The sequence below is a fragment of the Giraffa tippelskirchi genome, chromosome 11, assembly GCF_054371585.1.
Source record: "Giraffa tippelskirchi isolate mGirTip1 chromosome 11, T2T-mGirTip1v1.2.pri, whole genome shotgun sequence".
NCBI lineage: Eukaryota > Metazoa > Chordata > Mammalia > Artiodactyla > Giraffidae > Giraffa > Giraffa tippelskirchi.
The window spans coordinates 99968140-100256497 of NC_137285.1; the positions used below are offsets into that span (position 1 = coordinate 99968140).

Consider the following 288358-nt stretch of genomic DNA (forward strand, 5'->3'; position numbering starts at 1 on the left):
AGTAGGAAATTAGAAAACAAAAGGTGATCTGTGAAAAGTTAAGGATATAATAATACTTCAGGAGGATAAAAACTGAAATTGATAAAAGTTTACATACTTCACCTGATTCTACTTTCTATGCTGCTTGCTGCTAAGTTGCTTCAGTCGCGTCCGACCCTGTGCGACCCCATAGATGGCAGCCCACCAGGCTCCCCCGTCCCTGGGATTCTCCAGACAAGAACACTGGAGTGGGTTGCCATTTCCTTCTTCAATGCGTGAAAGTGAAGTCGCTCAGTTGTGTCCATCGCTAGGGACCCCATGGACTGCAGCCCACCAGGCTCCTCCGTCCATGGGATTTTCCAGGCAAGAGTACTAGAGTGGGTTGCCATTGCCATCTCCACTACTTTCTATGAATCAAGTTTAAAATGAAGAAAAAACTGAAGAAGAAATGTAGACTATTTCTTTAAAAAAATTTTTTTTTTAATTTTTACTTTTTGTACACTCTTTCTTATAAAGTAAGCTGCAAGTGAGTAAAAAGCTACAGGAAAACAATGTGACTCATTATTAGAACACACACACATGACCTGCACATGCTTTGATGATCTTTTGAAGAGATTTTTGGGGTGCCCTGGCAGGTGGTGGGTTGGGTATACAGAGAACTTGAAAGTGAAATCCAGGACACTATGTTATACTGATGGCTCTTCTTAGGCAACATGTCTTCTGTCTCACAAAACCAGCTCACTGGGTATGAATTACTGTGCGATGGACTACCAACTCTGTAATTAGAGGCAATATGGCTTTCAGAAAAATATACAGAAGACATAATTCTAGGCCTAGACCAATGCTTGTGACAAAGTCGTACCCAGCACTCCAACTTGCTACTGAATAGCCAAAGGTTTAAGAGATTCATGCAGTTTGACACTCCAGTGTCGAAAGATCCTTTTGGGGGCCACCTCTACTCATGGAAATAATGGAAACTATAGCTGTTAGTGGAGGAGATTAAAAACTTGGATCAAAACCAAAGCAGATTGCAGAGCGGGCAAAGTTGTTTTTAATTCATTTTAATGTAATTTTCTGCACAGATCTGTTATACAAGCACAATATTTAACTATGAGAACTTGTAAGGTTGGAGTAGGAAGTTATTACCACTGACACCTAACAGGTGAACTGAAACACAGACCACGTCGGCCAAGTCCCTCCGTAAGGAATAAGAAGTAACCCTTTGCCAATGAAGGAAAGAGATTTTATTCAGCACCTAAAGCTTGCTAAGTGATCACTCCGATAAGATCTCATTTAAGGATTTCTAAAGGTGGAGATGGTCTTCCGGCTTAAAAAGCACACCGCTCTGCTGTCGCATGTAAATAAGAAAGTGTGGAATGACAGATAAGTAAAAAAAATAAGGAGGAAAAACACAGCAAAAAAAGAAGAATACAATTTGAAATAAATAAGTAACCAGGTCTTTTTCCAGTTAAAGTAAGAGAGCTCTTTCTCAGCTAGGCGATTTGCAACTCATCCAAATTCAGGAAATAACTCTTGGAAAAGAATAAACTTAGTTCTGAAAAACATGCGCGTCCAGTAACATCCGAAAACACGTGGCGGGGGCGGGGCAATCGGGCGCAACAGCAGGCAAGACTCTAAGTCCCATCAGCCCATGCGGCAGCTGAGCCGGACTGCTCAGGGAGAGTCGGTGCACTGGCTGCTGGGACTTGTAGTTTTCACTCCTGCGCCTCCCTGCGGGTTTGCGACGTTTAGCGACTATCGCGCCTGCGCCAGCGCCGGCTGAGAGGCTGGGGCCGTGGCTGCTCGTGCCGGGTGATGCTAGGCGGCTCCCTGGGCTCCAGGCTGTTGCGAGGTGTGGGTGGGACTCGCGGGCAGTTCGGGGCGCGGGGTGTCCGCGAAGGTGGCGCAGCCATGGCGGCGGGGGAGAGCATGGGTCAGCGGATGGTCTGGGTGGACCTGGAGGTGAGTCAGGTCGATCAGGGGGAGAGGGGAGACGAGTGAGATTTCTCGGGTGGGACCGAGTAGCCGAGCGTGTCCGGGGAGAGCAGCGGTGTCTGGATCTCAGGTGTGGCAGGTGAGCGCCTCCCGGCTGCGGGCGGCGCGGGGCAGGTCGAGGGACCGGAGTCCTGCGGGTGTTGAAGTCTGTGCCGGACTGTGGGGTTTCTTTTCCAAAGGGAGGTGTCATCCATATGGCTTCCCTTAACCCCCAGTTCTGCCCAGATGTGGACCTCCCTAACGCGGTGGTGGGCTTCGGGTCCCCGGGGTAGGGGGTGGGCGCAGCAGCTCTGCTAGACCCCACCTCCCCAGCCTCACGGGACCCTAGGTTGTTAGAGCCAGATGGGACTCCGGAGATGACTCAGCCTTACCCCACATTCCACAAAGGAGAAAACTGAGGCCGAGAGAGAGAAGGAGAGAGAGAGAGAGGATTCAGCTCGTTCAAGGTCGTGCAGTTAGTGAGGGTAGAAGATCAAGTGCTGTAATTAATATGAAAACTTTGTAAACTCTACAGAGATGTAGTGAAGTTAGTTGTCTAACTCTTCCAAAATTGAATGCTGTCAGCACTCTATTTTGCTAACTTTGCATCTACCCCAGAGTAGGACCGTGACGCCTGACATGTAGCCCGCCCTTGGTAAATGGTTATTGAATAAATAGCCCGTATTGAGTGCCTTGAGGACTTTCCCAAGGAGCAGTATTGTCTCTTCTATCCTGGCTGTGGAATATAAGTTAAATATGCTTGAGGGATGTCCTATTAAATAAACTTGGGTGCAGTAGGCTATAAAGATGGTTTTGTGTGTGTGTGTATATATATATATATATATTTTGTTTGTTTGTTTGTTTGTTTATTGCAGATGACAGGATTGGACATTGAGAAGGACCAGATTATTGAGATGGCCTGTCTGATAACTGACTCTGATCTCAACATTTTGGCTGAAGTAGGTGATGCCTTGTACTACAGCCCACTGTTTACAGTGTATTGGAAATCTAACGATTGTCTCTCCCCACCCCCCTCATCTCTTTATTTAAAAAATAAAACTGATATAGATTAAGGTCCAAAATAATTTTTAGGTCATGGTGGGCTTGGTACTAGAACCAAAGTAATCCATCTCAGAGCCTAGTATTTCTCAATAGTTATGGCAAAAATTCGGTACTATAAATTCGATCATTTACTAAGAGTTTAGTGCGTGCCAGGCACAATTCTAAGTGCTTTACATGTATTCACCCTTAATCGTTAAAGCAACTATAAGGTAAGTACTGTTATACTCATTTTATGGAGAGAGAAGTTTTGGTACAGAGTTGTTGGGTAATTTGCCCAAGGCCACCTGGCTAGTTACTGGGCAAGCCAAGAGTTTAACCAGGCAGTCTGAGTAAAGGGCTCCCAACCAGTAAGACAACCGGCTACAGTCACGCCAGGATCGGTGACTCATGCCAAAGTTGACTTCTTCATATCATAACCTTAACTTGAACTTGACTTCATATATCCAGTATCTACCTTTTCAACCAGGGCATGTGATTCATCTAGCTCATTATTAAGATTTTAGAATTTCTGTTGATACAGAGCCATGAGCTATCCTGTTGACATAAGGGGCATGATTAAGGTTTTAACATGCTGCTTTTAACTGAAACATTAAGCAAACCAAATAAAACACACCTGTTGCCGGTTGCCTTTCAGCCACTCACAAAGCATTTAATAAGTATATGACAGCATCTGATTGGTAGAGGGTGAAGTTCTGGGCGCTGAATAATCGTGTCATACTGTCAGCTGTATTAGAGGCAGTGAGGAACTCCAGAGAAGTAACACGTTTAACTAACTCAGGTTTGTTAAAATAAGTTTCCATAGGGCCTGATTGATGTGTTACTGGCATTGGATACATTTTACAGATCTAACCTTAAGACTTCCACTTGTTTTCTTGGTGAGGTAAGGGAGGAGGAGCCATTTTAGATGAATTGTTACTTTTGTGGAGTACCAGGCAGACATTCTGAAGTACTTCCTGGTATATCAGCTGCAGGAGAATCATGATACTTTGTATTTCTCATAGTAGCAACTATCTCTCTCTCTTTTTTTTTAAACATAAACAGCCCCTCCCCCCTCAACTTTATATAAATCTTGAGTTTTAGGTTTGGTTGTTTTTTCCTGTCACTTGGAATTTTCTAGAGATGAATAGTGAAGAGAAGTGTCTTTATTCACCAACCTTACTTACCCTTGGCTGGAGAAGAGTTTTTCCTTCAGACTGTTGATATAATGTGAAATACTGACAGTTTAATGGACCAGTTACTTGATATGTACCCTGGAGGAAATTTGGGTCTGTAGTCTCACAGCTGCAGATGAGTGTGGCATTTGTAAATAGACCCAGTCGGATGAGGATAAGAATGTTAAAAAAAAAAAAAGAAATTGCTAAGGGCCTATTGGCACTGAAGTGTCAGTTCTGTGGAAAATGTTTTATTTCTGTATACAAGTCTGGGGAAAATGTTTTATGTTAGAAGAACAGATATCCCACCCCAGAAATTTTTCTGTAGGTAGCTTAGTGTGCCATATTGTGATCTAGAGTAAGTTGTATAGCCTTAAGTTGATAGACGTTGGCTTTTTCCAGCATAGTTTTTTAGAATTGTGTTTTGTGATAATGAGATTTTTAGTTTTGTTAAAAAAAAAAAAAAAAAAGTGTTACTAAAGCAGGGTCCTGGGGACTTCCCTGGTGGTCCAGTGGTTAAGATTTCCTGCCTCCAATGCAGGGGAGTTGAGGGGTGTGGGGGTGTGGGTTCGATCCCTGGTCAGGGAACTAAGATCCCACATGTTGTGTAGCACAGCCCAAAAAAAAAAAAAAAAAAAATCAACCAAAAAACAAGGTCCTACTGAATAGCACAGGGAACTATATTCAATATCCTGAGATAAACCAGAATGGGAAAGGATGTATGTATAACTGAGTCACTTTGCTGTACAGCAGAAATTAACACAACACTGGAAATCCACTATACTTCAATTAAAAAAAAAAGTTTTCAGAGCACATGTTTTTGCTTCTTCATGGAGATTGCCATCACCCGTTTTCTTATTTGGCAAAAACTCCTTGTAGCTGTCAGGCCTATTTTAGTCAAATTCTTGCCATTTCTCTCAGTAACTGCAAACTACTTTCACCACCTTAGTCGTAATAATACCTTGGATTTAGAGTCTTTTTTTTCCCCCTCAGTTCGAATATTCATATGTATAATTTCTTCTATCCTGGTAACATCCCTGTGAGGGAAGGGGGAGGGGTGGTTAGTTATCTCTATCTCCCAGAAGGAGAGACTAGGAGATGACTTGCTTTAATGCCACAAGTTGAGCTTCTGTGTCTGCTGGAACTCTGACTCTCAAGTGATTGTTCAGTTAACTGGAGCTGAGAATTTCAGGGTCAGTTTTTTTTTTTTTTTGTAATCTTTCAGATGCCGCCAATGACTTTTTCAACTGTTAAGTGTGAAAATACTGTTAAACAGTGTAGCTTTATTCAAAACATATTTATTGTGAGCTGTTGGTTTTTTCAACAGCTATCGTCTCTTCCTGATCTTACTCCCCAATGTTTTTGTATTTTTGTAGTATTTTATTATTTTATATGCATATACAAATGTGTGCGTTTCTTTTAAACAAGTGTAAGTGAACGCATAAGCGCATATATATACTCTTCTGCAGTTTGCTTTTTTTTTTTTCACTTGGTAAGATAGGAACTGTTTATAGTCAGTGGTTGGCAAGTCTTCTCTAAAAAAGACCAAATATTAAATATTTTAGGCTTAGATACCACATATCTCTCTGTCACATGTTTGTTTTACAACCCCCTTTACAAATGTAAAAATCATTGTTAGCTTGCTGGCAATTAAAAATGCCAGAAGCTGAGGCTATAGTTTGCTGACCCTTGATAGGTATCTATGTCCTTTATTTTTTTTTTTAAATTATTTTTAATTGGAGGATAATTGCTTTACAATGTTGTGTTGGTCTCTGCCATACAACAATGTGGATCAGCCCTGAGTATACATATGTCCCCTCCCTCTTGAACCTCCCTCCCGCGCCCTACCCCGTCCCACCCCTGTAGGCTGTCACAGAGCACCAGATTGAGCTCCCTGTGTCACACAGCGACTGCCCACTAGCTATCTGCTTTGCATATGGTAACGGATATTTTTCAGCGCTACTACTCTCAATTTGTCCCACCCTCTCCTTCCCCTGTTGTGTCCAGAAGTCTGTTCTCTATGTCTGTGTCTCTATTCCTGCCCCGCAAATAGATTCATCACTACCATTTTTCTAGATCCCATATGTATGTGTTAACATACAATATTTGCTTTTTCTCTTTCTGATTTACTTTACTCTGTAAAACAGGCATTAATAGGCATTTCAGTTGTGTACATGTGCGTTCATTATTTTTTTATTATCATAAACAATGCTGGAATGAATGAGGACCACTTTTAGAGTTAACAAAGTGCCTTCATGTTTCTTCCTTTCGTTGGTATGTATGTTTACTTCTTAAAGCAGTTTGAACTCAGAAACCAAGTGTATCCCCATTGATTCTGGATCACTAACAGCTTTTCCTATCCACAGGGTCCTAACCTGATTATAAAACAGCCAGATGAGTTACTGGACAGCATGTCAGACTGGTGTAAGGAGCATCATGGGAAGGTAACATTACCACGTAGTAGGACTGCTGCTTTGGGGATCAGTAGCAAGCTTGTTGCCCCCACATCTGAGTCCTAGACCCTTGTTGGATGGTATTTTTAAAAGGGATAGACGAAGATTGCTTGGCAAGCCTGGGAAACTGCTTGCGTGTTCACTTTTCATCTTTGGGATCTCTCGAGCCCATCTTCTCCTGAATGTCCTCTTTTTCGCCTCTTCTGCATTCAGTCTGTCGCGAGTGCATTGTGGATTATCAAGTGTTGCTCGAGTCAGTCTTTTGGATAAGGTTAGACATCAGCTTTCAGAGAAAGGAGAATACTGCTCTCCTGTTCCTAGTTGTTTCTTCCCAGAGGTTATATCCTTGGACCTTGAGCACCATGTGTTCTGACCATGGGGAAATGCTGTTAACCATCAGGAACATAACTTATTTGACTAGGATTCTTTAAAAAAAAAAAAAAAAAAAAATCACTGCAAAGATGGCAGTTTCAGTTTGAACTTGAGCTCTGTAAATGGTCTATCTCTGATTATATTTGCCCTCTTTAGAAGTGGAGTTTCATATCTGGATGCCTTTGGAAACTGACTTCGTATGTCTTGGTGGGGCTGGGGATTCTCTCTTGCAGTCTGGTCTAACCAAAGCAGTGAAGGAGAGTACAATGACCCTGCAGCAGGCAGAGTATGAATTTCTCTCCTTTGTGCGACAGCAGACTCCTCCAGGGCTCTGTCCACTTGCAGGTAAAATCCAGTCCTATGTCTGCCTTGTAGATAGTCTTCCCTTGTAGCGGTTCAAGAGACTGTGGTTCCAGAAAGATCCACCCAGATCACTGTGTCTTCCACTTAACCCTGATTTGGATTATGCCTCTTACTTTTGTGCTCAAATTTCCTTGTATAATTTATACATGAATATCAGGCAAAATGCCCTAAAACCTGACATGAGCCCTGGGATACCCAGATTAGCTCAATAACATTTTCCCACATATTTTTATTATGGGAAAATTTTAAATATACAGGAAAGTTGGGTATAGTTGTTAACTTTGTGCCGTATTTATCTGTCTTATTTTTATGGACATGTGAAAGTAAATTTCAAGCATCATGACAAATTCACTCAGCATTTCCTAAGAATACAGACCAAAAGATCATTGTTACATTTAAGTAACCACAAGATCCTTGTCACATTTAAGATGATTAAAAATAATTCAGTAACATAGTCTGATATCGAGTCCATATCTAAAATGTCTGTTTTTCAACCAGGATTTAGTCAAGACTCATACATTCCATTTGGTTATTCTGTCTCTTTAGTCTCTTAATTAAAAATGTGTACCTGTCTTTCCCCTTGTGACACTGACTTTTTAAAGAAATAGGCCAGTTCTGCTAGTATTTTGAAACAACTATCATGTCAAAGGGAGGTTAATATCCTGTGGTGGTATATTTGTATTTGTAAATGTAAACTGATATAGTTACTAACACTTTCCTTAAGTATTCATAAAAAGTTTTGACCTTAAGTACTAGAGCATATATTGTATAAAATTTCTCCCTAGCCAATGCAGTCTATTTTAAAATTCTTATTAAAAATTTAGTGTTTTTTAAAGTATAAATTACTGTGTGGAAACATGAATGTGGATATGATTAAAACTGAAATTTGAATAAAGGCTTATCTACTTACATGATTCAGTTAAATTTTTAGTGTTGGTGGTGCGGATTTTATGATACTGGGAGAAAATTTACACATCTGGTATTAGCTTAAAAAGTAACAGATTTGAGCATTAAGTATTTGGAATGATAGATTCATCCTTTTGTCTGTAGAGTGCCATTTACAAATTTATTACGAGCTAAACTGACTAAATACGCTGAAATCTGCACTTGTAATCTAATCAGATACACTCAAACCTACTTTGGAAGTTTTGAGATGCTTTTACGATTTGTTTGAATTTATTTAAAAAAATCATCTCCAGTTAAATACAGTTTATGAATTTTTATGTCCTCTTATGTACCACTAGAAATACACAGATGCGGTATGCTTCGTGTCTTTCTAGGAAATTCAGTTCATGCAGATAAGAAGTTTCTTGACAAATACATGCCCCAGTTCATGAAACATCTTCATTATAGAATAATTGATGTGAGCACTGTTAAAGAGCTGTGCAGGTAAGGGCTATATTTAGGATCCATTCAGTTGTCTCATTTAGCATGTTTTCCTTGAGAATTTGTACAGAGTAATTGAATAGAGCTGTAGAACTGAGGGAGCCAAGTGGGTGTATAACTTCCTCATCCTATTCTTGTTTGACCTGGTGAGCCCTGGGGAAAGAACATCAGAAGTCTTCCATATAAATTTCATTAATCCAGAAAATTTATTGAACACCCATCTCTGTGCTGCATATTGGCCAATGTGCTGGGAACATATAGACGAAAAGCCCTTAAATGCTTAGAGTCTAGTGAAGTGACAGATATGTTTTTTAAAAAAAAAAATCCACCTGGAACGTGTACTGAGTGATGACATCGGTCAGGGAAAAGTGTGTATAGAATTTTGCAGGCATGAGAGAAGGAGCACCCAACTGTAGGAGTGAGGCGAGTGGGAAGTTAGCAGAAACTTCACAAAGAAGATGGCTTTCAAGTTGAGATTTAAAGAAGAGTGGGCATTTTCCAGGTATTTAAGGTGACAGAGCATTCTAGAGAATGGACAGAGGTTCGAAGATATAGGGGAGCAGGAAGGTAAGGGTGATACGATGAGATAATTCTGATTAAAACGTGGTAAGAAAAGAGGGAGCAAGACTCACCATTTTGGAGAGAGGAGCTAGGGAAATGGCAGTGGGTGGCAGAAGCAGTGTGGATGTAGCGTGTTGGAGAAGGTCAGTAGCAGGGCCTTGAGTGCTTGAATGGGGGCGTGAAGACAGGCAGGAGGTGTAAAGTGTTTCTGGTTTGGGCAGCTTGGTGGGTGATGGAACTGTTCAAAGACAAAGGGGAATGTAAGAGGAAGAGTAGATTTGGCTGATAGGGGAAGGGAGGTGTGTTGAGGATGGTGAGTGACCTTGTGTGTGTGGGGTTGGAAATGTCTGGTGGATTTTAGGTGGAGTTGTCATGGATACCCGTGACAGAAGCGAGGGAGAGGGCAGGGCTGGAGTGCGCGATTTGGGAATCTTACATAGTGATGATCTTGCCCCAAAAGAAGCTATAGAATGAAGAGAGGTGAAGGAGGGAGATGGAGTCCCAGACAAAGTGGCAACTCCATAGTCACAACCCAAAGGCCTTTTTCAGTGTTACTACGTTACTTGAAGGACGTAATTATTCAGTGCATTTGAGACAGTTTCCTTTGAGAGTTCCGTTTTTGCTGTGTATAGACGCTGGTATCCTGAAGAATACGAATTTGCACCAAAGAAGGCTGCTTCTCACAGGTAAGTTTGGGTCCTTTTAAGTGCTTGGCCAACTGACCACGTACATAACCCCTGAATTCCTGACTGTTTGAAATAATGTCACTTGTCCCTTGAGGGAAAAGTAAAGGACAACCACATAAAGATAACTTGCTTTTGCTAAGATTATCGGGAATTCTGGTCAGTTTTCTAACATTCCCTTGTGAGATAATGTATGGTCTTAAAGTCTTTATTGCTGTTTTGAAACTTGTGGATAACTTAGTCTGGAACATACGTGAAATGGTGTAATTTTTCTAGTAGTGAGCAGTATTAATTTTCTTCCCAGCAAGCATATGGGCTTGTAACTATTTAAAATTTGAGCACTTTGTGTACAGTTGTACAGGCATTTAGCCTAATTTCGACACTTTTTAGTTTTTCAGATTGTTTCTTTTTGTGTCTGCAGCCTTAGGCCCAACTACACAGGGAATTTAAAGATCTTGTGTATCTAGAGTCCTCTTTTACTTGTTGGCATTGTGGTCTTCCAGGAAGGACATAAGACGTGATGGGAGATGTAGCATCTGGCTTCTAAGGGCAGCGTTTGTTTCCTCCGTGTACCGAGTCCCTACTGTGTGCCAGGCATAGTTCTAGCCAAACAGGAAGACCAAGTCCTTGCTCTAAAGAGCCTGGCATTCTGATGTTTTTTTTTATTGGGCTTTCATGGACTACAGCACAATAATACAGGTCTGGAATATCTCATGTGTAACAGTTGGGGCTCAAGGTGTTTTCGATTTCAGAATTTTTCAGGCTTTAGAAAGGGAGTAAGAGCCCTAATGAGGTCTGGGGAAGCACTCATCTTCAAACATGTGGCTGTTTCTACAGTGAAATGTACAGATATTCACACCACATGGCATAACCAGTGATTGTAAATAGCCTCACATCAAGTGGGTCAGGTTTTGCCACAAAGTGGGCTATAGAAGGACTTTGGGTTTTCAGCTCTTTTTAAATTTCATTATTGTGGCTAAGATGTGATGTCCCTTGATTTAACCAGAGGCTGTATTTTTGACAGCTTCAGCTCTCCACCATATACCTAAGACCTGAAAAGAAAGCAAGACTGTTGCCCTAATCACGAAAGTAACTCATAAAACTCTTGCACTAAAGTTTGTGCAGTTTGATCTCTAGGAGCGGCCCTTGGCCCATCTTCAGAGCAAATTGATTTACTTGCCCGCTGTTCTAATATCTTGGGTACCTGATTTCTCAGACTGCAGCACATGAGAAACAGCATGTTAGAGAAGAAAGAAGGCTGTTAGAAGGAGGCAGGCGGCCCTTAATGATAGTACAGATCACCTTGAGAGAGGAGGGAGCTCCTCTGTGGTTAGGTGCTGTCTGTTTATGGATGTTTATTATGATGGCTGAGTCACCAGTTATGTTTGAGTACGTGAATATATTTTGTGCAGGACATCATTAAGTATTGCACAGTGTCTGCCAAACTATATGCCATGTGCTGGGAATCCCACAAGTGTGGTCGATTTAAGTTTTAGAAATATCGTGTCTACCGTACAGCCTCCTCTGGGGAATTCAAAATACACATCAGTACATTAAATACTTTACAAAAAACTTCAAAAGAGGAAATGTTTAATCTAGTTTTCCCTAAATTATTTGACCCTGGAACTACCCCCCACCCCCTGCCCCTGGCAGAACACGTCACTGTCTCATGGAGCAGTTTGGGGAACCTTTATCTGTTAAACTGTAGACACCTTTTTTTGAAATCAAACAGTTTTTTAAAAAAACAAGCACTTAAATTTGCCTTACTGAAGCGTTCCACTTCTTGATGATATCAGATAGTTGCATTTATAGTAGTACCTATTGTTCTTGAGTTATTTATAAAAAGTTACACCTTTGAAGAATGGTGATCATCTCCTCTGGCTTTTGGACATTTCAACTCAGCGTGGTGTGTTTGCTTGTAGGGCACTTGATGACATTAGCGAAAGCATCAAAGAACTTCAGTTTTACCGAAATAACATCTTCAAGAAAAAAACAGATGAGAAGAAGAGGAAAATTATAGAAAATGGGGAAAATGAGAAGACTGTGAGTTGATGCCAGTTCTCATGCCGCCACCACGTAGTTCTCTGGAAGCAACTTCTGGTGGTTTTTTCTTTTTTCCTGGGCTCACGCTGTTTGCTTGGCCGATCACCTTCCTTCAGTTAACTTGCATCTCCAGATTTTTCAAGCAGACAGCACCTGAAAATTATTTTTCTCCTAACATGCTGTTTTCATTTATGACACAGCAACTCCTTTGTAAGTACCAGGTCACGTCCACCCCTTGGTACATACCTGTATTTGCTTTTAGACATTTCTTTTGTTTAAAAAAAATAATAATAAAGCTAGTTCTATTGAAATGCAATCCTTTTTGTACTATCGATTCTTTAGTAGTTTGATTGGAAAATGAGTGGGGTTTTTTTTCCCTTTTTTAAGTGGTGTGGCTAATGTTTACATTCTCATAGTGCCATTAGGAGTGAACTAAGTTTCAGTTCAGTTCAGTAGGAAGTACTCTGTCTCGCTTTACAAGTTAATAATACAATAATTGGAGATAGATTCAGAGAAGCAAATTGGGCTCATGATTAGTAATAGTTACCGAACTAACAGAGCTCTGGAATAGCTACTCTTTACTATATTCAAGGGTTACTGAATAGATATTATGTGCAAGGCAGCCACACTGCTAAGTTTGTAGAATGTAAATAACTGGCTGCCCTAGGTATAATGGTGAGTAAATATTTGAGGAAGGATTTCAGTTTGAATATCTTAACTCCTAAGTTAGTGTGTTTTGGAGTTCAATAGTAAGGTGAGTCCTCAGTCAGAGGGCACGTTAGAGTCATCTGTCTATACAACAAATCTCCTTCAGACTGATGCCCCATGGAAGAAGGAATCAGAATTGGGAAGGGCCCACAGGTACCCCGCCTCTCCTAGAGGACAGTGGACTAGGAGCCCTCTGTGGTGATCTTAGATTTCATCCTAACTCAATTACATGACCATTATATGAACATAGAGGTGTGATCCTCATGTGAGAGTTACAGGACTATAGATTGGAATTAATTATCTCATAATTTCAGTGACTTAAGTTATTTTACCTTATACAACAACCTATGAGTGGAGAGAGGCTTTAGTGGAACTTTTTCTAAATGAGGAAATGAAGGCCAGATTGACAAGCGTTTGGAAGTGTGAGTTCATGGAAACGTTAAAATCAGTTGACTTTTCTGACGAGTGCTTTTTCCGTTTCTCAGAGTGGCATAGGTATCACCTTCAGTGGATTGGAAGACGGGATTGTGTAGTAGTTAAGAACAGGGCAGTTGAGTCAAATTCTGGGTTCATATCTAAGCTCTGTAACATACTGAGTGAGTTTGGCAAGTTTCCTTTCTAAGCCTCATTAAAGTGAGAAGGACAGTACCTAACTCAAAGAATTGTCAGGATTAAGTTACATTCTACCCATAGTTTTGAGCTCAGTGCTTGGTCCACAGCGGGCCCCTTGCCCTGATGGCCAATTGTGATGGTGATGGATTGACTCAGGCCGGGATCTCGGGGAAGGCTGCTCTGATCCGTAGCTGTGGTGGCTGGGGCTTTATCTTAAGTCGGTGTTCACTTAATGCCCAGGACCGCGATGCTGAAGAGTGTGCACCGACCTCACTAACAGGGTGACCTTGACCTGGCCTAGCACTTCTAACTAAAACTTGACAAGATGGTCTGTGTCTTTACTTGGCCTTTACTTGTGAGGAATGTTATAAATTCTAATGCAAGAATGGATAACGAAAACTCTAGGCTTGAGAAGGTTCAGGAGAAGCAGGTACTACTCTTAATGCCGTGGGTTTCTCCCACCAAGCTGGCCTGTTTATTCATCAGGTTAACTGTTTAAGCCCTACCCTTCAGTTTTCTTGAGACTCTTAACTCCTGCTGTTCATCTTAAATCTTCTGTCACATGAATGGCCAGCTTCCTAATTTAATCCTCTGTTCTGTATCTTAATTCTGTAACAGAATTCTCTACTATTTCCTAATGGAGCATGTGTTAATTTTTAGTAAAATAATTGGCAGCCTGTGAGATAAGCAAGTCTGGTTCGATGCAGGTCTGTATGAAGACATGATGGTTCAGTGATTAGTTCATTATTTATTAGTCTGCTTAAATATAAGAAATTTAAATTTGTAGTGCTGGTAACTGATTTCACAAGGGATTCCTGAAGCTAGAAATTAATTTCTGTGAAATGAACTGCAGTGCAAATTATCTTAAATATAACTGCAGCCTTAAAAATGATCAGTATGTTTGTTTAGCAGAGCTTGCCACTCTAGAGCTCCTGGGGCTCTTCATTTGGGGTTTCTTCTGTGTGTGCTATAATTATCCTACAAGCTGTATTCTTAGGATCATCCAGGTATGCTTCCCCTGCATTAAACCTGGGAGGTAAATGAATCAGGACGATGAAAATAGTCTCCAGTCAGTATTCCTTGAGTGCTCATGGTAATCTGGCCGTTGTACTGAATGTGTGGGCAAGAGAGACCCCCTTTTCTGGTGCAGCTTAGCTATAGGAGACAAGAATGGAACTTGAGACCCCTGTGTTTTCTCACTTAGAAAACTATGTATCCCTTTATTAATAAACCAGCTGACGAGTTCATTGAGGAAATTGATAGTTTCCTTTGACACAACTGGTGTTCTTACATGTGGAAGCCTTAAAAAAAATGAGTAGCTAGTTATAGTGGTCAAGTGCAATTTTGTCATTAAATACATTTTGACGTATTGATTGCCTTGTCATAGTGTATGAAAGTGCTAGGTACACTCAAATGCCTGTCTTGAAGAATTAATAAGTAGCAAGGATAGTGGAAAATTGCTTGTTGCAAGGATAAGCTGTATGTAGCAGATTGATGTAAAAGCTATTATCTTTTGTATCTATTGATGAAGCAAAAGCTATTATGCTTTGTATCTATTGACAGATACTGTGTATCTACTGTGAAAATTAATTGAGTTTTAGTTGTTCCAGCAAAGTCTTTTTAATTTTATGTGGTTCTTTTTTTCTTCCTCTTTTTACCTTTTGACCCTCCCTTATGTGATTCCTGGGGAAGGCAATGGCATCCCACTCCAGTACTCTTGCCTGGAAAATCCCATGGACGGAGGAGCCTCGTAGGCTACAGTCCATGGGGTCGCGAAGAGTAGGACGACTGAGCGACTTCACTTTCACTTTTCCCTTTCATGCACTGGAGAAGGAAACGGCAACCCACTCCAGTATTCTTGCCTGGAGAATCCAAGGGACGGCAGAGCTTGGTGGGCTACCATCTATAGGGTTGCACAGAGTCGGACACGACTGAAGCGACTTAGCAACAAATATGTGATTCCTGATAAAAAACCATAGTGACCATGGTGATGTAAATGAAGAGTTCCTCCCTAGTTGAGTATTTTCTATTGGGTAAAGACATACTTGGAATATACTAGGAGAAGAGGTCTTAAATCAGCATACATACACACAAGGCCAACTATATAGAGGTGATTGATACGTTAGCCTGGTGGTGATTTTTTTCACTATATTTACACACACATGTGTTACACACAAACTATTTTGCACACACACACATATATACGTATGTGTGTATATATATATGAAATCGTTAAGATGTATGCCTTAAATGTATCATTTCTACGTGTCAGCAATATCTAAGTTGTTAAGATATATGTTAAAAAGTCTGCAGAAAAGAAGGGATTAAAAGTTTTCATTCCACTAGAATACAGGCAGATGCAATAGTTGCTTTCATAACTGACTTGCCAAGTTGAATGCTTAGGACCTGAAACTTCACTTGGTCTTCAGGGTAATTTAATAAGTTTAATTTTGCACCCAAGTTACAATGGTATTCACTGGTAGTCTATGGTACAAAAACAGAGTCTCACGTTACGAATGAGCACTAGAAAATGGGAAGGTTGGGGAGTGTGGAGCAAAAAAAATTCTTGTGCAAATGAAAACACACAGTCTGCAGCATCCTGGGGGGGGCCCATATAAGTTGCAGAATTTGGGTTGCACAACATGAATGTACTTAATGCCACGAAACTGTGCACTTAAAAATGGCAAAACTGGTACATTTTATGTAGTGTATATTTTGCCACAAAAAAAGATGCAAAACTGACCATGACTCATTTTCAGAATGGGAGCCAACTTGGAGGAACTGAATCTGGGACCCTTGCTTGTGCCCTTGGGAGGAGTAACTTCCTTTTGTTTCCCTGATTTGGAATAGCAGGAAGTGGGCAGTTAGGGTGGTGTCTTCTGTTAGGTCAGCATCAGAGTGGTAGGAGGAATTGCTGGCTTTGTTTATTAAATTTAACAAATTAATATCCTGGGGGAGCGTCTAGCTGCTTCCTTTTTCTCCCCAAATTTAGCCACGTGAGTTGGGTGGGGGAGAGGTTTCTGAATTCTAAGTTAAGTGTACTTGTTGGTTAATCTAGGTTAATGGCCAATCTAGGCTGTCCTGGAACCCAAGCCCATTTTGTTTTTGTGGAAAAACTTTTTCCACTTTGCATTCCATCTCACCAGCTCACAATTCAAACTGAGCAATGGAATTCATCGCTAGAGACTGTGTATCGTTTTATATTTTCACTTGTCTTGGTTGTGTTCTCTCTGTCTCAATCATTTTTCTTATACACACTCTCATTTTACCATCCTAGGGGTTCTAAAGTACCTTGTTATATCCCTCTGCCTTCGTACTCTCTTACAGTCTTCTGTGAGATAGGTTGGCATGATAGCCCAGTCATTTTTTTATTCACGTTTAACAACTAGCAGAAAGGAATTTTATTATTATTTTTTTTTCAGAAAGCAATTTTAGAAGAGCTGAAAAATAGGACAGATGTAAGGAACACAGAGGAAAATTCCTAGCCCTCCCTCGAGTGGGATAGGAGTAAACATTGCTCCTGTTGGAATGAGTTATGATAAATACAAGCTTCCAGAAATGTGGGGGTTGACTTTACATGCACCAGGGACAAACCTTGTCCTCAGATGACCAGTATTTGTCTTCATAGCTTCAGGTTTTACACGTAGTAAAAACTTTCAGTTATTTGGATAGTCTATAGAGATTGTCAGCTTTTATTTTGCCAAATAAAGACATTAAAAATACTATCTCTTTACACCATCATTTCATAAAAGACATTTAAAAACATACAAAAAACTTAATTTCAGAATAAAGGACAGGCACTTGAATATATTTAGCTTTGTGAAAAATCCAATCATGTCCTTATTATTATTATTTTTTTATTATGTTTTAGATTGATTAAAACATACTTCATCCTGGGCCTGTGTCAGTGTTCAGGCTGGAGTTTGGGAATTACTGGTGTATGTAGGCCTGGGACTTATAGCCAGAACACTCACCTGGAGGAGCAGAAGAGAGAGAAGTTACATTCTGTATAACCCAAATTATTCTTTTTTTGCAAGTTATTAAATGAAAAGACTTGGAAGCTACCCAAGCAGTTTAGCTACCCAAGATGGTTTAGTTGGGATAAAACTGTGGTGTGTTCATGATCAGAGCATCAAAGGATGATGCTTCCTGTGTTTTACACTGCTGTTGGTCTTGGATAGCCTTTCCAAGTAATTCTAGGAATGCTGCGAATTCCTTGGTTATTTGAAACTTTTGTTTTTCCCATTTTGATGTTTTGAAATTGTTTTTGTGTGACCTTTAGCTGTAAAGTGTTTGATGTTTGAACACTGGTTTCCTGAGGATGGGTGGGCAGTGGGAAGGCATCAGGTATGAGTTTGAAAGTTATTTGAGTTTCAGATGCAGAAACTCTGGAAAATTTTCAAGTGATTTCATTTGAATTAAGTCCTAAAGCTAGTTTAGGTTTGAAGAATATATAATAGGTAAGTGTTTCCGGAGGTGAACACTGGTTTTTGAGAAAAACATGACAAATACTTTTAAACACTGAGTTCCTGAAAGGCCCATGGGAATGGAGTATTACAGCCCCTTGATAAAACTGTTCTAAAATTATATGGGGGGGGATGGTCATTGCCTTGGGAATTTCTTCTCTGAAAACAAAGTACTTAAATGTGATGGCATATGTCCAGATATCTGGAGAAATTAGGTACTGTTTAGTTAATCATGAGAAAGTAACAATTTTATGAGTAAGATTTCATTTTTCACTTATTATTTCAGTACATACTTATTGAAGATTCTGATTTGTGCTGTGTAGTGTTTTAAAAATTGAGGGTCCAGTTAGGACTTGGACATAACCCTGCCCTCATAGAGTTTATGTTCTAGAGAGCAAGACAGATAATACATAAGAAAAAAATCATTGTGCTTTAATGAGAAGGTGCTGAGGTAAAGACAGATGGTGGTTGGGCTGGGGAGGAGAAGGGGCTACTTTACTTAGAATGGCTAGTGCAGGTCGCCGTTCTCAGGTAGCATTTCAGTCTAGTCCAGAAAGAGAGGAAGGAGGCTGTAGGAGGCACACGAGACTGTGGCCTTGAGAAAGCAGAAAACTTCGTGTCGTCTGGGATTTGTCTTTGAAAGTCAGCGTCAGTGGAGCTTAGAGAGCTAAGGGAGGCATTCTAGGCCCTTCTCAACAGGGCTCTAGTAAGTGCTGAATGAATGAATGAGTGCAAGGTTTTTCCAGCACATCCTTATTGTCGATTAAAAGAGGGTGATCACGACTGAGAGGTGGGTGTCGCTGGAAATGATGGTCAGCCGATCAACTCAGAGGGTCTGGAGCAGGATCTCAGTTGGGCGCCCAAGGTTTAGGTTCCATGTTCTTGGCCCAGAAACTTGAGGTCATCAATAGGTCAGCAGTAAACCAGTGCCTTAAGGAGGAACTTATTCCCAGCAAACACACGTGGGACGGATGTGTGATTCTACATGCTGATGTATTTACATGTGGTTTCCTTTCCTAATGTCTAAAATACCATATTAATGTGCGCTGTATCGGGCAGCCCTTTTTCCAGCAATGAGGCACTGGGAAAATAAGTAAGTAAGCAAAAGCCCACTCAGTAAATTTACAACAGACTTTCTTGAGAAAGTCTCAAGGAATGTTCTGCATGGGTTCAACTGAGGCTTGATAAAGCAGTATCTTTGCTTCACAATGAAGAACACTTTTTAGAATAAGACAGGATTTATGTTTAATTTGGGAGTCACTGGTTTGCTTTTTCTAGGCTTCCTTTCTCATCATCTTTTGCACAGTCTTTCTTTTTTGTTTCATCTGTATTTTTTTGTTTTGTTTTATATGACAGTTTTTTTTCTGATTATACAATAACAAATGAATACTGTAGAAAATAGCCACACTGTAAAGAGAAGACCACTGTTAATATAGTGATGCCTGTCCTTTCCTTTGTATTTATTAATATATGTAGCAGGCCGCTCAGTGAGGCACTTTAAAATGTATGTCTCCTGCCATAAATATTTAAAGTGGGTAGCAGATTATGTCAGAGGTGACAGCAGATCATCTTTGAACAGATGTCTGCTTTAGTAAGCTTCCTGTGTAGCTTAGTTGGTAAAGCATCTGCCCGCAATGCGGGAGACCTGGGTTCAATTCCTGGGTAGGGAAGTACCCCTGGAGAAGGAAATGGCAACCCACTCCAGTATTCTTGCCTGGAGAATTCCATGGACAGAGGATCCTGGCAGGCTACAGTTCATGGGCTCGCAAGGGTCAGACATGACTTAGCACTCTCTTTCTTTCTGCTTTAGTAAGATCATCAAAATGCCTCTTTGGTGGTACAATTATAATATTCTTGTATTTTTTAATAATGTGGGTAAAGTAGTCAGAATGCAAATAAATCAAATAGAGATACAAAGTGATTAACATTTAATAATGTAAATGGTTCTCATTGAGGGAGGGTACATCTCAGCAGGAATTTAAATTTTTTATAGAAAATTTAAGACATATGTCCAAGTTAAAAGGCTAGTATAATGAACCCCCATAGACTTTCATGCAGCTTGAACAGGTCACTCTGCTCTTATGTCACCTGCACCCCCATCTGGTCTCTTCCCTCACAGATTATTCTGTAGTCGTCCCCAAACAGCATGTCATTTCTTCTGTAAATATTTCGATACCTAGCTCTGTAAGGACTCTTAAAACAGTAACCAAAACAGTAACCATGATATTACTATACCTAAAATTTTAACAATGATTTCTTAGTATCGTATAGTGAGTGTGTGCCTCATTTGCAGCTGTGTCTAATGGGTAGTTGAGACTTAGGTTTGATTTCTTTTTTTTTTTTACTGTTTCTCTTTCCATATTCAAAATTCTTTGAAGCTAGTTGCTAAGTGCAGCCCACATTCCAGGAGGAAGAAGATGAACCTCTACCTTCTGGAGAAAGGGGGAGGAATTCAGAGAGTTATTTTGAAGTCAAATAATTTTTTTTTTTTTAACCCTGGTAGTCTCCTTGGGTCTGAAGTTGAAGACAGTAGAAAGGATTCAGAGCTGAACAGATATTCCAGGAGACTATGAAGGAAAAAAAATATGGCCAAAGGAAGCTCCCTGGGCTGATGAACTGTAGGAGCTATGATGATGAGTTTATAATTTTAGGTTTTCTTTTTGTGTGTTATAATTTATACTTGCAGTGAAATCTGTTAAATTCCTACCTGTGTAGCATCAGCATTAGTTAGCTGAGAGACGTGAGAAGGTAAAGCTGTAGCAGTAAGCTGGCCATTGGTTCTCAAAGAGCAGCTATAGAACAGCAGTCACCAGTGAAATGTGACAAGTGACAACAGCCAGGACATAGAAGCCTCTCATGGGAATCCTCAAACATTCAGGAGGACCTCAATTTCCTGTCATAGAAGAAGAGGCTCGAATGCCTTTCTTCAGTTTTTTATTTTTTTGGCCATGCTGGGCAGCCTGCGGGATCTTAGTTTCCCGAACCAGGGATCAAACCCATGTTCCCTGCATTGGAAGCACAGGGTCTTAACCACTGGACAGCCAGGGAAGTCCCTCCTTTCTTTAAATCTTAAAGAAAATGTGACCCCAGAAGGCTGGAGTTCTGGGGTTACTCATGATACATACATGTTTTCATAAAGCAAAATGGATATAACATGAGGAATTGATTAGGGATTACAGTGTGAGAGTCTTATTACAGGAACCTCCATTTGTTGTAAAGTGATAGTGGTTTGAATATAACATGGAACCTAATAGGAAAATAGCTGTAGTAACTCATAGGAACAGATTACTCTCTATTTGAATGACTAGCCACTTAGGTTTTTTAAATTAAATTTAATTCTTTTTATTCTTTTGTTTATTCTAGTGGCAGTGTTTACTCTTAGTGGCAGAGTTACCAAAATTGCTAGTTCAAGACCAATAGTAATGAATTTTTAAAAGGTCATAAGTATATACATTTAAAGGCTTATCAGATCTGTTTTTTTCCCTTAGATTTTATAAAAAAATTTTTTACTTTCTCTTTTGGGTCCCACATTTACTGAATTGAATTTAATTCCACCCATTCCAGTCACTGAATTCCACCTTTCAGTTAATTCACACAGCACATTATTATTGGCCAATGCGAAAGCCCTCTTGTTTTATATATTAGTTTCCCCATTTCTGCTTCCATTTATGTCCTCTCATCTCTGTTTCATTGACTCTGTGTTTCTCCACTCTACCTTTTTTTTTCTTAATGCACATGATATTGTATGTATGTGTTTAACTTGATATAGATGGCATTATGATACAGCGCTCATGGGTTTTTCTTTTAATGCTATACTCTGTTTATGAGGCTATGTGCATGTGTGTGTGTGCGTGCTAAGTCGCTGTGTCCGACTCTGTATGACCCTATGGACTATAGCCCACCAGGCTTCTCTGTCCATGGGGATTGTCCAGACAAGAATACTGGAGTGGGTTGCCCTCCTCCAGGGGATCTTCCCAAACCAGGGATTGAACCCGTGTCTCTTACATCTCTTGCATTGGCAGGCTGGTTCTTTACTAGTGGTTCTTTACCACGAGTGCCACTTGGGAAGCTCTTTATGAGGCTATAACAATCTCACTCTTTAACGTATTTCTTTATATGCACATTTTTCATTTTCCTTATTGGTACCACAACCAATACTGCCATGAATATCTTGGTATGTATGTCTGGGCAGGGGTTTCTCTTCAGTGTAGAGCCAGGAGTAGGAGTTCAGATTTATTGGATCTCCCTGTACTTAATTTCTCTAAGCACTGGTGGTATTTTCTCCATAATGACTGCAGCAGTTTTAATTGTGACCAGAAATACAGAGTGACCATTTCCTTAGGCCTTTGTCAATAATTTGAATTGCATGGATTTATAATTTTGCCATTTATATGTGTATAAAATAGTATTTCCTTATTTAATTTGGGTTCTTTTGAATACAAGTGGATTTGAGTATGTCTTCATGTGTTTGTATTGCTGTCTGGCTTCTTTTGTAGATTGCCTATTTATATCCATTGTCCACTTATCAGTGGGATTTTTTTTTAATCCGAATGATTTTCATTTCAGTTATTTACTCCCAATCTGTTACCGACCTGCTGACTTTGTGATGACTTTCTTTAAATGGAGACTTTTGATATTATTATTGTAACATCTGTCACTTTTCCTCCTTAAGGTTTGTTTTTTGAGAATATTGTGTAAGAAATTGTTCTCTACGGCAAGATGATGAAGACGTTCTCCTATGTAACCTTTTATTAGCTTTATATTTTAGTTTTGCTTTTTACGTTTTGGTTTTTAGTATTATTACATCTGGAGTCCACATCTGGAGATTATGTGAGGTAAGGATCCAACTTTATTTTTTTCATAGAGTGTACAAATTTTCCATCACTATACACTAAATAATTTATCCTTTTCTACTAACTTATGTAAGATACCATCTCTATCACACACCAAGTTACATATACAGGTGAGTTTGTTTATGGGCTTTTAATTTTATATTAGTCTTTGTCTAGCCTATATCATGGGCTTTTTTTTTTTAATGTGGTTTTGCTTATTATTTCTTTTTCCTGTCTAATTACATTGGCTAGAATATCCTATACTATGTTGAACAGTATCTGTGGTGGTATATTTTTATCTTGTTATTGACCTGAAAAGGAAGCATCAAATTTTTTTCATTAATTATGATGTTTGCTATAGTGCATTAATACATAGCCTTCAAAATGTTAAGTAAGTTCTGTTTTATCCTTGTTTTATTTTTAGAAAGAAATTAGAATTGAATGTTGAACTTTATCAAACATCTTTCCCGTGTGTTTTGAGATGTATTTTCTTGTTGTTGTGAGTCACGAAATCGTGTCCATCTTTTTACAATCCCATGGACTGCAGCATGCCAGGCTTCCCTGTCCTTCACTGTCTCCTGGAGTTTGCTCAGATTCACATCTATTGAGTTGGTGATGCTGTCTAGCCATCTCATCCTCTGCTGCCCTCTTCTCCTTTTGCCTTCAATCTTTCCTAGCATCACGGTCTTTTCCAATGTTGGCAGTTCGCATCAGGTGGCCAAGGTATTAGAGCTTCAGCTTCAGCATCAGTCCTTCCTGTGAATATTCAAGGTTGATTTCCTTTTGGGTTGACTGGTTTGATCTCCTTGCAGTTCAAGGGACTCTCAAGAGTCTTCTTCAGCCCTACAATTCAAAAGCATCAGTTCTTCAGTGCTCAGCCTTCTTTATGGAGAAGGCAATGGCGACCCACTCCAGTACTCTTGCCTGCAAAATCCCATGGATGGAAGAGCCTGGTAGGCTGCAGTCCATGGGGTCGTTAAGAGTCGGACACGACTGAGCGACTTCACTTTCACTTTTTGCTTTCATGCATTGGAGAAGGAAATGGCAACCCACTCCAGTATTCTTACCTGGAGAATCCCAGGGACAGGGGAGCCTGGTGGGCTGCCGTCTATGGGGTCACACAGAGTTGGACGCGACTGAAGTGACTTCGCAGCAGCAGCAGCATTCTTTATGGTTCTTCTTTACTCCATTGCTGTGATGAAATAAATTTATAGATCTTCTGATATTAAATTATCTTTGCATTTGTAGAATAATCCCTTGATAAAGTACTTAATAAACGTATTATTAGGGTTATTTTTTTAAACTCTCAGTTGGTGTCTATTTGCTGGTATTTAGGGAGTTGGCATCTCTGTCCATCCATGAAATTGACCTGTAATTTTCTTCTAAATATTGTCCTCGTCAGTTTCTAACATTTGAATTGGAGGATGATTGCTTTAACAATGTGTGAGTTTCTGCTATACAAGAGCATGAATCAGCTGTAAGTATACATATCTCCCCTCCCTCTGAACCTCCCTCCCACCCCTGTATCCTACCCATCTAGGTCATCACAGAGCACCAAGCTGAGCTGCCTGTATTATGATAGTTTCCCCCTAGCTATCTGTCTTACACATTGTAGTATATATATATCAATGCTACTCTCTCAGTTCATCCCGTCTTTTCCTTCCCCAACTGTGTCCACAAGTTTGTTCTCTATGTCTCTGTCTCTATTTCTGCCCTGCAAATGGTTCCATCAGTACCATTTTTCTAAATTCTGTATATCTGCATTAATGTACAATGCTTGTTCTTCTCTTTCTGACTTACTTCACTCTGTTTGGCAGACTCTAGGTTCATCTACATCACCACAAATGACCCAGTTTTATTCCTTTCTATGGCTGAATAGTATTCCATTGTGGGCTTCCCTGGTGGCTTGGTAAAAAATCTGCCTACCAGGGTAGGAGACTCAGGTTTGAAAGAGCTCCTGGAGAGGGAAATGGCAGTCCACTCCAGCATTCTTGCCAGGGAGATCCCATGGACAGAGAATCTGGAGGGCTACAGTCCATGAGTTGCAAAGAATCAGACATGACTTAACAACTAAACCACAGCAATATTCCATTGTATATATGTATCACAACTTCTTTATCCATTCATCTGTCAGTGGTCATCTAGGTTGCTTCCATGTCCTGGCTGTTATAAATAGTGCTGCAATGAACACTGGTGTACATGTGTCTTTTTAAATTATGGTTTTCTCAAGTTGTTGTTTTTTTTTTTAAGGTTGTACTCCCCTGAAAAAGGAACTGGACATCTTTCACAGTTTTTTTAATTTTTATTAATCCATTCACATACTACAGGACATCTTGTTTGCTTTCAAAATATCATTCTTAATATTAGCTGAAAGTTCAAAAATTCCCATTGAGAATGAGATGTTGTCAAGAATGTCCACCACCAATTCTACTGATCATCATACTCGAGCTTGCCAACATTGTAAGTCAGTAAAAAATAAAAACAGGTTGGGATTCGGAGGCAATTAATAAAACTAATTATCCATAGATAACTTGAATGTCTATATGGATGACTCAAAAAAATGTACAAATCATTTTTAGACATAAAAATCTAGCAAGTCGGCTAGATATGAAAAACCAGTTATAAAACCCACGTTGCATTTTTATATACCAGCAAACGTCAGTTAGAAAATGAAAATTTAAGAACATGCCATTTACAACAGCATAGAAAGATACGAAATACATAGGAATATATTTAACAACAGCTTTGTAAGCCCCTAATGGAGAAAATGATAAAACTATGTTGAAAGAAATTAAAGGATCCTTAAGTGAAGAGAAATACACAAGAGAGACTAAGGATAATGTGAATGTCAGTTTTCCCCAATTTTATTTATTGAGTTGGTATAATTCTAATAAAAATTAAATCCCAACCTTTTTATTTTGTAGACCTTTGATAAAATGATTTCTTAAATATATATTGAGATTCAGAGGCCTTGAGTAGGAAGTGGCAACCCATTCCAGTGTTCTTGCCTGGAGAATCCCATGGATGGAGGAGCCTGGTGGGCTACAGTCCATGGGACCGCAAAGAGCTGGACATGACTGAGCAACTGAGCAAAGGCCTAACTATTGGTCCACTCTTTTTGTGTGTTTTTTGACTGTGCAGGTTTTTCTCTAGTTGCGGTGAATGGGGACTGCTCTCGAGTTGCAGAGCATGGGCTGAAGGGTGCGTGGGCTCAGGAGTTGTGGCTCCCCAGCTCTAGAGCACAGGCTCAATCATTGTGGCACACAGGCTTAGTTGCTCCTCGGCCTGTGGGATCTTCTGGATCAGTGATAAACCTGTGTCTCCTGCAACGGCAGGCTGATTTTTTATGACTGAGATGCCACGGAAGCCCTTGGTCCACTCTTGAAGAATGATAAGCTTGGAGAAATAGCCTTCATAGATGTAATGACTGGTAAAGCTGTTGAATTTAGGTGAGTGAGGTATTGTTGCAGGGATGGACAAATAGACCAATAGAGCAAAATAGAGAATCCAGAAACAAAACCACACAACTCTTCATATATAACAAGATGGTTTTCAAATCAGTGGAGAAAGGATAGTTTTTTCCTTCAATAAATATTAATTGGATGCATGCTGCTGCTGCTGCTAAGTCTCTCCAGTCGTGTCTGACTAGGTGCGTGCCAAGTCACTTCAGTTGTGTCCGACTTTTTGTGGCCCCAGGGACTGTAGCCCACCAGGCTCTTCTGTCCATGGGATTCTCCAGGCAAGAATACTGGAGTGGGTTGCCATGCCCTCCTCCAGGGGATTTTCCAGACCCAGGCATCGAATCTGTATCTCTTACGTCTCCTGCACTAGTGCCACCTGGGAAGCCCAGATAGTTAGGTGCTCATATTTTAACAAATGGACTAGGACTCCTACTTTATACCACACACAAATAAATTCCAGAGAAAATATCTTTGTATTTTCCAAAAAGGGAAGAATTTCCTAATTAAGACCACCCTCAAACATACATGCCAAAAGCGAAATGAAGCATAGTCATGTGTGTTTGCATGCTGAAACATGCATACAGATAGGGTAAAAGAAAAGATTGTTAAAATGAGTTTCTTTTCTCAACAGCTACCATAAAAACATAAAGACACAAGTCACAAACTGGTTGAAAACAATTGCAAATCATATAATTGACAAAAACTCCAAGCCAGGCTTCAGCAATACATGAACCTTGAACTTCCAAATGTTCAAGCTGGTTTTAGAAAAGGCAGAGGAACCAGAGATCAAATTGCCAATATCCGCTGGATCATCAAAAAAGCAAGAGAGTTCCAGAAAAACATCTAGTTCTGCTTTATTGACTATGCCAAAGCCTTTGACTATGTGGATCACAATAAACTGTGGAAACTTTTGAAAGAGATGGGAATACCAGACCACCTGACCTGCCTCTTGAGAAACCTGTATGCAAGTCAGGAAGCAACAGTTAGAACTGGACATGGAACAACAGACTGGTTCCAAATGGGAAAAGGAGTATGTCAAGGCTGTATATTGTCACCGTGCTTATTTAACTTCTATGCAGAGTACATCATGAGAAACGCTGGGCTGGAAGAAACACAAGCTGGAATCAAGGTTGCCGGGAGAAATATCAATAACTTCAGATACGCAGATGACACCACCTGTATGGCAGAAAGTGAAGAAGAACTAAAAAGCCGCTTGATGAAAGTGAGAGAGGAGAGTGAAAAAGTTGGCTTAAAGCTCAGCATTCAGAAAACTAAGATCATGGCATCTGGTCCCATCACTTCATGGGAAATAGATGGGGAAACAATGGAAACAGTGTCAGACTTTATTTTCTTGGGCTCCAAAATCACTGCAGATGGTGACTGCAGCCATGGAATTAAAAGATGCTTACTCCTTGAAAGGAAAGTTATGACCAATCTAGATAGCATATTAAAAAGCAGAGACATTCCTTTGCCAACAAAGGTCCGTCTAGTCAAGGCTATGGTTTTTCCAGTGGTCATGTATGGATGTGAGAGTTGGACTGTGAAGAAAGCTGAGCGCCGAAGAATTGATGCTTTTGAACTGTGGTGTTGGAGAAGACTCTGAGAGTCCCTTGGACTTCAAGGAGATCCAACCAGTCCACCCTAAAGGAGATCAGTCCTGGGTGTTCATTGGAACGACTGATGTTGAAGCTGAAACTCCAATACTTTGGCCGCCTGATGTGAAGAGCTGACTCATTGGAAAAGACCCTAATGCTGGGAAGCATTGGGGGCAGGAGGAGAAGGGGACGACAGAGGATGAGATGGCTGGATGGCATCACCGACTTGATGGACATGAGTTTGGGTAAACTCCGAAAGTTGGTGATGGACAGGAAGGCCTGGCATGCTGTGATTCATGGGGTCGCAAAGAGTCGGACACGACTGAGTGACTGAACTGACCTACAAAAACTGATATCCAGTATACATAGAGAGAATGCCTACCGAATAGCCAAAAGTGAAAGAACCTAGTAGAAAACTGAGAAAAACAGGAGAAGAAGTACTTTGTGAAAGGAAATCTGAATGTCAGTAAACATGATAATATGTTCAACTTCATTATTAGCAAATTTAAAGTACAATAAAAACATTCCTATGAGATTGGCAGTATTATAAAGTCTCATAATACCTGGAATTAAGAATGTGGTGCAGGGCTTGCTTTCCTGGTGGTCTAGTGGTTGAGAATCTACCTGGCAATGCAGGAAACATGGGTTCCATCCCTGATCCTGGAAGACCCCACATGCCTCGGAGCAACTAAACCTGTGCTCTGCAACTACTGGGCCAGTGCTCTAGAGCCCGTGAGTCACCAACTGCTGAGCCCACGTGCCGCAGCTACTGAAGCCCAAGAGCCTAGAGCCCGCGAACCAGAATGAAGAATAGCACCCGCCCTTTGCAACTAGAGAAAGTGCATGCATAGCAATTGAAGATCCAGCACCACCACAAAAAAAAAAAACACACAATAAAATAAAAAGAATGATGCAGTTATAGGATATACAGAAATAGAAGTATAATGTGTACATGAAACATATGTTATAAACCAATGTTACCCCAATAAAAATGTATTTTTAAAAACAATTTACTGTATTTTCTTTGGCCACAATGCAGGGCATGTGAAACTTTCCAGATCAGGGATCAAACCCATGCCCACTGCAAAGGAGGCATGGAATCTTAACCACTGGACCACCAAGGACATCCCCAGAATTCATTTTAAATAAATAAAACTGGGGGCAAAAGGGAATATGGTGTGATAGGAACTCTCAAGCACTACTGGTGAGAATGTAAATTGGTTCAACTACTTTGGAGAGTAATTCGGCATTACTTAGTAAACTCAAATATGTGCAAATTCTAAAATCCACTGGTTCTAGATATTTAACCTGGAGAAAATCTTGCACGTGTGCCCCAGAAGACAAGTATAAGTGTGTTCATGAAAATGATCCAAGTATTTCTTGTCAGTAGAATGTATAATTGTGTGTTTAGATGATACTGCAGTGAAAACATATACAGCTACTTGCAGCAACATGGATGAACTGGAAGAGAGTGATGAACAAAATAATCAGGCCACAAAAGAATACATGCAGTTTGATTCCATTTAGATAAAGTTAAAGGAGCAGCCAAAAGTAAGCAGTGTAACATACATATGTGGAACAACTATGAAGTCAGAATCAAGACAGTGGGCCCCTTTCATGGAGCGGGGAGGGGATGTGATTGGAAGACGGGCACACAGGAAGCTTCTAAGGTTTTGGGAAAATATTCTTTCACAAGATGTGTTTTATGCCCAGGTGTTTGCTTCCTAAAAATGAATATTCTCTGAAAAGTATATATGTTTTATTTTCCCTGGTATATATTTTATAGTATTATAATAAAACTATAATTAGAAAGTTAAATAGAAAAACTTTAACAAATGCATGGCATATAAAAATTTTCAACATTATTATTTATTATTAATATCAAAATGTTTCCTTCTAAATACAGCTGTAGCTGCATCTCACAAATTTTTCACGTAGTGCTTTTATCTAGCTTAAAGTCTTTTTAAAATTCCCTAATGATATTCTCTTTAAAATGAAAGTTATTTAGTAGACTATAGTTTCTGGGCACATGGGATTGTTCAGCCTCTCTCTCTGTTTTATAATAGTGCTACATTATATAAAACAGTCTATGAAGGTAATCTTTTTGACATTTATTGAATACATTTATTTGTAGCTTGAAATAACAAATTGTACTTAGGTGAATAAAAATACCTTTTGAAATTTCATGCAGAGAAAATAATTTTAGTATTGCAGTTTTGAAACTCTCCGCTCTATTCCACCCTTTTCCCATTAGAGCCTTGATTTTAATCTCTAGTTTTGTTACGCTGAGGTTTCTTAGTATTGTAGCCATATACGTAATAGACTATGTATTTTTTTGTGTTTTAATGCATTGTTTAGTGTCAATTTAGACTAACCCCAGCAATGTATGGGAGGGCCCATTTCTTTGTCCCTTGGTCAGTAGTACTGGATAATATCTTTCAAAAATAATTTTTTGCAATTTGAAACATATATCTTTCACTTATATTTATTCTGTGTATATCATTCACATATTTTATTCTGTATCTTTCACTTATATTTTAGTCTTTATAATTAATCTTTAACTTTTTTTATATCCATACATTGTCCAGTTGTCATTCTGTGTGAGTTGTTTGTGTAATGTTGTATTGTAGAAGCAATTTTTTAAATTAATTTTTAAAACCTGTTTATGTATTTAGGATGATATCATCTCTTGTTGGAATCCCCCCCACCCCATTTGGTATTTGCTTTTTAGTACCCATTTGTTTGTTCTTTTTTCCTTTCTTCCTCTTCATTAAGAAAAAATTTCCCTAGATTTTTCATTTTATTTAATGTAGAGCAGTTTAGTCTTCTTTTATTACAGGAAGATGATCATTTGGCAAAGATAATGTAGCCCAGATTGCAGAACTGAGTTGAAGGTTAAATAATGTGACCACTGATCCTCTCCAATTCCGTAAGTCATTGAATATCACACACCTATTCAGACAGCTTCTATGTAATAGATAACTGAAGTATAATCTTCTTTATGATACAATAGTGACCTCAGATTTAAGCATGTCAAGAAAATATGACCTTACTCCTTGACAAAACTTTATCATAAGTGACTTCATAAATATACTGTGCAGACTTTATCAAACAACCCCAGGGAAAACATCTCTTCTGTCTACAGTGAAAGAATAACGCTGACATTTGGCAAAGGTCAGAGCTCCATAAATTTAACTTATTGATACATCTGTGAACTGCTAGTATGTTTATACTGTGGTGGTAAAAGAGTATTGCAGGATTTTTTAAAAACATGTTTAATTCCTACCAAGAGTTTCTAAGCATTTTTTTTTTTACTAAAATTCAATCTGTTCCACATTTTTGATAAGCTAAATCTTTTCTCTTTTGAAAACAAAAAAGAGTGTGTGTGTGTGTGTGTTTAAGGAGATATATGTGGGATTAGAGGTCTAGGAAATACATAAACCTCAGCACAGGTTTACCCACATCCCCAAAATTGACTTAAGATGACCCCAAAATAGGACAAATCCAAGAGAACCCTGAAAGTAGGGAAGATAGACACCCCTGTGCCCCAATACTAGAGAACATCTACTGTAGTACGGGAGGCACTTTGTTGAAGGAAACATTAGAACTGGCCTGCAATAATTCCTTTTTTAAAAAAATGTTTATTTATTTGACTGCACCCGGTCTTAGTTGCGGCATGTGAACATTTAGTTGTGGCATGTGGGATCTAGTTCCCTGATCAGGAATCGAACCTGGGCCCCCTGCATTGGAGTGAGGAGTCTAAGCCACTGGACCACCAGGGAAGTCCTTCAATATTGCTTTTTAAAAAGTCATTACTATCACATGAAATGAGAAGGAAGATTATGGAAGAACCTCACTGATAGCCCTTATTTAGAGGGGTAAGAGCTGGAGGTGAGGGCTGTGGGACAAAGAGTAAACACTGTGTTATGAATTAACAGCATCTAAAGCAGTTGAACCAAGGGGCCCCAGGATAAACATGACACATCAAGTAGTAGTACGTGGACAATGGACAGCTGAGCTTTTCCATAGTATAGTGGCCTGTGTCCTTGGAAAGGAGGGGGGCCACTGCTAAAGCCACAAAACAGTTATTGAAGAAATACTTGTGTGTGTGTGTGTGTGTGTGTGTGTGTGTGTGAGTGAGTGCATGTGTGCATGCTCTGTTGTGTCCAACTCTTTGTGACCCCATGGATTGTAGCCCAACAGGCTCCTCTGTTCATGGAATTTTCCAGGCAAGAATACTGGATTTGGTTGCCGTTTCCTTCTCCAGGGGATCTTCCAAACCCAGGGGTCAAACGCCTGTCTCTTGCTTCTCCTGCATTGGCAGGTGGGTTCTTTACCAGCTGACTCACCAGGGAAAATTATATAGCCTTTTTATTTCCAGGTATTGTTTTAAATTGGTGGTTCTCAGCTGGGGGTGATTTTGTCCCCTGAGGAGACATTTGGAGGTCTGAGATGTTTTTGGTTATCACAACTAGGAAGAGTCTCCTATCAGCATCTAGTGGTAGAGACTAAGGATTCTGCCAGTGTGCTGAAATTCACAGGACAGCCCTCACAGTAGAGAATTATCAGGCCCCAAATGTCAATAGTGCCAAGATTGAGAAACCCTGTTTTAAATAATGTAACAAATATGAACTCATTTAACCCTCATGGCAACCCTTCAGTCAGAAAAGTAACTTGTCCAATGTTATCTACCTGATAGAGAGGCTAGGCCAAAGGGAGATAAATGCAAGTGTTAAAGAGAGGAGCTATTATAGTAATACTAACCTAAATAAAATTTAAGGTAAGATGACTTATAAGGAGGGTGTATATATTTTTTTCTTAAGGAAAAGTATAATCCCCAGTGAAAATATTTTAGTTATGAAACTTTGGATGCCAAATAATAGAATCCTGAAACATAGAGCAAGAACTGTTGAACATGTAGGAAGCAATTGAAATATAGTAGTAGTTTTTTTTTCTGTAAACAGCCTTATTAAAGTATAGCTGACATATAGTAGACTGCATAAATTAAAAAATATAATTTTATAGGTTTTGCTATATGTCTGTACCTCTGAAATCTTTACCACAGTCAAGATAATGAACATTTATCACTCCAAGATTTTTCCTTCCTTTATAATGTATAGTTGTTCCTTTCACTCACTTGGTGGTCCTTTTTCCAATCTTTGTCAACTTTTGATCTACTTTCTATTACTATAGATTAGTTTGCATATTCTGGAGTTTTTTTGTAAGTGAACTCATACAGTAATTACTTTTTTGGAGAAAAAAACATATCCATGTTTTCTTTCATTGTTTATTTCATGACTCAGCCTTGTCATTGCATATATCAACCGTTTATTTCTTTTTATTGATCGATGGTATTCCATTATGTAGATACACAATTTGTTTATCCCATTCACCTTTTGATGGACATTTGGTTATTTCCAGTTTTGGGCTATTACAAATAAAGATGCTATAAACATTTATGAACAAGTCTTTGTATGAACAGATGCTTTTGTCTCTTTTGGGTAAATATCTAGGAATGAAATGGCTGGAACATATGATAAGGATATGTTTAATATTAAAAAAAAACTGCCAAACTGTTTTTCAAAGTTATTTTTCCATTTTACATTCCCACCAGCTTTGTTAGAGAGTTCTAGTTGCTCCACACCCTCTCCAGTATTTGTTATGGTGCGTCTTTATAATTTCAGACATTCTAATAGGTGTGTAGTTATCAATGTGTTTGGGCTGCTGTAACAAAATACCATAGGCTGGGTAGCTTATAAACAAAAGAAATTTTACTTCTCACAGTTCTGGAGGCTGGCAAGTCTAAGATCACGTCTTGGGCTCTGGTGAGGACTTGCTTCCTGATTCACAGATGACTGTATTTTCACTGTAACTTCACATGGTGAAAAGGGTAAGGGAGTTCTCTGGGGTCTCAGAGCCTTATTGCCATTCTTGAGGACTCTACCCTCATGACCTGAGTACCTAAAAAGTCCCTACTATCTAATACCATTACCTAAGGGTTAGGATTTCAACATCTGAATACTGAGAGAACACAAACATTCAGACCATACTAGGAGTGGTATCTTGTATTCTCTAATGTAAGTAACTGGCGATGTTGAATATCTTTTCCTATGCTAATTTATCATTGATATACCTTGTTTCATGCAATGCCTGTTCAAATCTTTTATTTGTGTTCATATATATATAGATGTATTTTTGTTGTTGTTTAGACAGGTGTGTCCTACTCTTTTATGACCCCTTAATCTCAGAGAGATTGAGATTGATATAAGGAACTGGCTCAAGCAGTTATGGAGACTGAAAAATCCTATGATCTGAAAGCTGGAGACCCAGGAAAGTCAGTGATATAGTTCCAGTCCAGGCCCAAAGTCTTGAGAACTAGGAAGTCAGTGGTATATGTCCCAGTTGGAATCTGTAGGCCAAGAACCAGGGGAAGTGATGATGTAAGTCCAGTAAGTTCTGAGTGCAGAGAAGACCAATGCCCCAGCTCAGTAATCAGGCAGAGAGCCAATTGTATCTTCCTCTGCCTTTTCATTTTATTCAGGTCCTCAATAGATTGGATGATGCCTACTTACATTGAAGAGGGCAACTTGCTTTACTCAGGCTACTGATTCAAATCCTAATCTCATCCAAGGAAACCCAGAAATAATGGGTCAGTGACTAAATCAGATTAGATCAGGTGTATCTCATTTTCTTGCTTCCTTACTGAGCAATTTTAGCTTTTCATTTTCTCAACATTTCCTTTTTCAGAGTAGGCTCTTTGCCCCATCTTTGCAAACCAAAAATGTTTTTGTCAAAACAACCAGTGTGTTAAAAGTGAAGTAATCCTCTATTTCTGGAGAAAAGGAAAAAGTTCTCACAGTTTTAAAATGGCAAATTTTCTTAATCCTAGTCCTTAAGATTTCCTAAAAAGTTGAAGTTTGATTTTACTGAGGGCACTTTATTAAGATGGGTAAAACATTTCAATACATTTGAATTAAAAAAGCAAATTCAAAAAACAAAAGATATTCTAATTTTTAAAAATTATACATACAAACACAAAGTTTATAAAAGTGAAAGGGAAATTCCATTACAGACTGTTAAAGCTGTTTTTTGGCCTATAAAACTATGTTTTGGTTTATAAAACTATGTTTTGGTTTACAAAACTATGTCTTGGGTTGGGTGTACATTTGTTTTCTGAATTGTCTAGTCGGAAGAAACTGTTAGAAAATGATGATTTTTGTCTTTATCAAAACACTCTTGAAATTAGACATCAGGTGTTTTTTTTGGAAATCTTGATGTCTAGAGTTGAGAAAACTTCCCATTTTAAAGCTAGCCTGGCGGTGGTGACTTAGTCACTAGGTTGTGTCGGTGTTGTTGGGACCCCATGGACTGTCACCCACCAGGCTCCTCTGTCCATGGGATTTTCCAGGCAAGAACACTGAAGTGGGTAGCCATTCCCTTCTTCAGGGGATCTTCCCAACCCAGGGATCAAACCTGGCTCTTCTGCATTGCAGATTGATTCTTTACCAACTGAGCCACTAGGGAAGCCTACTTGGGTATAAATCCCATTTCTACAAGTAATTAATTGCATGGCTTTGAAGAAGTACATAACTTTTCTGTGGCTCAGTTTCTTCATCTATAAAACAAGGATAATTCATTCTAATGACTGGAAGGTACTAGTTTGACAGAATATGCTGGTGGCTTTGAAAAGGGCTGTGTGTGTGTGTGAGAGAGAGAGAGAGAGAGAGAACACTAGCAAAGGAAATCAGTCTGCATGGTAGGAGGAAACCAGTAGAGTGTGGTCTTTAGAAATTAGTTTGTGATTAATTGAATTAAATGCTGCTGTTTAGTATATTAAGTAAGATTTACAATTGATCTTGGGTTTAGCCATTCAGCAGTGATTGGTGACTTTGAGGACAGCAATTTTGGTGGAGGGGTGTGGACAAAAGCTTGGTTGGAATGGTTTCAAGAGGTAAGGAGAGAAATAGGATCAATAAATACAGACATTAAAATGTTTTGTATTAAAAGTGATAAACAGTGTAATGTCTTTGAAATAATAGATTGCATTTATTGAGTACTTACTGTGTGACAGATGGTATTTTAGGCACTTGTACTAACTTGTTTGAAAAGTAGAAGTGAAAATGTTAGTCACTCAGTTGTGTTGACTGTTTGCAACCCCATGGTTCCATGGGATTTTTCCAGGCAAGAATAATGGAGTGAGTTGCCATTTCTTTCCTCAGGGGATCTTCCTGATCCAGAGATTGAATCTGGGTCTCCTGCATTGTAGGCAGACTCTTTTACCATCTGAGCCACTGGAGAAGCCAAACTTGTTTAATGAGGAACAACAAATATAGCAGGTCTTTGGTTTGCATGATAATATAATACCATACCCGCTAAAACCATGTAAAGAAATCTTGAAAATCAATGGGAAAAATTATGATGTTCTGTGACCTTTAAAGTTTGTGTCAAAACATTCAACATTTTAACTAGCTCTGTTAGTTATTAGTGTATTGGGAAGTGAAATAAATGAGTGAAGCTAATGTTTATACCACACTGTAGTTTAAAACATTAGACACATTAAAGATGAAAGAAAGTGTTTGCTAGTTTCACCATAATGTTCCAAGATTTGTTTGAACAGTGCTTGCCTTCTTCTCTACATTTGTGGATCAGCTTACAACCTTCCAGCCTTTCCTCTTTCTATGTTGTGAAATAGTTCTGAGGGTTCATTTAATGTGGAGTTATTGTGGTTACCAGTCCCTCTGGGACATCTTATTCTTTTCTTCACAACCACTTCCTTCACTAAGTCCCTCAGGCTGCTTATCTGCTCCTCTGTGGATCTGGGTCTGAGTGCGCCCTGCCTGTTGCTGCTGCTGCTGCTGCTAAGTCGCTTCAGTCGTGTCCGACTCTGTGTGACCCCATAGACGACAGCCCACCAGGCTCCCCCGTCTCTGGGATTCTCCAGGCAAGAATACTGGAGTGGGTTGCCATTTCCTTCTCCAGTGCATGAAAGGGAAAAGTGAAAGTGAAGTCGCTCAGTCATGTCCGACTCCTAGCGACCCCATGGGTCTGCAGCCTACCAGGCTCCTCCACCCATGGGATTTTCCAGGCAAGAGTACTGGAGTGGGGTGCCATTGCCTTCTCCGGCCCTGCCTGTTACTATATGCCAAAGTTTAAAAAAAATTTTTTTTTTTTTCCCCTGAGACCAGGAGGGAGAAGTCAGTGGAACAGGAGTATAGCGGGCAAGTAACCTGCAGTGGAAAAGACTGGTTCCTAAGGGCAGGCTGTCTCACCTGAACTCAGCTGTGCAGGGCCCTCGGGATGCACAGGAACTGATGAGGCCCATAAGCAGCTTCAGTTTGCTTTCTCTGCTGGTGTACAGTTTTTCAGATACAAATTCCCCATCTTTCATTTGGTCAGTCTGGCTGGTGGTTGGTACTGTTGGGAAAATAGAGTTGAAAACAAAATCTCTTGCCATACCAGGAAACTGTTCACAAAGGCTGAAGATGAAAAAGTTTTATTATTTTGTTTTTTAATTAATTTTTTAATTGAAGTCTAACTGCTTTACAATGTTGTGTTAGTTTCTGCTGTGTGACAGTGCGAGTCAGCCATGAAAGTGTTAGTCGATCAGTTGTGTTCAGCTCTTTGTGAACCCCATAGACTATAGTCTGCCAAGGGACTCTGTCCTTGGAATTTTCCAGGCAAGAATACGGGAGTGGGTGGTCATTTCCTTCCCTAGGGAATCTTCCTTACCTAGGAATTGAACCCAGGTCTCCTACATTGTAGGCAGATTCTTTATCGTCTGAGCCACTAGGGAAGCTGATGTTGGTCAGCGATATATATACATATATCCACTCCCTCGTGAGCCTCCCTTCCACTCTGCACTCCCCATCCCACCTTTCTAGGTCATCACAAAGCACAGAGCTGAGCTCCCTGTGCTATACAAGTAGCTTCCCACTAGCTATTTTATATATAATAGTGTGTATTTATCGGTCCTACTCTGTTTTTCATCCCAGCTTCTCCTTCCCCCACAGTGTCCACAAATCCATCCTCAATGTCTGCATCTCCATTCCTACCCCCAGTTTATTACTGAATGAGAGTTTAAGCAGAATGGAATGCACTTCACAGGCAGTCAGCTAAAGAGAAAGTATAGGCCGAAGGAAGTTGCACCCTCTCATCTAGCCAGGCAGATACAACCCTCCACATCCGTGTTCTCAAGATAAATGGTAAGCAGTCCTCAGGTAAGAGGATGTGCCAGCATTGTTGATCACCAACCGTTCATCTTAGATTCTCGTGGTAATGGGGGTGACCACCTGTGTTTGTTAATTGTCTTCATCTGGAAGAATAATGAAGTTTGTCTTCTCTTTCTGGCAGGTAGGTAGTTAGAATTTGGAGCCAGAGGGCTAAATTGAACTCTCATGGAGACTGGGAGACGGGGCCCCTCTTTCCCTTGATGTTTACACTTTAAAGAGGTGGCTCCTAGGTCCTTGAGAAAGACATTCCAGAGTTGTAAAACTGGCAAGAAGCTTATTTAGCTTTTAAAAGGATTTACATATATCTCAAAAGGACAGAGAAAGAATTTATGATTACAAGTTTTCTAAAAGGGAACTGGAGGGGGGAGGTGTCTTTCCCTATGTGCCGTTACAGTACTTAGGATCAGAAAGTCTTTGAACATAGTCCAAAGCTTCTTTCTATTCATTTGATCTCATTGGAGACAGGAGGAGAGCTTGTTATCAACCTCCAAATAATTACTTTGATTTCGAAGATTAAACTTTCTCCTTTAGGCCACTAATTAATTACTCCAATCATTGTTATCTGAGCCCTTTCTTTTCTTGGTCTGTGCACTAGATCAACAAATGAAGATGTTTTCAGGCATGTTTAACTAACCATGCTAAGGAGAAAGTCCTTTACCTTAAATTCTCTTTGATTCCGAGTGGCAATGAATATTAAACAGCAGATGCTGTGCCCCCACTGTCCTGGGCACTAGGGATATATGGTAAATACAGCAACCACAGTGCTTTCCCTCCTGGAACTTACTCTCTGGCAGGGCCTCAGTTTAACACGTAGGGATCGATGCCCTTGAGTACAGCTCTAGAAGTACGGGGTAGCTGGTGAATAAAGTATGTATCTTAGCCTGAGACCTCAAGGGGTCCGATTACACAGGGCCTGTAAACTTTAGTGAGGATTCGAGATTAAGAATTCAGTGTCTTGGACCTATCCCTAGAGATTTTGAAAATTTCATTTGTTTATTTTTGGCTGTGCTGGGTCTTTGTTGCTGTATGGGCTTTTCTCTGGTTGCGGTGAGGAAACTCTGTGGTTGGGGTATGCAGGCTTCTCATTGTGACGGCTGCTCTTATTGCAGAGCACAGGCTCTCGGAAGCACGGGCTCAGTAGTTGAGCACATGGGCTTAGTTGCTCTGTGGCACGTGGGATCTTCCTGGACCAGGGATTGAGCCCTTATCTCCTATATTGGCAGGTGGATTCTTTACCACTGAGCCACCAGGGAAGCCCCCCCTCAAAATCTTGATTTTTTTTTTTTTTGGTTTGATGCAACTCAAGTGCCAGTGTTTTACAAGCTCTTTTATAGGACTCTTGGGCAGCGAATCCCAACACATGCCTTTGAGACTCTCTCGACTTCATCACCTTTGAAAAATTGAAAGGCAGAGATTGATATAATTGGATTTGAATGGATCGGTGGAGGGAGGGGACAGGAAAGGTTGTAGAGTAGTTAGGTGGCTACTGCAGTAGTTAAGGAAAGAATGATGGCGATTTGGATAGAGAAGTGGATGGTTTTGAGAAATTTGCAAGATGGAGTAGGATTTTTTAATTGTTTGAATGTGAAAGGAGATGCTCCAGAAGAAGGAGGTATCAAGGATGACTCCCAGATTTCATATTCCAGGAATGGGCTGGAAGGTCATATCATTACTTGAGATAATGAACATTGGAGGAAAAGCATATTGGAGTTGAGGGGTAGTGTTGAGAAGTTTATATTTGGACCCAGAGACAGGTGCAGGGAGGTATTTAGAAGGCAGTTGGATGCAGTAGTCTGGAATTCAGGAGCTCTTGGCAATTCTTTGGGGGTTTGAGTGTGGTCAGGTGATAGTCAAGGCTATAGTCTTCCCAGCGGTCACGTATGGTTGTGAGAGCTGGACTGTAAAGAAGGCAGATGCCTTTGAACTGTGGTGCTGGAGAAGACTCCTACCTAAAAGTCCCTTGGGCAGCAAGGAGATCAAACCAGTCAGTCTTAAGGGAGATAAACCTTGAATGCTCACTGGAAGGACTGATGCTAAAGCCCTTAACTCCAGCATTTTGGTCATCTGATGCAAACAGATGGCTCATTGGAAAAGTGCCTGACGGTGGGAAAGATTGAGGTAGAAGGAGAAGAGGGCATCAGAGGATGAGGTGGCTGGATGGCATCACTGATGCAATGAACATGAACTTGGGCAAACTCCAGGTGGTGAGGGACAGGGAGGCCTGGCGTAATGCAGTCCACGGGGTCGCAAAGAGTCAGACACAACTGCATGACTGAACAACAGCAAGGTGATAGGTGGTAATGGAGTGGAAAGGATGAAATCACCCAAAGAAAGGCTATAGATGAGAAGGGAAGAAGGTCTGGAACAAAGCGTGAGCAATGTCAGGGTGTGTTTTGGTAGGAAGAAGACCCAGCAGTTGATACTGGAAGGAGCGGCCAAGGTGATGGCAGGGAAACTGGGAGCACGTGGCTCCCACGTAGACGTCTGTGAAGGGTAGCCCTCGGTGATTGTTTTAATTTGTAATTTGGCAAAAGCAATTTCAAAACATTTCAGTCTTATTTCCAATCACACAGTCCAGAGGGTGGATATTCTTAGTTCCACAGACAGTGGTTTTTATCCCAGTGAGAAATGAAATATTGCATGCCATGTCAGTAAACAAGGATGTCACAGTCATCAGTGATTACAGCCCTCAATGTGAGATGCTGAGCCCTAAGGGCACTCAGAAAGGAGAAAAATACCTGCGATCTACCAGCCATCAGATTGCAGTCACTCTCTAAGGTAGGCCCCAAGGGAGCTCAGGATGTGACAAAACACAGGATTCCGTCCCCAGGTAGGTAGGGTGCATATGAAAGGAATGATTTCAGGGAGCCCAGACTCTTCCATCTTCCCATACATAGAAAGGCACTACATTCCTTAATTTGAGCTATCTGGCTTCTTTTAACTGACCATAATCTTTTGATGTGCAGACTACCTGACCTTTGCTGTAAAACTTCTGTATAACCCTGCTCCTCCCCGGCCTCCTTGGAGTTGTTCTCTCAGGGTTACTTGAGATGCTATCTCCCGGGCTTGAAGTCCTAAGAATTGCCACTCGATAAAACATAACTCTCAACTTTTAGGTTGTGATTATTTTTTAAGTCAACACCAGGCATCAGTCACATTCACATTGAGATCTTAAAACATATCCTTCAGGATAAGTGAGTTAACACAGCCACGGAAGTCCAAGTCTCAAGCCATATGCACGTCATTGATGTTTTCCATCTCACTTTGGTGTCTGGACTTCTCAGGAACAGACATTCAGTGGCTGTTTGACCCTGTGAATGAAAACATTGATAGGAAAGGATCTGAAGCGCTGGCCAAGGGGGATGATGATGACTGCATTGTTTGCTGCTCTTGGGTCTGTTTCTGGGAGATGTGTTTATCCTTTCCTGAGACATTCTTCAGGGTGATAAGCCCTTATCTTTCCTCCTGCATGTGAATTTTTTCCCCCCTGCATCTAGAAGCACGTATTTCTTCTCTTTCTTCTTTAAAAATATTTTTTATATTTTTATAGTTTGCCTGACCCCAAACTCTTGACCAGGCCCACCACTTGCTCTGGTACAGCCCACCAGCCAGGAATGGTTTTTACACTTTTAAATGGTTGTGTTTTAAGAGATTACATAAATACCTACCTAACCATGATTTTGCCTCTTGGCCCACAAAACCTAAAATGTTAACTATTTAGCCTTTTATGGAAACATTTTGCAATCCCTGATCTTCACTACAGAAGACTGAAAAACAAATCTTTTTACTCAAATGGGAAAGACAGCTAGGTCAGTGATTCTCAAACTTGAGTGTAGGTCAGAACCACCTGGAAGGTTTGGTCCAGTACAGGTTGGTGGGCCACACTTCCATTGTCTGGAGTGGGACCAGAGAAATGGCATTTTTCCTTTCTTTTAAAATTAATTTTAGAATTGAGATATATTTGACATATAACATTATATTAATTTCAGGTGTGCAATGTAATGATTTGATATATGATATATATGGCAAAATGATCACTGCAGTAAGTCTAGTTAATATTGGTACCCATAAATGGTTAAAAATTTTTTTTTTCTTACTATGAGAACTTTTAAGATCTACTCTATTAGCAAAATAGTAACACTAGTAACTATAGTCACTATGGTACACATTACATCCCCATGACTTATTTATTTTACAACTGGAAATTTGTACCTTTTGACCCCCTTCACCCATTTTTCCCAACTCCCTCCACCTCCACCCACTTCTGGCAACTACCAGTCTGTGTATCTATAAATGAGCTCAGGGTTGGTTTCTTTGTTTCTTGCTTGTTTTGTTTTTGGATTATACATGTAAGTGAGATCATATAGTATTTGTCTTTCTCTGTCTCACTTATTCCACTTAGCATAATGCAGTCAAGGTCCATCCATGTTGTCCCAAATGGCAAGATTTCATTCATTTTAATGGCTGAAAAAGATTCCGTTGTATTTATATACCACATTTTTTTTTTTATCCATTCGCCTGTTGGTGGACATTTAGGTTGTTTCCATTTCTTGGCTATTGTAAGCAATGCTGCAGTGAACATAGGGATGTATATATCCCCTCAAATTAGTACTTTTGTTTTCTTTGGGTAAATACCCAGAAGTGGAATTGCTGGGTGATATGGTAGTTCTGTTTTTTTTTTTTTAATTTGATCATACCATGTGGCTTGCAGGGACTTAGTTCTCCTACCAGGGATCGAATCTAAGCTGTTGGCAGTGAAAGAACAGAATCCTAACCACTGCACTGCCAGGAAATTCTCATTTTTTAGTTTTTGAGGAACCAACAATTTACATTCCCCCCAACAGTGCACAAGGGTTCCCTTTTCTTCACATCCTTGTTATTGCCAATGCTTGTTATTGCTTGTCTTCTTGGTAATAGCTACTCTAACAGATGTGAGGTGATACCTTACTGTGGTTTTAATTTGCATTTTCTTGATGATTAGTGCTGTTCAGCACCTGTTGGCCATCTGTAAGTTGTCTTTGGGAAAATGTCTATTCAGATTCTCTGCTCATTTTTTAACCAGGTTGTTTTCTTTTTTTCTCTGCTGTTTTGTTTTTTTTTTCCTGGGTTTTTAAATGTATTTTGGATATCAGCTTCTTATCAGAAGTACATGTTTCTTAAAGTAATCCACTTCCATGACAGTAGAAGCACACACATATGAGTAACTGTTGCTGATCGTAGATAATAGGTTTTTTTTTTTTTAGGATAGCATTTATCACTTTAAAATGTTTGACTGTAGTAGCCTGATATCTACCAAGTGTGACTTTCTCAAGGAACCAGTCCCTCCTTATTTCACCAGGTGAGCTGTCACATTGTCAGTCCATCAGGCCTGCTGCTCAGCCTCCCCACCACATGGGTTATGGACACATGGATAGGGCCAAGAATTGGTTTAGGGATGGATACATGGCCTATATAGATTCCTTCCTAGAACAGGTCCATGGGTGTTAGGGGAAGAACATCTTTTGCTCCTGTTGTAGTTGCTAAGCTAGAAGGATGCATCTGGGTCTGTGGGTAACCACCTTTCCTTCTGCATGCATGGTGAGGGGCTTCTCTGAAGGACACTGACTCACAATCAGAAGCAAAATTGAGAGATGGAGAGAGATGAGCTTCGAAAACAGTGTGAGCCTTGAGTCCAGCACTCGCTTTAAATTTCTGCATCCCACTTCACATGATAATACCCTTCCTTAAACTGATAGGAGGTGGACTGTTGTCATTAACAACTGAGAGTCCTAATTAATTCAGTGACCTGGTAGATAAGTATTCACTCTAATGTTTTCAGAGGTATTTATTAAACATCCTTTATGGCCCTGAAGCCCACTACTCTATTCCCCTATACTTAACAACAACAAAAAAGGGATTATCAAATTATAACAATTTTAAGTCACTTAAGAACAGTATGCTCCTTTTCAGGAAAACTAAATGATATTTATTACAATAAGAGAATATACAATATTTGCTAATTATTTTGAGAAATCTCTCTCTAGAGGTGATGTTTGCTTGCTGTTTTAATGTTTAAGTAGAGATCAGACAGGGAACTCTGCCCACTGAACTTGCCTCACATGAGATTCTAGAGTTATGATTGGATTCACCAAGGACCATGTATTTCTGTTCCAGGGGATGAGCAAAAAAGTCAGAACCTTTACCTTATAGTGTGCACAGAACTTGGATATCTGACCCTTGGTACCAAGTGAGTTCCCAGCTTACTGTGGGGGTGGGGGGAAGGTATCACTGTGGCAGACAGCTGAAAACTGTGAAGTAATATTTACTATTGCCTAGTCCTGCCTTGGAAATGAATGAACATTGACCTTTGATTGGTGTCCTGAAATTTCCATCTCATTGCTTAACAAATTTCAAAGTAAGCCCAGCACTGAAAAGGAACTCATCTCAGATTTTGGTAAGGTTTTAAAACACATGATAAGATAATCAAATTTTGAGCATGTTGCCTAAAAAGGGCAGAACCCTAGCTCTGAAGAATTAAAACTGCAATGACAGATATGTTTATTAGAACACTTGAAGAGGAAGAATATATTTAATATTTCTTGTGACAGGAGAAGTGATAAAAATAAGTCACAAGTTGAAAAGGTGGATGAGCCCAAATAAGACAAATAGCATAGAAAAATCACATTTAAAGAAATTTTTTAAAAAAATGCTTGAATTTTAAAGTTAAGATAGAAGAAATGTACTTTCAAAAACTCTTGGGAAGTAGTCAGTCCCCTGGGGTAGAATCTCACATGAGATATAAATTGATTTTTCTTTCAGAGGGTTGTTGATGGCATTTAATTCAATCTGTTTGCAGATTTCTGAAATCTGTCCTCGCTTCCACAGAGCAACCACTGGGAGCTGGTAACTTACCTCAATCTCCTTGCTCCCATCTTTTCACTCTCTGGTAAAACAAACACCCATCATAAACAATATTCAACACCGCTGTTTTTGTTACAGACCTTCCTACACACTTGCACGTATCAGAAACATCAACGATGTGTTTCTCCTACCTTGGCATGTAGAGGAATGTAGCACAGCTACTGTGTTAAGAATGTCTATGCACAGATTTCAGCTGAAAGACACATTAAAGAACATGTCTATTTGTGCTCATTGGCAAGTGGTGGTTGCAAGCCTGCTCTTTCCTCACTCGTTTATCCAGTGACTGTCCCATCGCTCTGCAAGACTATGAACATAGAGATGAAAAAAGTATCTCCTGCCTTTAAGTAGACCACAGCCTAGTGTAACTCCAAATATGAAAGACAATACTGTCCAAATTCTTCACCACTGACTCTGAGGTTAGGAAAGCATCCTTTAGCTCTGAAACAAGGCAGTTAACAGACCTGCACACTCATGACACCGGCCTGATCGAAATTGTGATTTAACAAACTGAGTTAAACAACTAGATGCCATGTAATCTCTGAGTGTCTGCTTCTGTCCTTTCTGCAGCTGCTGCTGATGCCTTTGTGGCCAGTGTAGCTTGTTTTCTATCAAGGGAAATGCAAGATGGTTGCTCTTGGGAAAGTTCTCCATCTTGTCTCACTGATGCCTGAGCCCCTACTTGACTCCTATTGATGCTGATGCCCTTACCCTTATGTGACCCCACAACATTGGTCCCCTCTCCCTCCCCCATCCCTTGGTGGTGCTTGCCTATGTCATCATTTTCATTCTACTATATGTTGGCACAGTGTACCTGCAAGCTATCCTTTTATCAGAGTTCCAAATGCAAAGGGAATTTCGAGTCCCCCCCTTTGCTTTTGGCATGACCTCAAACTATCTGGAGTATTTTTATTGCAAACCTTATCCAGGGTTTGACTGTGGGAGGTATGGAGGCAGAACTGATTTCTCTCCTTGATAACTTCTCTCTCTCTTCTCTCCCAGCTGCTTTTCCCAGTGGCCAAAGGGCTTTCTACTTTTCCTCTCTAGGTGATAGGAATACTGTATCTTCTTTCTTGCCTATTCTATGGATTTTGTAAGATTCTGATCGAGTTGGCTAGACTTGAGTCTATTGAAACATGAAAGATATTAAATACCCTTTTGTGGGTCTATTCAGAAAACAATGAACCAAACCTAGCTTTCAGCACCTGATTCTAATGTGTTAGAATTCTGGTTTGAAGATCAAAACTGAGCAATACTTCTTTTTCTCCCCAGAATGATGAGTGCTGTTGATAAGCCAGGATAATGCAACAAATGGGAAATGAAATTTACATCAGTCTAATATTTCAAACATATCATCCTTATTATTGGGTTATAGAAAGGGATCATCACGAAGCAGAAAAAATAATCATCTGTAATCTCATCTCCAGAAAACAATAACAGTAATGTTTTTAGCTGGGTACTTAATGGGTGACTTAGAGCAAGTAAGTTTACTTTCTGATCCCATTTCCTCCTCTGCTAAATGGGATTAATTCCTTATTTTCCTTCCATGGAGGATTGTTTTGATTAAAGATGGCATTTTTACCATAGAGGAAAATGATTATATATAATTGGTTCTGATTCTTTCTATCTTTTCCTGTTGTAATGCTCTGTTATTCAAATTTCTGTATCTTTATAGTATACTTTAATACTTGGTGAAACGAGTATTATACATCTTTTACTATTGTCCTATTACATACCTTTAAAAATAATTTTTGTGATTAAAACTTTTTCCTTTTAAAATAAACATTGGAATTATTGTGTTAACTTCTTAAGCACTTTTTAGTATTTTCATTTGTTGTTGTTCAGTTGCCCAGTCATGTCTGACTCTTTGTGACCCCATGGACTGCAGCAAGCCAGGTCTGTCTGTCCCTTATCATCTCCCGAAGTTTGCCCAGTTCATGCCCATTGCATCGGACATGTATTTTCATTAAGATTCCCTTTATGATATTAAACATTCATGTAAACAGGTTTTCTTTTCTGGACCTTGGTAAATAAAATTTGGTAGTTTTCATCATAAAAAGGTGTTTCACATTTCTTATTAAGACATTTCCTAGGCCTTTTATGTTTCTGATTTTTGTTGAAAATGGGACTTTTTTCCTATTAAATTTCTTGACTGATTACTGGTGGTATATAGAAAAAAAATACTGTGGACTTTTGGTATATTTTAAAACTAATTATCTTACTGAGTTCTACTAATCAATTTTCCTTTGATTTACTTTGCTTTTCCATTTAGAGAAGCATGATCTGAAAATAAAGATTAATTTGGACCCATGTTTCTAAAATTTACCAACTAAAAAAATTCTTCTGCTCTTTATTGCATTGACTAGAACTTCCATAAAAGTGCTAAATAATAAGCAGCACGCTGTTCTTGTTGGTAAATTTAATGGGAATGGACTTTAGTATTTCATCATTATCTCTAATACTGGCTATCCTTATGCAAGAACTATCCTCTAATAAATTAAGGTTTTCTTCTATTATCAGGAGGCTTTTGTATTTATTTTAATATTTTATATATTTTAATTATTTTTAGTCTTTGCATTTATTAAAAGAATTATTTTTTAACCTTCTGAGGTACTGAAGTGACTAATTGATTGGTATGTTTAACATGCTACTGGGTTAGCCTGTTATTTATATTAATGGGAGATTAGTTTGTGATTTCCTTTTTTGTGCTCTATTTGTTGAACTTGGGGATTAGAGTATTACTGGTTTGGGAAAATGAATTGGGAAGTATGCCATCTTTTTCTGTGCTCTGGAACCATTTAAATTATATGTGAATTATTTTTCCTTGAAGCTCTGCTAGAACTTAGTAGTAAAATTGTCCAGACATGGCACAGCATTTGGAGTTATTTCTAGGCCAGTATTTCCATTTCTTCCATGGTTATTAGTACCCAGATGAACTACTTTCTCAAATCATCTCTGGAAGTTAATGTGTTTTATGGAAAACCATGTGTTTCATCCTTATTTTCAGAATGTTTAGCTTAGAGTGGTGCATTTAAATTTCTCATGGCATTACAAAGTACTTGTATTATCTGTAAATAAAGCTTGATTCTCAGTTTTAGTGATTGGAATGTGTTTTCTGTTGTCTAAATCTGTAAGAGCTTTGCCTATTTTTTTGAAATTTTTAAAGAAATTATTTCTAGAAATTATTTATCAAATCTGTTTTTGTTTTCTAATAACTTTTATTTTTATATTATTAGCAATTCATTTCTACTTACCTCCTAGGTTTCTCTTCTTTTTTTGACATTTTTTTCAAGTTTATTTTCATTTTCTGATTTTAAAAATAAATATTTAAGGCTGTGAGATTTCTTCTGAAGTTGTCCTCATCGTATCAATTTTAGAAATCTTTTTATTTTGTATTGCAGTATAGTTGATTAACAATGTTGTGATAGTTTCAGGTACATAGCATAGGGACTTAGCCATCCATATACCATGTATCCATTCTCCCCATCATATCAATTTTGATTTGTAGATTTTGTTACTTTTATATGTTTAATGTTCTATAGATGCACTGTTTTTTGTTTTGTTTTGTTAGCTTTTGTAAAGTTTGAGTATAATTTACAAACATTAAAATGCACATATTTGAGACTTCCCTGGTGGTCCAGTGGTTAAGACTCTATGCTTCCAATGCAGGTGGCACGGGATCTATCCATGGTTGGAGAAGTACTGCACAGGGCATGGGGAGGCCAAATGAAAAAAAAAGAGAGAGAGAAATGCACATATTTGAAGAGTACAATTTGATAATTTTTTAATTGAAGTAAATTTTTTGTGTGCTGTGCTGTGCCTAGTCATTCAGTCATGTCCAACTCTTTGTGATCCCATGGACTGTAGCCCTCCAGGCTCCTCTGTCCGTGCGGATTCTCCAGGCCAGAATACTGCAGTGGATAGCCTTGCCCTCCTCCAGGGGATATTCCCAACCCAGGGATTGAACCCGGGTCTCCCGCATTGCCGGCGGATCCTTTACCATCTGAGCCACCAGAGAAGCCCATCAATACTGGAGTGGGTAGCCTATGCCTTCTTCAAGGGATCTTCCTGACCCAGGAATTGAACTAGGGTCTCCTGCATTTCAGGTGGATTCTTTTCCAGCTGAGCTACTAGGGAAGCCCAAATTTTACATACAGTGAAATGCATTTCTTAATTGATGAATTTTCATAAGTCTGTGTAACCAATACACCAAGTAAGATGCAGAACTTTCCTGTCCCCTAATATTCCTTCTGTCCCCTTCCAGTCAGTCCCCCACCGGGCAACCATTGTTCGGAGTCCTGTCACCAGAGTCATTTTGTTGATTCTTAAATTTCGTATGAATGAAATCATACAGTAGTGCTCTCTGTATCTGACTTCTTTCCCTCAGCATAGTGATTTTTAGATTAATTCATGTTGTTGCTGGTATCAACGGCACACTTTTCTTTTTAAACTACTGACTTTTAAAATTGCTGAATTTTAGAACTTGTATCATATGACTGTACCACAGTTTGGTTATCCTATCTCTCCTGGAGGGCTTTTTGGGGTTTTTCCAATGTTGAGCTATTATGAATAAAGCTGTTTTTGTTTCCCCTGGGTTAGTGCTTAATGAAATTGGAGGATCAAGGGCTAGTGTTCGTGCGTGCTCAGCCTCTCATTTGTGTCCATCTCTTTGCAACCCCATGGGCTGTATAGTCCTCCAGGCTCCTCTGTCCACGGAATTTCCCAGGCAAAAATACTGGAGTGGTTTGCCATTTCTTTCTCTAGGGGATCTTCCCAGCCCAGGGATCAAACCCACCCCTCCTGCATCTCCCGCATTGCAGGTGAATTCTTTACTGCTGAGCCCCTGGGGAAGCCCCTCAAGGGGCAGATGTGTGCTTAATTTTAAAGAAAGTGCTGAACAGTTTTTCCAGTGGTTGTACCATTATAGACTCCATCTAAAAATGCACGAGACTTCATTGTTCTACATCCTTGCTAATGATTGGCATTGTCAGTCTTTAATTTTTGTCACTTTGGGGGGATTGTAAAACAGAATCTCATGTGATTTTAGTATGTATTTCTCTGATGGCCAATGACTATTAGGTGTGCTTATTGGCCATTTATAGAACTGTTTTTGTTAAGGTTGTTCAAGCCTTTTGTCTGTTTTTAAACTGAGTTGTCTTTTTGTTATTGAGTTATAGGAATTCTTTATGTATTCTGGATATAAGGTCTTTGCCAGATTTATGTACTATAAATATTTTCTTCTAGTCTGTGGTTTATCTTTTTTTTCTTTTTTGCAGTGTCTTCTGAAGAGTAGGGGAGAAGGCAATGACACCCCATTCCAGTACTCTCGCCTGGAAAATCCCATGGACCTAGGAGCCTGGTAGGTTGCAGGCCATGGGGTTGCGAAGAGTCGGACACGACTAAGCGACTTCACTTTCACTTTTCACTTTCATGCATTGGAGAAGGAAATGGCAACCCACTCCAGTGTTCTTGCCTGGAGAATCCCAGGGACGGCGGAGCCTGGTGGGCTTCCGTCTATGGGGTTGCACAGAGTCGGACATGACTGAAGCGACTAAGCAGCAGCAGCAGCTGAAGAGTAAGAGGTTTTAGTTTTAATGGAGTCCATTCTTGTAATTTCTTCTTTTATGGTTATTGCTTTTTTGTTTCATTTAAGCAGTATTTACATATCTGAAATATTTCAAATATATTCTATATTTTCATCTACAAGCTTTACAGTTTTAACTTTTTTTGATCTTATCATTCACCCCAAGTTATCATTTGGGATGAAGTATAGAGGTCAGGATTCATTATTTTTTTCTCATTAGCTATTCAATATTCAATTGTTTCCATACCATTTGTAGAAGAACTCTCCACTTCCTATTGAATTATTTTGGTGCCTTTGCTAAAAATCAGTTGAATGCATTTTGTAGGTCTACTTCTAGTCTTTCTAGTCTGTTTCTGTAATTGCAATTTTGATATCCTCTTTGACCCATGAGTTGCTTAGGAATATGCTGCCATCTTTAACAACAACTCTTAACTGTGACCTAGAAGACCATTTCATTGGGGCCAGGTCAGGACTGAGGCTCAATGGTTATAATCCTAAGAATGTTTGTTTATCCTATAACATGGTGGTTCTCAAATTTAGCAGCGTTGCACAGGGAGTTCACAAACAAGAATAGTTTTGGGGACTCTATCTCGGGCCTAATTTTCACTGTAAAAACTGGGAAATTTAAAAAGCCCTTCAGGTGATTCTAAGACATCCAGTCAATTTGAGAACCATTGCCCTAAGCATTGCCTCTTACAGCAAAGAGCAGATTGATGGTAACACACTGAGCCCTCAGAGGGTTCAATGTGTTCCATTATTTCAGTGTATAGACTCGACCTTCCAAAAAAGGGAGATAGAAAATTAGCCTGTTATTTCTTCAGGCATTGAAATGAACATGAACTTCAGATCATCTTTCGATGTATATAATATCTATTATCATTGTCATATACTTAAAATATTTTTCATGTTAACAGCTATTGGATTCTGGATGACTGTTTTGCTGTTCAGGAATGGGAACTCAAAGTTTTAGGGAGGAATCTTTCGTGCATGGAGACAAGTGCCTTATTTACTCAAGAGCCAGTGGGTCAAGAAAGCTCCAAGAAAGCTGAGAGAACTGTCGGATGAAGTGCACTACATTCAGGACCAGAGGGAACACTTTTGGAGAGACTTACAGTCTCAGAATATTGGTGAGAATATTAAAAAAAAAATAGTTTCTCAGTAGATGCTCTATTTTAAAAATGACAGTCTTGCTTTAGATAGGAGCTTCTCAACTGGGCATGGTTTTTTGTTCTAGGGGACTTCTGGTAGTATCTAGAGACATTTTTTTTATTGTCACAACTGGAAGGGGTGCTGTTGGCATCTAATGAGAAAAGGCCAGGGATGCTTCTTGTATTTGTGTATTTATTTACTGATTTTGTTTTTGGCAGTTTTCATTGTGGTGCATGGGGTCTTCAGTGCTGTGTGTGGGCTTTCTCTGGTTGCAGAGAATGGGGGCTACTCTCTTGTTGTGACGTGCAGGCTCTAGGACAAGTAGGCTTTAGTAGTTGTGGTTCATGGGCTTAGTTGCTCCGTCGCGTGTAGGATCTTACTTCTCAGACCAGGGATTGAACCTGTGTCCCCTGCATTGGCAGGAGGACTCTTAACTACAGGACCACCAGGGGAGTCCCCCAGGGATGCTTCTAAACACTCTATAGTGCACAGGGCAGCACTCCACAGCAAAGAATTATCCAGCCCAAAATGTCATTAGTGCAATAATTGAGAAACCCTGTCTTAGACAACGAGAGAGATTTTCCTGCAAATGACTACTTGGCAGCTAATGTTGATGGTCCAAAGATTTCTCAAACCAACGTGTCCAAAATCCAATTCATGTCTTTTTCCACCAAATTTTGGGCTTCTTTCAGTGTCTTTATCTCAGGAAATGTTACCAGTGTTCATTCTATTGGGCAAACCAGAAATCTAGGTCTAACACTTTATGTCTCTTTGGTGTTCTGTCATAGCTACGGAGATGTGGATTTAGTTTTATTTATTTAAATGAAGATTTGCATTATTTATGTATATGTTTTAAAGTTTTATTTATTTATTTAATTTTGGCTCTGTTGTATCTTTGTTGCTGTGCAGCCTTTTCTTTAGTTGTGAGGGGTGGGGACCACTCTCTAGCTGCGGTATGCAGGCTTCTCATAGAGGTGGCCTCCCTTGATGCAGAGCATGGGCTCCAGGGCATAGGCTCAACAATTGAGGCACATGGGCCTAGTTGCTCCTTGACATGTGGATCCTTCTGGATCAGGGATCAAACCCGCATCTTCTGCATTGACAGGCAGATTCTTCACCACTGAGGCACCAGGGAAGACCTAGTTTTATTTATGCTGCATGGGATTCACCAGGCATCTTAATCTGAGGAGTCATACCTTTCACTTGTAATAGGAAGTTCTTAACCATTATCTTTTCAAATTCTCCCCCACAAAGGGAAAAAAAAAACCCTCATACTACTTTTTCATTATGTATTTCATGTCTCTAACTTTCTGTCTCATATTTCCACCCCTCTCTCTACTGTGTCCTGGGTAATATCTTCAGATCTATATCCCATTTCACAGCTACTCTTTATCTCTGTCTAATTTCCTGTTTAACTTATCCACAGAGTTTTCAATTTTAATGACTGTATTTATATTTTTCATGTCTAGAGGTATTGTTTAGCTCTTTTACAAATCAGTGTGATGTTTTCGTTAGTGACTTCTTCCTTTTTCATGTATTTGATTCTGTTTTGTGCACCTTTAATAATTTTAACTGCTTATAGCCTTTAAAGATAACTCTCATCTGAAGTTCTTGGAGGTCTAATCCCATGATATCTTCCTAATGTTACATGGTTTTCTTGTGTCGTTGTATAATTCTGAATGGTGAATCATTATGAATGGGGAACTTTACTGTGGGAATTCTGTGTGGTTTAGTTTGTTTGTGAACTCAGAAAGAGCTTGCATTTGTTTCTGTCAAGTTTCCCCAGGGAATTAGCTACAGCTTGCTTGCTTGTTTATTTACTTAGTTATTGGATTAAAGTTTCCTGAATTGAGCAGGCATTATGGATTAGGATTTCAGATCTTTATCAAGGCAGGTCTGTGCTTACTAACTCTTAAGGGGAGATTTCGCCTTCTTTATCAGTCTAGGACAAAACAGACAAAACAGGACAAAGCCTCCTGTCATCTTTCATTATCAGTGGGAGATATATATATATTTTAGTTCTCCATTTCTCTGGAAGTAGCCCTTTGAAGGTTAGGCTTATGCAGGAATTTCAGGCCCCTTGTCTCCTGTTTGAAAGAAAATAAGAAACTGGTGAGGTTGGAGGGTAATGAATGAGGGGCAATGATGGTAGAACATGAAACCAGAGAGGTAACGAGAGGCAGGAACTTGTAAAACCTTGTGAGTCATGGCAAGATATTTGGCTTATACTCTCAGAGAGATGAAAAATCTTTGGAGGGTTTTGAGCAAAGGCATGACATTCAAGAATGTGACTTGATTTATAGTTTAGATGGATTTGTCTGGTGGCAGTTGGAAAATAAACTACGGGGTCCAAGGATGACAGTAGGGAGACAAAGTTGAAGGCTGTTGCAGTATTGTGGGTGAGAGGTGATGATGGTGTGCACTTGGGTGGTTACTGTCAGAAATGGCAAAATTCTGGGTATGGTTTGAAGATGTTTTCAGTTCTTTTGGATATATAAACGTAAAAGAGGTATTGCTGGGTCATTTGGTGATTCTAGTTTTAATTTTTTGAGGAAACAGCATACTGTTTTCTATCACAGCTATGCTATTTTACATTCCTATCCATTGTGTACAAGAATTCAAATTTTTCCACAGCCTTGTGCACGCGTGTTATTTTCTTTAAAAATTTTTTTTCTATGGCCGCCATCCTAATGGGTGATATCATTGTGGTTTTGATTTGCATTTCTCTAATGTTTAGTGATATTGAGCATCTTTTATATGCTCGCTGGCCATTTGTATATCTTCTTCAGAGAAATGTCTTTTCAAGTCCTTTGTTCATTTTAAAAATTAGGTTCTTTGGATTTATGTTGTTATTGAGCTATAGGAATTCTTTATATATTCTGGATATTAACAGATATTTGATTTGCGATTATTTTCTCCAGTTCCCTAAGGTTACCCTTTTACTCTGTTGATTGTATCTTTTGATGCGTAGAAGTTTTAAATTTTGATATAGTCAAATTCACCTAGTATTGCTTTTGTTGCCTGAGCTTTGGGTGTTATATCGAAGATGTCATTGCCAAATCCAATGGCGTAAAACTTTCCTTGTTTTCTCCTAAGAGTTTTATAATTTTAGATCTTATATTTAGGCCTTAGATTGATTTTGAGCTAATTTTTCCCATGGTGTAAGGTAACTTCATTCTTTTAGCATATGAATATCCAGTTTTTTCAACACTTTTTGTTGAAAAGACTGCCCTTTATCCATTAAATTCTCTTGGCACCCCTGTCAAAAATTATTTGACTATATATGTGAGAGTTAGAAGTATATTCTTGATCCCTCCATCTCATTGACTCTCCATTAACTACATTTGCTCTATTTTGCCTACTAAATATCTTATGAATCTGTCTGCTTCTTTTTATTTCTGTCGCTGTCACCCTGGCTTATATTGTCATTCAGGTTGTAGGAATAGCCTAAAAACTTATTTCTTCACATGTAGTTAAAAAAAGAAAGCAAGCAGCTATATTGTGATATAATTCACATACAATAAACTTACCCATTTAAGGTGTACAATTCAGGAGTTCCCTGGAGGGCTAGTGGTTAAGATTCTGGGCTTTCACTGGCAGGGCCCAGGTTCAGTTCAGTCCCTGGTTGAGGAACTGAGAGGTGTGGCCAAAGAAATATATATATAGAAAAGTGTACAATTGAATGGTTTTTAATATATGCAACCATCACTACAATCTAACTGTAGAACATTTTTCTTCAACCCCAAATCATGAATACTTCTTGATCCCCTCTAACCTGTTATCCAATTTGTAACTAGATTGATCTTTTTTTAAAAAAAAGCTTATCTGATTACGTTCCATTTCCCCATCCCCCTATATAAAAGCCTTCAGTGGTCTACTATCTCCTTACAGTAGACCAAAATCTTTGATGTGGCTTTGATTCCACACCCTTCCCCGAGACCTCTGTATCTTCATTTCATATCACTCCTGTAATATGGCACTATGTTACAGCTACAACCATGCTCTTCCCTTTTCATGAGTTTTTACGGCTTTACGTTTTCTCTGCCCCAGTCCCATCTCTATCATCTACCAAACTTTCCTATCTCAGCTCAAATAATGCTTTCTCAAAGAAGGCTTCCATGAATCACCACCCCACCCGCATCCCCTCCACCCCCCACATACCCTGATGAGCTTGGGGTCCCTCTGTTTGCCTTGGATTCCTCCTTTAGAATATAGATTCCATGAGGCCAGGTGCTGGCTCACTACTGTATCTGCATTGCCTAGCATAGTGCCATTTTGCAGACATTTCATTTATTCAGCTGGTATTATTGGGTGCCCACTATTGGTCAGGCATCCCTCTAAGTGAAGATATGCAAAAGAGCATGGCTGGAAGTCTGAGTCCTTGACTGTAACTACTTCCAGAAACTGCGAAACATGGGCTATACATCAACTCTGGTGTGGGAAGGAGGGCAGCTTTCCCCATGAGACCTGTTAGATAAAGCCTTTATAATTAACTATGGTTGGCCCTGAAAGATCACACATAGGATTTTGGACAGGAGCTGGATTCCTCAGAGATTAGAGGATGTTTTTCTCTTGAGAAACTGAACAGGCCAAGAGAAAAGCTTTCAGATACTGGTATTTGTCTGTGTGTGTGTTTCATTGAATAGGCCTGTTTGCTACCTTATCGCTGCACAGTGAATTTGCCTTGCTGACCAGCCCTGTCCCTGCACCCAGAGCATCCATGTCAATTTTTAAAGTGCACGAAGAAAAGATACAATCAGACATCTAAGAATTTCAGGCATTTGATGAATACCTCCTACTTAAAAGAGAGACTGAATAATTGCACAGATAAGAGAAACGCAGAAGAAACGGAGACAATGTAAAGAATGAACTAAAACTTGAAAAAAATTACCACATAATAATAATCTGAATATTTCCATTATATAAGAGAAAACATGGCACCCAGGAAATAATGAGAGCCTGTGAAAAAGCATATCCAGAGAGAACAATTAGGAACTCTAAAAGGAAAAAGAAAATATGATGATTGAAAGAAAAATCAACAATAGGTGTGCCAAAAGATAAAATCAAGAAAATCTTGCAAAATATACAGCAACAGATATAGTGGTATAATATAGAAAATTTAAGACGTTTAGAAGATAAATCCTTGAGATGTAATATTAGACTACTAGGAATTGTAGAAGGAATATAAAGAAAATAGCAGGGAAATACAATATTTCTGAAATTAAAGAGCACTTGTCTCCAGTTTGAAAAGATCCAGGGTGTGTCTAGCACAATAAATGGAAAATATTCCCTACTCCTACCCACCTAAAATCAAATAATCATAACAGCAGGTTATAGAGATGATTTGAAGAAAAGGGATGAGAAGAGAGAAACAGATGACACAGCAAATATTATGAATCATAATGGCACCAAACTCTGTAGTTAGAGAAAACTGAAAAATAATGGACTTTAAAATCCTAAAGGAGGATCGCTATCAGCTCAGAATTTTAAATCCAGCCAAACCATCCAACTAAGGCCAACACAGAAGAAAGCTATTTTAGATATGCAGGAAGTAAAACTTATATTTTCTTTTACTTTTCTAAGAAACTTTTTGAAAGATATGCTAAAGCCAAATGAGCAGTAAATTCAGGAGACAGTAGATGCTACTCAGGAAGTGGTGAGGAGCTTCCTAGGTCATTTTCTTCCCTGTACAGCAGGTGGAAAAGTCATTTCTGACCAGAATAGATGCACAAAGTGCTCTGTGCAAGAATTCTGCAGGGATAAAGACAGACTTGAAACCTTATTTGATTCTGTCAGTGTTTTGGAAAATAAGGATGAGGAATTTTGACAGTTATTATGGAGGATGTGGACGAATTAAAGATGAATACCTAGAAAACTAAACAAATGAAATTTCAGTTAAACCAAAAGAATTTTTTTTTTTTGAAGGAAGAAAAGAAGGTGTACTACTTGGCTGAGCAGATAGCAGAATTTAATTAGCCATACTAAGCACTACTAAGTTAACTTAAAATGCCCTTGTGTGTAGTTAGACAAGGTAGTAAAGAATGAGGTGCAACTGTAATGTAAGAGAACAAGGTTTTTTACAGCTAACTCAAGGAATTGATGTAAAATGTCAAAATGGGAAAAGCGAGGCATAGCAGTGCTGCAAACACTGTTAAGAAACCTACCTGGGGTCCTTTCTTCTCCTTTCCTTCCTAACAAAACATAGGATAGCAACATGCTTAGCAAAAAAAATTTATTACCTTACCTTTCTTGTCAGTAAGAGTGGCCATTTTATACCATTCTGGCCAGTGACAAATGATTAGAAGTCACAGAGTGGCAGATGCAGCCAAAATGTGTTCTTTGCCCTTTTTTTTCTTGTCTGGAATACAGTTGAGTTGCTGGAGATGTAGCATCCGTCTTAAGACACTGAGGTGATAAGGATGAGAGAGATAGTCACATGCTTATGAGGGGAGGCAGAGCAGAAAGATCTCAGATGGGTCCTTGCTGGCATACTGGGTCATGTGATAGCCTGGCATTGCCTCTGGGCTTCTACTACCTGAGAAAAATAGATCACTTATTTGTTCAGAAATTTGAGTTGATCAAGTTGCATAAAAATAATGTTTTAAAATTATGGTGGTAAATAGAGTTTAAAACAGTTAAAAAATTTGGGGTGATTGTTTCTGGGGGTGGTGGGGAGACTGTCATAGAAATTTCTGAATTTTGGTATGCTTGATACTGTAGTGAGCTCAGTCTGATGTTTTGGACAATGCATATATATATTTTAATAAAATTTTTCGTTGTTCAGTCACTCAGTTGTGTCCAACTCTTTGCGAACCCACGGACTGCAGCACTCCAGGCTTCCCTGTCCTTCACTATCTCCCAGAGTTTGCTGAAACTCATGTCCATTGAGTCAGTGATGCCATCCAACCATCTTGTCTTCTGTTGTCCCCTTCTCCTCCTGCCCTCAATCTTTCCCAGCATCAGGGTCTTTTCCAAAGAGTTGGCTGTTTGCATCAGGTGGCCAAAATATTGGAGCTTCATCTTCAGCATCAGTCCTTCCAATGAATATTCAGGGTTGGTTTCCTTTAAGATTGACTGGTTTGATCTCCTTGCTGTCCAAGGGACTTTCAAGGGTCTTTTCCAGCACCACAGTTTGAAAGCATCAATTCTTTGGCCATCAGCCTTCCTTATGGTCCAACTCTCACATGCGCACATGAATTCTGGAAAAACCATAGCTTTGACTATACGGACCTTTGTTGGCAAAGTGATGGCTCTGCTTTTTAATATACTGTCTAGGTTTGTCATAGCTTTCTTCTAAGGAACAAATGTCTTTTAATTTCATGGCTGCAGTCACCATCTGCAGTGATTTTGGAGCCCAAGAAGATAAAGTCTGTCTCTGTTTCCATTGTTTCCCCATCTATTTGCCATGAAGTGATGTGACTGGATGCTATGATCTTAGTTTTTTGAGTGTTGAGTTTTAAGCTAGCATTTTTACTCTCTTCTTTCACCTTCATCAAGAAGCTCTTTAGTTCCTCTTTGCTTTCTGCCATTAGGGTGGTAGCATCTGCATATCTAAGGTCATTGATATTTCTCCTGGCAATCTTGATTCCAACTTGTGTTTCATCCAGCCCAGCTTTGCATATGATGTACTTTGTGGATAAGTTAAATAAGCAGGGTGACAACATACAACCTTGATGAACTCCTTTCCCAGTTTTGAACCAGTCCATTGTTCCATGTCTGGTTTTAACTGTTGCTTGTTGACCTGCATACAGGTTTGTCATGAGGCAGGTAAGGTGGTCTGGTATTCTCATCTCTTTAAGAATTTTCCACAGTTTGTTGTGATCCACACACTCAAAGGCTTTAGCGTAGTCAATAATGAAATACAGATTAATAAAAAAGACAAGTATCTTCTTGCATGGAACATTTTGATAGCTTCCCATTTTACTTAAGATAAAATCCATTTTAGGGCTTCCCTGTGGTCTAGTGGTTAAGAATCCGCCTGTCAATGAAGGGGACATGCGTTTGATCCCTGGTCCAGGAAGATTCCACATGCCACGGGGCAACTAAGCCCAAGCAGCACAACTACTGAGCCTGTGTTGTAGAACCCACAAGCCACAGTGACTGAAGCCTGTGCGCCTCAAGCCTGTACCCAAAGAAGAGAAGCCACCACAGTGAGAAGCCTCACACTGCAATGAAGAGTAGTGCCTGCTCGCTGCAACTAGAGAAAGCTTGCATGCTGCAATGAAGACACCGTGCAGCCAAAAATAATAAATACAGAAAAACCCATTTTAGCAGATTCTTTGTGATATGCCTGGCGCTGGCTACCTTCTCTCTTCAGCTTTCATCCTCTTCCTCCTTGTCTAACCCCTAACCACATTATCTTCTTTCAATTTTGTAAACACCCTTTGGGTAAATTTGCTCATGGAGTTTCCTCTGGTTCAGTCAGGAGCCCAGGAGAAAACATTACACGCGCAAACTTGGTGACCCACGAGAGTTTAATAAAGGGCGAGTTTAATAAAGCATGCTCCCTGGCATGCTGCGGGGAGCCATCCATTTCTGGGCCCACAGGACCTGTGTGGAGACAGTTACTGATAGAACCGTGGCCTTTAGGAGGTCCAAAGGGATAACCAGTAGGTATGTGGACACTGAGAGTGCAGTGCTCACTATTCATTAAGACAACTGGAGTGGTTAGTATAGAAAAATGTCTCATTGCACATTAGGCTTGCTTGCCTTATGTAGAAGTCTACTCCTCTTCAGAGTCACTATTGGTCATGTGATCAGGGCCTCACAGAGTAAAAGCCTTGTGTTTTTTTTTTTTTTTAAAATGTTATTGAAGTATAGTTGATTTACAGTGTTGTGTGAATTTCTGCTGTACAGCCAGGTGATTCAGTTATATATTCTTTTTCATTATGGTTTATCACAAGGTATTGAATATAGCTCCCTGTGCTATACAGTAGGACTTTGTTGTTTTTCCATCTTATATTTAATAGTTTGCATCTGCTAATTCCAACTCCCAATCCTTTCCTCTATGCCCCCGGTCCCCCACCCAAGCAACCACAAGTCTGTTTTCTATGTCTGTGAGTCTGTTTCTACTTTGTAGATATGTTCATTTGTGTCATATTTTCTATTTCTCATATAAGTGTTATCATATGGTATTTGTCTTTCTCTTTCTGACTTAATTTCACTCAGTATGATAATTTCTAGGTCCATCCATATTGCCGCAAATGGCATTATTTTGTTCTTTTTTATGACTGAGTAATATCCCATTGTGGTGTGTATGTATGTGTGTGTGTGTGTGTGTGTATACATATATATATATACATTTACACATGTGTCTTGGCTACTGTAAATAGTGCTGCTATGAACATTGAGATGCATGTATCTTTTAAAATTATGACTTTATCTGGGTGTGTGCCCAGGAGTGGGATTGCTAAATCATATGGCAACTCTATTTTTAGTTTTTTGAATAAACTTCTTGGTTGTTTTCCATAGTGGCCACACCAACTTACATTCCCACCAATAGTATAAGAGGGCTCTCTTTACTCCACAGTCTCTCCAGTATTTCTTATTTGTAGACTTTAGTAGAAGGCTTCTTGGTCTTGGGTATCCAGGTACCCACATGATTCAATTTTGAATTTAAAACCAAGACACAGGTGGTTTAGTGAGTAAAGAATTCGCATGCAGTGCAGGAGACACAGGAGATGCAGGTTTGATCCCTGGGTCAGGAAGGTCCCCTGGAGGAGGAAATAGCAACCTACTTCAGTATTTTTGCCTGGAGAATCCCATGGACAGAGGAACCTGGTAGGCTACAGTCCATAGGGTCACAAAGAGTTGGACATGACTGAAGCAACTGAGCATGCATGCACATTCAGTATTGACTTGGGAGGTGCCATTGGCAAGCTGGCCTGTGAAGATCACCCTGTCACAGCCTTGGTTCCTGGCCCTCCAGAGAGCTGACACCCCTTCACTGGGGTGGATGAGCAGGACAGACAGGAACACCTGGCCCTCCCAGAACAGGGTGAGGCTCACAAGGTAGGTGCCATTGTTGAAGTCTGTCACCTTTCCCGAAGCACCCGCCTTCAGGGCCGGGGAAAATATCCTGGCCCTGAGGAAATCCCCGCCGTATTGCGTCCCAGGTGGTCCCTCACCTCCAGCAGGACGTCCAGCTGGTCCCCCCTGCAGTATGTGTCTCGAGGGCTGAGGAGGGTGGCTCTGCTGTGTGTGGCGCTGGTGGTGGGGCTCCTGTGGGTGAAGGGTCTGGGTGGGATCAGCTGGTCTAGTTTCTCCATGATCCTCTTTATCCTCTGCTCAGTCTCTGCTGGTGAAACTGCTGGGTCGAGTGGTACTTAGGTATCAGACCATTTTGAAGGTATTCCTTCAAAGGTATTCCTGTGATGCACGAAGGTAGGCATCTCTTATTCACACCAAAATTGAAACGACAAAGGCGATACACAACTGAACCTGTCTCTGTTAACCTTAAGGATGGATTTACATCTTTATTAATATATTATCACCAAAGAGTCAAATCCAGGAACTTCCATAACCAAAGTGCAAGAAAGCTTTTGGTAATGCATATGTGTCAATTATTCCATTTTTTACTTCTATCACTTCTATCCATAGGATATTAATGTCCATTAAAAATTGATGATCCTAGGTACGTATGTACAATGGAATATTACTCAACCATAAAAAGGAACACATTCGAGTCAGTTCTAAAGAGGCAGATGAACCTAGAGCCTATTATACAGAATGAAAGTACGTCAGGAAGAGAAAAATATCATGTATTAACATATATATATGGAATCTAGAAAGACGGCACTGATGAACCTATTTGCAGAGCAGCAGTGCGGATGCAGACACAGAGAACAGACTTACGGACCAGAGGCAGGGCAAGGGGGGAGGAGAGGGTGGGACAAATGGAGAGAGTGACATGGAAACATATATATGCTACCATATATAAAATCGATGGCCAATGGGGAATTTGCTGGATGACTCAGGGAACTCAAACCAGGACTCTGTGACAACCAAGAAGGGTGGGATGGGGTGGGAGATGGGAGGGAGGCTCAAGAGGGAGGGGACACTGGTATACCTATGGCTGATTCATGTTGATGGATGGCAGAAACCAACACAGTATTGTAAAGCAGTCATCCTCCAATTAAAAATAAATACATTTAAAAAATAATGATCCTAAAAAATATATGACTGAGACATTTTGATTAAGAAGTGGTTACAACTGTACATTGAAAGAAGTAAATATTAAGAAATATTTTACTATGTCTAAGTCCTAATAAAATGAAAGGAAAAATCATAAAAAAAATAAATATTTTTAACAGTGAAATATCAAGTTTTTTGTAAAAATTTACTAATTTTTAAATAGGTACCATGTAAACATGGTAGCTCAGTTGGTAAAGAATTGCCTGTAGTGCAGGGGACCTGGGTTCGATTCCTGGGTCAGGAAGATCCCCTGGAGAAGGAAATGGCAACCCACTCCAGTATTCTTGCCTGGAAAATCCTATGGATCGGGGAACTTGGCAGGCTACAGTCCATGGGGTCGCAAGAGTTGGACACAACTTAGTGACTAACCCATCACCAAACATGGTACAAAATTAAAAATATGCAAAGTGGAAAGAAGTATGAAAGAAGCCTTCCTCTTTCATTCCTGTCTCCTGTCACAGTTTTCCTCCCAGCATTAGTCACTCTTATAAATATCTTTCCAGGGCCTATGCATATGTACACATGTGTGCACATGCAAGCACACTACATATATTCTCTTTCTAAATAAATGGTAGTGTTATATGCATTGTTCTGTGCCTTGCTTTAATGTCAGGATGTATTCTGAATCTTTCTTCATTTCAGAACATACTGAGCTATGTTCATTAAGATGGACACAAAATACTTCATTCAGTAAGATGGACACAAAATATTTCATTCATTCATTAATATGGACACAAAATCTTTCATTGAATGGATGATGGACACAAAATATTTCATTGAATGGATGTATCATTCTTTAACCAGTTGCCTGTTGGTGGACATATAGATTTCCCCAAATTCTGCTAATACGGTGTTGAAATTAATAATCTTGTACATATATTCTGGAAATGGAGTTATTGGGTTGAAATTTAAGGGCATTTTTATATGTACTAAAAAAATAGAAAGGTTTATGCTTTGGTTCTAGTAATTGTCTTTAACAAATATGTGCAGGAGATTTATGTAAGACATTTAATCTTCTTCAGCAGTATCTCTTGATTTGCAACCCAGGGACTGTAACCTCCCAGGCTCCTCTGTCCATGGAATTTTCTAGGCAAGAATACTGGAGTGAATTGACATTTCCTACTCCAGGGGATCTGCCTGACCCAGGGATCGAACTTGAATTTCCTGCATCTCCTGCATTGGCAGGCAGATTCTTTACCACTGTGCCACCTATATGTTATCTCTAATGTGTAGCATATTATACTATAGTTCAGTTCAGTTCAGTTCAGTCGCTTAGTCGTGTCTGACTCTTTGCGACCCCATGGACTGTAGCATGCCAGGCTTCTCTGTCCATCACCAACTCCCGGAGCCTACTCAAACTCATGTCCTTCGCGTCGGTGATACCATCCAACCATCTCATCCTCTGTCATCCCCTTCTCCCTCCTTCAATCTTTCCCAGCATTGTTTCCAATGAATCGGTTCTTCTCATCAGGTGGCCAAAGTATTGAAGTTTCAGCTTCAGCATCAGTCCTTTCAATGAATATTCAGGACTGATTTCCTTTAGGATTGACAGGTTGAATCTCCTTGCAGTCCAAGTTACTCTCAAGAGTCTTCTCTGACACTACAGCTCAAAAGCATCAATTCTTCAGCACTCAGCTCTCTTTATAGTCCAACTCTCACATCCATACATAACTACTGGAAAAACCATAGCTCTGACTAGACAGACATTGGTCAGTAAAGTAATGTCTCTGTTTTTTAATATACTGTCTAGGTTGGTCATAGCTTTTCTTCCAAGGAGCAAGCGTTTTTTAATTTCATGGTTGCAGTCACCATCAGCAGTGATTTTGGAGCCCAAGAAAATAAAGTCTGTCACTGTCTCCATTGTTTCTCCATCTATTTGTCATGAAGTGATGGGACCAAATGCCATGATCTTTTTTTTCTGAATGTTGAGTTTTAAGCCAACTTTTTTACTCTCCTCTTTCACTTTTATCGTGAGGCTCTTTAGTTCTTCTTTGCTTTCTGCCACAAGGGTGGTGTCATCTGCTTATCTGAGGTTATTGATATTTCTCCCAGCAACCTTGATTCTAGCTTGTGTTTCATCCAGCCTGGCATTTCGCATGGTATACTTTGCATACAAGTCAAATAAGCAGGGTGACAATATACAGCCTTGACGTACCCCTTTCCCAATTTGGAACCAGTCTGTTGTTCCATGTCTAGTTCTAACTGTTGCTTCTTGACTTGCATGCAGATTTCTCAGGAGGCAGGTCAGATGGGCTGGTATTTCCATCTCTAAGAATTTTCCACAGTTTGTTGTCATCCACACAGTCCAAAGGCTTTGGCATAGTCAATAAAGCAGAAGTAGATGTTTTTCTGGAACTCTCTTGCTTTTTCTATGATCCAACAGATGTTGGCAATTTGATCTTGGGTTCCTCTGCCTTTTCTAAATCCATCTTGAACATCTGGAAGTTCATGGTTCACGTACTGTTAAAGCCTGGCTTGGAGAATTTTGAGCATTACTTCGCTAGTGTGTGAGATGAGTGCAATTGTGCGGTAGTTTGAACATTCTGTGGCATTGCCTTTCTTTGGGACTGGGATGACAACTGACATTTTCCAGTCCTGTGGCCACTGCTGAGCTTTCCAAATTTGCTGGCATATTGAGTGCAGCACTTTAACAGAATCATCTTTTAGGATTTGAAATAGCTCAACTGGAATTCCATCACTTTCACTAGCTTTGTTCATGGTGATGCTCCCTAAGGCCCACTTGACTTCACATTCCAGGATGTCTGGCTCTAGGTGATTGATCATACCATCGTGGTTATCTGGGTCATGAAGATCTTTTTTGTATAGTTCTTCTGTGTATTCTTGCCACATCTTCTTAATATCTTCTACTTCTATTAGGTCCATACCATTTCTGTCCTTTATTGTGCCCGTCTTTGCATGAAATGTTCCCTTAGTATCTCTAATTTTCTTGAAGAAATCTCTAATCTTTCCCATTCTATTGTTTTCCTCGATTTCTTTGCATTGATCACTGAGGAAGGTTTTCTTATCTCTCCTTGCTATTCTTTGGAACTCTGAATTCAAATGGGTGTATCTTTCCTTTTCTCCTTTGCCTTTCACTTCTCTTCTTTTCTCAGCTATTTGTAAGGCTTCATTAGACAACCATTTTGCCTTTTTGTATTTCTTTTTCTTGAGGATGGTCTTGATCCCTGTCTCCTGTACAGTGTCACGAACCTCCGTCCATAGTTGGTCAGGCACTCTGTCTATCAGATCTAATCCCTTGAATCTATTTGTCACTTCCACTGTATAATTGTAAGGGATTTGATTTAGGTCCTACCTGAATGATCTAGTGGTTTTCCCTACTTCAATTTAAGTCTGAATTTGGCAATAAGGAGTTTATGATCTGAGCCACAGTCAGTTCTTGGTCTTGTTTTTGCTGTCTGTATAGAGCTTCTCCATCTTTGACTGCAAAGAATATAATCAATCTGATTTTGGTATTGACCATCTGGTGATGTCCATTTGTAGAGTCTTCTCTTGTGTTGTTGGAAGAGGGTGATTGCTATGACCAGTCCGTTCTCTTGGCAAAACTCTGTTAGTTTTTGACCTGCTTCATTTTGTACTCCAAGGGCAAATTTGCCTGTTACTCCAGGTATCTCTTGACTTCCTACTTTTGCATTCCAGTCCCCTATAGTGAAGAGGGCATCTTATCCTTATTCATCAGAGGGCAGACAGAATGAAAAGCACAGTCACAGAAAACTAACCAAGCTGATCACATGGACCACAGCCTTTTCTAGCTCAATGAAACTATGAGCCATGCTATGTAGGGTCACTCAAGGCAGACCGGTCATGGTGGAGAGTTCTAACAAAACGTGGTCCACTGGAGAAGGGAATGGCAACCACTTAAGTATTCTTGCCTTGAGAACCCCATGAACAGTATGAAAAGGCAAAAAGGTGTGACACTGAAAGATGAACTCCCCAGGTCAGTAGGTGCCCAATATGCTACTGGAGAAGAGCGGAGAAACAACTCCAGAAACAATGAAGGGATGGAGCCAAAGCAAAAACAATACCCAGTTGTGGGTGTGACGGGTGATGGAAGTAAAGTCCAATGCTGTAAAGAGCAATATTGCATAGGAACCTGGAATGTTAGGCCCATGAATCAAGGCAAATTGTAAGTGGTCAAACAGGAGATGGCAAGAGTGAACATTGACATTTTCAGAATCAGTGAACTAAAAGGGACTGGAATGGGTGAATTTAACTCAGATGACCATTATATCTACTACTGTGGTCAAGAATCCTTTAGAAGAAATGGAGTAGCTAGCATAGTCAACAAAAGAGTCCTAAATGCAGTACTTGGGTGCAATCTCAAAAATGACAGAATGCTCTCTCTTCATTTCCAAGAAAAAACATTCAATATCACAGTAATCCAAGTCTATACTATGGTATAATGTAGTATATACTATGTATTGTCATATATAGTATGTAGTATAATATATATAAATAGTATATGTAATAAATATATACAAATGTATTATGTATAACTTGTTTATTAAAACATTTTTAATATATGTGTATATGTGTGTGTGTGTGTGTATGTACTTATTAGCTTTAAAAAGTATCCTTAAATACCAGGCTAAAAAATGATAAGGAAATCTCTTCATCTGTCCTTCTCCATCTTTTGCTATTTATAACATTTCTGTGTTATTGCAGTTTATTTATAATATTTGTGTGTCAGAACACACACAACATTTATGGTTTCCCAACCATAATTTCTATAGTTTTTTTTCTTTTTTTGGCAGGTACTATAGTTTAGTGGATTCAGTAATTGCCATTCTTTTTGTAAGAGATTTTATCACGTGTCTCTTTTTTAAGCTGGTCTTCCACATTTTATAAAGAAGGGTTTATAGAGACTAAATCCCCTGTGTTGTTGTAATAGTTGGATTAAAAAAAAGTTTGAATCTATAAATAACTTGAGATTCATTTGATATGTGGTGCAAGGTGAGAATACAAATTAACTTGTAACCTCCAGGATGATACCTACTGAACCATTTTGCTTATTACTTCTGTAACCTTCAGAAAGATGAAACTGTCCAAGGGACAAATGAAAAATTAAAATATGCTTTCCTTCTAGGAAACTGAGACTTCAAACAGCAAAACATGCATTCAATGATTTTGAGGATTTAGGGAAGAAAACAGTTTAAGTAATTAGCTACAGAACCTGTGTTGGGAAGAAAAGGAAATTGGGGCCAGATAGGGTCTTATGAGTTGAAAGAAAATGCAAAAATCAAGGAAGCAGTGCCTGGGACATAAAAGGCATTCAAAACATTTCTGTTTGCTGCATTCGTGTGATTTCAAGGTTTTTGGGAGGTGGAATGAGAGTGAGAACAAACGTTGTTGTTTAGTTGCTAAGTCATGTCTGGCTCTTTGTGACCCATGGACTACAGCCCGCCAGGCTCCTCTCTCCTTGGGATTTCCTAGACAAGAATATTGGAGCGGGTTACTAGGTCCTTCTGTGGATGATCTTCCTGACCCGGGGATCAAACCAACGTCTCCTGTGTTGCAGGCAGACTCTTTACCATCTGAGCCACCAGGGAAGCCCTGAGTACAAGAATACTGCATACTTTGGAGATACTGTGGGTTTGATTCCAGATCACCACAATAAGCAAATATCATGTTAAAGTGAGTCACATGAATTTTTTTTGTTTTCCCAGCACATATGAAGTTATCTTTACACTATAGTGTAGTCTATTAAGTGTGCAATAGCATTATGTCTAAAAAACCAATGTCCATACCTTAATTAAAAAATACTTTATTGCTGGAAAATGCTAACCATCATCTGAGCCTTCAGAGAGTTATCTTTTGGCTGGTGGAGGGTTTTGCCTTGATGTTGATATCTGTGGACTAACGAGGGTGAGCTTATTTTTTTTTTATTTTTAGCCGTACTGGGTCTTCATTGCAGCACGGACTTTTCTCTAGTTGCAGAGAGCGGGAGCTACCCTCTAGTTTTGGTGTGAGGGCTTCTGGTTGTGGTGCCTTCTCGTTACAGAGCACAGGCTCTCGTGCACTTGGGCTCAGTAGTTGTGGCTTCTGGGCTCTAGAGCACAGGCTCAATAGTTGTGGCACATGGGCTTAGTTGCTCTGAGGCATATGGGATCCTCCTGGATCAGGGATTGAAACTGTGTCTCCTGCATTGGCAAGAGGATCACCACTGAGCCACCAGGGAATCCCCAAGGTGGACTTATTAATTGTCCTAATTTCAATATTGTTGTGTCTCAGAACTGAGAGGTCTGAGGAGAGGATGAGAGGGAAACAGCTGGTTGGTGGAGCAGTCAAAACACATACATTTATCATGGTGCCCGCAAACAATTGTTAAGAGTAATATAAAAAAAAAAAAAAAAGAGTAATATAAAGATCACTGGTCACAGATCACCATAACCAGTAAAATAATTTGTAAACGTTTGAAATATTGCAAGAATTACAGGATGTGACATAGAGATACAAGTGAGCAAATGCTTTTGGAGAAATAGATTTGCTCAACTCAGGGTTGCTACAAACCTTTCATTCGTTAGAAAATGCAATATTTGCAACATCTAAAAAAATGCGATACAGCAAAGTTCAATGAAACAAGATATGCCTGTGTAAGAAATGTGGGAGATTTGTGGAATGTGGAAGAAATGTGGCTGTGGTTAAAAGTGTGAGATGTTGGTTGGGTGGTAAGAAGGTTCAAGGTGTGGCTTGTAAAGTGGGTTGTCGAAATATATTAGACATGAAATTTCCTGGTACTTTGAAAAAAATGCCAGAAGGCTTGAAGTTTGCATTGGTTTGAATGTGAGATCTAAATTGTTTCTGGGCAATGGAAAGATTTGGGGGAGAAGATGAAGACTTAACCAGCTACATAATCATTTTGTGAATATGGGGAAACAATCAACTTTATGAGGTAGGTCCTATCTTATATTTATTGCATAGATGAGGAAATGAAGTGATATTAAATAATATCAATATTACTAATTTTACTTAATCAATAGTAAATAATTTTCCTATCACCATAGAATGAGTAACTGCCAGAGTCAAGATTCAAGTCCAGCCAGTCTGGCTCTCAAGCTTCTTATCTGACCATTCTGTAGCCCCACCTCCAGGTATTTGGGTTCAGTTCAGTTAAGTCGCTCAGTCATGTCCGACTCTTTGCGACCCCATGAACAGCAGCACGCCAGGCCTCTCTGTCCATCACCAACTCCCGGAGTCCACCCAAACCCATGTCCATCGAGTCGGTGATGCCATTCAACCATCTCATCCTCTGTCATCGCTTTCTCCTCCTGCCGCCAATCCTTCCCAGCATTAGGGTCTTTTCCAATGAGTCAACTCTTCACATGAGGTAGCCAAAGTATTGGAGTTTCAGCTTCAACATCAGTCCTTCCAATGAACACCCAGGATTGATCTCTTTTAGGATGGACTGATTGGATCTCCTTGCAGTCCAAGGGATTCTCAAGAGTCTTCTTCAACACCACAGCTCAAAAGCATCAATTCTGCAGTGCTCAGCTTTCTTCACCGTCCAACTCTCACATCCACACATGACCACTGGAAAAACCATAGCCTTGACTAGACGGACTTTTGTTGGCAAAGTAATGTCTCTGCTTTTAAATATGCTATCTAGGTTGGCCATAACCTTCCTTCCAAGGAGTAAGCGTCTTTTAATTTCATGGCTGCAATCACCATCAGCAGTGATTTTGGAGCCGAAAAAAATAAAGTCTGACACTGTTTCCACTGTTTCCCCATTCATTCCCATGAAGTGATGGGACCAGATGCCATGATCTTAGTTTTCTGAATATTGAGCTTTAAGCCAACTTTTTCACTCTCCTCTTTCACTTTCATCAAGAGGCTCTTTAGTTCCTCTTCACTTTCTGCCATAAGGGTGGTGTCATCCGCATATCTGAGGTTATTGATATTTCTCCCGGCAATCTTGATTCCAGCTTCTGCTTCCTCCAGCCCAGCGTTTCTCATGATGTACTCTTCATATAAGTTAAATAAGCAGGGTGACAATATACAGCCTTGACGTACTCCTTTTCCTATTTGGAACCAGTCTGTTGTTCCATGTCCAGTTCCAACTGTTGCTTCCTGACCTGCATACAGGTTTCTCAAGAGACAGGTCAGATGGTCTGGTATTCCCGTCTCTTTCAGAATTTTCCACAGTTTATTGTGATCCACACAGTCAAAGGCTTTGGCATAGTCAATAAAGCAGAAGTAGATGTTTTTCTGGAACTCTCTTGCTTTTTCGATGATCCAGCGGATATTGGCAATTTGATCTCTGGTTTCTCTGCCTTTTCTAAAACCAGCTTGAACATCTGGAAGTTCACGGTTCACGTATTGCTGAAGCCTGGCTTGGAGAATTTTGAGCATTACTTTACTAGCGTGTGAGATGAGTGCAATTGTGCGGTAGTTTGAGCATTCTTTGGCATTGTCTTTCTTTGGGATTGGAACGAAAACTGACCTTTTCTAGTCCTGTGGCCACTGCTGAGTTTTCCAAATTTGCTGGCCTATCGAGTGCAGCACTTTCACAGCATCACCTTTGAAGATTTGAAATAGCTCAACTGGAATTCCATCACCTCCACTAGCTTTGTTCGTAGTGATGCTTTCTAAGGCCCACTTGACTTCACCTTCCAGGATGTCTGGCTCTAGGTGAGTGAGCACACCATCGCGGGCAGCGGCCGAGGGGGCTAGGCCGGTCCGGGGGCCAGAGGCGGCGGCCGACAGGGGCTAGGCCGTGCCGGGAGCCGGGGGCGGCAGCAAGAGGAGTTACTCAAGGCCCAAGGAGCAGGGGCTGCGTGGGCACAGGAGGGCCGAGAGGAGTTACTCCACATTCAAGGTGTTTGGGTGGGGAGGGTTTATGTGTGTACATGTGTGTGTGGTGGGGCTGGGTTGTTAGTTTATGTGACTACAACCCTTGGGGATGGTACAGAGGATGAGCAGGACTCAGAACCTGTCCTATGGGGCAGCTCAGGGAGCTCTGGAGTCTATTTCACATCTATAGGAGAATGGAATGCAATGCAATGTGGGATGGGAGGGGAATTTTCCATTCCATGGTTACCCCCATCCTCCAAGACTAAGGTGGTTCCCAAGGAGAAGAGACTTAATTAGAAAAAAAGAGCAAACATGTTAAGCATTTCAGAAACTATAATATTTCTTTAAAATATATTGAGCAATTTATCCATTTGTTCAACACACGCTTTAGTATCTGTCTTGTACTAGACAGAGTATGTGTGTGTGTGTCTGACTCTTTGAGACCCCATGGACTGTAGCCCATCTGGCTCCATTGCCCATGGGATTTTCCAGGTGAGAATACTGGAGCTGTTTGCCGTTTCCTTCTCCAGGGGACCTTCCCGACCAAGGGGTCAAACCTGGGTCTTCCTGTGCCTCCTGAATTGGCAAGCAGATTCTTCACTACTGAGCCACCTAGGAAGCCCTCTAGGCAGAGTAAGAGGCATTCAAAGCAAGATCTCTACTCAAGAGTAACATTAAATGTAGTTGGGAACACAAGACAAAGCAAGTTTAACTCTATCCATCTCATTTACTTGTGTTTCTTGGGTTATAAAGTTATGGCTAAACTGAGGAAATATTAAATCTTTCCTAATTAAAAACACTTTCCCACCCTCAATACATCACCAGGTAATTTAATGCCATGTTCTTAGTCTGACCTGCGATAGACTGAATTCTGAGAGAGGTTTTATTGAATAAGTGGAGAACTGAAATTTTAAAAATATTGGGGAACACTTACAGTTATAAAAACTATCCATGCATTTAGTATAGGTGCTAGCAGTGTTTTATGCATCATCTTATTTGAAAACAAGAGAGCAGACTAAGGAGGGTCTGCTTGCTAAAGTAAAGTGAAGTGAAGTCGCTCAGTCATGTCTGACTCTTCTTGACCCCACGGAAGACCCCAGGCTCCTCCATCCATAGGATTTTCCAGGCAAGAGTACTGGAGTGGGTTGCCATTTCCTTACATGGAAAATGAGCCCTTTTATACATGCTGTGCCTTCCAGAAGACTTTACCTCTAGGTTGCTCCCTTTGTACATCCTCTGTTGTGTCCTTGAATCCTACTCATTTTTCTCTCTTGTTTCAGATATCACTTCCTTCAGAAGTTTTCTCTGGACTCAGTGCTGGGGCTCCAGCATCCTTTCGTGGCAGGTATCATAGAGTATTGCAGTAGTTTGAGACTGATAGGTATTCTCTCTTGTTGAACATTGTGTTCCCATCCTGAGGTCACCACATAATAGTTGTTGAGTGAGCAAGTGTTGGTTAATGAATGATTCTCAGAACAGAGCCTTCTTCTTCTTTATAATTGCTTTAATATCTTCTCCATGGGGATCTTTGAGGTTCTCCGTATGTGTCATTAGCATAAACAAAAAGGAAGGAAATCATAGACAAGGTGGTGAGTGGTTGCATGTAATTTTTTGGAGACCCAGGCTTCCTCCTTCTTCGATTGTTTCTTCTTTATACATTCTACATTATAATGTCAGCTCCCTGTCCCTCCTCCCTCACCCAGAAAACAGGTGTAAAGAAGTGTCAACAGTTATTCTCATTGTAAACACAGAATTTTGACCCTCACCCCCTTCTTCAGGCTTCCCAGGTGGTGCTAGTGGTAAAGAATCTGCCTGCCAATGCAAGAGATGTAACAGAGGCAGTTTCGATCCCTGGGTTGGGAAGATCCCCTGGAGTAGGAAATGGCAACCCACTCCAGTATTCTTGCCTGGAAAATTCCCTGGACAGAGGAGCCAAGCTACAATCCATGGGGTTTCAAAGAGTTGGACATGACTGAGCACACACACATACACACACTCACTCATCTTCATAGATGATCATGGTGCTTTGTTTTATCTTGTTTCTTCCTCTTCTAGGCTTATAGAAGATTTCTTATTGATTATATTTTCAATTTTTTTGTATTCTTGCCATAATTTTATTTTATATTTTTTAATGTGGGATTGATCTGTAGCTTTAGTTTTAATTGAGGTATAGTAGAATTACAATACTGTGTTAGTTTCAAGTGTACAGTGTATTGATTCAGTATTTTTGCATATTATATTCCACTATAGGTTATTATAAGATAAGACAATGGGTATAATTCCCTATTGCTTATCAGCTTTATATATAGTAGTTTGTATCTGTTAGTCCTATACTCTTAATTTGTCCCTCCCCACCTTCCTTCTCCCTTTTGGTAACTGCAAGTTTGTTTTCTATATCTGTGAGTCTGTTTCTGTTTTACATATATATATATTCATTTGTATTATTTTTTAGATTCCACATATAAGTGATATCATACAGTATTTGTCTTTCTCTGTCTGACTTATTTCACTAAGCATAATGTTCTCTAGGCCATCCATGTTGCTGCAACTGTTAATTAGTTTTTAAAATGTGTTATGTCCCTTTTCTGTGTACATGACTAGCTAGGTCCTATTCTATGTCACGTCTGCGTATATAGGGATGTAGCACCATTCATTTGACAAATATGGTTTGGATGCTACTATGCGCCTGGTCCTGTTTGATAAACTAGGGTTGAGTTCCAAGGAGGCACTGGGGTCATGGCTGACATCTTTGTGGAGGGTTCCCTCTGTTCTGGAGGGCTGGGGAACACATAAACCAGGGGTTGGGGAGTGGGCAATGGGAGAGAAGGCATCTGGGGCAGGGGAGAAGTTCTTACCAGAGCAGCGTGCAGGCACTTAGGGGCCTGTGAATGCCAGGCCCTGGCCGAGGTCCCAGCTGCACTCCCGGCGGCTCTGCTGCAGCTCTGTCTCTGTTCATCCTCTTCTTTGTCGCAGCCACACAAGTGCCAGAAGGACCAGACTGTGGAAAAGGTATTACAAGGATATTTCATGAGTGGGGATGTGTACGTTCCATTCTGTCAAATCTATCTTGTCATTGTCTTGTCTAATCATCTATTGCTTGTATGAGGGAAACTGGGTTAGGGAGTGGCCCTTAAGAATACGGGGAGTGAGGTGTATAGGTGTGCCTTGCCACAGGGTGTGTAGGTATCTGAAAGCCTTAGACCTCCTGTGAAGCCACATGGGCTCTGCTAGTATGCAGTGATGGAACCCATGTGTTCCTGCACTCCAGTTGTAAATCTTTGGGTTAAATGTTGCTCTTTGCTATTTGGTGTGCATCTTCTCATCGACATCCTTTCTCTTAGGAAGCACTGCACTCAACATGATTGAGGCTTTGCTACCAGGACAGTGGTGAAGATGACTGTGCTGCCCAGTATCAGCCAGCTTGCCACAATCTGCCCAGAGTACAGGGACCGTGGGAGTAGCTCAGCACGTTCAGCCCTACAACAGTGGGGCCCTGGCTCTACATTTTATACTGAAAAGTGTAAAAGCCTGAACATACCTATGTAGCCAAAGAGCCAATAATCACATTTTTAATTTGAAAATACACCTGTGAGATCTTCAAAAACACAGGCAAAAAAACACATTCATAAGAACAAGTCACCTTTAGATGCAGTAAAAAGCATTTCTTTTTTTAAATCAAGGTTTACTTTTTTCAGTCTTCCTTGAAAGTTGCAGCTGGCAGCATCTTCTTTAAAGATAGGAGTTTTCTTCAATGAAATATTCCATTTGGTTCTTGGGAGTCACTGGATGAGAGGATGTAGGGGAAAATGTATTGCAAGAATACTTCATGAGTGAACTTTCCATTCCATCAAATCATGCTCTTGTCAATGTCTTGTCTAATCACCTATTGCTACTATGAGGAAAACTACTGATTGTTGTATGTTGAGCTTATGTTAGGTCATCTTCTAAATTTTTATATTTAGCTCTTTTTTTAAATAAGGAGAACGTTTCTTAAATGAGAAATTTTTAAAAAAGAGAATGTTTCTTAAAGTGAAAGACAAAATAACCGGAACAGTTGCTTCTGTTCTTTCTGACACAAACTGCCACTACACTGCTGAACAGAAGTAGTGACAGGCATTCAGGTTTTCTTCCTGATATTGGTGAGAAATGTTTATTATATTTCATTCATTAAAGGGTATTTGTTATAGTCTTCTGGTAGATAAACTTTCTCAAGTTATGGGAGCTTTCTTCTCTTCCGAGTTTGTTTCTTTTCCCCTCCAAAGAAGTTGTGTTCAAGTCTATCAAGATTTTGTTTTAAACTAGGTGTTGGCAAACTGTGGCCTAGAGGTCAAATGTAGTTCACCCCCTCTTTTTTAGGGCCCATCAGCTAAAAGTGGACCTTGCACTTTTTAATCATTGGCTAAAAAAGTCAAAAGAAGGGTGAAACTATATGAAATTCAAAATTCCATGTCCATAAATGAAGTCTTATTGCAACACAGCCATGTCTTTCATTCATGTATTGTCTTGGCCATTTTCAGGCTACCATGGGAGCACTGAGCAGCTGTGACAGAGGTAAATGGCCAGCAAAGCCTAAAACATTTGTCATCTAACCCAACTAACTTTCAAAAAGTTTTGATGACTCCTGTTTTAGACCATCAGTATGATCACGTTTATTCTCTTTTGCCCTAAAATAGGATGCTTTCAAGGAACAGAAATCGTGACTCAAAGGGCTTATTTTAAAAAATACAAAACTAATTTTTAAATTTATTTGGCTGCCCCACATCTTAGTTGCAGCATGTGGGATCTTCCATTTTCGTTACAGCATGCAAACTCTTTTGTTGTAGCATGTGGGATCTAGTTCCCTGAACAGGGATCAAACCCATCCCCACCTCCCTTGGGAACATGTGGTTTTAGCCACTGGACCACCAGGGAAGTCCCGAACCAAACTTAACTGGTAGAGTAACTAAACTAAAGAGTAGTTTACTAAAGAGTAAAAGCATTAACTAAAGAGTAAAAGCACTCACACGTAGACATGCTCTGGACACAGTATAATCATTCTTCACATCTGATTCTCTCACTTTTGTATCTTATATTGGTTGTCTTTGTTCTTAGGTGTCCTGCCTGCGCAGATGGAATCTTTTAAATTTGATTTTCTTAGTCTCTAAAATAAGTAAAACTTCGCTGACAGTACAACTAGCATGATTTGTAGAGACTGGTCTGTAGGGATTTTGTAAACTGCTTTAGCAAATATAGTTTGAACACATGTTAATCTGCTTTTCAATCACATGGTCATGTGTGTGGTTACTCTGGGTGCCATGTGCAAAGATTATGGCTCAGGTATCAATGATACCTACACTGAGACTTAAAAATGTCCTTCATGGTAAAATGTTGAATGTAACCGTGGAAGTCTCCAAACCTCTCTGTGTCAATATGTATCTCCCTGATGTTCTCTGTCTTAAAGAGTCATTTTAGTGACTGGGCCTCTTAGGAGTAGTCATTCTGTAGCCTTTCTGACCCTGATGACCTGAGAATGAAAACGTCAAAGGGGAAGGGTCTGAAATGCTTGCCAAGTATGATGATGATGGCTGACATTTGGTCAATTGCCTGGGGGGTATAATCTACATCTATCACAGAGTAGGAAAGTCATAAAAGAGGACCTGAATTTTCCCCACTAATGCCTAGTCTTTCTGCATCCGGAAGGAATTGTTTCTTATAAACTTTAGTTCCATGAAGATAAAAAATGTTAGTGCTGATAAAAAATAAATAAACCTTGAGACTTCCCTGGTGGTCTGGTGGCTAAGACTACATGTTCCCAATGCAGGGTGCCTGGGTTCGATCCCTGGTCAGAGAACTAGATCCCACATGCTGAAACTAAGACCTGGTGCAGTTAAATAAATAAATAATAAAAAAATAAATCTTTTAACTAGAAGGAAATGATGAATATTTCTAAAAAGAATAATTTCAGTTCAATTACTCAGTCATGTCTGACTCTTTGTGACCCCACATACTGCAGCACACCAGGCTTCCCTGTCCATCACCAACTCCAAGAGCTTGCTCAAACTCATGTCCATCGAGTCGGTGATGCCATCCAACCATCTCTGTCATCCCCTTCTCCCTACCTTCAATCTTGCCCAGCATCAGGGTCTTTTCCAATGAGTCAGTTCTTTGCCTCAGGTGGCCAAAGTATTGGAGATTCAGCTTCAGCATCAATGAATATTGAGGACTGATTTCCTTTAGGATTGACAGATTTGCTCTCCTTGCAGTCCAAGGAAATCTCAAGAGTCTTCTCCAACACCACAGCTCAAAAGCATCAACTCTTCATTGCTCAACTTTTGTTATGGTCCAACTCTCACATCCGTACATGACTACTGGAAAAACCATAGCTTTGAGTACATCGACCTTTGTCAGCGAAGTAGTGTCTCTACTTTTTAATAAGCTGTCTAGGTTGGTCATAGCTTTTCTTCCAAGGAACGAGTGTCTTTTACTTTCATGGCTGCAGTCACCATCTGCAGTGATTTTGGAGCCCCTCAAACTAAAATCTGTCACTGTTTCCATTGTTTGCCCATCTATTTGCCATGAAGTGATGGGACCAGATCCCATGATCTTAGTTTTCTGGATGTTGAGTTTTAAGCCAGATTTTTCTCTCTCCTCTTTCACTTTCCTCAAGAAGCTCTTTATTTAGTTCCTCTTCACTTTCTGCCCAGAATGGTGTCATCTGCACATCTGAAGTTATTGATATTTCTCCCGGCAATCTTGATTCCAGCTTGAGCTTCATCCAGTCTGGCATTTAGCATGATGCACTCTGCATAGAAGTTAAATAAGCAGGGTGACAATATACAGCCTTGACGTACCCCTTTCCCAATTTGGAACCAGTCTGTTGTTCCATGTCTGGTTCTAACTATTGCTTCTTGTTCTGCATACAGATTTCTCAGGAGGCAGGTTAGATGGGCTGGTATTCCCATCTCTTTAAGAATTTTCCAGTTTGCTTTGATCCACACAGGTTAAACCTTTACCGTAGTCAATGAAGCAGAAATAGATGTTATTTTTGAAATCATCTTGCTTTTTCAATGATCCAAGGGATGTTGGCAATATGATCTCTTGTTCCTCTGCCTTTTCTAAATCCAACTTGAACATCTGGAAATTCACGGTTCATGTACTGTTGAAGCCCGGCTTGGAGAATTTTGAGCATTACTTTGCTAGCGTGTGAGATGAGTGCAAACATGTGGTAGTTTGATCATTCTTTGGCATTGCCTTTCTTTGGGATTGAAATGAAAACTGATCTTTTCCAGTCCTATGACCACTGCTGAGTTTTGCAGATTTGCTGACATATTGAGTGCAGCACTTTCACAGCATCATCTTTTAGGATTTGAAATAGCCCAACTGGCATTCCATCACCTCCATTAGCTTTGTTTGTAGTGATGCTTCCTAAGGCCCACTTGACTTCACATTCCAGGTTGTCTGGCTCTAGGTAAGTGATCACACCATCGTGGTTATCTGGGTCATGAAGATTTTATTTGTATAGTTCTTCTGTGTATTTTTTCCACCTCTTCTTAATATCTTCTGCTTCTGTTAGGTCCATGCCATTTCTGTCCTTTATTGTGCCCGTCTTTGCATGAAATGTTCCCTTGGTATCTCTAATTTTCTTGAAGAGATCTCTAGTCTTTCCCATTCTATTGTTTCCCTCTATTTCATTGCATGGATCACTGAGGAAGGCTTTCTTATCTCTCCTTGCTAGTCTTTGGAACTCTGCATTCAGATGGGTTTATCTTTCCTTTTTTCCTTTGCCTTTCCCTTTTCTTTTCTCAGCTATTTGTAAGCTCCTCAGACAACCATTCTGCCTTCTTGCATTTCGTATTCTAAAAAGTATATCCTATCATTTAAAAGGCTCAACCATCAAGATTATTTCTGACTGGATCTTCCCTAGGGTCTAAGGTAGAGTACCTGTTCGTATGTGTGAAGTATCAATCAAACTGTAAAGTTTTCATTGGGATTTATAAGTAAGAACAGCATTTCTCATGAAAGAGAAATACAATATATTTTAAATTAAAAGGCTCAAATCTAGAAGGATAAGTGAAGTTGAAAAGAAAACAGTCAAAAGGAGAGAATAGAGACCTCATTAAAGATTTTAAAATCAGCCTAAATTTCTATAAGAATATAAAATAATTACATGCTTTTTTACAACTTGGAGTTAAGTAGTGCAGTTATTGCCTCAGTATAGAGTCTCCCAGGAGGTAAGTGAGTTTTCCTTTCAAACAGTCATTTATCTTAATTGTGTTAACTGAATCTGGTTGTGAAATGTAATCCACTTCCTTCTAAAGTATAACCACCAGGGACAGGAGTCTTCATTCCAACTTGGCATTTCTCTTTCACCTTTTCACTCTCTGGTAACAGACAAACTGGTGGTAGGTGATTCCATTGGGATAAGTTAAATATCCAGGCTTCTTTCTCTCTCTCTTTTTTTTTTATTATTATTATTTTTTAAATTAGTTTATTTTCTATTTTTTAACTTTACAATATTGTGTTTGTTTTGCCATACATTGACATGAATCCACCATGGGTGTACATGTGTTCCCCTTCCAGAACCCCCCTCCCACCTCCCTCCCCATCCCATCCCTCCGGGTCATCCCGGTGCACCAGCCTTGAGCACCCTGTATCATGTGTCGAACCTGGACTGGCGATTCCTTTCACATATGATAATTTCCATGCTTCAGTGCCAAAGCCGGAAAGAAAAACACCAATACGGTATACTAACACACATATATGGTGTTTAGTCAATCGATAAAGATAACCCTGTATGCGAGACATCAAAAGAGACACAGATAAATAGAACAGGCTTCTCTCTTTTGCTGACTCCTACTTCCTAATTCCTCCCTTCCGAGTACTATTCTTTGATCATTCGATTTGTTTTAGACCCTTCTCCTCTGTCTTTCTTTTGAGAGATTCTGAGTCGTCTTGACTCCTTCCTGGTCATTTTCTCCCAAATCTGGTTATTAGCTGAGTCCTGAGGTTCTGTCATTTCTTTGGCATCTCTGCTGATGCTGTGCTGACATAGGCCTTGGTTTCTAACCTGAGTATCGCTGGTCTGACAGTTGGTGTCCTTGTATCAAATCACTTACCCTTGTTTTATTAATGAAGCAATAATTTTATTTTTTCTATGAGCATTTTTATAGGAATTTTTTTAAATTTAAAAAATAGCTTAAAAATAGCACATCTACATTTTAAAAACTTGAAAAAGTTTAAAATCTAACTTGAATTTATGTTTTTAAATAAGATTTTGCTAAAAGTGACATGCAGCAGCCAGTGCAAACCACTATTCTGAGATTTTTTTCAGTGAGTTCCACTAGAATTACAAGCTCTCTTGCCACAAGCTCTTCCTTCCAAGGTATCTAGGTAGCAGGCACCATGATTTTTGCTATGAGGTAACTTTAATCATCAAATTCCTCACCTGTTAAACTCCCTTGTCACTCACTATGTCACTCTCCTACCATTAGACCAATGCATTGTGTTTTGGTTTGGTTACATTAGCACTTTTGTACTAATATCACATTCTGTATTAGGTAGGAAGAAAATAATAATGACCAAAAAATGCAAATGTATTTATCCCTCACATAACAGTCATAGGGTGAGCAAGCCAGGGCTAATATGATGTTACCTGGTGTCAGGGACTCCAGTTCCTTCTATGTGCTTGTTCAGCTGTTATCTTTTTTAAAGGGAGGCTAGTGTGATGCTCTTAATTTTATTATTTCTTTTACAGCTTTCCTGGGATTTAATTGGTGTACAAAACCCCATATACATAATGTGTACAGTTTGATGAGTTTGAGCATTATGCATAAACCCCTGGGCTGCCCAGGTGGCACAGTGGTAAAGAATCCGCCTGCCAATGCAAAAGATGCAGGTTCAAACCCTGGGTCGGAAAGATCCCTGGAATAGGAAATGGCAGCCTACTCCAGTATTCTTGCCTGGGAAATCCCATGCACAGAGGAGCCTGGCGGGCTACAGTCTATGGGGTTGCAAAGAGTTGGACATGACTGAACGACTGTGCATAAACCCCTGATTTCTTCACCACAGTTAAGATGCATTCTTAATCTATGACTTCAATCCCACAGCCTAATGTGGCTTTTTCGTCTCTTATCATTATATTGCAGTTCAGCCAATAGGAAGGGGAAGCAAGTTGTTTCACTTTTAAAGGCATGCCCTAGAAGTTTCCCATATCACTTCCATTCACAATCCTGGGAGAAATCTCATCATGGCCATAACCAGCTGCAGGAAGGCTGTGGCCTTTAGTTTGGTGACACTGGACCCAGCTAAAATTATGGTGTTCAATTACTAAAGAGGGAGAGGGGAATGGATTTTAGGAGACCACCCACAGTCTCTGCTTCACTCTCCATGCTTAGCCCCTGGTTGTCTGTGTCCACAGAAGAGTGGTTGTTCTGTGTGTAACCAATAAAAACAATGCAAAATGGCACTGATGGCAGAATTGAAACAATTCTGGAATAGCTTTTCCATGATGACCTGGAGGAGTTGTTAAGTCCTGGTCATTTTGGCCTGCTAAAGAGAGTTTTCATGATCCTATAATTATGTTGGAATTTCCATGTGACAGAGTTGAGCTTCTATGATGTTTGACAGCATCACATCCTGGATGGTTGAATATTCTGACCCTGGAAACTTAACATCGCTACACCCATCCTAATAATGCACTGCTGTCCTTTGGTGAGGATACAGTTTTTGAATTTATTATTATAAATCATATCTTGTATGATAGTAACATATCAGGATATTCATTTTGCTAAGTGTTGGAGGAAGTGCTCTGCAGGACTATTTCAGATATATGACAAATCTCTTATGATTGGTCTTACATGTTTATTTTACTTGATCATTTTAGAATAGTGAAAGTGTTAGTTGCTCAGTCGTGTCTGATGTTTTGTGACCCCATGGACTGTAGCCTGCCAGGCTTCTCTGTCCATGGGATTCTCCAGGCAAGAATACTAGAGTGGGTTGCCATTCCCTTCTCCAGGGGATCTTCCTAACCTAGAGATTGAACTCGGGTCTCCTGTACTGCAGGCAGATTCTTTACCATCTGAGCCACCAGGGAAGTCCTAATTTTAATTTTTACTTAAAAATTAAAAAAAAAATTTTGGTTGCACTACACAGCTTGTGGGATTTTAGCTCCCCAAGCAGAGATTGAACCAATGCCCCCTGCACTGGAAGCTCAGAGTCCTAACCACTGGACCGCCAGGGAAGTCCTAGGCTTGAGTATTTTAAATAGTATGTTAATAATGTTATTAAGATTCCACTGTATTTATTGACTAGTTTAGAGATTGCAGAAAGCAAACTAATGGTTCCCCAAAGGTTTCTTTATAATCCCTGGGGCCTGTGAATCTGTTACCTTCCATGACAAAGGGGCTTTCCAGACGTGATTAAGGATATGGGTATTGAGATGGGAGATATCCTGGATTATCTGGGTGGGCCCAATATAAATCTCCTTAGTTCTCAAAAGTGGAAGAGGGAGGCAGAAGAATGGTTCAGAACTGGTAGGAGGACTTGATCCACCATAGCAGCTTTGAAAACAGGAGGAAGGGGGCTTTGAGGAATGTGGGCAGTTCCAGAAGCCTGAAAAGACAGAGAAACAGATGCTCCTCCAGAGCCTTCAGAAGGGAATTTGGCCCCTGCCACACATTGGTTTTAGCTCATTGAGACAGAGGTTGAACTACTGAACCACAGAACTGCAAGATGATCCACTTGTTGTTCAAGCCACTTTGTTGCAGCAACAATAAGAAAATAATAAAGAGATGGTTGACATTTTTTCAATATTAAGTCATCCCACCCAGAAACAATAGTATTTTTTCTTCTGTTTATATAAATTTTATTTTATATCACATAGTAACATTTTAAATTGTCTTTCTATAGGTCATGCACATCTTGTTAAATTGTGGATTTGCTCTTTAGAGCACAAAGTGGATTGCATCTCTCTCTTCCTTTAATTGGCTTTTGTAGCTTTCAAAAACTTACTGAACAAACACCAAAATCCTCAGTTTCATACTCGAGAGCCTCCATAATTTAGTTTCTTCCTCTTCTTAGCCTCATTCTTCCCTGCATTCCACCAGTTGCTCTCACTCCTTTGGACTGTTGAACAAAGTTTATGATAATTTTATTCCTGATTAGAGTTATCAATAAAAATACAGAACACTAAATTAAACTTAAATTATTTCTAATGAGCAATAATTTTTTAGTGTCAGTAGTTCCCATGCAATATTTTCCCTTTATCTCGTGTAATATGCCTAGGCAATTAGAAATTACCGAAATTGAACTGATACTTTGTACTATTGTTTGCTAAACCCGGCAACCTTATTTATGATCTTTATGAGTTTTCTCTTTCACTCCATTCCCTGTCTACAGATATCCTTAGGGGCTGAGTCAAATACCACCTTATCATAAGCCCTTCTGCGTTTTTACTTCCTTCATAGAATTGGTAGGTTAAATGTCTTTCAGATTGCAACCGTGCTGAACATTTATTTTTCTCCATTTGCCCTTAATGCCTCATATCTGTTAGAATCTCAATAAACATTTGCTGAATAAATGAATAAATATTAGGCAATAAATCAGTTGAAGTAAATCTCAAAATGATTGTTATTGGTAAACTCATAGGCTTTAAAGAAAGTTCTATTAAAGCTAAGTATAAACATTGTTCTTTCCTAAGTAACGTGGCTTTGTGTTTGCCACTAAAACACATTTAATGAAATGGAAAGCACCATATAAAACTTTTAAGTGCATCCACTAAAGGTTAGGAAGTTATGCCTACAGAGAATTAGGCTAACTAAATCAAAATGTTCCTACTCTAAAGCTGTGGGTATCCATCAAAGATTTGCCCAGAATGTTCCCCATATAGAATCATTGACTCAAGGAGATACACACGTGGGTTTAAATCTGGAGATAGGATATGAATCCTTTCCCCTTTGGAAAAAATTGAGATGAAATCTGTTATCAAAAGAGCTTGAAATAATTTCCTTGAATTGATTTTTCTCTTTAAAATTCAAGGTGATTGACCTCAGAGACCCCTGCTAGGAAATGTGCCCTCGGAAAATCCTGATTGCTAGTGTTGATGCTTATGAATTTTCCTCTGCATCAGAATGTCTCTTAGAAGATGCATGCTGCACACCACCTACCACAGGACAAAGCAAACTTACTGTCACATCAGGAGAGATCAGTGTGGTTAAGATGTATCATCATTTCAGCTCCGCACTGGACCTTCACAAGACAACAGTGACTGTTCACACAACATAGGTAATGGAAGCTACTTGCTTGTGAGTGAAGGATAATTTAAAATTTTCTATAACTGAAAAGTATTATCATTGTAAATTTTGTTTCTATTGGGCATTTTTTTTGTGTGTTTGTATGAACTGGGATTTTGTGTGTATGTGTGTGTGTATCCACTGTATATGCTTTAGGAAAAATAGCTTTCTGAGAGAGCCTTGAGTGCAGGGCAGCACTATTCTTCTGTCACGTGCATTCACGGTGTCTGGAATTTTAGATTCAAAGTATTTATCTAACCTGCAAGTTCTCTTCTCTTTTGCATCATTTATTCAAGTTCATATAATATTTTTCTTAGATTACTGTAAGCCACTAGCCAGATTGTCTCTGTTTTAATCCATCTAAATTCTTCAACACAACTGCCAGAGTATCCTTTTGAATTGCAAATGCAACTTCATTACTGCTTAAAATCCTTTATTTTAAAGTCCTTTATTTAAAATTCCCCTCACAAAGGAGTTCAGGCTCCTCAACATGGCATGAAGACCTCTTATCACAGGGTTCCCTCTTTATATATGTTATTTTTTATGTTTACCTTTCATTTTTTCTAGAAACTTGCTTTCTGAGGACTGTAAGCTTCTTCAAGGAAGGTAATGCATTTTCTTGGCCCACTACTGTGCCCCTAATACCTATCAAAGAGCCGGCAGAAAGTCCTGCTTAGTCTATGTGTGCCTGCTAAGTCACTTCAGTAGTGTCCGACTCATTGTAACCCTATGGTCTGTAGCCTGCCAGGGTCCTCTGTCCGTGGGATTCTCCAGGCAAGAATTCTGGAGTGGGTTGCCATGCCTTTCTCTAGGGCATCTTCCCGACCCCACGTCTCTTATGTCTCCTTCATTGACAAGCAGGTTCTTCACCACTAATGCCACCTGGGAAACCCTGCTCAGTCTGATGCATGAATAAATATATATTGCATTTCTTTCCTCCAGTTGATGAAAGGCTTCCTGACTCTTCCTGCTTCAAAGCTCGTATCTTCCCTTTGATTCACTCTTTGTTCCAATCCTATGTAGGTAAGTGGTAGCAGGCAGAAAGGGAACATGGGTGAATGGGGACCCAGGAGTACAGCAGATATAAGTGGCACCTGATTCTGTGCTGTGGATGTCTCTTCAAGTTCACTCCAGAGAAAGGAAGGGATCAGCACGTTTTCATCCTTACTGGGACTCAGGCATAAGGACAATTAGTGGACAGGAGGAGATCTGGTGAGGTGCACCGTCAGAGATCAAAGGGAAGGAGTGGAAACCCAACTGTGCTTTTACTTTTTCAGAAGAGAATCAAGGACTATGGATCAGGGGCCAACATTTGGATAACTATGTAAAATCTGGAATGCATGTTTTTTCTCCATGTTTGCTATCCACACTTTATTTCCTCTTGGCATTTTTTTTTGGAGACTTAAGGGAAAAGAACTCTAAGCTTGACTTGGAAAACTGCTATGATTCTACTCAATACTCTGTAATGACCTATATGTGAAAATAATCTAAAAAAGAGTGTGTGTGTGTATATATATATATATATATATACATATGAATATATATATATATATATATACATATGAATATATATATGTATGATTCACTTTGCTGCACATTTTAAATTAATACAACATTGTAAATCAACTATACTGCAACAAAATTAAAAAATTAAAAATTAAAACAAGAAAACTGCTTAGAAAGGGGCTGTTGCTGGGAACCTAGCATTCCACTCCGTGGCCAAGCTTAGAGAAAACGAATCCATGGGAAAAAAAATGGATCCCTAGGGGAAAAAAGGAGTAGAAAGGGAAAAGGAAATGGATTGAGCCCCCAAGACTTAACAGTAAATTAGCAAAGCAGCAAAAGAGTCTGAAACTGATAGGTGGTCTGAGGGATTGACTCCCAGGTTCTGGGGTTTGTGGTGGCATGTAAGTTACCCTTTGCAAATTCCAAAGTGGCTCAGGAAGTGTTATGCAGCTTAGTGTAAGCTGGCAGACCAGGAAGTGCGCATCTGTTAGTGAGCAAGGGGAGAGAGCCTTGGCATTGACATTGCTGTGACTGATATGAGAAACATGCTTACATCCCAGTTTGTGGAGGCCTGCTCAACTTGTGGTTTCCGAGAATTGCTAGATCACAACTCAGGGAGTATGAAGGACTCCTCCAACCAGAGACCTGAGAATAGCTGAGAATACCTGATCTTGAGATCAGTTTGAGATGGGCTTCCCAGGTGGCCCCAGTGGTAAAGAATCCACCTGCCAATGCAGGCGACTCAGGAGATGCAGGCTTGATCCCTGGGTTGGGAAGATCCCGTAGAGAAAGAACTGGTAACCCACACCATTGTTCTTGCCTAGAGAATCCCATGGGGAGTAGAGCCTAGTGGGCTACAGCCCATGGGGTCAAAAGAGTTGGCTTCGACTGAGTAAGTACACACATAGTAGGAAGAAGTTGAATTTTTGGAAACACGACTCAAGCTACAGTGTGAACAGTGGATTAGAGAGGGTAAGAGAGGCAGAAAGGAAGCTGTGACAAGTCATCTAGATGAGATCATGATGACCTGAACAGAGGTAAGAACACTAGGCATGGAGAGAAATGGGTAAATGCAAGAGATACTTAAGAGGTAGTCTACAGAAAATGATATGAGATGAAGAAGCATACATGTTGTCATACACTTATCAAGGAGAATTTTTCCAGTATAAAATCTATTAACACATAGCAGAATACTTCTCCACTGAACATATTTTGTAAAACCTAGGCCTACAGTAAAAGACACGACTGGATCTGAGATGCGTAGGGCATGATGGAAAAGGACATATGTAATACACAATTCCACCTCAGGCAGTCCTTTTTTATCGAACATCTGAGTGAGAATGCCAACCTTGGTGGTGGGAGTCATGAGAAGGGGGCTCAGAAAGACACCACATACCTAGCCAGACCTTGAGTAGCAGAGGCATCTGAGAGGGTCATGCCCATTATTAATTGAGGTGGGCAATGTCGTTTGCCCTTTGGAAGAAAAGCTACGATAACCTAGACAGCATGTTAAAAAGCAGAGACATTACTTTACCAACAAAGGCCATCTAGTCAAAGCTATGGTTTTTCTAGTAGTCATGTATGGATGTGAGGGTTGGACTATAACGAAAACTGATGCCAAAGAATTGATGCTTTTGAACTGTGGTGTTGGAGAAGATTCTTGAGAGTAACTTGGCCTGCAAGGAGATCCAACCAGTCAATCCTAAAGGAAATCAGTCCTGAATATTCATTGGAAAGACTGGTGCTGAAGCTGAAATTCCAATACTTTGGCCACCTGATGCGAAGAACTGACTCATTGGAAAAGGCCCTGATGCTGGGAAAGATTGAAGGCAGGAGGAGAAGGGGACGACAGAGGATGAGATGGTTGGATAGCATCATTGACTCGGACATGAGTTTGAACAAGCTCCAGGAGTGGGTGATGGACAGGGAAGCCTGGCGTGCTGCAGTCCATGGTGTCACAGAGTCAGATGCTATTGAGTGACTGAACTGAACTGTATGTAGCGGTGCCTGTTGTCACCTCTCAGGTATCTAAAGGTATGCTTACCTGTGCAGAAAGGGCTTTCTTCCTTGACAGTAAGCTAAGAAATTTCTCAATTACTGGTGGTCATACCAGTAAGGACCTCACAGGGTCCATGTTAAGGCCTCAGACAGCAGAATGCTTCTTCTCTCAAGTGTCACAGTTCAGCACTTGGGCTTAGAGTTAGGCCACATTCAAGGAGGACATGGGTGGGGCTATTAACAGCCCTGCCTTTGAAAATAACCCTGTCACAGCCTTGGTTCCTGGCCCTCCAGAGAGCTGACACCCCTTCACTGGGGTGGATGAGCAGGACAGACAGGGACACCTGGCCCTCCCAGAACAGGGTGAAGCTCATGAGGTAGGTGCCATTGTTGAAATCTGTCACCTTCCCCGAAGCACCCGCCTTCGGGCTAGGGAGGACATCCTGGCCCTGAGGAAATCCCCGCCATACTCCTTTCTGTGTCCCAGGTGGTCCCTCACCTCCAGCAGGACGTCCAGCTGGTCCCCCCTGCAGTATGTGTCTCGAGGGCTGAGGAGGGTGGCTCTGCTGTGTGTGGCGCTGGTGGTGGAGCTCCCGTGGGTGAAGGGTCTGGGTGGGATCAGCTGGTCTAGTTTCTCCATGGTCCTCTTTATCCTCAACTCAGTCTCTGTTGGTGACTTTAACAGGCTTGGTGGTATTTTAGGGTCTGGAGACTTTGTGGAGCTGTTCCAGGGTTTCCCTGAGGGTCCAGATGGTAAAGAATCTGTCTGTAATGCAGGAGACATGGGTTCGATCCCTGGGTTGGGAAGATCCCCTGAAGAAGGGCATGGAAACCCACTCCAGTATTCTTGCCTGGAGAATTCCATGGACAAAGGAGCATGGTGGGCGAAGTCCATGGGGTCACAAAGAGTTGGACACGACTGAGCAACTCACACTTTCACACTTTCACTTCAGTGGTGGAGGGAAATGGCTAAGTTAGAGTGGACCAAAACTGAAATGGCAAGGAGTGTGACATACTCTGAAATGAACCTGTCCAAATCATTTTTACTTATTATGTATTTGAATATTTATGTACATATTATCATCAATTTTATTTAAACTCTGGCAATTTTGAATAAGATGTAAACATTTATCTTTAACCTCATTGTTTTAGAGAATGCCTCAACAGTTTTATATAAATATATTAAATCCAAAATACAGAGCTCAGATAATACTTATGAGTAATGAATTGATTCCAGTGCATTTGCTCTTTCCCTTGTTAGACATCTTATCACCAGTCATCATTACTGTCTTAGTTCTACTAATATACATCTTTTACCTATCTGTAACTGTATTATAGTTCAAGTTACCATCATTTATTGCCTGAATTGTAGTAGTTATCCCAAGGGTCAGGGCTTCCATCCCGCTTTCTCTCCAATTCATTTTCTGCATTGTTACTGAATCAGTCCTTCTCCAGCAAGACTCTACTCAAGTCCTTCCCTACTGAGACCCTTTCAATGGCTTCTTATTATTCTTAGGGTAAAGTTCAGTCTTCATATGGCTTTATTCTATGGCCTCTGTTTTAACTCTCTTGTTCCTGCCACTCCTTTTCTGCATTTTACATTTTCATGAGTAACTGTATTTTTCAGGAAGTGACCTTCCTTTCCTTCAGCTCTTGGTTTTTACTAATACGATTTCCTCTTCTGGGATGACTTCCATCTACAGACTTTCCCCCAAGCCACCTAAACATCTGTCAACTTCTTAGTGAGAAATCATTAGAACCTTAGAGGTTCCTTTTTATCCTTTTCACACTAGACCATGTTTTTATAGGTACTCAAATTCAGTGATTTCTAAATTCTGTTGATGGTCAGAGGTGCCTGCAAACTTTTCAAAAAATATGGATTCTCAAGCTTCAGCCCAGATAAACTGAATCATAGTTACTAAATGCCTTGTCCAGGAGTTTATTTATTTTTTTTCAAAAGCCTCACTTGCAATCAAGTCCAATAAGTATGAGAACAATGGTTAGAGACTGGTCGTTGTCAACCCTCTTGTACTTTGGAACACACATAAAGCTTAAACAGAAAACAATAGGTCCACTGCACCCCAGCATCAATCAATAAAACCCCTGTGGTTAGTACAAAGCAATAGAGTAAACCAAAAGGGGCAAGAAACAAGAAAATGAAATATAATTAAAAATAAAGATTAATAGAGCCCAAGTTCCTTTCAAGGTCAGGAATAAGACAAACATGTTTGCCACCTTAGAAGTCCTAAACGATAAAACAAAATGAAACAAACAAATAATTAAGTGTATGAGACTTGCAAGGAAAGAAGCAAACTGTCTTATTTTTCATTTTTCTTCTCTTTTTAATTTTATTTTTTGCAGATGTTGTTATTGTCCACCAAAAAATTACCCACCAGAGTTAGAAAATTATTAGTATTAAAAGAGTCAACAAGGAGCTGGATACAAAATAAACTTGTAAAAATAGGATTTGTCTATAACAGTGATAATCATCAGAAAATACAATAGAAGATAATCTCTGCCTGTGATGAAGGCATTTTGAAAACTCTTTTGAAGAACATTTTTAAAGACCTTGAGTGAAAAACTTTAACATTGTTAAAAGTATTAGAGCTTAATATTGTAAATTTGTTAATTTTCCCACAAATAATTTAAAATTCTATGTGTTTCTTTTCAAATGAATTATAATTGACTTACGATATTGTATTAGTTTCAGGTGTACAGTAAAATGATTAGGTTATATCCATATATATGTACTTCTGATTATTTTCCACTATAGGTTATTACATTATATTGAATAATGTTCCCTATGCTATACAATGGGGCTTCCCCAGTGGCTCAGTGGGTAAAGAATCCACCAGCAATGCAGGAGGCACAGGAGAGACAGGTTCAATCCCTGGATTGGGAAGACTCTTGGAGGAGGAAATGGCAATCCACTCCAGTATTCTTGTATAGGAAATCCCATGGCCAGAGGAGCCTGGCAGGCTATATATAGTTCATGGAGCTGCAAAGAGTCAGACACAACTGAGCACACGGCACGTGCAATAAATCTTTGTGTCTTATCTATTTGATCTATATCTGTTAACACCATACTCCTAATTTATCCCTCCACCATCCCTCTTTCCCTTTTGGTAACCATAGTTTATGTTCTATAATATGTCTATAAGTCTGTTTCTGTTTTGTGTATAGATTTGCTTGTATTATTTTTTAGATACAACATATGAGTGAGATCATATTAATTTGTCTTTATCTGACTTACCTCACTAAGTATAATAATCTCTATGTCATCCATGTTGCTGCAAGTGGCAATATTCTCTTCTTTTTTATATCTGAGTAATACTCTATTGTGTACTTATATTCCACCTCTTCTTAATCCATTCATCTGTTGATGGGTGCTTGGTTTACTTCTATGTTTTGGCTATTGCAAATAGTGTTGGTATGAACATTTTCTAATCAGAATTTTCTCAAGATATATGCTAAAGAGTGGAGTTGCTGGATTGTATGGTAACTCTATATTAGTTTTTTAAGGAACCTCTGTACTGTTTTTCATAGTGGATGCACCAATTTACATTCCCACTAACAGTGTACTAGAGTTCTCATTTCTTAAATCCTCACCAGCATTTGTTATTTGTAGACATTTTTATGATAGCCAATCTGATACGTGTGAGGAGATATTTCGTCATGGTTTTGATCTCCATTTCTTTGATGATTAGTGGTATTGAGCATCTTTTCATGTGCCTGTTGGCCATCCATGAGTCTTCTTTGGAATAATATCTGTTTACGTCTTTTGTCCATTTAAAAAAGGTTTTTTAAAAAAATATTGAGTTGTATTAGCTGTTTATATATTTTGGATATTAACCCCTTATCACTCATATCTTTGTAAATATTTGCTCCCATGCAGTAGATTGTCTTTTGGTTTTGTCAGTGGTGTCCTTTGCTTTTAAGTTTAATTAGTTCTGTTTGTGTTTGCTTTTGTTTCCTTTGCCATAGGGGACAGATCAAAAAAAAAATACTGTTCTTATGTCAAAGAGTGTTCTGCCCATGTTTTCTTCTAGGAATTTTTTGGTTACTTGTCTTGTATTTAGGTCTTTAGTCCATTTTGAGTTTATTTTTGTATATGGTGTGAAAAATGGTCTAATTTTATTCATTTTCACATGGTTGTCCAGTTTTTCCAGCACCACTTATTGAAGAGATTGTATTTTCTCCATTATATATTATTTTCCCCTTTGTTTTAGACTACCTGGTCATTGCTGTGTGGGTTTATTTATGGGCTCTCTATTTTGTTCCATTGATCTATATGTCTGTTTTTGTGCCAGTACCATACTGTTTTGATGACTGTAGCTTTGTAGTATAATCTGAAGCCAGTGTGATAACTCCAGCTTTTTTCTTTTTTCTCTAGATTGCTTTGGCAATTCTGGGTCTTTTGTGGTTACATATAAATTTTAGGACTATTTGTTCTAGTTCTGTGAAAAATGTCTGGGTATTTTGATAGTGAAAGTCACTCAGTTGTGTCTGACTCTTTGTGACCCCATGGACTATACTGTGCATGGAATTCTCCAGGTCAGAATACTGGAGTGGGTAGCCTTTCTCTTCTCCAGGGGATCTTCCCAACCCAGAGATTGAACCCAGGTCTCCCTCATTGCAGGCACATTTTTACCAGCTGAGCCACAAGGGAAGCCTATATTTTGATATGGGTTGCATTAAATCTGTAGATTGCTTTGGGTAGTATGGCCTTTTTAACAATATTAATTCTTCTAATCCATGAAGATATATTTCCATTTCTAATCCATGGGATATATTTCCATTTATTTGTATTGTCTTCAATTTCCCTCATCTATGTCATAGTTTTTCAGAATGTAGGTCTTTCACCTCCTTGGTTAAGTTTATTCCTAAGGATTTTAGTTTTTTCAAAGCAATTGTAAATGGGATTGTTTTATTGAATTTTCTTTCTGTAGTTCAGTATTACTGTATACAGATTTCTATATATTAACTAACCTTGTATCCTGTAATTTTACTGAATTCATTTATCAGTTCTAATAGTTTTTTGGTAGAGACTTTACGTTTTCTGTATATTGTATTATGTCATCTGCAAGTGGTAGTTTTACTTCTTCCCTTCCCAATGTCTTTTATTTCCTTTTCTTGTTTGATTACTCTGGCTAGGACTTTCAATATTCTGTTAAATATAGGTGGGAAGCATTCTTATCTTATTCCTCATTTAGAGGACACGTTGAAGCTTTTCACCACTGAATATAATGTTAGCTGTGGGTTTGTCATAAATGTCCTTTATTATGGTGAGATATGTTCCTTCTATTCCAACTATGGTGAGAGTTTTTATCATGAATGGATGCTGAATTTTTTCTAATGCTTTTTCTGCATCTTTTGAGATGATCATAGAATTTTTATGCTTCCATTTGTTAATGTGGTATGTTACACTGATTTGTTATATCTTGAATCCTTGGAATATATCCCATTTGATCATGTTGTATTATCTTTTTTATATATTATTGAATTTGGTTTGTTAATATTTTGATCAGGATTTTTGCATCCATTATGCATCAAAGATGTTGGCCTGTAATTTTCTTTTTTGTAGGGTCTTTGCCTGGTTTTGACATCAGGGTAATAGTGGCTTTGTTGAATGTATTGGGAGTGTTTCCTTCCCCTTCAAATTTATGGACTTGTTTGAGAAGCATAGGTATGATGTTTCCTTTATATGTTTGGTAAAATTCCTCTGTGAAGCTGTCTGGTCCTGAACTTTTGTTTTCTGGGAGGTGTTTTTTGTTTTTTTTTTAAATTAAAAATTCAATTTGACTGTTAGTGATCAGTCTGTTCAGATTGTCTGTTTCTTCCTGATTCAATCTTGAAGGTTGTATGTTTCTAGAAACTTGTCAATTTTTCCTAGGTTTTCCAACTTATTGACAAATAACTTCGTATTCTCTTAGGATTGTATGTCTGTGATATTGGTTGTTATTTATTCTCTTTTTCTTCTTATTTTGTTTTTTTTTTGGGGTCTTCTCTCTTTTTTTCTTAATGAATCTGAGTAAAGGTTTATCATTTTTATCATTTTTTTATGTTTTCAAAAAAATCAACTCTTGGTTTCTTTGATGTTCTCTTTTATGTTGTTGGTTTCTGTCTTATTTATTTCCCCTCTTTATTATTTCTTTCCCTTTTTTGGATTTGGGCTTCATTTGTTTTCCCTTTTTGAATTACTTTAGATTTGGTTTGGTTGTTTGAGATTTTTCTTGTTTCTTGATGTAGGCCTGTATCACTATCAACTTCCCTCATTGAACTGCTTTTTCTGCATCCCATAGAATTTGAAAAGTTGTGCTTTTATTTTAATTTGTCTCAAGATATTTTCTGACTCCTATTTTGATTCTTCATTGATCCATTAGTTTTAAGGAGCATGTTGTTCAGTCTCCCAATGTTGTGTTTTCCCCACTTTTCTTCCTATAACTAATTTCTAGCTTCATCCCCTATAGTTGCAAATGTGTCATTTAAGACTGCTGTTTGCCTCTTGACTTTCTCTTGGATGATCTGTCCATTGATGTAAGTGGGGCATTAAAGTCCCCTACTATTATTGTATTTTTGTCATTTTTTCATTATGTCTGTTAATATTTGCTTTGTATATTTAGGTAATCCTATGTTAGGTGCATATATATTAATGAGTGTAGTATCTTCTTCTTGGGTTGATGCCTTTATCATTATATAATTCCCTCTTTATCTTTTTTTATAGCCTTTCTTTGTAAAGTCTATTTTGTCTGATACAGATATTGCTACCCCTGCTTTGTTGTTTCCATTTGCATGACATGTCTTTCCCCATCCTCATGCTTTCAGTCTGTTTCACTGAAGTGAGTTTCTTCCAAGCAGAATACGGCTGGGTCTTGTGTTTTTCTTTTTTTCTGTCCAATCAGCCACCTTATCTCTCTTGATTGTAGTCCATTGACATTTAAAGTGATTATTGATAGGTATGTACTTACTCCCATTTTGTTGCTTTTTTCTGGTTGTTCTTGTAGTTCTCCTGTGTTCTTTTCTTCTTCTTTTAATTTCTTCCTTGGTAGTTTGCTGATTTTCTGTAGTGCTATGAGTGTGTTTCTTTCCCTCTAGTATTTGTGTATTTATTACGGGTTTTTAAAGAAGCAATAAATTAATTAATTTTTGGCTGCACTGGGTCTTCATTGCTGTGCTTGGGCTTTCTCTAGTTGTTACCCAAGAAGGCTGCTCCCTACTTGTGGTGCTCAGACTTCTCATTGTGGAGCACGGGCTCTAGACTGTGGGCTCAGTCGCTGTGGTATACAGGTTTAGTTGCTCTGTGGCATGTGAAATCTTCCTGAATCAGGGATCAAACCTGTGTCCCCTGCATTGGCAGGCAGATTCTTAACCACAGGACCACCAGGGATGTCCTATGGTAGATTTTTGATTTGTGGTTAGCATGGGGTTTAATATGTGTTGACCTATAGACTTCCCTGGTGGCTCAGAGGTTAAAGCGTCTGCCTGCAATGAGGGAGACCTGGGTTCGATCCATGGGTCAGGAAGATCCCCTGGAGAAGGAAATGGCAAACCACTCCAGTATTCTTGCCTGGAGAATCCCATGGACAGAGGAGCCTGGTAGGCTACAGTCCACGGGGTCGCAAAGAGTCGGACATGACTGAGCGACTTCCCTTTGCTTCCCTTTGCTATAGCTTTACCTACTAATTTAAAACTGAGTCATTTAAGTTCAAGCACATTGTAGAAGATCTACAGTTTTTACTTCCCACAACATTTTGTGTTTTTGATGTCATATTTTAAGCTTCGTGTTTACCCCTTAACTCTTGTAGTTATAGTTGATTTTATAAATTTTTGTCTTTTACCCTTTGTACTAGCTTATTTAAGTGGTTGACCCACAACCTTTACTGTATATGTGTCTTTACTAGTGGGATTTTTCTTTCCTATAGATTCTTAACTTCTAGTTGTAGCCTTTTCTTTCCCACTTAGAGATGACCCTTTAACATTTCTCTGAGGATAGCTTAAGTATTGAAGAACTCTAAGTTTTTCCTTGTCTGAGAAGTTTTCTCTTTCAGTTCTAAATAATAATATGCCTGGGTAGAGTATCTTAGGCTGCAGGTTTTCCCCTGTTAGTACTTTGAATATATCCTGGCATTCCCTTTTGGCCTACAATGTTTCTACAGAAAAATCAGCTGATAGCTGTATGGGGCTTCCTTTGTATGCGATTGTATGCTTTTCTCTTACTGCCTTTAGAATTCTCTATTTTTAACTCCTGTTTTAATTATATGCCTTTTTGTGAGTCTGTTTGGGTTTGTCTTGTTTGGGACCCTCTGTGCTTCCTGTACCTGGATATGTTTCTCTCTTCGCATTTTGGAAGTTTTCAGCCATAATTTCATCAAATACATTTTTGATCCTTTTTCCTCTCTCTTCTTTCTGGGCCCGTTAAAATACCAATGTTAACATTCTTGGTGTTGTACCACAAGTTCCTTAAACTGTTCTCATTTTCTTAATTTGTTCTTTTCTTCTTGTTCTGATTGGGCTATTTCCATTATTCTGCCTTCCAGGTCACTTATGCATTCTTCTGTATCACCTGCTGTTAATTGCTTGTAGTGTGTGTGTGTGTGTTTTCATTTAAGTTATTGTACTCTTCAAGTTTGATTGGTTCTTTTTTCTTAATGTTTTCCAATTCCTTGTTACAGTTTGGTGCTCATTTATTCTCTAATTATCTTAGTGTTTTAATTACTAACTCGTTGGCCTCTTTATTTGGTGAATTATTTATTTCTGTTTCATTAGTTTTTTTCATTGTTCCCTGTATTTTTAAAAAATATTTTAAAAAATGTTTATTTATTTACTTTTTAAAAACATTTTTAGTTGCACTGGGTCTTTGTCGCAGTGCACAGGCTTCTTTATGTGGTGTCTTCTCTTGTTGCGGAGCACAGGCTCTAGGCGCACAGGCTTCAGTAGGTGTGGCCTTTGGGCTCAGTAGTTGTCTTGCCCAGGCTTAGATGCCCACAGCATGTGGAATCTTCTGGGACCAGGGATTGAACCTGTGTCTCCTACACTGGCAGGCAGATTCTTATCCACTGTATCGCCAGGGAAGTCCCTGTTTCATTAGTTTGTTTTTTTTTTTTAAGTAGTTTCTCTTGTTCTTTCATTTGAAACAAATTCTTTGTCTTCTCATTCCTTGTTTTGCTTATCTTTCTTTATCTCTATGAAATTAGGTGAACCAGTTAACTATTTTGATCTTGAAGCAGTGTTCTTTTGTGGAAGTAACCTTATACAGTCTGTCTGTTCCCAGTGGCTTTGATCAGAGAGCTGGATTTGACATAAGCATGAATCATGTTTTCCCCCAGGGTTTGCTGGCAGCTATCACCTTGGTAGGAGGTGGGGCTAAAGACGGAAGGGCTAGAGCCAGAGCCCTGGTGAGTCAGGGTTTCTCCTCTGCTCCATGGCCACCACCTCCTTATTGTGTGTGTGGTCTCGTCTCTAGATGCTAGAGCAGAAGCTTTCAGGGTTGGGTGTGTGAGCTGACTCTATTCCCTCTAAGGGTGTGCTTCCCACTCTCAGCACCCTTGCCCTAGAGGTGAGGGGATATTGCAGTCAGCTGGTGTAGGTAGGGGCATGGGCTGTGGTACTCCTGGCCCTGGTCAGAGTTCTGCACAGCTTCATATGTACTGCCTCCACAAGTGCCAGCAGTGGCCACCCCTGCCCCATTCAGATGGCATTCTGGGTCTGTGCGGGCTCTGTTCTTCACACTCTCCTCAGCTGCTGCAGCCCCACTCTACCGTGGAGCTTTGCCAGAGGGCAAGAATGGCTAGAATGGGTGCTCATCTCAGGCTGGGGCTCACACTGGGGTGATGGCTGGACATTGGCCAGAATCCCGGGCAGTTTCAGCCTGCTTCCTCCTCCTAGTTTCAGGAGTAAGCAAGTGTATGCATGTGTGCTCTTTATGAACAGTCTAGGTTTCTTACAGTCCTCCCGTTTGTCCCACTGGTTTTCAGACCAGCTAAGGGGACTCGTCTTCCTGGTGTCAGACCCTAGGTCTGGGTCGCCCGATATGTGGCTCTACTTGCTTCCTCCCAGGGGGCATCTTTGAACTTATGTAACCCCACTCCTCACCTGTGTCCTCTACCAGGGGTGCTGGTCCAACTTGATCACTTCTCTTCCCTCCCTACCTGACTCCACATGGATCTTTCTTACAGCCTTGATTGTTCAAGACTCTTTCTGCCAGTCTCCAGTTTGCTTTCAGTGAGAACTGCTCCATGTGTAGAGGTATTTTTGATGTGTCTGTGGGGGGGAGGTGAACCCCACATCCTCCTATTCTGCCATCTTAATCTCCCCCGATTAGAATTCTTAATCCTTAGAATCTTTAAGTCCTCTTGGAAACTAAGAAGTTAGCAATTATGGACTGTCTGTTACACTAGCACTCTATTGATTGACAAATTTATAGATACATTTAATAATTTCTAGAAGTATATTCTTCCTTATAGTAAATTTTTTAATGTCTCAAAAGCATGTTTGCTAATAAGCTCAAATATCTTTAGTTCCTCTATAAAATGAAGCCAAAATGAATAAACCTATGTTCAGTAATTAATATTTCAGTATTTTATCTTAGTTGAAAATGATCCAGCTATTCAATGAATAGCCATCGTTGAATTTAAATTAATATAACTTTAAGATTTCAAGTTTTTAAAATGATTTAGAAACCATTCTTATGTAGACTTATCATAAAGCATAATTACTGTTGAAAAGTTCATTTATAAAGTTTTCCCTTTCTTATATCTTTTTAACTTACTTATTCTTGACAGTGATGTTTAAATTACTCATACAAGCCTTATGAGACGTTAAATGCTAACTATCAGCGTAAGTTATCTTTCTTGCTGGCAAATTATGCAACAGAGATAATGTGAGCTTATTTAGCTTTCAGTAAACTTACGTAGAATAAAAGTTATATGTCTGCATTATATTTGAACACTGACAACTCTAAAGATAGTCCTATTTTAATTGAACCAACACTTAAACTAGCTTTTATTTACTAAAGATTATCCTAGATCCTGTGAACTTGAAAAACATTCTAGTTTGTATATTCCTGAGAGTATACTTAATTTAAGTCAATTAAATAGAGCTCTTTACAAATTAAGTTTGGCAATACATCCCAGAGTAGAAACAGTATCACATGTCTATAATATGTATACATAGACATACGTAAACATACAGACAGATTCCAACAGAGATCTTACAGCTTTTGATGCCAAAAGCTCAGCTTCTCTGTACACTAGTGCTGAATCAAATCTCAGAGACAGAGTTTTGGGTGAGTAGAAAATGGTATGTGAGAAAGGGGATGTGAGACCAGGCAAAGGGGGACACAACAGGCTAACGCCCTCAAAACTATGTGTCCCAACTTAGGGAAAACAGTGAGAAGTTTTATATTAATGAAAGTGAAAGTTGTTCAGTTGTGTCCAACTCTTTGTGACCCCATGGACTATACAGTCCAAGGCCAGAATACTGGAGTGGGTAGCCTTTTGCTTCTCCAGGGGATCTTCCCAACCCAGGGATCACACCCAGGCCTCCCACATTGCAGGCGGATTCTCTACCAGCTGAGCCACAAGAGAAGCCCAAGAATACTAGAGTGAGTAGCCTATCCCTTCTCCAGCGGATCTTCCCAACCCAGGAATTGAACTGGGGTCTCCTGCATTTCAGATGGATTCTTTACCAACTGAGCTATGAGAGCTATAATATTTATATTAATAGTAGTTGTTTAAAGAGGGTATGATCAGCTCCTGGACATTCTTCTGATGGGTTGGTGGTGAGGTAAGTAGGAGTCAGAATCATCAGCTTTCAGGTCTAACTGATCTGGGGTCTACATGATTTTGGGCAGCGTGCCATCATTAATCATTGGCTTCTCCCACCTGGAGGGGCTTTCAGTTTCTGGAAAGTAGCTCAAAGATATTGTGTGTATACATTGATGGGGAAATAGGACCTTGCCCCAAGGCTGCTCTTGCCTGTTTCTCCCTGGTCTCGTATCCCATCCCCTCCCTAGTTAACAACTGCTTGAATCTGCCGATTGGAAATCAGGGAAGGTCATGGAGGCTGAGTGAAGGCTGTTTCCTGTAATGGGAGGACACAGAAAGCCTCTGTGCCCAGGAGGCCCAAGGAGCCCTGCACAGTATCACTTTCATTTTAAACTTTTAGCCATGAGTCAGATATGATAATGCAAAATTTTTATAAACTTTAGTCTATAAAAAGACAGATCCCAAATGTGTATCTGGCAGATGGAATAATTCAGATTACTTGTTCAAGAGGCTTAGACTTTTTGCTAACATTTGTAGTGAAGATTTTTAAGATTTTTCATTTACTTAGTTTACAAATAGCCTTTTTTCCCCTCTTTTTTCCCTTTCTGATAAGAATGACCTCCCTGAAGTTTGCATTTTAAAGAGATGACCCTCAGTTCTTAGAGAAGACAGAGTAGAATATTTATATCTCAAGGGAACAGAGAAAGAAAACAAGTTCCTCCTAGAAGGACTTTGGTTTCCTAAAGGCAGAGGTTTTTCAATACCTACAAGCCTTTTGAGATGAGTAGGGGAGGTTTGGGGATTGGTAAAAAGGATAGATGAATTTTTTTGTTCTTGTAAAGTCTCAATTTGTAGGACAAGTTGTACAAGTTGTCCTCAATTTGTTGGACAGTTGTTTTAAATTCCTCAAAGATTTGGGTTGAAAACTGAGTGATATCAAGGTGGTAACCTACCCATATAAGAACATTATCTTCAGTTTAATTCTTTATCTCAGAGAAGGTCTTTATGAGCTCATTATTGACCAGAGACATGTTAACACATCTTTTGCTACCTGAACCTTATTCATCAGAGACATTTCAATATTCACTTATGTAGCAAATTGTTAGCCACAGAGATTAGTTTCTGCAAAAATCCTTGGCAAATAATATGCTAAGAAAGAAGTGAAAAGATTCCTGTGTTCTAGATTTAGAGGTGTTTGTCTTTGGAGTATTTCAGTAAGTCCTCCCACAAAGGGTTCAGAATGTTTTTCTTTCTTTCTGGGCATGTAGTTTCATTTTAGCTTAGGGACATGGCCTAAACGGAAAGTTCCTCTTAGGTTCTGAATATCAGCCTTTAATTTGGCCAACTTCTGACCATAAAGCTACTTTAAAAAATTCTTTCAAATAACTTGTCAGATTTCAGTCAAGACAAATAGTAAATACTCCTGACAGTACTGAGCAACTCCACGAATGTAAGCGGTGTCCCCAAAGAGGGTGCAAGATACTACTTTCCCAATATCCAAAGATAACCAAGAGAAAGAAAGACTTAGACAACTGCCCTGAGAGCTGGCAGCAGTTGGTTGGACCCTAGCTCTAATGCAAACCCATGTTTCTGTCCAGTCGTATCTATTCAGTGGAGTGTGAGCCACAATTCTGTCTGGCCGTATTTTTTGGGCCCCAATCAGACAGTTGCTAAGCTAGATTCTCAGGACACAAAACAAGGGACAGGACAGGTGCTCATGACACAAAGCAGATATGAAGGCTCAAGCTGTTCCTGGAAGAGAAAGAATAGACAGTGAACAAATTGTTCAGTTGCTAAGTCATGTCCGACGCTTTGTGACCCCAAGGACTGTGGCATGCCTGGCTCCTCTGTCTTCCACCGCCTCCCAGAGTTTGCTCAAATTCATGCCCATTGAGTCCATGATGCTGTCTAACCATCTCATCTTCTGCTTCCCCCTTCTTCTTTTGCCTTCAGTTTTCCCCAGTGTCAGGGTCTTTACCAGTTGGCTTTGTAAACGAGTCAGTTCTTCACATCAGGTGGCCAAAGTATTGGAGCTTCAGCTTTAGCAACAGTCCTTCCAAAGAATACTCAGGGTTGATTTCCTTTAGGAAATTAAATTAATGAGCCACAATCCAAAGATATAATTCTTTTTTTTTTTCTAAGTTTTTTTTTAATGTGGACCTTTTAAAAAATCTTTATTGAATTTGTTTCAGTATTGCTTCTCTTTTATGTTTTGGCTTTTTGGCTGCAAGACATGTGGGGTCTTAGCTCCCTGCTGCTACTGCTAAGTCACTTCAGTCATGTCCGACTCTGTGCGACCCCATGGACTGCAGCATACCAGGCTCTTCCGTCCATGGGATTTTCCAGGCAAGAGTACTGGAGTGGGGTTTAGCTCCCTGACCAGGGATCAAACTTGCAACCCCCTGTGTTGGAAGGCAAGGTCCTAACCACCAGACTACCAGGGAAGTCCCTAAAGATCTAATTATTACAAATGTTTTTTGCCTCCAATCTGAATTTGGAAGGAAAGGAACAGTGTGAAAATTTATGTTTCTCTCGACCAGGCACCACAGATAGAAATCTGGGAGAGCTAACTATGGGAAGAATTCTCATCCTTTGCTGGCTTCTGCCAGTTTTCCTATCCGTCTGCAGGCTCTAGAGTGAGTGGGGTGTTCCAGCAGGTCTCATCCTGGCCATCAGAAACTGTGGAGGAGGAAAACTAATTTCACCTCTACCTTTTTATGCTTACTGCTTGTCTGAGACCCCTTTTATCTAGGGTACTTGATAAATAAACTTATGTAGATTAAAAGTTTTCCATGGTTGCCACTGTAATTCAAGATTATCCTTGGTAGGGTTAACCTGATCAACCTTAAAACAAAATATTATTCACCTGAGGCTTCACACAGGGCTCAATCTAGTTTAAGTTGAACCCAATCTGACCCCATACCTAGTCCAGTTTTTAAATCAGACCTAGTTTAACTCTTGTCAGTTTTTGGACCCAGTCTGGAAGAGGAAATGCTCAAAAAAGTCTAAAAATTCATCATACAGAAGCCAGGGAGCTAGGATGCTAATTTTTGGTATGTCACCCTCCACTTTCAGAGGCAGCAGGAAAGTAATGAACCCCAGGGTCTCAATGGATACCTTTGCCTTTGTCTAGCTGCTCCTTGCTCTTGGAGGCCATTGAGGGGTCTCCTTTGGTTCCCTCTTCTGACACTAGAACTGTTGAAAGATAAAGGAGGCATATTACAAATTTTAAGATTTTATTTGAGCAAAAATTGTGAGTTGAGAACATCCAATCTAGCAGATAGAAATTCTGAGGAGCTGTATTCTTGCCTAGAGAATCCTGTGGACAGAGGAGCCTGGTGGGCTGCTGTCCATAGGGTCGCACAGGAGTCGGACACGACTGAATTGACTTAGCATATGCATGCACTGGAGACGGAAATGGCAGCCCACTCCAGTGTTCTTGCTTGGAGAATCCCAGGGACAGAGGAGCCTGGTGGGCTGCCATCTGTGGGGTCGCACAGAGTCGGACACGACTGAAGTAACTTAGCAGCAGCAGCAGCAGTAACGAATGAAATTTTCAGACAGAAGGGAGTAAGAACAGAGAAAGTTATACTAGGCAAAAAAATCAGGTTGGTTATTGCAAGGTTACTTTTCTTTAGGGGTGGCAGGGTCTACCAAGCATATTACCTAACCAGTGCTAATCAGGTGGTTCCTGATTGATGGGCTTAAGATTTCATTTCTGGGAGAGCTGAAAATGTAATTATGTAGACTTATGTAGACTTAAAACAAAAAATAATTATGTCAAAGTATAGTTATCAATATTTGAAATAACCTAATTTGTTTTGTGGGGCTTCCCAGGTGGTGAAGTGGTAAAGAATCTGCCTACCAATGCAGGAGATGGGGGTTCGATCCCTGGGTCACAAAGATCCCCTGGAGGAGGAAATGACGACCCACTCCGGTGTACTTGCCTGGGAAATCCCATGGACTGAGGAGCCGGGTAGGCTATCATCTATGGGATCGAAAAGAGTTTGGACATGACTTAGCCACTAAGCAACAACAATTTATTCTCTCTCTCTATCATTTTTTTTTTTTTAAGCTGGTCTTTTGTTGTTGTTGTTCAGTTGCTCAGCAGCCAGGTCTAATATTTTATAATAACTTTAAGTGATGTTAAGTATGAGTGATATTTCCAGATTCGTTAATGACTGTATTGTGATATGAAAATACATGATTTCAACTGGCTATTGAGCCACAGGTAGTGTTAATTGAGCCACAGGAACTGTTAATGCTGCTGTGATTTGTTGTCACTATTCATAATTGAGGAGATTACTAAACCTCATGTGAACATAAAGGTGTAATTTTTTTGCCATTCAAGTTCACAGACTTCCTAAATTCTGTCCATAGGTCCATTTGAGGGTCCCTCGACCCCACATTGTGAACACTGGCAGAGGATGGCAGAGCTTCCATGATGGATGCCCGGCTTCCTGCATAATTGTAAGGAATAGAACCCAGTCACATGAGAGAGAGGGCTTCCCAGCTGGCGCTAGTGGTAAGGAACCAGCCTGCCAACTCAGGGGACTTAAGAGACTGGGGTTCAATCCTTGGGTTGGGAAGATCCCCTAGAGAAGGGCATGGCAACGCACTTCAGTATTCTTGCCTGGAGAATCCCATGCACAGAGGAGCCTGGTGGGCTACAGTCCATAGGACTGCACAGAGTTGGAAATGACTGAAGCAACTTAACACATGAGAGAGAAATTAACCTCTATCTTGTCTGAAAGTGAAAGTGAAAGTTGCTCAGTTGTGTCCAACTCTTTGTGACCCCATGGACTATACAATCCATGGAATTCCCTAGGCCAAAGTACTGGAATGGGTACCCTTTCCCTTCTCCAGGGGATCTTCCCAACCCAGGGATCGAATCCAGGTCTCTCACATTGCAGGTGGATTCTTTACCAGCTGAGCCACAAGGGAAGTCATTGTATATTGCAAAGTTCTTTTGTGTTTTCTCAGCAGCTTAGCTAGTCTACATCTACTGTTAAGTATTTTTTTTAATTTTTAGTCTTTTTTTCATCATTATTATAGCTGCCTGGTACAGTTATTTCTGAGGTCTTTCTTATGAATTTGTAACATTTTTTTCCTTAAACTTTATGGAAGTATGATTTGTTGTAAACAATAAGAGTACATGCATTTTAAATGTATAGCTTTAAGAGTATTAACACATATATCCACCTGTATAGAATCAATATATAGAATTTTACCATTAACCCCCAAATTCCCTTGTGCCATTTCCCAGTCAACCTGTTCCCCTCCCTGCCACCTACTGTGCTTTATTATTTTTATAGTGTTTTTGTGTCAGCTCTATATTGAGAACAAAGATGATTAGAAGTGACCATATTGGACAGCTTTGATTTGTTCCCATTGTTAATTTTAGTATTTCACTGTGTTGATTGAATGTATGATGTTCATTTGCTGTTTTTTTAATGCCTTCTATTAGATTAAGGAAGCTCTCTTCTAAAAATCAGTTTGCTAAGTGTTTTTTTTGTCATTAATAGAAGTTGAGTAGATGTCGAAGGCTTTTTATGATTTATTGCAGTTATATAATTTTTCTCCTTCATCTTTAAATATTTTTAAAGATAAACAACACTGCCTTGCTGGCTTACACCCAGCTGAGTCATAATATGTATTGCATTTTTATATGTAATTCTGTTACATATGTACTATGTAATACTGCTGATGGAAATACAAATGCATAGAATCATTTTTGAAGGCAACGCGACAGTAGTTTTTGTTTCTATTTGAAATTACGTATACCTATGTCCTAAGTTCAATCAATTCAGCTTGGGCATATCGGAGAGGACTTCTTAGGTCTACAAAGAATCATGCACAGAATTTTTTTCAGTTGCTTGTATATCTGTATGTGTAGTTTTACAAAATTAGATGGGGTGTTTTAAAATCAGTGCCAAGTGAACAAAGTAAGAAATATTGCAAATCTTTATTACAAAACTATTTATATAAATGAAAAACATACACACAAAATGCCTTGTAAGGATACATGCATATTCAAAGACAATAAAAAAAATCTTCCTGTTTTTCTGACTTGGTTTATGATGTATCCAGCTTCCCACCTGGGTGGCTTGTCCTGCACCCATCCAAACTCTATAGTCACACAGTCCCAACTTAGGACCCATCTCCTCAAAAATCTTTCCAGAATAACCTGAGACCACATTGATCTCTCCCATATTCTGAATTTCTGTGGCATAATCGTATGTTTTCCATCCAGACAATGTCACACATAGATGGCAGTATAATTCCACAGGCTCTGCTAACTGGGTGTTTTCCCAGAAATTCTTTGAGATTACTGTTTCTCTCCTCATTCATGACCAGACACCCTTGAGAATGGAAATCTCTTAGTCCTAAGACAGCTAAGGTCCTTGTGGTCATAGTGTAAAAATGGTTCTACTGCGTGAGTAGACTTTCCTCTGAAAACATGGGGTATTTTTTTTTCCTTTGGCTGCGCTGTGCCCTGCAGGAACTAGTTCCCCAACCAAGGATTGAACCTCTGCCCCTGCAGTGGAAGCATGGAGTCTTGGCCACTGGACTGCCAGGGAAGTCCCCCGAAAACCTGAGTCTTAAAACAACCCCAAATTAGAGAACATACTGTCTATGGACACCATGCAGAAAGCTGATGGATGGTTGAGATATTTCTACCAGTTTTAGAAGGACCGAATAAAAGGGGAAGGATTATTTGCTCTGTAGGTTAGTGAAGGGGGAGTGTAGTTCACTTTTCTTCTAAGTAGGTCCTTCCTACCTTAGCACCTTCAGTTTTGTCATGTGACTATTATTACTTCAACTCTCTTTCTATGCCTGGGTGCCTAAACCACATGCCAATTTCTAAGATTTGGTTTCAAAGATCACAAGTGATATTTATTTAGCAAACAGCCTTGGTGTAAATCCTCTCAAACTACCTGTGGTGAAGGACAAATTATTTGTTTATTTCCAAACTGTCGTTTACCATGACTTAAAAGATTCATTTGTTTATAATTAATTAATTAGACTGTGTTGGGTCTTAGTTGCGGCAGCAGCATCTTCGTTGCAGCATGCAGGATCTTGCTGTTGGGGCACATGGACTCTCTACTTGTGGCTCGTGGGCTCCAGAGAGGGTGGGTTCAGTAGCTGTGGCATGTGGGCTCTAGTTTTGTGGTCCACAGGCTTAGCTGCTTCATGGCGTGTGGGATCTTAAGGATCAAACTCACATCGCTCACATTGCAAGGCAGACTCTTAACCACTAGACCACCAGGAAAGTCCCTTCCATGACTTTTAAAAACACAATAAAAATCTGCATGAACGTTATGGCAATGTGAAACCGTCTAGAAAGTTTCAAATGCTTATTACTCTTAATTTCTGTATGTATCTTGATGAGGAGTGGTAGAAAGTAGGCCACGCTCTGCCACACGGTCTGTACGTGTATGTCAGTAGAACATCCTTTGAGAAGCACTGCTGTAGAGAAAAGGCTATGTAAGAAAAGAGGTGGTAGAAATACATTTCAGGAAAGGGACGACAGTAGAAAAATAGGAAGTATGAACAAGTACAGACATGAGAAGCCAGGGCAGCGCTTATCTGGGTGCTCTGATAACCTTGTATTCCTTTGGCAGTCACAGGCCTTTGGTACAGAGAGAGTACGGCAATGTTTTTTGTATTGATGAATTTGATAATGATAATCAAGAGTTAAATTATTACACTGTACTATGTGCTGAATTAATTCACTCACTTATTCATCCAACACACACTAAGTACCTATGGTGTTTTAGGTGCTAGTGATTCAAGCATGAATAATACAGCACTGTTCTTTTTTCTTGTATTTTTAAAACTTTTTATTTTATATTGGAGTGACAATGGTGGACAGCAAAGGGACTCAGCCATACATGTACATGTATCCTTTCTCTCCCAAACTCCCCTCCCATCCAGGCTGCCACATACCATTGAGCAGAGTTCCCTGTGCGATATAGTAGGACTTTGTTGGTTATCTATTTTAAATATAGCAGTGGGTACATGTCCATCCCAAGCTCCCTAATTATCACATCCCCCCATCTTTTCACCCTGGCAACCATAAGTGTGTAAAACACTATTGTTGCTCTTAAGAATCTCATAGTCTAGTGATCCCAAGGTTGTAATCTTTACAGTATTAACAAGTTTGTCTTAAGACATCCCATCTTACCCAGAGCTTCGCCTGCCTCCTAGGCACTGTATTCTTGTGTCTAGACATTTCCTGAGGACAATGTACCCTTCTGGTGACTCATCTTTCAGATGCCAGATCCAGAATGGCAAATGTTCTAGTCTTGGTTCTTGATCCAGGAATATGGTCTGAGTAGAAGAAATGTTAGAGGACAGCAAAATTAATTAGTAATTATGTTCTCCCAAGATTTCATCTTGTGTTGAAATAGATATTTCAGCATTGCTTTTGTTTATATTTACTAGTTTTCCACTCCTTGGCTTTCTGCCTTTCTGTGTCATTAAGTTTCTGATGTATTTTTTGAACATCTTAAAAAAGAATTTTATTTTTTTAATTCTAATTTATAAATCACTGACATATAGCATGAGAAATTTGGTCTATTTAAAGTTATGATTTTGATATATTTGAATTTATTTCCACCAATAAAAATAAATAAAAATATTTACCTTACTCTTTTCTCTTCTTTTCTGCCCTACTGGAATGATTGAAAAAGTAGAGCAGTTTTATATTCCCAAAACTGAGCAGAAAGTACAGAGATTTTCCACATGCTTCATATCCACACATGTGCATAGATAGCCTCCTCTACTATCAACATCATGCACCAGAGTGGTACATCGTAACAGATGATAAGCCTGCATTGCCACATCATTATCACCCAAAGTCCATAGTTTACATTAGTTTTCATCAGGGTATAGTGTATTCTCTGGGTTTTGACAAATATATAATGACATATATCCATCATTATGATATCACACAAAATAGCTTCACTGCCCTAAAAATTCTTTGTGTTCCAACTATCCATTACCCACTTCTCCTTAACTCTTGATAACCACTAATACACACACACATATATATATATTTTACTGTCTCCATAGTTAAGCCTTTTTCAGAATGTCACATAGTTGAAATCATGTAGTCTTTTCAGATTGGCTTCTTTCACTTAGCAGTTTGCATTTAAGTTTCCTCCATGTCTTGTCATAACTCATTTCTTTTTAACTCTGAATAATATGCTATTGTCTGAATGCACCACAGTTTATTTATCCATTCACCTACTGGTGGACATCTTGGTTGCTTTCAGATTTTAGCAATTATGAATAAAACTGCTATAAACATCCATGTGCAGATTTTTGTGTGGACATATGTTGTCAGATAATTTGGGTAAATAGCAAGGAGTGTAATTGCTGGATCATATGGTAAGAGTATGTTTAGTTTTTCAGGAAACTACTAAACTTTTCCATAGTGTCTATACCATTTTGTATTTCTACCAGCAATGAATGAGAGTTCCTGTTATTCCACATTTTCCTTAGCATTTGATGTTGTCAATGTTTTGCATTTTGGCCATTCTAATAGGTATATTGTGGTGTCTCCTTATGTCTTTAATTTTCAATTTCCTGATAGCATACCATGTTGAGCATCTTTTCATATGTTAGTGAGGTGTATGTTCAGGTTTTTTGATCCATTTTTAAAATAGGAGTATTTTTCTTATTGTTAAAACTTTAAGAATCATTTGTATAATTTGGGTAATAATCTTTTATCAGATATATCTTTTGCAAATATTTTCTCTAAGTCTGTGGCTTATCTTCTTATTCTCTTGATGATTATGTTTTCATTGTCCTTTCATCTTCTTCATAGTTTTAGAAGTTTTTATTTTATATATATTTATTATATATTACATATATATTTATTATATACATATACAGTTAATGGAATATTATATACATTTATTTTACATATATAGTTAATGGAATTTTGAAATGTAATATCCATATTTAACAAAACTTAAAATCTGTATCTTAAATTTTAACATAACTTAAAATTTGCTCTTTCTCCTGTCTAAAAAAACCACTTAGCTCCCATTTTATATATATTGCATTTTATTGTTTATCTGTAGTATTTACTTAACTTTGTTTCAAATTCTCCTAATTATTCACTATTATTATAATTTTCTAATTTCATTTCATTGATCAAATGTTTTTTACAGACTTACCAAGTGCCAGGCATTATTGGTACATATGTGAAAACAACTTCTTTGTGTCCTAGTGTCATTAGTTTCCAGTTATATAACTCATAGGGTTGCTAAATGAATTAATACATGTACAATATTTAGAACAATGCCTTGCACTTAGTTTAAGCTCTGATTCATAGGAAGTTGTAAAAATAGTACAGAGAGGTCCTCTATGTCTTTCATCCAGTTTTCCCTAATAGTGACAGCTTACATAACTGTTACATAATAGTTACATAACTGTTACATAATAGTTACAGCTTCCATAACAATATCAAAACTAGTAACCTGACATCAGTACACTGAGTGTACAGATGTATAGAGCTAAGTCATTGTATCACAGGTAGATTTGTGTAACTACCTCTACAACCAAGATATAGAACTGTTCCAGCACCACAAAGATCTCCCTTGTGCTATCCCTTTATCATTCCACTCATCCTCCCACCATCCCTCACCTCTGGTGATCACAACTCTGTTTGCCATCTCTGTAATTTTGTCATTTCAAACTTGCTATATATAAATGGAATCATATGCTATGTGCTGCTAGGAGATGGACTTTTTCACTCAACACACTGTCCTTGAGATCTATCCAAGCTGTCATATATATCAGTACTTTGCTCCTTTGCATTACTGAGTAGCATTCTGCTGTATGGATGTACCACAGTATAACCATTAATCTATTGAGGATCATTTTGGTTCTTTCCAGTTTTGGGGTGTTGCAAATAAAGCTGCTAAGAACAATCTTACATAGGATTCTGTGCAAACATAAAATTTCCTTTCTCTGGGGTAAATGCTCAAGAGGGCAATTATTGGGTTGCTTGGAGAAGGAAATGGCAACCCACTCCAGTACTCTTGCCTGGAAAATCCCATGGACAAAGTAGGCTCCATTTCATGGGGTCGCAAAGAGTCGGACACGACTGAGCGACTTCACTTTTAGTAAGTGCATGCTTAGTTTTATATTTTAAACTGCTCTCTCTTTAGAGGAAAAATTTATAATATGATCACTGATATGTATAAACTTACTTCTACCATCTTATTTTGTAAGTCTTAGTTTCTTCCCATTAAAAAAATTGATTGTGTTTCCATTGTTACATTTTTCTCTTTTTTTGTTTTAAAATTAAATATTTCTTTATGGGCTGCTCTTAATTTCTTTTAGAGCAGTATGTTTAAACTTATAATTCAAAAGGTACACCTAGAACTTAATAGGACTTCCCTGGCGATCCAGTGGTTAAGACTCTGCACTTCCACTGCAAGAGATACACGTGTCAATCCCTGGTCAGGGAACTAAGATACCATATGCCACTCAGTACAGATGACACCACCCTCATCACAGAAAGCAGAGAAGAACTTAAAGCGACTCTTGATGAAGGTGAAAGAGAAAAGTGAAAAAGCTAGCTTAAAACTCAACATTCAAAAAATGAAGATCATGGCATCTGGTCCCATCATTTCATGGCAAATAGATGGGGAAACACTGGAAACAGTGACAGACTTTATTTCCTTGGGCTCTGAAATCACTGCAGATGGTGACTGCAGCCATGAAATTAAAAAACGCTTGCGCCTTGGAAGAAAAGCTATGACCAACCTAGACAGTGTATTAAAAAGCAGAGACATTACTTTGCTGACAAAGGTCCAAATAGTCAAAGCTATGGTTTTTCTAGTAGTCATGTATGGATGTGACAGTTGGACCATAAAGAAAGCTGAGCGCCAAAGAATTGATGCTTTTCAACTGTGGTGTTGGAGAAGACTCTTGAGAGTCCCTTGGACTACAAGGAGATCAAACCAGTCAATTCTAAAGGAAACCAACCCTGAATATACATTGGAAAGACTGATGATGAAGCTGAAGCTCCAATACTTTGGCCACCTGGTGTAAAAGACCTGAAGAGCTGACTCATTGGAAAAGACCCTGATGCTGGGAAAGATTGAAGGCAGAAGGAAAAGGGGACGACAGAGGATGAGATGGTTGGATGGCATCACCGACTCAATGGACATGAATTTGAGCAAACTCCAAGAGATGGTGAAGGACAGGCAATCCTGGCGTGCTGCAGTCCACGGGGTTGCAAAGAGTCAGACACAACTGAGTGACTGAACAACAGCAACAGAACTTAATAGCATGTACACTTTTCCTGTTGCTACATTGTTATCACTCAAATCTGTATTATTTTGCTAGAACTTCCATTACAAAATGCTATAGACTAAGTGGTGTAAACAACAGAAATAAATTTTTTCACATTTCTGGAGGCTAGAAGTCCAAGATCAAATCTCAGCAGGCTTGGTTTCTCTCTCTCCTTGGCTTGTAGGTGCCCACCTCCTCACCATTTCCTCCCATGGTATGCCTCTGTGTCTGTGCATTCCTGATGTCTCTTCCCTTCTTATAAAGACAGCAGTTCTGTAGGATTATGGCCCCACCCAGAGGGTCTCATTTCAACGTAATCACCTCTTTAAAGTTCTGTTTCCAAGTACTACATTCTAAGGTCCTGGGAGTTGGGACTTCAACATATGAATTTTAGGGGGATACAGTTGAGTCTATAATACACGCTAATATTATCTGGAGTTTCTATTTATAGATGTGCTATTTATAGTTTCACATATTGGCTCTCCCACCTGCTAGCTCTGTGACAAATGCAAATTGCTCAACTTCTCTTTGCTTTAGTATCATGAATTTCCAATTGCTTATAGGGTTGTTAAAAGGATGAAATGAATACATTTAGAACAGTGTCTTGTGCTTAAGCTCAGCAGTTATCACCACCTACTACATTCACCACTGATGCTATGACTATATATAGTTAAGAGTAAGTTTCACGTATTCCTTCACTCACACCTATAGCAATATTCTTTGTTTTCCTAGTTTCTTTCACCAATATTGCTTCTAAAATCCACTTGTACATACTGGGTTCATTTCTAATCTTGTCAATTCTTAAGTAATTCTTTCAGAAAAGGACACTATAGACTGACTATGGTTTTGCTTTGCCCCCACAAATAGTTAAGTTTATGTGGTATAGAATTCTAATGTGAAAAATATTTTTCTCCTAGCTTTGAAGACAACGTTCCAGTTTCTTCTTGGATCTAAAGTGGCTGATAAAATATTAGATATCAAAGTTAACATCATTCTGGAACTCTTTAGGATTTTCTCTGCATCCTTGATCTTACAAAATGTATGTAGATCTTTTTATCTTCATCTTTCCTGATGCTTTTAAGGACTCGTGACCCATTAAAGCTGAGATCTAATATCTGTGAACTTTTTTTCATAGTTTTGAGTTCATTTCTGTTTCATTCTGTATTCTGGAGGAAATCTTGAGTTATTATTTCATCTCACTACTTTATTGTTTTCATTTTGATTTTCAATGTGTCCCTCAAGTTTTTCCTTATTTCATCCATCCCATGTTTAGTTTAACAAGCATCTGGTTAACTCTAAGTATAGCTGCAATATTTTCTCATGTCACTCTGGAAATTAATTTTATTTATTTTAAATTCCTCTTTGACTTGCTTTGTTTCCTAGGTGTATAATTTCTTCTGATTGCTGTGCTTAATGCCTTTCTTTCAAATATTAGACATTTTCAAATGATTATTTATTTTTGATTATGTATTCATCTTTGAAATTGAAGTCCCCTGCCAACCTCCCGGTAAATGTTCTGTTTACTGCAGTTTGTTTCTGGGAGAGTTGTTAGAAATATTGTCTGATGCTTTGTGCTAACACCTCGTCTTTCAAAGAGTCCAGGCTGCCTTTTCTTCTTAGATGTCATGCATGATGCTGCTTTGTCTTTCTGACTCAAGCACATACCTTCAATGCTTTCGTATGAGATGTGAAGGGGGGTCAGATTTCTTTGCTTCTCAGTCATCCTCCTGACCCTGGTGTATGAAATTTCTGTGGCAGTCCCAGTCCTGAATTCATCTTGTACTTGCATACTTTAATCTCTTCTAATTTCCGTCTTTTAAGATTTTCTCACGTTCTCTGTGGGTTTCCCAGGTGGCGCAGTGGTAAAGAATACATCTGCCAGTGCAGGGGGTGCAAGAGATGCGGGTTTGATCCCTGGGGCAGGAAGATCCCCTGGAGTAGGAAATGGCAAGCCACTCCAGTATTCTTGCCGGGGAAATCCCGTGGACAGAAGAAACTGGTGGGCTATAATCCATGGTGTCGCAAGAGTCAGACACGACTGAGCACGCATGCACATTCCCTGCTCTGGTAAAGGAACTTCTCTTTTAGCACTGTAATGCAGTTTTATCAGTCTCCTTCCAGAAATTTCTGTGGACTTATTTGAGAAGTAAGGCTCTATGGTTTTGAATAAATTCCATTTCCCACCCCCCCCAACTTTCTGCTTTGTACTGTTAATCTCTTGTTATCTCTTTGTACTGTTAATCACTTATTTATCTTTTATTATTAGAGTCTCTTTGATATTATTACCCAATGGCTGATAAACAATATTCTCAATCCATTGGCTTTAGAATCTTAGACAAGATCTTAACGTTCTAAAGTGGAACTTGCCTGTGTGTGTGCTCAGTCGCTCAGTCGTGTCCAACTCTTTGGGAACCCATGGACTGTAGCCCTCCAGGCTCCTCTGTCCATGGGATTTTCCAGGCAAAAATACTAGAGAGGGTTGCCGTTTCCTTCTCCAGGGGATCTTCCAGATCCGGGGATTGAACCCATGTCTTCTGCATCTCCTGAATTGGCAGGTGGGTTCTTTACCACTGAACCACCTGGGAAGGCCAATGCAGAATTTACTCATCTATAAAGTGGGATGTTTTAACAATACAAACTTTTTAGGCCTTGGGAAGATTAAATGTAAAAACATATATGCAGGTGCTTAGTAGTTCCTTTAATCTGTTTTGTTAACTTTCTGCCAGAAGAAATCTGTGAAATAAAATCACTCAGTCTCCTTACAAACACTGTATCCATCTTTACTCATTTCTGTAAGATTCATAGCAAAAGATACAAACACTCTCATTTCAATTACTTCCCATCAGGGTATGCAGAAAGTTCTCCTCGGTGTCAAACATAAATCCTGGGACTGTTTAATTCTGCTAATTTTCTATGTTGTGATGACTCACAACTGCATCTGTGATCTCTCATATTTATTACTCTCCACAGGCAAGTTGACTTCACAGAAATGCATTATCCAAGACTCTTCCAGTTGTAGTTTCCAATTCATGCTAGTCGTTACCATGCCAACTCAAGGAAGAAAAACATTTTAATGACTCATCTAGGGGTTCAAATAAGGGTAATCAAACACTCTAAGCCTCTAGGCTCTACTGTTCTCTTTTCTTGGATCTGTTCTCAGACTGATCCTTTCCAAACTGTTTCCAAGAGGACCAAGCCACCCACGATCTTCAGTGTTCAAGCTGTCACAATGAGAGAGACACCCATCTCTCTTCAAAATTTATATTAAGTCACACCAAAAACAACAAGTCTTAGACTCTACTAGGACCAATCACTTAGTAGGGTGGAGAGTCCTTTGGATGAGTACGGTCCAGAGTGGTAGAATCACGTGGTTGACAGTTTCACTCATAGGATATAAAGTTGGGAAGCTACAATTCTCCTGGAAAAGAGGGGCTGTTATGAGGAGTATTGTTCAGGACAGAAATAGCAGATTTTCAGTACAAGAGACAATACAGATGAAGGCAACAAGAGAGGGAATCATGTTTTCTGTCATTTATCCATTGTCTCTTTATGTTGATGGAAGATTTACCTGAAAATTTGCCTTCTCCCCATATGAGTCAAATAGGGTGCTTATTTATTCACTCATTTGTTTATTTATTTAGCCCCACTCATGTATGACATGTCTGCAGTTGCAAACTTGGAAATAACTGGGAGTCCGCATATAGTCTGTCAGCTCTGAAGATCTGGGATTGTTCATAGGTGATAAAGATATTATTCCCTGCCCTTGTAAAATATACAATTTAGTGTCAGTGTGGTCTGAATTGAAAATATACGATTTAGTTTCAGTATGTTATCAGACACATACAGAATTATTTCTAACATAATCTAACATGGTAGCCCTATGAGAATGATGCTATGAGTGTACAGAAGAGGGAATGATTGAGTGTAACTCTGCGGATCTGGGACTTGAAAGATGACTGAGATCTCTTTACTGGAGAAAGCTATGAAAGCTGTTCTTTCCATTAAAAGGAATAGTTTGCACAATGAAGTGAAGGCAGGAATATATATTACAGTCAATATGATCCTTATGTAGTTCTGGAAGTGGGAAATCCATGAAAAAGGGCCACTTTTAGAGCTTGATTTACTGTGAGATATGGAAGGTTAGGCTATGCTGACAGACCCTGATCTCATTTGTAAGTTAGTTCTATTATGAGTTCTTTCTAGTCAGGGATCAAATCTCATTCTTTCCTGTTTCTCTAAGTGTGTTAAGCCTTTTACGGGAACCACTTGTATTAATATCATTGTTTACTTTCCAAAGGAGCAAATCTTCTCTGGCAACACCAAGAGTACAACTCATATGTCCATATTCTCTCTTCTCTTTTAAAGCTGAAGTCATCAGTAGATAAAGATTAAAATTACAATGTCGGTCCCTAAATTCTTCATTTCTGTGTCAGAGCATCAAAATATTTTGTGATGCGCTAATATTGTGGACTTTGGCAGATATGATGAATCTTGGAGGCTCTCTGTCATATCATGGATACTTTGTCCTAAAAGAAAATATGTCTTTATTACATGCCATATCATTTATGTGGTTATTTAGTTGCTATGTCGTGTCTGACTCTTTTGTGACTCCATGGGCTGTTGCCTGCCAGGTCCTCTGTCCATGGCATTTTCCAGGCAAGAATACTGGAGCGGATTGCCATTCCCATCTCCAGGGGACCTTTCGGATCCAGGGATGGAACCCACATCTCTTATATCTCCTGCGTTGCAGGTGGATTCTTTACTGCCTAGCCATTGGGGAAGTCCATGTCATTTTATATATCTTCCTAATTCTAAACAGGTTAGCAGTGTAGAACACAAGCCCAACTCAGATGTGTTGCAGCAGAGAAGAGGTATTGAGGACATTTTCAAGAAGGTTTTATGGAAAGAGAAGAAGATATATGTGTCAATCTCTGAAGAGATAAATAATATCAGAGGATGTGTATAATTTCTATTTACCTTTGTTTGTTTTTTTAAGGATGCAAACTAGTATAGCTATTATTAGAGTATGGTCATGTTTGTTTCCTAAGGAAATGGCCCAATAAAAAGGAGTGGGTTGCTGACTGTGACGGTTAGCAATGTATTGCCTCTCAAGTCCAAATTCACCCCTCAATATGTATTTTTTATTGGTGTATAATTTCTTTACAATCTTGTGTTCATTTCTGCTGTACAATAAAGTGAACTAGCTACATGTGTACATAGATCCCCTCCCTCTTGATTCCCCACCCCCCACCCCTCCCCACCCCTCCCCACCCCCGCACCCCACCTTCACCCCCACCCCCGCACCCCACCTTCACCCCCACCCCCCGCACCCCACCTTCACCCCCACCCGTCTGGGTTATCTCAGCCTTGGGGAGAGCTCCTTCTAAGTTGCTCCTTCAGCCTTGGGGAGAGCCCCTTCCAGGCCCCATCTGAGCTCGCTGTGCTATACAGCATTTTCCCACTAGCTATCTATGTAACACATGATGAAGTGAAGTCACTCAGTCGTGTCAGACTCTTTGTGACCCCATGGACTATATAGCCCACCAGGATCCTCTGTCCATGGGACTTTCCAGGCAAGAGTACTGGAGTGGGTTGCCATTTCCTTCTCCAGGGGATCTTCCCGACCCAGGGATCTGGGTCTCCCACATCGTAGGCAGATGCTTTCCCCTCTGAGCCACCAGGGAAGCCGCCATGGTAGTGTATTGCGATGACAGACAGAATTCTCAGCATCTCTCCTTACAGTGAGCACATTGTCGAGCTCTGTCAGCAGAGGGCGCTGGAGGGACGCTGCGGGAGGAAGGTGCTATCCTCTTTTGGTGGCCGCGCAGAGAGTGGGTGTTGTGGATGTGGAGACTTCCGGTGGAGCACTTCCTGTCTTGTTCCTAGAACCAGCAATTTCTTGGTGACCTTGTAGGCTTGTCCTGGCCCTGCAATAACCTTCCCTGGCCTTTGCTACATAGAAAATGACACCCTGTGGCTTCCTGTTGGTGGGAGCTTCCTGCTTGCACAGACACTGTTTCCCTCTGCAGGTCACTGGGCAGCTTGGCTGTCCTGGTCCGGCTCTGCATGTCCACACCCCTGCTTGCTGGTCACTTGTACCCCACTCACGCCACAGAGGGTCGATTTCTGCTTGCCCAGCAATTGCAGACCATCTGTGACCTGGATAAACCAGTCATCTTCTGCTGCCCTTTGGGCTGAACTACACCTTCCCCAGCAAGGTCGGGGAACTCCAGCCTTGGGGAGAGCCCCTTCCAAGCTGCTCCTTCCTTGGATACCCTCCTTCTTTCCTAAGGGCACCAGAAAGAGATTCCTTCTATCTTAGTCACTTGTTTATCTGAGTGTATTAGCTTTTTATATCAGACTTTCCCTGCTTAGCCCACTATGTGGTTTCTATGTCATATCTGAATCCATAGGATACAATGACATGAGAGATTATAACTTCAAGAATTCAGCACCCATGGATACTTGGAATGTACCACTTTTTGAAACCTCCTCCTTGGAAAGAGCCTCATACATGTAATTCTTAATTGTCTCAGTTTCTTCTCAGTCTGCTCTTTAACATCCTTGCTGCGTGATAATAATTTCCCCTGGAAAGATTTACCTCTTTGTTTTCTTTAGGAGTATTTGTCTATCTTGTCTAAGAGTCCATTCTATCCAAGAGGCTGTGTGCCAGTCATTTTTACTTGTTTCTCCTGTTGGAAGATCAACTTGAGCTTGCTATAAACAGACTGGGTGATCATCTCAGACAGGAAATGACCATCACACATCAAGCAGACATGGCAATAGTAACTTCTGTGTTTATAATGATTCATTTTGGGAAGAACTGCTCACCCTTCATGGATTTCCTCAGAAAGTGCCAACTTCTGAGAGATGTCATTCCAAATGCATTATCCTGAGCTTACACTTCTTCTTAGGGTTCACACATTACAACATATATTTCTCCTTTTTTATTTTCTAAAAAAAAAAAATCTGTGGGTCACCTTCTTATTTTAGTCCTTCTTCTAAAATGAGAGTCCTCTGTGTTCTTTTAAAAAAAAATCTGCCCTTTTAGCAAGACCTTCAGTGACCCTTATCCAGCCTTACCCAGTTGGAGAGTGGTAATGGAAAGTCGCTTTATTAATAGAAGAAAACAGATGCTGTTCCAAAGTTCCACAGTTTCACAACTCTTGTCCATTCTGACCTTGGCAACTATAGCAGTCTGTGGTGATGCCTGAGTTGTGTTACCAGTCCCTCACTCCCTCACTCCCTCCCTTCCTTCCTTCTTCCCTCTCTCCCCGTATCTCTTGTTTTCTCCCTCCTTCCCTCCCTTTCTTTCTTTCCTTCTCTTTGTTCCCTTTTTCCTTCTTTTCTTCCTTCTCTCTTTCCCACCCTGTCTCTTATTCTCCTTCCTTTTTTCCCCCCATCAACTGCCTTCCCATTATAATTAGCAGTGCTCAGTCACCTCCGACTCTTTATGGCCCCATGGACTGTAGCCCACCATGCTCCTCTGCCCTTGGGATTTTTCAGGCAAGAATACTTGAGTGGGGTGCCATTTCCTACTCTATGGGCTCTTCCTGACCCAACCCAGGGATTGAACCTGCATCTCTTGAATCTCCTGCATTGGCAGGTGGATTCTTTACCACTAGGACCACCTGGGAAGCCCACTGTAATTAGGATAGAATTCGAACTCCTTGCCATAGGCTACAAAGGCCACCTGTGACCTGGCCTGTGCCTTCCTCTCGAACCTCTTTTCCCTCCACTGACAATACTCCAGACATAATGGTCTTCTAATAAGCCAAGCTCTATCATGTTTCAAGGGTTTGGCACTTGCCATTCTTTCTTAAAGATCACTGTTTCCACTTTGTCTCATGGATGCCTCTTTTCCATTATCTTGAAATGCCTTCTCCTCTGGCTTGCCTCTTCTAACTGCTCTAACTAGTCATCTCCATCACCAGCATGCAGTCACTCTCCATCATATTGCCCTTTTTATATACTTTGTTATACTACTTCATAGTATACTATACACTTTGTTCACACTACTGTGGTATTATGGATTTTTTAAATCTTTTTTTTATCTTTTTGTTTATTACAATAAGGATTCTTTGATGTCAGAGAATTCACATGCCTTTTGGCTAGTGTATCCCTAAAGATTAGAATAGTTCCTGGCACATGATAAGAGACTTAATATTTCTGACCATCTGTTTACTGTGCACTGAACTGTGAATTGTGGTTCATGGACAAACAAGTAAAAAACTTATTATCCCTTTCCTGGAGGAAACTGAATAAATGGATTTAAGATGTTCCTATTATAATTGTCTTTTCCTAGATGCAGCAAGAGTAGGTCAGGGGCCCAGTGATAGCTGGGGCATGGTTAAGAGGGAAAAATTAAGGAAGAATATAATACCAAGTTGTTTTGTAATAATATTATTGCTCTATTCAACTGAAATTCTCTGAATTCTATTCAACTGAATTCAATATGATTCTTTTTGGGTCAAATTTTGGGAAGTCCTATTAAAATGCAAGTGAGAGTGATTGAAATAGTAACCTATATGTATAGATTATAGAAGCCAGTGTTGTCTCCATAATGGTTTCCTAACATATTTTAAGCAGTGGAATTTTTTTCAAATCAGGCCACCCCGAAGCCCAGTACAGAGCTTGGTAAAAATGGCTGATGCTCCAACTGAAGTGGCATGGAAAGACTGGTACCCTGCTCACCAAGCACTTCTCCTAACTCCTGTCCTTCTGGGTAGCACCTGAAGACCACCTATGGTACCCAGAGCCGTACAGAGCAAGGTTTGAAAATCACAAATCTCACATTAACCCCTTCATTTGAGAAACTGAGCCCAGAGAGCTGAAGTGAGTTATCCAAAGTTATAAAATTATTGTCAACCAAAGGACTGAAGCCCAGCTCCCTGAATCCTAGAGCACTGTGCCTTCGACTGTTTTATCCTGTATTTCTGAGGGATAGACTCTATAAGATAGATTAATTCCTACCAGGGGAGTCCCTCTAGGGAGAGAAAAGTCAGAGACTTTACTTCAAAATTTGCAGTTCCTCTGTTCCTTCAGGACTGTGCACATGGAACATGGCCTTATAAGATTTGTCTTCTATTCATTGTTATTTAGTCACTAAGTTCTGTCCAGCTCCTTTTAGACACCATAGACTGTAGCCTGCCAGACTTCTCTGTCCATGAGATTTCCCAGGCAAGAATGTTGGGGAAGTTGTCATTTCCTTCTCCAGGGGATCTTCCTGACCCAGGGCTTGAACCTGTGTCTCCAGTGTCTCCTGTGTTGGCAGGTGGATTCTTTACTACTGAGCCACCAAAGAAATCGCCCTTCTACTTGGAAGTCATCCTTTTTTTTTTTTTTTTGCCATGCCTCACGGTTTGTGGGATCTTAGTTCCCCAACTAAGTTCCCCATGAACTTAGTTCCCCAACTTAGTTCCCCAACTTAGTTCCCCATGAACCCATGCCCCCTGCATTGGAAATGCAGAGTCTTAACCACTGGACCGCCAAGGAAGTCCCAGAAATCATCTTGAACTTGTTTTGGTGGTGGTGGTGGTTTAGTCGCTAAGTCGTGTCCAACTCTTGTGACCCCATGGACTGTAACCTGCCAGGCTCCTCTGTACATGGGATTTTCCAGGCAAGAATTACTGGAGTGGGTTGCCATTTCCTTCTCCAGGGGATCTTCCCGACTCAGGAATCGAACCTGGGTCTCCTGCACTGCAGACACATTGTTTACCAGCTGAGCTATGAGGGATAAGGAAATTAGACTGCTTTCTCCAAGTATTTATCTTATAATGACTTTATTGCTGTGAATTTCCATTAATCAGAGAGAGCTTTTAACCATTAGGCGTCTTGACTTCCTGTTTGTGAAAAGTGGCCTGACTCTGATCAAGAAGGGTGGCTCCTTTTTGTAAGTGTTTTTGTGTTTATTTGTAAGTAGAAGCCCAAATTAGAAATAACTGACTTGGCTGAATTGCCTGTTAATAAATCAGCCATAGTGCAGATTTTCTCTTGCTAATTGAGAGTTCAGAGCCAACAGCATCTGGCATGATAGCAAACCCTTAATAGATGTTTTTAATTAACTGAATAAATTTCAGAGATATGTGTTTTCTAGCAAATAAAGTTTAACAATATATTAATCTGATTTCTGACTACAGACTGGGGCGGGTGGACATTATTTGTGCCATATGCAATTGTTATATCCCAAGCATCAATAATGCCCACATTGAGATCCTGGAAAATATCCTTCAAGGCAAGATACTGGATGTAACCATGAAAGTCACTAAATCTCTCCACATCAACATTCATCTCTCTGATGTTTTCTGCCTTGATGATGACCACAGTGTCTGGGCTTCTCAGAAGAAGGCGTTGAACTGCATCATGGATGTTGAGGGCCCTTCGGATAAAAACATCAATGGGAAAGGGTCTGAAGTGTTGGCCCAGAGAAATAACAATGATAGTATTTTTTTCTCCTCCAATTCTGTCAATAACCTGGGCGATGTACTCAATCTCTTTGACTGAATAGGTCAGTGATCCAATCAAAGGGTAACCATGTTTTTGCCACTGGATATTGATATTCTCGTTCAAGTCCACAGCAAGTTGCTTTTGAAATTTTCCAGATTCGTGCAGATCCACTGACTTCAGGGCTGGTGACAAATAAGAAATCCCAAAATGAAAAGAGAATAAAATTATAAAGTTCATAAAAATAGAAGAAAAATTTTGAGGTATATAATTAAATGTTAATCCTAATTTATTATAGGTTTAAATGAGAGACTAGTTTGAAAATTATTGAGCAACAAAAAGTGTTGTACAAATAAATTATATCTGCCCCTCTGTAGAGCCATGTAGAACCAAATGGACTGCCGATAGTGACCATTGACGTCACTTCACTGGAGGCTGATGGAGTCATCTATAATAATATTATTACTATTCATTCGTGAAGGACTTAACAGTTTACAAAACATTTATTAGGACTGATATATTTATTTACTTCAAAGCTCCATATATATGCAAGGTGGTGGTGATTTACTTGGTAAGTCCTGTCTGACTCTTGGCTACCCCATGGGCTGTAGCCTGCCAGGCTGCTCTGTCCATGGGATTTTCCAGGCAAGAATGGGTTGCCATTTCCTTCTCCAGGGGATCTTCCCCATCCAGGGATTGAACCTTGGTCTCCTGAATTGCAGGCAGATTCTTTACCAACTGAGCTACCAGGGAAACCCTATATATATAATTGCCATCTTCTGGAAAAGAAAACCAAGAGATGAAATGACCTGCCAAGATTACACAACTAGTAAGTAACAGACTCTGTACCTTAAGCTTGAAGTTCCTTCTAATTCTTATGAAAGTAATCTACCCAGTCTTAAAACTTTTGAAAAGTATAATATGAATGGAAGAAAATGAAGTCGCTTTATTTTTCACTATATTAATTAGACTATCAAGGCCAGTTTCTTCATAGCTAGAACATCTGAGGAAAACGTGTGGGAAATGATTATTAATGCTTTGTAACATGTACCAACTTAGAAGTAAAAGGCCACACTTAAAGTCTTAACCCAATGAGGTTTGAAAATGGTGTTGCTGGAGGATTGGGTGGAAGAAAATGGCAGAATTTTTTCTTCATTCTGTTTCTAACATATTTCAATTTCATTTTCTAAAGCACACAATAACCACACAATTTAACTTCTGACAATACGTGTAACAGATGTTTTGCTATCACAGTTTCAAAGGTCAGTCAAGAAAGTAGGCAAGTCAATAATTCAATAGTGTTAAAAACTAAGAGCCCACCCTGACCCCACCATTGCAGAATGTGATGCTAGAAGTTGTCACTAGATCCTAAATTTTATAGATGAGGAAACTGAGATCTGGAGGAGATTAGTCATTTACCAGAGGTCACAACTTAAAACTCTCCCCTTTGAGACTGGAATTGACATATATACACTGCGATGCATAAAACAGATAACTGATGAGAACCTACCATATAGCACAGGGAACTATCCTCGAGTTCCTACAGAACTCAGTGCCGTGTGGTGAACTAAGTGGGAAGGAAATCCGAAAAAGAGGGGATACATGTATAGCTGATTCACTTTGCTGCACAGCAGAAAATAACACAATATTGTAAAGCTAGTGTTCCTCAATAAAAAGAAAAAAGAAAAAACTCTCCCCTTCTGTTGCAGGGGGTTCAAGGTCCTACTGATTTTCCCCTTTTACTGGGCGAATCAGCTTACTCTTTTAAGTTGGAGATCACAAGAGTGGCCTCATGTTAGGAAGGCCAGTGGGGAGCCACACTAAAGCTACACTGTCCCCAGTGGTAAGAGCTAGGGTCCAGAACACAGAGGGCTGGCAGTTACAGTTTTCCAGATAACAGTGCTAAGATCTGCTAGTGGATTCTGACTTATTATTGATGCATTCTTTGTTTAGTAAAAGGAGCAACTGGACTAGGCTTCTAGCAAATGGGTTCTAGCCCCAACTCTAGTACGAACCAATGATAATAAGGCAATAGCTACTGTTTTCTGGGTACTTTCTAAGTGCCTCGCTATGTGCCTCGCTATGTGTTAAATATTTTATAACCATTACTTCATTTAATCTTCATAACCATCACCAGATGCTGTTGTTATTTTTAGTTCACTGATGTGGAAAATACGCTGTATGCCCAAGGTCATAGTCTAGGTTTGTTAAGCTCCAAAGCCCCCGTGTTTAACTATTATGCCTACCTGGTATGAAGCTATTACCTCAACTGCAGCATCTGTCCTTCATGAAACAATAATCTTGATAATGGCTAACACCAAAGAGAGCTAACTATATAGCCAGCAGTATTCTAAATACGTTGTGTATAGTACTTCATTTTTACCAGGTGGGTACTGTTTTCACCTCCATTTTACAGATGAGGAAAGTAAGGACAAAATCCTAGTTATGTAACTTGCCAAGGCTATCAGATAGGACAGTAGAGGCCCTATTTTGACCCCACGACATCTGGATGTAGAAGCCACACCCATAATCATCATGCCATCTATAGAAGGTAGGTAGTATACTCTTGTTATCTTGTTATCATGATTTTCTGAGTATCCTGGGTAAATACTGAAGTGTGAATTCTGCAGGAATATGAATGGAGTAAACCTTTTTCTATCCTGGCTCCCTTCTAGTCAATAAATGTATCCTTTTAAAGAGAAGATAATACCTTGTGAAAAGTGTTGGTGTGCTGTGATTAACAAATATGAAAGAGGCATTCCCCATATTCCTTTCTCCCCTTGAAATGAAAAAGAAGTTTCTGAAAGGGATGTGAGTAAAAGCTCAGAGGCATACTGTTGATACTACTTTTGAAGTATTCCATCCACTGGCGGATCGTGGAATCTCCCAATAGATATATAAATTTTCCTCTCAGGCATTCTTTCATTTCGATTGCAGCCAAACTACAGGAGACAGGGTTCCACGTGTCTTTCCAGACATGTCCACTGGGAATTGTGGATGCCATTCCAAACTTGCATTGCCTTTTCACTGGAACTGTCTTTTCTGCTAAAGAATCAACAAGATAGGGTCTTCTAAAGTATCACTTTATCCATGAGTATTTAATAAGAACCAATTGTCTTTCTTAGGTATCCTTTTAATAGAGTGTGAGGGTGGAGGAAAAACCTTATTGAAGCATTATTCTCTTAATGGAATAGTTAGTTTTCAGAAAAAAATTTTCTCTGATAAGAATTTTATAAGTGATACTCATTAATGTTCATTATAGATAACATGTTTTCTCCCAGAGAAAAAGGTCTTCTGTGTAAAATTTAAGTATTTGCTTGCTTTCTTATCAAAGAAAAGACATCAATTCTTACTTAGTAGTGAAAACTCAATTACCGTGTCATTTAGCCCAATTTACCTCAGAGTTTATCACACACTGTCATAGTGTCTTAAATGCCACCATCAAACTATTAACGCTTTAAGTGCAAGGAGATATAAAAAAAATTAACAATTAATTTGGTTTGAGTCCTGGACAGTCCACATGGATATGGCTATAGGCTGGAGCAGACTTGTGGGAATCCAGGATAGGTTGGGTATTGACCATTAGTCACAGGTTTCTGAAGAATCTGGGAATATGATGGACTGAAGTGTTTATCCTTGGCAGTCTTGGGGCTGTGATTATTCACCAACCAAAGGAAGTGGTTTAATATTTTAATAACTGGCATAATTATCTTTGTGTATCCGGGGTGAAAAATGCCATTTCCATCTGTAGATACATAAACACACTTCAGCGTAAATGAGTTTAGTAGCAATTAGCAAGCTGTTGATACTGAACTTAAAGGGACACAAAAGTTCCTGGATTAAATCATTTTCGACAGGGATTTCCTAGTTTGTTCCCTAGTGGCTAGATGGTAAAAGAATCTGCCTGCAGTACAGGAGACTAGGGTTTGATCCCTGGGTCAGGAAGATCTCCTAGAGTAGGAAATAGCAACCCACTCTAGCATTCTTGCCTGGGGAATTCTAAGGACAGAGGAACCTGGTGGGCTACAGTCCATGGGGTTGCAAAAAGTTGGAGTCAACTGAACAACTAACACTTTGAGCCAAAGAAATTGAAGAGAAATTAATAAAAGTATGGAAGTGCTATTTTATATGTTCAAACGGTTTGAAAGGTGGCAAAGACAAAGAGGGGGAAATTGGAATGAATTGAATTATAGATATAGAAACGTCTAGATGGTGATTATTAAACTTGTAGTGATGAGGGAAGTGCTAATGGTGGTGGTTGGGGGAGGTAAGACCTAGGTGCAAACTGGGAGAGAGTTTTGACATTTGAATGTTGTTGTGTCTGATGGGCAAGTAATCCGTGGCCTGCTAGATAATAATGAGATTGATGATGAGGGTTATAAATCAGGTGTAGGATTCCAGTCATTTACTCACTTAGGTAAGTGGAGTCTTGGCCCACCACAGATCAGCCTGATGAGCAGAGTAACATATGGTTGTTGGTGGTGGACAAGTTCCGAGGGAGGAAAAACTCTTTAAACGGGATGAGTGCTGAGTGTGTGTGTGCTCAATCGCACAGTTGTGTCTGTCGCTGTGCGACCCCACGGACTGTAGCCCACCAGGTTCCTCTGTTCATCGAATTCTCCAGGCAAGAATACTGGAGTGGGTTGCCATTTCCTACTGTAGGAGGGATCTTCCTGACCCAGGAATCGAACCCGTGTCTCCTGCATTGGCAGGTGGATTCTTTACTGCTGAGCCACCTGGGAAGCCCCAGCCATCAGTCACATAAAAGGAGGACTTACAGTTACATTTGGAGACAGTAATGGCATCGAACTTTGCCATCATCTCTACACCCACATTTGACCTTAAAGAGACAAATATAAAAATTAATTGGCAAGTGGCCCCAAGATCAGGAAACACAAGAAGCCACATTACCCATTGTTTCAGTTATTTCTTATGAGAATAACGGACTACTTTGGCCACAGTTCCGGACCATTTATTAAATTTCCATTTCTTGGCCTATGAGTCCAGGGAGTACAGATCCCCAGAAGGTGTACAAGGTAATTTTTTGAGATTCAGAAAGACTATATTAGCACTTAGGCATAGTCACACATGTATATTTCTCTTTTAATTTTTATTCTAGTCATATTTTTTTTGTTTCAATGGTAAGGGTTAAATATCCAAAATATTTAGGGATGACTGGAGAGTGGGTGCTGTCCCCAGATGAATTCACATATCTTTTCTAAAATGACTCTTCATACAGTCACAAAGTTGATATATTAATATACCATTAATTAATAGCTATTTCCTTTGGATCAACAGATAGGCCAAATCATTACTGTATTTACCCAGATAGTCTCCAGAAATAATTATTTACCTTTCAAAGAGGCTTCTTTCTTGTTTGCTAAGATAAGATACGTCCTTATTTTTGGAATGCATGTGGGTGAGTGCAGCACAGGGAATGTGTGGAGGCTTCATGCAGTAGAAGGCTTCTTGGTCTCGGGTATCCAGGTATTCACACAGTTCAGCACTTGAATTTAAAACCAGGGCACAATCAGTATTGACTTGGGAGGTGCCTCTGTTAAAGTGGCCTGTGAAGATCACCCTGTCATAGCCTTGGTTCCTGGCCCTCCAGAGAGCTGACACCCCTTCACTGGGGTGGATGAGCAGGACAGACAGGGACACCTGGCCCTCCCAGAACAGGGTGAAGCTCACAAGGTAGGTGCCATTGTTAAAGTCTGTCACCTTTCCTGAAGCACCTGCCTTCAGGGCTGGGGAGGACATCCTGGCCCTGAGGAAATCCCCGCCGTATTCCTTCCTGCGTCCCAGGTGGTCCCTCACCTCCAGCAGGACGTCCAGCTGGTCCCCCCTGCAGTATGTGCCTCGAGGGCTGAGGAAGGTGGCTCTGCTGTGTGTGGCGCTGGTGGTGGAGCTCCCGTGGGTGAAGGGTCTGGGTGGGATCAGCTGGTCTAGTTTCTCCATGATCCTCTTTATCCTCAGCGCCGTCTCTGCTGGTGAAACTATTGGATTTGGTGGTGCTTCAGGTTGTGTTTTCATGACGAAATTCCAGTGATGGAGGGAAAAGGGCAGCTTGAATACAGTCCATAACTGAAGTGACAAGGAATACAATGGAGAACACAGAAAGTATGCCTATTTAATGTAATAATTATGGTATCACATTATAAAATGATGAGCAGTAGAAAAATTAAAAATAAAATGATATTGAGATTACATTATCATCCATGTTTCATAGGAAAAATGATTTTCCTAAATCTGGTGGTGGAACTTCACTTTTCCCCGTCTAATCTACTTTGTTGCTGTTTTGTTACACCACACAGCTTGTGAGATTGTTCCCCATCCTGGGATTGAACTCCTGGGCTTTTGGCAGTGAAAGCCCCAAGTCCTAACCACTGGACTGCCAGGGAATTCCCATCACTGGCTAATCTATTTTGGGTGAGCCATTCTACTGCAAAGAACCCTAGGATCTTCTTTCTTAAAGTGGTGATCATAAAATATACTTTCACTGGCAATTGTAAAGACTAAATGAGAAAATGTTTTTTAACTGCATAGCAGAGAACAGATGCTTCTTGTTCTATTATTTTTATCTTAAAATTAGAGTTCAGTCATTTAAACAAACCTTTAAGAAAATTTTCAAGAAGCATGGAGATTTTAGGTAATATACAATTATTTTTTTTCTATTTCACTTTTTATACTTTGACTAAACAGTCTGTGGTATTTACTAGTAATTTTCAGATTACTGTTTTAGCTAACAGGACATAAGAGACATAGGCTTATAAAATATTTATTTTCTAATCATAAAATAACACTGACATTATTAAAAGTAAGAGAATGCCACAACTCTATAGGAAATAAAAATCAGTCTTGATCATAGCAACCACTCTTAACAATTTTGGCGGTTTTCTCTCATTCTGTGTAACCATTTCACCTGATTGTGAACACAGTGAATATTTACCAATTAATTTTGATTAAAAATAGTGTCATTAAAAACTTTCCACCTTATGTCCAAATAATATTCCAGCCTGTGGACATAGTTTAATATTTCACCTACTCCTATATTTTTAGATATTTATTGTATTCAGCTTTTCTCTGTTACTTATAATTCTGTAAAGGACACTTTTTGGTATAAATCTTCCCAGTAATAGCTCTGAATTTCCAATAAAGGCAGAGTATCTTGTGTTGGACTAGGTTGCTGTGGTTAACGTTTTTACTTTTTATTACTTGACATGTTCTGATTTTTTAAAAATAAAAACATTTTTATTTATCGAATTACAGAGATGGTATTAGCAACCAGGATGTGCCAGGTACCATTCTAAATGCTTTTCATATGTTAGCTCATTAATCCTCACAATAATATATGAGGTATTTATTTTTATGACCCAATTTTCAGATGAGGAAACTGGTTCACCTCAAAGTTAAGAAACTTGGCCAAACCTGCACAGTTAGCCAACAAGAGAGTCAAGTTTTAATCCCAGGCAAGTATCTCTATAAATGAGCTACCCAGGGACTTCTCTGGTGGTCTACTTGCTAAGATTCCGTGCTCTCAATGCAAGGGGCCTGGGTTCGATCCCTGGTCAGGGAACTAGATCCCACATGCCACAACTAAGGAGTTCACATTCTGCAACTAAAAGATCTCACATAGTGCAACTAAGACCCAGCACAGCCAACTAAATAAATGAAAAAAATTATATATATATATATATATATATATATATATATATATATATATACACACATGCCTACATACATATGAGCTGCCCAGTATTGCAAGCATGCAATAAGGCAAGAATTCTCTTTCACTGATGGTTTAGGTGCAAATTGGCACCACGTGTCTGGAAAGCAGGTCTATAGCATATACTAAGACCTTTAACAATGTTCACTGCATTTACCAATAATTTGATTTCCGAGAACTCAGTGAATCATAGTAATACCTCTGAATTTCCAGTAAAGGCAGAGTAGCTTGTATTGGACTAACTTTCCTGTAGATAACAATGATAAATTCTAGACACTCCCCTCCCCTGCTGCAAATCTCTTTTAAAGCGCTGGAGAGGGACCACAAACTGACAGACGCAGAGGAGAGTTGAAACGTGAAAGAAGGAACTACACAGGATTTGCATAATAAAAATGTGCCAACTGAGTTTCTTCATCTGAAGTGAAATTATACCAAAAATGACACATAGGTCTTCAGGAAGGAAGGAAAAGCCCCCGAAATGGTAAATACATGGATTAACATAAAATACTATGCGTTTATCTTCTAATTTCTTTAAAATGCATATAATTATTAAAAAACTACAATTTTGTAATATTATAACAACTATAGCATAATGAATGAGTTTGGGAGAAAGTGGGAATAAAGGATTAAAAAGTTATTACAGATTATGTGAAGTAGTGCAATATTAACTCTAAAACTTAAGAATGTGTATTGTAATCTCTAGAGAAACCACTTTTAAAAAAACTTAGAGCTATAAAAATAATAGAGAAACTAAAAGGACATACTAAAAAAAATCAATCCAAAAGAAGGAAGGAAACGGGGAACAGAGGAATAAAAATAAGAATGGCCAAACAGAAAATAAATAGCAAAATGGTGGACCTAAATCCACTCATATTAATCATTTCATTAAAAGTAAATATACTAAACACTTCATTAAAGGGCAGAGATAATCATACTGCTTTGGAATAGTAGAGTTTGCAGATTTTTAAAAGACAGTATGTATGCATAAAATAATGTTTTGTTATCAATGCATTCATTTGTATGTATTTTAATATTTTGAAATATTTAAAATATTTTGATATTAAAAGTTATAGTTTGGCATTAAAATTTATGGTATTATCAAATTTTGAAAGAATTTTTGTTTAGTAAATTTGTGATCAATGTTCCAGTATTTGAGATAATTCATTTATTAAATGGTGAAGCTGTTATATTTCCAGCTATGTGATTAGTAATACATTCTAGAAAAAAAAGTTTTACTAGAATGCTTTCTAATAAATGGAGTGTTAAATTTTTTTTAAAAGACAGAGATAAAACAGCAAGACCCAACTACTTGCTATCTATGAGGAATGTAGGTTAAGTATTAAGATACCTATGGGTTGAAAGTAAACGGATAAAAAAACCAGTATGTCATTAAAGCATAAAAAAGCTGATATTAATGTTAAAGTAGACTTCAAGGCAAAGAGTATCACCAGACATAAAGATGGACATCCTAGAGTGATAAGAAGGTCAGTTTGTCTGAAAACATAACAACCTTAAACGTGTACATGCCTACATATATATGTATTTATATGTGAAACAAAAACTGTCAGAACTAAAGGGAGAAATAGAAAAAGCCACAATTTTAATTAAAAATTAGAAAAATCTCTCTCTGTAGATGCTGTAGGAACTAAATTAAAAAATGACTAAGTACCTAGAGGATCTGAAGAACATTATTATAGTAACATTTTTTAACTATCACAGCACATTATCAGACATTTTTAAATTGCTATAACTTCATGCGAAAATCGTAAGTGATTTTCAGTAGAGTAAAATAATATTCTCTGCGCAAACTTTTTTGGTAGAAAAACAACAGGAAAATTCTGATTCAAAGTGGAGGAATAAGCACATATTATAACCTTGATTGGGCTTCCCTGGTGGCTCAGATGGTAAAGAATCTGCCTGCAATGCCAGAGACCTGGGTCGGGAAGACCCCCTGGAGAAGGACATAGTAACCCACTCCAGTATTCTTGCCTGGAGAATCCCATGGACAGAGGAGCCTGGTGGGCTACAGTCCATAGGGTCGCAAAGAGTCAGACACGACTGAGTGACTAACACTTCACCTTTGTTTCCTAGCCTCGATTTCCCACCATAAGATCATATAAATGGCAGAAAAGAACTTAACGATTTTCTAACTATTCTGGGAAATAGGAAGAAACACGGTATATGGACCAGAACTTACAAGCAATCTGCTGAAAACTGAAAGGCAGATGAGATTAGATAAAGGAAGAACCCATGGCTGCAAATGCATATAGATGCGGCTTCAGTAAAGAAGGAAGTCACTCCAGGGACATTGCCAACATGAGGAAGTTGGTAACTGGAGGAGGAGGGGTTGCAGGGAGGCCCATAGGAGGACAAACCGCTCAGGTTGATACCTTCCTATTTCCCCACCTGTGCTGGGTCAGGCAGCTAGGAATGGGGAGTTCTGTACTCTCATGAGAATAAAAACTGTAGATATTTAAGTTGGGGAGGTCAGTAGGACCCAGTGTGCCTGGCAACACTTTAGACAAACAGGGAGCACTTATGCCACAAACATGCTGGAGGAAACAGATAATGGCACTCCAGACTGGCCACCACAGAACTTCAGGTGTAAGAATGCACACGACCAAGAATTAGCAAAAAATTTCATCGAAGGTAACTCATGAGAGGGACTTCCCTGGCTGTCCAGTGGTTTAAACTCTGCAATTCCACTGCAGGGGGCACAGGTTCCAAATTCCTGGTCGCGGAACTAACAGCTTTGTCAAAAAATAAAAGTAACTCTGAGAGAGAGGTATTATCAAGTTCAGCAAAGGGAAGAGATCCAAGGCAAGGAACAGAATTAATACAAAAATAAAAACAAAGCTTTAGAACAAGTATCCTTTTTGGCCTCAGAGAGATCTAGATAATATTGGATCTACGAACTAATAAGTCTTTTGAGATCTTGGAAAGTAAGACCCTACTGTTCCTTATGCAAAATCAGTAGGATTCCTTTATTCCAGCAGCAAGCAATTAGAAAATGTGTTTAAAAGAACAGTCATTACAACAGCAACAAAAAAATTATGAAGTACCAAGGTATCAATCTAACAAAAGATGTGTTAAGACCTGAATGCAAAAGTTATAAAATTTAGTGAAAGATCTTGAAGAAGACCTATGTAGGTGGAGAGAGACGACATATTTATAAACAGCACAATAATATTATAAACATGTCAGTTTTCTCAATTTTATCTATATGGCTAATGTAATGCACATATAATTTAAGTAGAATTTTTCACTAAATTTGACAGACTGATTCTAAAACATATAAGAGGGAGGTTAAGACTGGCTGAAAACCTTCTAAAGTAGGTTAAGCAAGGGTAACTTGAAACTCCAAGTTTTCAAAACTAATTATGAAGCTCTGTTAATTATAGCCATGTGTTATTGATACAGGGAAGGCAAATCGATCAATGGAATAGAATGAAGAACCCACAGAGGGACCTGTACTTATTAAAATTTTTGATGTACAATAAAAATGACCTGATAAATCAGCTTGGAAAGAAAGGATTACAAGATGAAAAAATCTGAAAAAAGTGGTTATCCATACAGAAATAAAAGAAAAATCAGCCAAAAAAATCCAGGTACATTAAGGGTTCAGTGTCTAAATAAAGCAACCTTTAAAACTGTAAGTAGAATATTTAGATAAATAATTTGACACAGGTGTAGGGAGAGGTTTATTAGTACTTAAAAAGCATTAACAGTGAAAAAACACAAATAAATTTTACTATATACACCTGAAAATATTCTGTTAGAAGTTCCTCGTGCCTGTACGCTCAGTTGTGTACAGCTCTTTGCAACCCGGTGGACTGTAGCCCACTAGACTCCTCTCTGCATGGAATTTTCCAGGCAAGAATACTGAAGTGGGTTGCCATTTCCTACTCCACAGAATTTCCTTAGAGAAGGTGTACAGACAAGCCAAACATTGGGGGGAGACAGTTGCAACGCAGGTATAAGTGATGAAGAGTGTGAGTGTAGGTACACACACACACACACACAATATCATCCTCTCCCATATTGCATAATGATTATCAAGTACGTTGGTTCTTAAAAGTTGTGTCAGCTGTTGAAACTCCCTTTCTAGACTCTATAAGTCTGCTTGTTTGGACTTTTCTAGAACGAGTGAAGTGTCACATAAAAATATAGTTTTGTGAAACACAAAAAGAAAGAAATTCCTACCTTCGTGGAGTTTTGGATAACTGCAAAAGTGATTCCAGAGGCTAATATAAACAGCAACACCAACAGTGACTTGTGATTTGCTATTCCCTTTGTCATGACTGGGATCCTAAAAGAGACAATGCAAAAACAGGCCCAAATACACAACAACAGAAAAGAAATGCAGAAATATTTGAAAAGTTCTCCTGATTCTTTTTGTCCTCAGGTGAGTTACACCCAGCATGGACACTTGGTCCTCCCGCTGCTCTTGCTGTGTCCCTGCTTCCTTTATTTATCGGCTTGTACTTTCAAGAGAAGCAGTATTGTGAAACGGAGCCCATCATGGAGTCTAAAAATTGAGGAACTAAGAACCTGATGGACGCAAGTGTGCTCATCCTTAGGGGGAGTTTCCAGGCAATGTGTCATCTAATAGGCTTCCTGTTCTCTTCCCTTAAAAACAAAGAGCAGACATAAAACATCCCAATAAATACTGACTGCGATATTCACATTATTCTGTGGCCATTTTAAAGTACTTTATTTTTCCAGCTTCCTTTTTACTAATGTGTTAGTAGTTCCTTCTTTCTTGTCTTACTAGCCTTTCTAGCACCCCTCAAGCTTGAGAAGATTTATTTTAAAATTCAGATTTCTCTCTTTAAGAAATGTTTCAGGCTTTCTCAATGTTTTCCTATGGTTACATCTTCATTTCTAATTTTGCCCTGGAATTTCAAGTTGTCTTTTCATATCAACTGGCTTAAATACTGCCCTTTGAACATTTTCCATGTCTCAAAATTTTCTCTGCCTTTGAAGCAACTCCTACACTAATACCCAGATTGAACACAGAGGTTAGAAGTTTCTGCACCCAAGAATAAATATTACCCCTTTCCCTCACCTCCCCAATTTTGCAAATATTTTCATACCTTCAGTTTGAAGACTTGGCATAACTCCATACACAGGAACTACAGTGGTAAGGCCTTGTTCTGAAGCCACTGGTGTATTACTGGGGTACCTCTCCTCTGTGCCAAGACAAATCACAGGTATACATTGCAATCTACATGCTTTGAGCTTAGATCCACAACCCTCTTCTCAGTTCAGGTAAGGTGATTTGCCAGCTCCACCTTAAGGAAGTACGTGGAGCACAACTGCAGTTCTCACTCAGTTCACACAGAGGTGGGGAGGAGAAATGAAATTCTCAGTATGCTTAGATGAGACAGTTTTCATGTTCTTAGACTTGATTAGTCTAATCTTAGTGAGTGTACAATAAATATCCAACAAGAAAAAGTGTGAATGAGTCTGGAAGTTTGAATGAATAGTCATCGCCAGGAAGCTGAACCACCTAGTTTCCATCTGAGCCTTGTCATCAAGATCCAGCTGCCAGGATTCAAGTGTATATTATCTAGTACAGAAGAGGTACTCAATAAAATTTGCTGAATAAATTTGAAGGAACCTCACATACAACACAGGCAAGACAATGATACTGACTCACTCTCAGACCAACAGAATGACAGCTTACAGTCATGGGTTTGAATCCATCTGGGATTTGTATTCCTTTTTAAAATCTATTATTTATTTACTTGTTTGGCTGTGTTGGGTCTTAGTTGCAGTACACAGAATTTTTTAGTTGTGGCATGCAAACTCTTAGTTGCATGGTGGGATCTAGTTCACTGACCCAAAGATTCAACCTGAGCACCCTGCATTGGGAGTGCAGAGTCTTAGCCACTGGACCACCAGGGAAGTCCCTGGGGTTTGTATTCTTGAACCGATAGAAATGATGCCAGAAAGAGCAGGTGCCCAGGACAAACACACTGGTGCTCATAAAAGCAGTAGCCGATTACACGGTGGATCCCTCTACATGTTCATTTATGCTGTCACACCCAGGAAGTTAAACCTCTTTAAAAATTTACTCTATCCTTTCAGTCATATGTATAAGCAAGAAATCAAGACCTGTTTCACAAGGATCTTCAGGGTTTTGATAATCCTCCCAACATCCTTGATCACACTCTGTGAAACTGGCCTTAACAATACTTCTTATATTTTTACATAATGACTGTTGAAAACACTGTTTTAACCTTGTATATGACTGGGTCCAGGTTGCTCACTTCTTTCCTAGAGATAAAGCCTTTAATAAGAGATAAATACTTACAGACAATCTGATTTGGCTTCTCCATAGGAGACTGGTGCCAGTAACCATCCAAGTTCCCAGCTTTCTCTGAGACATGTAGATGTATGGATTTTAATTTGCTTTAGTCACATCAATGTTGATATTTAATGTTAACCTGAGGTTGGTATAATAGATATGTTTGACTTGAGGGGAGCTCAGTCAGGAGAGTTTAAATGATTTGCCTAGGTTATCTAATGAGCTTTGAAATTGAGGCCACGATTCCTGCCACTTTGACTGCTGATTCAGAGCCCTTTCCAATACTCATCATGACTCCAACACATACAGTAGAACCAAGTTCAGGTAGATCCTGGGGTTCAATGTCTATTTTCCATTATGCTTCAAAGAAATGTCTCTCTTTTTTTTGTACCACCTTTTAATTTGCTCGAAAACCTGTTGTGAGCACAATATATTGCTCTTTTGCAGTTAGTATGTCGTTTCCTCATCATCTTTGAATAGTTTCCTTTCTCCTACATTTGTGGATCTAAATGAGGAGTCAGAATATGAGAACTCGGTCAGAGGTAGGAGCACAGAGCCATGAGGTCATACAATAAAGTATAGCCCAGGAAAGCATCAGTTTGTTGGAGGTGTGAGCAGGGTAAGAGTAGTTTTACCTTGACTGGGGTGTAAAGGAGCCCGAGGAAACTGAGTAGACAGTCCAGGATCGTGCAAAGCAAAGAGTAGATGTCCAGGGAACATGTAGTGGGTACTGAGCCACAAGTTAGAGAAGTGGCTGCTGTGGCCTCAGGAATCAAACAAGATGCAACTTGTTGCTAAGGAGCCCACACTGAAAGGTGGGAAGTCTCACGTCCATGGGACCTGAGTACAAAGGGAGAGTCCTTGAGCCTGGAAGGATGATAGAAGATGCAATATCAAGAAGTCTCAAGGTTCCAGAAGTGAGTACTTGACATTGGACTCCATGTCACAATGTAATGGTGGAGGGCACAGACTGCAGCTCAGCCATGTTGATGGAGAGGAAAGGTTAATGCTGAGGGAGATATAGGGGTAGACAGTTCACCATGACCCCAGACTTACTAGTAACAGATGGTCATGGCCTCTCTTCCATTTTCAGGTATTGTGGAAAATTATGTGAAGCTCAGAGTGATTGCTATGCACCTAACACTCTTTGAAAAAGGTGGTGACTCCCTGACTTCAAACTATACTGCAAAGCTACAGTAATCAAAACAGTATGGTACCAGCACAAAACAGACACAGATCAATGGGATAGGATAGACAGCCCAGAAATAAATCCACACACTATGGTCAATTAATCTGTGACAAAGGAGGCAGGAATATATAGTGGAGAAAAGACAGTCTCTTCAGTAAGTGGTGCTGGGAAACCTGAACAGTCACATGTAAAAAAATTAAATTAGAACATTCTCTAATACCATATACAAAAATAAACTCAAAATAGATTAAAGACCCAAATGTAAGACCAGATACTATAAGGCTACTAGAGGAAAACACAAGCAGAACACTCCTGACATAAAACAATGTTTTTTTGTGGCTTCTTCCCCTAAAGTAAAGGAAATAAAAGCAAAAATAAACAAATGGGATCTAATTAAACTTAAAAGCTTTTGCACAGCAAAGAAAACCATTGATGAAATGAGAAGGCAACCTACTGAATGGGAGAAAATATTTGCAATTGATATGACCAATAAGTGATTAATATCCAACATATATAAGCAGCTCATGCAACTCAACATCAAAGAAAACAAACAACTCTATTAAAAAATGGGCAGAAGAACTGAATAAATATTTTTCCAAAGAGGAAATGCAGATGACCAATGAGCACATGAAAAGATACCTAGCATTACTAATCACTAGGGAAATGTAAATCAAAATCAGAATATCACCTCCAACTTGGCAGAATGGCTATCATCAAAAAGTCCTCAAATTATAAATGTTGGTGAGAATGTGGAAAAAAACGAAGCTTCCTACATGGTTGGCAGGGATGTAAATTGGTATAATAGGATGTAAATTGTATACACACACACACACATACATACACACAATGGAATACTACTCAACAATAAAAAACAAAATTTTGCCATTTGCTGCCACATGGATGGAATGGATAGACCTGGAGGACATCATGCTAAGTAAAATAAGTCAGACAAAGATAAATACTGTATGATATCACTTATATGTGGATTCTAAAAAATACAATTAAACTAGTGAATGTAACATAAAAGAAGTAAACTTACAGATATAGAGAACAAGCAAGTGGTTACCAGGGGCGGGGAGGGGCAATATAGGGTTAGAGGAGTGGGAGGTACACACTCTTGGGTATAAGATAGGCTCAAGGATGTATTGTATAACACAACGAATATTTTGGAAGAACTATAAATGGAAAGTATTCATTAAAAATTGTATAAAAATAAAAAAAAAATTTAAAAAGGTGGTGCATGCACGCATGCTCAGTCAGTCATGTCTGAATCTGTGACCCCTCTGTGGACTGTAGCCCAGCAGGTTCCTCTGCCCATGGGATTTTCCAGGCAAGGATACTGGAGTAGGTTGCCATTTCCTTCTCCAAAAAGGTGGTGAAATAGTGGCATAAAGCTGCTTCATTATGCCTAAGTCATTGCTACCTGGCACCTATATCATAGATGGGTACTTGTTTCAAAGGCAACAGGTTGAGAACCTGGCTTGAGAACCCTGCCAAATATGAGTGCTCCCTTTTGATGGTCACTGCCTGCATTCAGATCTCCTATTTGCTGCAGTTTGAAAGAGACACATATATGAGGAGAAGGAAGGAGTTAGTAGGTTAGCTGTGAGAGACTCACAGATCAAATAATGGCTAACATTTATTTGAAGAATTTTACCTACCAGGCCCTTTTCTAGTGCTCTTTATGCACTAGCATGCATGTGTGCTCAGTCTTGTCTGATTTCTTGTGTTCCCATAGTCTTAGCTCACCAGACTCCTCTATCCATGGGATTTTCCAGGCAAGAAACTGGAGTGGGTTGCCATTTCCTCCTGCAGGGGATTCTTCCTGACTCAGGAATCAAACCGCATTGCAAGCAGATTCTTTACCTGCTGAGCCATTGGGGAAGCCTGTCTTTAAGCACTAATCCACTTAACTCTGAGAGTTTCACTATGAAGACATCACCATTTTCAGATGAGGACATTGGGGCACAGGATGCTTAAACATTAGCTAAGATAACAAAATCAGTATATGGAAGAGGCAGGCCGTGAAGCCAGATCTCCAGAGCTGCATTTTTTATTCAGTCCAAGGTCCGGCCGACAGTCATGAAATAGAAGATGTGAGACAGCAGAATCCATGCAGCAGAGAGAGAAAGTAGAGATTAGCTAGATGTTCACAGCAGTAAGAAAAGCAGAGACAGAAAGTCACTACCTGGTGGCGCATAAGGAAACCCTGTTCCTGCTAATGAGGCTGCTCCCAGCCCACTACTAGGGCCTGCATTGTGTCCTAAAGCAGGGGTCACCAACAACCAGGATCTAAAGCCTGATGATCTGAGGTGGAGCTAATGCAATAATAATAGAAATAAAGTGCACAATAAATGTAATGTACTTGAATCAGCCCCAAACTCTCCTCCCTCTCCTCTGTTTCCCTGGTCCGTGGAAAAATTGTCTTCTATCAAACCAGTCTCTGGTACCAAAAAGGTTGGGGACCACTGTCCTAAAGGTCCTTCCAGGTAGGTCCTCAGCAATGCATGACCCTAATCTAATTATGAGAAAATATTGGATAGGACAAAATGGAGGGACAATTGACAAAATAACTCAAAAATACTCTTCAGAAGTGTCATGATCATGAAAAATAAGGTGAAATTAAGCAGCTCTCAGAGATTGGGAGAGACTAAGGAGACATGACGACTGATTGCAACGTGGGATTCTTAAATTGGGTTCTGAAACAGAAAAAGGACTTTTCTGGAAACGCTGGTGAAATTCAAGTAAAGTGCCTAGTTTAGCCACTCATGTACCAATGTTAATTTCTTGATTTTGAACATTTTATAATGATTATACCAGATGTTATCATTGAGAGAAGCTGGCTGAAGGGTATATGAGAACTCTCTGTATTATTTTTAAACTTTTCTGTAATTATAAAATTATTTCAAAATTAAAAGTTTAAAAATCTTTTTCAAGTGGAGAAAATAATATATTCTTCCATGAAATGGTTCATTCCCTCCCGTGTCATCTACTAAATGACTTACCAAATAGTCTATCATGTTCACACAGATTGTTGCTGCTGCTTCTATCATTCCACATTGCCACCTATACCTGGTATATTTCGGGGCTCTTCATCCTGTTTGGTCTATTTTTCATTTGTAAATGTTATTCTTTGAGGTATATTTTGCTTTTTTTCTTGTAGAAAAACATGGCTCTATACAAATATAAAGATGCAGACATCTTATCTGCTGGGATAACTCTCCTTTTGTTGCTTTCACTTTTCAAAATTAGGTTTCTAGGTGCTCCCCCCGCCACATTGTTAATAATCAGTGTTCCTGTGAGTTAGGAAGATGGGGTACTAACAGAGAATGTTGAGTCTCTCACTTGATTCAGCGCTGGAGATGCCATAGAAGTGAGAGGAGGTGGTCTATTTCAGATATTAATGAAAACTGTGAGATAGCCCTAGGATTTGGGTTCTGATGTGCCTGATGGAGGTGAAGGTCTAGGGAGAGGAAGCAAACCTAGGGCAGAAAAAAGCTGGAAGCTATGGACAGGGTAAAGATTCAGGTGAGCGTTCTGACTCCTTTTAATTTCCTTACAAGGCCCTGCTTAGAACATAGATTGCCATCTTGTCGCTGCAGGGCCGAGTAATAGCAACTTCTCCCGGCACCTGATGCGGAGGCAGTGTAGTAACATCCGGCACCACTAGGGGACCCTGATGTCTGCAGAGAGGTGAAACATGCTTGTGCAAACGAATGAGCTAGTCCTAAACTTCAACCTCTTCCCATCGCTATGGGGGCACGCCTGTCATTTTGTTTCGGGCAGTACTTCATTGTGTGGGATTTTCCTATGTATTACAATAATGCATGCGTAGTATCCCCAGTCCCTTGCCTTAAACACCTGTGGTAACAAGTGTCATTAGAGCAACCCCTGAATTCCCCTCACATGTTTCCAAATCCCTGACTACATCACAGGTGGATCACAGCCCTTGGGACAATGGCACTTGGGTGGAGTTACAGAAAAGCCACTGAGGGTTGGATGTGTGAGTAACAGAAAGGGAAATTATTGAGGACAGATCAAAACAAGCTCTTAGCACTAAAGAACCCTTCTAAGAACCCCTGCAAATTCACTGCCAATGGCACAAGCTAAGGCATGGAATTTGGCCTGTTCTCCTAGGAAGACATGGTTGTTGATACCAATAATCCCAGGGAAATGTGACCTCACAGGAAAAAATAATGAGACGTCTGAAGAGCACAATCCCTATATAAAAAAAGGAGAAAAGTAATGGGTCACAAGGAGCAAGAATTAGAATTAAGCATAATAAATATCATTCGAGAGAGAGAAAGAAGAGATACCAGTTGCCTGACTGTGAAGCAGAAATGAGCAGTCATTAAGAAGAATGAGTGGAAGAGTCTTGATCTAAAATATATAGACATTTTAATTAAAATATATAATAACCAAAATAAATAATAATTGAGTGAAAGAGCAGAATGTATACAAAAATCAAATTAGTAAACTGGCAGGTCAATTTAAAGATCAGGTTGAAGAACTCTCCAGAAATCATCAAGAAGGAGTTGAAAGAATGTGAAAGACAAGTTAAAAGATATGGAGCAAAGAAGTAAAAATGTCAATATCAATACTTAATAAGAATCCCAGAAAAGTAGGGTAAAAACTAAGGAAACAGAGATACTACACTATTTTTAGTTCAGTTGCTCAGTCGTGTCCAACTCTGCAACCCCATGAACCGCAGCACGCCAGGCCTCCCTGTCCATCACCAACTCCCAGAGTTTACCCAAACTCATGTCCATCGAGTTGGTGATGCCATCCAGCCGTCTCATCCTCTGTCGTCCCCTTCTCCTCCTGCCCTCAATCCTTCCCAGCATCAGGGTCTTTTCCAGTGAGTCAACTCTTTGCATGAGGTGGCCAAAGTATTGGAGTTTCAGCTTCAATATCAGTCCTTCCAATGAACACCCAGGACTGATCTCCTTTAGGATGGACTGGTTGGATCTCCTTGCAGTCCAAGGGACTCTCAAGAGTCTTTTCCAACACCACAGTTCAAAAGCATCACTTCTTTGGCACTCAGCTTTCTTTATAGTCCAACTCTCGCATCCATACACGACCACTGGAAAAACCATAGCCTTGACTAGACAGACCTTTGTTGACAAAGTAATGTCTCTGCTTTTTAATATGCTATCTATATTGGTCATAACTTTCCTTCTAAGGAGTAAGCATCTTTTAATTTCATGGCTGCAATCACCATCTGCAGTGATTTTGAAGTCCAAAAAAATAAAATCAGACACTGTTTCCACTGTTTCCCCATCTATTTCCCATGAAGTGATGGGACCAGATGCCATGATCTTAGTTTTCTGAATGTTGAGCTTTAAGCCAACATTTTCACTCTCTTCTTTCACTTTCATCAAGAGGCTTTTTAGTTCTTCTTCACTTTCTGCCATAAGCATGGTGTCATCTGCATATCTGAGGTTGTTGATATTTCTCCCAGCAATCTTGATTCCAGCTTGTGCTTCCTCCAGCCCAGTGTTTCTCATGATGTATTCTGCATATAAGTTAAATAAGCAGGGTGACAATATAGAGCCTTGACGTACTCCTTTTCCTATTTGGAACCAGTCTGTTGCTCCATGTCCAGTTCTAGATGTTGCTTCCTGATCTGTATACAGGTTTCTCAAGAGACAGGTCAGGTGGTCTGGTATTCCCATCTCTTTCAGAATTTTCCACAGTTTATTGTGATCCACACAGTCAAAGTCTTTATTTTTAAGTACATGTGAAAATCAAAATTACTGGGTCACAAGGGAAATCTCAATAATGTTTAAAGTCATCATTTATACATAAAGCACAATGAAATCACAATATATTTAAAAGTAAATAACAATGAAGATACTTTATATCAAATGTTATAGAAAGCCACCAAGCTGTACTAAGGGGGAAATATCTAACTGTAGATGCAGCTACTAAATAGCGATAAGAATTAACACTAAATGAGTTAGAGATCCAAGTCAAGAACAGACAAAAAGGAACATAGTAAACCTGAAAAAAGTAGAAGTAAGGAAATCATAAATATAGAAGCAAGATACTACAGGAAGTGAAACAAAGAAATGATAGAAATGATCAACAGAATAAAAAGCTAATTCTTAGAACAAAACTAAAAACAAGCAACTTTCTAGTAAATTTGATCAAGAGAAAAAGATAAACTATAAAGGACTCTCCAGCTGCTGAACATGGGAGGACAGAGGAACAATTTTTTCCTCCCTGACAACCACATTAACATTTAGATTAAAAAATGTGATCATTTCAACTGATGTTAAAAAGAAAAGCCAACAAAATGCAGCACTCATTCATAACTTAAAAACAAAACAATATAAAAGCAACTTCTCAGCAAACTAGAAATTGAAGGAAACAATTAGTATAACACAGGATATTTATTAAAGACCTGCATCAAGTACATTACACTTATCTGTGAAATCTTAGATGAATTCTTGCTAAAGTTAGGAACAAATTAAAGTTGCTTGTCATTACAACTTTTGTTCAATATTGTCCTGGAGTTGTAACAAAAGTAAGAAGACCTAAGGTGGGGTTGGGTATTTGGAGGGGAATGACAGAAGATGAGAAAATTTTCTGTTTGATGACATACAAGACCACATAGACAAGCTGCAAACTATTAGAAATAATAAGAAAGTTTGATCAAGTTGTTTGATATAAGATTGTGAGTTGAATAGTGCCCACCCAAAATTCAAGTCCACCTGGCCCCTCAGATTGTGACCTTATCTGGAAGGAGAGTCCTTGTAGATATAACTAGTAAGGATCTCAAGATGGAGTCATTCTCAGTTTAGGTTAGACCCTAAATTCAGTGACTGATGTCCCTGTGAAAATCAAGAGGACACAGAGACAAAAATGCCAGGTGGAGATGGAGGCAGAGATTGGAGTCATGCTGTCACAAGCCAAGCAACGCCTGGGGTCACTGGAAACTGAGATAGGCGAGCCAGGATTTTTTCCTGGAGTCTTCAGAGAGGGTGTCATTGTGCTGACACCTTGATTTCAGACTTCTTGCCTTTGTGACCAAATAAATGCATGTGGTTTTAGCTACATAGTTTATTACACTTTGTTATGGCAGCCCCTAGGAAACTAATCAACATAAAAAAATCAATTGCTTTCTAAGCAGTAATAATGACCAATTAAATATATAATAGTAAAAATTTCCATTTGCATTAGCATCTGAAATTAACATGGGACATAAAACATTTTTATGGTAGCATTATAAAATACTGAAGGACATCAAAGAAGATCTGAATAAATGAAATGTATGTCATGTTTATGAATTCAAAAGTTTAATGTCATGTCAATTGCAACTCTCCCCCACTTTTGTCAGATCTCTAACAGCTGACTCTAATTATCATATGGAAGAGCAACAGCCCAAAATAAGTAACCAAGTCAGCAGAAGCAGCTCAAAATAAAGGGCCTACCCTACCAGATATCAGTTTATTAAAAAGCAATTGAAATTAAGATAGTCTGGTATTTGCACCAGATGGCCAACACTGAAATCAGATTGATTACATTCTTTGCAGCCCAAGATGGAGAAGCTCTATACAGTCAGCAAAAACAAGACTAGGGGGAGGTGGGGCTAAGATGGCGGAGGAATAGGACGGAGAGACCACTCTCTCCTCTACAAATTTATCGAAAGAACATCTGAACGCTGACCAAACTTCACAAAACTACTTCTGAAGGCTGGCTGAGGACGTCAGGCTTTCACAAAAACTGCGCATTATCTTCAAAAGAGGTAGGAGAAATTATAAAAGATAAAAAGAGAGACAAAAGAGTTAGGGACGGAGACCCGTCCCGGGGAGGGAGTCGTAAAAGAGGAGGAATTTCCAAGCACCAGGAAACCCTCTCACCGGCGGGTGTGGGGGAGGATTTTTTATCTCAGAGGGCAATGTAACTGGGAGGAAAAAATAAATAAAATCCACAGATTACGTGCCTAAAGCAACTCCCAGCAAAGAACCTCAGACGCTCGCATCATCCGCCACCAGCAAGTGGGGGCTGAACGGAGAGGAGCGGGCGGCATTGCCTAAGGTAAGGACCGGGCCCGAGTGCCCCGAGGGCGATCTGAGGGAGCTAACGTGAGATAGTAACCTAAACTGTGGGACAGCGAGAGAGAGAGAACTATCCCGCGAAAAGCCCAACTCTAAGGCACTGCCGGCCCGCTCACAGAACAAAGGACTGAGCGATACCAGAGGAGAGCTAGCCGGCTGCGGACCGCCCCATCCCCCGCCGGACACAGCGGGCAGGCGGGGCCCGCCAGAGCCGGAAAGGGGCAAACTCGGCTCCAGAGAGGGCACCCCCTACCAAACTGCAAACAGGCTCCCAGTTTCTAAGCAAAGACTGCCTGAGATCCCGGAGGGTCGACAGCCGCCGGGAGGGTCGCAGCCAGAGACCAGCTCCCCAGAACCGACACAAAGCACACCGGAGCCGGGCGCGCCCGTAAACCGAGGCGGGGACCAGGGTGGTGATAAGCCGCACCGCCCCAACAGGGGACAGCGCCCTCGCCAAACTTCTGGCCGCCTGGGCAGCTCCGACCGGGAACGGCACAAGCCGCGGGCGAAACCGAGTCTGCGCCTTTGTGGAGTAACCGGGAGCCTGAACCTGAGCGGCTTAGACCTGGGAAGTGCACGCAGCTCAGGGCCCGCTCCCCGGCCGAGTAACCTGAAGCCTGAGCAGGGTAGACGGGGAAAGCACACACGCCGTGAGCGGGGGCGAACCCAGTGCGGCCGAGACACTGCGAGCTTACCACACACACGCCAGAATTGCAGTGTTCCTTCCTCCCCACAGCACGATTGAACAAGCGAACCTAAAGAGATCACCTCCACCGCTTTGTTGCAGGGCGGAAATTAGATACTGAAGAGATCTCCAAACAGAAGCCAAATAAACAGAGGGAAGCGCTTTCGAAGGGACAGACCAACAGATTAAGATCCCTGTAGTTAATACCGACTGCATTAAAAAGGACCTATAGATCTTGAAAAGTATAAGCAGGAATAAGGATCTATCTAAAACTGAGCAGATCCCACACTGCTCACAACAGCTCCAGAGAAAGTCCGGGATATATATATTTTTTACTATTATTATTTTTTTTTTTTTAATTAAAAAAAATTTTTTTTTCTCTTCTTTCCTTTTTCTTCAAGTCCTCTATTACACCTTTAACTTTCATTTTCATAACCCACTATTAACTTGCAAAAAAAAAAACAACCCTATTTTTGAAGCAAACTACATACATATATCTTATACCTTTTGTGTTTTCTTTTTTTTAATGTTTTTTTTCCTGTTCTACATTTTTTTACTGTTTCTTTTTTTACTCTTTTACTGTTTTTTTTCTTTTTACACTGTTTCCTTTTTTCTTTTTTTTTAGATTGTAAGTTTTATAAGAGTCTAACCTCTACTCTAGATTTTTAATCTTTGTTTTACATATTTGATATCAACTTTGTACATTTAAGAACCCAATCTTTAGGACCCATTTTTACTCAGGAGTGTGATCACTGGCCTGATCACTCTCTCCCCCTATTGATGCTCTTCCTTCTCCCCCAGGGAACCTCTATCTCCCACCCTCCTCCTTCTCTTCTCAACCCAATTCTGTGAATCTCTGAGGGTGTTCTGGGTACCGGAGAACACTTCAGGAACAGGATACTGCCCAGATCTCTCTCTCCCCTCTTAATTCCTCCCTTTCTACTCATGCTCACCTCTATTACCTTCCTCCCCCCTCTCTATGTATCTCTGTGAATCACTCTGAGGGTTCCAAACTGTGGAAAGCACAGAGGGAAGTGCTTACTGGCTAGATTGCTCTCTCCACATTTGAATTCCCCTCTTCCCCTCCTGGTCACCTCAACCCACCCCCCCCCACCTCATCTCTCCATGTAACTCAGTGAACCTTTCTGGGTATCCCTCACTGTGGAGAATCTTTTCACCATTAACCTAAAAGTTTTATTATTGAGGCTGTATGGAAGGAGAAGTCTTGAGGCTACTGCAAGAATAAGACTGAAAGCCAGGGGAAACATTAATTAATAAGAGACCATCCAATAGCTTCCATAAATTCACTGAAACCAAGCTCCACCCAAGAGACAATAAGTTCCAGAGCAAGACATACCACACAAATTCTCCAGCAACGCAGGAACATAGACCTGAGCATCAATATACAGGCTGCCCAGAGGCACACCAAATCCATAGACATCTCAAAAATTAATACTGGTCACTCCATTACACTCTAGAGAGCAGAAATCCAGCTCCACCCACCAGAACACCGACACAAGCTCCCCCAACCAGGAAACCTTGACAAGCCACCTGTCCAACCCCAACCGCAGTGAGGAACCTCCACAACAAAGAGGAACTTCATACTACCAGAATACAGAAGGGCCACGCCTAACACAGCAATCTAAACAAGATGAAAAGGCAGAGAAATACTCAGCAAGTAAAGGAAAATGAGAAATGCCCACAAAGCCAAACAAAAGAGGAGGAGATAGGGAATCTATCTGAAAAAGAATTTAGAATAAGGATAATAAAAATGATCCAAAATCTTGAAAGCAAAATGGAGTTACAGATAAATAGCCTGGAGACAAAGATTGAGAAGATGCAAGAAATGTTTATCAAGGACTTAGAAGAAATAAAAAGGAATCAATATAGAATGAATAATGAAATAAAGGAGATAAAAGACACTCTGGAGGGAACCAACAGTAGAATAACGGAGGCAGAAGATAGGATAAGTGAGGTAGAAGATAGAATGATGGAAATAAACGAAGCAGAGAGGAAAAAAGAAAAAAGAATCAAAAGAAATGAGGAAAACCTCCGGGACCTCTGGGACAATATGAAACGCCCCAACATTCGAATCATAGGAGTCCCAGAAGAAGAAGATAAAAGGAAAGGCCATGAAAAAATACTCGAGGAGATGATAGTTGAGAATTTCCCTAAATTGAGGAAAGAAATAGTCACAGAAGTCCAAGAAACCCAGAGAGTTCCAAACAGGATAAACCCAAGGCGAAACACCCCAAGACACATATTAATCAAATTAACAAAGATCAAACACAAAGAACAAATATTAAAAGCAGCAAGGGAAAAACAACAAATAACACACAAGGGGATCCCCATAAGGATAACAGCTGATCTTTCAATAGAAACCCTTCAGGCTAGAAGGGAATGGCAGGACATACTTAAAGTAATGAAAGAGAATAATCTACAACCCAGATTACTGTACCCAGCAAGGATCTCATTCAGATATGAAGGAGAATTCAAAAGCTTTACAGACAAGCAAGAGCTGAGGGAATTCAGCACCACCAAACCAGCTCTCCAGCAAATGCTAAAGGATCTTCTCTAAACAGGAAACACAGAAAGGATGTTTCAACACGAACTCAAAACAACAAAGTAAATGGCAACGGGATCATACTTATCAATAATTACCTTAAATGTAAATGGGTTGAATGCCCCAACCAAAAGACAAAGGGTTGCTGAATGGATACAAAAACAAGACCCCTATATATGCTGTCTACAAGAGACCCACCTCAAAACTAGGGACACACACAGGCTGAAAGTGAAAGGATGGAAAAACATATTCCATGCAAACGGAGACCAAAAGAAAGCAGGAGTCGCAATACTCATTTCAGATAAAATAGACTTTAAAATAAAGGATGTGAAAAGGGACAAAGAAGGACACTACATAAAGATCAAAGGATCAATTCAAGAAGAAGACGTAACAATCATAAATATATATGCACCCAACATAGGAGCACCACAATATATAAGGCAAATACTAACAAGTATGAAAGGGGAAATTAACAATAACACAATAATAGTGGGAGACTTTAATACTCCACTCACGCATATGGATAGATCAACTAAACAGAAAATTAACAAGGAAACACAAACTTTAAATGATACAATAGACAAATTAGATTTAATTGATATTTACAGGAGTTTCCACCCCAAAACAATCAATTTTACCTTTTTCTCAAGTGCACATGGAACTTTCTCCAGGATAGATCACATCCTGGGCCATAAATCTAGCCTTGGTAAATTCAAAAAAATTGAAATCATCCCAGCCATCTTTTCTGACCACAATGCAGTAAGATTAGACCTCAATTACAGGAAAAAAACTATTAAAAGTTCCAACATATGGAGGCTAAACAACACACTTCTGAATAACCAACAAATCACAGAAGAAATCAAAAAAGAAATAAAATTATGCATAGAAACGAATGAAAATGAAAGCACAACAACCCAAAACCTATGGGACACTGTAAAAGCAATACTAAGGGGAAGGTTCATAGCAATACAGGCGTACCTCAAGAAACAAGAAAAAAATCAAATAAACCAACTAACTCTACACCTAAAGCAACTAGAGAAGGAAGAAATGAAAAACCCCAGGGTCAGTAGAAGGAAAGAAATCTTAAAAATTAGGGCAGAAATAAATGCAAAAGAAACAAAAGAGACCATAGCAAAAATCAACAAAACTAAAAGCTGGTTTTTCGAGAAGATAAACAAAATTGATAAGCCATTAGCCAGACTCATCAAGAAACAAAGGGAGAAGAATCAGATCAACAAAATTAGAAATGAAAATGGAGAGATCACAACAGACTCCACAGAAATACAAAGGATCATAAGAGACTACTACCAACAGCTATATGCCAATAAAATGGACAACTTGGAAGAAATGGACAAATTCTTAGAAAAGTATAACTTTCCAAAACTGAACCAGGAAGAAATAGAAGATCTTAACAGACCCATCACAAGCACGGAAATCGAAACTGTAATCAGAAATCTTCCAGCAAACAAAAGCCCAGGACCAGACGGCTTCACAGTGGAATTCTACCAAAAATTTAGAGAAGAGCTAACACCTATCCTACTCAAACTCTTCCAGAAAATTGCAGAAGATGGTAAACTTCCAAACTCATTCTACGAGGCCACCATCACCCTAATTCCAAAACCAGACAAAGATGTCACAAAAAAGGAAAACTACAGGCCAATATCACTGATGAACATAGAAGCAAAAATCCTTAATAAAATTCTAGCAAACAGAATCCAACATCATATTAAAAAGATCATACATCATGACCAAGTGGGCTTTATCCCAGGAATGCAAGGTTTTTTTAACATCCGCAAATCAATCAATGTAATACACCACATTAACAAATTGAAAGAAAAAAACCATATGGTTATCTCAATAGATGCAGAAAAAGCCTTTGACAAAATTCAGCATCCATTTATGATTAAAACCCTCCAGAAAGCAGGAATAGAAGGAACATATCTCAACATAATAAAAGCTATATATGACAAACCCACAGCAAACATTATCCTCAATGGTGAAAAATTGAAAGCATTTCCCCTAAAGTCAGGAACAAGGCAAGGATGCCCACTTTCACCACTACTATTCAACATAGTTTTGGAAGTTTTGGCCACAGCAATCAGAGCTGAAAAAGAAATAAAAGGAATACAAATAGGAAAAGAAGAAGTAAAACTCTCACTGTTTGCAGATGACATGATCCTCTACATAGAAAACCCTAAAGACTCTACTAGAAAATTACTAGAGTTGATCAATGAATATAGTAAAGTTGCAGGATATAAAATTAACACACAGAAATCCCTTGCATTCCTATACTCCAATATTGAGAAAACAGAAAGAGAAATTAAGGAAACAATACCATTCACCACTGCATCAAAAAGAATAAAATACTTAGGAATATATCTACCTAAAGAAACAAAAGACTTATATATAGAAAACTATAAAACACTGATGAAAGAAATCAAAGAGGACACAAACAGATGGAGAAATATACCGTGTTCATGGATTGGAAGAATTAATATAGTGAAAATGAGTATTCTACCCAAAGCAATCTACAGATTCAATGCAATCCCTATCAAGCTACCAATGGTATTTTTCACAGAACTAGAACAAATCATCTCACAATTTGTATGGAAATATAAGAAACCTCGAATAGCCAAAGCAATCTTGAGGAAGAAGAATGGAACTGGAGGAATCAACCTGCCTGACTTCAGGCTCTACTACAAAGCCACAGTCATCAAGACAGTATGGTATTGGCACAAAGATAGAAATATAGATCAATGGAACAAAATAGAAAGCCCAGAGATAAACCCACGCACATATGGACACCTTATCTTCGACAGAGGAGGCAAGAATATACAATGGAGAAAAGACAATCTCTTTAACAAGTGGTGCTGGGAAAACTGGTCAACCACTTGTAAAAGAATGAAACTAGAACACTTCCTAACACCGTACACAAAAATAAACTCAAAATGGATTAAAGATCTAAACGTAAGACCAGAAACAATAAAACTCCTAGAGGAAAACATAGGCAAAACACTCTCCGACATAAATCACAGCAGGATCCTCCATGACCCACCTCCCAGAATATTGGAAATAAAAGCAAAAATAAACAAATGGGACCTAATTAAAATTAAAAGCTTTTGCACAACAAAGGAAACTATAAACAAGGTGAAAAGACAGCCTTCAGAATGGGAGAAAATAATAGCAAATGAAGCAACAGACAAACAATTAATCTCAAAAATATACAAGCAACTTCTGCAGCTGTATTCCCGAAAAATAAACGACCCGATCAAAAAATGGGCCAAAGAACTAAACAGACATTTCTCCAAAGAAGACATACAGATGGCTAACAAACACATGAAAAGATGCTCAACATCACTCATTATTAGAGAAATGCAAATCAAAACCACAATGAGGTATCATTTCACACCAGTCAGAATGGCTGCTATCCAAAAGTCTACAAGCAATAAATGCTGGAGAGGGTGTGGAGAAAAGGGAACCCTCTTACACTGTTGGTGGGAATGCAAACTAGTACAGCCACTATGGAGAACAGTGTGGAGATTCCTTAAAAAACTGGGAATAGAACTGCCATATGACCCAGCAATCCCACTGCTGGGCATTTACACCGAGGAAACCAGAATTGAAAGAGACGCGTGTACCCCAATGTTCATCGCAGCACTGTTTACAATAGCCAGGACATGGAAGCAACCTAGATGTCCATCAGCAGACGAATGGATAAGGAAGCTGTGGTACATATACACAATGGAATATTACTCAGCCATTAAAAAAAATACATTTGAATCGGTGCTACTGAGATGGATGAAACTGGAGCCCATTATACAGAGTGAAGTAAGCCAGAAAGAAAAACAACAATACAGTATACTAATGCATATATATGGAATTTGAAAGATGGTAACGATAACCCTATATGCGAGACAGAATAAGAGACACAGATGCATAGAACAATTTTATGGACTCTGAGGGAGAAGGTGAGGGTGGGACGTTCTGGGAGAATGGCATTGAGACATGTGTATTGTCATATGTGAAACAGAGCACCATTCCATGTTCGATGCATGTGACAAGGGCTCAGGGCCGGGGCAATGGGATGATCCAGAAGGATGGGATGGGGAGGGAGGTGGGTGGGGGGTCCGGGAAGGGGAACACATGTAAACCCATGGCTGATTCATGTCAATGTATGGCAAAAACTATTACAATATTGTAAAGTAATTAGCCCCCAACTAAAATAAATAAATTTATAAAAAAAAAAAAAAAAGAAAAAAAAAAAAAAACAAGACTAGGAGCGGACTGTGGCTCAGATCGTGAACTCCTTATTGCCAAATTCAGACTTAAATTGAAGAAAGTGGAGAAAACCACTAAACCATTCAGGTATGACCTAAATCGAATCCTTTATGATTATACAATAGAAGTGAGCAATAGATTTAAGGGACTAGATCTGATAGACAGAGTCCCTGATGAACTATGGACAGAGGTTCGTGACATTGTACAGGAGACAGGGATCAAGACCATCCCCATGGAAAAGAAATGCAAAAAAGCAAAATGGCTGTCTGAGGAGGCCTTATAAATAGCTGAGAAAAGAAGAGAAGTGAAAAGCAAAGAAGAAAAGGAAAGATATACCCATTTGAATGCAGAGTTCCAAAGAATAGCAAGGAGAGATAAGAAAGCCTTCCTCAGTGATCAGTGCAAAGAAATAGAGGAAAACAATAGAATGGGAAAGACCAGAGATCTCTTCAAGAAAATTAGAGATACCAAGAGAACATTTCATGCAAAGATGGGCTCAATAAAGGACAGAAATGGTATGGACCTGACAGAAGCAGAAGATGTTAAGAAGAGGTGGCAAGAATACATAGAAGAACTGTACAAAAAAGATCTTCACGACCCAGTTAATTACAACGGTGTAATCACTCACCTACAGCCAGACATCCTGGAATGCGAAGTCAAGTGGGCCTTAGAAAGCATCACTACGAACAAAGCTAATGGAGGTGATGGAATTCCAGTTGAGCTATATCAAGTCCTAAAAGATGATGCTGTGAAAGTGCTGCATTCAATATGTCTTCAAATTTGGAAACTCAGCAGTGGCCACAGGACTGTTAAAGGTCAGTTTTCATTCCAATCCCAAAGAAAGGCAATGCCAAAGAATGCTCAAACTACTGCACAATTGCATTCATCTCATACGCTAGTAAAATAATGCTCAAAATTCTCCAAGCCAGGCTTCAGCAATACGTGACCCGTGAACTTCCAGATGTTCATGCTGGTTTCAGAAAAGGCAGAGGAACCAGAGATCAAATTGCCAACATCTGCTGGATCATCAAAAAAGCAAAAGAGTTCCAGAAAAACATCTATTTCTGCTTTATTGACTATGCCAAAGCCTTTGACTGTGAGGATCACAATAAACTGTGGAAAATTCTGAAAGAGATGGGAATACCAGACCACCTGACCTGTCTCTTGAGAAACCTGTATGCAGGTTAGGAAGCAACAGTTAGAACTGGACATGGAACAACAGACTGGTTCCAAATAGGAAAAGGAGTATGTCAAGGCTGTATATTGTCACCCTGCTTATTTAACTTATACGCAGAGTACATCATGAGAAATGCTGGGCTGGAGGAAGCACAAGCTGGAATCAAGATTGCCAGGAGAAATATCAATAACCTCAGATATGCAGATGACACCACCCTTATGGCAGAAAGTGTAGAAGAATTAAAGAGCCTCTTGATGAAAGTGAAAGAGGAGAGTGAAAAAGTTGCCTTAAAGCTCAACATTCAGAAAACTAAGATTATAGCATCCGGTCCTATCACTTCATGGCAAATAGGTGGGGAAACAGTGGAAACAGTGGCTGACTTTATTTTTCTGGGCTTCAAAATCACTGCAGATGGTGATTGCAGCCATGAAATTAAAAGGCGCTTATTCCTTGGAAGGAAAGTTATGACCAATATAGATAGCATATTAAAAAGCAGAGACATTACTTTGTCGACAAAGGTCCATCTAGTCAAGGCTATGGTTTTTCCAGTGGTCATGTATGGATGCAAGAGTTGGACTATAAAGAAAGCTGAATGCCGAAGAATTGATGCTTTTGAACTGTGGTGTTGGAGAAGACTCTTGAGAGTCGCTTGGACAGCAAGGAGATCCAACCAGTCCATCCTAAAGGAAATCAGTCCTGGGTGTTCATTGGAAGGACTGATGTTGAAGCTGAATCTCCAATACTTTGGCCACTTGATGCAAAGAACTGACTCATTTGAAAAGACCCTGATGCTGGGAAAGATTGAGGGCAGGAAGAGAAGGCGACGACGGAGGATGAGATGGTTGGATGGCATCACCAACTCAATAGACACGAGTTTGGGTAGGCTCCAGGAGTTGGTGATGGACAGGGAGGCCTGACGTGCTGCAATTCACGGGGTCGCAAAGAGTTGGACGTGACTGAGCGACTGAACTGAACTGGTATTTGCACATCTATAAACAGAATGATAACTGAGATAGAATAAAAAGCCCATAAATCAACCTGCTAAGAAACCTTGAAAAATAGCAGAGTTGTCATTACAAGTTGATGAACATGATACACAATTTAATGAACAACTTCTTGTCCTGAAAACAAAGGAATTCATTATATAATAAGAGTCCTATCCTACATCATGCAAATTCCAGATAACCATTTAAACAATCTAATGGTTACCAGGGGATACAAGGGGGAGGGATAAACAGGGAGATTGGGATTGACATATACATACTACTATATATAAAATAGATAACTAATAAGGACCTGCTATATAGAATAGGAAACTCTATTCATTACTCTGTAATGGCCTACATGGGAAAAGAATCTAAAAAAAAAAAGTGGATGTATATATATGTATAACTGATTTACTTTGCCGTACACCTGAAACTAACACAACATTGTAAATCAAACATACTCCAATAAAGTTTTTTTAAAAAGTGAATGCTCCCTTCTATTTCTCATTTTTTGGAGTTTTAAAAATAAATATCTCTTATAAATGAATCTAAATAACTTTATCAAATACTTTCGTGCACCTATGAAAATAAACATTAATTTTTTTTCTTAATGGATTTCATTAATTACATTTACAGATTTTCTATTTTTAAAAGATAGTGGCATTCCTGAGATAAATCTAATTTGGTCATGAGGTTAAGATTACTTCACCTTATAAGAGGAGTATATCTGTTTTTGAAAAATCTGAGTTATAAAGGTGAATTCTTATCAAGTCAAATATGATTACTATTAATTTCAATAGGAAAATATTTTAAGTAATCTCAGCATCAAAATAACATCTATTTCTACTATAAAAACCCCATTATTATTTTAAATACCATTAAAATAAGCGCAATTACTTCAAGCACAATTACTTTAAAATGATTTTTGAGAACACAACCTGCCAAAGCATTTTTCTTTGTTAATCACATTGTATGATAAGTCTTATCTTCTCTCATTAAGGAGTTTTCTTTTTAAGCAATGACACATCTTACTCTAAGACTATGCTCACAAAGATGTGTTGTATATGATGCTTGTGTGATGCAGTCTTTAGGGTAAAGAACAAAATTCAGGAAGAAAAAATAGAGCAAAAGAACTTGATGGAAACAAAGCAAATTTATACCACACTCACTGCAACAGTTGATAAAAAAGGGGCATTAAATCTTAGATTATTAGTGTTGTAAATCAGCTCATGTTCCCTAAGAGGAAAGGCAGCAATAGCAGACCTGCAAAGCTAGGCTACATGGTGGGTCTCATTTCATAGGGTGCCCCTGCTGGCAAGGTGCCCTAAGTCAAAAATGACCCTTATAAAACAAACATGAGGCCATGTAAGTGGAAATATTGATATCAAATAAGCTCTTATTTTAATTGGGTTCTCATAATCCGAATGGTTACTGATCACTAAGATAGGTATTGTATTTATGTTATACACAGTTAGATTTAGGTGACTAATGTTCCACTTAGGACTTTCATATCTATATTCCTAAGTTAAATGAGCCTGTAATTTTTTCTGATTGTTGTCTTTATCAGCTTTGACATAAGATTTCATAGAATGAATTGTAGGCTATCCCTTTATTTTCTGGAAAAACTTACATAACATAGGGTATCTCTTCCATAAAAGTTCAACCACCGACTCTTGTAAAACCATCTAAATCCAGTGCTTATTTCAAGGAGAAGTCTTTAATGACCATTTCTATTTCCTTAATGCTTACCACTCTGAGTTTCCTTTTTCTTATTAAACTAATTTGGCATTTTATTTTTTCAGAAATGCTTCATTTCTTTTAGTTTTTGAATTTCTTGGTCCATCAGCTTTATATCATTCTTTCTGTTAGCTTCTAGAGTATATATACTTATTCTCATTCTCTATTTTGTTCATTAAGACTCTCTCAATCAGGCTTTAAGAGACTTGTCTTTTCAGAGACTAGATTTTAGTTGTGTCAGTACTCCTTGTGGTGTAATAAAAAGTATATTTGGCTTTTGTCCCTGGTTTTTGACACAAAGCTCTTAAAACTCTTACATTATTTTTGAGTGATAGGAGTGTGTTTTGTTATTCATAATGAGCCCCTTTAGACCTCAGCTGAGTTTAAGTTAATGAGGTGACTTGACTTAGACTGGGGGCTGGTCATCAGAAAGACCAAACACAGGATTAAAGGTGGGAACTTTTAGTCCCATCTCCCAACCCCTGGGGAGGCAAGTGTGGCTGGAGATTTACCAGCAAGATTTGAAGACCTTCTGGGTTGGTGAACACATCAGGGTGCTGGGAGGATGATGTGCCCAGACCAGACGCAGAAACTCTGGCCTCCCCCCACCCCCATATCTTGCCCCATGCATCTCTATCATTTGATGGTTCCTTAGATGCATCCTTTATAATAAACAGGCAATACTAAATAAAATGCTCTCCTGAGTTCTGTGAGTCATTCTAGTAAGTGAGCAAGCCTGAAGAAAGGGTTGTGGGAATCCATATTTCTAGCTGGTTGATCAGAAGTACAAGTGGCCCCTGGGACTTTCAACTAGTGTGTGATGTGGGGCTGCCTTGTGAGACTGAACTTTTAACCTGTGGAGTCTGTGCTACCTCTGGACAATTAATGTTAGAATTGAACTGAATTGTTGGACAACTAGTTGGAGAATAGATTGGTATGTGAATAAATGACATGTGTTTGGTGTCAGGATGAAACCACACACTTCCTATTGCTGTTTGATTCTCAAACTTTCTGATTCCTTGTTGATTTGTTTGTTGAGATTGTCTCTTTTGGTTTCTTAAGATCAAGACTTACCTAATTAAAACTTTATTGCTTTAATAAATGCATTCAAAGTAAATTTCTTCCCAAGTTCTCTTTGGATGTATGTTATAAATTTTGACATGTAAAAAGGTTACTGTCATCTATACTAAGCAATATTTTTTAAACTTTTATTTCATATTGGAGTATAACAAATTAACAATGTTGTGATAGTTTCAGGTGAACAGTGAGGGGACTTAGCCATACATATACATGTATTCATTCTCCCCCAAACGTCCCTCCCATCCAGGCTGCCACATCACATTGAGTAGAGTTCCATGTGTTATACAGTAGGTCCTTGTTGGTTATTCCTTTTAAATATAGGAGTGTGTACATGTCCATCCCAAACTCCCTAACTATCCCTTCCCCTCATCCTTCCCCCTGGCAACCATAATTCCATTCTGTAAATCTGTGAGTCTGTTTCTGTTTTGTAAGTAAGTTCATTGGTATCATTTATTTTTAGATTTCATATATAAGGGATGTCATATGATATTTCTCTTTTTCTGTCTGCCTGTACTAAGCAATATTAACACCATATTGATGGAACAAGATAGAATGCATTCACTCTAAGATCAGGAGCAAGTCAAGGATATCTGCTCTTATCATACTTACTTACATTACACTTGAGGTTTCAGAGTAAGGCTAAGAGAATTCTCTTGAGATAAGCAGTGTCTTTCAAGTGAAAGGCGGTGTCCTGCTGAAGCTGGGGACAGGGTAGGAGAGCTGTGCCACCTGACTCTGAAGCAGTCTGAGCTTTCACCATTTATTGAAGTGGCCGGCCAGAGGGGAGAAAACAGGGGAGACCTAAGAGAAGTCTTTTCGAAGCACTTTGGGTTGCTTTCATCTGGTGTACCGCAGCACTTTCCAAAGGTTAGAGACAAGGAATCTACCGAGGTGGAAAGTGAGACTGGAGAGCAAATAAAAATCCCTCAAGACCCAAAGAAGCTATCATCATGAGTTGAAAAGCTGGTGCCTGGTCTCTTAAGCTTAAAAGGATCTATGGAGTCTTATGTTTGATCAGACTTAAGTTCTACTGGAGGGAATCTCTGATCCTGCCTTCCAAAATATTTTTAAGTTTTTATTTTATATTGGAACATAGTTGATTTGGGCTTCCCAGCTGGTGCTAGTGGTAAGGAGCCTGCCTACCAAGGCAGGAGGCATAAGAGATGTGAGTTCGATCCCTGGGTTGGGAAGATCCCCTGGAGGAGAGCATGGCAACCCACTTCAGTACTCTTGCCTGGAGAATCCCATGGACAGAGGAGCTTGGGGTACTACAGTCCACAGGGTCACACAAGTTGGTCATGACTGAAGCAACCTAGCACACAGTTGATTAATGACACTGTGTTAGTTTCAGGTGTACTGCAGAGTGGTTCAATTGTATACATGTATCTGCTCTTTTTCAAATTCTTTCCACATTTGAGTTATTACAGAATATTGAGCAGTGTTCCCTGTGTTATACAGTCAGTCCTTGTTGGTTATCTATTTTAAATATAGCAGTGTGTATATATCAATCCCAATCACCCAATTTATCCCTCCCTCTACCCTTACCCCAGTAACCATAAGTTTGTTCTCTAAGTCTGTGAGTCTATTTCTGTTTTATAAATAAGTTCATTTGTATCACATTTTTTGATTCTGCATTTAAATGATGTCATGCTATTTGTCTTTCTCTGGTCCATCTCCAGGTTCATCCTTGTTGTTGCAAATCTACCTTCAGAATTTTTAAAACCAGTGACGAACTGAATCAAGCTAAAACTGAACAAAGTCCAGATGTATCTCAGTGAGAGATTAAGTTGACTCAATCCTGCATTCTAGTATCTTGAAAGAAGGAGTATGCCCTTTGGGGGGTGGTAATATTTCCTTCAATATCAACTATTTGTTTATACGGAATGTCTGACACAGAGTCAAAAATTACAAGTTACATAAGGAAGACTCAAAGATGGTCCTGTTGTTGGAGTTATTAGATAGAGACTTTAACATAACTTTGGCAAACATATTAAAGGCTCTATTGGAAAACACTGGACAATGTAATAGACAGAGGAATTTTACCAGAGATAAAAATTATTAAAAAAAACTCAAAGAGCTCTTTTGATGGAGCTTAAGATGAAAATGTTAAAAATGAAGAAAAAATGCAGAACTGAAAAATTTATTTGTTTTATGACAGACTTGGACTCAGAAGAAGAAGGGAACAACAAACTGGAAAACAGGCCAATAGCATTTGTATGAAATGAAGAACCAAAATAAAAAAGCAAAAATCCAAGACCAGAATATTTATAATATGTGAGAGGTAGTAGAATTATACTGTTGTATGGTTCTTGTATTAGTTTTGGAGTAGTATATTATTTGAATCATAAGTTAAATATGTATATTATAAACTTGACAGCAGGTTGAACAATTTTTTTTTCAACAGAGGGCCATATGGTAAATATTTAAGGCTTTGTAGGCCAGAGTGTCCTTGTCAAAGGTACTCAACTTTGCTGTTGTGGTGCAATGTAAAACTGGCCATAAACCACATGTAAACCTATGAAGGGCTGTGTTCCAAAAATTTTTGTTTAGAAATTACAAGCTATGGTTCATTTTTGGCCCAACCATAGCTTACTAGAGCTGAGCAACCACTGATAATAAAACGAAGAGGTATAGCTAAAAAATTCAATGAACTACACAGAGATTTGCACATAAAATGTTCATAGTGACGATATTCATAGTGGCTTCCAAATTGGAGACACCTGAATGTCTTTTAACTGGTGAGTATGATATAGACAAAATGAGGTATAGCTGTACAATGAAATAGAATTTAGCAGTGAAAAGGAATGAACTATTAACACATGCCAGGACACACATGAACCTCAAAACTAGTATGCTCAATAAAAGACTTGGACACAAGAGACCACGTATTTGATGATTCTATTTGCAATATGAAATTTGAAATGTTAAAAAAAGGCAAGGCTGTAGAGACAGTAACTAGATCCATAGTTGCTTGGGGTTGGGATGAAGATGAGACAAGAATAGGGATTAAGAGTAAATTGGCATGAAGGATTATCTTGGGGTGATGTGTGAAAGTCGCTCAGTCGTGTCTGACTCTTTGTGACCCCATGGAATTCTCCAGGCCAGAATACTGGAGTGGGTAGCCTTTCCCTTCTCCAGAGGATCTTCCCAATCCAGGGATCAAACCCAGGTCTCCCACATTGCAGGCAGATTCTTTACCAGCTGAGCCACAAGGGAAGCCCAAGAATACTGGAGTGGGTGCCTATCCCTTCTCCAGCAGATCTTCCCTACCCAGGAATTGAACCAGGATCTCCTGCATTGCAGGTGGATTCTTTACCAACCGAGCTATCAGGGAAGTCCATCTTGGGGTGACGAACATGTTCTAAAACTGATTTATGATGATATTTGCACACAGCTATGAAATGCAAAATAGGTTGAAATGGAGGCAGGGAAGCAGCTATGAGGAAACAATTAGAGGATCCCAAGGGAGGGACAAAGTAAAGCGAAGAAGAACTAAAGAGCCTCTTGATGACGGTGAAAGAGGAGGGTGAAAAAGTTGGCTTAAAACTCAACATTCAAAAAATGAAGATCATGACATCTGGTCCCATCACTTCATGGCAAATAGATGGAGAAACAATGGAAACAGTGACAGACTTTATTTTGGGGGGGCTCCAAAATCACTGCAGATGGTGACTGCAGCCATGAAATTAAAAGATGCTTGCTCCCTGGAAAAAAGCTATGACCAACCTGACAGCATATTAAAAAGCAGAGACATTACTTAACCAACAAAGGTCCATCTAGTCAAGGCTATGGTTTTTCCAGTAGTCATGTATGGATGTGAGTGAGAGTTGGACTAAAAGGAAAGTTGAGCACCGAAGAACTGATGCTTTTGAACTATGGTGTTGGAGAAGACTTGAGAGTCCCTTGGACTGCAAGGAGATCAAACCAGTCGATCCTAAAGGAAATCAGTCCTGAATTTTCATTGGAAGGACTGATGCTGAACCTGAAACTCCAATACTCTGGCCGCCTGATGCAAAGAACTGACTCATTTGAAAAGACCCTGATGCTGGGAGAGATTGAGGGCAGGAGGTGAAGGGGTGACAAAGGATGAGATGGTGGGATGGCATCACTGACTCAATGGATATGAGTTTGAGCAAGCTCCAGGAGTTGGTGCTGGACAGGGAAGCCTGGCATGCTGTAGTCCTTGGGGTCACAAAGAGTTGGACATGACTGAGCAACTGAACTGACTGAAGGGAGAGGTGAACCCAGGTGCACACAATATCTTTTGTCTCTGGCTAATGTTTACCAAGTCATGTCCATGTTCTCACACACTCCTGCGGGTTATGACACTGTCTCAGTTACAGCAATTGAGGTGGGGCAGTGAATGGGCGTGTGCATGTGGAAAGAGGATTCAACTGTACACTCAAAATGAGTGAACTATATTATATGCAATGTTTTTATGCCTCAATAAAGTACTATTTTTAAAAGTCAACAAAGACATCTGTTTCTACAGAAAATGTTGCAAGCTGCAAAAAACACTCTTATCCTTGCAATGGGAAAAGGTCAGATAATCTACAAAAGTGTAATTTTCTTGAGTACATCAGAGAACTCAAGTAGCAAGACAACCCAATGATCCAACTTCCAAGGAGGGACAATCTCCTTCAAGAAGAGATGAGATACACAAACCCTATCATATTTGGTTTCATACAGAAAAAAGAGACGAGAGCATTAGTAAAAGGAAAGAAGAAGCCAGCAAAAATGTAAATGAAATGTTACAGGCCAAGTGTGGGTTTGGGCTTCCCAGGTGGCTCAATGGTAAAGAATCCACCTGCCAATGCAGGAGATGCAGGAGAGGTGGGTTCAATCCCTGAGTTGGAAAGATCACCTGGAGGAGGAATTGGCAACCTGCTCCAGTATTCTTGCCTGGAAAACTCCATGGACAGAGGAGACTGGCAGAATAGTCCATAGGGTTGCAAAGAGTCAGACATGACTGAGCGACTGAGCACACACAAGTGGGGGCTTATGGGCTGATTTGAAATAGATGAGCATTCCAGAAAACAGTGGGGACAATCACCTATAAACTATTCCTCGTGGCTCATCGCTAGTGCTCATGAGGAAGACTGGGGGCAAGGCAGGAGATTGAGAGAGTACCCTTGTTTGGTGCAGGCAGGAAGGAAGGGATCGGTAGCCACTAAGGGACTGGCATTAAGCCCTGCAGACTTCCCCAGGCTCTTCAGCAGAAGCTTTCATTCACTTGAAGAGAAGCTGCAAACAGTTTAGAAATTCAAACTGTTCTGCTTTGAGAGTATAAATTGTAATGTTCACATTCCTAGAACACAAGCAAAGATCCAATCGTGCAAAGACAGGAGATAGGAGAATAAGACCCCTACATCTAGGGAAGATAAAGGAAGCCATCATGGACTCAGGATTTATATTGACAGTAGGCAGAAGCCTGCTACCGCCCGGAACAGAGAAGGAACCCCTGTGAGACCAATCACGGTTACAAGGCAGAGAGTGGTTGCTACAGGAAGGAAGAGCAGGAACTCTGAGAAAGGCTCTCTCAAAGACCCAAGCACAGAGGACCTGCCTAAGACAGAGGCTAGACCAGGAAAACAGAGACTCTCTCCTTTGCCCACCCCAGGCTTAGTCCCCAGAAACAAGGGCACAGCAGCATCTACAACCAGTGGAGGGAGAGCACAGTCACCTTGGCCTCAGAGATTGCTGACAGCAGAGAGGGTGGAAGGGACACTGAGGAAAGACCCTCCTGCATCTCAGCCCCTAACCTAAGTATAGGAAGCTTCTGCTTCCTCCAGCCCAGCGTTTCTCATGATGTACTCTGCATATAAATTAAATAAACAGGGTGACAATATACAACCTTGAGGTACTCTTTTTCCTATTTGGAACCAGTCTGTTGTTCGATGTCCAGTTCTAACTGTTGCTTCCTGATCTGCATACAGGTTTCTCAAGAGGCAGGTCAAGTGGTCTGGTATTCCCATCTCTTTCAGAAGTTTCCACAGTTTATTGTGATCCACACAGTCAAAGGCTTTGGCATAGTCAGTAAAGCAGAAATAGATGTTTTTCTGGAACTCTCTTGCTTTTTCAATGATCCAGCGGATGTTGGTAATTTGATCTCTGGTTCCTCTGCCTTTTCTAAAACCAGCTTGAACACTGCAAGCCTAGTGGTGTCAATTCACCAATTTTTCAGCTGAAGCCAGAAATCCAGATGATTATGTGAAATCTTCTGCATTTTTATATTCTTAAAAATCTAGAGCAAATAAAGCATCACCATAAGGTACAAATTTGCAACTTCTGTGTAGGATCTCAGAGATTCTTCTGTTGTAGAACTCATCAATGCCTGTCCCATGTGTGCCCTGCATATTTTTAGGTTCTCATTGAGTGCTGGTGAAATAAATTGTATTTTTGATAAAAGATTTTCTAGGAAGCATGTATACCAATACTTCCTGGTTCTATAAATTTTGAATTTATAAAACAGTTGAGAGAAATGGATGCTAAAATATAACACTGCTGTTCAAGATTTAACATCTGAAGATAGAGATGCAAAAGGAATCTTAAGCAAACATTATAAACATATTAGGTAGGGCTGACTCCAGACAGGGTTGTTCAAAGAAATTGTAGTCTCTTCAGTCAGCATATGCTACTTTTATTTCCCTGTAAGCTCAACAATCTTTTTACACAGGCAATAAACCATTTAATTTTCCTCTTGATTCTTCATCTGATGTCACATTTTTTTTTTCTGACCTAGAAAGTATTTTTAAACATGTCTTACCCTTTGCTGCTCATGACACCGTATTGCATTCTCTTTTCTTATTAGGGCTGCCCTTATCCTGGTTCCCTTTCCACCTGTCTCTAGAAAGCTTATGATTCTAGCTTTCTTAAATAAGGATGGTATCTGTGTCTGTGAACTAGAGAGGAAATCCCCATGAAGTCTTGAAAGATGAGTCCTAATTATCCAGGAGACAAAGGCATACCCGGAAAGAGGGCATGCCAGACAGAGGGGAAAGCATGGACAAAGCAAAAAGATGGGAAGATTAAATTATGTTTGGGCATGGTGGTGGTACAAGGTGACTAAGGTGCATGTGAAGAGGCAGAAGATGAAGCTTGAAAGAAGAGGCCACTCTTCAGCCCCCACCGGCTTTCAGGGTACAGTCACTCTCCTTAGTTTGGCATTCAAGACTTCTTACCCCGGAGAATTTGCAGACTGAAATGCTTCCCTCTCACACAGATGAAAGCACATCCAAAGCCCCTCATGAGCTTTGAATAAAATAGATCTGGGTTTATATACATGCTTTGCAACATACAAGCTACTTGATCTTTGGAAAGTTGTTTAAAATCTCTGGACCAAAATTTCCTCATCTCTAAAAGGAAAATTAAGTATGTTTATCTCAAAGAGATGTTGTGAGGACCTAATTACATGAAAAGTGTTTATAACATACCTAATACAGTATGTATTTGGCACCTAAAAAGTCCTCAGTAAGTGGTAACTAGGAGTAGTAATAGGGTTGTGTCCCAAAATACTGATTTACTTTCAGTTCTCTGAATGTACTATATTCATCCTCATCTGCATGTTTTTGAAGATACTGTGATCTCTACCTGGAGTTTCCCAAAAGCCTTCTCTGACTTTCCTCCCTCTATCTCTGATTGTTCTTGATGGGCTTCTGTTTCCAGCACAGATGTTTCTTAATCCAAGAGTCCCCTTGGGGGATCTATAGATGGAAATCAGAGGCATCTGTGAATTTAGACGGGAAGAAGTTACATCTTTATTTTCACTAACATCTCACTGAAGGTCCGCATTTAAAGAATTTTGTATGGAGATAATCAAGCTCAATAGTATGAGTAATATCTGATATTGAAGCCATTAAAAGTGACAAATATTTCATATTGTGTCCCAATTGTTGCAGATTTCGCAAAACAGCATTTACTCACACTACTACTTTTAAATTATTATAAAACTGTTGTTGTTTAATGTGGTAACTTTGAAGGGCATAAATTTCTGTATCATATTTTAAAATGCTCTGAACACTAAAATTCAGTGTAATTAATTTCTTTTTAATCCTGTATATTTTAATTCATGCACTTAACATTGTTTTGAGAAAAGTTTCATAGATAGTAAAAGCTTTCTATGGCATTAAAAAAATAAGCTTAAGAACACCTGTCCTTATACTTTCTATAGTGTATTTTCCCACTAATTTAGATAAATATGGGCTTCTCTGGTGGCTCAGACGGTGAAGAATCTGCCTGCAATGCAGGAGACTAGCTTTAATCCCTGGGTTGGGAAGATCCCCTGGAGAAGAGAATGGCAATGCACTCTAGTATTCTTTCCTGGAAAATCCCATGGACCAAGGAGCCTGGCGGGCCACAGTCCATAGAGTCACAAAGAGTTGGACACGACTGAGTGACTCATACTTAAATAAATATACTATTTTCAGTTAAAATACCATCTCAAATTTGCATTCTGGGCAAAACTTCTTAGTCTCTTTTAATATCATCTTTCTCAATCAAAAGGGAATATAACACATGATTACTTTTAGTTGTAGGAAGTTAATGTCCAATCAGCACACTGAACACATGCTTTTCTTAAATTAAGGTAGAAAGTTAATGTCCAATCAGCACACTGAACACATGCTTTTCTTAAATTAAGGTTTTCTTCTCTGGGCCAAGGATCTTTGTCTTCCTAAAACCCTTTTTTTTCCTTTGAAATAAACCCCAGAAGACTTACAATGTCAGCTTACAGTGGAGTTGGCCACCAGGAACATCATCACTCCCACAGTGATAGGAAATTCCAGATCATCTACAGAAAGACGACTTTTGATAACTCTCAGAAACCAGGTCCACAGGCCAATTATCTAACTTAAAAATCTAAGAAAAGCAAAGAAGTCCAAGAACAGAAGGGACACAAACAGTGATTCACTTTTGGCGACTGGGTGAGGGAATGAAGGATGGGTAAGAATTTAAATTTTCTTTTTTAACAAATTGCTAAAAGCTGAGTATGAGCTAGTATAAAGGTAGAGAACTTCTGGGGCTGAAGACACAGGAGAGTTTGTACCCACCTGCCAGCTCTTCTCTGTGGGCCTCCCCCAAGCACTCATGAGAAAGGTGATGGGCAGGGCAGGAGGCTGGATGAAGTCTCTCTTGGTGGCGCAGGCCTGGAGGAGAAGGCAGCCCCTTGATGGGAAAGGCACCAAGTCTCCCCTGCATCCTCCTCTCCTAAGAAAAGCCTGTGCCCCCGGGGGAGGACAGTGAACCCTTCCCAGAGCACAGGTGAAGACTGACTCTGGCTGGGGAACCGGAGAGGAAAGAAAACTGTAGACTCCTATGGGAAACGTGGAGGGAGGGACACAGGCCATTAGAGATTTCCTAATGCTGTGATCTTCCCAGGTGGCACTAGTGGTAAAGAACCTGCTTGCCAATGCAAGAGACGTAAGAGACATGGGTTCGATCCTTGGGTTGGGAAGATCTCCTGGAGAAGGAAATGGCAACCCACTCCAGTATTCTTGCCTGGAGAGTCCCATGGACAGAGGAACCTGGCAGGCTAGAGTCCACAGGGCCACACAGACTCGGGCACAACTGAAGTGACTTGGCATACATGCAAAGGATGCTGTGGGGAGGGGCCAGGATTACTGAGAATGGTGCCCTCCAACCCCTGGACCAATTCAGGGGCACAGGGCCTGCCTAAGATAGAGGCTGAGCCAGAGCAACAGAAAGTGCCATTTCTTCTCCCCACCAGGCTGGGCAGGCCAACAGAGAGGCACCCACAGTGGGCCACAGGAGAAGGGGCCAGGTGAAGAGTGTGACTTGGAGACACAGGCACAAAGGGAAGGGCGAAGCTAAGAGTGAAATAGGGACACCAAGAAAAGTGCTCTGTCTAACCTATACCTAATTCATCCCACCATGAGTTGGGAGATTGGGATTGACATATATACACTATACTGTGTATAAAATAGATAAATAGTGAGAACCTACTATAGAGTTCAGGGGGGCTTCCCCGGGGGCTCAACAGTAAAGAATCAGCCTGCAATGCAGGAGCCATGGGTTGCACAAGTTCCTTCCCTGGGTCAAGAAGGAACCCTGGAGGAGAAAATAGCAACCCCTTCCAGTATTCTTGCTCAGACAATCCCATGAACAGAGGACCCTGGTGGGCTACAGTCCATGGGGTCTCAAAGAGTTGGACACAACTGAGTGACTGAGCATGCACATATAGCTCAAGGAATGCTACTCAGTGCTCTGCGGTGACCTAAATGGGAAGGAAATCCCAAATGAGTGGATATATGTATATGTATGGCTGATTTGCTCTGCTGTACAGCTGAAGATAACACAACATTGTAAAGCTACTATGTTCCAATAAAAATTAATTAAAGATAAAGTCATAATGTTTAAGTGAGTAACAAAAAATAAAATAAATGATACCTACCACCCTAAATTGCCAGGGAAATTTGAAGCTGATGGTGAACCCAAGTCACCATAGCAACAAAAAGCCAAAACTCAGCTGAAGTACTGACTAAACCTAACCCAACCCTGGCCTCCAACACACCCTGAGGGCCTAGAAGAGGTGTAATATTTCTATGCACAAATACTATTTGTTTCAGTCTATACTCTTCTAAATGTTGTTTATGACAATGAATAAAATATGATGGAAATACAGAAAAAGTGAGAAAAAATAATCCATGGTAAAGAGCAAAGTAATCAACAGAATCAGATTTAGCGATAACCCAGATATTGGAGTTAAATGACAGGGGTAGTTACAGAGATTGAAGTATGTCTTTGATGGCTGGGATGGTTAATTTTGTGTTAATTTGACTGAGCTAAAGGATGCCCAGATAATTGGTAAAACATTATTTATGGATGTATTTTGTGAGGATCTTCCCAGAAGAGATTACTGATTCAAGGCAGACTGAGTAAAGCAGATTGCCCTCATCCCTAACCAATGTGGGTGGGCATCATCTAACCCACCAAGGACTGGGAGAGAATAAAAATGTGAAGGGAGGGTGAATTTGGTTTTTCTAATTTAGACAGGACACCTATATTTTTCTATCCCTAGACATCAGTGCTTCTTGTTCTCCAGCCTTTGGACTTGGACCAGAACTTACATATATATCTCCCAAAATCACTGCAGATGGTGATTGCAGCCATGAAATTAAAAGATGCTTACTCCTTGGAAGAAAAGTTATGACCAACCTAGATAGCATATTAAAAAGCAGAGACATCACTTTGTCAACAAAGGTCTGTCTAGTCAAGGCTATGGTTTTTTCAGTGGTCATGTATGGATGTGAGAGTTGGACTATAAAGAAAGCTGAGTGCAGAAGAATTGATGCATTTGAACTGTGGTGTTGGAGAAGACTCTTGAGAGTCGCTTGGACAGCAAGAAGATCCAACCAGTCCATCCTAAAGGAGATCAGTCCTGAATATTCACTGGAAGGACTGATGTTGAAGCTGAAACTCCAATACTTTGGCCACCTGATGCAAAGAGCTGACTCAGTTGAAAGGACCCTGATGGTGGGAAAGATTGAGGGCAGGAGGAGAAGGGGACGACAGAGGATGAGATGGTTGGATGGCATCACTGACTCAATGGACATGGGTTTGGATGGACTCCGGGAGTTGGTGATGGACAGGGAGGCCTGGTGTGCTGCGGTTCATGGGGTCACAAAGAGTCGGACACGACTGAGCAACTGAACTGATATCTCCCAAAACTCAATGACAAGAAAATAAACAACTCAATTAAAAATTGGAAAAAGTTTAAACATTTCACCAAAGAACATATACAGAAAATAAATGAACATATAAAAAGATGCTCAACATCACCAAATATTAGGAAGTGAAAGTTAAAATTATTGGGTTGGCCAAAAAGTTCATTTGGGTTTTTCTATACCCTCCTATGGAAAACCCAAACAAACTTTTTGGCCAATCCCAGTATAATGGTATATGACTATACATCTATTAGAATGTCTAAAAAATGCCCTGACAGTACCAAGTGCTGACAAGAAAGTGGAGCAGCTGAAACTTTCATACATTGCTAATAGGGTATACAAAAATTGTGAACACACTGTGAAAAACAGTTTGGAAATGTCTTATAATGTTAAAATAGACTTCTCATATTACTCACAATGACCACTATTCAGGAGAAATGAAAACTGATGCTCACACAAAAACCTGTATGTAAATGTATATAGAAGGTTTATTTACAACTGCCAAAAAACTGGAAATAATTCAAATGTCCTTCAATTGTGTTAACAAGCTGGGATACATCTGTATAATGGAATGCTACTCAGCAGTAAAAAGGAACAAACTTCTGAGAGATACACAGTGTATGAATCTAAAATGTACTATGCTAAGAAAAAAACCTAGACTAAAAAGGCTTATAGGATATTCTGGAAAATGATAGGAATAGAAAATAGATTAAGAGGTTGTTATGGGTGTGCAATGCAGGAGACTGGAGTTTGATCCTTGAGTCAGGAAGATCCCCTGGAGAAGGAGATGGCAATCCACTTCAGTATTCTTGCCTGGAAAATCCCATGGATAGAGGAGCCTGCTGGGCTACAGTCCATGGGGTTGCAAGAGTCAGACACAACTTAGTGACTAAACCACCACCACCACCAGGGTTGGAGCAAGGATTGGCCACAAAGGGACATGAGATAATGTTTTGGGTAATGGAACTGTTCCATATCTTGCTTGTGATCATGGCCATATTACTGTCAAAACTCACAGAACTGCATACTAAAATTGGTGAATTTTACTGTATATAAATTATACCTCAATAAATTGAATTCAAAAAAAATCTCAATGGGAGTGTCATTTTCCACATTTGCTCCTGTCAGACTGTTCTGCACACCATGAAGAAAGGGGCTCCTTGAAGGTACATATTCCTTAAAGGGACAGGCAAATAATTTTGTACACACTTAGATACATGATATCATATATTATTTTATCTTATTTGTTAGCTTTCATTTTCCAATGAAAACACAGAGTTTCATTATAGATACGTAATGTCATTCTCATTTTCTTTATGATAATGCTGTTATCTTGGTAAAACACAGCATATCTATTTAAGATTAGATAAAAAAGGTTTTCTCATCAGTTACACAACAACTAATTTGAAATGTTGATTTTTTTTCCTCCAACAAGCTCTCCAATTAGAATGCTGTCAGCGTATCACATCTTGATGATTTGTTAACAAAAAATGTATGGCCTGAACTTGTTCAAAGTTTGAAAAATTTATGGGCATAGTATGTGATTTTGGCCCCTTTGGTAGTCATAACTTACTGGGGATTATGGTAGTATTTGGGCTTCCAGGTGGCTCAGTGATGAAGAATTCACTTGCCAATGCAGGAGATGTGGGTTTGATCCCTGGGTCAGGAAGATCTCCTCGAGGAGGAAATAGTAACCCATTCCAGTATTCTTGCCTGGAGAATCCCTTGGACAGAGGAGCCTGGCGGGTATAGCCCATGGGGTCGCGAAGAGTCAGATACAACTGAGCATGCACGCGTGGCAGTACTTCATATGTTAATTCTAAAAATATAAGGGTTTGTAAAGTCTGATGATCTCAAAGCATGCAAAGAGACTTGTAGCTTTTAAAATACTTAACATCTTCTCTGAAGCCCACGTAGTTAGCATTGAGAGTTACAGCAAGAACCTATTGCTGAGTCAGTGTAGGTGGGAAATAGTTTGGCATGTTAGAAAGAATTTATAATTTGGAGTCAAAAAGGCTGAGTGTGTAGGTGGCAAAGTCAAGCTCAGGATCTAGGGATTCAGAGAAGGGCTGACCGTCACAATTTGAAGCTCCTCCTTGGAATTCCCCTTCCTACACCACCTCATTCTAAGTAAAGCTACTGTTTTTGAACATGGACGCTGCATTAGGACCTTTTCTCGCACTGAAACATTAATAATCTTCATGACAAACCTGTGTGCAGTTATTATCATTCTCATTTTACAGGAAAAGAGACTGTACTTGTAGCAAAGTCAGGAATATCTTTTTGATTCCAATGTCCCTACCCTACTTGATGTTCCACACTATCCTGAATCTTACAAGGAAATGCCCACCATTCAGCCTTTCCGGCCCTACCGCATATTTTCCAGATTTGTGAAGTCTCTTTCCACATCTCTGAACAACCAAGCCACTCTTTCCACTGATACTATGTCCTTTCTTTATGATTTATGGCACCTTCTAGACATCAGAGAGGACTACTCTCAACCCAGGCCTTGTCTGACAGGCTCCTACTCTTTACTTTTTTGAAAGGAGCACACCTTTTCTCTCCTGTAGAAAAGGAGAGATACTTTTTTTTTTTTTGCTAAGATCACCTTTTTCATTTTAAGCATCATCATTTTCAGTTTTATAACATTTCTTGCTAGCCTGGAGCCAATGTCAAGGTCTTCTTCATAGTGAAAACCTCATAGCATCATAATTATCCTTAATCAAGGGATGGGGAAAAATCTTTCCCCTAAAAAAATTCAATTTGATTATTATTATTAAGATTCAAAAGGTGCATCCCCAGATCAGTTCTGATTTGTTTTAAAATGTTTTCTCTGAACTCTCAAACAAAAGACAGGTTTTGTTTTGTTTCTTTCCAGAAATGGTAACATAGTATAACTGAAATACACTGTGTGCATGCTTGCCTGCTCAGCTGTGTTGATGAACTGGTAATTTAAGAGACTTGTTCTATCTGAAATCGATTGTTGAAACAGCTATATGGCCTTGAGTAAATCATATAATTGATTTGAACTTTGGCTTCTTCCTCTGAAAGATCAGGTATAGTTTTGCCAAATAGTTTCTAAATAGGTTTTAGAGACCCCACCCTCACTCTAGATTGCCAAAGTATGCACGTGATAAACTTTTACTAGCTAGTAGACAGCTTGTCTTGGAGTGTTCTCATAATGTAATCCTGTTTTCTTTGTATTTATAGCCTTTGTTTGAACAGAATTCTTGTTTGGTCATGACGGACAAAATGACGAAAGGAAAAACAAACACTTCATTTAGAATATACACACCTCTATAGAAAACATACATAAAACACACGCCTACGCACATCCAGTTTTACTTGCGGAGGTATCCTCTTTAAAGATGGCGTCTTGAATAAACACGTTGCCAGCACAAAGCCAGAGAAAGAACCAGGCCACCTCCCCCAACTTAGGCCCCTTTGTTTTAAAGATTTGGGTTGATTACGAAAACTGACCATTTGGGCCATTTTTTTTTTTTTTTGGTCTTCTCACATTTTAAATTCCCACTTTTATGTTTTAAATTTAACAATAAAAGGGGAGCCTGCAAGACACTAGGCCCCCACTCTTGACCTCAATAAAAGCAGAGCTCTAGGACCACACCCTCGGCCTATGACCTCCTGACTGCAGGTGTGCTGGGTAATTTCCAGGTCCTGTAAGTAATAAAGCTTTATTTTTCCAAAGTTTCCTGATGGTTATTGCTGAAGGGTGACTTGGGCTCACAGTAAGAACCACAAGGGCTTGTCTACAACAATGGTTATTGATGGGCTGAGAAAGGCACAGAAAACACCCCCATAGTTACATGCCTCAGACACACAAATGCAACATTGAAAGTGGCAACTAAAAATTGTCACTCACCATCTGCCTCTGCAAGGATAAAGTCACTAGCCGTTGCAAGTGCTGACCTTCAACACATCCTAAAAGGAGTTTAGGGCACAGATCAGAAATGGGGCACTCTATGCTCTGGGAAAAACTGGCAGAACAGGCTTTAAGAAAGTTAGATATTTTTCAGGAAAAGATTTTATAAGCCCTATTTTTTACATCTTTTTATAACTAGAAAAATAGTAAAATCATTAACAGAGACATATGCTTCTCTTGACTAGCCGGAACCTTCTATGGAGATGTGTGCTTGACTGCCCGTACCCCTTCACGTATATTGACAGTCCTCTACCTCTTTGGAGCAGTTCCTCAGAGTTATCTGGGAGTCTGTCTCTCAGGCTATAGTCCTCATATTTTGCCCCAAACAAAATTTAACTCACAACTCTCATACTGTGGATTTTTTTTTTCAACTGACAAACATTAAGGAACACCTAAGCTTTCCACCTCTAAACTATGCACTTACTTTCCTTAGTTCATTTGATCTGCTATAACCAATTACTATAGACTGGGAAGCTTTTAAACATACATTTTTAAATATATTTATTAAAAATACATAAATGTATTTTTTCAGTTCTGGAGGCTGGGAGTCTGCTATCAGGGTGCCAGCATGGTTGGGTTCTGGTGAGAGCCCTCAGCTGGGCTACAGACTGACTTCTCGCTGAGTCCTCATGTGGCAGAAAGAAGGCAAGAGAGCTCTCTGGAGTCCCTTTCATGAGGGCAGTCATTCCATCATAAGGATTCCGCTTTCATGACCTTATCAACTTGCAAAGGCCCCATCTATTAATGCCCTCACACTGAGGGTTAGAATTTCAACATGTAAAGTTGAGAGGAGGGAACACACACATTCAGTCCATAAAAATGGTCATTCTTTCATTTATTCAACAAAATTTTATTGACCATCTACTACATGCTGGGTGCTGTTCCACTGGGTTATGAGAGTCATATGGGCCAGTGAGTTATCTAAGTATCTACAGGTATTTTCATGAAGATCAAGATTCTGATCAACAGAGAGCAATTGAGCTGGTTATTTTCTTCTAGAACTTAAAGGAATATGTCTGGATTTTTCTAATTCTTTTTTTTTTTTTTCCAGTTTACAAGTCAGAAGACTGAGAAACAGAGTAGCAGAGTGAAGGTAAAAGGAGAAAGTGCTTCTTTATTAACCTTATTATAATTAGCAACTAGACAAGTCTCTCTTAAAACACTGATTTGAAGTGACACTATGAAGTAACAGACTTCTAAGTGTTTATTCAGTGGGAGGCATTCATTCGTCAATTGAAAGAAAACACGCTATATGCTATATGCCAGTCACCGTATTAGGCAGAAGGCAGATTTAAAGTACGTCTACAAATTCTTTGATACTGTTTCCTTTAAAAAGACAAGCCTTTTTTAAAAAAATACATGGTAGTGTATACAACAGATAACTAATGGGAACCTACTGCATAGACAACGGAACTCGACTCAGTGCTGTGTGGTGACCTAAATGGGAAAGAAATCCAGAAAACAAGGAATATGTATATGTATGGCTGATTCACTCTGCTGTATAGCTGAAACTAACACAATATTGTAAAGCAATTATCCTCCAACAAAAATAATAAAATCTTAAAAAAAGGAACTACTCTTATTGCCCTCTTCTCTAACTTCCAACATCCATAAAGGAATTCCTCCTTTAGCTTCTTGAGCCCTGCTTCACTGGGACCCTCTGTGAAGCTTATGGGGTTTGATAATCCCACCTCTTTTATAGGCTCCCCCAGCCCTAGGGTGATGACTGCTTTCTGCAGTTACTGTCTCATGTACCTCACTGTTCCTCCCCTTGGGTTTTTTTTGAATCCACCAATATCTGTTTAACTTATTCTCTAATTGAACTTCTCTCTGTTGAAATAACTAGTGTATGGTTTCTGTTTTCTTGAATGGGCCCGGACTGATACAGGTAAGGATTAACCAGGTGAAAGAGTGAAGGGTATCCCAGACAGAAGGAAGAGAAAGAACAAAGTTGTGAAGGCATGAGTGAGCACAAGGTAATTTAGAACCCGGGGAAGACAAATAGGGCAAGTGGGGAAAGGAACAATATAGGAAGATAATGGGAGAGGATAGGGGTTGTGACTTGTTTTTGTATTTTCTTTACAAAATATCAGTAATTAGTTTGTCAATCTTTTAATGGACACTACAGGTATAAAATGAGACTACTAGGACATGACTGATGGGTTAGTGGAATTGGAACCTTGGAAAATCCTTCCCTCCAAAACCAACTGGACAAAATTATTAAAAACAACTATTTCCGAACTCAGAAGTTAACCAAATGCATACAACAAATAGAAAAGTATTTATTTGAGAAAAACTACTGGGTCTTGATAAGAAGAGTGGAATCTCTGACATTTTAACTCAGAGATGCTCATTCCATTCCCAGCTTCATGGAGCAGTAGCCATGAAGAATGGCGGCTGGACAGGGCTAAACTGATTTCGAGATTCACAGAAAAGCCCTACCCTCAGGGATGATTTTCAAAACAGTAACAATCCAGAGACAACTTCTGAAACAGTGGTTTGAGGGGCAATGTGTGGACCCTCTTCCCACTGCAACAACTGTAACTGGTGAAAACTATAAAACACAGATTTAACATCTCTGAAAGTTATCCTAAGGGAACACAGTAAATGAACAGACATTTAAAAAAGAAAATATGCTAAATCTTGGTTAGAACAGCAAGAGTTTATGGCATTTGAGACATGAAATGCTTCTTTTCTCCACGCCCCCCACATCTGCCCCCCCGCCAGATGAGAATGATGGAAACTCTGCTCTGGTGGACACAACCAAGGACACAGGCTTTCCGTTTGCCCAGCTTCCAGTAGAGAGTATCTTCCCTAGAAGGGTCAAGCACCAGCATTTCTCACCCCCGCCAGCTCCATGTTGCAGAAGTTCTATTCCAGGCAGAATGACTGAGAAATTGAGGACTCCCTTCCTCCTCCTAGCCTCTACTTGTAGGGCACGAATTTGCATTCCAGGTGCGGTAGACTAATAATCCTGGGCCCAAATCGTTCCCATCCAACTTCCTTGTTGGGAGAGACAAGCTGAGAAAATCTATGTGCAAAGCTAACACGTCACTCTGGGGAAAGTGGGCCCCTGTCCCTGTCCTCAGTTCTGGAGCAATTGCAGAGGTTTCAGGAAGGCAGAACATAGAACAGAGTGCTCCAAAGTTCTCACTGAGAGAACTGAGTTTATTTGGGAAGTTCAAGCCTAAGGACACTTTCAAAAACAGTGGAGATAACTGGTGGTAGGCAATTAGGAGGAGGCTGGTAGTTACTTGAGAGCGACAAATTAAACCACAGACTGACTAGTTTACCAGAGAGAATCCATGGAAAGAGGAAACTAAGAGCCCTCTGGAGCTGGAACAAACTGCAATGACTAGTCTCAAAGACTGCCCATGCAAAGGGGCCTACATTTAATTGGATTGGTCAAAAATAATGGCATAATCAGTCAGCAATTACTGGAGCTGTTGGGATGCTATGCCAATAGATGCAGACACTTTAACAGGTCAGGATAAGAGATAGTCAAAGAGTCAAGAGATTTTGATAAAATCACTGTCAATTCAGGGTGATTGTGTGCATGCCCAGGGTTACACCTTCTGAGGAGTAACAGTAAAAGCTGCATTCTCCAGGAGAAATAATCTTTACTAAAATAGTCAAGTAAACAACTAAACAAACAAGCAAACAACATCAACATCCAGCTCCACTGGGGGAGATCAATGTATAGAGTTACTACAGTATATTACCTAAAATTTTCAGTTTTCAACAACAACAACAACAAAAAGAGACATGCAAAGAAACAGGGAAGTGTGACCCTAAAACAGGAAAAAGGAAAAAGGGCAAGTGACAGAGCCTGCCCTAGATAGGACCAAGTTATCAGATTTAGTAGGGGTATGCCTACATATTCAAAGAACTATAGGAAATTCTTCTAAAAGACATTAAAGAAAGATATTATGACAATATCTCATCAAAGAGATCATCAATAAAGAGAAATTATTTTAAAAATAATAAAATACAAATTTTAGAGTTGAAAAGTACACTAGTTGACTTGAAATGAAAAGCTCAATAGTATATTTCAATTGGAAAATTATATTTGTAGATAAATTGATAGAGATTATAGAGGAATAGAGAGAAAGATCATGAGAAAAATAGATATGTTCTCATAGATATATGGCACAATTTTAAGCACGTGAACATACACATCATAGGCAAACCACAAGAGAGAGGAAAGAAAAAAATAGGAAAACTATTAGAAGAAATAATTTGAACTTTCTCATATTTAATGAAAAACACTAATCTGCACATCCAAGAAGCTCAACCAACTCCAACTAGGATAGTATAAAGCAATCCACTTCCACAGTATTAGAAAAAGTAAATAAGTTCAGCAAAGCTACAGAGTATAAGATCAATATACCAAAACCAATAATATTTCTATAAGTTACCAATGAAAAATCTGAAAGTGAAATTAATAAAAAATTCTGAAACCATTTACCTCAGATTGGGACTTGAACCCATGTGCTGGGACTTGAACCCAGCCAAAACCCAGTTTGGGACTTGAACCCACATGGCTGGGGCTTGAATCCAGTTAAAATCTTGTTTGGGACTCTAACCCACATGGCTGGGACTCAAATCTAGCCAAAAGCCATGGTCTTCCAACTGAGATCACAGACCTGGTTTTAAGACCTAGTGAAGCTCAGGTTCTTAATGTCGCATCACAGAAAGAATTCAGTGAGAGACAGAGTGATATGTAAGAAGTGTGTTTATTCAGATAGAAACATACTCCATAGACAGAGCGTGGGCCATCGCAAAGGGCAAGTGCAACAGCATTTAAATGTGGCATGGTTAGTTTTTATGGGCTGGGTAATTTCATAGGTTAATGACAATGTGGATCACAACAAACTGGAAAATTCTTAAAGAGATGGGAATACCAGAACACCATACCTGCCTCCTGCAAAACTGTTGCAGGTCAAGAAACAATAATTAGAACTGAACATGGAATAACAGACTGGTTCAAAATGGGGAAAGAAGTATGTCAAGGCTATATATTGTCATGCTGCTTATTTAACTTATATTCAGAGTACATCATGCGAAATGCCGGGGTGGATGAAGCACAAGCTGGAATCAAGATTGCCAGGAGAAATAACAATAACCTCAGATATGCAGATGAAAACTACCATTATGGCAGAAACTGAAGAGGAACTGAAGAGCCTCTTGATGAAAGTGAAAAAAGAGAGTGAAAAATTTGGCTTAAAACTCAGCATTCAAAAAACTAAGATCATGGAATCAGGTCCCATCACTTCCTGGCAAATAGATGGGGAAACAATGGAAACAGTGAGAGATTTTATTTTCTCGGGTTCCAAAATCACTGCAGATGGTGACTGCAGCCATGAAATTAAAAGACGCCTGCTCCTTGGAAGAAAAACTATGACCAACCTAGATAGCATATTAAAAAGCAGAGACATTACTTTGCTGATAAAAGTCTGTCTAGTCAAAGCTATGGTTTTTCCAATAGTCATGTTTGAATGTGAGAATTGGACCATAGATAAAGCTGAGCACTGAAGAATTGATGCTTTTGAGCTGTGGTTTTGGAAGAAACTCTTGAGAGTCCCTTGGACTGCAAGGAGATCAAACCAGTCAATCCTAAAGGAAATCAATCCTGAATGTTTATTGGAAGGCCTGATGTTGAAGCTGAAGCTCCAATACACTGGCCACCTGATGCAAAGAGCCAATTCATTAGAAGAGACCCTGATGCTGGGCAAGATTGAAGGCAGGAGGAGAAGGGGATGACAGAGGATGAGATGGTTGGATGGTGTCACTGACTCAAAGGACATGAGTTTGAGCAAGCTGCAGGAGATGGTGAAGACCAGGGAAGCCTGGCGTGCTGTGGTCCACGAGGTTGCAAAGAGTCAAACATGACTGAGCAACTAAACAACAACAACATGAGTAGGAGGATTATTCCAACTATTTTGTGAAGGGGTGGAGATTTCCAGGAATTGGGCCATCGCCCCCCTTTTGGTCTTTTGATGGTGCCTTGGAACTGTCATGGTGCCCCTGGGTGTGTCATTTAGATTGCTGACGGAGGATCAAGGTCTAATCAACGTTGACTAGTCTGCCATCTTGCACCCATTTGACTCTAATCAGTTTACATTGTGCCCTCTGTTCAGTTTAGTTCAGTTGCTCAGTCATGTCTGACTCTTTGCGACCCCATGGACGGCAAAAAGATATGACACATTTTGCTCTTTTGTGTCCTCAGGCTATGTCATTTTTTTCAAAAGTTGTGCTCTGCCCCCTTCCTTCCTTCAATTCTATTTAAAGTAACATACAAAATGTGAATGAATTTAATAAAATAAACGAAATTCTTATAGATAGCCCATGTTCATTGATCTGAGGACTTAATATTGTTAGAATGACAGTTCTTTCCAAACTGATCTGCAGATTCAGCACAATTGCTATCAAACACATAGCTAGCTTTTTTGCAGAAGTTAACAAACTGATACTAAAATTCATATGGAAATGCAAGGCACCCAGAATAGCCAAAGCAATTTTGAAAAAGAACAATTTCAGATAATCCATACTTCGCAATTTGAATCCTTCTACAAAGTAACAGTGATCCAGCCTGTGTGGTAAGGGCATAGGAGTTAACTCAGATAATAGCATGGGCTGCCGTCTATGGGGTTGCACAGAGTCGGACACAACTGAAGTGACTTAGCAGCAGCAAAGTTCAGAAATAAACCCTAACAAGTGTAATCAATTTCTTTTTGGCCAGAGTGCCAAGACAATTCCGGAGAAGGCAATGGCACCCCACTCCAGGACTCTTGCCTGGAAAATCCCATGGACAGAGGAGCCTGGTAGGCTGCAGTCCATGGGGTCACGAAGAGTCAGACACGATTGAACGGCTTCACTTTCACTTTTCATTTTCATGCATTGGAGAAGGAAATGGCAACCCACTCTAGTATTCTTGCCTGGGAGAATCCCAGGGACGGCGGAGCCTGGTGGGCTGCCGTCTATGGGGTAGCACAGAGTCGGACACGACTGAAGCAACTTAGCAGCAGCAGCAGCAGCAGCCAAGACAATTCAGTGGGGAAAGAATAGTTTGCATAGTTTATTTGACAAATGGTGCTGGACAACTGGATATTCACAAGCAAAAATAAAGTTGGAACACTTTCTCATACCTTATATGAAGACGAACTCAAAATGGATTATAGTCCCATTGTTACAGCAAATCTACAAAACTCTTGAAAAGAAAATATATAACAGAAAAGAATATGAAAAGAAATATTTATATAGGAATCACTTTGTTGTACACATGAAATTAGCACAATATTGTAAATCAACTATAGTTCAATAATAATAAAAAATATAAGAACTATGCTAAGAAAAAAAAGCCAGGCATAAAATACCATATGTTGAACGATTAATATTTATATGAAATATCCAGAAAAGGCCAAGTGACTGAAACTAGATTAGTGGTTGCCTGGAGCTGGAGCTGTGAATATGGAGACAAAGAGTCTTTGGGGGTGATAAAGATATTCTAAAATTGATTTTTGTAATGGTTTGATAATTAGGTACATTTATTAAAAGTCGGTGAACTAAACACTCAAAGTGGGTAATTTTATTGAATGGATATTATAGTTTGATAAAGCTGTTAAAACAAAAAATTTACAGTTATGTGGGTATATGTCCAAATAACAAAGGGCATCGCATACTAGAAAACAAATTAAGGGAAAATCAATCACTGTGTTTTGGGTTGGAAGGTACTAAACATGAAACATAGGTTGGAAACCATTCTTGGTTTTGTCTGTACCTGAACAACCCCCAAACCCACTAACTACAGTCACTTGTGGCTTTTCTAAGGTTAAAGTTTAAGCCAGTCCACCATGAGATTGGTGCAGAGAATGAGTTCACATAGATACTGGTGGTGGGAGCCAAGGGAGCAGAATCTACAGTTCTGCACTGCTTTGTTATTTTCTCCTAGTGTGACATGAATATTATATGTATAAGGTTAAATGTGGCAGTAATATTTGAAGTGGGGAGATTCTTAAAATGTCGCCTCAGAGATGTCCTATACAGTCCCTTTAACAACAGTGTTTTTTGTTTAGTCAGACACATTTCTATTTGCCTGCAGATCCTCATTGAATTCTATGCAGGTGGAGCAGCAGATGCTGTGGTGTTTGGTAAATGACTCTTTGTCGTTGTTATTGTTTTTAAAATTTTAATTTTATTAGAGTATGGTTGATTTGAAATGTTGGGTTTCTTTCAGATGTATAGCAAAGTGAATCAGTCATATTTATGCACGTTTCCATTCTTTATTAGATTCTTTTCCCATATAGGGGATCACACAGTATTAAGTAGAGTTCCCTGTGCTTTATAGTATGTCCTTATTAGTTATCCATCTTGTATACAGTAGTGTGTGTATTCATCCTAAGCTCCTGATTCATCCCTCCCCCACTGCTTCCCCTTGGTAACCATAAGCTTGTTTTTCACATCTGTAAGTCTGATTCTGTTTTGTAAATAAGTTCATTTATATCATTTTAAAAATTATATTCCACATATGAGTGATATAATTTGATATTTGTCTTTTTCTGCCTTACTTCTCTTAGTATGATAATATCTAGGTCGATCCATGTGGATGTAAATTCATTATTTATGGCCAAGTAATATTCCACTATGGGGCTTCCCTGGTGGCTCAGTGATAAAGAATCTTCCTGTAGATGTCACTTCAAAATTTTAGCCCTATTTACAATAGCCAAGATATGCAAGCAACCTTTAACAACAATTCAAATAAAAATGCATAGAAATTTATGGGGCTTCCCTGATGGCTCAGCAGGTAAAGAGTCCACCTGCAATGCAGGAGACACGGGAGACATGGGTTCGATTCCTGAATCAGGAAGATCCACTGGAGGAAGTCATGGCAACCCACTCCAGTATTCTTGCCTAGAGAATCCCATGGACAAGAATCTGGTGGGCTGCAGTCCAAAGGGTCACAAAGAGTTGGATACAACGGAGTGACTACACACACACACACACTACAGAAATTTGTTAGTGATACAAAAGGACATGTCAGCTAGTAGATCACCATGACCTGTGATGGCCTTAGGTGATTACTGCGTACTGGATATTTCAATGTAAGTGGCAAGGAGCCTGTGGAAAGTGAGGATTGCCATCAACAGAACTGCTTTCAAACAATTAAATCTCCATTTTTTTCTGTAGAATTCCCCCTCATTTTGGGGGATCATTCTCTTCTGCTAATACCCATCACACCTTCCTTTATTTGCCATCTATCAATCTTTCCCTTACATTGTAATTGAGTTTAGTATTGAGTTCATGACCTTCTTTCCACCCTAAATTTTGCTTTCATTCCACGTGTTTTCAGTAGTCATCTGGATGACACATCTGACATCTAAACCCTCATAGTTTTTTGCCTTTTCAATCCAGTGATCTTCCCCTTTTCTCCACTTTAGAGAATCAGACCCATGGGCATATATTACAGCTTGTCATTAGCTGTAATTTCTCTGCCAATCCACCACTCCTCTTAGTGAGTACCTCCTCCTTTTCTTCCTGTAGCCTTCTGGATTTTTCACTCTTACTAATCTAATGAGTTATTAGACTGCTTAGACCCAAGATCGAAGGCAAATTTTCCAGTCAATGGCCAGATAGTAAAAATTTTAGCCTTTTGGGGTCACATGATCTCTATCACAATTATTCAAATCTGCTGTTTCAGGGGAAAAGCAGTCCTAGACAATATGTAAGCAAATAGGAATGGCTATCTTCCAAGGAACACTTTACTTACAAAAACAGGCCACAGATCTGATACGATCCATGACCACAGTTTATACTCCTCCCTTGAGCTTAGACTCAGACCTAGGTGTGGGCTTATGCAAGAAAATGCAAGTTATTTTATTTTTCTGAGCCTTGTTTCTCCATCTATGTATTGGGGATGATGCTTTCTAACTCTCCAAGTTTATAAGAATGAAATGAAGCAACTTTCCTGATGGTGCAGTGGCTAAGACTCCACACTCCCAGTTCAGGGGATCTGGGTTTGATCTCTGATCAGAGAACTAGATCCCACATGCCTCAACTGAGAGTTCACATGCCACAACTAAAGATCCCTCATACTGCAACTAAAAAAGATCTCATATACTGCAACAAAGATGGAAGATCTGATGTGCCTCAGTGAAAACTGTGCAGCCAAGGAAATAAATAAATATTAAAAAAAGAATTAAATAAGAAAATGTATCACCAGCATCATGTAATTGATGGCACACAGTTGAATTGAGGAATTAGAAAAAAACAAATGGAAAACAGTGCCCCACTCTCAAATTCACTTGTTACTTATCAGAAAGCTGGAACTGGAGAAGGTGGCTTATATCTGTAGATAAGTGGCCTTTCTAATACTGAACCCCAGAATCAGAGAAGCTTACCTACATTGTCTAGGCAGCACCACACCAAGCCAGGCCTTCTCAAACAGGAAGAAGTTGAGGAGACTGGGTACCTTTTTATAAAAAATCATTAAGGTTTGTCCAAATGGATGGAAATATCAGAAATGGGTTCTTAATGTTCTGCCAAGGGCAAATATTCATCCCCTTCTCCCACTGTTGTCAGGCTGGATGTTTATGTTTATGAGGTCAAGGCCACCTCTCCCACAAGGATGCTGGCAACACGCTGACACATTGTCAGAGTTTCCTGAGTGTTTGCCAGGGAGTTTTTCCGCGTTTAGCTCAAACTTCTCTGAGAATGTATTCCAAAAGCAGACTAGAAGGGACTTTAAGCTTCCAGGGCTGCTGGATGTGACTAAAAAAGACCCCACTAAGGGAGTAAGAATGCTTGGCCATCTTTTCTTTTCATGCCAATGTTTCATTTCTCTTCAGTTCAGTTCAGTTCAGTTGCTCAGTCGTGTTCAACTCTTTGCAACCCCATGAATCGCAGCACGCCAGGCCTCCCTGTCCATCACCAACTCCTGGAGCTTACACAAACATATCCATCGAGTCAGTGATGCCATCCAACCATCTCATCCTCTGTTGTCCCCTTCTCCTCCTGCCCCCAATCCTTCCCAGCATTAGGGTCTTTTCCAATGAGTCAAAACTTCACATGAGGTGGCCAAAGTATTGGAGTTTCAGTTTCAACATCAGTCCTTCTAATGAAAACCCAGGACTGATCTCCTTTAGGATGGATTGATTGGATCTCCTTGCAGGCCAAGGGACTCTCAAGAGTCTTCTCCAACACCACAGTTCAAAAGCATCAATTCTGCGGCGTTCAGCTTTCTTCATCGTTCAACTCTCACATCCATACATGACTACTGGAAAAACCATAGCCTTGACTAGATGGACCTTTGTCGGCAAAATAATCTCTCTGCTTTTAAATATGCTATCTAGGTTGGTCATAACCTTCCTTCCAAGGAGTAAACGTCTTTTAATTTCATGGCTGCGATCACCATCAGCAGTGATTTTGGAGCCCCCAGAAATAAAGTCTGACACTGTTTCCACTGTTTCCCCATCTATTTCCCATGAAGTGATGGGACCAGATGCCATGATCTTAGTTTTCTGAACGTTGAGCTTTAAGCCAACTTTTTGACTCTCCTCCTTCACTTTCATCAAGAGGCTCTTTAGTTCTTCTTCACTCTCTGCCATAAGGGTGGTGTCATCTGCATATCTGAGGTTATTGACATTTCTCCCAGCAATCTTGATTCCAGCTTGTGCTTCATCCAGTGCAGCGTTTCTCATGATGTACTCTGCATATAAGTTAAATAAGCAGGGTGACAATATATAGCCTTGACATACTCCTTTTCCTATTTGGAACCAGTCTGTTGTTCCATGTCCAGTTCTAACTGTTGCTTCCTGATCTGCATACAGGTTTCTCAAGAGACACGTCAGGTGGTCTGGTATTCCCATCTCTTTCAGAATTTTCCACAGTTTGTTGTGATCCTCACAGTCAAAGGCCTTGGCATAGTCAATAAAGCAGAAATAGATGTTTTTCTGGAACTCTCTTGCTTTTTCGATGATCCAGCGGATGTTGGCAATTTGACCTCTGGTACCTCTGCCTTTTCTAAAACCAGCTTGAACATCTGGAAGTTCACGGGTCACGTATTGCTGAAGCCTGGCTTGGAGAATTTTGAGCATTACTTTACTAGCATGTGAGATGAGTGCAGTTGTGCAGTAGTTTGAGCATTCTTTGGCATTGCCTTTCTTTGGGATTGGAATGAAAACTGACCTTTTCCAGCCCTGTGGCCACTGCTGAGTTTTCCAGATTTGCTGGCATATCAAGTGCAGCACTTTCACAGCATCATATTTCAGGATTTGAAATAGCCCAACTGGAATTCCATCACCTCCACTAGCTTTGTTCATAGTGATGCTTTCTAAGGCCCACTTGACTTCACATTCCAGGATGTCTGGCTCTAGGTTAGTGATCACACCATTGTGATTATCTGGGTTGTGAAGATCTTTTTTGTACAGTTCTTCTGTATATTCTTGCCACCTCTTCTTAATATCTTCTGCTCCTGTTAGGTCCATACCATTTCTGTCCTTTATTGAGCCCATCTTTGCATGAAATATTCCTTTGGTATCTCTAATTTTCTTGAAGAGATCTCTAGTCTTTCCCAATCTGTTGTTTTCCTCTATTTCTTTGCATTGACTGCTGAGGAAGGCTTTCTTATCTCTCCTTGCTATTCTTTGGAACTCTGCATTCAGATGGGAATATCTTTCCTTTTCTCCTTTGCTTTTCGCTTCTCTTCTTTTCTCAGCTATTTGTAAGGCCTCCTCAGACAGCCATTTTGCTTTTTTGCATTTCTTTTCCATGGGGATGGTCTTGATCCCTGTCTCCTGTACAATGTCACAAACATCTGTCCATAGTTCATCAGGCACTCTATCAGGTCTAGTCCCTTAAATCTATTTGTCACTTCCACTGTATAATCATAAGGGATTTGATTTAGGTCATACCTGAATGATCTAGTGGTTTTCCCTACTTTCTTCAATTTAAGTCTGAATTTGGCAATAAAGAGTTCATGATCTGAGCCACAGTCTGCTCCCGGTCTTGTTTTTGCTGACTGTATAGAGCTTCTCCATCTTTGGCTGCAAAGAATATAATCAATCTGATTTCAATGTTGACCATCTGGTGATGTCCATGTGTAGAGTCTTCTCTTGTGTTGTTGGAAGAGAGTGTTTGCTATGACCAGTGTGTTCTCTTGGCAAAACTCTATTAGCCTTTGCCCTGTTTCATTCTGTACTCCAAGGCCAAATTTGCCTGTTAATCTAGGTGTTTCCTGACTTCCTGCTTTTGCATTCCAGTCCCCTATAATGAATTGACCAAATTGTCTGAGTTATTTTCCAATTAAACATTTGTAATCCCCCCTCACCCACCAAATCATTGAGTAAAATTAACATTATAGGAAAAGTGTACTTTTGGAGTATATAAGTACCCTCTTCCCCTCTAATGTGGCCTTATACTATCCCTGCCATTGGGCAAAGTAATTTTAATTTGAGAAGCAAAAGCCAAGGCTTTATTATTTCAACCAAAAGTAGCTCTCCCTCATGACATTAATTTCCTTTCAAATTGGTCTCTGTGATGTGGAAACATACCCTGAACCTGCCACACCCTTTCCTGTGGACTGCAGGCTTGCCCAAGTCAAGGGCTGGGAGCTCTAGACTCAGCTCAGAGCCTAGCCTCAGAGTCGCTAGTGAGTGAGCAGGAGGCAGTTCGGCTACTGGAGCGGAGCCTAAAGAGGAAAAAGCAAGTTGCTCCAGAAAAACCTGTAAAGAAGCAAAAAACTGGTGAAACTTCCAGAGCGCTGTCATCCTGGGAGCAGCAGCAGCAGAGATGATAACATGTTTCAGATTGGGAAAAAGAGGTATGTTAGTGTTTGGGACTTTAAAGGGAAAGTCTTAATTGATATTAGAGAATATTGGAGGGATCCAAAAGGTGAAATGAAACTAGGAAGAAAAGGTATATCTTTACATCCTGAACAGTGAAGCCAGCTGAAGGAGCAGATTTCTGACATTGATGATGCAGTAAGAAAACTGTAAAATCAGAGACATGTAAAACCTGTACTGTTCTAGTTGTTTTAATTTGTCTTTTTACATTGGCTTTTGTTTTCTAAACATTGTTTTCCAAGCTGTTGTATATTTGGATTGCAGAACAATTTGTAAGATCAATCGGTTCAGTTCAGTCGCTCATTCATGTCTGACTCTTTGTGATCCCGTGAATCGCAGCACGCCAGGCCTCCCTGTCCATCACCAACTCTTGGAGTTTACCCAAACTCATGTCCATGAAATCGGTGATGCCATCCAGCCATCTCATCCTCTGTTGTCCCCATCTCCTCCTGCACCCAATCCTTCCCAGCATCAGGGTCTTTTCCAATGAGTCAACTCTTCTCATGGGGTGGCCAAAGTATTGGAGTTTCAGCTTCAGCATCAGTCCTTCCAATGAACACCCAGGACTGATCTCCTTAAGGGTGGACTGGTTGGATCTCCTTGCAGTTCAAGGGACTCTCAAGAGTCTTCTCTAACACCACAGTTCAAAAGCATCAATTCTTCTGCACTCAGCTTTCTTTATAGTCCAACTCTTGCATCCATACATGACCGCTGGAAAAACCATAGCCTTGACTAGACAGACCTTTGTTGGCAAAGTAATGTCTCTGCTTTTTAATATGCTGTCTAGGTTGGTCATAACTTTCCTTCCAAGGAGTAAGCGTCTTTTAATTTCATGGCTGCAAGCACCATCTGCAGTGATTTTGGAGCCCCCAAAAATAAAGTCTGACACTGTTTCCACTGTTTCCCCATCTAGTTCCCATGAAGTGATGGAACCAGATGCCATGATCTTAGTTTTCTGAATGTTGAGCTTTAAGCCAACATTTTCACTCTCCTCTTTTTACTTTCATCAAGAGGCTCTTTAGTTCTTCTTCACTCTCTGCCATAAGGGTGGTGTCATCTGCATATCTGAGGTTATTGATATTTCTCCTGGCAATCTTGATTCCAGCTTGTGCTTCTTCCAGCCCAGCATTTCTCATGATGTACTCTGCATATAAGTTAAATAAGCAGGGTGACAATATATAGCCTTGACGTACTCCTTTTCCTATTTGGAACCAGTCTGTTGTTCCATGTCCAGTTCTATCTGTTGCTTCCTTATCTGCATATATGTTTCTCAAGAGACACGTCAGGTGGTCTGGTATTCCCATCTCTTAAAGAAGATGAATACTTTTTTTTAAATGTGCGTTATTAAAAATGTTCTCAGTGAAGCTAATTGTCAAATTCATTAAGGAGGATTGCTTTTGTGTCCCCCACCTACTGTAAAATAAAATCAAGTAATACAATCTTAACTGTTGTGGCCTTCTTTGATCAGAAGAGTTGATACTGTTTAAGGCCAAAAATAACAGTTTATCTACCTTTTAGTTTCAGCTCAGCCTTTCCATTCAAAAGGGTTTGCTTTGCATTGAATTTGTAAACTTTTGATTTGTGAAATTCATAGTTGATCTGTTCTAATCAGATGTCTGACTTGTTTGATTATTTTCCCCCCAACCTAAGTGATATTTCCCTTTCCTCCTTTTTCTTCACTTCTGTTTCCGTCTAATAACTATCTTATTTTCATGTTCAATTTTCATTTTGCCTTTGCTCTTTCTCTTGAATCAGTTCAGTTCAGTCACTCAGTTGTGTCCAACTCTTTGCAACCCCATGAACCGCAGCACACCAGGCTTCCCTGTCCATCACCAACTCCCGGAGTCCACCCAAACCCATGTCCATTGAGTCGGTGATGCCATCCAACCATCTCATCCTCTGTCGTCCGCTTCTCGTCCTGCCCTTAATCTTTCCCAGCAGCAAGGTCTTTTCAAATCAGTCAGCTCTTTGCATCAGGTGGCCAAAGTACTGGAGTTTCAGCTTCAACATCAGTCCTTCCAAAGATCACCCAGGACTGATCTCCTTTAGGATGGACTGGTTGGATCTCCTTGCAGTCCAAGGGACTCTCAAGAGTCTTTTCCAACACCACGTTCAAAAGCATCAGTTCTTCGGCACTCAGCTTTCTTTATAGTCCAACTCTCACATCCATACATGACCATTGGGAAAACCATAGCCTTGACTAGACGAACTTTTGTTGACAAAGTAATGTCTTTGCTTTTTAATATGCTATCTAGGTTGGTCATAACTTTCCTTCCAAGGAGTAAGCGTCTTTTAATTTCATGGCTGCAGTCACCATCTGCAGTGATTTTGGAGCCCAGAAAAATAAAATCAGCCACTGTTTCCATTGTTTCCCCATCTATATGCCATGAAGTGGTGGAATTGGATGCCATGATCTTAGTTTTCTGAATGTTGAGTTTTAAGCTAAGATTTCACTCTCCTCTTTCATTTTTATCAAGAGGCTGTTTAGTTCCTCTTCACTTTCTGCCATAAGGGTGGTGTCATCTGCATATCAATGGCAACCTGCTCCAGTACTCTTGCCTGGAAAATCCCAGGGACGGAGGAACCTGGTGGGCTGCAGTCCATGGGGTCGCTAAGAGTTGGACACGACTGAGCGACTACACTTTCACTTTTCACTTTCATGCATTGGAGAAGGAAATGGCAACCCACTCCAATGTTCTTGCCTGGAGAATCCCAGGGACAGGGGAGCCTGGTGGTCTGCCGTCTATGGGATCGCACAGAGTTGGACACGACTGAAGCGACTCAGCAGCAGCAGCAGCAGCATCTGCATATCTGAGGTTATTGATATTTCTCCTGGCTCTTGAATATGTTGTACTAATTTGGAAAGTCTGAAACTGTCAAAATGTTAAGCTATCTCAATAAGGTACTTGTAAGTAAAATATATGATAACTACAATCACTAATTCTACTGTATTAAGTATTAGGAGATATAGTTTGATAAACAACATGGCTTGTTTGAAAACTCCGAGCAAGTAAATGTATGTCATTACCTGTAGTATTCTGTGTAGTTTGTTATCTTATTGCTTAGTCTGCAGAAAATAATAACTTAGGTGTCTGATTTGCTTTCACTTATACATACTCACCATGGGATGATGTCTATAAAATCAGATATTGGTACATTAGACTAGCATTTAATAAAAATTATGAAAGCTTACTGGCCTAACATTTTATCTTATAACATTGAGTGTGGATTATGGGCAGCCAAAGATATCACTGAGCTGAACTGTTATAGTAAATGTCAGTTTTTAGGGGAAAGAGCACATTGAGCACATATTTGTGATTTTTGGCCTTTGCTTCAGTAGACTTGGCTCTTTTGCAGTTCATCTACTGGACAGTGGCATTCTAGACTTAATGTTACTCAGTTTTAGCTAGCACTCTGAAATGATTTTCATTGAGCCATAATGATGAAGCAGAAATAGGCTGAGGCACAGATTTCAGGGGTTTTGTAGCAATAAGTAGGGCATGGTGTGCCTTAGAATTTAAAGGAACTGTGACAGATTAAGGCGGCAGTGAAGAGGAAGGAATTCTGTTCACTCTAGATGATGACATACTGATATTTTAATCACATTGACAGGACATGGTTCTAGATAGAACAGTAAAAAGAAAGGTTTAAAGACATGAAAAATTGTTTCTGACATTTGGTAGCAAATCGCAAATGGTTACTGCTGTATCAGAGAGTTGCACTATAATACCAAGTTTGATTACTATGTCTAAAGCATTTTATAGTAGAATTGTCAAGGACTTATTTCAAAACCGTCTGCCAGGCCACATGGAGTTATTAGTTTTTTTTCTGGCAGCTATGTTTCTTTGCCATTTTTAAGATTTTTTTAGAAATGTTTTTAAGCAGTAACCCTAATATATGCATTAATTGAGGAAATAAATCGTCCTTTCTGATATTTTAGCCTATATCACATAATAGGTACCAAAGTGTTCAGAGTACGTATTTTAGACAAATCATACTTGTTTGAAAACTTCCCCCTCATTTAGGAACATAGTAACTGAATTGGGTAGATTTGTCAAGATTCCTTATTATATATACAGAAAGGGTAGTTAGAACACATAACTCTGATTTTGGTACAAATGAAAAGGGAATAATGGGTAACTTTCCTAGGTTTATGTGAAATTAGGAGGTACATGCATTTTGAAACAATCTGCTAGTACAGAGATGGTGCTGAAATCTGTTACCTAGGCATTTTCTAGCTGTTTAACATTGTCATTAACACTTTTACCTAAGGAGTGTTTCTCTGGAAGATTTTTGGTAAGGTTCTTGGTAAATTCATTTCGATATATTATTGAATATATAATATACAGAAATTACCAATCTCTTGTTTGTTTAGAAAGGGATGAGAACTGGGTTAAAAGAGGAGAAAATAACTTGTGCTGGAAAGAAAAGATAAAGTACTATTTTCTGTTTCAACTTTACCTTCTTAGTAAGATTTCTTCCAGGAAGAAAGTGTGGCATTTTGAGGCAATGGTTTCTTTCCTGGTAATGCCAAAATTAATTGAATTCACGTCAGTCCTTGAATGTGTGTAGTAGCAGGGGCTCTCTAAAGAGATTTTCTTCTATGTCTTTTTAAACTACAAGTAGCATCTGACCAATTTCCAGGGCTCTTGGTATTTTATTTAAAGAACAACCACTAGAAAAAAATCTCTTATAATTTTGTTCTTGTTTTGCTTCATCAATGCCTAAGAACTTCTTTTGAAAAAAGAATGCTCCTACCTCATTAGCCAGTCAAGATACTGTGATGATCAGCCTATTCTACATAATGTGTTCAGGAAGAAAAACAGGAAAAAAGTGTACATTCTGGCTTGGCTATTGAAGGGAAAAGTGAAAGAACTGAGTATTAATTATTACGCATTCCTGATGGGGGTGTATTAGACGATTACTATAAAATTCTGAAATTTAAAAGTGCTAATACTTAGGATGTCTCCTGAAATTATCTGCAACTCACTTTTTATGGAAATTCAGTGAAACACTCAAACACTTTTTTCTTTTATAAAGTGGTGTTTTTCTAGATAAACTCTAGTGGTAAACATTCACATGGTTAACAAATATGTAATTCTGTACTTGTGGAATACCTGTCTGCTTTGTTTGGTACATCTTCCATGGGGATGTTGATGAATATAATATTGCATCTGTGAATATTTTAAATTTTGAAATAAAAACAAGAAATATGCAAAAAACTCCACAAAAAACCAACAACAAAGGCTAGCTAGCCTCACCTGAACTCTAACCTCAACTCAGTTGCTGACGCGGTGACCTCAGGCCAGTTTTGTAGCTCCTCTCTGTGTCCCAGGGTGGTAGTAACTATCCCAACTAGCTCAGCAACTCTTATATAAACAAAATGAGTTAATTACACACTTTAGGGGTACAAAGCATTTGTCTGTTTACTATGCTCTTATCTAAGGGACTGTGGTAATTATGCTGCTGCTCAGAGCATACATTTATCATCAAAAATTTAGGGAGCCAAGTATTTTCACTTATTTCTACATGAGAGAAGGCTGTTAGGGTTTACTTTAAGAATCCTGGACCCACTATTATCATTGTCACAATCCGAGTAGTACAAGGCAATAGACAGAAATATGCCCTAGAAGGGGCAGGGAAGAATTGGTGGGATCTAGATCTCTTTTTTTTCAATATATTCCTTTGGAAATTATCTACTCAACCTCTGTGCCAATCTTCTACATGCTGTGTGATCACAGTCCTGATATTCTTACAGTTATATGTACAGATTGGTACAGATGCAAACACACACGTTATATGTACACACATATAGTATATGTGTGAAATAAACATATGTCTATCTAAATATGGGCTTCTCTGGTGGTTCAATGGTAAAGAATCCACCTGCCAATGCAGGAAAACTGAAAGTGAAAGAAAGTGAAGTCGCTCAGTCGTGTCCGATTCTTTGCGACCCTGTGGACCCTGTAGCCCACCAGGCTCCTCTGTCCATGGGATTCTCCAGGCAAGAATACTGGAGTGGGTTGCCATTTCCTTCTCCAGGGGATCTTCCCAAGCCAGGGATTGAACCCAGGTCTCCTGCATTGCAGGCAGATGCTTTAACCTCTGAGCCACCAGGGAAGCCTGGGTTCAACCCCTGGCTTGGGAAGATCCCCTGGAGAAGGAAATGGCAACCCACTCCAGTATTCTTGCCTAGGAAATCCCATGGACAGAGGAGCCTGGTGGGCTACAGTCCATAGGGTTGCAGAGTCAGACACAATTTAGCGCCTAAAGAACAACAACTATATACACATCTCTACCTAGATATCCGTCTCGATAGTTATCTTCATGTAAACGTGCATGCGTGTTCAGTCACTCAATCGTGTCTGACTCTTTGCTAATAGAATTCTACGGACTCAGTCCATAGACTTTTCTCTTTTGGATGCTCTCATATCCTGTTACAGACACACGGTACAGTAGGATTTAGACCTATGCCTCCTCCTCTTACGGCCTGAGATTTAATTTAGATCATCACTGTTGGAATGCTTAATTGATGTAGTTGCTTAGAGCAAGGGGAAGAGTTTACAAAGAATACAACCTGAATATTGAGAAGAATCAGCCAAATCAAATTTTAGTCATTCAGCAACTGTGGTCAAAGGCTGTTTTCTTCTTTCCAGTTTTTCAGATACTTCTGCTATTGTGGAAGTAACTAATTCCACGTGACAGGGAAATGAGGGCATAAGCAAGGGAAATTCACTATGTAAATATGTAAATACGTAAAAAGTGTAAGACTGCAATAAAAGGTGACCGTGGGCTGGGATTAGATGTGTCTGTTTTCTGAAGTGAATTTCCTCCTCCTCCTGGCTTCTTTCTCTGGCTCTGTGAAGTGAGCAGAGGCAGGGCTGTGATCCTACGAGGCACACTTGAGCCACCAATGGTATTTCAGCTTTTGATCAATGAAGCTTATAGGGAAACTCCCGTCCCGAAATGAATGCAAAGACTGCTTTATCTGAAGAAAGTCTGGACGGCTGTAATTCCTGTGAGAGAATATGATGGAGAAGACATTCATTCATAGGTACTGTCCAACTCTTATTTGTACGTTTAATGGCAGAAACAGGAGGGAGAACCATAGACCCGTCAGGGGATAAAAATGAGTTTTGTTGGGGCATGAAAAAATACTTTTAAAATGAAATAGTCACAGAGAACAAAATATAAAAACTAGAAAATATCATTGTACACTGCATGCAGTAAGAATAGGATTGTTTATGGAAACTTGTGTTGTATATGTGTATGCACGTGTATGTGTGTGCCCTGAAATAAGATTTGATATGATCTTACTGTGTTTCTCAGGCAAAAGAAGTTTGGGAAATGCTGCCATAATTTAGCTCTTTGCCACATACTTTTGGCATTCTGTGTTTGCAAAACAAACTAAAATTCTGGCCACTCAACAGTGACCTTCTCTAAAGAATACACTCTTGCCCTTTATGGCAATGTTTCTCAACTACTTCAACATGAGGCAATTAAAAACCCAAGGTGGAAACAAGCTGCCTAAGAAAGCAAAAGGGAGATTTAGAAGGAAGCCTCCTGAAACAGGTAACACCAGGGAGAGAGGATACCAGATAATACATATGTGCGATGTGTGTGTGTGTGTACGTGTGTGTGTGTGTGAGACACAGAGTTAGAGACCAGAATTTATTAGAGGGCACCAGAAAAAAACGTGTTCCTTAGGGTAAACAGCTGTAAAACCTTGCTACACATGCTGAGCCATTAATGCGAGAGCCCTGATATGACTCAAATGAGAAAGTTCATCTGAGAGTTAGGAACGAGGACTTCTTTCCTGTTTCACCCAGTTCAGTTCTTTTCTTTGGGGAGGACAATTGTTTCTGATTTCTAATAGAACCTATGATGGAACATCCTGGAAACCCAGAAGAGAGCAGCTGTTTAGAACATAACCTATTTGGGAAAAGTATGAGAAACCTGTATGCAGGTCAGGAAGCAACAGTTAGAACTGGACATGGAACAACAGACTGGTTCCAAATAGGAAAAGGAGTACGTCAAGGCTCTATATTGTCACCCTCCTTATTTAACTTATATGCAGAGTACATCATGAGACACGCTGGGCTGGAAGAAGCACAAGCTGGAATCAAGATTGCCAGGAGAAATATCAATAACCTCAGATATGCAGATGACACCACCCTTATGGCAGAGAGTGAAGAAGAACTAAAGAGCCTCTTGATGAAAGTGAAAGAGGAGAGTGAAAAAGTTGGCTTAAAGCTCAACGTTCAGAAAACTAAGATCATGGCATCTGGTCCCATCACTTCATGGGAACTAGATGGGGAAACAGTGGAAACAGTGTCAGACTTTATTTTTTTGGGCTCCAAAATCACTGCAGATGGTGATTGCAGCCATGAAATTGAAAGACACTTACTCCTTGGAAGGAAGATTATGGCCAACCTTGATGGCATATTTAAAAGCAAAGGCATTACTTTGCCAACAAAGGTCCATCTAGTCAAGGCTATGGTTTTTCCAGTGGTCATGTATGGATGTGAGAGTTGGACGGTGAAGAAGGCTGAGCACCGCAGAATTGATGCTTTTGAACTGTGGTGTTGGAGAAGACTCTTGAGAGTCCCTTGGACTGCAAGGAGATCCAATCAATCCATCCTAAAGGAGATTAATCCTGGGTGTTCATTGGAAGGACTGATGCTGAAGCTGAAACTCCAATACTTTGGCCACCTGATGCGAAGAGTTGAATCATTGGAAAAGACCCTAATGCTGGGTAGGATGGGGTGCAGGAGGAGAAGGGGGCAACAGAGGATGAGATGGTTGGATGGCATCACTAACTCGATGGACATGGGTCTGGGTAAACTCCGGGAGTTGATGATGGACAGGGAGGCCTGGCATGCTGCAATTCATGGGGTCGCAAAGAGTCGGACACGACTGAGCGACTGAACTGAAGTGAACTGAGAAAGAAGCTAGGTACGCAGACCAACGTCATGTTTATTTGATTCAGCATGTGATAACTTCCTGTCCTCTCTTACAGGATCGTTGCTTTGTTTCCAAATACCGTAGCTCATAAATTACTGCTGATGTGGATGTTTATCTTGGCTTTCTGGGTCATTTACTTCTCTCTCAAAGACCAGACAAAGGTAGGAATTGTTTCCTTTTTCAGAATTTCAGAATGACTTGGAATGTTCACTGTGATTAACACAAGAATTAAATGTTAAAAGCATGTAATCTTAGCAATAGATGTGGATGAGAGGATCCTGTGTTCAGCAGTAATTCCTTTGACAATATGCATTCCTATGTTCAATATGCATTCTATTATTATTATTTTTTGAGTGACAGGTAGATTTTCAGCCTCTATATAGTGTTTGGGACTGCTAACCATCCTGCCTAAGCGTTTTCTCCAACTGTGGCCTCTGAGCCTCCAATCCAATTAACTCTCTGTGTCAGCCCCTGCCTTTTTCACAGTGGTTGTTTTTTTTTTTTTACATAGTTCAGTTCATATTCCTTGATTTTCCTTTTCTTCAGTCTTTTTAAAAAACTGATTTTGCTTTACTTTTTCTTCTTCTCAACCATTGAGTACAAATCTGATCTTTCAAAAATTCTGTTTTCATCATCTTCTTGTCCTGATCAAAGACTTTCACCAGTGGATTCCAGAGGGTAGAGCTGAAGAAGATCAACTCCTTAACCATTCAAGCTTCTTCTAAACTTGAGCCCAGCTTCTTTTCAAAGTATCTATTTCACCTTCGTCTAATGCAGGCCCTCATCTCCAAATAAGAAGGACCACAAATCTAGAATGTTCAGACAATGATGGAAAACTGGTAAACTGTAGAGCTCTCAAACCACAGCCCAGAAGCTTCCTCTCTGTGAACCCTCTGTAAATATGTGTTTTCTAGATTTCTTCCATCAATCCTCTTCTCGTTCATGCTTGTACCCTTTAATTCACATGCTCAGGTCCCATCCACAAATATTTGTGTCTCTTAAAATGAGGCTTGGACACTCTGCACTGAAATGCCTGTGTTTGTGCATGTGTGTGTAAAATGCAGATTCCTGAGCCCTACCCTGAAGCTGCCAAAAACAAATCTCTAAAATGAAGTTTTGAAAAATCTAATCAGAAAAGTTACAAGTACACCAATGTTCATAACAGCACTATTTACAACAGCCAAGGCATGGAAACAACCTAAATGTCCATCAACAGAGGAATGGATAAAGAAGATGTGGAATACATACTCAGTGGGATATTACTCAGCTATACAAAAGTATGAAATAATGCCATTTGCAGCAACATAGATGGACCTAGAGTTTATCATACTAAGTTCACTTCAGCAAGTCAGAGAAAGACAAATGTTGTATGATATCACTTATTTGTGGAATATAATATGTGATACAAGTGAAGTTATTTTCAGAACAGAAATAGACTCACAGACATAGAAAACAATCTTATAGTTACTAAAGGGAAAGTGAGGATGGGGGAAGGGTAAATTAGGAGTTTAGGATTAACAGATATGCACTACTGTATATAAAATAGAGGGACCCTGGTGGTCCAGTGGTTCAGACTCTGATTCCACTGCAGGGGAACTGATTTCTCCTTGGGGAGCTTTAGATACCACATGCTGTGCAGCACAGACAAAAAAAAAAAATAGAAAAGCAACAGGACCTACTGTACAGAACAGGGAACTTTATTCAATATCTTGTAATAACCTATAATGGAAAAGAATCTGAAAAAGAGTATATATATATATATATATATATTGTATATATATATTATATATATATAAAAAACTGAATCACTTTGATGTACACCAGAAAATTAATACAACATTGTAAATCAACTGTACCCCAATAAAAATGAACAAAATGATAAAGTTTCAACAAGCCCCCCAGCAATTCTCACCCTCACTGAAGTTTGCGAATCACTGCCTTCGCATTTCCAGATCTGAAATCTTTTCTGTGCCTCACTCTTGAATTCATTCCTCAGTTACCTCCACCTCAGTTTCACTGGTGTTACCAACACAGAGAAAAGCACACAGAGGTTATCTTCTTCCTCGCCTCCCTCCTTGACAAAACAGAATCATATGGAAACAAATTCTCTGCACTTTCTCCTATGTCTCCTCTATTGCCTCAGCCCATTAGTCAACTAAACCAATTCTCTCTCCACAAGCAATCAGTCACTAAATTCTACCTCCTGTTTCTCTCATATCTATCCTTTTATCTCCATCCCCACAGTCTTGATTTAGTCAAGTCCTTTGTCATTTCTCATCTATGGTGTTGAAATAGTCCTCTCATAATTTCCCTGCCTCCAGTCTCAGCTGATCCAATCATTCATTCAACAAACCTTTGTTGGGTGTAGATTGTGTGTCAGGGCTGAACTGGGTATTAGGGATACAGAGATATAGGACATAATCTTTGTGTTCAAGATCCTGAGATTGTATTTCTAAAACAAAAATGCCATGCTCCCAACTTCAGGGGAAACGTGGCAGGGTTCAGATTTCCTGCCTCAGTGTCTTAGTCAGGCTTTCTTATGAAAGGATTTAGAAAACCTGGACCAAGGCATTCTTGCACTGGCCGATTCCTCTGCTTGTTCTTCCTGCAGGTTTTCACGTGGCTAATGCTCTTCCTCCAGGTCTTTGCTCAAATGTCATCTTTATTTAGGAATAGAAATGGCCCCCACCCCACCACTTAGCATTTCCCTTACTCTGACTTTAAAAAATAATGATAATATTTTTCACTTTCTAAAATACTATATAATTTACTTATTTACTATGTTCATTGATTATTGTCTCTCTTGGCCTGCTGTAACGTGACCTCCATAAGAGAAGGATTTTTATCATTATTTATTTGTTAGTATATCCCAAGTGCCCAGAACAGTGGTTGGCACATAAGTGGTGGGCACTTAACAAATAAATTTCTTTAAATTACAAAATAAGGACTGCTCAGTGGTCTTGGTGAGATATAATGGTGACCTGAAATAAGGTACTAAATATGAGGATGGAAAAAAGTCAAGGAATTTGAGTTAGAATTGATAGGAATAAACTGACTGTGGGGCAGGGGTGAGGATGTGGAATTAAGTAGGAATTATTCCAGATACGTACAACTGCCTAGCTGGTGATGCCATTTGTTGAAGTATAGAGTAGAGTCAGAGAAATAGTTTCGGAAGAAAACAGACAAGTTTAGATATGATCAGTCTATGTTGGAGGTGCTTTTAGATCATCTAAATGGAGATGTTGCTTCAGTAGACTTGAATATACAAATCTGAAGCTAAGAAAGATGTGGTTTAGAAAAATGGATTTAAAATCATCAGAATATAAATGGCAGCTTAGCTTATTGATGTCGGTGACAATTCCTTAGGTGAGCTACAGAGTGAAAAAAAAAGGACCTACTATACAGCACAAGGAACTCTACTCAATACTCTGTAATGGCCTATATGGGAAAAGAATCGAAGAAAGAGTTCAGTTCAGTTCAGTTCAGTCGCTCAGTCATGTCTGACTCTTTGCGACCCCATGAACGCCAGGCCTCCGTGTCCATCACCAACTCCTGGAGTTTACCCAAACTCATGTCCATTGAGTTGGTGATGCCATCCAACCATTTCATCCTCTGTCATCCCCTCTCCTCCTGTCCTCAATCTTTCCCAGCATCAGGGTCTTTTCAAATGAGTCAGCTCTGGATATACGTATAACTGATTCACTTTGCTATACACCTGAAACTAACACAATCTACTATACCCCAATAAAAATTTAAAAAAAGAAAAAAAAGTTGCTAAAGCTATTGCCCCTAGGAACAAAAAAAGCACTGGTCTGTGAAGTGAGTGGGAGGAGAGAAAGAGACTGACAAGAACTCCCGAGACATTTAACTGGGTAGGTTTAGGGAATAAGCAAAAGTTTTAGTATAGCAATTCTTTGTATAATATGGGAGATATGTGAATACATTTAAATTCTTACAGGAAAAAGTTAACAGAAGTAAATAGGAAGTAGAGGGAAAAAATGTGGGTCCAATTTAGTAGGGAAGGGTAGCAGAAAGTTGAATTTCTATCTGACTACTTTAAAAAATTTATTTGGATTAGAATTTTTTTTAATTAATTAATTTATCTTTGGCTGTACTGGGTTTTTGTTACTGTGTGGGCTTTTCTCTAGCTGAGGTGAGTGGGGGCTTCTCTCTAGCTTCAGTACATGGGCTTCTCATTGCAGTGGCTTCTCTTCTTGCTGAGCATGGGCTCTGGGACATGTGGGTTCAGTAGCTGTGGTGTGAGGGTTCAGTAGCTGCAGGTCCCTGGGCTCTAGAGCACAGGCTTAGTAGTTGTGGCGCATGGGCTAGCTGCCCTGTGGCATGTGGGATCTTCCTGGAACAGGGATCAAACCCGTGTCTCCTGCATTGGTGAGTGAATTTTTTAACCACTGAACCACCAGGGAAGCCCTGGATCTTTTCTTCAAATAAGAATTTTTAAAAATATATTTATTTATTTATTTGGCTGTACCAGGTCTTCATTGTGGCATGCAGGATCTTGGATTTAGTTCCCTGACCAGGGATCGAATCCACGCCCCTGCATTGGGAGAATGGAGTCTTAGCCACTGGACCACCAGGAAGTCCCTCACTACTTTTTTAGATTTTTAAAGTTTAGGAACAAAAAATTTCAGTTATTGGAGGAGTTGCCTCCTGGATGTTGAGGGCTGCTTGGAAGTTATCAGGATTTTTAATGATGAAGACTATAAGTTCTTCTTAGCCATCTCTCTGGTTCTCCCTCCCCTGCCTTCCTTCTTTATTTTTTTCCCCCTTTTACTTTTGAGGACCCCTGTTACATTTGGCCCACCTAGATAATTCAATATAATTCAATATTCCCCATTTTAAGGTCAGCTGATTAGCAACTTTAATTGCATCTTAGATTCTAATCTTGAGACGCAATCATCCTGGATTAGGTGGACCTTAAAGCCCATGACAAGTGTCTTTTTAAAAGAGGAGAAGGGAGAAGATTTACAGGGTAAGGTGAAATGAATCTGATGGCAGAGATGGCAGTGATGCTTCTGTAGGCCAAGAATACCAAGGACTGCTAGCATCCACCAGAAGCTAGGAGAGAGGCATGGAGTATACTCTCCCTCAGAACGCCCAGAAGGAATCATTTCTGTTGACATCTTGATTTTAGAATTCTGGCCTGCATACCTGTGAGAGAATAAATTTATGTTGTTTTAAGCCACCAAATTAGTGACAATTTGTAATGGCAGCCCTGGGAATCTAAAACAGTCAGGAAAAATATAGAAGAACTAAAGAATACAATTAACTGAATCTGACATTTATAGAACATTTCACCCAGCAATAGCAGAATATATGATATTTTCAGTGCACATAAAATATTCACCAAGATAGAACATATCTAAAGTCATAAAACAAACCTTAATAGACTTTAAAGTGACTGAAATTACACAAAGTTTGTTCTCTGACTATAATGAAATTATACTGGAAATCGGTAACAGAACAGTAACTCGTAAGTCTCTCAGCATTCGGAAATTAAGTGACACAATTCTGCATAATCCATGAATCAAAGAATAAGCTTCAAGGGACATGAGAGAACATTTTGAGCTAAACAAAAAAGGTGATATAACATTAATATTTGTTGTATTTCTAGTACAGCTAAGGCAGTACTTAGAGTGAAATTTATAAATGAAAGAAGAGCAATGCAAAAGTCAACAACTATGCTTTTGAATTTGTTCTTTATTCTTTCATGTATAACTCATTTATAAATTAAGTGGTTATTTTAAAAAAGAAGAAAGATACCAAATCAATAATCTAATTTCCATCTTAAAGAACAAGAAAAAGCAAGCAGAAAGAAGGAAATAATGAGTATTACAGTAGAAATCATTAAAATTGGAAACAAATACAATGGAGAAAATCAATAGAACAAAAGTTGGTTCTTTAAAATGGTTAATAGAACTGATCAAGCTTTAGCCAAACTGATAATGAAAAAAGAAAGAGTAGGCATAAATAACCAATATCAGAATTGACAAAAGAGACATTATTAAGGAAATTACAGACATTAAAGGGTGATAACAGAAAACCACAAACTACTCTATGAAGGTAAATTTGACAGCTTAGATAACATGGATGAATACCTTAAAAACCATAAACTACCAAAAGTCACCCAAGAATAAATAGATGTTCTGAATAGTTCTAGCTCAATTAAATAAATAAAATTCATAGTTAAAACTCTTCTGAAAAAGAAATATTTAGGCCCAGATAGTTATTTTACATGGTAAAATTCTATCACATACTTAAAAAATAAATAACACTAATTTTACACAGTCTCTTCTTCCAAAGGATAGAAGAGAAAGGAAAACTCCCAAATGATGTTTTTAGGCCAGCATTACGCTGATGCCCAAACCAAAGAGTACAAGGAGATAAAATAACAGACCAATATCTTTTACGAACACAGGTGCAAATATCCTCAACAAAATATTAACAAATCAAATCTAGCAATATATAAAAAGAATAATATACCATAACCAACTGGGTTTTATTCCAGGAATACCATTGCTGGGTCAATGTTTTTAAAAATCAGGCAATATAGTCAACCATGTCAACAAGCTACTTAAAATTAAAAAAAAAAAAATACTTGATCATATCAATTTATACAGAAAAAAAAATGACAAAATTCACATGTCATTTATGACAAAACCTTTAGCGAGTTAGTAATGAAAGAGAACCTCCATAGCAAATATACAGCTAACATAATTCTTAATGGTGAAAGATTGAATACTTAATCCCAATCCCTGAGATCGTAAAGAAGGCAAGTATGTCCATTTTCACCACTTCTGTTTAACTGGAAGGGCTGGCCATTGCAGCAAGAGAAGGAAAAGGAAGTAAAGCAAGTGTAGGCTGGAAATGAGGAGATAAAACTGAACCTATTTGCCCTATTTGTCCCGGATGACTTGACTGTCTACATAGAAAATCCTGAAGAACCGACAAAAATGCTCCCAGAAATATTATGCAATTTTATTAAGGTCATAGGATATAAGGGTAACACAAAATTCAGTTTTTTTCTATATACTGTAATTTTAGCAATGAAAAATCAGATATAAAAACCCACATAATACCATTCACTAGAGATTAAAAAATGATAAAATTCTAACAAAGTAGGGCAGAATCTATAGTCTGAAAACTTCAAAATGCTGAAAAAAAATTATATACATATAAATGGAGAGAACTACAGTGTTCATGGATTGGCAGACTCAATATAACTGTCATCAAACTATAGGTTTAACACAATTTGAAACAAAATCTTCACAGGAATTTTTGTTGATCTAGATAATTCTAAAATTTATATGGAAGGAAGTAGCATAGACAAAGCAAGTTTTAAAAAGAAGAATAGAGTTAGAGGCCACACTAAAATAATTCAAGACTTATTATAAAGATACAACGGCTGACACAGTACAGAATTAATGAAGGAATAGACACAAAGGTGAGTAAAACAGAATAGAAAGTCCAGGAATGTAGCCATACAAATAAGGTGACTTGATTTTTGAGGAATGTAGAAAGGCAGTTCAATGGAAAAATGATAGTTTTATAATGTAGTTAGAACCATCAGCCATCTGTATGGTAACAAAATGAATATCAACCTAAACCTCACAAATTATACAAAAATTAACTCAAGTGGATCATAGATCTAAATATAAACTGTAAACCCATAAAAGTTTTAAGGAAAGCAGATTATCTTAACCTCCTGTGGTTAATCAGATTTCTTACATATAATGCTAAAAACATGATCCATAAAATTAAAAAATAATAATATGGGACTTATCAAAGTTAAAACATTTTTCTTCACAAAAGACACTATTGAGAGAATGAAATGACAAGGAATGGAATAGGAGAAAATATTTGCAAATTATACATTCAACAAAGCACTTGTATCTATAAAATACAGTGAACACTTGAATAGCATGAGTCTGAACAGCACAGATCCACTTATATGTGGATTTTTTCCAACAGTAAACATGCCAGTTTTACAGGATCTGCAGCTGGTTGAATTCATGGATATGGAATCAAGTGTGTGGAGGAGTTGCATTTACTGATTGTAAATGACTATAAGTTATACTTCTAGTATAACTGACATATAGTATAAGTAGAGCTGACTATAAGTTATACTTGGATTTTTGATTGTGTGGAGGGTTGGTACCCCAACCTCCGCATTGTCCAAGGGACAATTGTATAAAAAAACTCTCAAAATTCAACAGTAAGAAAGCAAATAATTCAATTAAAAATTAGGCCCTCAAACTTGATAGATCCTTCACCAAAAAGATATAATGGATGGCAACTAAGCAAAATAAAAATATATAGTCCATGTGATTTGCCACTAAAGAAATCCAAATTAAAACTCTGATGAGCTGACCTGATGCACCTACTAGAATGGCAAAAAAATACAACTTAAGAAAACCCTGCAATTTCAACTGCTAGTAAAAACATGGAACTTCCATTGCTAGTGAGAATGGCAAAAAATACACATGTTCTAGAAAACAATTTAGTTGTTTCTTGTAAAATTAAAGATGCATTTACCATATACCTTTATAATTCCTACTCTTAGGTACTTTTTGTGGGGCAGGTCTCTCAATTGTAGAACTCTCAACTGGGCCAGTAATTGTTTGTTGTTGGGGGCTGTCCTGTGCACTGTCAGATGATACACCTTGACCTCTACCCACTAGATGTTAACAGCAACCTTTCAGCCTCCCCACCCCCCAACACACCCCCACTCTGCTTCAGTTGTGACAATGTCCCTCAGAGACAGTCAGAAAAGCACCATGAAAAAGATGCTCAACATCACTAATTATCTGAGAAATGCAAATCAAAACTACAATGAGTTATTACCCCACACTGGTCAGAAAGGCCATCACTAATAAAACCATGAATAAACACACTTTGACCCTGAGTAATCAATGGAAAGTACACTCTGGAAGTCCCAAGAAGAGTTAGTTCCAATTCTTCAAAATCTTCCACAATACCTTTATCATCTGTTAGCCTAGACTCTTATTTAGTTGTTACTGGGATCTTTATATCATAAGAACTATAGGATATTTGTTTTATAAAGAAATCAGGAAGCAGGATTGCATAGTTAAAATTAATGAAGACCATTGTCAGAAAGAAAGAAACCAAGATGGCTGATTCTCCTTATTAGTTTGTTCCCTTGCGCTCCTCCAAGTCCTTTAATATTTAAGTTAGACTTTTTGTTCTTTTTTCTTTTCTTTTTTGACACTAATTGCCTTCTTTACTCAAAGAATTGTTCTTGATGAAAGGTTAATGGTTCTGGGCTTAAGGCCACAGTTTACAGATATGTAGAAAAGATAGTCTTTTTCTGAAAAGATAAAAATCTCAGTGGCAGAAATACCTCTCCTTAAAAGGCCTTTTTTCTCTTCTCTATCTGGTAATCTTCCTCTTATCTTTTGAGAACTATGTGTCATCAGCTCTGTGAAGCCATTCTTTAAGGGAAAAAAAAAAGTTTTATTGGGATATAGCTCATATAACATACTACTCACCCATTTAAAATATATAATTCAATGATTTGGGGTATACTACATTATTAATTATAAAAACTGTGATTAAATATAACATAAAACTTTAACATTTTAACAGTTTTAATGTGTATAACACAATGGCATTAATAAAATTTATAATATTGTGCAACCATCACCACTATCTATTTCTAAAACATTTTTATTGCTCCAAATAGAAACTCGGTGATCACTAAACCCCAATTCCCATTTTCCCCTCAGGAAGCCATTTTTAACAGTCTGGAGCCAAGTTTGCAACAATCTCTTTGAAATGCCCTTGCAGTTCTACTTACATGTCTTTCAAATTATTCTTTTTGTAATAATAAGTTTATGTATTCGCTCTTTTCACTAGATTGGTTTTTCTGGATATACAATCATATCCTCTCATAATTAGTCAGAAATAATTAATTAAATTAAAATTATTTTTATTAAGATCAGTAAAGGCAAAGAATATCTATACCATAAGAACCAGTAGACAGAAATCAACACAATATTGGAAAGAAATTATCTTCCAATTAAAAAAAAGAGCCAACAGAGTAGATCTTTCTATCCACTTATTTGAATTCTAGATAGACAAAAGAATTTAAAAATCCACTCATACCAAATATGAAAAAACTGACTCTAAAGTTTGTGTGGAGAGGCAGAACCCCCAGGGTAGCCAAATCAAGAGTAAAGAATGGAGTCAGAAGACCCACACTACCTGACTTCAAGACTTACTATGAAGCTTACTATTCTTACTATAAATAGTATGGTGATCAAGACAGAATGATATTAGTGAAAGAATGATGAGCAAATCAGTGGAACAGAGTAGAGACTCCAGAAACAGACCCACATAAATAAAGTCAACTAATGGTTGACAATGGAGTAAAGACAGTCTTTTCAATAAATAGTACTGGAACAACTGGTTGCCCATCTATGTTAAAAAAAAAAAAAACAACCTAGACAACTTTTCTAAAAATGAATCACTGACCTAAATGTAAAACGTAAAACTATAAAATTTCAAGAGATAACAGGAGAAAATGATACTGGCTTTGGGTATGGAGATGACATTTTAGATATCATACCAAAGGCACAATCTATAAAGGAAATAATTCATAAACTGAACTTCTTTAAAAGTAAACCTGAGCCTTATGAAAGGCAAGAGAATGAGAAGACAAGCTTCAGACAGAGAAAATATTTGCATAAAACACATCTGATAAATAAATGTTATCCAAAATACACAAAGAACGCTTTTTTCCCCCTCTAGGATTATTTGGCACATTTATACGTGAAAAAAGTTAGAAACCACTTGGTACATATATAATACACACACAGAGTAACTGAAGCATAATCTTTAGAATCTGAAATATGAACCTTTGATAAAGCTGTAGCTGTAGATAACACATCAGTTTCCAAACTGAAAGATCCTCTTATTTATCTCAAAATTGCCATTGCTTGTTGGGCAATATTAAACATCTCTCCTAAGGGAACACTCTACCATCGCTTAAACATGAAATTTATCTTCACTACACACATATCCTTTGCCAAATCCATTTGAAAAGCCATTTATTTGGAACATTTATTTGATCAATCTAGTTTGTAGCCAAAACATCTTCTAGTCCTGTAATCAAAATTTGGAGCATATTTTCAAGCAGAACCGGATTCTATACACTAAAAGATAAATATTAACTAAAACTTAGTAAGACAACTCATGGTAACCACATCAAGATGAAATGTTCACTGATAAAGTAGGTCAAAATTGTTTATAAAAAGCACAAAATACCTATACATTAAAAAAAAGACTTTATGGTAAAAAATAAACCAACTAAGCTTTTTAATTTATTCCCTTCTTGTCGACCAAAGAATTTCTTCAGTGTGTAGTACAATTTAGTGGTTAAGACTACAGGTTCTAGAGTCTGCCTTCCTGCATTTGAATCATACTTTCCACCACTTGCTAGCTGCATCTCTGGCCAAGTTATTTAACTTTCTCAGGGCCTCAGTTTCACTTTCTGGAGAGGAGAGGAAGCAGTTCTACTAGTTTCAAAGGGTTGTCGTGAGGCTAAATTAGAAAATCCAATTAAAACAATTAGAACAACATCAACACATAGAAAACATTTGCTTATTATTATTATTTATGTTATTTAATACTATTGTAATTTCTCACTTTGTTTTCTAATTTTCCATCTAAGTCTTCCAACTTAAAAAATTTAGGAGAGAGAGATTGGGTGCGTCTTGCTTATGTTTCCATGTGTCTCCATAGTTAACACAAGGTTGGGTGCATAGCATGGACTCAGTATGTATTTTATGAAAGAAGGAAGGGAGGGAAGGAAAAAAGAGAAATGAAGTAGGGAGGAAGGGAAGGAGGGAAAAGGAGGAGGGGAGGAGAGGAGAGAAGAGAGGAAGGAGAAGAGAGGAAAGGAGAGAAAATAAGGAGTAAAAGTGAAAATGTTTAGTCAGGAGTAGAAACCAGTAATAATACGGCATGGTTTCATGATTTGGAGTAGAACTCTCTTAATAATTTCACAGGTAACTTGATTGTTCTTTATCTAAATCTACTTATTTAATACTTTTGATATATATGTACAATCACAGTTGTTTGAATACATTATAGATGTGTTTTCATCTGTGGCTCATTTATGTTGATGTGTGGCAGAGGCCAATGCTATATTGTAGAGTAATTGTCCTCCAAAAAATAAAAAAACAATGTATCCAAATATTTTAAAGCATTTAATTCATTTGGTTTATACACACACACTGAAAGGTATGAGGGAAAACACATAATGAACCATAAATTCATGTACACAGGCTAATTCGAAGTTTAGCTTTTAGACTTATTTACCTTGAAACCCATCTTCAGCTTTCAGGTTGGTTGGGGTGGTGAGGCCCAAGGCAGCTTCTGGAATTTCTGAGTGGCTCTAGTCAGAACAAGGTAGTTCCAATGGTCTTGAGTTATATGTACAGTCAACTGAGGCCGTCAGATGGCTCACTACTGGATCCTCCAAGCTGGCTCAATGATCATATTACTGGGTCTACCTTTGAGCACTTTGTCAACAGTCAAATTCATGAGTGCTCTGACCACATCTGCTTCATCAGTCTTGAAGTCACTCAGTTCATCAAGGACACTGGCAACCCAGGTATTAAAATTTTTTTTTTCCTTGAGCAGATATTGACCAAGCCATTAGGTGTTAAATTTGTTAATTTAAAAGTGCTATATGTTACATGGCAGCTTGGATGTGAGGGCTGTTTGGGGGAGAATGGATACTTGTTTATGTGTGGCTGAGTTCCTTCACTGTTCACCTGAAACTATCACAATATTGTTAATTGACTATAACCCAGTACAAAATAAAAAAAAATTCCTTTTTTTTTTTTTAAAGTGCTATAATTGGGACTTCCTTGGTGTTCCAGTGGCTAAGACTACAACTCCCAACACAGGGGACATGAGTTCGATCCTTGGCCAGGAAACTAGATCCTGTGTGCTGCAACTAAGACCCAATACAGCCAGATAAATAAATAAACAAAATAAATGTTTAAAAAGTGCTATAATCTTAATAGGAAGTAATAAAGTTGTTATCCAATTTAAGGTAAAAAATTGGGGGGAGCAACTATTTACCAGATAGTGAAATTACGATCATATATGGTAATAAAAAAGAATGAAAATAATGCAATAAAATGTAAAAATAAATTCAAAACAGGTAATAATCCTGCTAATTTAACTAAATCTAATTATAAGGGTTATGGGTAGTCTAAGTGATCTAGTTTGGCTGACTAGATTTTTCCTTAATAAAATAGTCGATTTTTCTCTTTCACTTAGTACCTGATAGACTTAGTATAAAGGTACTTGTTTATAATTTGAAATGACATATTTTTCATGATTTTCCAATAGTGCTAATTCCTATAGAACAAATACTTTCTCAAAATTTTGCTCTCTACTGACAGGGTATTTTTATTCACTAAATAAACATTCTATTTTGTTTAGAAAATAGAACTGAATATTTAGAAAATGAAAGTATGGAGAACAGTCTAAGATTAGAAGCAATAGAAGTATATTACAAAGGAATTTTTCAGTGCTTTTACAGTAAACATTAAATACTTCTAAAAATGTCAAGAAGTGACATTTGCAGATAAAATTTTTTTCTGAAAAACTGAGAGACTAAATGTTAAAATGTTTGTTACATAAAGAACTGATGTACCAAGAAATTAAAAAACATTGAAATCAATGAAATCAAAATAAAAAATTGAACAAATAGGTTATATGGAAGAGAAGAAACACATTATTTCTTATACAATATTTGAGAGAAAATAAAGTTGAAACACACTAGTATTAAAATAAATGTAATTTAAAACAATACTCCATTTTCACCTGTCAACTTTGCAAATAGTTTCAATGACAATGTTTTATAATTTAACCAACTGTATTTAAAGTGATGAATTTTGTAAGGGAAACTTAATTAACTGAGATATTCAACTCCTTTCTTTTGGTGAGCAGACAGCTATCCAAACTCCTCAGTCAGAAGATAGATTTTGTATGACTCTTTTATTCAGTCCACAATCCAATTATTAGAATATGAAATGCATGCATGCGTGCTAAGTCGCTTCATTCGTGTCTGACTTTTTGCAACCCCATGGGCTGTAGCCCACTAGATTGCTTTGTCCATGGGATTCTCCAGTATTCTTGCCAGGAGAATGGAGTTGCCATGCCCTCCTTTAGGAGAGCTTCCCAACCCAGGGATTAAACCCACATCTCTTGTGCCTCCTGCATTGGCAGGCAGGTTCTTTACCACTAGCGCCACCTGGGAGGCAGAATATGATATATGTGATGTTATATAGTGTTTGGGCATAACTAAATATCTTGTTCCAGAAAAGTCTTTGACTGTAGTTGCAGTGCTGCTTAGTCATTCAATCATGTCTGATTCTTTGCAACCCCATGGACTGTAGCCTGACAGGCTCCTCTGTCTGTGGAATTTTCCAAGCAAGAATACTGGAGCAGGGTGCCATTTCTTACTCCAGGGGGTTTTTCCCAACCTCGCAATCGAACCCACATCTCTTGCATATCCTGCATTGCATTTTTATGACAGAGGAAATAAGACATCTGAGCTTCAAGCTTTTCTGTATAAATATTAAAGAGCAGTTGACTTAAAAAGCAAAACAAAGTAAAACAAAACACAAACAAGCCAACTAAGAAGCAAACAGGAGTGGTTTCCAACCCTGGCTTTACCCATGTCATTTTAGGCTACAGCTAAATGTACCTCCTTGAGGCCTGAGAGATTCCTGGGACCTGAACAGACTTTAAACTGGTGGTGATGTTTCCTCCAATTACTTCATTGTCCAGCAGAAAACATGCATTCATTGTCAGCTAAACAAACTTCTGATTTGATTAAATATATCTTTCAGTACTCTTGTTAAGGAGCATTGTACTTAACTCTCATACTTTGCTGCAATGTGGCATGCCAGCTAGTCTTACATATTGCTGGTGGCAATGTAAACTCTTATCTTGAGAATATATATTTGACAGTTAAGAATAGAAATTTTTATATTCTTTGGTTGACAGATAATTCAGTAATATATGATCTGATATGCCCATCCCTAGGACTCCTTCAAAGGAAGTATCCTATGTTTGAAAAGCTGGAAAATACCCAAATGTAATGTCAAATGGAAGTGAATAGCTATAATCCAACTGTCCAGTGTCACAGGCCACAGAATTCATTTTGCATCCTCTTGACAGAGTATCATGCAACCATTAAAACTGATCATGAAAATTATCTAACAATATTAAAATGTCTATAATCCATGGTATTATCTGCAAATAAGTATTAGAACTATATACTTAGTATGATTACAACTAAATGAATTATATGCATGGAAGGAAAAAGAAAGAGTGGACATAATAATTCAAAACACCCTAAAGAGCAAAGCTTAGGTAAGATCATATTTTTAAAAAACATGCTGTTTTCCATATTGCCTATAATATGGCTTTATGATTTTCATAAAGAAAAGTAGGCCAAGTGAAGAGTTGGTGAAGGGAAACACTTAAACAGCCAATCATTTGGTAGTATAAAATTATTTCATATATTTAATTTTTAAGCCAATGACTTCTAAAAGAAATTATCAGCTGTCAGCTAAGGAAGTCACATTTCATGGAAATTAGTCCTGTGATTTCAAAACTGAAAACTAGTTAGAATCCATTTTTTATCTGTGTGATTATACCAATTGAAATGTATATAAACTAACCCATAATAGTTTATTTTGAAAAGCAAGCCATATTATTTGCTGATAATATATCCCTTTTCCCTCAATACTTCAGTTCTTGTTCAGCTTGAGAAATTCTATTTCTCTGAATCATTGGAACACATTCAGAAATTCCACCTACCCAGAAGTTGCACGAAATCCAGAAATTTCACCAACAGAGACTGAACTGAGAATAAAAAGGATTATGGAGAAACTAGACCAGCTGATCCCACCCAGACCCTTCACCAACGTGAGCTCCACCACCAGCGCCACACACAGCAGAGCCACCCTCCTCAGCCCTCGAGACACATACTGCAGGGGGGACCAGCTGGACGTCCTGCTGGAGATGAGGGACCACCTGGGACGCAGGAAGGAGTATGGCGGGGATTTCCTCAGGGCCAGGATATTTTCCCCGGCCCTGAAGGCGGGTGCTTCGGGAAAGGTGACAGACTTCAACAATGGCACCTACCTTGTGAGCTTCACCCTGTTCTGGGAGGGCCAGGTGTCCCTGTCTGTCCTGCTCATCCACCCCAGTGAAGGGGTGTCGGCTCTCTGGAGGGCCAGGAACCAAGGCTGTGACAGGGTGATCTTCACAGGCCAGTTTGCTAATGGCACCTCCCCGGTCTTCTCTAAATGTGGCCTGACCCTTCACACCAGTGCTGAACTGTGCGAGTACCTGGACTATCGCGACCAGGAAGCCTTCTACTGCTTGAAGCCTCCCCATGTTCCCTGTGAGGCGCTGACCCACGTGACCACCAGGAATGCAAACATTTCCTATATTAGACAGAAAGAGTGGGCCCTTTTCCACAGGTAAATAGGCCTTCAAATACTATTATTGATACAAAGAGCGAGACTTAGATTCAGACCAACTCTGCTTAATAACTTTTCATAATCAAGCTCCCTCAAGTCAATAATGTTGACTAGGCTATAACCAGAGTCAGTTGGGATGGTAATATGTTAGCAGGATCCCATACAGATCGCCTTCTCAACTGTGCTTTTAGTCATCCTGACTATTTGTAAAAAGAGTACAATCCATGAAGCAACTTCTATGGGTCTATAGTTCTCCATGGCTTGTAATACTTGCAGATTCAGTAATTTTCTGGAGACCAACATTTTCTATAATGTATTCCATGGGATGCTAATCCTACAGAGTGCTAATAGATGCTATGCAAAAACAAAAACAAAAACAGAACATCAATGCCAAAAAAACCCCCAAACAAAACAACAAAAAACCCACAGGGAGTGACTGTTATCATTATTTGGTCTACCTCACCCTTTACATCAAATGAATCACCAAATCCCATGAATTGTGCCTTCCAAACATTTCCTGAACCCAGCCATTTCACTGCATTGCTGTTTCCTCTGTCCTTGTACAAACTATCATCCTACCTCAGATTATTGCAACAATCTCCAGAGGTGTTCCCTTGCTCGCAGCCTGGTTTCGTTCCTGTCCATACTGCACTCAGACCAGTGTTTTTCTTTTCCTTGCCTAAAATGCTCCCATTAATATGATCCCATTCCTCTAAGGATGAGATCTAGCTCTTTAGTGTGTTTACAAGGGCTTGTCTCTCTCTGAAGCCCCTTCTCTCACCTTACTTCCACCTTGCTCTCTGTCAGTCAAATTGAACTCCTTTAATTATACAGATGGACCATGCTGTCTCTAAGCTCTGGCATTTCACAAGCCTGCATCTAAACATCATTTCCGCTTTGTTTGGGTAAACTGCTAGTCCCATATTCTTCCACTGTATTCTATTCTCCCCCAATCAAAATACTCATTACACTATTAAATTTCAGGTAAATATTTTATATTCTCTGCCAAGCTGTAAGCTCTGTGACCCAATAACTGTGGGTTGGCTAAAACGTTCCTTTGGGTTTTTCTGTAACATCTTATGGAAAAACCCAAATGAACCTTTTGGCCAATCACATTTTTTTCAACATTCATTCATTCAATTTGTAAATAGTTCGCACTTTCTATATTCTAGACATAGCTCTAGGTGTTAAGAATTTAACATTCTGGGCTGGGGTAGAAAGACAACAAAAAGATTTGTAACATAAAGTCATCAGAATAAGATTTGAATGTGATAATGAATATTATTTTAAAAGCATGGTCAGGTAAGTATCTTGAGCAGCAACCTGAGAATGGGTTACTCAAACAGTAACCTGAATGAAGTGAGGAAGTGAGCCACGTGCATTTAAGGGGAACATTTTCAAGAAGGGGACTAGAACCTGAAGCAACAGCATGCTGGAATCTTCTAGGAACATGAAGGGGACCATTGAGGCTGGAATGCAGTGAATGAAGGAAAAAGCAAGTAGGTAGAGCCTTGCAATATCTATTAACTTTAGTATCTATTCCTTCAAGTCAGATAGAACACAAAACACTTCCCAAAATTATTTGACTACGGACCACCTATTTGATGGATTATTTTAAGGGGTTGTGGTTCTATAGTAAATGCTGCTGCAGAATGGCCTTGGTTTTCTAAAACATGTTCAGAAAAACAAGTTGGATAGCGTAATATCCTGGAAATTCAAGTTCAAATCCAATTCAAACCTTATGATGACACAAAGGGAGGGGGCATGATAGAACAGACCCTACCTGGCTATAAGATTTCCCTTCCATGCCTAGTTCACCTTTACTTCTTTTTGTTTTCCTGGTCAAGGTGTAAAAAAATCAATTGATCTTATAGCTCAGCCAAAAAAGGCTGGACTTTTTCAAATAAATATTTTGCTAATAACTAAAGGACACACAATCATGGAGACATAAAGGCCTAAATAATCACAAAAGCATAGAGACCTTCCTGTCTTGAAGGTCTCAAAAACACATCTCAACTCTACGCGCAGAGATTACCTGTGCTGATTCCATATTTCCTGTTCACCACGTCTGCTCCCTCTTGAGAAAATGGTCCTCCTTGCAGTTTGGGATGGAGGAGCTCTCCTTGCACATTATCCTGTCTGCTCTCAGGAATGCTAAGTTCTGGGTCTGGCAGGTCTGCAGATCTGTATTTTGGGTCTAATCATACTTCTCAAGTGAGCTATGTTCATGACAATAATCTGCCTGACTCTATTTTACTTCCTGAAAGACACATTTACTTCATCCATACCCTGCTCTATTCAAACCATTTATCCCTCCCTACCTCACTTCACACCCGTAACCACTCCCTCTCCTATCAATGTATGGAAGTAAAGATATGAATCTGCTCACAGGTGTAGTTGAGTTCATAGGTAACTCCGGATCCATGAACTCGCATGCATCATTCTATCACTAAGCTCAAGGGCCCCTTCTTAGGCCCAATCTAGGTTCTGTGGCATCTTCCTTTTCCAGAAGTCCAGGGACTAAGCCTATTTCTCTTTCATTTGTCACACAGTATTAACACATACATTTTCTTACCAAGGTCCTCTCTCCCAACCCTGGCTGCAGAATTAGATGCTACCTCCTCAAATACTCAATTCTTCAAAGTTAAAAAAAGGTGTTTTTCTTCTTGATTTAAGAGTTTTATTGATAACCATGATGGAAATATAAGCAAAGGGGTTATCGTATGAGAAGACATCACACAGACAACAAGTTGTTGACAATTCTTTCCATTTCTGTTATATTTCTATATTTCTATCAAATTCATTCAATCCATCTGTGGGTGGAAGGGATGATTATAGACTCCCTTCTGAAATGTAATACACAGACACACTCAAGAATACTAAGACAAGACAACCTGAAATGAATGTCTTCTTACCATGAGTACATATTTTTAATCCTAATTTTAATGACCCATCACAGTTTGCCTTTGGTAACCAAATTTACAAGGTAGCCAGATATTGGTCTCTTTTGTTAACTTCAAACTTACCTGGAATGGATGTGGCAAAAGCAGTGTTTCTAGTTTCCCATTGAGACAGTTTAATTTGCGCCACAGGTAAGTCTCATAGGGTCCTCAGTAAGGTACTCTGGAGTGACTATGACCATTTCACTTTTTTGGAATTTAATCACAGACATATTAGAGAGCTTGGCCAATGTAGGTTGCATCTAGTAAGTGGCACAGTCAGAATTGGAATCCCAATATACACTATTCTCTTTACTTCCCAGGTGGCATAATGGTAAAAGAATCTGCCTGCCAATGCAGGAGACGCAGGAGACATGGGTCCAGTCCCTGGGTTGGGAAGATCCACTGGAGGAGGCAAGGGCAATCCACTCCAGTATTCTTGCCTGGAGAATTCCCATGGACAGAGGAGCCTGGCAGGCTATGGTCCATAGGGTTGCAAAGAGTTAGCGTGACTGAAGTGACTTGGCATACATGCACAAGCCCTATTCGCAAGGGAACAGAAAATTTCCTGGAGGAGAAGAGTGTATGGAGGAGAGGCTGGATAAGGAGGTTTTATCTTTCCTCCTGGATAAGGAAGAGTCATCTTTCCATGACTTTCCATCATCAACCTACAGTTGACGACCTTGGTTCTTATCCTGTAGGTTGATGACGGAAAGTCATGGAAAGATTTTGTGTAGGGGAGTAAAACAGGCAGCATACAGGATGTATTTAGGTGGGATAACCCAAAAGAGCATAAAGACAATATTATAACAATCTAGGCTGTAGTTCTCTAATGTCCTTGTATCGACAGCATCTGCATCACTTGAGAGTTTTATTAGAAATCCAAATTTGTGGACCCCACCCCAGGACTAATTTTTCTCTAGCTTTATTGAGCTATGATTGATAAATAAAAATTGTATATATTTAAGGTATACAACGTGACATTTTGATACATGTATACGTTGTAAAACTTCCCAGGTGGTGCTAGTGGTAAAGAAACTGCCTGCCAATGCAGGAGACATAAGAGACGTGGGTTCGATCCCTGTGTCAGGAAGATCCCCTGGAGGAGGGCATGGCAACCCACTCCCACATTCTTGCCTAGAGAACCCCATGGACAGAGGAGCCTGGCAGGCTATGTAGTCCATGGGGTCACAGAGAGTTGGACACAACTGAAGCGACTTAGCCAGCATGCATGCGTATGTTGTAAAATGATTACTAAAATCAAGCTGATTAGCATATCCATCACCTCACATAGTTTACATTTTTGTCTTTATGGTGAGAACACTTTATATCTACTTTCTTAGCAGGTGTCACATATACACCGTTATTAACTATACTCACTATTCTGTCCATTAGCTCCCCAGAACTTAGTCATCTTAAAACTGAAAGCTTGTATCCCTTAACCAACATCTCCCCACCTCCCCAACCCTCAACTCCTCAACATTTTACTTTCTGTTTCTATTCTCTCTGTGCTGTGCTTAGTCACTCAGTCATGTCTGACTCTTTGTGACCCCATAGACTGTAGCCCACCGACCTCCTCTGTCCATGGGATTTCCCAGGCAAGAATACTGGAGTGGGCTGCCATTTCCTTCTCCATATCTGGCTTATTTTGTTCAGCAAAATGGTCTCTAGAGTCATCCATATTGTTGCAAATGGCAGGAATTTCTTAAGGCTGAGCAATATTCCACTGTACATATAAACCATATTTTTCTTTATCTATTTATCCACGGATAGACACAGGTTGTTCCCATATCATGGATATTGCCAATAATGCTACTATGACCACAGAACTACAGATATCTCTTCAAGTTTGCAGAACTATTATATTAGGAGCGAAGCGATCTGAGTTATAACAAGCACACTAGATGATTCTGATGCAAACTTGAGTTAGAGAAGTACTTGCCTAGGAAAATATCCATGAAGGACTAAATTACTATGAGTGCTAAATGTGGTAGAATGTGGTCAAAAATAATATGGATGGTAAAATCAAAGAGATTTATACTTGATTAATTGCACATACAAGGTGAATGACTCTCTGGATCTCTGGATTCCTATCATTAGCAGAAGAACAGTTTTACAGAATCCTGGCCTGTTTACTTTCTGCATAATATCTAAAATATATCAAAATAAAGAAAAAATGTATTTACAGAGAGTTGAGAGTGGTTTGAGCTTTCTAAGTCCCCCATGATTTGTTCTTACTTTAATGTCTCAATAGTTATTAGGCTAATTTATTTTCTCGTTTCTTGAAGGTCCAACGTGGGGGTTGAAATAATGAAGAACTTTACCTCCATCAAGGTCTTAGCATGTGGCAGTAAGTCTATTGTGTTCAAAATTTATCCACTAAATGCACATCCTTACTTTAAGAGATATTTATTGGACATTAACCATTTCAATCTTTCATTTCCTGGGATAAATAGTATTAATAATCTTGGGCTTTGCAGAAGGGGTTTTATACTTGGAAATTATTTTCATATAAATTTAAACCAATTTTCATCTTGAGTCAGCTATAACAGGCTAGGCAACCCTTCATTTCAGCTGCCTTCTCTCAAAATGTGCAGGTTATTTGTATTTGTATTTCAACTTGGGATTTGTTCCTGAAAAACCAATAATAGGGTACTGGTGAAAATGTCTCAAATGAACTAAAGAGCTTGGAAATTTCTTTGATGGTTTCTAATCTCTCTTTCAGACAAACCATCTCAGTTAAAGTTCTATAAACTAAAATTCCTGTGGATTTCTTTCAGTTTTATCACATAAACTTCAGTGGTCAATTCAAAGCCATCTCAGTTATCAAAGTGATGTTTCTGCTATACTGAAATTAAAGTGAACTTCAAAGAAGCAAATTACTTCCATTTTAACAGTCAATAGGGTATACATTTATCCACTGCCCTTTCCTCATGTATTCAGAAAATGTTTATTGAAGACCTACTATAGGCAAAGAACTTTGCTAAACCCTGTGGGGATATGAATAAACCAGAAACCCAGATCTAAAGCTCACGGGCTAGGGGTGAAAGATAGATTCCTTCCCTGCCATGGCAACCATCATCCATATCTAACTTTTACATCAATGAAAGTTCTTTGACTCTTGAGGCCAATTAATTTGTAACACCCCTGCTTGGTTTCCCTCTTGCCTAGATAGTCATTTCTAATAAAGTCTTATAAGATGGTGTGTTCCTAGACATATATCCCAAATCCGAGCAATGTAGGTAGATAACAAAAAAATGTGGCTTAAAAAAAAATTATGTATTTATTTATTTACTGGCTACACTGGGTCTTCGTTGCTGCGCACGGGCTTTCTCTAGTTGTGGTGAACAGGGGCTACTCTTCCTTGCAGTGTGTGGGTTTCTAATTGCGGTGGCTTCTCTTGTTGTAGAGTACAGTCTATAGGCTCAGGAAATCAGTAGTTGTGGCTCTTGGGCTTAGTTGCTCCGTGGCATGTGGCATCTTCTCGGGCCAGGGGCTGAACTACTGTCACCTGTGTCGGCAGGTGGATTCTTAACCACTGGACCACCAGAGAAGTCCCAAGATTTTTTGTTTATTTATTTATTTTAGTTGGAGGATAATTACAATATTGTGATGTGGCTGATTCATGTTGATGTATGCCAAGATTGGTTTTAAAGTGGCAAAAGATAAAAATGGCTCAGTCACACATGAATGGAAAGCCTTGGATATGAGTCAGTGAGTTCAGCTTAGGCCACTTTTAAAGTGGAATATTCGGGCTTCTCTGGTGGCTCAGATGATAAAGAATCCCCCAGCAATGCAGGAGACCGGGGTTTGATCTCTGGGTTGGGAAGATCCCCTGGAGGAGGGCATGGCAGCCCACACCAGTATCCTTGCCTGGAGAATCTCCATGGGGAGAGGAGCCTGACAGAGGACAGAGTCAGATATAACTGAGTGACTAAGCACTGCAAAGCGGAATATTCAGAAAAAGCAGATAATGTTCTTCTCTTTTTCTGTACTAATCAGACCACACAGAATATTAAGTTCAGTTCTAGGCACAAGGAAGAAACATTGAAGGAGTTTTCCTGTGAGCTAGAAACATGGTTCTGATATGTACAGAATAACAAGCAGTAGTCGTTTCGTAAATGTGTTCAAACTTTCTCCATGGGTAAGTAGTTTGAGGAAGAGATGTCCAGTACTGCCTGGCCAGTGTCATGGGAATGATATTCACCTGGGCTACTGACTCCTGCTTTTTACCACCATACATTTCTCCCTCAATTTTGGCTAGCTTTCTCACAACTGCATGGCCTTAGGAACAACATGACGCCCTGGGAAACTCACAAGGAAAAAAATCTAACTGCATTCTGTGTGTGGGCATGCTCAGTCATCCCGTCGTGTCTAACTCTTTGCGACCCTATGGAATGTAGCCCTCAAGGCTCCTCTGTCCACGAGATTTTCCAGGCAAGAACACGGGAGTGGATTGCCATTTTCTACTCAAGGGGATCTCCCCAATCCAGGGGTTGAGCCTGTGTATCTTGTGTCTCCTGCACTGGCAGGCAGATTCTTTACCACTGAGCCACCTGGGAAGCCCCAACCCCATTCTAGGGAATACCATTCATTATTGAGATTATTCAAAAGTGATAAGTTTTAAGTCATCCCTTTAACATGATCTTGTTAGGTAAATATTTGGGAAGAAGACAGGAGAGAAGCAATAGAGAAGGGTGGAGGGAAAAGGGGAAAAAGAGGAAGAAAATGAGGAAACTGTCTTTGAAATAATTTGTGATAATAAAAATTGCTGATTGTGGGAATTTTTATCACCAGAGAGTAAGAACATAGAAACAAAATGTCGGCTCGGCATGAAGAGTCCTTTCCCCAGTGGTTATACTGTGAAGAGAAAGTGGGTTGCAGCATTTTGTAAACAGATAGAATTAAATGAAATGGAAACTATAAACGGCTGCTTGAAGAGGAAACTTATTTACCTAATGGGAGATTCAACACTGCGTCAGTGGATTCAATACTTACCAAAAATGGTAAAAAGTATGTGTCTTATTTTTATTTTGAAATTATAGTTGCCTTCAGAGGTTATTTTTATAATAGAAGTCTTCATTTTCCTTTTTTAATGTTAATTATTTTTTAAAATGTGTCAAACGTTTGGATTTGGGCTTTTAATCAAAAGTTAAATTTTATCTTTTCATTCTCAAATATCAACATTTTCTTCCTCTTTCTCTATGCTGGTAATAATTTCACAATTTTGTTAAGATTTTAATACATTTGGTAAAGTTCTCTTCTTCCCATAGGCAGCAATACTTTTATAGTTAGAAGTGATCTTGGTCAGAATTTTATAAATATGTGCATCTAAAAATTATATTATTATTTTCCTTTTGTTAAAAGAGTTATTGATTTTTTTTTCCCATCAGCCTTAAAATATTTTGATCTTCATGGAGCTGGGCCCTTTAAAATACATGTGCTTCTGGATGTTGAAAGACATATTTTGATTCAGTGGAAAAAGCATGGTCATCCATTTATTACCCAAAGTCTGTTCTCGGTAAAGGATGATAATTATATCCCACGGGAAATTGACCGGATAGCAGGAGACAAGGACACCTCCATTGTCATCACTCTCGGTCAGCACTTTAGACCCTTCCCCATCAAAATTTTTATCCGTAGGGCCATCAACGTTCAAAACGCCATTGAACGGCTATTCTTGCGAAGCCCAGAGACCAAGGTGATCCTGAAAACTGAAAACACTAGGTGGATGTTTGATAATGCAGAGATGTTTAGTGACTTTCATGGTTATATTCAGAATCTTATCATGAGGGATATTTTCATGGATCTCAATGTGGGTATTATTGATGCCTGGGACATGACTATTGCTGATAGCACTAATAATGTCCATCCACCTGATTATGTGATTGGAAATCAGATTAACATGTTCTTAAACTACATTTGCTAGAGGAAAAATACAGCAACAACAAAAAAAACCCAGTGCTAGCCATTCTCTATAGATGACCTCACTTATACTGCAAGAGTAGTTTAATACAATCCAAGGTAGGAGGAAACAAAATTAAAAAGTTACTGTTAAAATAAACATAATATAAAATTTACCACTTAAACCATTTTACGTGTACAATTCCATGGCATTAATTACATTCACAATATTGTGCAACCACTATCATGATCCCCAGATATTTTTTATCATCCCAAACAGAAACTTTATATCCATTGATTAATAATTCCTCAACTGCTCTTATCCCCAGATAACTACCATTCTGCTTTCTGTCTCTATGAATTAAACCATTCTAGGTAGCTCATGTAAGTGGAATTACATAGTATTTTTCCATTGTACTGGCTTATTTCATATAGTATAATGTCTTTTGAGTTTCATCCATGTTTTGGCACGTGTCAGAATTTCCTTCCATTTTTGCAGATGAAAGATTCGATTATATTATGTATATACACACTTTGTCTTTCCAGGCATCTGTTGATGGGGATATTTGGGTTGTTTCCTTCTTTTGGATATTGTGAATAATACTGCTATGAAGAGGAAACCAAATTTAAAGGGTTGTTTCTAGTGCTGAGTGTGATGACAGAACAGCAAAAGATCATCATTCATAGTTTAATTTTAGGAAATATAAGGCCGGCAAATGAGCAGTGTAAAAGATTAAAGTTTAGAGAAAATGTGAAATATAGAAGAAAACCTAGTGGAATCGTAATAGCGGTCTTTGTGCTTAAGATAATTATTTGAAATTTGTTAACCAATTGTCCTCTACATTTCAGTAAGAATCAGGAATCACAGTCCAAACCTGCAAACTCATTGAGAGAAACCAGCTAGTATTATTATGTCAATGTACAGAACCTACAACCCTGGTTCTTGCTGATCCTAAAAGTATGAGAGGAGATCTCCTTGAGACGACTTCAAATGACTTTATAAGCTTTTCTCTAGATTGTCCTCTCAAAATAAAAATATCTTCCCTTTCTATTAACATACTTGAGGTTCAGTCAGTTCAGTCACTCAGTCGTGTCCAACTCTTTGCGACCCCATGGATTGCAGCACGGCAGGCCTCCCTGTCCTTCACCAACTCCTGGAGTTGACTCAAACTCATGTCCATAGAGTTGGTGATGCCATCCCACCATCTCATCCTCTGTCATCCCCTTCTCCTCCTGCCTTCAATCTTTCCCAGCATCAGGGTCTTTTCCAATGAGTTGTCAGTTCTTTGCATCAGGTGGCCAAAGTATTGGAGTTTCAGCTTCAGCATCAGTCCTTCCAATGAATATTCAGGACTGATTTTCTTTAGGATGGACTGGTTGGATCTCCTTGCAGTCCAGGGGACTCTCAAGAGTCTTCTCCAACACCACAGTTGAAAAGCATCAATTCTTCAGCACTCAGCTTTCTTTATGGTCCAGTTCTCACATCTGTACATGACCACTGGAAAAACTGTAGCTTTGACAAGATGGACCTTTGTCAGCAAAGTAATGTCTCTGCTTTTAATATGCTGTCTAGGTTGGTCATAGCTTTTCTTCCAAGGAGCAAGTGTCTTTTAATTTCATGGCTTCAGTCACCATCTGCAGTGATTTTGGAGCCCAAGAAAATAAAGTCTGTCACTGTTTCCATTGTTTCCCCATCTGTTTGTCAGGAAGTGATGGGACTGGATGCCATGATCTTAGGTTTTTGAATGTTGAATTTTAAGCCAACTTTTTCACTCTCCTCTCTGACGTTCATCAAGAGGCTCTTTAGTTCCTCTACACTTTCTGCCATAGGGGTGGTGTCATCTGCATATCTGAGGTTATTGATATTTCTCCTGGCAATCTTGATTCCAGCTTGTGCTTCATCCAGCCTGGCATTTCACATGACGTATTCTGCATAGAAGTTAAATAAGCAGGTTGACAATATACAGCCTTGACATACTCCTTTCCTGATTTGGAACCAACCTGTTGTTCCATGTCCAGTTCTAACTGTTGCTTCTTGACCTGCATACAGATTTCTCAGGAAGCAGGTAAGATGGTCTCATATTCCCATCTCTTTAAGAATTTTTCACAGTTTGTTGTGATCTACACAGTCAAAGGCTTTGGTGTAATTAACAAAGCAGAAGTAAATATTTTTCTGGAACTCTCTTGCTTTTTTGATGATCCAACAGATGTTGACAATTTGATCTCTGGTTCCTCTGCCTTTTCTAAATTCAACTTGAACATCTGGAAGTTCACATACTGTTTAAGCCTGGCTTGGAGAATTTTGAGCATTACTTTGCTAATGTGTGAGATGAATGTAATCATGTGTACATCGTCTTTTAACATTCTTTGGCATTGTCCTTTGTGATTGGAGTGAAAACTGACTTTTCCAGTCCTATGGCCACTGCTGAGTTTTCCAGACTTGCTGGCATATTGAATACAGCACTTTCACAGCATCATCTTTTAGGATTTGAAATAGCTCAACTGGAATTTCATCACCTCCACTAGCTTTGTTCGTAGTGATGCTTCCTAAGGCCCACTTGACTTCACATTCCAGGATGTCTGACTCTAGGTGAGTGATCACAGCATAGTGATTATCTGGATCGTGAAGATCTTTTTTATATAGTTCTTCTGTGTATTCTTGCCACCTCTTCTTAATATCTCCTGCCTCTGTTAGGTCCATGCCATTTCTGTCCTTTATCATGCCTATCTTTGCATGAAACATTCCCTTTAATCTCTATTTTTCTTAAAGAGATCTCTAGTCTTTCCTTTTCTCTCGTTACCCTTATTTCTTTCATTGATCACTGAGGAAGGCTTTCTTATCTCTCCTTGCTATTCTTTGGAACTCTGCACTCAAATGGATATATCTTTCCTTTTCTCCTTTGCCTTTAGCATCTCTTCTTTCCTCAGCTATTTGTAGTCTCCTCAGACAACCATGTTGCCTTTTTGCATTTCTTTTTCTTGGGGATGGTCTTGATCCCTGCCTCCTGTCCATAGTTCATCAGGCACTCTCTCTATCAGATCTAATCCCTTGAGTCTATTTGTCACTTCCACAGTATAATCATAAGGGATCTGATTTAGATCATACCTGAATGGTCCAGTGGTTTTCCCTACTTTCTTCAATTTAAGTCTGAATTTGGCAATAAGGAGTTCATGATCTGAGCCACAGTCAGCTCCTTGTCTTGTTTTTGCTGACTGTATAGATCTTCTCCATCTTTGGCTGCAGAGAATATAATCAATTTGATTTTGGTATTGACCATCTGGTGATGTGCATGTGTAGAGTCTTCTCTTGTGTTGTTGGAAGAGGGTGTTTCTATGATCAGTGCATTCTCTCTTGGCAAAACTCTGTTAGCCTTTGCCCTGCTTCATTTTGTACTCCAAGGGCAAATTTGCCTGTTACTGCAGGTATCTCTTGACTTCCTACTTTTGCATTCCATTCCCCTATGATGAAAAGGACATCATTCACAGAAGACTGAGCCAGGCCTGTGTTTGAGTCTCCTGTGGAGGTACAGGTCAGCAGTGGCCTGCCGCAGGGGCAGGGGCTCTGGGTGCAGCTACCTGGTCACATGGCCTGGTAGCATAAGCCCTCTTGGAGGTTGCCATTAACTCCACCACAGAGCCACAAAGCAGATGACCCACAAACTGCATAACAATTATACCAAAGAAATTATTGCACTGTTAACAAAGTTCTGGGACCCACAACAGATTTCTCAACCTGGGAATCTGGCAAAGGGACTGAGAACCCCCAGGGTATTTGACTTTGGAGGCCAGTGGGGTTTTATTACAGAACTTACACAGGACTGGGGAAACCGACTCTTGCAGGGCACAAAAAAACCCTTGTGTGCACTGGGACCCAGGGGAAAGGAGCAAAGTCCCCACAAGAGACTGGCCCAGAGTTGTTTGTGAGTTTCCAGGAGTCTCCAGCAGAGGCATGGGCCGGTGGTGGCCTGCTGCAGGGTCAAGGGCACTGAATATGGCAGTGCATGCATGGGACCTTTTGAAGGAGGTCGCCATTATCTTCATTACCTCCACCATAGTTTGGTCTCAGGTCAAATAGCAGGGAGGGGACACAGCCCTGCCCATAAACAGAAAATTGGATTAAAGAATTACTGAGCATGGCCCCGCCCATCAGAACAAGACCCAGTTTCTCCCACAGTCAGTCTCTCGCATCAGGAAGCTTCCATAAGCCTCTTATCCTTATCCTTCAGAGGGCAGACAGAATGACAACTCATAGTTTGGTCTCAGGTCAAATAGCAGGGAGGGGACACAGCCCTGCCCATAAACAGAAAATTGGATTAAAGAATTACTGAGCATGGCCCCGCCCATCAGAACAAGACCCAGTTTCTCCCACAGTCAGTCTCTCGAATCAGGAAGCTTCCATAAGCCTCTTATCCTTATCCTTCAGAGGGCAGACAGAATGACAACTACAATCACAGAAAACTAACCAAACTGATCACATGGACCACAGCCTTGTCTAGCTCAATGAAACTATGAGCCATGCTGTGTCAGGCCACCCAAGACAGACGGGTCATGGTGGAGAGTTCTGACAAAATGTGGTCCACTGGAGAAAGGAATGGCAAAACATTTCAGTAGAATTGCCTTGAGAACCTCATGAACAGTATGAGAAATAAAAATGATAGGACACTGAAAGATGAACTCCCCAGGCCAGTAGGTGCCCAATATGCCACTGGAGAAGATCGGGGGAATAACTCCAGAAGGAATGAAGAGATGGAGCCAAAGCAAAAACAGCGCCCACGTGTGGATGTGACAGGTGATAGAAGTAAGGTCCGATGCTATAAATGCAATATTGCATAGGAACTCAGAATGTTAGGCCCATGAATCAAGGTAAATTAGAAGTGGTCAAACAGGAGATGGCAAGAGTGAACACTGACATTTTAGGAATCAGTGAACTAAAATGGACTGGAATGAGTGAATTTAATTCAGATGACCATTATATCTACTCCTGTGGGCAAGAATCCCTTAGAATAAATGGAGTAGCCATCAGTCAAAAGAGTATGAAATGCAGTACTTGGGTGCAATCTCAAAAATGACAGAATGATCTCTGTTCATTTCCAAGGCAAACCATTCAATATCACAGTAATCCAAGTCTATGCCTGAACCAGTAATGCTGAAGAAGCTGGAATTGAATGGCTCTATGAAGACCACTTGAGGTTACAGAGTAGAAATGTTGTTATTCCAGGGTGATTTCTTTTTTGGACTATGTTTCTTAGGGAGAGGAAGTGAAATTACAGTGCTGTAACATCAGTATGATTGTCAATCCATACAGCTTAGGATCAGGCTTCTTTAAATAGGAGAACACATATTAGAAGTCTTTTCCTTTGATTCTAAATCTTCAGATAGAAAGCTTTCAAAATAAATCTATTTGTTCTTCCAATCATTGCACTCTTAAATGCTTATATGAGTTATCGTTGCCCCACCAAAGTTATCTTAAGTCCCTTTAACCTAATTCTGAGATGATAGAGTTTCCACTTGTATTATGATTATTCTTCTCTGATTTCTGCACTGAACTGTGTCTGTGTCATCCTACATGTGTTCTACTCCGTCTCTCACTTCAACAAAGTCAACGCTCTAATTTAAATGTGATTAATCAGCATTGGATAATAAGGGTCTGTTCACTTGTTCTAAAGCCGCATTGTAAGTATTATAGCTGTTAGTCACATGTCACTGTTTAAATTAAAATTACATTAAAAATCGTTTACTTGGTTGCACTAATCACATTTTGTGTTCAGTGGCCACATGTGGCTAGTGGCCCTGTGCTGACAGTACAATATTTACTGCCATTTGAAAAGCCCACAGCTAACATTTTATTCAACATAGAAAGACTAAAAACTTAGCTTCTAGGATCAGGAACGAGGCAAAGATTCAACATAGTACTAGATATTCTAGTCAAAGCAATTAGATAAGAAAAATAAACAAAAGGCATGGAAATTGAAAAAGAAGAAATAAAATTATTTCCATTTACAGATGACATGATCTTATATTTAGAAAATCCTAAGGATGTTACAAAAATACCTGTTCGAACTAATAAATTCAGCAAATTTGCATAAAACAAAATCAGTGTTTAAAAATCAGTTGCATTTTTTAAATAAAAAACACAATGAGGTGTCACCTCACAATGGTCAGAATGCCTATTATTAAAGAATCTACATATAATAAACGCTGCAGTGGGTGTGGAGAAATGGGAACCATTGTACACTGCTGATGGGAATGAAAATTGGCACAGTTACTGTGGAAAACAGTACAGATGTTCCTTAAAAAACAAAAAAGTTGACCTACTATATGATCTGGAAACCCCACTCCTAGATATATACTCAAGAAAAAAAGCTTCTAATTCAAAAAGATACATGCATCCCAATGTTTATAGATGCATTATTTATAGTAGCCAAGACATGGAAACAACAGATAATTGGATTAAGAAATGTGGTACATATACAATAGACTATTACTCAGCAGTAAAAAAGAAATGAAATAATGCCCTTTGCAATAGCATTGATAAACCTAGAGAATACTATACTTAGTGAAGTAAGTCAGGCAGAGAAAGACAAATACTGTGTGATTTCACTTATACGGGGAATCTAAAAAATAATACAGATAAATTTGCATACAAAAGAGAAACAGACAGAAAACAAACTTATGGTTACCAAAGGGGAAGAGGAGGAAGGGAAGAAGGGAAAAATTAGGAGTGTGGGATTAACAGATAAAAACCACTATACATAAATAGGTAGGCAACAAGACTTTATTGTATAGCACAGAGAATTATATTCTAAATCTTTTAATAAACTACAGGGAATATAATCAGAAAAAAGTAACTGAATCACTATGCTACACACCTGAAACTTACACAGTATTGTATATCAACTGTACTTTGATTAAAAAAATTCAGTTGTATTTTTATACACTTAGGATGACCAACCTGAAAAAGAAATTAAGAAGGCAGTCCTATTTACCATGCCTCAAAAAGGATAAAATATTTTGTAATAAACTTAATGAAGTAGATTATAGACTTGTACACTGAATGATACAAAATACTTTTAAAATCAAAGAGGTTACAAATAAATGGAAAGACATTCATATACTTGTAGACTGGAAGACTTAATATTATCAGAATGTTCATAGGTACCAAATAAAGCAATCTACAGACTCAATGCAATATTTATAAAAATTCTAGTGGTATTTTTTTTTGTGAAAATAGAAAAAAATTCTAAAATACATATGAACTCTCAAGGGAACCTGAATATCCAAAACAATCTTGAAGAAGAACAAATTTGGAAGACTCAGACTTCCTGATTTCAAAATGATACTACAAAGTAACAGTAATTAAGGCGATGTTGTTGTTGTTTAGTCACGCAGTTGTCTCCAACTCTTTGCAACCCCATGGACTGTCTGTCGCCTGCCAGGCTCCTCTGTCCATGGGATTTTCCAGGTAAGAATACTGGAATGTGTTGCCATTTCCTTCTCCAGGGGATCTTCGCTACCCAGGGATTGAACCCACATTTCCTACGTCTCCTACGTTTCCTGCATTGGCAGGTGGATTCTTTATCACTGAGCCACCTAGGAAGCCCAATTAATGTGATATGGTACAGGCATAAAGATAGATATATAGGCCAATGGAACAGGATAGCAAGTATAAAAATAACCCCTTGCATATATGGTCAAATGATTTTTTTAACAAGGATACTAAGCCTAATCAATGGGGGAAGAACAGTCTCTTCAACAAATGGTGTCAGGAAAACTGGGTACGCACATACAACACAATTAAGTTGGACACTTACCTTATACTGTCTACAAAAATTCACTCAAAATTTATTAAATATCTGAACAAAAAACCTAAAACTGCTAAACTTCTACAAGAAAACATAAGGGAAAGTCTTCAAGACATTAGATCTGTCAATGATTTCTTTGATATGACACCAAAAGCACAAGTAACAAAATAAAGACAAATAGGATTAAACCATGAACTCAAAAACTTATGCATGTCAAAGGGAAAAATGCATGAAAGACAACCTACACAATGGGAGAAAATAATTGTAAGTTGTACATCTGGTAACGCTTAATAGCCACAATATATAAGGAAGAGCTACAACTCAACAACAATAACACAACAACCTGATTGAAAAAATGGGCAAAGGATTGAGGCTAGAGTCGATTCTAGTGGAGTTCTCAAGGCAAGAATGCTGGAGTAGGTAGCCATTCCCTTCTCCAGGGAATTTTCCTGGTCCAGGGATCAAGCTCAGGTCTCCTGCATTGCAGGAAGATTCTTTACCATCTGAACCACCTGGGTATCAGCTGTTGATTTAGTGTGCTAGAGTCCTTGAAGAGTAACTGCTGACCTTATTCACTGGCTGTGGCATAGTCAGTCACCAGGCTAGTGACATGCATCAGAGGAAAAAACTGAGCAAAGGAATCGATTAGATTTTCTCCAAAGAATATATTCAAATGGCCAATAAGCACATGAAAAGATGTTCAACATCACTGATCATTAGGGAAATATAAATCAAAACCAAATAAGACATCACTTCATGCCTATCAGAAGGGCCACAATCAAAACAATGTTGGTGAGGATGCAGAGAAGTTGGAACGCTTGTGCACTGTTAGTGGGAATGTAAAATGGTGCAGTTATTGTGGAAAACAGTATGGAGGTTACTCAAAAAGTTAAAAATAGAATTACCATATAACCCACAGATCCTGCTTCTGGGCATATTCAGAAGAACTAAAATCAGGATCTCAAGAATTATGTGCACTCCCATATTCATTGCAGCATGATTCACAATAGCCAAGGTATGGAAACAACCCAAATGCCCACTGAAAAATGAATGAATGCATGAATGATGAAAATGTGGTATATACATGTAATGGAACATGATGGAAGTATTAGGGGAAAAAGGAAATCCTGTCACATGTTATAACATGGATGAACCTCAAGGAAATTATGCTAAGCAAAATAAGTCAGTCACAAAAGGACAAATAGTGTATGATTCCACTAATCTGAAGTATCTAAAGTAGTTAAAATCATAAAACAAGAAGTACAAACGTGGTTATCGATGTGGGGGAAGGGGAACAAGTATTTAGTGGGTGTAGAGTTTTGATGTTGCAAGACAAAAGTTCTAGAGACCTGTTGGACAGCAATGTGAGTATACTTAATGCTACTGAAATGAGCGTTAAAAATAGTTAAGGTGGTAAATTTAATATTATGTGTTTTTTACATGATGTGTGTTCTTTCCATTTTATGGCAAATAAACATCAATGTTGAAATCCAGAGCAGTTCGTTTCTTTGCTCAACATGTTAAAATGAAACAGCCTCAGTTGCACAGTAGCTGTTAGTGTCTTGAATTCTTAATTTTCTTTCATAATGAGTTAACATTAGGAGGCATATTGTTTTGTTTTGTTTTTTTTAAAACCCTAACTGTTCTGTTAGTAAGCAGCATGTGAACTGGCTTCAGGTATAAGTCTTGCTGCACACATAGCTGCTGTCCTAGTGAGAGTAATCCCAATGCTCCTTTCCATTCTACACCATAGCACACAAAGTAACTTACATGAAAATTCTTCCTCTACAGCATGAGTTTTCAATGACAACCAGAAGAAAAAATCAAATGCTTCACCTTCTTAAAAATGCTGCACAGATGCCAAGAGCTTATTTATAGCCTACATATCAATCACTTCAACCTACTGTAAAGCAAAATGTAGTCTAGCACACACCTTTCAATTCACATTCTATGTTATTGATGTTGTGTTTGCACAACAGTATCATTTGATAAAGGAATTTTACCAACAGTTCCTTCTAACCATATTTAGCAGTAACCATATTTGTCATTAACTTGTAGTTGGCTTTGTGGTTTGACATGTACCTTTTTTCATTATCAGGAGTGCAATGCTGAATGATACCTTAGTAATTCTAATCTTTCCTTTGACTTTACTGATAGAATTCATCAAGTTTGTACTAGAAGGAAATATTTTGTTCCTGCTCTGAAAAAAAAAGTAGATTGCTTTAGCAGAGAGGTTACTGTGCTTTCTCTGACAATTATATAAAATCTTTGATGGCTTTAGTCCTCTGTATTAGATGAGACTTTTTTTAGCAGGTGATAGAAATCAACCTCAAACTAGCCTAAGAAGGGGTAGGATGAAATACATTTCACTTCAACTCTATGAAATATAAGTAACAAAATATTTGCTTGTTTTTCTTTGAGAATTACCCAAATACCTCCTGACCCCTTGATAAACTATTGTAGGCCGCACTCAGAGGATTAGTGCTTTCTCCTAAAAGGGAAATTTTTAAAAAATTAAAAATTTATTTATTTTTAATTGGAGGATAATTGCTTTACAGTATTGTATTGGCTTCTGCCACACATCAACATAAATCAGTCATAGGTATAAATATGTCCTGTCCCTCCTAAATCTCCCTCTGACCCCCAACCCTATCCCATTCCCCTAGGCTGTCACAGAGTACTCGTTTTCCAGGCCACAGGACTGGAAAATGTCAGTTTCCATTCCAGTCCCAAAGAAGAGCAATGCCAAAGAATGTTCAAACTACTGTACAATTGCACTTATTTCACATGCTAGCAGGGTAATATTCAAAATCCTTTAAGCTAGGCTTCAACAGTATGTGAACCAAGAACTTCCAGATGTACAAGCTTGAGCAAGAAGAGGCGTAGGGGCCAGAGATCAAATTGCCAACATCTGTTGGATGATAGAAAAAGCAAGAGAATTCCAGAAAAAACATCTGCTTCATTGAGTATGCTAAAGCCTTTGACTGTGTGGATCACAACAAACAAATTCTGAAAGAGATGGGAATACCAGATCTTCTGTATGCAGGTCAAGAAGCAACAGTTAGAACCAGACATGGAACAATGAACTGGTTCCAAATTGGGAAAGGAGTACATCAAGGCTGTATATCATCACCCTGCTTATTTCACTTACATGCAGAGTACATCATGCGAAATGCCAGGCTGGATGAAGTTCAAGATGGAATCAAGATTTCTGGGAAAAATATCAATAACCTCAGATATGCAGATGACACTACCCTAATGGTAGAAAAGGATGAGGAACTAAAGAGCCTCTTGATGAAAGTGAAAGAGAAGAGTGACAAGCTGGCTTAAACTCAACATTCAAAAAACTAAGATCATGGCATCTGGTCCCTTCACTTCACTTCAAATAGATGGGGAAAAAATGAAAACAGTGACAGATTTCATTTTCTTGGGCTCCAAAATCATTGTGGACAGTGATGTAGCCTTGCAATTAAAAGATGCTTGCTCCTTTGAAGAAAAGCTATAACAAACCTAGGCAGCATATTAAAAAGCAGAGAGATCACTTTGCCAACAAAGGTCTGTATTGTCACAGCTATGTTTTTTTTTTCAGTAGTCATATATGGATGTGAGAGTTGGACCATAAGAACACTGAGTGCCGAAGAACTGATGCTTTCAAATTGTGGTGCTGGAGAAGACTCTTGAGAGTCCTCTTGATTGCGAGGACATCAAACCAGTCAGTCCTAAAGGAAATCAACCCTGAATATTTATTGGAAGAACTGATGCTGAAACTGAAGCTCCAATACTTTGGCCACCTGATGCAAAGAGCTGACTCATTAGAAAAGACCCTGATGCTGGGAAAGATTGAGGGCAGGAGGAGAAACAGACAACAGAGGATGAGATGGTTGGATGGCATCACCGATTCAATGGACATGAGTTTGACCAAACTCTGAGAGATAGTGAAGGACAGGGAAGCCTGGCATGCTGTAATCTATGGGGTTTCAAAGAGTTGGACATGACTGAGCAACTGAACAATACCAACCGGTTTCAACTCCCTGAGTCATACAGAAAATTCCCACTGACTATCCATTTTACATATGGTAAGGTATATGTTTCCATGCTACTCTCAGTTTGTCCCACCCTCTCCTTCCCCTGCTGTTTCCACAAGTCTGTTCTCCGTGTCTGCAAGAGCATTTTCAAAGTCATCTCCTCCAAAAGCCTGGGTACCACAACTACCTCTGAAGCTTATAAAAGACGTTGATTGACACGTCCAACTTCTGGCCAGCCAAATAAGACCTTCCCTGTGTGATGCTCAGAAATCTCTATTTTAAATGGTCTTCCAGTGTAACTCTAACATACCCATCCTGGCATCTTGCAATAAGATCAATTTAGGAATCATGTTCTACAGTATTCTCTCTCTACTCTATTTCCTGAGGTCAAGCATCTTACACTTGTCCATTTGCCCTGTTTATATCCCTCAGTTCTCATCTAAACCTATCACATGGCTGAGTCCTCACCGCAAGATACTATGGAGAGCAGCTCCCAAGACAGGTAACTCATAATCCTTGTGGAAGTTTCCTCAGCAGGTAGGACAAGGAAAAGCAGCCTTCATGGGACCTGATTACCAGGCAGTTTGTCTCTATCCTCACCTGCTCTGGATCCAATCAAGTTCAGTGTCTACATCTCCACTTCTACTCTACATCACGAAAAAAGGAATTCCAATGCTCAAGGAAGGTCACTCCATTTATGGCATAGAAGTTACCCTAGGAATAGGGGAGGCATGATGAGGGATGAAGTAAAAATGCTCTGAAATACAGGTGGGTATGTTTCTTGTCTCTTCTATTTATCTCTGTCTCCATTATCTGGGTCTTGGATGTATTACACAATATGTCCTTCCTGCAAAGTATGACCTGGGCAGAGAAATAAGTGTGTGACTCTTTTTAAGGATTTGGCCAGCATATATTGAGATGCAAGCTGAGGACAAAGCAATGAATGATCAGTGCTGCTTATATTGTCTTGGGTAATTCAGCTCCGATCCCCAAGCTGCATATCCCACTGAGCCAAATGAGAGCTCTGTGATTGAAAGGACCTGCCCTACTCAGAAAGTTATTTGGTATCAGGCCATTGTCACTTGGTTATACACTGTAGAGAGGAGGCAGATGGTGTTTCAGTATTCCATACTTGAAGCAGTTGATGAAAGTATTCATTCTACTTGCAAAGAGCACTTTCTCTAAAGAGAATCAGTTCAGTTCCGTTCAGTCGCTCAGTTGTGTCCAACTCCTCGCGACCCTATGAACCGCAGCACGCCAGGCCTCCTTGTCCATCACCAACTCCCAGAGTCCACCCAAACCCATGCCCATTGAATCGGTGATGCCATCCAACCATCTCATCCTCTATTGTCCCCTTCTCCTGCCCTCAATCTTTCCCAGCATCACGGTCTTTTCTAATGAGCCAGCTCTTTACATCATGCAGCTGAAGTATTGGAGCTTCAGCTTCAGTATCAGTTCTTCCAATAAATATTTAGGGTTGATTTCCTTTAGGAGTGACTGGTCTGATCTCCTTGCTGTTCAACAGACTCTCAAGAGTCTTCTCCAGCACCACAGTTCAGTTCCAAAGCACCAGTTCTTCAGTTCTCAGCCTTCTTTATGGTCCAACTCCCACATCTGTACATGACTACTGGAAAAACTATAGCTTTGACTATATGGACCTTTGTTGGCAAAGTGATGTCTCTGCTTTTAAATATGCTGTTTGGGTTTATCATAGCTTTTCTTTCAAGGAGAAAGTGTCTTTTAATTTCAGCACTGCAGTCATTGTTCACAGGGATTTTGGAGTTCAAGAAAATAAAATCTGTCACTGTTTCCATTTTTTCCCTATCTATTTGCCAGAAAATGACGGGACCAGATACCATGATTAGTTTTTTGAATGTTGAGTTTTAAGCCAACTTTTTCACTCTTCTCTTTGACCTTCATCAAGAAGCTCTTTAGTTCCTCTTCACTTTCTGCCATTAGGGTGGTGTCATGTGCATATATGAGGTTATTGATATTTCTCCCAGAAATCTTGATTCCAGCTTGAGCTTCATCCAGCCTGGCATTTCGCATGATGTCCTCTGTGAAATAGTGAAATAAGTAATATAAGTGAAATAAGCAGAGTGACACCGTACAGCCTTGATGTACTCCTTTCCCAATTTGGAACCAGTCCATTGTTCCCTGTTCGGTGTTCCCATCTCTTTAATAATTTTCCACAGTTTGTTGTGATCCACACAGACAAAGGCTTTAGCATAATCAATGAAGCAGACATAGATATTTTTTTCTGGAATTCCCTTGCTTTTTCTATGATCCAACGGATGTTGGCAATTTGATCTCTGGTTCCTCTGCCTCTTCTAACTCCAGCTTATAGATCTGGAAGTTCTTGGTTCACGTACTGTTGAAGCCTAGCTTGAAGAATTTTGAGCATTACCTTGCTAGCATGTGAAATGAGTGCGACTGTTCAGTAGTTTGAACATTCTTTGACATTACCCTTCTTTGGGATTGGAATGAAAACTGACCTTTTCCAGTCCTGGGGCCACTGCTGAATTTTCCAAATTTGCTGGCATATTGAATGCAGCACTTAATGTCAATGATCTTGGTTTTTCATGTATAAATTTGAAATAATGCTACATTATTATCTCAAGAAGAGGGATCTGGGAAGAGTGAGATCAGGTAGAAGCAAACAAACCACACAGCGCTTAGGACACCCCTTCCCCACCTTTTCTCTGCTGGCCCCATGGCAGGCAGGGTGCAGATTCCCTCTTTTCTTCTCCATCTTCTCTGCTGCCCTCTCTCTTAGATCAGGACCAGATGGGAGTCCAGGGGATCCTCCTTCTGGGTTTGTTTGAGGTATTTGGACCTCAGGAAAAGCCTGAGGTCTGAGAGAGCTGGCTGGGATCTTACAAGCAGGACAAACAGAGAAGTTTGGGTGGGTTGCTCTGAGGATGTTTGTCAAAGGAGAAGATAGTCACTGGATTCCACTTTAAGAACTGAGTTCTGGTCTTATTTTGCTCTCTATCTACCATGCCTGACACAGTTGTATCGAAATAGAGCCATTCAGTGTATAATTGCTGGATGAGTGAATGAATAATGATTGTATCTGCCCATAAATGAATGCAATCATGATCAATATTGATTAAGAGATTGGGCTCTGAACAGCCTGAATTTGAATCCCAGCTTTTTCCCTTATTAGCTGTGTATCTTTGAGCAACTTACTTAACCTCTCTGGACTTCAGTTTCATCGTATGTAAAATACATAATAGTATCTACTTTCTAGGACTGATTTATTAAAGTATTTAGTAAAATAAGTCTGGAACAATATAAGTATGCAACGATGTTTTTTATTTGTTATTTTTATTTATTATTAATACCTATTATATTTTTCATCAAAGTCAATGTTAACAATTAACACTCACTGATATCCACTATGCCTCATGCTCTTGTTTTAAGATATTAATTAGTGTAACATTTCAAGGAAAAGAAGCCAAAATATAATAGTACCACTCTAATAGGGCAAGATGCTTAATTTTATTTTTAAACAAATTTTTATACTTGTATAATGTTTTAGTTTTTTAAATGACTTATTTTTAATTGAAGGATAATTGCTTTACAATATTGTGCTAGTTTCTGCCATACATCAACATGCATCAGTCATAGGTATACATAGATCCCCTCCCTCTTGAATCTCCCTCCCACTCCATTCCACCCCTCTAGGTTGTCACAGAGCCTCAGTTTGAGCTCCTTGAGTCATACAGCAAATTCCCACTTGCTATCTATTTTAAATATGGTAGTGTATATGCTTCCATGCTACTCTCTCCATTCATAAGATGCTTGGTTTTAATAAACCAAATTCATCATAGCTGAATATTTCTGTTATTTAGGTCTCCCATGCTCATCAGATTAAAGAAGCAAATGCTGCAATGAAATCAAAACAAGTCTAAATTACAGCAGCAAAAGATGTTAAGTACTATTGTTCCCTCTTGCCTCTGAAATGTTCTCTGCCTCACAGAAATGTCTGCTCCTATCTCATCTATGTCACTGTGCTTAATTCTTAGATTTTATACCTTGGATAAGATATAGGGGAGATAACAGTTAAGAAATTGAATGTTTTTCTGTAATTAATTTGATTTGGTCATTTTGATGCTTTGTGGAAGCAGTGGTATGGGTAGCATTCACCTTTTAGCCTTTATTTTTTTTAGTAACTAATGTGAAAAATGAATCTTCTCCCATGAGGGCCAGCCTTTGCTCCACCCCTGGACATAATCTCATTCCTGACCTGTAGTCCACATATTTTACTAGTATCAACTTTATTATGGACAACTGGCTGTTAAATCCGTCAACTAATCTTTGGTTTCAAATCAAGTAGCCAGATTTAGACTGGGGCTTTAATTTTTGGCTTTCTTGCTTTTGCGTTGAGCTATACCTTGTGTAACAACCATCACCATGAAAATATCCCATGTCTTGAATCACTTTCGGGCTGTTGTGGTTTAGTTGCTAAGTCGTGTCTGACTCTTGTGACCCCATGGACTGTAGCCTTCCAGGCTCCTTCAAGTCCCTCCTCTGCCTATGGGATTCTCAAGGCTAGAATACTGGAGTGGGTTGCCATTCCCTTCTCCAGGATATCTTCCCGATCCAGGGATCAAACCCAGATCTCCTGCATTGCAGGCGGATTCTTTACTGACTGAGTCACCAGGGAAGCCCTTTGAATCACTTTGGCTTGGGATAATTGCCTTGCTCCATTAGCAAAATGGTAGACAATATTCTGGGGAATGTGGCATAATCCTTCAAATGTTTATCCATACAAATAGAAGAAATAGTCCTTGCTGATGTCACTGGTAGAAAACAAAAAAAAAAAAGGCCTTTTCAAAACAAAGGAATCAAGAGTCAGACATGGACTAAAGTAAAGACAAAGTAACTTGCAGAGGTGGGACTTGCAGATGGGGTACAGGTGATGGATGGACTAGGTGGCAATTTTACTCATATCTAAAAGCTTTTGGAAGAACCAAGCTAGTCTGCCTCTGTTTCTCTTTCTCCCTCCCCATTTCTTCCCTTCCTCCCTTTACCCTCTCTTTGTTTCTCTCTGTGTCTCTGACTCTTGCTCCCTTTTGGTGGACAGGGATATGTAAATGGCAAAATGTAGCTTAAGAATAACTGCATCAAAATTTCATCTGGAATCTGAAAATGGTCCTGAGGCTATTTGTGGTTGCTTTTTTATTACTTACATCATCCCTGCAATGTTGGAAATTTCTTAACAATTTTTCCCTTAGACCCCTACACTCAATATCACACACTTTTCTCTTTACATTGGAAGGTAATTCTGAATTCATTTCTGTCCTGGTGGTTTTTTATTTTTCACGCTTCTAGCAGCCATAGATAAAGTTTCACACGTAATACTTAACTCTTTTTATAAACAGAAATTGTGGAATGAAAACTGAGGTCCCCTTCCTTTTAGGGGTCTGAAAAGAAACTCAAGGGAGCTCTTACTGGTCAAATATGCAGCAATGTGAACACTGAAAAAAAGACTGCAATTGTTTGAAACACGTTGAATATATAAAAGTCTGTAAGCTTATGGGAGAGAAGGCAAGGGAGTGAGAGAGAGAAGAAATCTCATTTATCATTATTGGAGGCAAGAAGTGCAGAAACACCTTGCTCTAAATGTTGATAATTAAAGTTAAAGAATTTGCATTCACCTTGCTTGTCCTGTGTGAATTATATTCAGGGAAATCAAACAGCTTGAACTGATGAAGGAAACTTCTTCTTAACCGAAGTGTTTCAGGGAATAAATGTGGAAATAATTAGAAAAAAATTACTAGTTTTAACACTCTTAGTGAATTTGTCTATCTAGATAATAATCTTAATAGATGCTAAAGTAATTATAGATATTCACAAAGTGTTCAAGCATTGCCCTACAGATTGCTTCCTGGATGTAAGAGGAAAGTGTAACTACACAATGGGGAAGTCAGCCTACCACCACCTGAACCCACTCAAAATCACGGCAAGTGGGAGAATCAGCAACGACATGCCTTCTGACATGATTCAATCTGAACTGTTTGTCCAAAATGTTGAACCAGAATCTAATCCAGCCTTCAGATCTATTTCTAGAAGGGTAGTGGAACAAAGTAACTAACACTTTGAGGAAGCAAGAAGAAAATGCAAAAGTTGGGTTATTCTGCAGAACAACTGCCTCAATTTTCAACAAGTCAATGTCAAAAAAACAAGGGGAGTTGTGAGGTGACTGTTCCAGACTAAAAGAGATTTATGATGTAGAATGGTGGTTGTCAGCAGCAACGTGGAGCTCTTCAGTGGGTATAAAGTTTCAGTTATACTACATGAATTGCAGAGAACTTCTGTACAATATCATGCCTATAGCTAATGCTACAACGTGCAGTTAAAAAAAAAACTGAGAGAGCAGATCTCCTGTTAGCACACACACAAACTAAACAAAAATAGCCAACTTGCACAAGGAAACTTTTAGAAGTGATTAGATATGTTTATTATGATGATTGTGCTGATGTCTTCATGACTGTTACACATTTTGTTCTAGATGAATTTATAAAGTTTAGTTGAAACAGCCCCCATCATGCTCTGATCTCTTTTAATTCACTCTGACTTGCTTTTTACAGAGCTTTTTGCTTAGTTGCATATCCATACCTGGTATTTTTCTCTTTTAAGAATTCTCCCTTTTACATACCCTTCTTTGTAAGTATTCTTCATTCCTGAGAGATCCCAGTTCAATAGCCTCCAGAACCACAGAAGTCCATCACAAGACCACCTGAGGCCAGCACTGCTGGTCTCCAGCTGATTTCTAGATGGAAAGAATGCAGGCCTTGCCTTGCATGTGTCCTGATCCTTATCAGCAAAACTGCTCCCAGAACCATTACTGTAAGACTCCTCAAAACCTCCTTGGAAGAAAACAGTAAAATTCTGTAAAGCAATTCTCCTTCAATAAAAAATAAATTAATTTTTTTAAAAAACAAAAAACCTCCTTGGGTTGGAACACACAGTTTTGAGGGCATTAGCCTGCTGTGGCTCCCTTTGTCTTGTAAAGCAATAAAGCTAGTCTTTTCTGCTTCACCCAAAACTCTGTCTCTGAGATTCAATCCAGTACTAGTGTATAGAGGCCAGAATTCAGCAACAGTATGTCCAAACTGTGCACATTAAATACATACAGATATTTTTATGTCAATTATATCTCAATACAGCTGTTTTTAAAAAAGAAAGACTTAAGAGATGTCTCATCCAATTATTAAATTTATGATTATTTATCGAAGCCTGTTTTGAACTTGTAAAAGATGTCTGGGGGACAATTGGGGAATTTTGAATATGAACAGGGTATTTGGTGGAATTAAGACAATACTGTAAATCTTGTTGGGAATGATAATCTGTTTTAATTCACTCTGACTTGCATTTTACAGATGACTTGCTTTTCTGCTTAGTTTCATATCCACACCTGGTGTTTTTCTCTGTTGAGAACACTCCTTCTACACACCCTTCTTTGTAAGTGTTCTTCATTTCTGAGAGAAGATCACAGTTCTATAACCTGCAGAACCACAGAAGTATATCGCAAGCCTACCTGATGCCAACACTGCTGTTTCCATATGATATCTGGATGGAAGGAATGCAGGCCCTCCACATAGATCCTTATTGACAACCCTGCTCCCTAAACCATTGCAGTAAGATTCCTCAATCCCACCCTGGTTTGGGACACACAGCTTTGAGGGCATTAGCCTGCTGTGGCCCTCTTTGCCTGGCAAAGCAGTAAAGCTATTTTCTGCTTCACCAAAAACTCTATTTCAGAGATTCAATTTTGTGCTGATGGACAGAGCCGAGAATTCAGCCACACTATGTCAGGCTCAAACTATACACATTAAATATGTACAGATTTTTGTATGTCAACTATACCTCAATAAAGTTTATTTTTTAAAAAGAAAGACTTAAGAGATGTAATATCTAATTATTAAAACATATGATTATTGAATCCTGATTTGATCTTGTAAAATATGTTTTGGGTACAACTGGGGAATTTTGAACAAAATGTGAACAAGATATTTGATGGAATTAAGACAATACTATAAATCTTGTTGAAAATGATAATGGCATTAACCTTAAGTAAGAAATGCTATGTTTTAGAAAGGAGAGGCATATACATATTTGGAGATAAAGTTTCATTTGTTTGACATTTACTTTAAAATACTCCGTCAGAAAAAAAAAAGGAAAGAATATAGTAAAATGTTACTCATTGTTAAAACCAAATGATAGATAACTGAGGATTAATTATGTTAGTCCAGTCCACCTACTGATATAAATGTTTGAAAACATTCAATAAAAAGTGTAAAAGAGGTGAGGGTCCAGAATTCCTCTGTAATAAAGAAATGGGTGAAATCATATCCATCCATCATTGCTTCTTTTCTCATGGCCAGTTGAAATCCACAATAAGGATAGTAAATCTGGTAGAATTTTCAATGAAGCTGCTGTGAATGTAAGTACATATAGTCGTTAGTGCAACTGATATGTTGAGGCTTCATTTATCTGTGACAAAAATTAAATCACAAATCGTATTTTTAAGAATTTGAAATAAGAAACATAACATATAAGATATATACATATATATAACAAGATATATATAAAGTAAAAAATATATAACATATATTAATTTATATGTGTGTGTGTGTTCGGGCTTTCCAGGTGGTGTTAGTGGTAAAGAACCTGCCTGCCAATGCAGGAGAAGAAATGGGGGTCTGATCCCTGGGTTGGGAAGATCCCCTGGAGGAGGGCGTGGCCCTCCTTCCACTCCAGTATTGTTGCCTGGAGAGCCCCATGGACAGAGGAGCCTGGTGGGCTACAGTTCATATAGTCACGAAGACTGAAGTGATTAAGCATGCACACACGCATTTGTGCTCGGTTGTACAGTCATGTCCAACACTTGGTGACCCTATAGACTGTAGTCGGCCAGGCTCCTCCAACCATGGTATTCTCCAGGTGAGAATACTGGAGTGGGCTGCCATTTCCTCCTCCAGGGAATCTTCCTGACCCAGGGATTGAATCTGTGTCTCCTGCAGCTCCTGCATTGCAAGATGAGCCACAGGGAAGCACCCCCCTGCCCACACACACACACACATGTTAAAAGCAAGGCCAAGTACAATAGAATGATATCACATGGAATACCACTCCCTCCAGAGTTATTTCTATTTTAGGTCGGCAGGTGGTATGCTATAAATTTAAGTTCATACTTCTTATTGACTATACAGACATTAGATGGAATTCATTGAGTTGTCATTGGGGAAGATGAGGAATCTAGATCACTTCCAGCTTCTCTCCTCCACGGTAAGATTTTCTCCTTATATTACTACTTTTAGTGCTTCTGTGGATTGTGTTTTTTATTGCTTTAGCTAATACAGTCAAACCTTTATTTCATGTTAGATCACCTGTAGTCACTGTGTCTTCACTGCTGGCAGGTACAATAAACAATACTACTGCACTACTTCTTCCTGCTTTTCACCTCTCTTCCAACCCAACCAAAGAAATGGTAAGAATAATACTTTAATGAATGAATGCATAACAATTTTAAGAAACAAGGAAGAGAACCAAGGGCCAATGAGAAATTCGGAGCAGTTTCTGGAAGTCAGAAAACAATGTCACTGCTGAGGGGGCAGAATGGGAAGCACAGCTTAATGCAGCAGGAGGTTGGATGTCACGGACCTTGGGGGCAAGAGAGCCGCCTGTTTGTGCCTTTACTCTTCTCCTCATTACTTTGGATGGACTGTTGCCCATTCTGCTCTCACTACAGGCCCCTGGTACGAGTCAGAAGTGGCAGTGGATCCATTTGGTCAGGGGAAGTGTTTAGAAGACTTACACACAGTCTCGGCCTCCCCAGGCCTGGCGGAGGGCCTGCAGAGTGACTGCAGCCAGCCTCATGTGCTGGCAAGACCCAGGGGCTCAGCTTGCGTTTGGTGGCTGTGGTGGCTGAGGGTCTCAGGTCACAGCACGAGTGTCGCGTGTCTCCTCTCAAGCAGTTTCCTGGCCTTGCTCCTCCGCTGGGAGCCTCTGGAGACAAGTACGATGGGGCTCTGGCCCTTTCTGATGCCGCTCCCTCCCCAGGTACCACTGGAAGCCCTGCAACTCTCATGGGTACCCGAGTGGCTGTCCCCTCATGAAGGTGACAGCCTGGCTGGGACAGCTATGAGGGAGCCTGTGCCCCGAGTGTGACTCCGACCATGGCTCTGAACCGTTCCTGACAAAGGAGGAAGCCCGACTCAGCGGCCACCCATGGTGTCCGGGGTGAGTTCCGGCCGTGGGTGGCCAGAACCCGCTCTCCCATCTCCCTCCTCCTGGCCAACATACGTGTGGTCTTAGAGGTTCCTTCTTTTCTTGAAAACTTCAAATGTCCCCACTTTCTAAGTGTGCTAGGTACTTTGACTGGTGTTTAGAGCCCTGCAGATCTTGCCCTGACTCCCCTCATTGTTACACTTACCACCTCCTAACACCTGCTTAGTCCCATTCCCATTCCTTAAAATCAAGTTCATGTGCCCTCTCTCGCCTGAGCTATTAGGCCCTGGATATATTTGTCTCAGCCTGCAACTGGCATGTGTCAGCCCCACAAACGTGGGTGTGGCTGGGGTCACCGCTGAGCGCCACCATCATCCATTCTCAGTTCTCTTCCTACCTCTCAATAGACTGTGAGTTTGACACTCTCTCCTCCTTGACACCCTCCACTTGTCTTCTAGGGATGCCGCTTCTTTGGCTGTTCTCCTTTTACAGACTCTTTCAAGGAAATGAGATCAGAGCCGTGCAAGGAAAATAAATGGTTTCCTGTAAATACACTTCCAAATTCCCTGGATCTGGGGAAAAGGAGCAAATGGATCTCTGAGTGGATGGATCTGTTTGCAGAACTTGCTGTGAAGAGTGGGGTGACTCCACTGAGAAAAGTCCTACTGAGGGGGTCTGATCCGAGTCTGATCCCATCTTAGTTCATCTGCTGATGAAGGCCTGTTTATCTGTAGAGCAAATGTCTTTCTCTGAAACTAAGAAGGACACTTTGCTCTACCTGCTCTTGAGGTGGGTCAGGGCACACATCAGGTTTCATTCAGTAGAAGCCTTCATGGTTGAAGCCTGCTGTGTCCAGGTAGCCACCAGCCACACGTGGCTCTTAAGCACTTGAAATGTGGCTGGTGCAAATGGAGGTGCACGGTAAGTATAAACACACTCCAGATTGCAAAGTCTTAGCATTAAAAAAGAAACCTGGAGTATAAAATATCTTAATTTTTACACTGATTATATATTACAGTGCTAATGTGTTGTGTTAAAAAAAATGTATTATTAAAACTGGGCTTCCCAGGTGGTGCTAGTAGTAAAGAACCTACCTGCCAATGCAAGTAGACAAGAGATGCAGGCTTGATTCCTGGGTTGGGAAGATTCCCTGGTGAAGGGAATGGCAACCCACTCCAGTATTCTTGCCTGGAGAATCCCATGGACAGAGGAGCCTGGAGGGCTACAGTCCATGGGGTCACAAAGAGTCGGACAGGACTGAAGTGATTGAGCATGCATGTATTATTAACATTAATTTCATCTGCTTCTTTTGACTTTTTAAATACAGCATTTGAAACTATAGGGATGGCTCACATATTCCTGGTTTTTAACATGTTCTTTTTTTAAAAAAAAGTTTATTTTAACTGAAGGATAATTAATTTACGATATTATGATGATTTTTGCCGTACATCAGTATGAATTGGCCATAGACATACATGTCCCCTCCCTCCTGAACGCCGCCCCCCCCCAAGTGGGATGACTTGAGAGACTAGCATTGAAACTTACGTTGTGTTAGCTGCTCACTTGTTTCCGACTCTTTGAGATGCCATGGACTGTAGCCCGCCTGGCTCCTCTGTTCATGGCACTGTCCAGGCAAGAATACTGGCGTGAGTTGCCATTTCCTTCATTCCTATTTTTAAAACATCCAGTTCCAGGCACAGGTGAACTTGTTATTTTGTCCTGAAACCACACCCAGAGAGGATTTGGGGAGGATCTGGCAGAAGGGTTTCTTGTCCTCTAGAGAGCAGACACACCTCGCTTTCTTTTGGGTGGATGAGCAGAAGAGACGCAGTGAAGGGATCCTCTCAGAGTCATGTGAGCTTGACAAGGGAGGCCCCAGTGAGGAAGGCAGTCACCCTTCCTGAAGCACCTGATCTCAGGTCTTGGCCTAAGGAAAACTCCCACTGAGCTTTTTCCTTTCCCCCAAGTGTTCTCTCACCCCTAGCAGGAGGTTAGATGGCTCTTTTGTGGGCCATCCTGAGGCTGAGGATTGTGTATACACCGAGAGCTGAGCTGGCAGTCGTGGACGCATGAGATCATTGGATTTAGCTTACTTTTAAAACTCCTCAAATTAGTCATTGCTGCTCTGAGTTCTTTAGGGCACAATAAATGAGGCTTCATAGCATAATCCCAAAGGAACATGGTTTAGTGCTTTGTGAAAATTACAAACTTGTCTTCACATTATTATCTATGTTGGTGGGCTCATTACCAGAGTTATATAACCTGCTGCTATCTCTTGTCTGGATTCTGCCACATTTTTAGATCACCACTGTTGGAGAAAGAGAGCCTGGGACACCTGGGGTAGTATTGTGGGAGTCAGGGGAAGTGAGGTGAGTAAAAACAAGTGAAGATTAGTTGGCAAGAGATGGAAGAGAATGGAAAATACAGAGTAAAAAGACGAGGGTGATATTTAATAGCTTTGGGGAATTGACTGTGTATCCAGCCCATATGAAAGATTTTTAGTATCGATATTATTTCTCTTACTTCCCATAATCACCCCCTGAAGAAGGTAGTAAAATCATCCCATTTTACAGATGAGAAAACTGACACAGAATGAAGTTAAATAATCTGCCAGACTAGGATTTGAGCCCAATCTGACTTTAGAGTGTTTGTTCTTAATGATTGTACTTCCTGCCCATGAGTAGAATTAGGATGGGGATTATGTAGGAAAGAGAAAGACATGTCAAGAGAGAAGGGAAATGGAACAAAATAATGATAGCCTAGAAATGTGAGTAGCATAGAGGAAGAGAGAAAAGTTTGACTAGTAGGAGACAGGAAGGAGGTACAGAATCATATAGTGTTCATACATGTTTAAAAAAAAATTATAAGGAAAGAAAGCCGTTTAGTAAATATTAGTGTTTTAATTAAAGTCTATCTGGGAATAAAAGCTGTAATAAAACTCTCAAAAAAAAAAAAAACAAACAAAAAAACTATAGTTTCAACTCTTGTTTATATAACTGGAAGATCCCTATTTTCACGTTCATCAGCAAAATTTCTATTTAAGCTTTACTTTTTCTGTAGGGTTCTATTTATGATATGGTTTATATAGGAACCACTTTTCCCAGTGCAGAAACTTGTGAAGAGGGAGCCTTTGTCAGAAGGGATGACATAGATGCTAGAGCAATGTGTTCTGCAGGATGAGGAAAGGTACTTTTTGAGAATGTGAGGGTTTTTCCTATGGAGACTCAGCAGAACCATAAAGACGGAAGGTACCTTTAAGGTTAACTCCAAGCCAGGGCTCTGGGATGTTGTCCTGCACTTCCCTTGAAAGGGTACATAACACTCCCTCCCCTCTGAGATGCTAGGAAAGCCATGAGCAGGGATGCATGTGAGCCTGGCTGGACCATACACTGCCCTCAGCTTGGGAGGACATTTTGATCAGTCCAAGGGAAAATAGGAAAGCAAAACCAATGAAGTGCTTCACATAAAGATACATGTACATAATTTAACATAGGATTTGGAGATTATTTCTAATTTGGGCATTGAAGTGTCCCCTTTGTCAAGCCAAAAATTGAAAATTCTATCTCTATTGAGAAGAAAGTTGAAGGAAAAAAGTTATATGAAACTGAAAGTTTTAAAACTAACAAAATAGTACCCTATATAAGGTTATATGCACATGTGATAAAATTTGTAACATCATACAAGTAAAATAATTAATACCAAATTCAGGGTAGTGAATGCCTCTGGAAGTGGATGAGAAGAAAAATTGGATTGTAGATGGTATAAAGGGAGCTTTATTTTTATCTTATCTCTTAAACTGGGCAATGAGTACTTGGGTATTCAATATATCATTCCCCAAACTTTACAGAAAATTTGCAATTTATCTAAAAATTGCAATGAGGAAAGAAAGGAAAGAAGGAAGTGAGAAAAGAAGAAAGGAAAGGGGGAGAGAAAAAAGGAAGGAAAGCCTAGAAGGGAGGGGAGAGGAAGGGAAGGATTACTAATTTTTAAAAAAAAACTTATTTTGTATTGGAGTATTAACAATGTTGTGACAGTTCCAGGTGGACAGCAAAGGGACTCAGCCATACATATACATATATCCTTTCTTCCCCAAACTCCCCTCCCATCCAGGCTGCCAGGTAACATTAAGCAGAGGTCCCTGTGCTATGCTGTTGTTTAATCAGAACAACTTTCGCAACTCTTTTGCAACCCCATGGACTTTAGCCCACTAAGCTCCTCCATCCATTGGATTTCTCAGGCAAGAATACTGGAGTGCATTGCCATTTCCTTCTCCAGGGGATCTTCCTGGCCCAGGGATGGAAGCTGCGTCTCCTGCAGTGCAGGTAGATTCTTTACCATTGAGCCACCAGGGAAGTCCTCCCTGTGCTGTAAGAGGTTATTAATTTTTGAAATCCAAAGTGTGGAAAGCATAGAGTTGGAAAAGTGTTTCAAAAACACAGTAATAAATGATCCATTTGGGCAGGAAGAGAGAAAACAGCTCAAGGTTATGTCATATGGCAAGATTTCCTGAGGTCTTCAGAAGGAATGAGCCTCAGGATGGGATTTGTATGCAGATATGCATACCCCTGGGCCTGCACCAGCCATACCCTCATATCTGAGTTATCTTCATAAGGAGGTAGATTAACTTTAGCCTGCCCAGAGAATCTGTCATGAAGCAACCTCCTTATCTAATGCACTGAGTGAGTCAACATTTCTTAGCTTTACAAAGTCTTTCAGGGTGGGGCAAGGAAGGGGTTGCAAAAGTGATCCAGGCAACTAGTACAAACTTCAGTATGGAAAATAACATGTGTTTCCCTCCAATATCCAATACATGGTAAGTATTTCATTATAGATAAATATGGAAGAAATTTCATGCACAATCATAAGCAACATGAAGCATCCCTTGGTGCTGACTGCTGATCTCTCGCCACTGATCCCTTGTGCTCAGAACCCTTTTTTGATCCGTTCCAAGTTCTTCAGTTCTTCCCAGCTGTCATCTCTTCATAGCTGAGAATTTATCAACAATGCTTTCATAGAAGAGGAAAATCAGAAATGAGAAAGCTTCCTAAATTTCCTCTAGAAAAATAAAATGGCAAAGTGGTTGGAGAGAGCAACAGACACAATCCTAAGGATGAGAGACCATTATTATCTCCATTTGACAGATGAAGAACCTGAAATTCAAAGAGGATAAATAAAATAGTCAAGGTCACAGGAAGGGCAAACCATAACCTGAGATTTAATCCCAGATCTGAACAATTCCTAACCCATATCCTAACCACAACACCATACTGCATTAGGACAGCCCACCTCCCAAGTAGACTCTCAACCGTAAGTCAACTGCAGAGTGAAGTCTTTTTCCTTATACCACCAGAGTGCGTAACAACACAGTGCTTTAACAGGTTGACATCAAAAATATTACATTCACTTCTACTTGTAATGATATAGCCGTAGCTAGTGTCTCAGCCTTTACATTCTTTTTTTCATCATCTTTTTTCCTATCACTTGGCCAGTCCTTTGCCATATACATATGTTTAAGTTTAAATGTTACCCGGTCACACCAAATGATGGAGAAGGCAATGGCAACCCACCCCAGTATTCTTGCCTGGAGAATCCCAGGGACGGGGGAGCCTGGTGGGCTGCTGTCTGTGGGGTCGCACAGAGTCGGACACGACTGAAGCAACTTAGCAGCAGCAGCAGCAGCACACCAAATGAAGACATCTGCATATTATGTTGCCACATTTAAGTGCCTCTGAACCTTTCACTAGCCCAAGCAGGAACTTTACAATCTTCCATTACACTCCCCCCGAACAAAAAGTCTTCCCAGCTGTTTCTAAACAACCCCAAATAGGTGCCTCATGTTATTGATATGCTGACCTTACTGTGTTTGTCTCTTTCGCCCCTCTCTGCTTTGGTTCATGCTTGCTCACAAGTAATGCTTGCAAAGCTACTTGAAGAAGCCTCACTGAGACTTCCATGGCTTTATCTTACACTTTGGATAATGTTGCCTTCAGAAACTATCTCCTCCTAATGCAGGTAAAGCTGGTGATCCTTGGGGTGCCACAATTGTGCTAGACTTCAGATAGAGGTCATGTTGTTGTTGTTCAGTCACTCAGTTGTGTCCAACTCTGCAACCCCATGGGCTGCAGCACACCAGTTTCCTCTGTCCTTCACTATCTCCCAGAGTTTGCTCAAACTCATGTCCATTGAGTTGTTGATGCCATCCAACCATCACTCTATGCTACATTTTTGCACTGGAGTCCTGTAGCAGCATTGTTTGTGCCAAAGCTTATAAAAGTATGTATCCACACTAAGAACATGTGAGGTTTATTTAGTTCAACCAACCAAAATTCCCTGCTTCATGTTATTAAATCATTCAATCATGGCATTCAGAGTTAAAGGGGATGGTGAAGAGCTCCTGTGTTAACCTTGTACATGGTGCCAAATTCCCATGTAATCAATGGTTTTCCAACTTTAACATGTGTCAGAATCTCCTGGAAAGCTTGTTAAGTCACAAGTGTTTCTTGTAGTGTGTACTGACAGCAAATTTTCTTAGCTTACTTTACCTGAATATATTTTATTTTACCTTCATTGCTGAAGGATATTTTTGCTGCATATAGAATTCTGTGTTGACAGTTATTTTTCATAAGCATTTTAAATAGGTCCTTTCTCTGTTTACTGGCCTCTATTATTTCCAATAAGAAATCAGCTATCCTTTGAGTCATTCACTTTTTATGTATTGTGTCATTTTCCTCTGTTTACTTTCAAGATATTCTATTTATATTTAGTTTTCAGCACTTTAACTACAAGATGCTTAGGAGTGGTTTTCTTCAAATCTATCCTGCCTGGGGCTCCATGAAATGCTCGAATCTATAAATTTATTTTTTTCTCCAACCTTAGGACATTTTGGCACTGTGATTTCTTTAAAATCACCCCCCTCCCTTTTTCTCTTTGTTCTCTGTCTTCTCTCCTTTTGGAACTTGTTAAAACTAAAAACAAATGGAGACCAGCCTTGAAAATTCCCTAAGCAGACAAAACTAATTTAGTCAGACAAGTAAAGCTTAATTTAGCTTTGCAAGAATAACTTGACCTGGGTCATTTCTGGTTTTTGACTCTGGAAATCATAAGCAAAATTTAAACTGTTGATATGAGGTAACCACTGACCAATTCCCTATCATTTAAGAAAATTCTAATATTATAATTAATCACTGTGAAGAATAAACTGTTATTGTCTCCTTACCCTGGAGCTTCATACCATGTTTAATCTGAATGCTCCAGGTTCACAAATTGTCTTTTTGGTGTGTACATAATAAACTTTTGCTAATTACTACTTGATGATTCACTGGTTTCTACTTTGACAGATCCCAACTACATCTACATTAAACTTTCTGATGCTGTTCCTGAGTATTGACTCATCTAAAAATTTTTTTAAAGCACTGGATAATAACTGTGATTTATCTTTAAGTTCACTGACTTTCCTCTATAATCTTCATTCTGCTGTTGAGTATATCCAATGAATTAAAAAAAAATCTTAGTTCTAAAATTTACATTAAAAAGTAGTGTATATTTTTCTGCCTGAATTTCCTATGATTTTATGTATTGCAAGAATATTCTTCTTTATGTCACTGAGAATGGTTTAAAATCTTCTAATTTCAACATCTGAGTCTTCTTAGGGTTAGTGTCCATTGAATGGTTTCTTTTCTCCTGAAAATGGGGCATATTTTCCTGTTTATTCAAAACTAGAAAAAAATTCTAGATACTGTAAATGTTATGTTGTAAATACTATGGAATCTGTTATATTCCTCTCATAAGTATTATTTTTATTCATATTGTTTCAGCACTCATTGACTTGATTGGACTCAAATGCAAACCTATTCCTCGAGAAGCAGTTCAAATCTCAGTTCAGTTCTTTATCCTTTGCTAAGCAGCTTGGAATCTGCCCTATACATTCATGGTCTGGGGACAGCCAGAGATTTTGTTGAAGATTGTACACAGCATTTGGAGATACCTCCCTTTCTCTTTCTCTCTTATTTCTAGAGTTCTCCTCTCCCTTTCCAGTTTCTTTCTATTAGCTGTGTTTTCTGGTTCTTCAAGTCAGAAAAGTGGAAGATTTGCGTTAGGAGTTTTAGATGCCCTGCATAGCACAGTCTAAAATTTTCCTCAGGCTCAAAGCTTTCAAAACAAGAAACACATTGGTACCATTCTTGTTTTTCAAATATCATCCACTTTCCAGAGACTGCCTACTTTTAGTTTTTCTCCCTTCCACCCCAGATTCTATAATAACTATTTGTGGGAGAATTTGCTCATTAGAAGCTTACTTAGCCATTGTAAAAGCAGAACCCCCTCTAGTGATTTGAAAGACATACATGCTACTCATTTTGATAGTAACACTGAAAATGTTAATGTACCTTAATTTTTATTTAGGCATTAATATCTTGAGTTAATCAGTACCTATGGCTTACCAAAACCCAAACAAACACACACCAAGAACCTTAGCAGAACTTATTTCTATCTTTTCTTTGCCATCATCTATGTTGAGATCATCTGGGATTCTAGTTTCAAACTACTAACCTTTTTAAATTTAGACTTCTTTAGTTTCCTTGCTTATCCTTGTTTCTTATGACTGGTGTCTTCTCTGAATTCATTTATTTCTCATTTTGGAGTATATCCTCTAATAATTCTTTCAGAGTATGGAATTGGTAGCCTCTGTGATTTTATTTTAATTTTAATTTTAAAGCTACACAGATTAATGACATATTATCTGACAAAGCTTGTAATGAATAAGAGCAACCCCCTATATTCTTACTTCTTAAGTTTTGCCTTCTAGACCTATTAACTATTTCTGATATATTCATTGGCTATATAGGAAGATAAGTTTGTTTCTCTTACTTTATTCCCTATCCATTCACCCCCCCCCACACACACAATCTTTTCCCTTCTCTTCTTCTCAAAAGACTATGATTTTGATTAATTATCCACGATTTCATATCACTAAATATACTAGTTTTGTATTACTGCTGGAACAGATTCCCACAAATTAGCGGTGTAAATGAACACAAAGATATTACCTTACATCCCATAGGTCAGAAGTGAAAGTGTAAAGTCAAGATGCTAGCAGGGCTGGTTCCTTCTGGAGGCTCTAGGGGAGAGTCTGTTTCCTTGTTTCCAGCTTCTAGAGACCCACTTACATTCCTTAATTCATGGCCCCTTCCTCCATTTTTCAAACCAGCAGTGTAACATTTTTAAAGCTCTCTGACTCTTTTACTTTAGCTGGCCATCTCCTTCTCACACCAACCCTCCTGCTTCTCTCTTAAGGATCCTTTTGATTACACTGGGCTCACTTGGAAAATCTCCCATTTTAACTTAATCACATCTACAAGTCCCTTTGCCGAATCAGTTAATATCCTCACAGGTTCCAGGAATCTAAAAAGAAATGAAACAAGTTACTTACAAACAGAAACAGACTCACAGACTTAGAAACCTCACTTATGGTTGTCAGGGGGAAGGATTCGGGGGAGGGATAGTTAGGGAGTTGGGAATGGACAGGTACACATTGCTATATTTAAAATGAATAACCAGGAACCTACTGTAGAGCACATGGAACTCTGCTCCATGTTATGTGGCAGCCTGGATGGGAAGGGAGTTTGGGGGAGAATGGATATATGTATATGTATGGCTGAGACCCTTCATTGTTCACCTGAAACTATCACAACATTGTTAATTCACTATACCCCAATACAAATAAAAAGTTAAAAAAAAAAAAAGATGTGGCCATCTGGGGCAGAAGCTTGGCATCATTTTGCCTACCACACTGCTGCTGCTGCTGCTGCTAAGTCGCTTCAGTCGTGTCCGACTCTGTGCGACCCCATAGACGGCAAGCTCCTCTGTCCCTGGGATTCTCCAGGCAAGAATACTGGAGTGGGTTGCCATTTCCTTCTTCACACTAGGATTATATAAATCTTTCTATAGTTGAATCACATAGTATACTGTGAGTAAATTTGCATTACTTATATAATTTACTTTGATGTTGAAAATTATCTTTTGCTGTTTGTTTAATTTTCTATGTACTTACACATTTTTTTTTTCCTATACTCTATGTTAGAATAATAAAACTCTTCTTAATATGTCAAACACTTTGGGTAAACTATTAGTTCCTGTGATGGTCAATTTTATGTGTCAGCTTAGCTAAGCCACAGTAACCAGGTTATTTGGCCAAACATTATTCTAGGTGTGATTTTTTAAATGTGAGATAAATATTTGAATCAGTGGACTGATTAAAGCAGATAACCTTTCATAGTACAGGAGGGTTGCATCCAATTATTTGAAGGCCTTAATAGAAAAAGGCTGATTTTGCCTCAAAAAGTGGGAGTTTTCCCAGAAAACTGCCTTTTGCCTTGAACTGAAACATTTCCCTTGGTCTCCAGCCTAACAGTGTACCCTGCAGATTTTGGATGTTCCAAGCCTGCACAATCTTATGAGCCAATAAATCTCTCTCTATCTCTCTCAGGCTATATACACATCCAGTTGGTTCTGTTTCTCTGGAGAACACTGACTAATAGAGACTTTGATACTGACAATGGTTCTAGAGGAGCAGAATATTAAGGATGAGTTTTCTGAATTGGTTCTGGGGTTTCTGGAATTGATTCTCTGATCTGATTAGATTTAAAGACACTAATTTTACTCTATTTCCAGTAATGAAGAATGATGTCTTTATAAAAGGAGAGTAGGACTCAATAGACATGAATTTGAGCAAACTCCAGGAGATGGTGGAGGACAGAGGAGCCTGGTGTGCTGCAGTCCATGAGGGTCACAAAGAGATGATTTAATGATTGAACAACAGCAAAAGGACACAAGTAGGTACAGAGGTAAAGCCATTTGAAGAGCCAGAGAGAAGATGGCCACCTTCAAGCCAGAGATCTCAGAGGAAACCAGTTCCACCAACATTTTGACCTTTGACTTCTAGCCTCCAGAATTTTGAGAAAACAAATTTCTATCATTTAAGCTACCCATCAATGAGGACCTTACAGCAATCCTATAATATTACTTATTAGTTCCTCATTTTATCCTGCTTTTATTTAATTGATATTATATTCTGTCTTATCCTTCTGAGAATATTACCTTGATTTAAAAAAAAATGTTCTGTTCCTTGAATTATCTTCTTGAGTGTCCTGTTTGTTGAGTTTGGTGCTGCTTTTTGGAGTGAATTTCCAAAATGTTAAGTGCTTCTTTCTGCATACTCATCTTGTAGAGATTTTCCCTATTCTAATTTCAGTGGATGCTAATTTTGGGGGAGAACAACCCTGGCTCCATGATTGTGAATACTCAAAAGTTGGATGTATTCAGGGAGACAATAATAGTTATTTAGTGGGCAGGGGTTTCTTGCTTCTTCCTGGGTGTTGCAAGTCATCCAGTACATTGCCTTTCCTCTCTTAGTGAAGTACTCATTCATAGTTTTAGTCCAGAGACTGTTCCTTGGTATAAATGGTATAAATAGGCATGGGGTGTCATTGTCCTATGAGATCAACTTATCTAGACATTTAAAATGTATATTTTTAACCACCTAGATGTTTTTCTAGGGATCCTTCCTGACCCTCTATGGCTATACGTTTAACTTGAAGTACTTCCAGAGTCATTGCCACGTTTGCTAAGAGTCCTCTCACGTGTTTTTTTATTTGTTTGTTTTGTTTTAATATGAAAATTTATTTAGCACATATTTATTGAGTGTCACGTTTGTGCCAAGCATGTTTGAGGCCTTTAAACTACAATATTAGACAAAACAATCATCTTCTTGTCATTTAATGTTTGTTGCACAGAAGTATCCAAATAGCTAAGCAGTAGCCCACTTTTATAGATAGGGGACAGTGGATCTCTGATGAAGATGTCCTTGACATCTTTCATGCTGTCATGATGATGCCCTGTTACAAATAATTCACTATCTCATCCCTCATTAGTAGCTATGCTCCCACATGTTTTAAACAATGATTTCTTCTGTTAAACCAACCCTGCTGCTGTTGCTGCTAAGTCATGTCAGTCGTGTCTGACTCTGTGTGACCCCATAGACGGCAGCCCACCAGGCTCCGCCATCCCTGGAATTCTCCAGGCAAGAATACTGGAGTGGGTTGCCATTTCCTTCTCCAGTGCATGAAAGGGAAAAGTGAAAGTGAAATCGCTCAGTCGTGTCTGACTCTTAGTGACCCCATGGACTGTAGCCCAGGCTCTTCTGTCCATGGGATTCTCCAGCCAAGAGTACTGGAGTGGGGTTGCCATTGCCTTCTCCAGTTAAACCAACCCATGTGTATGTATATCCTATCTTTCATGGATTCCTCATGATCACTGGTATACATTTTTTGTTTTATAGTGTGTTTATGAATTTATTTCTTTAAACAGTTCTTTTATACCATTTTTAAGGATTCAGGTCAGGAAGTGGAGACGGGAGTTTGTGGTCAATCCATTTTCCAATTTTTATCTTTTTCTGTGCTCCAGAATAGTTTAAGTAGCACCAGAATTATTTAAGTTGAGATAGAACTTATCTTAAAAGGAACCCTCTGGACCTGGATTAGTGGTAGAGTTTTGACTACCTATAGTAATTATTATCTTGGTCAATTTTGATTATTTGTATTTTGTATAAAAATCATCTTTTTTACATAGATCTTTTAATCTGATACAAATTGACATGCTGAATTCTTATTATAACTTCAAAACTCTCTTAAGTATCAACAGATATGTCTTCCAAATACTGCTTATTTGTGTAATGAACAACTTTTAGGGCAAAGCTAATTCATCTCGTTTCCTCCACAGTGCATGAGCACAAGGCTTTATATATTTGTTTAGTTTTCTTTTTAATTTCTTTCAAAGTGCTCATTGTACTGGCATTGGTTATGGTTCAGGGGACCAAGATTTAGGCCAATGCCAGGTGTGTGGCTAATAATTTACTTTCCTATACACCGTTCATCTTTAAAGCTATGGCTATCAGCAGGAAGCAATGAAAGTTAGCATGACCTTCAATTTACTTCATTTCACAATTGCATTATTTCTTTAATATGTTTTCTGTATCCTCATAGGGTCGCTGAGACTCTCCAGCTTCTCCTGGATACGTGCTCCAGGAAAATAAGGCCAAGTCCCTGTGTGATTCAGTGGTCACTTCTCTGAAGTGTAGGAGGGAACTTTAATAATCTTTGCATGTCTCTTCCTCCTGTGGTGTTTGGGAACTTTTCTTCTTTTCTTCGCATTTCTAAAAGCATAGTATGGTTTTCCTTTTTTAAGCATATTCAGAATAATCTTCTACAAAAGAGCCTCAACTCTATAATAATATAAAGGTCTTTCTTTCTTTTTCTTTTTTAAATTTCTGCTGTTTGGAATCTTTCAAAATCCACTTCTTATGAGTCGTTTCCTTCTACCACTGTATTTTTTACAAAAGGATTTCTTATATCTTATGTGAGAATTTTTTTTTCCTCACTGATAAGCCAGGTTTGTAGCCCATATCTACAAGTTTCTAGCTTTGTGAATGTAAGCAAACCCACTTAACTTCTCTGACCACAATGTCTTTGTTAGAAAAATGGAAGAGTTAAGATTATTTTCCTCTCGCAGGATTGCTGTGAAGATAAAATGAGATAATCAACTACATTGCTTAGCATGGCACACGAGTCAATAAACATTAGGTGGTGCTGTTTGTCATCATCATCACCATTGTCACCATTTATATGGCAATTGCTTTCCTCTGATATCAAGCAGAAACTCCAGTTGAAGCATGCAGGAGGTATCTGGGATGATTACCTAAAACAGGAAAGTATCCATGGCACCCTGTCCTATAGGCCTTTGCTACAAGTATCTGTCTCTCTGTACTTAAGCTTTATCTAAGTGGTCCTGTGTGGGCACCATCTGTGTCTGTTTGTGGTATTCTTGGAAATCGTGCTTCTAAAGCCTGCCTCTTCCCTTCTCTCTCTGGAAGTGATAACCTGCCAACCTCTGAGTACCAGCAATTTGCAAGGTATTGATTTACCTGACTCTTGCACTCCCTCCTAGAACACACACACACATTGTAAAACTTGTTTCTTCCTTTACACAGTCGGATTTCTCTTATTTTCTATGTTCTGACAATAGTCCCATTTCGATCTTTGCCCTGGAATTTTAGTGCTGTGTTTTCCTTTTAAACCAGTTCTTTCAACACTGATATCAGCTAATGCCCCAAACTCATCTCTGCTGATATCAGTAATACCCCAATCCCATCTTCACCGATATAAGATAATGCTTCAAATCCCTTTCCACATGGATTGTGTGGAGATAGGTTTGAGGCATCAGCTGATATCAGTGCTAGAAGAGCTGTCGTTTTATTTTTTAAAGACATTTTTGATGTAGACCATTTTTAAAGTCTTTATTGAATTTGTTGCAATATGGCTCCTGTTTATGTTTTAGTTTTTTGGCTGCAAGGCCTGTGGGATCCTAGTTCCCCAACCAGGGACTGAAACTGCACCCCCTGCGTTGGAAGGCGAAGTCTTAACCACTGGACCGCCAGGAAAGTCCTAGTGCTGGAAAAATGTTTTTAAAGAGAAACAGAGCAAGATATTTCTGTAGCAAATATCAAAATTAAAGTATGAAAATGAATTTAAAAGATTAAATTATAAATGTAACGGACAAATTTCTTGAGTACTTAAAATGTGTCAGTCATTCAGCTAAACCCTTTCCTTGGATTATACCCTGTCATCCTGCCAAACAAACCTTGAAGTTGTTTCTATTGTTATCTCCATTTTATGGATGAGAAAACAGAGATATAGATGGATTAAATTACTAACTCATGGTCACATACATCTGTTGAACAGAAAATTTTGGACATAAGTCTAGGGTTTAAGAGGCCCTAATAAATGACACCCCTATGTTTCCCTCTTGAATTTGAAATCAACTGAGAGAAACGAATAGAAGGATGGAGATCAGAAGATTGGCTCTTTTATAAATTGTACTGGAGGGCACGACTTATGTAGTAACCATTGGCTTTTCACTTCTCAGTGTTTTACAAGTAAAATCATTGGGAAGTTTGATTCCATAGGGCAGACACACCTAACCAGCTTGCTTCCTTTATATCATTGTAGGATGGAGATAGGAAAAACAAAGAGTCACTTCTTGTATACTGTTTCTATTGCTAAAGAAAATTTGATCTTATCAATAAATTATGTGTGTTATGATGCTTCTTAGCTAGGTAATCTTAGCTCTGTGCTTCGGTTTCCTTATATTCAAGATGGGAATTACAGTCATATTTTCTAATGTTGCTTTTATAATGTAACATGTTAGCATGGTCAAAATAGTACCAATCAAACTGGAAAGGTGAGGGAGTTAAGCAGAATAGAATATGATTTTCAAATGAGGAGCTTACTTAGATGTTTAAAATCATTTATTTTTATGTAGAAATCTAGAATTGACAAAACTTTATCTTTCCTATACTAATCAATTTGGTAATGTAGATGGAAAAATTCAGCTTTAGGTGGATTAAGTTGGTTAAAGTGTTACCCACATTTATAGATGGTGAAGTCCAACTTAGGTGGATTAGGTGTGTTAAAGTGTTACCTGCATTTTATTGATGGTTAAGTCAGGCTTTGATGGATTAGGTGGGTTACAGTGGAATAGTCAATACATAGTGGAAGTGGGAAGGTAGTCCAGACCTTTGCCTCATCATCTATTTCCTACTCCTTTTTAAAAAAAAATTTTTTTTTTAAGATTCTTGTTTTATTTGTTTATTTGGCTGCATTGGATCTTAGTTGCGGCATGCAGGATCTTTGTTGCGGTGCTTGGGCTTAGTTGCCCTAGGGCCCGTGGGATCTTAGTTCCCCAACCAGGGATCAAACCTGCATCACCTGCTTGGAAGGCTAATTCTTAACCACTGGACCACCAGGAAAGTTCCCCCTAGTCCTTTTTATTTTTGTTTGGACATTTTAGATGAGCTTTCTATTTGGTGTAAATATTCTTCTTTACCAAAGCTAGGAGTGTGTTTCTCAATCCTTTTTTTGTGTCTGTGGATTTTGCTTTCTTAGTTACCCCTGGAACCCTGTGATAACGCAACTCAGCCCCATGTGCATGAGCTGATTGGCTGAGAGAGCATGATGGCTTTCCCTATTAAATTGTGCCTCATGTGGATGTGGTCTTCAGCATTCATGCATGCAGACATGCCAAGTTGCTTCAGTTGTGTCTGATTCTTTTGCGACCCAATGGATCATAGCCCACCAGGCTCCTCTGTCCATGGGATTCTCTAGGCAAGAATAGTGGAGTGGATTGCCATGTCTTCCTCCAGAGAATCTTCCCGGCCCAGGGTTCAAACTCGCGTCTCCTGTGTCTCCTGCACTGCAGGCAGATTCTTTACCAGCTGAGCCACCTGTGTTCTGGTTTTAAATTCAAAACTGAATTGTGTGAGTACCTGGATACCCAAACCAAGAAGCCTTCTACTAAAGGGATGGAACCCGTGTCTCTTACGTCTCCTGCAATGGCAGGCAGATTCTTCACCACTAGCACCACCTGGGAAGCCCTGTTCTAGATGGAGAATTTGTCTTTACAGTGTCATTTGTACACACTAGAGATACACTGAAATTTGACTTCATCTTTGAAATCTGGCCAAAAAAACCTGATATTGAGCTGTGGCTTCATCATTAGTCTTGCCTTTGAATGTCATAATAGCCTAGACATGTTTAAAATAACTTTTGGCACCTTTAACCTGTCCATGATCAATAACAACTTCATCCTGTGGTTTACTGTTATGTCCAACTGCTTTAGCAATATAAGTAATACAAACATGACATGTTATTCAGCTTTATCATTGATACCTTTAAATATGAGCATTCTAGATGCTACTCAAAATGAACATTCTCAGCCCATTAAAATTATGAAGGCATACTTATTATTGTAATTATAAGTGAACAGTTATGAAAGATGTTCAATTTTTACAAAAATAATTAAGAACATTTATTGATAAATTTTTTTAAATTGATCTAGTTTTGGCTGCACTGGGTCTCCGTTGCTGCGCACAGGCTTTCTCTAGTTGTGGTGAGCAGGGGCTACTCTTTGCTGTGGTGCGAGGGCTTCTCTTTGCTGCAATTTCTCTTGTTGTGGAGCACGGGCTCTAGGTGCACAGGCTTCAGTAGTTGCAGCTCGTAGACTTAGTAGTTGTGGCACAGGAGTTTAGTTGCCCCGTGGCATGTGGGGTCTCCGTGGACCAGGGAATGAACCCATGTCCTCTGCATTGGCTGGTGGATTCTCAACAACTGAACCACCAGGGAAGCCCAACAATAGGTAAACATAAGGTTAGTAGTTAATACAAAAATTAAAGGAAGCTGGGTAACTTCGGAAAATTAACTTTTGTCAGCAAATAAATATAAGAATTTAAATAATACAAAGCAGAATAATAAAAAATTATGTCATAGTTCTAATATTTATAAAATGATTAGGTATTAAATTAGGCTTTCAGAACCGTACTTAAATCTTAGTTTTGTAATTCCATATAGGCCATGATTCTCTCAAAGAAAGTTTCTTTTGGGAATTCTTTATGTCTTGTGAGAATGAAGTAAGAATGTCAAGTTTGTGACCTTCAAATTTTATGAGAAGAGAAGACTACAAAATCACATAGAAAAGCTAGTTATAATACTAGTTTTATTAGAATACAAGGCGAAAACACTAGAGAAAAATTAGGTGCCTCCCAATTTCTTGCTCTTTTACCAATTTTAATGAGTTACTTTATCTCACAAATGTGCTATATGTATGAATGGACAATGCTAAGCAAATATTGCTCCTGTGGTCACATGATAAGCTTAAAATGTCAAATTTTACTTCGAAGTTTAGTGATAAAATTGCAACAATAATATTTTTGCTGTATTACAAAAATATAAATAATAAATTTTGTATACATACATATTGTGTACATATAAATAAAATAATATATTTTACATCCCATAACTGCCTTCTCTAATGGCTATTTCCAGCTTTGGCTTAGCTTTAGCTGAATAATGGTTTTCATACTTGCCCTTTGAACATTTGGCCAAAATCTATATTTGATGAACTTCTACTGCAAGCTATCTTGTATAATTTTGGCAATCAGGTTGTACCCTTAGCAGTGGGGTGTTTACCCTCATTGAGTATTCCTAGCATGTGGGGTAACTAGTTATGATGATAGGTATTATTATAGTATCTTTATTTTTGTTCACTGAGCCAGGATTTTTTGTCAAGAATATCAGACAAACTAAAAACAAAAGAAACCTTGAAACACCTAGTAGGATTCAGGTATTGCAAGAAGTTCAGTATACCAAATCCAGAGATATAAACCATTTGAGGATTGCTACCAAGTGTAAGGATGTGAGAGTTGGACCATAAAGAAGGCTGAGCACTGAAGAATTGATGCTTTTGAACTGTAGTGTTGGAGAAGACTCTTGAGAGTCTCTTGGACTGCAAGATCAAACCAGTCAATCTTAAATGAAATCAACCCTGAATTTTCATTGGAGGGACTGATGCTGAAGCTGAAGCTCCGATACTTTGGCTACCTGATGCGAAGAGCTGGCTCATTAGAAAAGACCCCAATGCTGGGAAAGATTGAAGGCAGCAGGAGAAGGGAATGACAGAGGATGAGATGGTTGGAAGGCATCATTGACTCAGTGGACATGAGTTTGAGCCAGCTCTGGGGGATGGTGAATGACAGGGAAGCCTGGTGTGCTGCAGTCCATAGGGTCGCAAAGAGTCAGACATGACTGAGCAACTGAACAACAACAACCAAGACCAGAGGTGGGTGAGGGGACAGAAATCCTAAGACCAAGAACTAGTAGGAGATCCACTTCAGGTGACAGAAATCCAAACACTTGAAGGGCCAGGAATCAAAAGAATGCCTTTTTCTTTTATAACCCCTATGTCTACATAAGGGCTTCCCTGGTGGCTCAGCGGTAAAGAATTTGCCTGTAATTCAGAAGACCTGGGTTTGATTTCTGGGTGAGGAAGATCCCCTGGAAAAGGAAATGGCAATTCACTCCAGTATTCTTGCCTGGAGAATCCTATGGACAGAGGAGCCTAGTGGACTATAATAGTCCTTGGGTCACAAAGAATTGGACACAACTGAGCAACTAAGCATGCATGCACGCACATCTAAATGAAGCAGTTTTTTATGTCTTGTTGCTATGCTAGCATTGTTATGTCCATCAGGAAATGCAGATCTCCTCTCTTTGGTTAATTCATAGTTATAATCCACAAAGATATCACTCTTCTCCTTCTTCTTTCATCTTCAATTTGATGCTCATGTCTTTTCCTTTCCCTCTGCCCAGGTTCTTCCTAGAAATTCAGTATCTCTGTAGGCTAAATTACATTACCGTAACAAACGACCTCCAAACTTATGGTTTAATACCCTCCAAAACCTTTTACTTGCTTGGCTGCCTTCTTTATTTCTAGGTTCCATTAGGTGTCTGACTCCTTGGTGATGCTCAGGATGCAGGCTGATAGAGAATGTGTCATCTTGTAGCTGCACATCTGAGCACATGTCTTGTTCCATCACCACAGCATGGAAAGAGAGATGGGGCATAGCATCTGGACTCCTCACTGCTTCTGTGCCAAAGTGGTACATGTTATTTCTGTTCATCTTTTTTTGGCCTGAAATAGTCACAAGTCATATAGGCTAATAGTTGTGGTATTCTGTGCACACAGAAGGGGAGGAAAGTCAGATTTTGGTGGATGCAAATAATGATGACCACATTCTCTCTTCTAGTCACCAATATTCAGTTCTTCTTCTCCAGCAACCCTCCCCAAGGGAGACAGCCTGAAATCCTGGCCAGTCATGGTATTGAGCTTGAAGCTCAGGGGCTCCTCAGGGAGAATCATAGTCTCTGCATCAGATCCAGGTCTGGCTCCTCTTAATCTGGAAGCTACAAACAAAAATGACTGGTTATCTGCCTGCCATGGGCCCAGCATCCAGGAAGGGGAAGTGATCACTGGTCCACGGAAATTCTTCCATCTCATTGGCAGGTGTGGGGATCTTGTTCCCTGAAATCCTCCTAGTCCTTTGTTTTCTAGGCCCCAGGCTTTGGGAGATTTTTCTTTTACTGTTTTCCTTTTCAGCCACAACTGTATGACTATGGGAAATAGGCCCTCTATGAGGACCATGCAGATTTCACAGCCCATGTTATGGCTATAAAAGGCGGAAAGCCAACAGCTCCTAATCTTTCAGAAACATAGAAAGCCTCTTGTCATTTGATTCCAGTCATCTTCATGTAAACCACACTCACATTCACAATTCTTTTTTTGGGGGGGGTAATTATTAAATGTTATTATTTTTAAAAAATAATTTTATTTGTTTATTTATATTTTTGGCTACACTGGGTCTTCGTTGCTGCATGGGCTTTTCTCTGGTTGCAGAGAGTGGGAGATATTCTACAGTTGCAGTGTGTGGGCTTCTCATTGCAGTGGCCTCTCATTGTAGTGCACAAACTCTAGGGTAGTTGCAGCACGTGGGCTCAGTAGTTGTGGCTTCCCGCCTCTAGAGCACAGGCTCAGTAGTTGCGGTGCATGGGCTTAGTTGCTCGGCTGCCTGTGAGATCTTTTTGGCTCAGGGATTTAACCTATGTCCCCTGGCAGGGGATTTTCTACCACTGAGCCACCAGGGAAGCCCCTTTATTATTTTCTATGGAGGAGAAAGAAAGATTGGCTTTATTTCTTTACCAGCCAAAGGGGGAACATAGTATGCTAGTGCCTCGAGAGCTGTGCCCCCCTCCCAGTGAATCAGGAGAGGTTATATAGTCAGGCAGGGATATGTGATAAGGATCAACATAGTAACAGGCTTGCATTCTTCTTTCTTCAGCAAAGTTTCAATATGGTGGGGCTGCTGACCAAATTAGGCCAACAGCTCACCCTTTGGGAACCCAACAAGTGGAATGAAAGTTTTTTTTCTTATCCTTTCTCATGCCTTATTCGTATACTGATTCTTTTGATAATTCTAATTGTTAGAGATGCGGTCAACTTCCTGTTTCCAGGTCTTTGGGATTGCCTCCATGGGTTTTCCACATATAGGGAAGAGTTTGGAAACAATTGGCTACAATAAGTCTCTTTGAAATGCCAGTTCCAGACTGGGCTTCAGACTTCTTTTCCTGAATTCCTAAGGAAATGAGGTCTATTTCATCTACTAAAGTTCTAGTTGTCACTACTCCTTGCTTCCAACTGAGTCTGCAACATCAAAATAGCAGAGTAAGGGATTGAGATCTTAATCATGTAAGACAATCCAGGACTTGGAACCAAATATTTCCAATTCAATTTTATTTTAAAATAATCTCAAATGCATAGAAAAGCTGCAAGTAGGCACAAGAAGAACTTTCTTTTCTCTGAGCCATTTGACAGCAACTTGCTGATGAGGATCCCCAGTGTATGCATTTCCTACTAACAAGCATGTTCTCCTATGTAACCAAAATAGAATCATCAAAATCAGAAGTCAACACTGATATGTTACTCTCATTGAATCCTCAGACACATTCACATTTTGCCTTATATTTCAAAAATGCCCTTTATAGCAAATGAATTCAGCTCGGAGTCTTGAGTTGCTTTTCATTCTCACATCTTCTTAGTGTCCCTGACTGTGGCCCAGTTCCTCAGTCTTCCCGTTACTTTCATTACCTTGACACTTTTGAAGATTATAAACCAATTACTTTGTACTGTGTCCTTTGATATGCATTTGTTTCATGTTTCCCCATTATCAGATTCAAGCTGTTCAGTTTGTCAAGAATATCACAGAGATGATGTTGTGTTCATGCCATTGGATGATACAGTTTGATTTTTTCACTTTGATCACTTGAGTGAGATGATGCCTGCCATATTGCTTCTCCATTGCAAAGTTATTCTTTTTTCATTTTTAACTAATAGCTGTTGTGGGAAGTTACTTTCGAACTGTGTGTATATTCCATTTGTCATCAAACTTTCAATTTATTTGTAAATTTAGAATACATATGTTTTCCACTTTAATGAATTATAATCATTACCATGATTGTTTATTTTGATAATTGAATTGTCCTAGATTTGATTAGCAAGTGCCCCTTGGAGCAGGCTAATCTGTGTTCTTTTGACATGTCTTTATCATTCTTTGAGCTATTCCTTGTTTTCTAGGACAAGAAGGTATTCCAAGTTTATTTTATACTTTTCTTGCCTCAGCCCTGGAACCAGTCATTTCTCCAAGGAGCCCTGGTTCCTTTTGGCAGAGAATGGGTTTAGAGAAGCCATGATCTAGGCACTAGTGTGCTCACTGCTAGTCCAGTGTCACCCTTCCTAAGCTCTCTCAGAGGATGGAGTTAAAGAATCAGTGTATGTATGTATATGTATATATATATATATACATTTACATCTATTTGTGTTCATATGATGCATCATAAGTCTCATTCTAATTTTTTCCCTTTTTTACTTGAAGTGCCCTTCTCTGCAGTGTGGTGGCTCAGTAGTGAGGAATCCACCTACCAGTGCAGGAGATGTGGATTCCATCCTTGGGTCAGGAAAATCCCTTGAGTAGAAAATGGCAACCCACTCCAATATTCTTGCCTGAAGAGAGGAGGCTGGTGGGCTATAGTCTATGAGGTTTCAGAGTCAGACATGACTCAGCAACTAAAACAACAACAATCTCTGACAATGAGAAACCCACCTCCCATTATCTTTATTTCAACAAGCCCTGACAATCATCCACTGTTACTGTCTCTGCCCTGCAAATGCCCTCTTCACCGCACTCAGGCTCTGACAGCCTGACCCAATCTGCTTTTCTAGTGTGGATGCCACCATCAGCTCACTCAAGATCTGATACCCATGCTAGGTTGCCATTCCAGAAAGACCCCTCTTCACCCTGCTGGCTCTCTGACTCCCATACTTGGAATGTCCTTTTCACTCTGGGCTCCTCAAAGCCACCTTTCACAGGATGTCTTCTGCACCCAGCTCAGGCTTTGCCACCTTGGGCCTGATGTGCCAGCTCCCCCACCCCATCACTATGGATGGTCTCCTTGGTTCACAAGGGGCTCTGACTCTCTATGCCAATGCATGCCCCCCACAGGGATGCCCTCTGATACCCCATGATAGGCCACTGCTCCAGCAGGACTCTTCCACCTCCTCAGGCTCTGACACCACCTGCCAGGACACTTTACTCCACAGGGATGCCTCCTCACACCTCTGTAGCTCTGACCCCTACACTCCCTCCTCCAGGTGGCACCCTCCTCGCCTCAGTCGGGCTCAGACCCGGGCAGATGCCCAGCTCATTCAGCTCAGACTCCAGCACCCTCCTCTGGGCCATTATGGCTGGCTCACCCCTACACTAGGTACCAGGTATGGAGGTCCACCTTCCTCCGCCCACCTAATGGCTTCAGGGCCACATTCTTCAAAAAGCAAAGGGAGAAGAGAAAGATCCCATAGTTCCCTTCGGGACAAATTTCTCATATCTGGTATGTTTCTTTGTATTTTCATTCCCAAAGCTCTCCTTCTCTATCCCACTTCTGTGGGCAAGTTTTTACCCTTAATATCTAACGTGAGTAATTTCATAAAGTTGAAAAAGATTTACGGAGCAATATACCCTTAATCTGATCCTTGCCCTTAGGTAATATAATCTGTTGAAAGATTTTATTAGCATCTTCCTTCAAATTGCTTTCTGACTTTATATTTTAGTATTTGGAACCTAGAAGCAGTTGGGTTTTTTTATTAACCTTGCAAAGCCCCAACTCCTAAATCTCTCAGTTTCCTTTCATTTCTGCTTTCAAATTCGGTGATTTTCTCCTGGGTTTATGTCTTTCTTATAATATCTAGCCAAACACGATAAATATCACTAAACAAACATTCTAACACATTTTCCCCTAGTGCTGTAGGTTCACTCAAATCATGATCTATTTCTCAAATTACATGAATGACAGCTCTACAGAATATTTGTTCACTTAAACACGTGGATCACAGCCTTTCTAGCCTCTGTCATCAGTGTTCTTGCCAATGACCATCTAACTGTGAAACCAGTGCCACATATTTTGTTGTTTTTTTTTTTCCACAAGGTCACCCAATTTCTGGAAGGAAATTATATATTATTAAGAATAGGCTTATTAATATAAGTCTCACAAGAGACTGAGCCAGACTTGCCCATGAGTGTCCAGAAATCTCTGGCAGAGGTGTGGTTGACAGTGGCCTGCTGCAGGGTCAGGGGCACTGACTACAACAGCCCTGGGGGCAGTGGCATGCTGGTATAAGTCCTTCTGAAGGAGGTTGCCACTACCAACATTACCCCTACCATAGTTTGGTCTCAGGCCAAATTACAGGGAGTGAACACACCCGTACCCATCAGCAGAAAGTTGAACATTTACTGAGCATGGCCCTGCCCACCAGAGCAAGACCTAGTTTTGCCCACAGCCAGTCCCTCCCACCAGGAAGCTTCCATAAGCCTCTTATCCTCATCCATCAGAGGGCAGACAGAATAAAAACCACAATCACAGAAAACTAACCAAACTGATCACATGGATCACAACCCTGTCTAAGTCAATGAAACTATGAGCCTTGCTGAGTCAGGCCATCCAAGATGGACGGGTCATAGTGGAGAGTTCTGACAAAACGTGGTCCACTGGAGAAGAGAATGGTAAACCACTTCAATGTTCTTGCCTTGAGAACCCCATGAACAGTATGAAAAAACAAAAAGATATGACACTGAAAGGTGAACTCCCCAGGTTGGCAGGTGCCCAATATGCTACTGGAGAAGGGCAGAGAAATAGCTCCAGAAGGAATGAAGAGGCTGAGCAAAAGAAGGAAACAATGCCCAGTTGTGGATGTTTCTGGTGGGGAAAGCAAAGTCTGATGCTGTAAGGAGCAATATTGCATGGGAACTTGGAATATTGGGTCCATGAATCAAGGTAAATTGGCAGTGGTCAAACAGGAGATGGCAAGAGTGAACATTGACACTTTAGGAATCAGTGAACTGAAATGGACTGGAATGGGTGAATTTAATTCAGATGACCATTATATCTACTACTATGGCCAAGAGTCCCTTAGAAGAAATGGAGCAGCCCTCATAGTCAACAAAAGAGTCAAAATGCAGGTCTTGGGCTCAATCTCAAAACTAACACAATGATCTCTGTTCATTTCCAAGGAAAACCATTCAGTATCACAGTAATCCAAGTCTATGCTCCAGCCACTAATGCTGAAGAAGTGGAAATTGAATGGTTCTATAAAGACCTACAAGGCCTTCTGGAACTAACACCAAAGAAAAGATGTCCTTTTCATCACAGGGGACTGGAATGCAAAAGTAGGAAGTCAAGAGACATCTGGAGTAACAGACAAGTTTGGCCTTGGAGTACAGAATGAAGCAGGGCAAAGGCTAACAGAGTTTTCCCAAGAGAACGCACTGGTCACAGCAAACACCCTCTTTCAACAACACAAGAGACAACTCTACACATGGACGTCACCAGATGGTCAACACCAAAATCAGATTGATTATATTCTTTGCAGTTAAAGATGAAGAAGCTCTATACAGTCAGCAAGAACAAGCCTGGAAACTGACTGTGGCTCAGATCATGAACTGCTTATTGCAAAATTTAGACTTAAATTGAAGAAAGCAGGGAAAACCACTAGGCCATTAAGATACGACCTAAATCAAATCCCTAATGACTATATAGTGGAATTCACAAATAGATTCAAGGAATTAGATCTGATAGAGTACCTGAAGAACTATGGACAGAGGTTCATGACATTGTACAGGAGGCAGTCATCAAGACCATCCCCATGAAAAAGAAATACAAAAGGGCAAAATGGCTGTCTGAGGAGACCTTACAGATAGCTATGAAAAGAAGAGAAGTGAAAGGCAAAGGAGAAAAGATCTACCCATCTGAATGCAGAGCTCCAAAGAATAGCAAGGAGAGATAAGAAAGCTTTCTTTTTTTCTTTTTCTAAATTAGTTTATTTATCTATTTTTTAACTTTACAATATTGTATTTGTTTTGCCATACATTGCCATGAATCCACCATGGGTGTACATGTTTTTCCCTTCCAGAACCCCCCTCCCACCTCCCTTCCCATCCCATCCCTCTGGGTCATCCTGGTGCACCAGCCCCGAGCGCCCTGTATCATGCATCGAACCTGGACTGGCTATTCATTTCACATATGATAATTTACATGCTTCAATGCCATATGAACAATGCAAAGAAATAGAGGAAAACAATAGAATGGGAAAGACCAGGGTTCTCTTCAAGAATATTAGAAATACCAAGAGAATATTTCATGCAAAAATGGGCACAATGAAGGATAGAAAGTGTAAGGGCCTAAGAGAAGTAGAAGATATTAAGAAGTGGTGGCAAGCATACACAGAAGAACTATACAAAAAAAATCTTCATGACCCACATAACCACTCACCTATAGCCAGACATCTTGGAGTGCAAAGTCAAGTGGACCTTAGGAAGCATCACAACGAGCAAAGCTAGTGGAGGTGATGGAATTCCAGCTGAGTTATTTCAAATCCTAAAAGATGATGCTGTGAAAGTGCTGCACTCAATATGCCAGCAAATCTGGAAAACTCATCAGTGGCCACAGGACTGGAAAAGGTCAGTTTTCATTCTAATTCCAAAGAAGAACAATGCCAAATTATGTTCAAACTACTGCACAATTGCACTCCTTTCACATGCTAGCAAAGTAATACTCAAAATTCTCCAAGCTAGGCTTCAAAAATATGTGAGCCAAGAACTTTCAGATGTTCAAACTGGATTTAGAAAAGGCAGAGGAACCAGAGATCAAATTGCCAGCATCTGTTGGATCAAAGAAAAGGCAAAGTAATTCCAGAAAAACCTCTACTTCTGCTTCATTGACTGTGCTAAAGCCCATGACTGTGTGGATCACAACAAACTGTGGAAAATTCTGAAAAAGTTGGGAATACCAGACCACTTGACCTGTCGCCTAAGAAACTTATATGCCCGTCAAGAAGCAACAGTGAGAACTGGACATGGAACAACAAACTGGTTAAAAATTGGGAAAGGAGTACATCAAGGCTGTATATTGTCACCTTACTTATTTAACTTATATGCAGAGTACATCATGTGAAATGCCAGGGTGGGTGAAGCAAAAGCTGGAATCAAGATTGCCAGAAGAAATATCAATAACCTCAGATATGCAGATGACAACACCCTTATGGCAGAAAGCAAAAAGGAACTGAAGAGTCTCTTGATGAAGGTGAAAGAGAAGAATGAAGAAGCTGGCTTAAAACTCAGCATTCAAAAAATGAAGATCACGGCATCGAGTCCCATCACTTGGTGGCAAATATATGAGTAAACAGTGGAAACAGTGACAGGTTTTATTTTCTTGGGCTCCAAAATCACTGCAGATGGTGACTGCAGTCACAAAATTAAGACACTTGCTCCTTGAAAGAAAAGCTAAAACCAACCTAGGCAGCATATTAAAAAGCAGAGACATTACCTCGCCAACAAAGGTCCATCTAGTCAAAACTATGGTTTTTCAGTTATCATGTATGGATGTGAGAGTCGGACCATAAACAAGGCTGAGTGCTGAAGAATTGATGTGTTTGAGATGTGGTATTGGAGAAGACTCTTGAGAGTCCCTTGGACTGCAAGTAGATCAAACTAGTCAATCCTAAATGAAATCAGTCCTGAATATTCATTAGAAGGATTGATGCTGAAGCTGAAGCTCCTATACATTAGCCACCTGATGCAAAGTGCTAGCTCATTAGAAAAGACCCTGATGCTGGGAAAGATTAAAAGCAGGACAAGTAGGGGATGACAGAGTTTGAGATGGCTGGATGGCATCACCAACTCAATGGACATGAGTTTGAGCAAACTCCAGGTGACGGTGAAGGACAGCGAAGCCTGGCATGCTGCAGTCCATGGGGTGGCAATGAGTTGGACACGAATGAGTGACTGAACAACAACAAAGAATGGATGATGTTATGTTCTGATAACAAAAAAATCTAAAGTTTCAGTGTCTTAATACAGCAAAAGTTGATCTCTTTCCCAGCATCACATTTTATGTCCTGTGCTTGTCTGTGGGGATAAAGGGAAGGCTTTGTCTGGTATAGCCACTCAGAAACCCAGTTTTTCAGAGGTTCTGCCATCAGTATCTGCACCACCTACAACAGCCAGTTTCTTAGTTGTCTCATCAGGGGAATGGACTGATGAACAGTGCATGGACTTTCCATTGTCTCATACCGGATATGACACCCATCACATTTTAATGGCCAAAATTATGAAGTCACATGATCCCAACCAACCTTGAAGAAGCTGAAGGTTGTCTTCCATGTGCCAACAGAGGCAGAAGTAGATATTTGCAAACACTAGTATATTCTGCGGGCATCCCAGGTAGTGCTAGTGATAAAGAATCCACCTGCCAATGCAGGAGACACAAGAGATGTAGGTTCGATCCCTGGGTCAGGAGATATCCCCTGGAGTAAGAAATGGTACCACTCCAGTATTCTTGCCTGGAGAATCCCATGGACAGAGGAGCCTGGAGGGCTACAGTTCATAGCACCGCAAAGACTTGGACATGACAGAGCACAGCAACATTATCTTCTGTGCATACATTTCATTAGCAGAATCTGGCTGTGTCTCATTCCAGCATGGTTATTACCTATGAAGTGTCTTTCACAGTCTCTCAGCAGACATCTATTACATTCTAGGTACTCTCCTAGGCACTAGTCATACAGCAGTGAGCTGAAGAGGCAAAGCCTCCCTTGAGGCAAAGCCCCCCTACCCTCATTCCAGATAGACACATTTTAAATATACAGTGTGTCTGGTGGTGATAAATGCCATGGAGAAAAATTAAGCAGAAAAGGAGGCTACGGCTTTCTGGTGGAGGAATGAGATCTGTAAGCTTAAATATTTCAGTTGGAAAAGGTCTAATAAGAAAGTCACTGTGGTTGGCTAAATAACGGTACCCAAAGATGTCCATGAGCTAATCCCCAGAACCTTTGAATATGTTACCTATTATGGTAAAAGGGACTTTGCAGAGGTGATTAAGGATCATAAGTTGGAGAGGTGATCATGGATTAAATTGTTTGGATCAATGTGATCACGGGGTCTTTATAAGAGGGTGGTAGGAGTGTCAGAGTCAGAAAAGACAAGGTAACAATGGAAGCAGAGGTTAGAGGAGGGGAGATTTGAAGATGATGTGTGGCTGGCTTTGAAGGGGCCAGAATCCAAGGAATGCAAGTACGGTGTAAGTTTGGGAGACCAGAGAGGTGAGGAATAATCAGAAAAGGAAACTGAGATGTTCCATTGTGAGTTAAAAGGAAAGCAAAGTATGTTGCATTAAAGTCAGCTGAAAATGAGTATTAAGAGGGAGGGTCAAATGTTAGTGGAAGTTAAGGTGATCAGCTTGGTAAGATAAATCAATGTAAAAGTTCATACAGAACAACCAAAAAAGAAAACCTTTTTTATCCTTAAACAGGCTAAGCTAAATATATTAGAATTCCATAATGTGCCATAGTCATAGCGTAAATTGTTCATCAGATCACTGCAATAAATTCCAAATCACTTGTTAATTTTTAGAAATTGTTGTGTGATCTTTCACTGAAGAGGCTGTCACTAGCTAAGTGATACCTCTGTCTGTGAGTTATGCTTTGATAAAAGAGATGGCATCAAATACACAAAAAATTTCACACTAAATTAACAGTCATGGTGACTTAGAGTGTCAAATTAACATCAGCAGTATAGATCATAAAGCCAAATCCTCACAGTTTCTATTGAAAAGCAATTCTATAAAAGATGTTCTATCCTCCCAAATGTTTTAGCCCTTATATTACTGAGATTTTGTGTATTAAAGATCTTTATTATCAACTAAATCAAGAAAAGCATTTTGGAATGTCATAGTTAATTGGGTGGAATACGATCCTTCAGGCCAAACTAGAGGAAAGCACTGTAGCAGTTAAGAGCATTGGCCATGTGCCAGGCGAAGTTTGAATCTTAGTTCTGCCGTTTAAATTTTAAATAACCTATTTGTCTCAGTTTTCTTATCTGTAAACATGGAGATGCTAATGAGCATAAAGTATTTAAATGAGTTGATATTTACCAGACAAAGCAAATACTGTAAGTGCTCTCATTTTTATTAATAAAATTATTGCTGCTAATTCTTGTGATGAGTTAGTGTTTGGTGGATTTTAATGAGCTGATAAAATTAGATGGAGGTGAAATTCAACCGTAATCTACACTCTGGGTATCCTTGACCTCAAACTGTGCCTAAGAGCCCCATCCATTGCATCCTGCTTACCTGTTCTCCTGGCATCTACCAAATCCTTTTTTTCTTTTGTTTTTAAAGAGTTTCACGTTTATTATTCTGGTGGCTCAACAGTAAGAATTCACCTGCAATGCAGGAGATGAAGGTTTGATCCTTGGATGGGGAAGATCCTCTAGAGAAGGAAATGGCAACCTACTCCAGTGCTCTTGCCTGGGAAATCCCATGGACAGAGGAGTCTGGTGGGCTACAGTCCATGGGGTCACAAAGAATTGGACGTGACTTAATGGCTAAACATGTGTGTGTGTGTGTGTGTGTATGTACCCTGTGATGAAACATAATGGAAAATACAAAAAAGAATAAATATATATATATACATAGTTTTCTGTTCTGTATGCTGCTTGTATACAGTTCTATGTGCTATACAGAGCCCTGTGTGCTCAGGCGCTCAGTCACTCACTGAGTAGCGGGACCATGTGGTTTATCCATCCTACATATAACTGTTTGCCTCCAAGATCCTTTTTGAGGTGAGATCCCATGGAGGCTCCAGTCCCAGCAGCCATGTGAAAGTGACACCAGGACGAGCACCAGCAGACTCGACCAGAGCTTTGGGGGCCAGACGGAGTTAGGCATTTGCTTCTGTGAATACCAGTGCCACCAGGGACACTACCTCCAAATCTCTGGGTCTGCTAGAGCCTGGATCTAAGGTTGGTTCATGGGAACCATGGAGGGCAGGCTGACGTTCCAGGAGCCTCCCAAACATTATCACGCAGAGATCCGCAGGGCTGTGAACAGTGTGGGCAGGGCACGGTCTACTCTGCTTGGGGATGGGCAGATGGCAGTGTCAGGGAGCCAGTCCCCTTGGGGAATATAACTGGCACTTACACTGTCCATCAATGAGAAGGGAATCTGACCTCAGTGTTGAAGCAGGGACCTGGAGCCCACAGCAGTGCCTAGGATTAACCCTTTAATTTCTGGATTTTGAGAAGGTGATAAATGGGTTCCAGAGAGTAGAAATGGTTGGCAAGAGCCCTCAGAGGGCTCAAAAATGTGGCTATTTATCAATGATGTGGGAATATTTTAGCATTTTGACAACTGATATAGCTATAGCTGTGCATACGGTTGGATATTTGCTCTACTCTAAGATCAAGTAAGCTGAAAATTGATTTTATAACGTGGAGGTCGCTGATGTTTTGGTGATCCAGTGAGGGTATGAGTTTGACTGAATAGGTACAGGGAAAAATACAAGGAAAACTGGTGACTCTTTCAAGGGGTCTTGCTATAAAGAGGAGCAAAGAAATGGGGTTGGAGATGAGGGGATCAAAAGAGACTTTTCTGGATTGACCTGTGCACACTGCTATATTTAAAAATGGATAACCAACAAGGTCTTACTATATAGCACAGGGAACTCTGCTTAATGTTATGTGGAAGCCTGGATGGGAGGAGTTTGGGGAAGAATGTGTGTTCAGTCTGTCAGCTGTGTCCAACCCTTTGTGACCCCATGGACTACTACCTGTGAGACCCCATGGACTACTACTTGAGCCTGCCAAGCTCCTCTGTCCATGGAATTTTCCAAGCAAGAATACTGGAGTAGGTTGCCATTTCCTACTCAAAGGATCTTCCCCATCCAGGGATTGAACGTGAGTCTCCTGCATCTCCCTCATTAGCAGGCAGATACTTTACCACTGCGCTGCCTGGAAGGACCTTGGGGGAGAATGGATACATATATATGTATATGTATGGCTGAGTCCCTTTGCTGTCCACTTGAAACTATCACAACATTGTTAATTGGCTACACTCCAACAGAAAATAAAAAGTTTAAAAAAAGAGAACTTTTTTAAAATCAGAGAATTAATAGCATGTTTGTGTGTTGATGAGATAGCTTTTGCAGAGAGATGATGCCTACCTTTGTTTATGACCCAGGAGCTCTGTGTAGGATGTACTAAGGCTACATATATTTTTTGGGGGGGTATTTTTCTTGGTTTTTCTTTGCATTATTTCCATTATGAAGTACAAGGCATCCCTCTCAAAGTTATTTTTTCTTCTCTTGTTATAGATACTTCCCTGGTTCATTTCTGAGAATTTTTCTTTCTCTACCTCTATTTTTAGTGTAAAGTCTGCTTGATAAATCAATAAGCACTTAGGTATCCTTCATATCCTAGATGTGTGCTCTGTTCTTTGCTAAGAGACCCAATACTTCAGTATCTTAAACCAGAATCTAGAAAGCTTAAACCAAATGTCATCCTGTAATACTAGCTTTGCAGACAGATTTTGTTGCCTTATATCTGTCTATCTATCAACATCTGTCTATCTATATCTATCAATATGTATGTATCTATCTATATATCTGGGGGCTTCCCAGGTAGCTTGGTGGTAAAGAATCTGCCTGTTAATGGAAGAGATGGGCTTTCCTAGTGGCTCAGACGGTAAAGAATCCACCTGCAATGTGGGAGATCTGGGTTCAATCCCTGGGTTGGGAAGAAGATCCCCTGCAGGAGGGCATGGCAACCCACTCCAGTACTCTTGCCTGGAGAATCCTCATGGACAGAGGAGCCTGGCCGGCTACAGTCCATGGGGCCACAAAGAGTCGAACATGACTGAGTGACTGAGCACAGCACAATGCAAGAGACATGGGTTTGACACCTGGATCAGGAAGATGCCCCTGGAGGAGAGCAAGCTAACCCTCTCTGGTATTCTTGCCTGGAGAATCGCATGGTGAGAGGAGCCTTGCAGCCTACAGTCCATGTGGTTGCAAAAGAGTCAGACACAACTTTGCAACTAAACAACAATAATAACAACATCTATCTATCTATCTACATCTATCTATTTCCCATCTATCATCTAGTTCTAGAAAGAAATTACAGTCCTTGGCCATTAGTTGAACTGACTGCTTTCCTGAAACCCCAATCTTAATTGAAACAAAAAATATTACTAACCAGAACCCCAAGTTTTATAGTTTTATCATAAGACATCTTTTCTCTAGAGTATTTCCCCATGCCCCACACCTCCATCCTTCTAGGAATGAGTTGAAGTGGATGGGGATGAAAGAGTGTTAAATTCTATTATCCATCACATCCAGATTCTTTTGCACCAGAGACAGCCAGTCCCCTCTTGACTTCTCATATCCACCATTTAATGTTTCCTCCATGCTCTCCAGTTGATGGTTTCCTTTTTTCCTGGGCCTAGTGAGTGGATTTCTCAGATTCTGTAATACTTGTGAATTCTCTTTATTATCCCACAGAGGATGAGATGTTTCTTCTTTTGCAAAGGTCACAGAAGGAGGCAATAACAGAGGAGTTTAAGAGCCCAACCTATTGAGTAAGACAAGCCTGCATGCAAGTGTCAGCCCTGCACTGACTAGCTCTGTGCAGCACGCTCCCTGCTAAATGGAGAGGAAATCATAATGCTTTCTTCTTGCTATCACAGATGTCAACAGAAAAACTTACCATTCTGAAATCTTTATTTTGTAGTGACCCTCTCAGAAATCTGTTTTATTTTATACAATGAAATGACCCTACTTGTAGAATGGTACATTAAAAAAAAATCCTGGAACCTAAAGATACAATAACTAAACCATTTCTCCCATTTTTAGTTTCCTTATTCATAAAGTGAGGAGTGAGAGGAAGAGGATTTCTAAGACTCCTCCTCATTTTTATTGTGCTTTCACAGAATTATATTCTGTTCAATGAGACAATGAAGAAACAACTAAGAAATAATTTCAAATAGTGGTAATTACTACAGAGAAAATAAGATTTTATAATAGAGAGTGACTTGAGAGGTGGGAGTGGGCAACATCAGATATGGGGCAATTTCTGTAATAATAGAGCTCTTATAGTGTGAAAAGAAAAATGTGCACAGTACAGTATATATGCAACCATCAATATCAGTTTCAGATTTTTGTGAGGAAGGAGATTTCCGGGTTGAATGAAATATAAAGTGAGGCTTTGGTGAGTGTCTACTGCATGCAATTTTCTTGTCCTCAAGGCAGCACTGGGTGGATTAACTAATATGTCAATGCAGGGCTAGCAGGTACTAGAAAGTTGTGACATTCCTTTTTAAAAAAAATTTATTTTAATTGGAGGCTAATTACAATATTTTGGTAGTTTTTGCCATACATGGACATGAATCAGTCATGGGTGTACATGTGACCCCTCATCCTGAACCCCCCTCCCACCTCCCTCGCCACCCCATCCCTCTGGCTTGTCTCAGAGCATCTGCTTTGAATGCCCTGCTTCATGCATCGAACTTGCGCTGGTCATCTATTTTATACATGGTAATATACATGTTTCAATGCTGTTCTCTCATATCGCCCCACCCTCGTCTCCTCCCACATAGTCCAAAAGTCTGTTCTTTACATTAGTGTCTCTTTTGCTGTCTTGCATATGGGGTCATCGTTACCATCTTTTTAAATTCCATACATATACGTTAACATACTTTACTGGTGTTTCTCTTTCTGGCTTACTTCACTCTGTATAATAGGCTCCAGTTTCATCCACCTCATTAGAACTGACTCAAATGCATTCTTTTTTATGGCTGAGTAATATTCCATTGTGTATATGTACCACAATTTCCTTATCCATTTGTCTACCAATGGACATCTAGGTTGCTTCCATGTCCTAGCTATTGTAAACAATGCTGCAATGAACATTGGGGTACACGTGTCTCTTCCAATTCTGGTTTCCTTGGTGTGTATGTCATTATTTTTTCTCTCCACAGCAGACCTTGTTAATGCATCACACCTTTTTCTAGCTATATTTGATGAGGTCTCAGAATCCTTTTCATTGTAATGCTGCCACAAGACATTACCAATCACTTGGCATTGGCATGCACATGGAAACTAATTTTCCAACCCTGGAACAAAAGTATTTGTAGAGTTAAAAATATTTCTACACTTAGTAGAATTTAGTTTCCTTTTTTCTCCAAGATAATATCAACTAAAGTGAAACCACCACGTCCCTCCAGAGACATCTTCCGGTACCAACTGTATAACCTGTGGTCCTTCTACAGTCCCACCACAGAGTGTGGGCAGGGCATGTCTTATGCCAGTCATGGAACAATATTTTGGTTTTAGTCAATGGAGCAGAAACTCTGGTTTGGTAATGTTTCTATTGGTGATAGAAGTTTCTTCTCTCTTTTCCACTTTTTTCTCTCAGTTATCTCTCATTCCTGAAGCTTTCAGAACTCTCATGCCCCTTTCTCTCCTCACACCAAAGAATGCTAATTTAAAATGAAAAAAATGTACATTGTTACCCTATAAGGGAGGGATTTGGAGAGGACCATGCTTAATCTATGGTTTTTTGCTTAATTTATGACAAGAGTTTTCTATGATAGGATTTCAGACACTAAGATCGAAGGAGAGATATGTCACAAAGAGCAGTTTTTCTAATATACCTCACATTGTACCATTTTGGCTTTATGGCAAAAAAGTGACAAATGGGGTTCACAGTGGGAAACTCATATTGTTTTGGAAAAGAGTTGGAGTTCTTAGATTAGGGCTCTGTGGAAGATGTCAGAGTGAAGACCAAAACAAATATTCACACTCAGGTGCAGTGACATTTAATAAAGTGATTAATCAATGACATTAAATAAGTTCTCAGGCCATCCTGAAGTGATTAATGTGGGTAGATGGAGGCCAGGATTCATTGGGGGAAGGAATACAGGGGTGTTTTTCTTGATTAAAAATTGCAAGCATTGGTGGTAAAAATTTCATGGGAAGTTTTGTTTGATTGTCCTTGTCATTAAAAGACATTGAGTATTAAAATGTCTCATCTCCTTCCCTGCCACAGGATGGAGAGGATAACAGCCTCTGGAGGAATGGAAATGTTTGTGAGCAGATTCTGGGTTGGTGTTGGAATCATTTGCAGATACTTTTAGTTCATCTCCTCATCTCCACCCATTAACCTCTCCCATCTCCTAGGTCAATTTTACTGACCCAAGAGTATGGTTGTCATTTGGCAAAAGGGTATTGCTTTAGGGTTATTGGAGATATTTGATGAGATACATTGTGTAACGTGCTCGGCAGAGAACAAGGTATATGGCCACTACTCAACAATGTAAGATGTGATGGCTGTTTGGATTATTGTGCTCTCTTTAACACCAGCTCCGATGCTGAAGGAGTCCTGCAGAATCTTTAACAACAGCTTATGCCCACAGGGCTCAGTCTCTGTTCTAGCCCAGCACACTTGGATTTGCCAGCAAGCATACTTGTCTTGTGTACTATTATATCAAGTGTAAAATAGAGGCTTGTTAAATGAATCTGAGGTGTGCAGACTTTGCTGCTGAATGAGAATTAGATGGACGGATTCCATTCAGGCAGAATTCATGCTGCTGGGAAAGGTAGAGGAAGGTGGAATGACTCCACTGGAAGGCAATCTGGGATTATTTGATCCAACTTCCTACTGAAAGCAGGAATCACAATCTCAGCTTTCTTTCAAATGTTCGTCTGCTTTTCCTTTAAAATGGGATTGGGAGGTTTGGTCACATTTTTCTTGAATAAGAAGCAGGACACGTTCTTGGACAAGTCTGCGTGAAAGTACTGAGATATGTGGATGCTTTAGCTGGATCACAGTGGGAGTCTGGGATACATAATTATTCTTTAAACAGAGCAGAGAACAAGTGTTTCTGAGTCATACCTGAATTCTGGTCCTGACTCTCTCATTGAAGAGGCAATAGAGTAGTTAAGAGGTTGGACTTTGGAGACAAACCCGGGGTAGAATCAGAGCAGAAAATGTAAGCTAGGGTCCTTCATTTGCATAGGTTCCTTCTACGGCCCTGGATGGGGCCCTTCTAATATATTTCCATGGTCATATATTTTAGTGAAAAAAGTGTATATATTATACATGTATTTATATGTAGAGAGAAATATATACAAAACATACAAAATATAAAAATGTATATTTTATAAATGTATTTATATTGTTATTTTACTATATATACATTGCTCTCCCAGTCACTTCAGTCATGTCCGACTCTTTGTGACCCCATGGACTGTAGCCCACCAGGCTCCTCTGTCTATGGGATTCTCCAGGCAAAAATACTGGAGTGGGTTGCTGTGCCCTCCTCCAGGGGATCCTCCTGACCCAGGGATCGAACCCACATCTCCTGCATTGGCAATGGGTTCTTTACCACTAGCGCCACCTGGGAAACCCCACTATAAATAAAATTGCAATTAGTTAAGACTAAGGGCTCTTCCCACCCAGATTTTATGTGATGAGGCAATCAAAGAGTAAACAACCACTAAAACAACAAACATTGACTAAGTGGCTATATATATATATTTAACATTTAAATATATATATAAATATAAAATATACATATTAAATTAGTTTCAAGTGTACAATATAGTGACCTGACAATCAAATACATTACAAAATGCTCAGCATGAGTCCAGTAACCATCTGTTACCACACACAATTATTATAGAATAATGGACAATATTCCTTACGCTATGGATTAAGCCCTGTGACTTATTCATTTTATAGCTGGAAATTCGTGTCTCTTGATCCCCAACACCTATTTTGCCGAACCCCCACCCCACAATCCCCCTCCCCTCTGGCAGCCACCAGTTTGCTCTCTAGATCTTTAAGTCTGTTTTATTTGTCATATTGTTTAGACTCCACATATAAGTGAAATCACTATTTTATATCGTTATGGGAAATATTTTGGAATGTACAGCAAAGGGGAAATAGAAAAAAATACAAATATAGTTAGAGAGCTCAACACCCCCTCTCAAAAACTGACACCACATGTAGACAGATCATCAGTGTTGATACAAAGCACTTAACACTGTCAACCAGCTAGACACATTTGACATTTATTAAACTCTTAACCAATATCAGCAGAAAACACGACACTGCTTTGTTATGTGTCAACTTGGATAGGCTGAAATACGTTTCCCAGAATATTCAATCTTTTATATTTCTGACTGTGACAGGCCACAGGGAGATTCTAGCAGAAGACTTAGAAGGTGGAAATGAAGCAGCAGCATTTGCTGATCGGCTGAATCAACTTGGCATTAAGGCAGCAGGTGGATTGCCATGACTCCAGCATCCCCTGGATATACTGCCAGTTTCTACAACACCTAGAGACAGATAGGCATAATGAACTCCGAGACGAAAGACTTCAGTTCTGCCAGATATCCGTACCACTGTGTCAGAGGCAACAAGAACAAATATGATATTTCTGTCCATCTCATGGATTTTCACCTCCTGATATTGGCCCCGATTTGTCCTGGATCTCTCTCTTTACATCCATCGTCCCTTCCCATCTGTCTTCCTAGTGGTCTGTAATCTCCAGCCAGAGATGTGAAGAATGAACCTTACTTAGTCAACTTCCACAAATGAGTAAGATCAAATATATACGTTGTTTTTCTTTGAATAAAGCCTCTCTGTTATAGTTAAACACACACAAAGCAAAACTCAAAAACCAAAGAATAATAACTCCATAAAGCATGAGGAAGGAGGAGATAGAGATGTGTTAGGGAGTTAATAATAATAAGTTATTTTTCTGAATTTTGTAACATTTGGCATGCATCAGCTTTTAAAAATGTGTACATTTGTTACAATTTCCTTTCTCCTTCTAAGTGAGTTTGACACCTAATTTTGTCTTTTTAATTATGTTTATCCTAGCACCATTCCCTAACTCTGTGATCTTGGGCGATTCACTTCACCCGTCTGAGTCCCAGTTCAATCTGTAAAACAGCATCAATCTGTTAAATAATAAAGCAACACTAATCTGTGTAATAGTCTTGTGAAACTCCTTAGGTTATTGTGAGGACTAGAATTAATACATGTGAAAGGGATAGTAAATATTAGGTATTATAGTTATTAATACAACTTCCTATTTTCCTACAGATTGCTGCATCTTTAAAATGGATATCATAAAATATACTCTGCCACACTGGAAAGAGTTTTTGAAGACTCAAATGGTATAATATTCACATGGCTATGAGGGCGTAAGTTTTTTCTTTTAATCATTGAATGAAGGGCATGTACACAGGTCCACATCCCACCACCTACACACACACACACACACACACACACACACACACACAGAAACACACACTCCTCTTTTGAATTCCAACCTAGAATTCACATGGATTAGTTGGCTTTGCCCATGTAGATTGTTTCCATTTCAGCCAAGTCTAACCCGCGGTGGTGCTCTAAGCCTCCTCCAGAGAGCCTGGGATTGAATTCTAGCTCCACTGGGCCCTGCTGTAAGACTTGGGTAAGTCACTTAAAGTGTCTGTCTGCATGTCAGTTTCTTCTCTGTAAAATAAGGGTAATAATAGAGGCCCTTTCTAGGGGTGTTGTGAAGATGAGATGAATCAATACATGTAAAAATCCATATAAAACAAACCATTGTAAATTGTATTACTGCCATTTTATCAACAGCTAGTGAGTGCTCATGGAGTATCAGCTATTGCTATTCCGTATATCAAGTCAGTTTCTGCTGGTGTCTTAGAGGTTGTTTATGCTAAACCTTCTCCCAGTTACGTGGATGACTATTTGGTTGGTCAAAAAGTAAGCTACAAAATGAGGAAAATTACAATAAAAACTAAGTTTCCCATAAAGCAAATTCTATTATATTTAATTTTCTTTTATCATTTTGTTTACATCCTTCCTACCTTTTATATTTCATATAATTTCATATATTTCATATAATTGTTAGTGGTAAATGGTAATTTATTTGTTATTACTTTATTTGGTGATATAAAGAATTATGTTCCTTCTTAAAGAAAATCTACTCACCCATGAAATCCAAAAACTTTCTCTGGTTCATGAAATTCTAAATCCTGGGAGTCACTGACTTCTCATTAATTCTGAAATTCTGTAGACATAAGTACTTTTCTGAGGGTCACTGCTTTCATCAAGGTACTGGGGGCTATGCCTAACAAAAAGTTCTATCCATCTTCCTTTATCTCCCTTGATGTTTCCATGGAGCTCCTAAACCAGGTGGAGAATAAAAACTCTGGTCCCTTTTCTCTACTCTCACCAGCAGGGGCTTATAGATAGGCACTCAAATATGAAGCTACAGTGATTCTCAGGACGATCCATCCACTGGTAGAAAAAGGAAAATGAAAGAATTCAGAAGTTCCTTTAGCATTTTAGTGAAAACAAGGAAATATCAGTGGATAAGGAGTCCAGAGTGTTTGTAAATTGCAAAGTGTCTGATTCTGGCAAAGGACTCTTGGCGCCAGCAGCTTCCTTCTATCCTTCACATGGGACTCTTCCCTCCCACTCACTCTCCTGCTGTAAAGAGACAGAGCTATTTAATAGTCAAGACCATCTTAAGGCCAAGGACAACCAATTAATAACAACACTTCCCTGAAATTTCACCCCCACAACACACCCTTTTTAATCAAAAGAACTGCCCTCCACATCCCTCCCCTAACAGATCCTGGCCTCCATCCACCCCCATTAATGACTCCAAGATGGCCTGAGAACTTATTTAATGTCACTGACTAATCACTTTATTAAATGTCATTGCTCCTGATTGTGAAGATTGTTTGTTTCTCATCCCTGCCCATCTCCTCTGGACACCTATTCTCTTGAAAGGCAGAATTAGAGACCCTGCTGTGTATTGTTTCTCTGCAACCCCATGAAGATATCAGGACATTTTGAAATGGGATGCATTTCTGCAAAATCATCTGCGCTCCCAGGGAAGTCCTCAGGAGGCAGGTGCACTCAGCTCCTGACTCCTGTCGCTTCTCCCACTTTCCCTGGTGGAGGTGGGAAATATGGAAACGGAACTGTTTGCAAGCTGACATTTTGGGAAAGCAGCCAGTTTTGTGACCTTTGCTAGGAGAGCAGTGTGTTCAGCTATGGCCTCAGAGAGAAATCAGAAGCCAGCTATTTTTCACAATTACCAGAATCCAAATCCACTATGATCGTCTATCATTTGTCTCATCAAGCCTAAATTTCTCTGCCTGACATCCAGGGCACCCCACAATGCAGTCTTGTGCATCATGTCTATTATGTCTCTAGAAGGACCTCAGACCAAGTCAGGCCCCTCTTGTGATATTTTCCCTTTGAAAGGTCCTCGTTGGTGCTATATCCTTGCCTTCTTCCTTGTCTCTCCATATCCACTGGCCAGTCCTTTTTGAACTTAATCATTCATTTATTTAACCCCAAACTGATTTATTAGGCTTTTCTGGGTGTCAGGCATCAGAGACTGGTAACCCAGAAGGTAAGGCCTTTGCCTTTAAGGTATGTAAGATTTTGTAGGTAAAGAGTGACATGTAAACAAAGAAGTTGATGAAAGTTTCTCAGGTGAAAAATGTCTGCTCAGGGAGCATGGTGGCATAAAGAATGGGGTGGCTAGGTCTTGGGGGTGCAATAGGGAAAGGTTTCATAGCAGAGGTGGCTCTTGAGGTGGATTCTTGGGGGAGGACTGGGTGTGCTCCAGGTGGCTATGCAGAAGTTAGGTTATACATCTCAGAGCTGTGCCCAGGATGGGGTTGGGTTGGGGGTTCCATCGGGGATGCCTACCATGCAGTCGCAGAGCCAGTCTGTGCAATGTGAGTGTGAGTGTGATGTCTGTTTCCTATCCTGATGTTAAGGAGCCTCGGTGCACGTATCCAAGGTAGTATGTGAGGCAATGAGGCTTATTAAATGTTCACTATGGGAAATATAAGAGAAAATTAAAAGAGCAATTTTAGAGGGGAATAATTGTTTTCCATACACCATAATTACAACTGCTTGTAAATGCTGCGATCGTAAACGAATCTGCCTTTTAGAGTTCTCTTAAATTCTCTTGGTAATGAACAGACGCTCAAGGAAAGGGACTCCTGCCTCCTTATAGAGAAGCTAGGGTTGCACTGACCCCTGGTGTCTGCCTTGAGCAGAGGCCTCTAACTGAGGGCACAGAACTAGATACTGGGCTCCTTAATCTTCCTGTCCCTGGCTTCAGAAAGGCCCAAGAACCCTTTAGGTCCAGAAGTGGATCTTAGAATCTCAACCTTCCTAGGTCTTCTGAAGTCATTTTCTAATATTTTTCTTTAATTCTATTTCGCTCACGCTCCCTCCCTCGACAAAAGCTGCCACTTAGAATCTGAATGTCTTTTTTTAAAAAATCATTTTTAATTGAAGGATAAATTACTCTACAATATTGTGTTGGTTTCTGCCATACATCAACATGAATCAGCCATAGGTATACACATGCGCCCTCCCTCTTGAACCTCCCTCCCACCTCGCAGCCCATCCCACCCCTCTAGGTTGTCATAGAGCCCTGGTTTGCGCTCCTTGAGTCACACAGCTATCTGTTTTACATATAGTAGTGTGTTTGTTTCCATGCTACCCTCTCCAATCATCCCACCCTCTTCTTCCCCAACCCACCCATGTATCTGATGCTTCCTTTTCTTCCCCACTGTACTCAAGTCTCAAGCCAAGAGCTCCTCCATCACTGAGGCCTCTTGATTGCACCTCCTACATAAACGCCCCCATCCTTCCACTGTTTGACATCAGGACACCATCATCCTGCTTGGTTTGTAAGCAACATTTTCCTGACTGACTTCCCTTCTCAAGTCTTTCTGTCACCAGGGATATCTCACTTGTGGCTCACTAAATTTATTCCTCAACTAACCTTTGATGTACTAGGAGATTGCTGTTAATTGCTTCTGGTAAATAACTGCATGAACTTAGGCATGTCACTTGGGCAATCTAGGCTTCTTATAAAGTGAGGGTTTGGTAGCAAGAAGAGTATTTTTCCATCTTTTCAATCTGAGGACTTACACTATTAGTTTCCTCTGCGCCGTGCCCTTTTCCCTAGCTTCAAAAAATCTCTTCTACCAAAATAAACTCCCTGATTAAAGAAAAGTTTGTTACTAATTTCTTTTCCATCCATCAAGGACATATTTAACTGCTATTGGACTATAAAGAGTTAATTTAATTACAGGCAAAGATAAAACACAAAATTAAAAATGCTGATATTTTATCTAGTCTGTGTAGCCTTATCATGAGTAAATCTAGCATTTCTGTTAGTCATCTTGAAATATTGAGAGTAGCACATAGCCTTGTATTATAGCCGTCATAGATCCCTATGATATAAAGGGATGTATTGAAATAAATAACCACAAAGGTCACACTAGCTCTGAGATTCTAGGCTTCTCAGTCTCTTATATCTTAAATCCTCTGTGGCATTCCTTGTAGTGTACATAGCCCATTCCTCTTTCATGGCACCTGGTCCATAAATAAATATTCCATCATCAATGCCAACTCTAATTAATTAAGTTGGGAGGAGCTGCTACTTGCAAATGGAGCATGTATGTTGAGAGAGCTTAGAACAAATTAACTTCACATACATTTAATGATCTCTTATTTAATGCATATAATTAAGCATTTTTAGTAGAGCATAAAGAGTCTAATTAATATTAATTTTTATATTGCCAAATCATATTTCTAATTTTTTCTTTGTTGGTCCTTTAATATCTGAAAATTGTCATTTTCCTTTGATGCTATGCCTCATTCATCTTCCTTTTCTTCTTCCTCATCATCGTCTCATCACCACCACCGTTACCATGACAGATAACCTCAGGCAAAGGCCTTTGTTCTCCAACCAAGTCAATCTCCATACATTTCCCCATGGAGCAAATCTAGCTTATTAAAAGATCAGGCTATCCAAATGCTGCCGAGGCAACCTTACTGCTTTTGGGTAAATACATATGTACCAAGTACAGTG

General features: G+C 39.5%; 3 protein-coding genes, 3 long non-coding RNA genes, 1 other non-coding gene and 2 pseudogenes across 18 annotated transcripts; 3 read left to right on the top strand and 6 right to left on the bottom strand.

The window, feature by feature from the left end:
• Nucleotides 1–1760: 1760 nt before the first annotated feature.
• Nucleotides 1761–122537, top strand: REXO2 (RNA exonuclease 2). Of its 7 annotated transcripts, XR_014069565.1 has the most exons (12): nt 1761–1941; nt 2829–2912; nt 6533–6610; nt 7225–7336; nt 8635–8743; nt 9934–9987; nt 11907–12237; nt 22486–22648; nt 24048–24122; nt 50104–50186; nt 51326–51538; nt 121026–122537. XR_014069565.1 is itself a non-coding variant. In XM_081544807.1 (7 exons), exons 1-7 carry the CDS (start codon nt 1795–1797, stop codon nt 12034–12036), a joined length of 714 nt encoding a protein of 237 aa, XP_081400933.1. In that variant the 5' UTR covers nt 1761–1794; the 3' UTR covers nt 12037–12343. The 7 variants fall into 7 exon arrangements, 1 of the variants encoding a protein (XP_081400933.1); XR_014069569.1 differs by lacking the exons at nt 50104–50186; nt 51326–51538; nt 121026–122537 and adding exons at nt 24896–25105; nt 26738–28710 and having other exon boundaries at nt 23981–24122; XR_014069568.1 differs by lacking the exons at nt 50104–50186; nt 51326–51538; nt 121026–122537 and adding exons at nt 24896–25105; nt 26738–28710.
• LOC145525241 (NXPE family member 2 pseudogene) lies at nt 53473–61951 on the bottom strand (annotated as a pseudogene).
• On the bottom strand, nt 74175–89733 carry LOC145525242 (NXPE family member 1-like; annotated as a pseudogene).
• LOC145527207 (uncharacterized) lies at nt 98938–106248 on the bottom strand. Its single transcript, XR_014069575.1, has 2 exons — nt 104949–106248; nt 98938–99944 (listed from the first exon to the last, which is right to left on the bottom strand). It is a non-coding gene; the product is annotated as an uncharacterized LOC145527207 (long non-coding RNA).
• On the bottom strand, nt 115181–117863 carry LOC145527205 (uncharacterized). Of its 2 annotated transcripts, none has more exons than XR_014069573.1 (2): nt 117764–117863; nt 115181–116942 (listed from the first exon to the last, which is right to left on the bottom strand). It is a non-coding gene; the product is annotated as an uncharacterized LOC145527205 (long non-coding RNA). The 2 variants fall into 2 exon arrangements; XR_014069572.1 differs by having other exon boundaries at nt 117752–117863.
• Nucleotides 122182–146930, bottom strand: LOC145527199 (NXPE family member 4-like). Of its 4 annotated transcripts, XM_081544800.1 has the most exons (7): nt 146846–146930; nt 135682–135777; nt 134789–134894; nt 128213–128943; nt 127638–127699; nt 125695–125904; nt 122182–123044 (listed from the first exon to the last, which is right to left on the bottom strand). In XM_081544800.1, exons 3-7 carry the CDS (start codon nt 134882–134884, stop codon nt 122509–122511), a joined length of 1635 nt encoding a protein of 544 aa, XP_081400926.1. In that variant the 5' UTR covers nt 134885–134894; nt 135682–135777; nt 146846–146930; the 3' UTR covers nt 122182–122508. The 4 variants fall into 4 exon arrangements, with proteins under 4 accessions (XP_081400926.1, XP_081400927.1, XP_081400929.1 ...); XM_081544801.1 differs by lacking the exon at nt 146846–146930 and having other exon boundaries at nt 135682–135842; XM_081544803.1 differs by lacking the exons at nt 125695–125904; nt 146846–146930 and having other exon boundaries at nt 135682–135872.
• LOC145527206 (uncharacterized) lies at nt 145667–161533 on the top strand. The gene is made up of 2 exons (XR_014069574.1): nt 145667–145837; nt 160336–161533. It is a non-coding gene; the product is annotated as an uncharacterized LOC145527206 (long non-coding RNA).
• A 26382-nt stretch (nt 161534–187915) lies between these two features.
• Nucleotides 187916–223235, top strand: LOC145527198 (NXPE family member 2-like). 2 transcript variants are annotated; one of them, XM_081544798.1, is made up of 6 exons: nt 187916–188093; nt 197135–197240; nt 212902–213635; nt 218863–218924; nt 221372–221587; nt 221968–223235. In XM_081544798.1, exons 1-6 carry the CDS (start codon nt 188071–188073, stop codon nt 222501–222503), a joined length of 1677 nt encoding a protein of 558 aa, XP_081400924.1. In that variant the 5' UTR covers nt 187916–188070; the 3' UTR covers nt 222504–223235. The 2 variants fall into 2 exon arrangements, with proteins under 2 accessions (XP_081400924.1, XP_081400925.1); XM_081544799.1 differs by lacking the exon at nt 187916–188093 and adding an exon at nt 195144–195169.
• TRNAC-GCA (transfer RNA cysteine (anticodon GCA)) lies at nt 194164–194235 on the bottom strand. Its single transcript has one exon. It is a non-coding gene; the product is annotated as a tRNA-Cys (tRNA).
• Nucleotides 223236–288358: the final 65123 nt, after the last annotated feature.

Coding starts and splice junctions, on each gene's coding strand:
- LOC145527198 (XM_081544799.1), top strand. CDS start 195,144: ATGATGGAGAAGACATTCATTCATAG. Junction 197,241..212,901: donor CTCTCAAAGACCAGACAAAG/GTAGGAATTGTT, acceptor TCAATACTTCAG/TTCTTGTTCAGCTTGAGAAA. Junction 221,588..221,967: donor CTTACCAAAAATGGTAAAAA/GTATGTGTCTTA, acceptor TTTTCCCATCAG/CCTTAAAATATTTTGATCTT.
- REXO2 (XM_081544807.1), top strand. CDS start 1,795: ATGCTAGGCGGCTCCCTGGGCTCCAGGCTGTTGCGAGGTGTGGGTGGG. Junction 6,611..7,224: donor GTAAGGAGCATCATGGGAAG/GTAACATTACCA, acceptor TCTCTCTTGCAG/TCTGGTCTAACCAAAGCAGT. Junction 8,744..9,933: donor ACTGTTAAAGAGCTGTGCAG/GTAAGGGCTATA, acceptor TGCTGTGTATAG/ACGCTGGTATCCTGAAGAAT.
- LOC145527199 (XM_081544800.1), bottom strand. CDS start 134,884: ATGACAAAGGGAATAGCAAATCACAAGTCACTGTTGGTGTTGCTGTTT. Junction 127,700..128,212: donor GAAAGAAGCCTCTTTGAAAG/GTAAATAATTAT, acceptor TGTCTCTTTAAG/GTCAAATGTGGGTGTAGAGA. Junction 123,045..125,694: donor CTTCAAAAGTAGTATCAACA/GTATGCCTCTGA, acceptor ATTTGTCACCAG/CCCTGAAGTCAGTGGATCTG.